At 37.0% G+C, this 275,490-nt stretch overlaps 17 protein-coding genes and 12 non-coding genes across 41 annotated transcripts; 15 read left to right on the forward strand and 14 right to left on the reverse strand.

The window, feature by feature from the left end:
- Positions 1 to 9,481: 9,481 nt before the first annotated feature.
- LOC113399252 (protein mahjong) lies at positions 9,482 to 36,818 on the forward strand. Of its 2 annotated transcripts, none has more exons than XM_064219689.1 (34): positions 9,482 to 9,884; positions 15,997 to 16,147; positions 16,455 to 16,592; positions 17,168 to 17,292; positions 18,220 to 18,292; positions 19,060 to 19,168; positions 19,735 to 19,830; positions 20,873 to 21,004; positions 21,756 to 21,841; positions 22,442 to 22,609; positions 22,804 to 22,937; positions 23,481 to 23,592; positions 23,992 to 24,128; positions 24,338 to 24,422; positions 24,690 to 24,850; positions 25,376 to 25,506; positions 26,357 to 26,448; positions 27,313 to 27,435; positions 27,889 to 28,042; positions 28,562 to 28,707; positions 28,997 to 29,197; positions 29,270 to 29,403; positions 29,659 to 29,883; positions 30,144 to 30,360; positions 30,686 to 30,805; positions 31,164 to 31,255; positions 31,553 to 31,749; positions 32,337 to 32,434; positions 33,663 to 33,740; positions 34,484 to 34,604; positions 35,682 to 35,839; positions 35,978 to 36,059; positions 36,510 to 36,631; positions 36,718 to 36,818. In XM_064219689.1, exons 1-34 carry the CDS (start codon positions 9,787 to 9,789, stop codon positions 36,790 to 36,792), a joined length of 4,371 nt encoding a protein of 1,456 aa, XP_064075759.1. In that variant the 5' UTR covers positions 9,482 to 9,786; the 3' UTR covers positions 36,793 to 36,818. The 2 variants fall into 2 exon arrangements, with proteins under 2 accessions (XP_064075759.1, XP_064075760.1); XM_064219690.1 differs by having other exon boundaries at positions 36,513 to 36,631.
- Positions 36,819 to 37,835: 1,017 nt separating this feature from the next.
- On the forward strand, positions 37,836 to 37,954 carry LOC135194456 (5S ribosomal RNA). The gene has a single exon (XR_010309774.1). It is a non-coding gene; the product is annotated as a 5S ribosomal RNA (ribosomal RNA).
- Positions 37,955 to 38,504: 550 nt separating this feature from the next.
- LOC135194411 (zinc finger protein 668-like) lies at positions 38,505 to 39,589 on the reverse strand. Of its 2 annotated transcripts, XR_010309761.1 has the most exons (3): positions 39,165 to 39,589; positions 38,876 to 39,085; positions 38,505 to 38,778 (listed from the first exon to the last, which is right to left on the reverse strand). XR_010309761.1 is itself a non-coding variant. In XM_064219827.1 (2 exons), the coding sequence occupies exons 1-2, from the start codon at positions 39,476 to 39,478 to the stop codon at positions 38,941 to 38,943; spliced, it is 459 nt and encodes a 152-aa protein (XP_064075897.1). In that variant the 5' UTR covers positions 39,479 to 39,587; the 3' UTR covers positions 38,505 to 38,940. The 2 variants fall into 2 exon arrangements, 1 of the variants encoding a protein (XP_064075897.1); XM_064219827.1 differs by having other exon boundaries at positions 38,505 to 39,085; positions 39,165 to 39,587.
- Positions 39,590 to 40,390: 801 nt separating this feature from the next.
- On the forward strand, positions 40,391 to 40,509 carry LOC135194464 (5S ribosomal RNA). Its single transcript, XR_010309782.1, has one exon. It is a non-coding gene; the product is annotated as a 5S ribosomal RNA (ribosomal RNA).
- Positions 40,510 to 40,994: 485 nt separating this feature from the next.
- On the reverse strand, positions 40,995 to 42,142 carry LOC135194417 (zinc finger protein 668-like). 2 transcript variants are annotated; one of them, XR_010309766.1, is made up of 3 exons: positions 41,719 to 42,142; positions 41,430 to 41,639; positions 40,995 to 41,332 (listed from the first exon to the last, which is right to left on the reverse strand). XR_010309766.1 is itself a non-coding variant. In XM_064219835.1 (2 exons), exons 1-2 carry the CDS (start codon positions 42,030 to 42,032, stop codon positions 41,495 to 41,497), a joined length of 459 nt encoding a protein of 152 aa, XP_064075905.1. In that variant the 5' UTR covers positions 42,033 to 42,141; the 3' UTR covers positions 40,995 to 41,494. The 2 variants fall into 2 exon arrangements, 1 of the variants encoding a protein (XP_064075905.1); XM_064219835.1 differs by having other exon boundaries at positions 40,995 to 41,639; positions 41,719 to 42,141.
- Positions 42,143 to 42,944: 802 nt separating this feature from the next.
- Positions 42,945 to 43,063, forward strand: LOC135194465 (5S ribosomal RNA). The gene has a single exon (XR_010309783.1). It is a non-coding gene; the product is annotated as a 5S ribosomal RNA (ribosomal RNA).
- A 485-nt stretch (positions 43,064 to 43,548) lies between these two features.
- On the reverse strand, positions 43,549 to 44,696 carry LOC135194415 (zinc finger protein 668-like). 2 transcript variants are annotated; one of them, XR_010309764.1, is made up of 3 exons: positions 44,273 to 44,696; positions 43,984 to 44,193; positions 43,549 to 43,886 (listed from the first exon to the last, which is right to left on the reverse strand). XR_010309764.1 is itself a non-coding variant. In XM_064219833.1 (2 exons), the coding sequence occupies exons 1-2, from the start codon at positions 44,584 to 44,586 to the stop codon at positions 44,049 to 44,051; spliced, it is 459 nt and encodes a 152-aa protein (XP_064075903.1). In that variant the 5' UTR covers positions 44,587 to 44,695; the 3' UTR covers positions 43,549 to 44,048. The 2 variants fall into 2 exon arrangements, 1 of the variants encoding a protein (XP_064075903.1); XM_064219833.1 differs by having other exon boundaries at positions 43,549 to 44,193; positions 44,273 to 44,695.
- An 802-nt stretch (positions 44,697 to 45,498) lies between these two features.
- Positions 45,499 to 45,617, forward strand: LOC135194466 (5S ribosomal RNA). Its single transcript, XR_010309784.1, has one exon. It is a non-coding gene; the product is annotated as a 5S ribosomal RNA (ribosomal RNA).
- Positions 45,618 to 46,098: 481 nt separating this feature from the next.
- LOC135194413 (zinc finger protein 668-like) lies at positions 46,099 to 47,246 on the reverse strand. 2 transcript variants are annotated; one of them, XR_010309762.1, is made up of 3 exons: positions 46,823 to 47,246; positions 46,534 to 46,743; positions 46,099 to 46,436 (listed from the first exon to the last, which is right to left on the reverse strand). XR_010309762.1 is itself a non-coding variant. In XM_064219830.1 (2 exons), exons 1-2 carry the CDS (start codon positions 47,134 to 47,136, stop codon positions 46,599 to 46,601), a joined length of 459 nt encoding a protein of 152 aa, XP_064075900.1. In that variant the 5' UTR covers positions 47,137 to 47,244; the 3' UTR covers positions 46,099 to 46,598. The 2 variants fall into 2 exon arrangements, 1 of the variants encoding a protein (XP_064075900.1); XM_064219830.1 differs by having other exon boundaries at positions 46,099 to 46,743; positions 46,823 to 47,244.
- Positions 47,247 to 48,048: 802 nt separating this feature from the next.
- Positions 48,049 to 48,167, forward strand: LOC135194467 (5S ribosomal RNA). Its single transcript, XR_010309785.1, has one exon. It is a non-coding gene; the product is annotated as a 5S ribosomal RNA (ribosomal RNA).
- Positions 48,168 to 48,652: 485 nt separating this feature from the next.
- On the reverse strand, positions 48,653 to 49,800 carry LOC135194416 (zinc finger protein 668-like). 2 transcript variants are annotated; one of them, XR_010309765.1, is made up of 3 exons: positions 49,377 to 49,800; positions 49,088 to 49,297; positions 48,653 to 48,990 (listed from the first exon to the last, which is right to left on the reverse strand). XR_010309765.1 is itself a non-coding variant. In XM_064219834.1 (2 exons), the coding sequence occupies exons 1-2, from the start codon at positions 49,688 to 49,690 to the stop codon at positions 49,153 to 49,155; spliced, it is 459 nt and encodes a 152-aa protein (XP_064075904.1). In that variant the 5' UTR covers positions 49,691 to 49,799; the 3' UTR covers positions 48,653 to 49,152. The 2 variants fall into 2 exon arrangements, 1 of the variants encoding a protein (XP_064075904.1); XM_064219834.1 differs by having other exon boundaries at positions 48,653 to 49,297; positions 49,377 to 49,799.
- An 802-nt stretch (positions 49,801 to 50,602) lies between these two features.
- On the forward strand, positions 50,603 to 50,721 carry LOC135194457 (5S ribosomal RNA). Its single transcript, XR_010309775.1, has one exon. It is a non-coding gene; the product is annotated as a 5S ribosomal RNA (ribosomal RNA).
- Positions 50,722 to 51,199: 478 nt separating this feature from the next.
- On the reverse strand, positions 51,200 to 52,237 carry LOC135194313 (zinc finger protein 668-like). The gene is made up of 2 exons (XM_064219627.1): positions 51,924 to 52,237; positions 51,200 to 51,844 (listed from the first exon to the last, which is right to left on the reverse strand). The coding sequence occupies exons 1-2, from the start codon at positions 52,235 to 52,237 to the stop codon at positions 51,700 to 51,702; spliced, it is 459 nt and encodes a 152-aa protein (XP_064075697.1). The 3' UTR covers positions 51,200 to 51,699.
- Positions 52,238 to 53,142: 905 nt separating this feature from the next.
- LOC135194458 (5S ribosomal RNA) lies at positions 53,143 to 53,261 on the forward strand. The gene has a single exon (XR_010309776.1). It is a non-coding gene; the product is annotated as a 5S ribosomal RNA (ribosomal RNA).
- A 497-nt stretch (positions 53,262 to 53,758) lies between these two features.
- Positions 53,759 to 54,777, reverse strand: LOC135194314 (zinc finger protein 668-like). The gene is made up of 2 exons (XM_064219628.1): positions 54,464 to 54,777; positions 53,759 to 54,384 (listed from the first exon to the last, which is right to left on the reverse strand). The coding sequence occupies exons 1-2, from the start codon at positions 54,775 to 54,777 to the stop codon at positions 54,240 to 54,242; spliced, it is 459 nt and encodes a 152-aa protein (XP_064075698.1). The 3' UTR covers positions 53,759 to 54,239.
- Positions 54,778 to 55,682: 905 nt separating this feature from the next.
- LOC135194459 (5S ribosomal RNA) lies at positions 55,683 to 55,801 on the forward strand. The gene has a single exon (XR_010309777.1). It is a non-coding gene; the product is annotated as a 5S ribosomal RNA (ribosomal RNA).
- Positions 55,802 to 56,298: 497 nt separating this feature from the next.
- LOC135194315 (zinc finger protein 668-like) lies at positions 56,299 to 57,317 on the reverse strand. Its single transcript, XM_064219629.1, has 2 exons — positions 57,004 to 57,317; positions 56,299 to 56,924 (listed from the first exon to the last, which is right to left on the reverse strand). Exons 1-2 carry the CDS (start codon positions 57,315 to 57,317, stop codon positions 56,780 to 56,782), a joined length of 459 nt encoding a protein of 152 aa, XP_064075699.1. The 3' UTR covers positions 56,299 to 56,779.
- Positions 57,318 to 58,222: 905 nt separating this feature from the next.
- On the forward strand, positions 58,223 to 58,341 carry LOC135194460 (5S ribosomal RNA). Its single transcript, XR_010309778.1, has one exon. It is a non-coding gene; the product is annotated as a 5S ribosomal RNA (ribosomal RNA).
- Positions 58,342 to 58,838: 497 nt separating this feature from the next.
- On the reverse strand, positions 58,839 to 59,857 carry LOC135194316 (zinc finger protein 668-like). The gene is made up of 2 exons (XM_064219630.1): positions 59,544 to 59,857; positions 58,839 to 59,464 (listed from the first exon to the last, which is right to left on the reverse strand). Exons 1-2 carry the CDS (start codon positions 59,855 to 59,857, stop codon positions 59,320 to 59,322), a joined length of 459 nt encoding a protein of 152 aa, XP_064075700.1. The 3' UTR covers positions 58,839 to 59,319.
- Positions 59,858 to 60,762: 905 nt separating this feature from the next.
- On the forward strand, positions 60,763 to 60,881 carry LOC135194461 (5S ribosomal RNA). Its single transcript, XR_010309779.1, has one exon. It is a non-coding gene; the product is annotated as a 5S ribosomal RNA (ribosomal RNA).
- A 497-nt stretch (positions 60,882 to 61,378) lies between these two features.
- LOC135194317 (zinc finger protein 668-like) lies at positions 61,379 to 62,397 on the reverse strand. The gene is made up of 2 exons (XM_064219631.1): positions 62,084 to 62,397; positions 61,379 to 62,004 (listed from the first exon to the last, which is right to left on the reverse strand). The coding sequence occupies exons 1-2, from the start codon at positions 62,395 to 62,397 to the stop codon at positions 61,860 to 61,862; spliced, it is 459 nt and encodes a 152-aa protein (XP_064075701.1). The 3' UTR covers positions 61,379 to 61,859.
- A 905-nt stretch (positions 62,398 to 63,302) lies between these two features.
- On the forward strand, positions 63,303 to 63,421 carry LOC135194462 (5S ribosomal RNA). Its single transcript, XR_010309780.1, has one exon. It is a non-coding gene; the product is annotated as a 5S ribosomal RNA (ribosomal RNA).
- A 497-nt stretch (positions 63,422 to 63,918) lies between these two features.
- Positions 63,919 to 65,047, reverse strand: LOC135194414 (zinc finger protein 668-like). Of its 2 annotated transcripts, XR_010309763.1 has the most exons (3): positions 64,624 to 65,047; positions 64,335 to 64,544; positions 63,919 to 64,237 (listed from the first exon to the last, which is right to left on the reverse strand). XR_010309763.1 is itself a non-coding variant. In XM_064219831.1 (2 exons), exons 1-2 carry the CDS (start codon positions 64,935 to 64,937, stop codon positions 64,400 to 64,402), a joined length of 459 nt encoding a protein of 152 aa, XP_064075901.1. In that variant the 5' UTR covers positions 64,938 to 65,046; the 3' UTR covers positions 63,919 to 64,399. The 2 variants fall into 2 exon arrangements, 1 of the variants encoding a protein (XP_064075901.1); XM_064219831.1 differs by having other exon boundaries at positions 63,919 to 64,544; positions 64,624 to 65,046.
- Positions 65,048 to 65,849: 802 nt separating this feature from the next.
- LOC135194463 (5S ribosomal RNA) lies at positions 65,850 to 65,968 on the forward strand. Its single transcript, XR_010309781.1, has one exon. It is a non-coding gene; the product is annotated as a 5S ribosomal RNA (ribosomal RNA).
- Positions 65,969 to 66,496: 528 nt separating this feature from the next.
- Positions 66,497 to 72,996, reverse strand: LOC113399251 (zinc finger protein 696-like). Of its 3 annotated transcripts, XR_010309771.1 has the most exons (7): positions 72,690 to 72,996; positions 71,487 to 71,812; positions 70,341 to 70,524; positions 69,412 to 69,553; positions 67,171 to 67,354; positions 66,882 to 67,091; positions 66,498 to 66,784 (listed from the first exon to the last, which is right to left on the reverse strand). XR_010309771.1 is itself a non-coding variant. In XM_064219874.1 (6 exons), exons 1-6 carry the CDS (start codon positions 72,873 to 72,875, stop codon positions 66,947 to 66,949), a joined length of 1,167 nt encoding a protein of 388 aa, XP_064075944.1. In that variant the 5' UTR covers positions 72,876 to 72,996; the 3' UTR covers positions 66,497 to 66,946. The 3 variants fall into 3 exon arrangements, 2 of the variants coding, with proteins under 2 accessions (XP_064075944.1, XP_064075945.1); XM_064219874.1 differs by having other exon boundaries at positions 66,497 to 67,091; XM_064219875.1 differs by lacking the exon at positions 66,498 to 66,784 and having other exon boundaries at positions 66,960 to 67,091; positions 67,171 to 67,373.
- Positions 72,997 to 76,516: 3,520 nt separating this feature from the next.
- LOC113399249 (ATP-citrate synthase) lies at positions 76,517 to 144,061 on the forward strand. 2 transcript variants are annotated; one of them, XM_064219692.1, is made up of 24 exons: positions 76,517 to 76,654; positions 124,933 to 125,045; positions 126,934 to 127,039; positions 128,319 to 128,504; positions 128,898 to 129,011; positions 130,055 to 130,134; positions 130,509 to 130,767; positions 131,058 to 131,270; positions 131,574 to 131,731; positions 132,302 to 132,464; positions 132,761 to 132,928; positions 133,033 to 133,156; positions 133,705 to 133,802; positions 134,699 to 134,797; positions 135,432 to 135,547; positions 136,501 to 136,641; positions 136,905 to 137,044; positions 138,061 to 138,209; positions 138,304 to 138,393; positions 140,032 to 140,174; positions 140,520 to 140,682; positions 140,945 to 141,078; positions 141,726 to 141,932; positions 142,010 to 144,061. In XM_064219692.1, exons 2-24 carry the CDS (start codon positions 124,996 to 124,998, stop codon positions 142,170 to 142,172), a joined length of 3,264 nt encoding a protein of 1,087 aa, XP_064075762.1. In that variant the 5' UTR covers positions 76,517 to 76,654; positions 124,933 to 124,995; the 3' UTR covers positions 142,173 to 144,061. The 2 variants fall into 2 exon arrangements, with proteins under 2 accessions (XP_064075762.1, XP_064075761.1); XM_064219691.1 differs by lacking the exon at positions 76,517 to 76,654 and adding an exon at positions 103,735 to 103,884.
- A 4,195-nt stretch (positions 144,062 to 148,256) lies between these two features.
- On the reverse strand, positions 148,257 to 162,382 carry LOC113399250 (uncharacterized). Of its 2 annotated transcripts, none has more exons than XM_064219704.1 (10): positions 162,309 to 162,382; positions 160,856 to 160,921; positions 159,676 to 159,741; positions 157,800 to 157,922; positions 154,349 to 154,417; positions 153,052 to 153,192; positions 151,840 to 151,955; positions 150,871 to 151,052; positions 149,995 to 150,178; positions 148,257 to 148,430 (listed from the first exon to the last, which is right to left on the reverse strand). In XM_064219704.1, exons 1-10 carry the CDS (start codon positions 162,327 to 162,329, stop codon positions 148,295 to 148,297), a joined length of 1,104 nt encoding a protein of 367 aa, XP_064075774.1. In that variant the 5' UTR covers positions 162,330 to 162,382; the 3' UTR covers positions 148,257 to 148,294. The 2 variants fall into 2 exon arrangements, with proteins under 2 accessions (XP_064075774.1, XP_064075775.1); XM_064219705.1 differs by having other exon boundaries at positions 159,676 to 159,734; positions 160,852 to 160,921.
- Positions 162,383 to 164,332: 1,950 nt separating this feature from the next.
- On the reverse strand, positions 164,333 to 189,190 carry LOC113399247 (phenoloxidase-activating factor 2-like). 2 transcript variants are annotated; one of them, XM_026638336.2, is made up of 9 exons: positions 188,995 to 189,190; positions 171,953 to 172,136; positions 170,617 to 170,743; positions 169,418 to 169,523; positions 167,404 to 167,513; positions 165,881 to 166,110; positions 165,254 to 165,438; positions 164,605 to 164,769; positions 164,333 to 164,523 (listed from the first exon to the last, which is right to left on the reverse strand). In XM_026638336.2, the coding sequence occupies exons 2-9, from the start codon at positions 172,134 to 172,136 to the stop codon at positions 164,362 to 164,364; spliced, it is 1,269 nt and encodes a 422-aa protein (XP_026494121.2). In that variant the 5' UTR covers positions 188,995 to 189,190; the 3' UTR covers positions 164,333 to 164,361. The 2 variants fall into 2 exon arrangements, with proteins under 2 accessions (XP_026494121.2, XP_026494120.2); XM_026638335.2 differs by having other exon boundaries at positions 165,881 to 166,131.
- A 4,707-nt stretch (positions 189,191 to 193,897) lies between these two features.
- On the forward strand, positions 193,898 to 204,538 carry LOC113399246 (EP300-interacting inhibitor of differentiation 3-like). The gene is made up of 7 exons (XM_064219707.1): positions 193,898 to 194,278; positions 196,587 to 196,697; positions 198,985 to 199,103; positions 200,094 to 200,266; positions 201,418 to 201,605; positions 202,102 to 202,214; positions 204,463 to 204,538. The coding sequence occupies exons 1-7, from the start codon at positions 194,158 to 194,160 to the stop codon at positions 204,511 to 204,513; spliced, it is 876 nt and encodes a 291-aa protein (XP_064075777.1). The 5' UTR covers positions 193,898 to 194,157; the 3' UTR covers positions 204,514 to 204,538.
- The last annotated feature ends 70,952 nt before the right edge of the window (positions 204,539 to 275,490 follow it).

Here is a 275,490-nt window from a genome sequence, read left to right on the forward strand (position 1 = left end):
GCTTAAATTTCGATAAAAAGTAAACTAACATATTTATGACTTTTTTTTTCAAAATGGTAGTTAGCGGTTAATGGTAGCCTAGTATGGCTCTCATTAGCCGACTTAGCTCTCATTACCCCATTATAGTTGAGTGTATTTTTTAATTACCTAAATATTTATTTTTCGTTTTAGATGCCACGTAAAAGAAACCGGACAACCACCAAAGCTTCTCTGACGGTTGATACACTAGAAAAAGCAGTCGCTGTTCTTAGAGGAGGAGGTATTTCAGTCTACAAAGTGTCTCAAAACACTGGTATACCTTACAGCACTTTAAAAAAGAGATACAATTTAGCAAAAGCTGACGATGTTAACTACAAAAACAGTCCTAAGCTAGGAAGACGTACTGTATTTACTTTTGAACAAGAAAAAATACTGGCAAATCACCTTCGGACTATGTCAAATAAATTTTATGGCTTGACAAGAGAACAGTTTCGTAAAGTATGTTACGGCGTAGCTAAACAGTTGGGTCTTGAAAAAAGATTTAACCAAGACAATCAAACAGCAGGAAAAGATTGGCTATCTGGATTACTACAGCGTCATCCTGATTTGAGTATTAGGAAGCCCGAAGCCATCCGTATTAATAGAATCCAAGGATTTAACAAGACTGAGGTAACGCTTTTTTTCAACAATTTAGAAAAATTGATGACAAAATACAACTTCGAGCCTCAAATGATATACAATGTAGATGAGACTGGAATTACTACCGTCCCAGAGACTGATAAAATTATAGCTCCTAAAGGACAAAAACGCGTTGGATCTGTAACGTCATGGGAAAGAGGTAAGACCGTCACAGTAATATGTGCTATGAGTGCTTCTGGGTCTTTCATTCCTCCGCTCTTCATATTTCCTCGACAACGTCACTCGCCACAGCTAGAAAAGGATGGCCCTTTGGGAGCTGTTTACACATGTTCACATAATGGCTGGACCAGCGAAAAGATATTTATTTTATGGCTACGCCACTTTATTAAACACGCCAAACCTACTGCTGAAACACCCGTTTTGCTAGTTATGGATAATCACAATAGTCATTCTACACTCGAAGCTTGGGAATTGTCAAAAGATAATCATGTCATAATACTCTCTATTCCGCCACATGCATCTCACCGTCTACAACCCCTTGACGTGGCTTTTTATTCACCACTTAAACAGCTTATAACAAAGAGTGCAACTTGTTCATAAAATCAAGAAATTTGATTAAAATTACGCCATACGACATTGCAGGGCTGTTTAATAAATAGGAATATCAAGCTTTAGAGCAACGGGAATATTCCCCATAAATCCTGGAGTTTTTTGTGATGATGACTTCATTGATGAGAAGGCCGGATCTGTGCCCATAGAAGACGAGCACCCTAACATTAGTCCTATTCTAACCACATCAAATCGGACAGTTAATGAGCAACCAAATGCCAGTCCTGCCACAAGTCCATCTATTTTTTGCGATTTAGGATTTCAACCAGAAGTAGTTCAGAAGGAAGCTGCTAAAAACCCAACCCCGACTCCATCTACATCAAGAGCAACACCAGAACGGCCTGCTCGTCACGAGGCACATATCGCCAGATGTGGCACAACTCCATCCAAATCAAACGAGACCAATATTGATCAAACAGTTAATGACTTCCTCAATATCATCAACAATGTAAGCTCAATGCCACAACACGCCTCTAATAAAGATAAACCGTTAAGGAATAAACAGCATTCTGAAATTCTAACAAGCACACCAATGAAAGAAATATTCGAAGAAAAAAAGAGAAAGAGGATTGAAAGAGAGAATAAGACAACAAAAGTTAAGAAAAATAAAGGAAACTGTGATAAAGAAAATTGTGCCAAAGGAAAATGTAGCAAGGGGATATGCAAGAAACAGAAACCTACCAAAAATAAAGTAGTTAAGGCGGCGAAGAAAGCAAAAAAGAAATTATTTAACAGTGATGATGATGATGATTCATCTGCTGATCAAGTAGATGAAAATGCTATTTGCGACGATGAATCAGAGTATTCAGAAGAGGAAGCTTTATGTGCAATTTGTTTAGACAAGGGAAAAAGTGGGGAGATGTGGTATCGATGCAGAAGCTGCGGAAACTGGGCCCATGAGGAATGCTCTGGCAGTGACAGTCCAGATTCTTATATTTGTGCCTTTTGTTTGGATCCCTAAAATTAGAATCTTTTGTTTTCTTTAATAAGTAAATTTTTATTACTTTGTTTTTTTTAAAAAGTTGATTATTTTATTTGTTTTACACATAATTCTTTAAACTAATAACTAAGATCTCATTTAAAGTAAGTTTTGTTAATTTTTGGGAAAGAGTAAATATTATGGCTCCCATTTCCCATATGAATATTGAATAGACTCACAATACCCGCATGTGTCGGGTAATAGGAGCCACTGACTTTTTTCGTAAAAACGTAATTGTATCTTAATATATGATTTTAACTGATTATAAATGTGATAAAAACATACGTAAGTCATCAAGGTAGTTCCTAATAAAAATTATAAGAATGTTAACACTTGGAATTTTTTATCAATGTTTTCCCTTAGTAGGCTCCCAATACCCTGCGCTCCCTTATCCTGTATGCTGGTACCACAGCAAATTTGGATCACGGACTCACCATTGCCTAAAACCTTGCAACTTTACGAAGTCGGAAAACTCCGTGGACAGTCGGTAGTGGCGACGAACGATTGTCCAACTTCTAAGGGTCGCCTCTTCATCACCGATCGCAGCACGAATATCCAGTTCTTATTGGACACTGGCAGTGACCTGTGTGTCTACCCTCGTTCTGCGCCTTGGGGAACGTCGAGCCAAGGCGGACTTCGAGCTCACGAAACGTCTTGACAGTTTGAAGTTTCAATTTTGGTTTTCGGTTGGTTATTAATTTGTGTTTGCTTTTTTATAAGTGATACAAAATGGCTCATGTAAGTATCTACAAAATATATTGATGTTTAATAGTACATTTTTATATTGCGTTCATCTCATCTCATCATTGATATACCAACTTTTTCAGTCAACAAAGGCAGCACCTATGATCAGAGATCAGACGATGATTTTAGTGCATCTTGTGGCTGCTAATGAAATTATTAAGTATAAGGCAACCAATGCGACAAATAATAAACTTAAGGAGCAAGCGAAAGCAAACAAATCAGTACAATTCTTCGGTCACAAGTTTTTCACGAACTCCTTCGCAGTTGCGTTTAAAGTGGGAAAACCTTAAGAAATAGGCTCGCAAACGCTGCGCAACTATGAAAAGTTGTTGTAATAAGGTTAATGATGAATGGTCCCATACGCTAAACGTACCTTATGAGGAATGGATTTTATTAACGACTCAGGCATGGTACTTAATAGGTGCTGGTCAATTTCAAAGGTACCTCCAGCTGTGCGATGATGATGAGTACGATGTGCAGGCAAGGTTTTGTTTAATTGTTTATTTGTACTGAATAAATGTCTGTTTTATTAATTAAAATATCTTATTGCAATAATTTAATATTTTCTGCAACAGTCTCTTATAACATTTTCATTCGGTGTAATAAATTCAAATTGAACCGTTCTCTCTTTTGTTTTACCCTTACCTCCTCCTACATGTCCATGGCCCAGTACAAAAGAATGAGCAAGGGAATAGTAGAATCTATAAAAATTGAGAAAATGAAAAAACATAGTAACGGCTGCACGTATTCAGTTTTATTTTTCAAAATGTATAATTTTAAAAATAAACGAAGTATAAAATCTTACAATAATACACAATATCAACCGTAAGTGAAGGCACCGAAATTAAAACCAGAAAAAAAATCAGAAGTGGTTCATCAACAGCTAGGCCAGGACATGAAACATGATAATAAGTTAACAATCTTATATTAAGCTGTATGTACCTATCACCGAGTCCTAACGTTACCGCTTATCCTAGTCACCAACATCAAGAAGACTTCATCGGATGAAACGATCACATTATTACAACCCTAGCTTATGCCCTGCGAAGACCTTGGAGGATTACCTTCTAGCAACATCAGAGTTGCGGTCTGAAAATACAGATAGCTTGTTATTGAGCTATAAAAAATCTCATGAAACTTAATATATATATAATTAATATAATTATAATATTTTATCAAATAATACGTTGGTGGATCATGCAGAATCTAGCGGAGAGTGACGTTGAGACATATGTATTCAGTGCATATAGTACTCGTCATGCCTCCTCTTCATGGGCAGCATCAGCAGAAATCTACACTAATAATAAAGACCGGCTGAACCAGATCGTCTCTATCGTTTGCTCGCTTTTATAACCGACTCATTATAAATGATGGAATATTTGCTGGGTCCGTTTGTGGAATTAATAATTTAATTAAAATCCATGAATGTGTGAAAAATTAGTTTTTGGTACACGAATATTTTATTGGGACATTTCCATAAACCATAATTCATAACTAATATAAATAATACAAAAAAAAAGACATAGATGTTGGCAACACAGAAGCTCTGTTCAACCAGTTTCTTTATCCGATAGACTATTTAAGTAAACAAACTGCAGTAGAGTTGCCATTGGAGCAAGAATGGCTGATATATAATTACGTCAAAATATAACTAGGCGAAGAAACAGAAACCTCTTCCTGGTTTTTTTTGGTTTTTTCCTGGTGGTTCTTCTCAACAGTAATTGACCTGGTTTTCGATTAATTCATCATGATTGGAGTGAATTGTTATTGGTGTCGTTGTTTTCCATTTATTTTTTATTATAACGGGTGATTTTTTAAGCGTAGTTTTTTTTAAATCGAATCAAAACACTCAAATTTGCATCATATATTTAAATTTTTTATTGGAATCAACAAATTGGCCTTTGCCATTTACGTTTTAAATATAACTTCATGTAAATGTTGTCCACGGCTCCGTTTGAAATGGTCCATTTGGAAGGTCCAATTTTGCGTCACTTTTTCGAGCATTTCGGCCTGTATTCAACAAATAACACGTGTTATGTTATCCTGTAACGCTTCAATCGTGTTAGGCTTGTCCACATAAACTAACGACTTCACATAACCCCACAAGAAATAATCAAGAGGCGTTAAATCGCATGATCTTGGTGGCCAACTCACAGGGCCATTTCGAGAGATAAGCTGCTCACCAAATTCATCCTTCAACATGTCTGTTGTTTCACGAGCTGTGTGGCATGTGGCACCGTCTTGATGAAACCACATGTCAACCAAGTTCAAGTCAGCCAACTGGGGCAAAAAAATGTCGCGTATCATGGCTCGATATCTTTCACCGTTGACGGTAACGTTTCTTCCACGGTCGCATTTGAAGAAAAATGGACCAATGATGCCACCAGCCCATAAACCACACCAAACTGTCGTTTTTACGGGATGCATCGGTATTTCTTGTATAGCATTTGGCTGTTCATGACTCCAGATGCGACAGTTTTGTTTGTTTACGTATCCGTTAATCCAGAAATGAGCCTCATCACTGAACACAATTTTTCGATAAGACAACGGTATTGAGCTGTTGTAAGGTCCATTCACTAAAATTAAACGTTCTGGAACGTCATTCGGCTTCAATTCTTGCAGGAGTTGAATTTTGTAGGCTTTCAAACCCAAATCGACACGTAAAATTTTCCTTGTGGTTGAGTAACACATGCCCAATTGCTGAGATCGGCGACGAATTGACATTTCACGATCCTCATTAACACTGGACGCTACGACTGCAATATTGTCTTTGGTACGCACTCTACGCATGCGTGATGGTTTAATATCTAACAAAGTAAATTTGGTGCGAAATTTTTTGATAACTGCACGAATTGTTGATTCACCAGGTCGGTTATGACGACCGTAATATGGGCGTAACAAACGATGCACATTTTTCACAGAACTCGAATTTTGATAATAAATTTCAACAATTTGCAATCGTTGCTCGTTTGTAAGCCTTTCCATGATGAAATGGCAGAGTATATTGCGCCATAACCAACCAATGCTGCCAACCTCAAAAACTTAACTTTAAAAAAATCACCCAATAATAAACTGTTATTACTATTATTTTCATATTCATTCGTTTTGATTTATTTGCCACTACTAAGTCCCGTATCAGTTCTCAACAATAATGGCAACCCTTTTAGTAAAAGGGAACAAAGGGCTGGTAGAAACATATGGAGAGTGAAGACAAAAAAGCGTAGAGACCGCGTAAAGCTATAATCCGATAATGGAGACCAACCTCCACTTCCACAAAACAATATCGCTCTGGCTGCTAAAAGACGATCAGAAGTTCAGCGGAAACTGCGAAATCAATTTATAAAAAAACAAAAATATGAAATTAAACAGTTACGTCAAAAGGTACGTTACTGTCAAAAGAAAATAAGGCGCATCAGAAAACTGAAAACGACCCCGAACTCAAAAGTGGCCGATCTTTTAAAGAATAACAGTAAAGATAATGTAGAAGAGGTAAAAAAATATATTATTTAGTGAGGTAATCCAAAATAAGAAAAGAAGATATTTAAAAAAAAATTTACTGGAAAAATAGTCAAGAAGTACAAAATCTTGAACCAAATTAATATGAAACCTATAAGACATCAGCTGCAAATAAAAGTTTGTTAGACATGACACGGAAGACAAGAATCGATAAAACGAATTCGAAGTTAGAGAAAATAGTCGGAGAGTTTTTTTGAAGAAGATTGCAATAGTAGATTATGCCCAGGTAAAAAAGATAGCATTACAAAACGTAAAATAAAAAAACAGAAGAGATTGTTACAGGACAAATAGTATATATTATGTCCTAGTATATAAATAGTACCAGATGATTATGAAGTACTCATACATTATGACAATTTCATGTAAAAAGGATCCTTATATGACTTACATAAACCACACATCTTTTTTAAAAACATTGAAAATTCTTAAGTTTTTAAGGTCATAAAACCTGAACATCCTGTCGTGACCAATTTGAGAGCAATAAGATTCACTCCCATTTATCAGTTAAATACTACCTCTGTCATTCCAGTACCTTATCCAGACCTACCTATCAGAGCAAAGATTGATTGTATACCAGTTGAGTTTCAACACCTTTAAGTACTGAAAAATTTGTTGGAGCAAGATTATCATAGCTGTTATGATAAACAAGTTTATTTTTGAATTACTTTATTTTTACATTCTTTGATTTTTAATTTTATCAGCGGGAATATCAACAATATCTTGTTAACCCATTTACTTAAAATATTAACTTCAGTAAACTCAGTAAGAATTTAATTTCAGTTAAAGATTAATGTTACTTAATTTTATTATGATTTTATATTTTGCTATTTTACAATGTTAAATAAACACTTTAATTAAACATTAAGACTGATTTATATTTTTTGATTGATGAATGACATCATGATAAATATAGAGGTTAGGTTAAATAATAGTCATTAATAAGAACTTGTGAAGCAATATCTTTAAATGTTGTTTTTCTTTTCAGATAAAATTTATGATGAATTAATGTTTTGTAGAATTGTTAAAATTAGTTTATGTAATAAAATAAAATTTACTCTTTTTAGAGCAACTTGATTTTTGTTATAGTTTTCCTGTTCACCGTAATATCCAAGGACAATTATAATATAACACAATATAAAAATATCAAATATTATCTTACCTTACCTTATTTTATTTCTCATAGTATAAATATATCTAAAATGAAATGCAATTAATTAAAAATAAAAAAATTGTAGCAATGGCTAGTAAATTCCATTTTTAAATCATCATCAAGAATCAATGAACTTTTGTAAATAGAATATTTCAATATATTTTCTTGCTCCAGTAAAATTGGTCAAAATCGAGTAATAGTTCCATAAGTAAGCCATTATTAAGACATGATATATGAGAAACTACCAACTTAGAAATTTCAGCTACATAAGCAATGTTCTAACTTCATTTACGTTTGCATTTTAAGTCAGATAATGCTTGATAATGCGAATCATATTATTTTAATTATTAGTTTTTAAATAATTTACGAGTTGCCCTAATTATAAATAAATGATTTGAACTCATATTTACAATTTCACAGTTTCACAGATATTCTGTAATCCGTTTCGCATTATATTGGTGCAAACTGAAATCTCGAATAAGTCGTATATTATATGTGAATTTGTTATTGTAGATACCTTAGTACAGGTGATCACAAAAACCTAAAAAAAATGACTTAGGTTTAATTTTCAGTTTTAATTATTACTAATATGTAACGTTACTGCCATTTCACTGAATTTATTAATAAACAATGCTTTAAACTAAAACTTAACTTTTATTTCTGTATAATGTCTAAGAAATTATCAATTTGTCTTGTTCTTTTGTATTTACAATTTTATTTTTTAGTTGTCAGTTGACATTTGACATTGTAACAATTTTTTTTCCACTATTGTATCTGTGCCGCGCTAGCGTACTCTTAAGCATATAGACACATTGGCAAGCGGTTGAGAAATTATATTTAATTATTATTTACAATTTGCATAATCTTGACCTTGTTGATTCATCATACAGTCAACTCTAGATAATTTGACGCTAATAAATTAAAGGATCACAAAAAACCTCAAATTACCAAGAGTTCAACCGAAAAGGAGGAAAAAAAAAATGACGTAAACAAGAGATTGATCAAAATTCACGATTTATTATTTTAAACATTTGTACAATTATTTACAAATGGTCATTTTGAAAATAAGTTCGTAATTTTCTGTTGAGTGAGCGACTTCAGTATATCATTGTACAATGAATTTTGGATAGTGTTGTAGACTACGAAGAAATCCTCCGTTCTGAGGCCGTACAAGCGTAGGGCAGCAAGATTTCCTTACCTCAATCCATGTGAATTAGTGTTCTTCTTCATTTTCTTCCTCGTCCTGATCCAGAGGATCTAAATTCATCAGCTAAGCATTGTTTAGGAGACTGTTGACACTAATACCATCGTCAACGTGAACAAAATCATCAAATAACAGTTAGAGACCGGTAAAATTAAAATTATCGAGAGTAAATTGTAACAAGCAAATATCGCGAACGAAAAGTGAAAGTGACTGCAGCGTTTTATATATATATATATATATATATATATATATATATATATATATATATATATATATTTTATTTCTGTATAGAATTATATTATATGGCATAATATATGTTATGTATTTATGAATGATGCATGATAAACTTGCGAACATATAGGTATGACATCCTTTTTATTTAGATTGCTATATATTGAGAAAAAATATTATAGTTCTCTTATACTACCATTGTGCAAATACCAGTGTGCATTAATGCAAATATTAAAAACTCTTTGAAATAATTAAAACAAATAATTTAAAATTTCGAGTCAATCCATTTAAAATATATCTTTTTTCATTGCCGACTAGATTTTTTATGATCAATTGATTAACATTAGACGAATGTAAAATCTTTTTAATATTTAATGTGACGGCAACACTGCCTTGATTTTTTTTAAGGTCATTTTTTTTTAATTTAAATGGCACCGATTACAATGTTTGACTAATTTATAATTTTATATGGTATCCCTATTGTTAAGTTGATGGTGGAAACGGAAGAGTGCGCGGTACAAAATACGCTCATACAATACGCTCGTTGTAAATGAATTTATTAGTCTAATATTAACTTTTTGTATGATAATGTTTTATAAATTATAAAATTATTTTAATTTACGTCCATACTGTTCGCGGTGTGTGTACGAAGTGGTTGCGTGTTTGACAGATTTTGGAATTGTGTTAGGTTAGATGAGTTTTCAAGTAATTCTGCAAACGTGATAGTGAATTACAATGGATTCAGGACCAGCTCAAGAAGTTACTGAGCTTCTGAGGCAATGGGAGGAGCAGCATACGTCCCCAAATTATGATCCTATACCAACTTTGACAAGGTGAGCTCCGTTATCAATGAAATGTCAAATGTTCCACATTGTATACGATGCGAGTGCTCTTACGCCGTTTATTAGCCGAGGCAACAAGTGAATTCATTTTTTTTTATTTTTTTCGTCGTGTAATTTAATTAAAAAATTAAATAAGACAGTTTTAAAATTTACAAAATTTTTGTTTCGCTTGAAATTAATTTATAAGCAAACTTTTAACTTAAAAAGTTATTTCAACTTTATATTTCATAAATAAAAATCAATATACAAAAAATTACGACAGTCTCTTAGTTATATCGATGTTCAAGTAGAATTGGAATGCAAGATTCACAGTATACTGTATTATATTAATATTTCATAATAAATTGCAACACAATGATTACAAGATCATCAATTATTTAATCAATCACCATGACAATTTCACCACCAACGCTAGTATTTAAGCATGAAGAATATTGTGTATTCTTTAGTTTTTATATAACACCAAATATACCTTTACAATGTTCATCTCACTGCGATCACAGTCTCTCCGAGTCTCAGTAGTTAACTTGTGGCTATAGGTGAACCAGTGACTCAAAAAAAAATATATATATGTCCACATGACTATAAGTATTTAAAATGGGATATTTACCATGTTTTTTATTTTTATTTGGTGGAGCTCGATATTTGGACATTATCTACGAATGTCTTGTTCACGAGACTGAAGTTTGCGGGTAGATGTAGAAGGCATTAGAAGTGTCCATTTCGGACTACCTCCTTTCTCGTACGTTTGCTGCGTAAACACTGGGCACCACTACCATTGTCACTTTCACCCCCTACTATTTGTTTTATGTGCACTCGATACTATCCCTTATTTTACAAAACTCACCATATTGATTTGCGAAAATCTTATATGGCCATATGTATTTTTACAATATAAAATAACAGTAGACCCATGAGTTGCAGTGGCTACTTTAAATGTTGAATTATATAGTACTAGTTGTAGTTGTCAAGTGTTAGTCATTAAAATGTACCCAAATTTCATTAAATTCTCTTCAGTGGTTTGGCTGTGAAAAAGCAACGGACAGACAGAGTTACTTACATTTTATAATATTGGTATAAAATAATCAATTTCTAGATAAACAGACACACAGAAAGTATGTAGAGTTTTACTAGTATATATCTATACTAATAAATGAGCAATGTTTTTCGTAATGCCGAACTGAAAAAAAGGTACTAAACCATAATAAATTAAATGCACACTAGAAGATACAGGAGGTTTCAAAGAAGGTGTGAAATATTTATATATATAGTGTATACTTGAAGCAGGAATAAAAATAAATAAACCTTAGATTTATGTACATATTTGCTTCTTCTTGATAATATATCTTTATTTATAATGCAACACTATTTCACTTAACTACTTGTATTCTTGAATATTACTTCCAAAGTTTCAATAACAATTTATTTGACATTTAAAACACTATTTTATTACAAATCCATAATGATATGGATTAGCTCTTGACTAGAATTTGATGTCAAATATTGTTTATTGGGGTTTTGTCCTCTTGTGGTTGGAGAAGACTATAAGTGCTCTAGTTTGAGTCTATTGACTTCATTGAAGGTTAAAGTGAATATTTTTCCAACAAATAAATTGTAACTATGTAATGATCTTGATACTTGAGTGAAACTTTCTCATCTATTGTATGTTGAACTGTACAACAGTGGCATACAAGTTATATCAGATAGATAAAAAAATCCAATTGGATATTGCAATATATTTTAAACCTATTGGCATGACTAATACATTTAAAAAAAAATTATATACATATAATATTTAATATCATAGAAGCTCTAGATACTTGCAACATATCCTGTATTTATTTTTAATTCCTGAGTCAAACATGACATAGACTAAAAAAATTTTTTTTGTAGTATTGCACATTTAAAAATTACAGTATAATACAATATTCAGTATTCCAGCCAAAGAAGCGATAAAACTAACAAATCTTAAATAGACATTTATGCCATTATTTCCCAGAATCAGATCCTTATTAGTAACACTTTTAAATGGTATAATAATAATACAGAGTCAGATAAATCTGGCTAGGAATATTGATTTAACAGATGTTCAATGATTTTCATCAAAATCGGGCCCCAATATTTCTTTCAGTTTTTTTTCTATTCCTCATAGTTAGGTTAGTTAGCTAAAAATTGTTATGTAATAGAGTTTTGTGCAAGCCCCTCTGGGTGGGTACCGACATTATATTTTCTCCTGCCAAGCTGTAATACTTGGTACAGTTGTTATCCGGTTTGAAGGGTGAGTGATCAAGGTAACTACAAGAAATATCAACATAACTTCTCGTTACCCAAGGTTGGTGGTGCATTGGTTATGATTGTATGATTAATATTTCATACGGTAGCAATGTCTATGGACAGCGGTGACCACTTACCATCTAGTCGCCGATACCATAAATGTACAGAATATACTGTATTCCAACCATAACAGGGAAAAAGCCAAATAAACAACATTCGACAGCAAATTGACGCGATATCATTGGTCGGGAGCTTGATTAATCTATGATATTCACTATGGATTTGTGAAAAATTGGCGTCTTTAACATCGGCGAAACTATTATCGGAATTTTGGAAGTAAAATTAAAGTGGATATAAGTAGTTAAGTGTAATAGCGTTGTATAATAAATAAAAATATATCAATAAATAACTCTCAGTAGTGCACAATATAGCTGAGTTATTAGCAAATCGTATGAAATACGTAAATCTAAGGTTCGTTCAGCGTTGTTCCGACTTCCATTGGAATAGGCTACATGTATATAAAATAGGTTTCCTTACCTCTACATTACAGTCGTAGTAATGAGCTAATTAATATTATGACGCATTCATGATGTTCAAAAGAATGACTAAATAAATCTAATTTTATCTTCAACAATATTGCATATATAGTGAAAGGCGGCTTTATATACTTTAACGCTAATACATATATAACATACGCAATATAACTTAACTGACTACTAATATTGTAAACGCGTATGTAACTCTGTCTGTGTGCTGCTCTTTTGAGGCCAAACCACTGAAACGATATAGATGGAATTTGGTATGGAATGGGGTTCCGGGGAAGTAAACAGGCTACTTATTTAAATTCACTCCTCGGGGGATTAAGAGGGAGGGTGACGGTTTGTATAGCGAAAGTTTTATAAATACCACGCTAGTTCAGCCGCAGGTTCAGCTAGTGTTACGTATATTATACTGTACCCAACTGTAACGTGACGATTCAAAATTGCTTTTATGAGCCTTTTTGAATAAAGAATACTTTGATCTTTTGATTTTAAGACTAATAAATACGCTGACTTTATTTTTGGACTGCCTTATGGAGAAAACTAATAAACCAATATTATCATTTCGTGTCATTCGTTACATCTCTTTCTCACAAACCGTCCCATGTAAAGTTAAACAAAGACAGGGCGACATCTCAACATCTATATTTTATTCCTAATATTCGTTTTACAATTTCACAAAAATCGGATATCGCCCATGCCTAGTAACAAGCGATAATTTCATGTTCGTATCTAAATATAAATGTGCAAATCTAAACATGTAGATACAAGTCTTAACATGTTTCATAGCGTAGTTGGTGTTGGGGTTACCAGAATTTCGGATTTAGCCGGACTTGTTCTACTTGAAACGATCCGACCCCGTCAGATATTTACGAGTCGCTCTTTTCTCCGTTTATTCCAACATAATTTTTTATATAGAAGATTGGTCTTCGACTATAACTTTGCACTTGTGTGTTGAGTGGAAGGGGTTTGTCTGACACTGTAAACGTAACAAGCAAAACAAAATCACTTTGGATTTAATAATAATTAAGGCTAAGTATTCATAGTAGTAGAAGTAGGAAAAAAGATAAACAAACCTTAGATTAACGTATTTCATGCGATTTGCTAATAACTCAGCTATATTGTGCACTGCTAAGAGTTTATGATTAATATATCTTTATTCATAATACAACACTATTACACTTGACTTCTTATTTCCACTTAAATTTTACTTTCAAAATTCCGATAACAGTTTCGTCGCCATTCAAAACGGCATTTTTTTGCAAATCCATAGTGAATATCATAGATTAATCAAGCTCTCGACCAATGATATCGCGTCAATTTGCTGTCAAATATTGTTTATTTGGTTTTATTCCTGTTATGGTTGGAATAGAGCATATTTGCAATTAACATTGCAAAAAATTAATAAAAAATAAAGGTCGATAAATGGCAAGAAAAAAAAGGGGGCGGTTTGTCATGGGACACCCGGTAGCTTTCGCAATGTATTATGTATCAAATGATAGACACAATGTAATTAATTTACAACGTTTCGGAATAATTAAACGATCTCATCTCTCAGCCGAAGGAGCAGGTCCTTCGTCGCGTAAAAGAACTTCGTTCAAAAAACTTTGGGTCCACCAAAACTAGCTATGATGTAGACGAGATGATTGCTACAAAACTATATAATAAATTTTATTGCTATATTTAGATCGTACGTCGTTTTATTGTTAAAATTTCGTCTGGCATGTTGCCCAGCAAACTTTTTTAACTTCTGCGATTAATTTAAATTGAACAAATTTAACTAAATGGTATGCGTTAACTGAATATAAAATAGCGGTAATTCAAATTACTGACAGCACGTCTTTGGTCACAATACTCAGAAGAAAAAAGCCGTTAGTGGACCGACTGGAACTTTACTGAAAACTATATAAATCACTTTATCAACGTGGACCTACTGGATCTATGATGGTTTAAATGCTTATATTTACACTGGCTCACTCACTGTTCAAATTAAAGTTCTGTATGGTATTGTTGTTCGGTAGAATGCCGGGTAGAAAAAGTAAAGTAACTTCTTCAATGCGGTTTGGTAGATACAAATATGACCGAATTTTAAACGACACATTTCCTTCATCATTGAATACGAGATGAATTAAAAACACATAAAGCACCTGATAATATATAGGTTGGCCAGGATTAAACAGGCAGACTTCGGTTAACCTAACTTGGACTCTTTATTGTGTTGTTGGATGGTTCAAGACTTTGCTCAGGCAAATGTAGTCCCAGGAACCCAAGGAGCTGTAGTATTGATCGCCGATTTGCTTGTTTTTTTTTTTAAGGCTTTCCTTGCCTTATGACTGATGCTTAGATAAAAACAGCTCTACTATACCCTGTTCAAGTTAGCTAGTGATGAGAAACGGAAAATATAACATATATAACAGTCGATGGAATGCGTAATTCAAATTAGAATTCAATTTTTTTTTAACTTGTTATCTAAATAGAGTTATACCAGCTAAAGAGACCCCAACCATAAGGACCCCCGTTCGTAACGATAACTTAACAATGATCTTTAATAAAGATTTTTGATCTTCTATACCCTGATAGACAATATAATATAATTAATCATTTGATATATAAGTAAAAAAATAATAAGACGAGTTTGAAATGGATATGCTGCTCTACGTGCGCCATATTTGAAATCACGGGCCACGTGTACACGAAAACTATTGCTATAAATAAAATGTTCTCATTTAAAAATATTAAGGACTTATTTAGGTGTTAGTCATGTGCTAGGCAATAAAAAAAGTAGCCTATGTCCTTCCTTGGAGTTCAAGTTTGCTTCATATCAAATTTCGTCAAATTCCGTTCATTCGTTTGGCAGTGAAAGAGCGACAGACTGACAGACAGATAGGGTTACTTTCACATTTATAATATTAGTATAGTATAGAAGTATAGATTAGCGTTAATTTAATGTTCATATCGATCTCGATGTATGACGCAATTAGGCGAATTATAAATGAAAAAACATCAAAATCAAAATATCCTTTTATCAAGTTGGCATTTGAATCGTCGTTGTACAAAACTATTAAGCGAAGCTACCATCGGTTTGGAATGTAGATTCTATTGAGAAAAACCGGCAAGAAGCTCAGTAGTTACATTTTTTCTAAAATTAAAAATACAAAGTCATATTAGTTATATACAATTATATACGTATATAATATATCCTGCCTGGAAGTCAACTAGTATTCGGTCCATTTTTTTAACATTTTCACATCATTTTAAATTTTTTATCATATAAAATAAACTGATTTCAGGATCGCAGAAATAATAGAAGCTGAGACGGAGAATTTTATGAAGAAAGACCCCGACCCGTTCGACGAACGGCATCCCTCACGGACGGACCCCGAGTGTGCGCTGGGACATGCTCTAAAAGTTATGTTTAAAAAAGATAATTTTATGACAAAGGTATATACAAATATTTAATCTATTCTATAAATGTCTTATAAGTATATTTATATATAAATGCTTTTCGCCCGTGTCTTCGTCTGCGTTTTGAGGAGTGGGGAGCGAAGGGGTGATTGTGGTTGTACGATAACTCTTCAACCCCCTTAAATGGGTGACTTAAAAATAAACTAGCCTTTACTGGGTTCAAGCTTGCTTCATATAAAATTCCATCAACAGATTCAGTGATTTGTCCCTGAAAGGGTAACAGACACACAGACCGACAGTGTTACTTTCGTGTATAATATTTTTTTCATTGTCTTCTTTTCAGTTAGTAAATGATTACGTCCGCGACACGTACTACTCGAGGCAGAATATAACGGGGCGGGATGTACATAAACTAAACGTGGCTGCCTGCAGACTGACCCTGGATCTGATGCCCGGCCTCGAAATGAGCGTCGTCTTTCAGGTATACACATATATATTTATATATATACTCTGTTCCAACCATAACAGGAAAAAAGCCAAATGAACAACATTTGACAGCAAATTGACGCGATTTCATTGGTCGAGAGCTTGACTAATCTATGATATTCACTGTGGATTTGCGACAAAATGGCGTTTGGAAAGTCGACGGACCTGTTTTCGGAAGTTTTGAAGTAAAATTAAAGTGGAAATAAATAGTCAAGGGTAATAATGTTGTATTATGAATAAAGATATATTAATCATAAACTCTTAGTAGTGCACAACATAGCTGAGTTATTAGCGAATCGCATGAAATACGCAAATCTAAGGTTTGTTAATTTATTTCCTACTTCCATTGGAATAGGCTATAAGTACATACATGTACACCTGTAGGCTATTCCAACTACAAAATGAATTTAACAAAATCCAGGGGGGGGGATTCAGGTAATAATTTTAGTATTCCTGACGTATGGACAAATTTAACAACGATGACTTGAATAACAAACAGTTTAGAATATATAATATTAGTTAATAAAGATTTTGATTGGGAATAAAGTGTTGCCCATTCATACATTACAGGATAACGAGGCTCTGATCCATCGGTTAGTCAATTGGGCGACGAATTCGCCGGAACCGCTCCAGTGCTACGCTACAGGTCTCCTGGCTGCTGCGATGGAAGTGCAGGAGATCGCCACTAACTTCAGGTTGGTTATTTAAATCTACACGTTTTTATGTAAATTCGCTAAAGTATGACGATGTTTTTGAAGGTATTAATAAAGTTATGATTGAGCATCAAGTGATAAGCCTAAAAGGAGGGGGAAATAGGAATATTAGTAATTCCTTTAAAAAAAAAAATGTCACTGGTCGTTTTACTTCCATGTTTTCTGTTTGATCTATTTATTTTATATTTATTTGGCGTTTATTCGAGAGATCACCGTTCCCTAACCGTCCAGTAACGTTTTTCCGCCCTCTAAAATTAATTCTCTGTTAAATCGTTATAATTTAATAAATTGCAATCAAGTATCCTCTTTAATTTTCTGCACATCAAAATGAGACCATAACGGATTTTTTATGTGCAGCCATCGTCCCATAATCACTGGGACAAAAATCGGCTTACGCTATTAATATATAATATTTGACATCGGATTGAAGCGATATCATTGGTCGATTTGAAAAATCTATGATATTCACTATGGATTTGCGATACAGTAAAATTTATGTATACTTAAGTCGTTGTATGAATTAGTGTTGTATTATAAATAAAGATATATTTATCAAGAACTGTAGTAGTGCACAATATAGCAGAGCTGTTAGCAAATCGCATGGAATACTTAAATCTATGGTTTGTTTATCTTTATTCCTTCTTTGATTGGAATAGACTATAGACTCATAGTCTACCCAGGCGAAGCTGTTTATATTACATATAATAAAATTATAGATGATAGCACCTTATGATTGAAAAGACCACATCCTGTCTATTCAGTTCCTATATTGATATAAAGCTTAACACACAGACACACACAAAGGACCAGGACCATGTTGTGATACATTTTCCTGTTGTTCGTGTGGTTGGTTATTTTATTTTCCGAGGCATTAATTGTTATTTCAATTGAGTGTTTTTAATATTCCAGAGATCTGAACGCTATGTTAATACCACTGATGCTGAAGAGGCTACACGAGTTGAGGAACAAACATGAAGATAAAGTAAGTTATCTAATATTACAACTTGCCCAAATGGTCCAATGAATGGCCCATTGCTGGGCGAAGCGACGTCCCCTGACGTCCTGACTTGTTGTGGTTTGTCAGGTGACTAAGGTTGGTGGATACTCATTTGAACCGTCCCATGTAGGTTTCCAATTGATGTTTTTCAACACCAACCCTGAGAACTAAGATGTTCTAGTTGAACTGTTTCACTCACCCTTCAAACTGGAACAGAAGAATACTAAGTATTGCTGTATGGTCGTAGAATATCTGATGAGTGAGTGGTTCCCACTCAGATGGGCTTTAAAAGGCTCTACCACCAAACATACCTGAATATGCAGTGCATTTTAGTATATAATATTTTTATTATGTAAATTTAGACTATTGAAATTATAATCATCCATTTCATGTACATTCAACACAATGATATCGACGACCTCCGTGGTCGAGTAGTGTGTACACCGGTTTTCATGGGTACGCTACTCCGAGGTCCCTGGTTCGATTCCCGGCCGAGTCGATGTAGAAAAAGTTCATTACTTTTCTATGTTGTCTTGGGTCTGGGTGTTTGTGGTACCGTCGTTACTTCTGATTTTCCATAACACGAGTGCTTTAGTTACTTACATTGGGATCAGAGTAATGTATGTGATGTTGTGCAATATTTATTTATTTATTTAACGATTATTTCTCTAATTGTCTCAAAACCGTTCATATACTATTAGTTCTAATTAAAAATATCTAATAATTAATTTTTTTTTTAATAATATTTTCAGCCAAATCAGAATTTAGTGACTCCACCGAATCAGACGAGACACTTCGCGCGTTTCGACAAGAGGAGGAACAATGACATCAAATGTAACGGACCGACACCGGATAAAAAAGGTTTATATAACATTACTAAATTTAAAGCTTGTGTGTTACAATCTAATTGTAGTTAATGGGTTGTGACATAGATTTAAAGGTATGTTGGAAGAAGTCTAAGTTTCCCGTCTAAATATTTACAACAAAGACGAATGCATTAGAAAGACACACGTTCGAAAGAAACGAAAAAGGTTTTAAGCAAAAAAAAAGGTTTTTCTTGAAATTTTGCGTATTGGTAGAAGTCTTAAGTGTCGCCGCTTTTTTCCCTTTTCAATAAATACTTCAAAGACAATAATATGCTATTAGAATAACACACGTCAAAATATATACTAAGGGCCTTACAAGACAAAAAACGGTTATTCCTTATATTTTGTATATTAGTAGAAGTCTAAAGTGTCGCCGCCCTTTTACAAAAACTTACTGTCGAGACTAATGTAGAAGAACGGTACACGGTAAAAAATGAGTCTTTCAAGCGAAAAGTATTTATTCAAATTTTATTCCTCTTTTACGTTCAGATGTATAAGACGTTAAGACCTGTACTTAGAACTTTTTACATTTTTAATTAATAATAGTATATATTTTTTCAGATCGCGACAAAGACGAGGGCGGAGGGGGGGACATGTTGGTCGATGAGACCCCGCCCGTCATCAAAGATCCAGAAACTCCCGTCAAGAATTACAGCAGTGAGTGTGTCACAGTGCTTATAGTCATTATGTTTTCGAGGTTAAATAATTTTTAATATATCTGTTAATGAGAAGTAGTATTTAAACAGATCTATCACTCGGTGCTAGATCTACGTGGGTTCCCGTGTATTCTATTGCCAGACGGCGATATTTAGTATTCTGTTGCAGTTTGAATAGCAAGTGCCTAAAACTAGAACTAAGACTGGAAAAAAGATGATCATTTTTGAGGGAGCAAAACTTTATAACAATTTACCTAAACAAGTAAAGACTCTAACAATTTTTTCTATGTTTAAATCTCGACTTTATAATCATATTCTGTGTAACGATTCTCTGTTAAAATAATTAATTGAAACTGTTATCTCATCTGCTTTGCTGATCCGAACGAATTGTTATATTTATAAGTTAGATATAAGTTCTCATGTAAAGGACGTTGTCGTAATGAGAATGAAGTTCTTAAACTGAAGTGAGCCAGTAACTAAAGGCATAAGGGAGATAACATCTTAGGTCGGTGGCACATTAAAGATGTAAAGGGCGGTTTTCTTTGTTATTTATTAATTTCTTACAGCGTTAATGTGCACGTCCGCCAAGCTATATCATAAAAATAAATCCTAGTATACAGTACGCTTCGCTTGAATAGGTGATTTTTTTTTTTAATCCAGTGACCTTTTCCGTGCCTTAAGTTGCATAAGCGTATTAAACCGTAAAGGCGCACTCGACAACTTTGATTATGACGTCAAGATGGTTCGTCAAAGCTGAGAAGTACACGCACACAAGTTAAGCAGTTTGACGTTCGGCCAATGTCGGGTGTAGCTGTCACGCACACCGAGATAAGAAAGTTGGCTCGTTTGATTTAGTTACATTATAGTGTGCACTCCACCTAGTGATAGAAATAATCTAAGCTCAGCAATATGAAAATAATCGCTGGACTAATGATGCCGTGGATTCGATGAAGCTTTAGTTTTGATTAAGATTTGGCAAATAAGAATGTCAGCAAAGCGTGTGGGTAGGAGTGAGTTAGTTGAGCCGTGCGGTGGGCCCGCAGCGTACGCGGCGTCGCCGGAGCGCGGCCTGAGCGGGCTGAGCGGGCTGATGTCGCCGCCGGCGCGCCCGCACGCGCACGCGCACGAGACGTCCTCCAACTCCAGCTGGGCCGAGATGGAGACCTACGTCATAGGTAGCTTACGGGTAGTCTATTATTATACTGTAGTATAAGTATTCTTATGCTATAGTTTTTATCTCTCTGTCTATTTCTGAACTTACCTGTTTTCGGTCTAAGCTTCGTCACCAAAGATTGTCTGTGGGAGATCCCTATAGGCGATAAGACCGCCCTTGCGCACCATTTATCTAAAGTTTTTTTTTTTTTTGTATTCAAGTGTTGTGCAATAAAATATTTAAAATAAAAAATTAAAATGATGATTCTCGTCAGTAAATACCGTCAGTAAATATTAGAATTTTCTGTGAATACATTCTCAGTAGCTGTGAAAAGTTAAATATTATACGTTGTAAAGAATTAGATATATTTTAGTCAAAAATACTATTCACTTGATGGTAGGCGGTGCAAGCCGGTCTGAGAAGGTACCACCCACTTTCTTATGTTCTACCGTCAAACAGCCTTACTCAGTATTATTGAGTTCCGGTATAAAGGATGAGTGAGGCAGTACTATAGACACAAGGGACATAACGTCTTAGATTCCAAGATTGGTGGTGCATTGGCGATGTTGAGACATGGTTAATATTTCTTACAGCGACATTGTCTATGGGCGGTGGTGACCACTCACCATCAGTAGGCCCAATTGCTTGTCCACCTACCTGAAAAAAAAAAATAGTAACTGTGAGAGCAAAGTCATAGTGTGTGGCTGTGTTTGATCACATGCCTGCACTATAGGGAGAGTCAGAGAGATCAATTTTAATGTTTTACGTTTCAGGCAATATACAAATCCATCCACCGACAGACGCGACCAAACAGATGTTGATATTAAGGTACCTGACGCCGATGGGGGAGTATCAGGAGGTGAGCGTATGTGTAGGAACTGATCGTTCTAATACTATTAATATGATTGCTCGGATTATACTAATTGTGTGTGTGTGTGTGTTTCATGTGTATACGTGTGCTTGTGTGCGCGTGAGCGTATAGTTTAGTGTATTTATGTATTGTAAATATCTTTCTCACTCAAGCTGGAAAAACACGTTACGAGTTTCCCCCAGAAGAGGGGGGATAGTATGTGGGACTCCCCAGTGCCTAGTAAACCCACTAAAAAGGCAGCGGTACCCTCTCCGTCATTTCGGTGGGCGCCAGAGGATCGCTTAGCATATAATATCCCTCTTATGAATACAAGAAGATGATATTCTCGCTGGCCACGTCAATGGTCTAATTTAATTATATAAAAATATTATATACTAAAACACCCGAAGCGTCCCTCTGGTATAAGTTTTGTGTATATTGACTTAGAATTTTTTTCAGCGAAGCATTACAGAAAAACTTCTCCTCATGAATTATTATAGATTTCATAATTTAGATTTGGTTGTCATGAAAGATTAGCAAAAATTAAGAACAAAAGACGTTACATAATTGTAATCTTGGTCTTCACATACCACTTCCCCCCTCTGGCAGTTCCTGTCGCACGTGTTCGAGAAGAACGCCCTGGGCCTGATCCTGGGCTACCTCAACGTGCGCGAGTCACGAGACTCCAGGCTCGCCTTCGAAGCGCTCAAGTACCTCGCGGCGCTGCTGTGCCATAAGAAATTCTCCATCGACTTTATCAATATGGGTGGACTACAGGTATCAACTATACGTCTATGCCCCCATATTTTTTTCTATCCAAATATGTCGAACAGTATCTCAAGTTAGTTCCCGTGTACTGTTTGCACTAAACATCAGCAGGTGGTCCATTTGCCAGTTTGCTTATCATGTCAGTCATATAAGAAATAATAAAATTGCTATTTATTTACTTATAAAAGTAATTGCGATTTCAGAAATTCCTCGAAGTGCCCCGTCCGTCCGTGGCCGCGACCGGCGTGTCCATCTGCCTGTACTACCTCGCGTACTGCGAGGACGCCATGGAGAGGGTGTGCCTCATGCCGCGACACACTCTCGCGGACCTCGTCAAGTGAGTACTTCCGCGTATGTACGATTCGATCATATCGTCTTAGCATTCAATTAGAATTACAAATGTTCTCTTGATTGAGTGTTTATGTATACTCTAATCCAACCATAACAGAAAAAAAGCCAAATAAACGTCATTTGACAGCAAATTGACGCGATATCATTGGTCGAGAGCTTGATTAATCTATGATATTCATTATGGATTTGCGAAATTATGAACGTCGACGAAACTGTTCTCGGAATTTGGGAAGTAAAATTAAAGTGGATATAAGTACTTAAGTGTAATAGTGTTGTATTATAAATAAAGATATATTAATCATAAACTCTTAGTAGTGCACGATATAGCTGAGTTATTAGCGAGTGGCATGAAATACGTAAGTCTAAGGTTTGTTTATCTTTTTTCTTGCTTCCATTGGAATAGGCTATACGCACACATATGTATATATGTATGACAACGTGCGAAATTTATGTGTGTGTATTTTGTATCATTATATTTCATAGATCCTTACTATGAATAAAACTCAGTTTAAATTGTTTTTCACTTCAGGTACGCGTTGTGGCTTCTAGAATGTTCTCACGACTCCGGCCGCTGTCACGCGACCATGTTCTTCGGTCTCTCCTTCCAGTTCCGTGTAATACTCGAGGAGTTTGATAACCAGGTGAGGTGCCACTCATTCGTATGTTAGTGTATTGTGTTGCGTTTGAATGGTAAGTGAATTGTGGTAATAAATGAGTAGATTGGATTTATAAAATATTGTAAATTAATCTCGTTGTCTCTTTCTTGTCCTTTAAGCTAATAGAGATAGCAAGTGTTTTAGAGTATGATTGGACCTTGTTTATTCCAACGGCAGGAGTACAAATAAAGAAAATTTAGACTTTGATATTCTATACGTACTTGGTTGACAAAATGACGTTAATATGTAATTTTTTCTCAAATAATCATAGATTATTAAAGACCTCCTTTATCGTCTATACTCCTGCCATGGGAATAGGCGGTAGAAGGAATATCTAGGTTTTGTGTTCGTCGCTATGCTTTTTAAATAACCACACTCCCTCAGGACGGTCTCCGCAAGCTGTACAACGTGATTTCGACGCTGCCGATCCTCGGCTCGGAGGAGGAGGAGTCCCGCGTGTCCGACGACGAGACGTGCGCCGCGCGGCAGATCGTGCGCCACGTGTGCGTCGCGCTGCGCAGGTACGCACGCACACGCACACGCACACACACGCACCCCTGCACTGCAGGCACACCCTGCCTGAAATTAATGGCATATTCGTCATTTCTAGCACAGATAGTATAACTATTTATATCGTTGTAAGAAAAGTCGGTAGAGATAGCATAACCTGCAAAATACATTGATGGAAATATATATATATATATTTTTTACTTTTGGTAATATTTTTCAGATACTTTGAGGCTCATTTGAGGATACGTGCCGCTCAAGTTGCGAGACAACAAGGCGATAATGTTCCTGAACCACCTCCGTACAAAGTAAGTGTCGAAAAAAATGTATTACAAGACGTACGCAATTAGTTTAAACATGTAACAAAATAGGCAAGGATGGAGTTGAATTTTTGTAATTTGTTTTTTTTTTTTTAATTAAGTAATTTAATTCATATTATTATATGACTTGAATTATAATGATCTTTTTAATTGAACAAATGTTTTCAAATTTTCTTTTGATAGGAAAAATCGATAATAATGTTGGTATAAGTATTTTAGACATTTATTCATTTATGTTGGAATATGGAATTCCAGGCGTCGAAGTCGACTCCGGAGGAGATCCAAGAACAGATCGAGATGGTGCAGGGCGCGGCCTGGGCGCGCTGGCCGCCCGTCGACGAGCTGCTGGAGCTCGGAGGGGTGGCGCTGCTACTGCAGGTCGTGGGGTACGCCTACGACTGGAACTTCAACGGCAGGTAACCAAAAGGAAAAATAATTTTGTCTTCCGTTCGCAGACTGAGTGATAGACGATACTTCATCTTAAGCGGTTAAGTAGTTTCACTTTAAAGTGTTACTAACAAACAGAGAACACGAGAATACAGCGTGAATTTCCGTGCACGGCTTATATATTTAATACTAGTTGACGCCCGCGGCTTTGCTCACGTTTTAAGGGTTCGTCGTCAAGTATTTGTCCTAAAAAGTAGTCTATGTCATTCCTTGGAGTTCAAATTTTATACGAAATTACATCAAATTGTGTTCAGGGGTTTGTCCATGAAACAGCAACAGACAGATGGACAAAGTTGTTTTTGTATTTATAATATATGTAGTTGATTATGTATTTTTTTTTATGATAAAAAGAGTTTCTTATCGGTTCTTGGTAAAATCTGCATTAAGAACCGGTGATTGTTTTAAATTTTGTGTATGCTTAAAATTACTTTATTATAATATCTCCAGCTGTACGACGTAATCGATGAGCTGTATGGATGTGTTGTGAATTCCAGAGCGGAAACAGTTCGCTCAGCGTTGGACGTGGTGTCCGTGTGCTGCGTGGCTCCGCGGGTGCAGCTGCTGCTCACCGAGAAGATCGACATGCGGGACGCGGACCTCACCACCGGCGTGCACATCGTGCTCGGTGAGTAGCTACACCTACCACCGACGACAGTAGTGACTTAGTTGCAAATAGGGGTGTTATATGTTTATTAATGCATCTCCGAAATATTATTACAGATGGTAATAAGGCTTGATGCGAGTCCTTTTGGTGGGTGGGGGGGCGTACGGTGGTACCACAAACACAAAAATAAATACAATGCCTTGTACAGCTGCGTTTCAGTTTTAATGGCGTAAGTCTGTCTAAATGCAGGCACGTGAGACATAACGTCTTAGAATACGCGGCGTATTGATGGAGGGTGGTTGGTTTCGTAGTGTAGGCCACTTACCACCAGGTGGTCTATTTCTAGGCTAGCCAGATTTTGCTGACCATTTAAAGACTACATATCTCAACAGCACCCGAGCGGTCTAGGTTCGATCCCAGCCCTCAATAAAATCGTCGTCACCTATAAGTTTACGCTGAGTCGGATGGGATAGTATATAAATTCCTTACAAAACAGCCATTGCTATTATTCAACAAGAATACAATTTGATTGCTATACAATAATATGAAGTCCCAATTAAAACCTTAAGCGATCAAATCCTAACCAGAAATGTAATTTAATACAATTTTAAAAAGCGTATGTGTGTATGTATGTTACACGTTACGAGTATGTTAGGGGGTGTAATTTTCGCCTCTCATATCAGTAGAAAGAATTATGATCGATCGAATCCGACACGTAATACAAAAATTTCATCAAAATTGAGTCATCGGTTCCCTGTTGTTATACAAATATAACGAGCGAGTAGCCCGGCTCCCTGCGAGCGTTGTGTGTCCGTTGTGTGTCCGTTGTGTGTCCGTGCGGCCCCCTCATGAGTGTGTGCCCGTGCGGAAGGAGCGGCGGACGGCGACATCGTGCCGGAGCCCGAGGTGCAGCGCGCCGCGCTCAACGTGCTCGTCAACTGCGTGTGCGCGCCCGTGCAGCGCGTACGTACCGCTCGCGCGACCGCAGCTACTGTGTTTACTTCTCTCTCTAGCTTTAATTTGTATTACTATGCTATATATAACTCGTTAAATTAAAATTATGTTATTACCAATTGTGTAATTTTTATGACATAAATGGAAAGGTCGAAAAAAATAATAAAACTAATTTTAAAAGTGGTACCAGTGATGTGCGTCCGGTTCCCGAACGCATGTGGCAATGTTTGATTTGGTATCGTTTATAGTCGTAAGAACGTTGCAGTTATGACGGTACAAACATTTGAAGTTTGCGGTTACAAAATTTAATCTCATAAAAAAATATTCATTCTACATGTAATTTACAAATTATATTTTGTTTATTTTATATTTCGTCTAATCCAATGGGAGTAGGAAAAAAGATAAACAAACCTTAGATTTACGTTTATAAGCGATTTGCTAATAACTCAGCTATATTGTGCACTGCTAAGAGTTTATGATTAATAATATATAATATATTTATTTATAATACAAGACGATAGCACTTAACCACTTATTTAATATTCTTCCAAAATTCCGATAACAGTTTCGTTGACGTTTAATTTTTCGCAAATCCACAGTGAATATCATATATTAATCAAGCTCTCGACCAATGATATCGCGTCAATTTGCTGTCAAATGTTGTTTATTTGGCTTTATTCCTCTTATGGTTGGAATAGAGTATAAATTTTTATACATTATTTGCATGCGAGAACAGTTAAAGGGACCACCGTCGCTCTTTGAGGCTGGTTCTATTTTTTCACGAATTGCGCAGTTAATTTAAAATTCAATAATGTCATAGTTCTTTATCTCAACAGAAATCCGTACTAAATAATGTATTCAATGAATATCCAGGCGGGCGCTTCAACGACGCGATTCTCGATAACGGGCTCCAGTAAAAAGAAGACGACCGCCAAGTCGTACGAGGACGTCATACAGAAGGTGTGGGAGAGTGTACGGACGAACAACGGGATTATGGTACGTTTGTAGATGTCAATATTTTTTTTTTTTTTTTCGTAATTTTTTTTTCTAATGAGCAGTCAAGAACAAACAAGCACGTATAAAGTAATGTCACTTAGGTAGCTACCATACACTCATCAGATAATCTCTTGTCAAACTGTTATGTTTCAATTCGACGGATGTGTGAGCCAGGGTAACTACATGTGTAAGGGACGTAACATCTTAGTTACCAATGTTGGTTGTTCATTGGAGATGTAAGGATTGGTTAATATATCATACAGCACCAATGAATAAAACAAATCTAGGTGACCACTTGCTCAGGTGGTCCATTGGCCTTTCTACCTATACCACAAAAAAAAATTCGATCCCACATAACATTTCTAACCTTACGACACACTACAATATTTAGTAATATATAATTAAATAAAACTTCATTGTCAAGTTGCTAAGTGATCTCTACTCGTGCCGCAGGTGCTGCTGTCGATGATGATGGTGAAGTCGCCGATCACGGATGCGGACCGGCTCCGGGGGCTGGCATGCCGAGCGCTGGCCGGCCTGGCGCGCTGTCCCACCGTGCGGCAGATCATCTCCAAGCTGCCTCTCTTCACCACGTCACATCTGCAGGGTGGGTAGAATGGGGGACAAATTTTTCATAATGAATTTACTAATGGATACTAACAAAGAGGAGACGCATTTTCTATCCTATGCCTATCTGAAAAAAAAAATATAAAACCAATTTTATGAAACGTATACTTTAAGATGCAGCTAGTCTTTGAGAATTTTTTAGTATATAATATTATTGTGTAAGAACCGCTTTGCAGTATACGCTTTAAATTTACATTACTGTGATAATCATTTCGTAATCCTTCCAATTCACAACACATACATAATACCAATTTTGATGGACCAATCACAGATCGGTATGCAGTATTATTTACGTATTGCCTCAGCATAACTTTGTTTCGTACCGGCCAAATTGTTGTCCGTAAAACATAGAAGCGTGTAAAGTCGCTGGGCATTTTCAGTGTATATGTTCTACTATTGATTCATTCAAATGTGCGATAACATAATTTTCTAAAATATAATCGATCATACCTAATATAGAGTACTGAATAGCCGTTTAAGTAAGTTATTAACGTTCCAGTGCTGATGCGAGACCCGATACTCCAGGAGAAACGACAGGAGCACGTGATGTTCCAGAAGTACGCGCTGGAGCTGCTGGAACGAGTCTCCGGCAAGAGCAAGCACATGGGAGCCGAGTTCGAGACCTCGCTAGCGAACATACACAGGGTTAGTGGCGTGTCTTTTTTTTTATGTTATAGGGGGCAAATGGTCAGGAGGCTCACCTGATCGAAAGTGATTACCACCGCCCATGGACATCTGCAACACCAGGGGGTTGCAGGTGCGTTGCCGGCCTTTAAAGGCCTTCTTATTTCACCACGACTTTTTATCCCTACAATGATGACAATTGAAAATTCAAATTGTATTTAAAAAAAAAGTAATAGTAGCCAAAACCGTTCGGCGGAATATTTCCTATAATGATTTCAGTATCAAACACAGAGTATGTTTCCGTGAACAGGCGAACGTAGTGGCGCAGACGCGCATCAGCTACAACGAGCGGCAGCTGCTGCAGCTGGTGGCCGAGCACCTGCGCGCGCGCGGCCTGCGGGACAGCGCGGCGGCGCTCGTGCGCGAGGCGCGCCTGCCGCCGCCCGCGCCCGCCGCGCCCGCGCCGCCGCCGCCGCCGCCGCCCGTCTACACGCCCGCCACGCCCTCCCGGGTGAGTGCCCCGCGCCCGCCGCGCCCCCGCGCGCCGCCCCGAGCGCAGTCCGTGACCGCCGTCTGCCCGCAGCCCCGCCTGTCCGTGTCGCGCACGAGCAGCTGCGGCGCGCTGCACCGCGACAGCCTGGACCACGCCTCGCTCTCGCACGCGCACGCACACGCGCACCACGAGGACAGCCCCATGCCGACCGTTATCAAGCTGAGGTTAGTTTACTTTCTCATAAGTCATGTAAACCACTACTTGGCGGCCTCGTTGGTCTAGACGCTAAAGACTAGCTTAGGTTCGATCCCTAAGTCGGATTATCGGAGTTAAATTTGTTTTCGATTCGAATATGTAAGCGCAGAGCCCTTTAAAATTCAAACCTCCGCTTCGGGTGGGGCAAGCTCAAATTCAGAAAGAATTAATAAAATTGCAGAACTTAAAAACTTGTACATTAATACAACTGTCGGATCTTCCAGAAAAGTCCAAAACCCTGCCTTGTCTTCGCCAGTGCAAGGGGGCGCCACGACGCCCGGCTCCGAACACAAGCGTTCCCTCCAGAAGCAGCTGAGCGCGGCGGGGGGCGACCGGCCGCCGTCCCCCCCGCGCATCACACTGCACTCCATCATCACCGAGTACCTCTACAACCAGCACGCGCTCTGCAAGAACCCCGTGGTCACGTGTCCGCAATTTAACTTGTTCGAGTGAGTAATCTTAAACCGTAGTCTAGTTCATTCCAATGGAAGGAGGAAATGAGATTTTGAATTAACATAATCTCATTCGAAATACCGTTGGAATGGACTTAGAGCATTTTTTCGCTTGGGTAAGTACCACATACTCAACAGCTGTTCAATATTGTATCATGTAGTGCATTCCACGAGTTTACAGTAATGATAAGATTAGAGTAGAAAAGAGGAAATACTAGAATAACGAGTTCTCAATTATAACTGTGCCCGCGCCGCAGGCCGCACAAGTGCCCGTCGCCGGCGGCGGGCGGGCTGGCGTCGGTGAGCGCGCGCGGCGCGGAGGCGGGCAGCGTGCTGGCGCGCGTGGTGCGCCGCGAGCTGGGCGCGCCGCCCGCCCGCCGCGCGCACGCGCGCCTCGCGCACTCGCACTTCGCGCACGTGCGCACGCTGCGCCTGCAGGACGACGACGCCTACTTCACGCACACCATCTTCCACGTGAGTCGCACGCACACATATATCTCTCCTTCCGCCGAGCACGCGAATAATTAAAAACCCAAATTAGCACATGATAATTCAGTGGCTATGACCCACGCCTTCAAACCACTGGGCCACTGGTTGGTATTTCTGTTTAAGATAAATATGTGATGGTTTATTTATTATTAAAAACATATAAACATATGTGCATACTCATACTCATACATAACATAGTCGTAAACATAATCATGACGATTTCTGAATCCATAAAATTCTTCCCTATCATATATCACTCAATGCGCATGAACTTCGAAATAAAAAAAAATCCTATACGTCTCCCCCCCAGCCGACCCAACAGCAGCTGCTGACGGCGACGTCGTCCGGCGACATCCGGATATTCAACTTGTTCACGGGAGTCGAAGAGAACTCGTATCAAGTGCACGAATCTTACATATACCATATGCAGGTATGTGTTCACTCAGAAGTTAATATCAAAATATATTCAATTCACGAGGCAATTTAAGCTGTGCAAAGGACTTTTGAATCGTCATTTTGCAAGGTAAATTTTATATCATTGGTAATATGATACCGGTTCGGTATGTTGATTCTACCGAGAAGAACCGGCAAGAAACTCAGTAGTTACTCTTTTTCAATCACAGACGTTTTGCATATAATTATGTATATTACAATTATTTATCTCGTATGACCTTAACGAATATTAAGACCAAGCTCGTCTATTATTTATATATTCTTTGTGTTTAATTATATATGTTATGTTTAGCGTTACAAGTTCAAGTAACACAGTTTGGTTTCATTTGTGACAGGCGAGCAGAGATGGGTGCTTGTTGCTAGCGTCGTCGACGACGTCGTGGAGGACGCTCTCTGCGCTCTGGAACATGAAGGAGTTCGAGCAACTGTAAGTGCAATTCAAACATTCGCTACGTTAATTATACTTGGTGGTGGGACTTTGTGCGAGCCCATCTGTGTTGGTACCACCCACGCATCATATATTATACCGCCAAACAGCAGTACTCACTCTTGTGATCCGGTTTTGCAGGGCGAGTAAGCCACACTGGCTAACTTCAGGTACAAGGGACACAACGTCTTCGGTTAAATTTGGTGAAATAAGCCCCAAGCCTTCTAAAAAGGAGGGACGTTGAATTAATAATAAGTGAAGTTGTCCTATACACGAATAACCAAGATCTGCCACCAGCTTCCAGCTCGACAACGAGGAGTACGTCGAGTTCTCGAAGATGTCCGACGATCGCATTATCGGCACGAAAGGCGAGACGGCGAGCATCTTCGACACGCGCACCGGACACGAGCTCATGACCCTCACGCCGGCCATCAGCAACCAGTACGCGAAGAACCGCGCCACCTTCAACCCCACGGACGAGCTCGTCCTGTCAGGTATCGTCGCCAGCTACTGTTTGCTATTCCCCATTCAGTCACTGCTTCGCCGGTCCAGGCATCGTCAATTTATAATAAATCAAGCCCATTTATACTGTTGTATTATTATGGACTGCGCATAATGTTTTTAATTCACGAGGCAATTTAAGTTAAAAAACACCTTAATTTAAAATATTATTAACTATGAAAATTTCATATGTTTATTGTGATTCGAATGCTTCATTAATTCATTCAGAGTCCAAGTCGATCAAACGTCGAACGATGTTAAATTTACGTTAAGACGTCTTGATAAGTCAAAACTTGACAAGTATTCGTCTTTTTATTTAAAGTGGTGGACTATCTAGCAAAATGAGCATCAAATGGTATATAATCACCACCGTCCATAGACATTGGCGCTGCAAGATAACTATGTTATCTTGGGCCCTTGAGCCGTAGTTACACTGGCTCACTTACTCTACCGGTACACAACAACAGTAAGTATTGTTATTGGCGATGAGAGGTGATGATTAGGTAGCCGAGGCTTGCAGAAAGTCCTAAAGCCAGTGGTCATGATTAAACAAGTAAATGACCCACGACTCCTGTTTCAGACGGCGTGCTGTGGGACGTGAACACGGGCAAAGAGATACACAAGTTCGACAAACTCAACCAGACGCACAGCGGGGTCTTCCATCCCAACGGGCTGGAGGTAATTTTTCTTCACAACAGTACAATGCCCCGTTATTATAAGGAATTTCCAATTTTTTATTACATTACATTACATTAGCAGCCTGTTAATTTCCCACTGCTGGGCTAAGGCCTCCTCTCCCTTTGAGGAGAAGGCTTGAGCATATTCCACCACGCTGCTCCAATGCGGGTTGGTGGATTTTTTTATTATGTACCCAAAATGGGAATGACAATAACCCAAGGGGTCAGGATCGAACCTGCGACTTGTGACATCGCTTGGCCGCCCTTAAACCAATGTCCTATTTTATTTGATTGACATTGAAACAGTTCTTGATTAATATCTTTATTTTTAATACAACACTATTCCACGTAACTACTAATATCCACTTTAATTTTACTTCCAAATTCACGATGACAGCTTCGTCAACGTTCAAAAGTTTTTTCGCAAATCCATAGTGAATATCATAGACTATTCAAGCTCTCGACCAATGATATCACGTCAATTCAATGTCAAATTTTGTTTTTGTCATCTTGTAATTGGCTATTTGACTGGTTTTTAAAATCAATTTTACATTATTTAGTAGAGGTTAAGGAACCCAGTAAAAGTTGTAATTTTTTAATTCTAGTAAATATTTGCTGAAAAATATCAAGTTAAAAATTCAATATTTAAATAGCGCGCGAAAACGCTACTTTGACAATATGCCGCTACATTGTGGTCGGTGACGTCACTTGCCTGTTTGTAATCCGTGGCACATATAATCCACATACAGTAGGCAAACGAGGTTAACAAGCAAGTGACGTCATCACAAACCCGACCAAACAGGAGCATTTTGTGTCACGTGAAAAACATTTAAAAAATGCATTTTTATTTATGGGTTTTTGAATAAATAAATTATTATTTTCAACTTTCGTTAATAAATAACCATTTTTAAACTCATAATATATACCGATTACAACAATTGACACTATATCTTTCGCATTGTCAAATAGCCAATTAGATATAGACTTAGATCTGCGTATATTACTAACCTAATCAATAGAAATTTAAAACTATTGTTTGTGTAATGGATTTATTATAGAACCAGTATTTTGTATGATTATTTAATTTTTGCCAAATTGTTTCTAAAATGAAATTATGTTCTTTATTAAATTATAGGACCGATTATGTTGCGTTTGCACCGTGAATCCTCATAGTATTTGTTAATATGGTCTTTAGAAAATGTTGATGATTTATTGTTTGATATTTCCAGGTGATATCGAACACTGAAGTGTGGGATCTTCGAACGTTTCATTTATTGAGAACAGTGCCTTCATTAGACAAGTCCGAAGTGAGTTGATTTTGTTATTAACAAACTCGCTACCCGTCCCAAGAATAAGGAGGGTCTTCATAGCATAATACATAATATCGATGTCGTAATATGTCTATTGATGTCCGCGGCGCCGGTAAAGCTCCCAGTCGGCGAGATATTTTCCAAAATCTTCAACCGTCAATACACAATGACATTTGATACAATATCTATCTCAACAAAGATATTTTCATGTATAATGTTGCCAAGAGCCAAGCTTTAACTCTACACGTCCTAACATCACAAACTATACAACTTTGTCAAAATATGTGACTGTTTTTTTAGATATCAATAAAGTATGAGAGCTATGCAATTAAAACTCTATATGTTTAATAAGTCCGCTATTGGCAACACATTCCGATAATTTTTTTTGTATAGTCCATACCCAAGTTGTAAGAGTTTAAAAATAACGACGCTTCGAGAAGAGGTAGGTAGTGCTTTTCGCTTGGCTCGTCATGGAGAGATATGAATATCATCTAAATCTACTACCTAATGAAAACCGATTGAAAATCTGTTTAATAGTTTTTGAGTTTATCGCATTGACAGGTACAGACGGTGGAGAGCCGTGTTTTACTTTGTTTTTTAATGTAATTACATCCGAGATATTCGAAACCAATATGTGCTTAATTTGTTGCTTAATATTAATGTTATACTCCAACTGTCTATATTGGAGTACCTACCTTAACCCAGCAGTGGGGTATAAATCGTTGCCATTGTGTCGCCAGGTGATCTTCAACCCGACGTGCACGGCGCTGTACGCGGTGTGCTCGGACCAGGACTCGGAGGAGCGCAGCCAGTTTGACACCAGCTTCAAGACGCTCGACCCCTACGACTACTCCAGCATAGGTACGTTCCGACGGCAGGAGGAGTAAAGGTATACAAACCATAAGTTTCCATATTTCATGCGATCTCAGCTGTATTATGCTCTCCTAACAGTTCTTGTTTAATGTAAATTTATTTAAAATACAATACTATTCCAAATATACTCATTTGACAGCAAAATGACGCGATATAATTGATCAGCTTGATTAATCTGTGATATTCACTATGGATTTGCGAATAAATGCCGTTTTGAACGTCGACGAAAATGTTATCGAAATTTTGGAAGTGAAATTAAAGTGGATATAAGTAGTTAAGTGTAACAGTGTTGTATTATAAATAAAGATATATTAATCATAAACTCTTAGTAGTGCACGATATAGCTGAGTTATTAGCAAGTGGCATGAAATACGTAAGTCTAAGGTTTGTTTACTTTCCTACTCTCATTGGAATCGGCTATAACTAATATTATCTACTACGAAAGGTTTTATGTTAAAATTTATTTACAGAATCGCATAAAAAACAATCTTTATTAGTAGACTAGTTTCCGCCCTCGTCGAGGGACATTTCTCCATGTTGTAAAGTAATCAAAATATACTTTATTCAAGTAGGCTTTTTCAAGCACTTTTGAATCGTCATTTAACAAACTATTTTAAGTAAAGCTACCACCGGTTCGGGATGTAGATTCTACCGAGAAGAACCGACAAGAAACGCAGCAGTTACTCTTTTTCAACATGTAAAAATACAGTCATGTTAGTTAAATACAATTATATATGTATGTTATGTCTCCTGCCTGGAAGTCAACAAGCATTAACTCCATCTATGCACTATTCGAGACTATAATCTATCTCTGTTCCAAATTTCATCCAAATCTAGAGATTTTTGTATTTTTAATATTATTAGTAATATTAGGCTTGTAACTTATTAAATTTTGTCTCCTCTGTTTGAATGGTGACTAATATAGTCTTGAAAAGCCTTCAGTTTGTAAACAAAATACAGAAGTATAATGTTAATAATACTCTTTTAAATTTGATTTTTATCGGTCCAAACGACCTCCAATAAGAATAGAGATATTACATAAATTGTCTGACCGTCTGTGAACAGCTACGATAGACGTGAAGCGCAACATCTACTCGCTGGGCGTTTCCCGCTTCGGGACGCAAATCTCGTTGGTGGAGAATTTGGGGGACTTCGAGCAGGTACAGGAGTCCTGCGTCAAGCTCTACGACGTGGGCCGGAAGAGGGACCACGACGACGACGCGGTACGTACGCACACTAACACATCCACACACAAACACTCACACTGGGTAATGGGCAATGTCTCAAATCATGAAAATTCTTAAAAAGCCAAGTTTTTTAGTTTGATGATGAGTGTTTAAGGAAATTGTTGTTATTTGCAGGAGGAGGAAGAAGAGGAGGAGTTAGCGGGAGGATCCGACAATGACGACGGCTCGGACTCCGGCTCCGACAATGATGACGACTGTGAGTGAACCCGTCGAGTTGCATCGAGAGAGTCTAGGAGACTTTGTTTCATTAACATTCGTATCGACTTTAGCTTATAAAGGGCGTAAAGGACATTTGTTTAAAATTAATTTTTAATGTTCTATTCAGTTTTTACAGTTTTCTACACTTTCTCTCGTTTTCATCTTAAATTAGACATTCGTTAAAGAAGAAACTTAAAAATTGAAATGATTGAATTTTAATAAACAACTACAAATATAGACAATACATCACATACTACTAATAGCGCTACATTAAAAGGAACTTCTCTGTTGTATTAATTCTCTCTAGAATACTCGTGTTTCGTACCTAACGTCATTTTTACTGGGATGTCAATATATTAAAAAATCATCTACGGGTGCGGTCTAATATAAGAGTGAAGTACCCATGCCGTGTCACACGGGCAGACAGTACATCCACCCCCTGTTCCAGTAGCGTCCAGCCTGCTGCGCAACGCGGTGCTGGGGCTGGCGGAGGGCTCCGGCTCCGGCGACTCGTCCGGCGAGCGAGAACACGACGAGCCGCGCCGACGCCGAGTGCGCACGCGCAGGCGGGTACGTGCTGAGTGACTGACTGACTCCTCGTTACCGGATTCTCTCTGTGGATGTTCGCTCTTAACGCGTGTAATTCATGTCGACAGGCGGCCGAGGGGCACAGCAGCGACAGCGACGGGGACATTGACTTCGACAATATCATCGAGTTTGAGATCGATTAGCGGGCCAATAAATCATTTGAACGATATTTTGTGTTTCATTCGCACGTGGCGGGTTATGTGTAGTGTGGAGAGCATGTATTATGCAGAGAAAATTTTATTCATAGTTTTAATAGCAGTCGCTGCGATAATAAGCGATCTGTCGACACTAAGCTTTCAATAATTGTTACTAATCATAGATAAACTACAAAAACTTCTTTATCCGTTGAAATCAAATCAAATTTCTTAATTTAATATATGAATAAGGCCAATTATAAAAAACGTTCTGAATTTTAATTTCATTTTATAGCTAGAAAGCGCGTTTATTTTGCCGTAATATATTTTTTTTGATTTTTTATGATTGATTAAAAATATCAATATTTTAAAGTATGTACTTTTTTAAACATAGTAAAATATCCTTTTATCATTTATAATGATCGATTTTGTTCGTTTTATTCATAGTGATATAAGCAAATGATAATAATTTAGAATATTTATAATTAATTACTTTATATTTCGAACCGATAATAATAATTCACGTAAAGAATTTTGTCAATCGACTTATGACCTAACCTAAGATTTTATTATCTGTGGAAAATGAATGAGTATTTTTGGCGGGCTTTTAGGAAAAATATGACATTGAAGAAAAAATAAAATGGCGTGTGTTTGTTTGTTTGTTTTGTATACCTAATTAGTAGATATAAATCATGAATTGTTGGAATAGCGTTCGAGTGTGACATTTTAATTTAAAAAAATACCTTTATAATTTTATATCAACTACAGAAAGGAGATTCTTACAATAGTCAGGTATTAATAAATAAATAAATAAAATAAAAAAAAAAATAAAAAAATTATAAGTAATATAATTTCTTATTCATATTAACGTAAAATAAGCAACGAAGTAGAAGTCATATCGATGTAAAACAAATTAAAAAGTCGTATTTATTCTTTTAGCGCATGTTTGTTAAAATGAAATGCTCATCTGTTTATAAAAAAACATAATATACGTGAACGTAAGTAGTCTATATATTTATATCGTAATGTTTAAGTTTTTAGTTGGACTCGTAGCCAACGTCCATACCATGTTGAATACACCGGTTCTCGTCCGATCACCGAAGTTAAGCAACATCGGGCGCGTTCAGTACTTGGATGGGTGACCGCCTGGGAACACCGCGTGTCGTTGGCCTTTTTTATTTACTTCTATTTCGTACTCGTAAGAGATTTCGATTACATACATATTATTTTTAGATAGTTTTGTTCCAATGTAATCTATCAAATAATTTTATTTTTTTAGATAATATTTTGTCGTCGAAGACGAATAGCGTCCCGTGGTCGCCATTCTGTTTCAGAGATATTCGCGAATATTAATTGGTAATTATTATATTTTGAATAAGATTTTAGCAGATTATGTCTATGAAGCGTCTACGTAGCGCTCTCGGGTGCCCGCCCTAAGGCTCCTAGGGAAGGAGGAGGAAGAGGAATAGACTGTATGTTTGTATGTTTGTATGTGCACGTCTGTCTGTCTGAAACGTTTTTTACGTTAACGTACCTACCTACTTAATTCTTAATTTAGTTTCATCGAAAACATTGTCGATTGTGTATATCAGTAAGTATTTCGATTCAAATAATAATCCGATATTCGATAACAATTATTTTATTTACATAATAAATACATATCACACCTAGTGACGTGAGTCATATCGATAACTACATAATAATTATGTACATACATATATGAATATCGTGAACTCGAGTGAAGATGTAAATAGATAGGCGTATTTATATCGTACAGCGAGTCTGTCGTACGGTCGGACGTGGGGTACTAATCTCAGCAACTTCGAGTACCATACGTACGATCGTCTCTACCGAAGACGTCTCTTACGCAAAGATATGCGCTCCGTCCGTCCGTTCGTTCGTTCGCCACTCGTCGCTTCGTGATGTGATATCGTACAAGAAAACCTGGTAGACCGATCGCTGGAGCGATCCACCCTCGGCCGCTCGTGATGTGACCTGGAAAGAATTCTCATTTCAGTGAACACGTACTGAACACGATCCGTAACCGTATCTCACTCGGCGCGTCGCGTCGCGTCGCGTCGACGTCGCGCACCGTCACGAAGAGATCCTCTCCCGGCGGCCTGCGAGTCGCCACGAGTGTCCCCGCGTCGCTGCGCGTCACTGCGGCTGCTCCCCGAGCAGCAGGCGCGTGGGTCGCCGGCCGGGCCGCTGGGGGGGCACCGACACGGCGTGCTGTCTCTCCAGGTGCCGCTTCCAGTGACAGCGACGAGAGAATCGCGCGAGACAGTGATCGCATTTAAACCTGGAATCGCAATCACATCATGAGCGATCGCGACGAGCGAAGTGAGGCAGTCGGCAGTCGGCAGTCGGCAGTCGCGTACCGTTTGACGTGGTCGTGCGCGTCGAGGTGCCGGCGCAGCTTGGTGCGGTCGTGGAAGCGCCGCTCGCAGCGCGCGCACGCGTAGCGCTGGTCGGGCGGGCGGTGCGCGCGGCGCTCGTGCGAGCGCAGGTTGGACGTCGTGTGGAAGCGCGCCGCGCACGAGGCGCACGCGTACTTCTTCGCTCCTGCGGGACTCGCGGGAGACGGACGTTCGCGTCGCCTCGCATACGTTATATACATACATATACATATGATATTCGTCATTGCGTTTCCATTCTTCTTTTTACTTGTTTTATCCGAATAGAGATCGGACATGCTCGAACAGACTCGACTCGAATATATTAATCGCTATTTCTCCTCTGAATTTAATCGACGTTATTTTACTGTATCCGAATACAAATTCAGGGAGCTTCTCGCGTCTTTTATTTCTCCTGTGCCCATAAACACAATTCTATTATTTTATTCTACTACAGAGAAGAATGAAACAATACGGTCATTGGTCAATCAACACAAAAGTTGGTGAACTACGCATGTTACACGAGCGAGTATCGAGGTGTAAGTATAAAAGACTAGAATAATAAATGATCATTTATAATGATCGATTTTGTTCGTTTTATTCATAGTGATATAAGCAAATGATAATAATTTAGAATATTTATAATTAATTACTTTATATTTCGAACCGATAATAATAATTCACGTAAAGAATTTTATCAATCGGCTTATGACCTAACCTAAGATTTTATTATCTGTGGAAAATGAATGAGTATTTTTGGCGGGCTTTTAGGAAAAATATGACATTGAAGAAAAAATAAAATGGCGTGTGTTTGTTTGTTTGTTTTGTATACCTAATTAGTAGATATAAATCATGAATTGTTGGAATAGCGTTCGAGTGTGACATTTTAATTTAAAAAAATACCTTTATAATTTTATATCAACTACAGAAAGGAGATTCTTACAATAGTCAGGTATTAATAAATAAATAAATAAAATAAAAAAAAAATAAAAAAATTATAAGTAATATAATTTCTTATTCATATTAACGTAAAATAAGCAACGAAGTAGAAGTCATATCGATGTAAAACAAATTAAAAAGTCGTATTTATTCTTTTAGCGCATGTTTGTTAAAATGAAATGCTCATCTGTTTATAAAAAAACATAATATACGTGAACGTAAGTAGTCTATATATTTATATCGTAATGTTTAAGTTTTTAGTTGGACTCGTAGCCAACGTCCATACCATGTTGAATACACCGGTTCTCGTCCGATCACCGAAGTTAAGCAACATCGGGCGCGTTCAGTACTTGGATGGGTGACCGCCTGGGAACACCGCGTGTCGTTGGCCTTTTTTATTTACTTCTATTTCGTACTCGTGAGAGATTTCGATTACATACATATTATTTTTAGATAGTTTTGTTCCAATGTAATCTATGAAATAATTTTATTTTTTTAGATAATATTTTGTCGTCGAAGACGAAAAGCGTCCCGCGTCCCGTGGTCGCCATTCTGTTTCAGAGATATTCGCGAATATTAATTGGTAATTATTATATTTTGAATAAGATTTTAGCAGATTATGTCTATGAAGCGTCTACGTAGCGCTCTCGGGTGCCCGCCCTAAGGCTCCTAGGGAAGGAGGAGGAAGAGGAATAGACTGTATGTTTGTATGTTTGTATGTGCACGTCTGTCTGTCTGAAATGTTTTTTACGTTAACGTACCTACCTACTTAATTCTTAATTTAGTTTCATCGAAAACATTGTCGATTGTGTATATCAGTAAGTATTTCGATTCAAATAATAATCCGATATTCGATAACAATTATTTTATTTACACAATAAATACATATCACACCTAGTGACGTGAGTCATATCGATAACTACATAATATGTACATATACGAATATCGTGAACTCGAGTGAAGATGTGAATAGATAGGCGTATTTATATCGTACAGCGAGTCTGTCGTACGGTCGGACGTGGGGTACTAATCTCAGCAACTTCGAGTACCATACGTACGATCGTCTCTACCGAAGACGTCTCTTACGCAAAGATATGCGCTCCGTCCGTCCGTCCGTTCGTTCGCCACTCGTCGCTTCGTGATGTGATATCGTACAAGAAAACCTGGTAGACCGATCGCTGGAGCGATCCACCCTCGGCCGCTCGTGATGTGACCTGGAAAGAATTCTCATTTCAGTGAACACGTACTGAACACGATCCGTAACCGTATCTCACTCGGCGCGTCGCGTCGCGTCGCGTCGACGTCGCGCACCGTCACGAAGAGATCCTCTCCCGGCGGCCTGCGAGTCGCCACGAGTGTCCCCGCGTCGCTGCGCGTCACTGCGGCTGCTCCCCGAGCAGCAGGCGCGTGGGTCGCCGGCCGGGCCGCTGGGGGGGCACCGACACGGCGTGCTGTCTCTCCAGGTGCCGCTTCCAGTGACAGCGACGAGAGAATCGCGCGAGACAGTGATCGCATTTAAACCTGGAATCGCAATCACATCATGAGCGATCGCGACGAGCGAAGTGAGGCAGTCGGCAGTCGGCAGTCGGCAGTCGCGTACCGTTTGACGTGGTCGTGCGCGTCGAGGTGCCGGCGCAGCTTGGTGCGGTCGTGGAAGCGCCGCTCGCAGCGCGCGCACGCGTAGCGCTGGTCGGGCGGGCGGTGCGCGCGGCGCTCGTGCGAGCGCAGGTTGGACGTCGTGTGGAAGCGCGCCGCGCACGAGGCGCACGCGTACTTCTTCGCTCCTGCGGGACTCGCGGGAGACGGACGTTCGCGTCGCCTCGCATACGTTATATACATACATATACATATGATATTCGTCATTGCGTTTCCATTCTTCTTTTTACTTGTTTTATCCGAATAGAGATCGGACATGCTCGAACAGACTCGACTCGAATATATTAATCGCTATTTCTCCTCTGAATTTAATCGACGTTATTTTACTGTATCCGAATACAAATTCAGGGAGCTTCTCGCGTCTTTTATTTCTCCTGTGCCCATAAACACAATTCTATTATTTTATTCTACTACAGAGAAGAATGAAACAATACGGTCATTGGTCAATCAACACAAAAGTTGGTGAACTACGCATGTTACACGAGCGAGTATCGAGGTGTAAGTATAAAAGACTAGAATAATAAATGATCATTTATAATGATCGATTTTGTTCGTTTTATTCATAGTGATATAAGCAAATGATAATAATTTAGAATATTTATAATTAATTACTTTATATTTCGAACCGATAATAATAATTCACGTAAAGAATTTTATCAATCGGCTTATGACCTAACCTAAGATTTTATTATCTGTGGAAAACGAATGAGTATTTTTGGCGGGCTTTTAGGAAAAATATGACATTGAAGAAAAAATAAAATGGCGTGTGTTTGTTTGTTTGTTTTGTATACCTAATTAGTAGATATAAATCATGAATTGTTGGAATAGCGTTCGAGTGTGACATTTTAATTTAAAAAAATACCTTTATAATTTTATATCAACTACAGAAAGGAGATTCTTACAATAGTCAGGTATTAATAAATAAATAAATAAAATAAAAAAAAAATAAAAAAATTATAAGTAATATAATTTCTTATTCATATTAACGTAAAATAAGCAACGAAGTAGAAGTCATATCGATGTAAAACAAATTAAAAAGTCGTATTTATTCTTTTAGCGCATGTTTGTTAAAATGAAATGCTCATCTGTTTATAAAAAAACATAATATACGTGAACGTAAGTAGTCTATATATTTATATCGTAATGTTTAAGTTTTTAGTTGGACTCGTAGCCAACGTCCATACCATGTTGAATACACCGGTTCTCGTCCGATCACCGAAGTTAAGCAACATCGGGCGCGTTCAGTACTTGGATGGGTGACCGCCTGGGAACACCGCGTGTCGTTGGCCTTTTTTATTTACTTCTATTTCGTACTCGTGAGAGATTTCGATTACATACATATTATTTTTAGATAGTTTTGTTCCAATGTAATCTATGAAATAATTTTATTTTTTTAGATAATATTTTGTCGTCGAAGACGAAAAGCGTCCCGCGTCCCGTGGTCGCCATTCTGTTTCAGAGATATTCGCGAATATTAATTGGTAATTATTATATTTTGAATAAGATTTTAGCAGATTATGTCTATGAAGCGTCTACGTAGCGCTCTCGGGTGCCCGCCCTAAGGCTCCTAGGGAAGGAGGAGGAAGAGGAATAGACTGTATGTTTGTATGTTTGTATGTGCACGTCTGTCTGTCTGAAATGTTTTTTACGTTAACGTACCTACCTACTTAATTCTTAATTTAGTTTCATCGAAAACATTGTCGATTGTGTATATCAGTAAGTATTTCGATTCAAATAATAATCCGATATTCGATAACAATTATTTTATTTACACAATAAATACATATCACACCTAGTGACGTGAGTCATATCGATAACTACATAATATGTACATATACGAATATCGTGAACTCGAGTGAAGATGTGAATAGATAGGCGTATTTATATCGTACAGCGAGTCTGTCGTACGGTCGGACGTGGGGTACTAATCTCAGCAACTTCGAGTACCATACGTACGATCGTCTCTACCGAAGACGTCTCTTACGCAAAGATATGCGCTCCGTCCGTCCGTCCGTTCGTTCGCCACTCGTCGCTTCGTGATGTGATATCGTACAAGAAAACCTGGTAGACCGATCGCTGGAGCGATCCACCCTCGGCCGCTCGTGATGTGACCTGGAAAGAATTCTCATTTCAGTGAACACGTACTGAACACGATCCGTAACCGTATCTCACTCGGCGCGTCGCGTCGCGTCGCGTCGACGTCGCGCACCGTCACGAAGAGATCCTCTCCCGGCGGCCTGCGAGTCGCCACGAGTGTCCCCGCGTCGCTGCGCGTCACTGCGGCTGCTCCCCGAGCAGCAGGCGCGTGGGTCGCCGGCCGGGCCGCTGGGGGGGCACCGACACGGCGTGCTGTCTCTCCAGGTGCCGCTTCCAGTGACAGCGACGAGAGAATCGCGCGAGACAGTGATCGCATTTAAACCTGGAATCGCAATCACATCATGAGCGATCGCGACGAGCGAAGTGAGGCAGTCGGCAGTCGGCAGTCGGCAGTCGCGTACCGTTTGACGTGGTCGTGCGCGTCGAGGTGCCGGCGCAGCTTGGTGCGGTCGTGGAAGCGCCGCTCGCAGCGCGCGCACGCGTAGCGCTGGTCGGGCGGGCGGTGCGCGCGGCGCTCGTGCGAGCGCAGGTTGGACGTCGTGTGGAAGCGCGCCGCGCACGAGGCGCACGCGTACTTCTTCGCTCCTGCGGGACTCGCGGGAGACGGACGTTCGCGTCGCCTCGCATACGTTATATACATACATATACATATGATATTCGTCATTGCGTTTCCATTCTTCTTTTTACTTGTTTTATCCGAATAGAGATCGGACATGCTCGAACAGACTCGACTCGAATATATTAATCGCTATTTCTCCTCTGAATTTAATCGACGTTATTTTACTGTATCCGAATACAAATTCAGGGAGCTTCTCGCGTCTTTTATTTCTCCTGTGCCCATAAACACAATTCTATTATTTTATTCTACTACAGAGAAGAATGAAACAATACGGTCATTGGTCAATCAACACAAAAGTTGGTGAACTACGCATGTTACACGAGCGAGTATCGAGGTGTAAGTATAAAAGACTAGAATAATAAATGATCATTTATAATGATCGATTTTGTTCGTTTTATTCATAGTGATATAAGCAAATGATAATAATTTAGAATATTTATAATTAATTACTTTATATTTCGAACCGATAATAATAATTCACGTAAAGAATTTTATCAATCGGCTTATGACCTAACCTAAGATTTTATTATCTGTGGAAAATGAATGAGTATTTTTGGCGGGCTTTTAGGAAAAATATGACATTGAAGAAAAAATAAAATGGCGTGTGTTTGTTTGTTTGTTTTGTATACCTAATTAGTAGATATAAATCATGAATTGTTGGAATAGCGTTCGAGTGTGACATTTTAATTTAAAAAAATACCTTTATAATTCTATATCAACTACAGAAAGGAGATTCTTACAATAGTCAGGTATTAATAAATAAATAAATAAAATAAAAAAAAAATAAAAAAATTATAAGTAATATAATTTCTTATTCATATTAACGTAAAATAAGCAACGAAGTAGAAGTCATATCGATGTAAAACAAATTAAAAAGTCGTATTTATTCTTTTAGCGCATGTTTGTTAAAATGAAATGCTCATCTGTTTATAAAAAAACATAATATACGTGAACGTAAGTAGTCTATATATTTATATCGTAATGTTTAAGTTTTTAGTTGGACTCGTAGCCAACGTCCATACCATGTTGAATACACCGGTTCTCGTCCGATCACCGAAGTTAAGCAACATCGGGCGCGTTCAGTACTTGGATGGGTGACCGCCTGGGAACACCGCGTGTCGTTGGCCTTTTTTATTTACTTCTATTTCGTACTCGTGAGAGATTTCGATTACATACATATTATTTTTAGATAGTTTTGTTCCAATGTAATCTATGAAATAATTTTATTTTTTTAGATAATATTTTGTCGTCGAAGACGAAAAGCGTCCCGCGTCCCGTGGTCGCCATTCTGTTTCAGAGATATTCGCGAATATTAATTGGTAATTATTATATTTTGAATAAGATTTTAGCAGATTATGTCTATGAAGCGTCTCCGTAGCGCTCTCGGGTGCCCTGAGGCTCCTAGGGAAGGAGGAGGAAGAGGAATAGACTGTATGTTTGTATGTTTGTATGTGCACGTCTGTCTGTCTGAAATGTTTTTTACGTTAACGTACCTACCTACTTAATTCTTAATTTAGTTTCATCGAAAACATTGTCGATTGTGTATATCAGTAAGTATTTCGATTCAAATAATAATCCGATATTCGATAACAATTATTTTATTTACACAATAAATACATATCACACCTAGTGACGTGAGTCATATCGATAACTACATAATATGTACATATACGAATATCGTGAACTCGAGTGAAGATGTGAATAGATAGGCGTATTTATATCGTACAGCGAGTCTGTCGTACGGTCGGACGTGGGGTACTAATCTCAGCAACTTCGAGTACCATACGTACGATCGTCTCTACCGAAGACGTCTCTTACGCAAAGATATGCGCTCCGTCCGTCCGTTCGTTCGTTCGCCACTCGTCGCTTCGTGATGTGATATCGTACAAGAAAACCTGGTAGACCGATCGCTGGAGCGATCCACCCTCGGCCGCTCGTGATGTGACCTGGAAAGAATTCTCATTTCAGTGAACACGTACTGAACACGATCCGTAACCGTATCTCACTCGGCGCGTCGCGTCGCGTCGCGTCGACGTCGCGCACCGTCACGAAGAGATCCTCTCCCGGCGGCCTGCGAGTCGCCACGAGTGTCCCCGCGTCGCTGCGCGTCACTGCGGCTGCTCCCCGAGCAGCAGGCGCGTGGGTCGCCGGCCGGGCCGCTGGGGGGGCACCGACACGGCGTGCTGTCTCTCCAGGTGCCGCTTCCAGTGACAGCGACGAGAGAATCGCGCGAGACAGTGATCGCATTTAAACCTGGAATCGCAATCACATCATGAGCGATCGCGACGAGCGAAGTGAGGCAGTCGGCAGTCGGCAGTCGGCAGTCGCGTACCGTTTGACGTGGTCGTGCGCGTCGAGGTGCCGGCGCAGCTTGGTGCGGTCGTGGAAGCGCCGCTCGCAGCGCGCGCACGCGTAGCGCTGGTCGGGCGGGCGGTGCGCGCGGCGCTCGTGCGAGCGCAGGTTGGACGTCGTGTGGAAGCGCGCCGCGCACGAGGCGCACGCGTACTTCTTCGCTCCTGCGGGACTCGCGGGAGACGGACGTTCGCGTCGCCTCGCATACGTTATATACATACATATACATATGATATTCGTCATTGCGTTTCCATTCTTCTTTTTACTTGTTTTATCCGAATAGAGATCGGACATGCTCGAACAGACTCGACTCGAATATATTAATCGCTATTTCTCCTCTGAATTTAATCGACGTTATTTTACTGTATCCGAATACAAATTCAGGGAGCTTCTCGCGTCTTTTATTTCTCCTGTGCCCATAAACACAATTCTATTATTTTATTCTACTACAGAGAAGAATGAAACAATACGGTCATTGGTCAATCAACACAAAAGTTGGTGAACTACGCATGTTACACGAGCGAGTATCGAGGTGTAAGTATAAAAGACTAGAATAATAAATGATCATTTATAATGATCGATTTTGTTCGTTTTATTCATAGTGATATAAGCAAATGATAATAATTTAGAATATTTATAATTAATTACTTTATATTTCGAACCGATAATAATAATTCACGTAAAGAATTTTATCAATCGGCTTATGACCTAACCTAAGATTTTATTATCTGTGGAAAATGAATGAGTATTTTTGGCGGGCTTTTAGGAAAAATATGACATTGAAGAAAAAATAAAATGGCGTGTGTTTGTTTGTTTGTTTTGTATACCTAATTAGTAGATATAAATCATGAATTGTTGGAATAGCGTTCGAGTGTGACATTTTAATTTAAAAAAATACCTTTATAATTTTATATCAACTACAGAAAGGAGATTCTTACAATAGTCAGGTATTAATAAATAAATAAATAAAATAAAAAAAAAATAAAAAAATTATAAGTAATATAATTTCTTATTCATATTAACGTAAAATAAGCAACGAAGTAGAAGTCATATCGATGTAAAACAAATTAAAAAGTCGTATTTATTCTTTTAGCGCATGTTTGTTAAAATGAAATGCTCATCTGTTTATAAAAAAACATAATATACGTGAACGTAAGTAGTCTATATATTTATATCGTAATGTTTAAGTTTTTAGTTGGACTCGTAGCCAACGTCCATACCATGTTGAATACACCGGTTCTCGTCCGATCACCGAAGTTAAGCAACATCGGGCGCGTTCAGTACTTGGATGGGTGACCGCCTGGGAACACCGCGTGTCGTTGGCCTTTTTTATTTACTTCTATTTCGTACTCGTGAGAGATTTCGATTACATACATATTATTTTTAGATAGTTTTGTTCCAATGTAATCTATGAAATAATTTTATTTTTTTAGATAATATTTTGTCGTCGAAGACGAAAAGCGTCCCGCGTCCCGTGGTCGCCATTCTGTTTCAGAGATATTCGCGAATATTAATTGGTAATTATTATATTTTGAATAAGATTTTAGCAGATTATGTCTATGAAGCGTCTACGTAGCGCTCTCGGGTGCCCGCCCTAAGGCTCCTAGGGAAGGAGGAGGAAGAGGAATAGACTGTATGTTTGTATGTTTGTATGTGCACGTCTGTCTGTCTGAAATGTTTTTTACGTTAACGTACCTACCTACTTAATTCTTAATTTAGTTTCATCGAAAACATTGTCGATTGTGTATATCAGTAAGTATTTCGATTCAAATAATAATCCGATATTCGATAACAATTATTTTATTTACACAATAAATACATATCACACCTAGTGACGTGAGTCATATCGATAACTACATAATATGTACATATACGAATATCGTGAACTCGAGTGAAGATGTGAATAGATAGGCGTATTTATATCGTACAGCGAGTCTGTCGTACGGTCGGACGTGGGGTACTAATCTCAGCAACTTCGAGTACCATACGTACGATCGTCTCTACCGAAGACGTCTCTTACGCAAAGATATGCGCTCCGTCCGTCCGTCCGTTCGTTCGCCACTCGTCGCTTCGTGATGTGATATCGTACAAGAAAACCTGGTAGACCGATCGCTGGAGCGATCCACCCTCGGCCGCTCGTGATGTGACCTGGAAAGAATTCTCATTTCAGTGAACACGTACTGAACACGATCCGTAACCGTATCTCACTCGGCGCGTCGCGTCGCGTCGCGTCGACGTCGCGCACCGTCACGAAGAGATCCTCTCCCGGCGGCCTGCGAGTCGCCACGAGTGTCCCCGCGTCGCTGCGCGTCACTGCGGCTGCTCCCCGAGCAGCAGGCGCGTGGGTCGCCGGCCGGGCCGCTGGGGGGGCACCGACACGGCGTGCTGTCTCTCCAGGTGCCGCTTCCAGTGACAGCGACGAGAGAATCGCGCGAGACAGTGATCGCATTTAAACCTGGAATCGCAATCACATCATGAGCGATCGCGACGAGCGAAGTGAGGCAGTCGGCAGTCGGCAGTCGGCAGTCGCGTACCGTTTGACGTGGTCGTGCGCGTCGAGGTGCCGGCGCAGCTTGGTGCGGTCGTGGAAGCGCCGCTCGCAGCGCGCGCACGCGTAGCGCTGGTCGGGCGGGCGGTGCGCGCGGCGCTCGTGCGAGCGCAGGTTGGACGTCGTGTGGAAGCGCGCCGCGCACGAGGCGCACGCGTACTTCTTCGCTCCTGCGGGACTCGCGGGAGACGGACGTTCGCGTCGCCTCGCATACGTTATATACATACATATACATATGATATTCGTCATTGCGTTTCCATTCTTCTTTTTACTTGTTTTATCCGAATAGAGATCGGACATGCTCGAACAGACTCGACTCGAATATATTAATCGCTATTTCTCCTCTGAATTTAATCGACGTTATTTTACTGTATCCGAATACAAATTCAGGGAGCTTCTCGCGTCTTTTATTTCTCCTGTGCCCATAAACACAATTCTATTATTTTATTCTACTACAGAGAAGAATGAAACAATACGGTCATTGGTCAATCAACACAAAAGTTGGTGAACTACGCATGTTACACGAGCGAGTATCGAGGTGTAAGTATAAAAGACTAGAATAATAAATGATCATTTATAATGATCGATTTTGTTCGTTTTATTCATAGTGATATAAGCAAATGATAATAATTTAGAATATTTATAATTAATTACTTTATATTTCGAACCGATAATAATAATTCACGTAAAGAATTTTATCAATCGGCTTATGACCTAACCTAAGATTTTATTATCTGTGGAAAATGAATGAGTATTTTTGGCGGGCTTTTAGGAAAAATATGACATTGAAGAAAAAATAAAATGGCGTGTGTTTGTTTGTTTGTTTTGTATACCTAATTAGTAGATATAAATCATGAATTGTTGGAATAGCGTTCGAGTGTGACATTTTAATTTAAAAAAATACCTTTATAATTTTATATCAACTACAGAAAGGAGATTCTTACAATAGTCAGGTATTAATAAATAAATAAATAAAATAAAAAAAAAATAAAAAAATTATAAGTAATATAATTTCTTATTCATATTAACGTAAAATAAGCAACGAAGTAGAAGTCATATCGATGTAAAACAAATTAAAAAGTCGTATTTATTCTTTTAGCGCATGTTTGTTAAAATGAAATGCTCATCTGTTTATAAAAAAACATAATATACGTGAACGTAAGTAGTCTATATATTTATATCGTAATGTTTAAGTTTTTAGTTGGACTCGTAGCCAACGTCCATACCATGTTGAATACACCGGTTCTCGTCCGATCACCGAAGTTAAGCAACATCGGGCGCGTTCAGTACTTGGATGGGTGACCGCCTGGGAACACCGCGTGTCGTTGGCCTTTTTTATTTACTTCTATTTCGTACTCGTGAGAGATTTCGATTACATACATATTATTTTTAGATAGTTTTGTTCCAATGTAATCTATGAAATAATTTTATTTTTTTAGATAATATTTTGTCGTCGAAGACGAAAAGCGTCCCGTGGTCGCCATTCTGTTTCAGAGATATTCGCGAATATTAATTGGTAATTATTATATTTTGAATAAGATTTTAGCAGATTATGTCTATGAAGCGTCTACGTAGCGCTCTCGGGTGCCCGCCCTAAGGCTCCTAGGGAAGGAGGAGGAAGAGGAATAGACTGTATGTTTGTATGTTTGTATGTGCACGTCTGTCTGTCTGAAATGTTTTTTACGTTAACGTACCTACCTACTTAATTCTTAATTTAGTTTCATCGAAAACATTGTCGATTGTGTATATCAGTAAGTATTTCGATTCAAATAATAATCCGATATTCGATAACAATTATTTTATTTACACAATAAATACATATCACACCTAGTGACGTGAGTCATATCGATAACTACATAATATGTACATATACGAATATCGTGAACTCGAGTGAAGATGTGAATAGATAGGCGTATTTATATCGTACAGCGAGTCTGTCGTACGGTCGGACGTGGGGTACTAATCTCAGCAACTTCGAGTACCATACGTACGATCGTCTCTACCGAAGACGTCTCTTACGCAAAGATATGCGCTCCGTCCGTCCGTCCGTTCGTTCGCCACTCGTCGCTTCGTGATGTGATATCGTACAAGAAAACCTGGTAGACCGATCGCTGGAGCGATCCACCCTCGGCCGCTCGTGATGTGACCTGGAAAGAATTCTCATTTCAGTGAACACGTACTGAACACGATCCGTAACCGTATCTCACTCGGCGCGTCGCGTCGCGTCGCGTCGACGTCGCGCACCGTCACGAAGAGATCCTCTCCCGGCGGCCTGCGAGTCGCCACGAGTGTCCCCGCGTCGCTGCGCGTCACTGCGGCTGCTCCCCGAGCAGCAGGCGCGTGGGTCGCCGGCCGGGCCGCTGGGGGGGCACCGACACGGCGTGCTGTCTCTCCAGGTGCCGCTTCCAGTGACAGCGACGAGAGAATCGCGCGAGACAGTGATCGCATTTAAACCTGGAATCGCAATCACATCATGAGCGATCGCGACGAGCGAAGTGAGGCAGTCGGCAGTCGGCAGTCGGCAGTCGCGTACCGTTTGACGTGGTCGTGCGCGTCGAGGTGCCGGCGCAGCTTGGTGCGGTCGTGGAAGCGCCGCTCGCAGCGCGCGCACGCGTAGCGCTGGTCGGGCGGGCGGTGCGCGCGGCGCTCGTGCGAGCGCAGGTTGGACGTCGTGTGGAAGCGCGCCGCGCACGAGGCGCACGCGTACTTCTTCGCTCCTGCGGGACTCGCGGGAGACGGACGTTCGCGTCGCCTCGCATACGTTATATACATACATATACATATGATATTCGTCATTGCGTTTCCATTCTTCTTTTTACTTGTTTTATCCGAATAGAGATCGGACATGCTCGAACAGACTCGACTCGAATATATTAATCGCTATTTCTCCTCTGAATTTAATCGACGTTATTTTACTGTAACCGAATACAAATTCAGGGAGCTTCTCGCGTCTTTTATTTCTCCTGTGCCCATAAACACAATTCTATTATTTTATTCTACTACAGAGAAGAATGAAACAATACGGTCATTGGTCAATCAACACAAAAGTTGGTGAACTACGCATGTTACACGAGCGAGTATCGAGGTGTAAGTATAAAAGACTAGAATAATAAATGATCATTTATAATGATCGATTTTGTTCGTTTTATTCATAGTGATATAAGCAAATGATAATAATTTAGAATATTTATAATTAATTACTTTATATTTCGAACCGATAATAATAATTCACGTAAAGAATTTTGTCAATCGACTTATGACCTAACCTAAGATTTTATTATCTGTGGAAAACGAATGAGTATTTTTGGCGGGCTTTTAGGAAAAATATGACATTGAAGAGAAAATAAAATGGCGTGTGTTTGTTTGTTTTGTATAACTAATTAGTATAAATCATGAATCGTTGGAATAGCGTTCGAGTGTGACATTTTAATTAAAAAAAATACCTTTATAATTCTATATCAACTACAGAAAGGAGATTCTTACAATAGTCAGGTATTAATAAATAAATAAATAAAATAAAAAAAAAAATAAAAAAATTATAAGTAATATAATTTCTTATTCATATTAACGTAAAATAAGCAACGAAGTAGAAGTCATATCGATGTAAAACAAATTAAAAAGTCGTATTTATTCTTTTAGCGCATGTTTGTTAAAATGAAATGCTCATCTGTTTATAAAAAAACATAATATACGTGAACGTAAGTAGTCTATATATTTATATCGTAATGTTTAAGTTTTTAGTTGGACTCGTAGCCAACGTCCATACCATGTTGAATACACCGGTTCTCGTCCGATCACCGAAGTTAAGCAACATCGGGCGCGTTCAGTACTTGGATGGGTGACCGCCTGGGAACACCGCGTGTCGTTGGCCTTTTTTATTTACTTCTATTTCGTACTCGTGAGAGATTTCGATTACATACATATTATTTTTAGATAGTTTTGTTCCAATGTAATCTATGAAATAATTTTATTTTTTTAGATAATATTTTGTCGTCGAAGACGAAAAGCGTCCCGTGGTCGCCATTCTGTTTCAGAGATATTCGCGAATATTAATTGGTAATTATTATATTTTGAATAAGATTTTAGCAGATTATGTCTATGAAGCGTCTACGTAGCGCTCTCGGGTGCCCGCCCTAAGGCTCCTAGGGAAGGAGGAGGAAGAGGAATAGACTGTATGTTTGTATGTTTGTATGTGCACGTCTGTCTGTCTGAAACGTTTTTTACGTTAACGTACCTACCTACTTAATTCTTAATTTAGTTTCATCGAAAACATTGTCGATTGTGTATATCAGTAAGTATTTCGATTCAAATAATAATCCGATATTCGATAACAATTATTTTATTTACATAATAAATACATATCACACCTAGTGACGTGAGTCATATCGATAACTACATAATATGTACATATATGAATATCGTGAACTCGAGTGAAGATGTAAATAGATAGGCGTATTTATATCGTACAGCGAGTCTGTCGTACGGTCGGACGTGGGGTACTAATCTCAGCAACTTCGAGTACCATACGTACGATCGTCTCTACCGAAGACGTCTCTTACGCAAAGATATGCGCTCCGTCCGTCCGTCCGTTCGTTCGCCACTCGTCGCTTCGTGATGTGATATCGTACAAGAAAACCTGGTAGACCGATCGCTGGAGCGATCCACCCTCGGCCGCTCGTGATGTGACCTGGAAAGAATTCTCATTTCAGTGAACACGTACTGAACACGATCCGTAACCGTATCTCACTCGGCGCGTCGCGTCGCGTCGCGTCGACGTCGCGCACCGTCACGAAGAGATCCTCTCCCGGCGGCCTGCGAGTCGCCACGAGTGTCCCCGCGTCGCTGCGCGTCACTGCGGCTGCTCCCCGAGCAGCAGGCGCGTGGGTCGCCGGCCGGGCCGCTGGGGGGGCACCGACACGGCGTGCTGTCTCTCCAGGTGCCGCTTCCAGTGACAGCGACGAGAGAATCGCGCGAGACAGTGATCGCATTTAAACCTGGAATCGCAATCACATCATGAGCGATCGCGACGAGCGAAGTGAGGCAGTCGGCAGTCGGCAGTCGGCAGTCGCGTACCGTTTGACGTGGTCGTGCGCGTCGAGGTGCCGGCGCAGCTTGGTGCGGTCGTGGAAGCGCCGCTCGCAGCGCGCGCACGCGTAGCGCTGGTCGGGCGGGCGGTGCGCGCGGCGCTCGTGCGAGCGCAGGTTGGACGTCGTGTGGAAGCGCGCCGCGCACGAGGCGCACGCGTACTTCTTCGCTCCTGCGGGACTCGCGGGAGACGGACGTTCGCGTCGCCTCGCATACGTTATATACATACATATACATATGATATTCGTCATTGCGTTTCCATTCTTCTTTTTACTTGTTTTATCCGAATAGAGATCGGACATGCTCGAACAGACTCGACTCGAATATATTAATCGCTATTTCTCCTCTGAATTTAATCGACGTTATTTTACTGTAACCGAATACAAATTCAGGGAGCTTCTCGCGTCTTTTATTTCTCCTGTGCCCATAAACACAATTCTATTATTTTATTCTACTACAGAGAAGAATGAAACAATACGGTCATTGGTCAATCAACACAAAAGTTGGTGAACTACGCATGTTACACGAGCGAGTATCGAGGTGTAAGTATAAAAGACTAGAATAATAAATGATCATTTATAATGATCGATTTTGTTCGTTTTATTCATAGTGATATAAGCAAATGATAATAATTTAGAATATTTATAATTAATTACTTTATATTTCGAACCGATAATAATAATTCACGTAAAGAATTTTGTCAATCGACTTATGACCTAACCTAAGATTTTATTATCTGTGGAAAACGAATGAGTATTTTTGGCGGGCTTTTAGGAAAAATATGACATTGAAGAGAAAATAAAATGGCGTGTGTTTGTTTGTTTTGTATAACTAATTAGTATAAATCATGAATCGTTGGAATAGCGTTCGAGTGTGACATTTTAATTAAAAAAAATACCTTTATAATTCTATATCAACTACAGAAAGGAGATTCTTACAATAGTCAGGTATTAATAAATAAATAAATAAAATAAAAAAAAAAATAAAAAAATTATAAGTAATATAATTTCTTATTCATATTAACGTAAAATAAGCAACGAAGTAGAAGTCATATCGATGTAAAACAAATTAAAAAGTCGTATTTATTCTTTTAGCGCATGTTTGTTAAAATGAAATGCTCATCTGTTTATAAAAAAACATAATATACGTGAACGTAAGTAGTCTATATATTTATATCGTAATGTTTAAGTTTTTAGTTGGACTCGTAGCCAACGTCCATACCATGTTGAATACACCGGTTCTCGTCCGATCACCGAAGTTAAGCAACATCGGGCGCGTTCAGTACTTGGATGGGTGACCGCCTGGGAACACCGCGTGTCGTTGGCCTTTTTTATTTACTTCTATTTCGTACTCGTAAGAGATTTCGATTACATACATATTATTTTTAGATAGTTTTGTTCCAATGTAATCTATCAAATAATTTTATTTTTTTAGATAATATTTTGTCGTCGAAGACGAATAGCGTCCCGTGGTCGCCATTCTGTTTCAGAGATATTCGCGAATATTAATTGGTAATTATTATATTTTGAATAAGATTTTAGCAGATTATGTCTATGAAGCGTCTACGTAGCGCTCTCGGGTGCCCGCCCTAAGGCTCCTAGGGAAGGAGGAGGAAGAGGAATAGACTGTATGTTTGTATGTTTGTATGTGCACGTCTGTCTGTCTGAAACGTTTTTTACGTTAACGTACCTACCTACTTAATTCTTAATTTAGTTTCATCGAAAACATTGTCGATTGTGTATATCAGTAAGTATTTCGATTCAAATAATAATCCGATATTCGATAACAATTATTTTATTTACATAATAAATACATATCACACCTAGTGACGTGAGTCATATCGATAACTACATAATATGTACATATATGAATATCGTGAACTCGAGTGAAGATGTAAATAGATAGGCGTATTTATATCGTACAGCGAGTCTGTCGTACGGTCGGACGTGGGGTACTAATCTCAGCAACTTCGAGTACCATACGTACGATCGTCTCTACCGAAGACGTCTCTTACGCAAAGATATGCGCTCCGTCCGTCCGTCCGTTCGTTCGCCACTCGTCGCTTCGTGATGTGATATCGTACAAGAAAACCTGGTAGACCGATCGCTGGAGCGATCCACCCTCGGCCGCTCGTGATGTGACCTGGAAAGAATTCTCATTTCAGTGAACACGTACTGAACACGATCCGTAACCGTATCTCACTCGGCGCGTCGCGTCGCGTCGCGTCGACGTCGCGCACCGTCACGAAGAGATCCTCTCCCGGCGGCCTGCGAGTCGCCACGAGTGTCCCCGCGTCGCTGCGCGTCACTGCGGCTGCTCCCCGAGCAGCAGGCGCGTGGGTCGCCGGCCGGGCCGCTGGGGGGGCACCGACACGGCGTGCTGTCTCTCCAGGTGCCGCTTCCAGTGACAGCGACGAGAGAATCGCGCGAGACAGTGATCGCATTTAAACCTGGAATCGCAATCACATCATGAGCGATCGCGACGAGCGAAGTGAGGCAGTCGGCAGTCGGCAGTCGGCAGTCGCGTACCGTTTGACGTGGTCGTGCGCGTCGAGGTGCCGGCGCAGCTTGGTGCGGTCGTGGAAGCGCCGCTCGCAGCGCGCGCACGCGTAGCGCTGGTCGGGCGGGCGGTGCGCGCGGCGCTCGTGCGAGCGCAGGTTGGACGTCGTGTGGAAGCGCGCCGCGCACGAGGCGCACGCGTACTTCTTCGCTCCTGCGGGACTCGCGGGAGACGGACGTTCGCGTCGCCTCGCATACGTTATATACATACATATACATATGATATTCGTCATTGCGTTTCCATTCTTCTTTTTACTTGTTTTATCCGAATAGAGATCGGACATGCTCGAACAGACTCGACTCGAATATATTAATCGCTATTTCTCCTCTGAATTTAATCGACGTTATTTTACTGTAACCGAATACAAATTCAGGGAGCTTCTCGCGTCTTTTATTTCTCCTGTGCCCATAAACACAATTCTATTATTTTATTCTACTACAGAGAAGAATGAAACAATACGGTCATTGGTCAATCAACACAAAAGTTGGTGAACTACGCATGTTACACGAGCGAGTATCGAGGTGTAAGTATAAAAGACTAGAATAATAAATGATCATTTATAATGATCGATTTTGTTCGTTTTATTCATAGTGATATAAGCAAATGATAATAATTTAGAATATTTATAATTAATTACTTTATATTTCGAACCGATAATAATAATTCACGTAAAGAATTTTGTCAATCGACTTATGACCTAACCTAAGATTTTATTATCTGTGGAAAACGAATGAGTATTTTTGGCGGGCTTTTAGGAAAAATATGACATTGAAGAGAAAATAAAATGGCGTGTGTTTGTTTGTTTTGTATAACTAATTAGTATAAATCATGAATCGTTGGAATAGCGTTCGAGTGTGACATTTTAATTAAAAAAAATACCTTTATAATTCTATATCAACTACAGAAAGGAGATTCTTACAATAGTCAGGTATTAATAAATAAATAAATAAAATAAAAAAAAAAATAAAAAAATTATAAGTAATATAATTTCTTATTCATATTAACGTAAAATAAGCAACGAAGTAGAAGTCATATCGATGTAAAACAAATTAAAAAGTCGTATTTATTCTTTTAGCGCATGTTTGTTAAAATGAAATGCTCATCTGTTTATAAAAAAACATAATATACGTGAACGTAAGTAGTCTATATATTTATATCGTAATGTTTAAGTTTTTAGTTGGACTCGTAGCCAACGTCCATACCATGTTGAATACACCGGTTCTCGTCCGATCACCGAAGTTAAGCAACATCGGGCGCGTTCAGTACTTGGATGGGTGACCGCCTGGGAACACCGCGTGTCGTTGGCCTTTTTTATTTACTTCTATTTCGTACTCGTAAGAGATTTCGATTACATACATATTATTTTTAGATAGTTTTGTTCCAATGTAATCTATCAAATAATTTTATTTTTTTAGATAATATTTTGTCGTCGAAGACGAATAGCGTCCCGTGGTCGCCATTCTGTTTCAGAGATATTCGCGAATATTAATTGGTAATTATTATATTTTGAATAAGATTTTAGCAGATTATGTCTATGAAGCGTCTACGTAGCGCTCTCGGGTGCCCGCCCTAAGGCTCCTAGGGAAGGAGGAGGAAGAGGAATAGACTGTATGTTTGTATGTTTGTATGTGCACGTCTGTCTGTCTGAAACGTTTTTTACGTTAACGTACCTACCTACTTAATTCTTAATTTAGTTTCATCGAAAACATTGTCGATTGTGTATATCAGTAAGTATTTCGATTCAAATAATAATCCGATATTCGATAACAATTATTTTATTTACATAATAAATACATATCACACCTAGTGACGTGAGTCATATCGATAACTACATAATATGTACATATATGAATATCGTGAACTCGAGTGAAGATGTAAATAGATAGGCGTATTTATATCGTACAGCGAGTCTGTCGTACGGTCGGACGTGGGGTACTAATCTCAGCAACTTCGAGTACCATACGTACGATCGTCTCTACCGAAGACGTCTCTTACGCAAAGATATGCGCTCCGTCCGTCCGTCCGTTCGTTCGCCACTCGTCGCTTCGTGATGTGATATCGTACAAGAAAACCTGGTAGACCGATCGCTGGAGCGATCCACCCTCGGCCGCTCGTGATGTGACCTGGAAAGAATTCTCATTTCAGTGAACACGTACTGAACACGATCCGTAACCGTATCTCACTCGGCGCGTCGCGTCGCGTCGCGTCGACGTCGCGCACCGTCACGAAGAGATCCTCTCCCGGCGGCCTGCGAGTCGCCACGAGTGTCCCCGCGTCGCTGCGCGTCACTGCGGCTGCTCCCCGAGCAGCAGGCGCGTGGGTCGCCGGCCGGGCCGCTGGGGGGGCACCGACACGGCGTGCTGTCTCTCCAGGTGCCGCTTCCAGTGACAGCGACGAGAGAATCGCGCGAGACAGTGATCGCATTTAAACCTGGAATCGCAATCACATCATGAGCGATCGCGACGAGCGAAGTGAGGCAGTCGGCAGTCGGCAGTCGGCAGTCGCGTACCGTTTGACGTGGTCGTGCGCGTCGAGGTGCCGGCGCAGCTTGGTGCGGTCGTGGAAGCGCCGCTCGCAGCGCGCGCACGCGTAGCGCTGGTCGGGCGGGCGGTGCGCGCGGCGCTCGTGCGAGCGCAGGTTGGACGTCGTGTGGAAGCGCGCCGCGCACGAGGCGCACGCGTACTTCTTCGCTCCTGCGGGACTCGCGGGAGACGGACGTTCGCGTCGCCTCGCATACGTTATATACATACATATACATATGATATTCGTCATTGCGTTTCCATTCTTCTTTTTACTTGTTTTATCCGAATAGAGATCGGACATGCTCGAACAGACTCGACTCGAATATATTAATCGCTATTTCTCCTCTGAATTTAATCGACGTTATTTTACTGTAACCGAATACAAATTCAGGGAGCTTCTCGCGTCTTTTATTTCTCCTGTGCCCATAAACACAATTCTATTATTTTATTCTACTACAGAGAAGAATGAAACAATACGGTCATTGGTCAATCAACACAAAAGTTGGTGAACTACGCATGTTACACGAGCGAGTATCGAGGTGTAAGTATAAAAGACTAGAATAATAAATGATCATTTATAATGATCGATTTTGTTCGTTTTATTCATAGTGATATAAGCAAATGATAATAATTTAGAATATTTATAATTAATTACTTTATATTTCGAACCGATAATAATAATTCACGTAAAGAATTTTGTCAATCGACTTATGACCTAACCTAAGATTTTATTATCTGTGGAAAACGAATGAGTATTTTTGGCGGGCTTTTAGGAAAAATATGACATTGAAGAGAAAATAAAATGGCGTGTGTTTGTTTGTTTTGTATAACTAATTAGTATAAATCATGAATCGTTGGAATAGCGTTCGAGTGTGACATTTTAATTAAAAAAAATACCTTTATAATTCTATATCAACTACAGAAAGGAGATTCTTACAATAGTCAGGTATTAATAAATAAATAAATAAAATAAAAAAAAAAATAAAAAAATTATAAGTAATATAATTTCTTATTCATATTAACGTAAAATAAGCAACGAAGTAGAAGTCATATCGATGTAAAACAAATTAAAAAGTCGTATTTATTCTTTTAGCGCATGTTTGTTAAAATGAAATGCTCATCTGTTTATAAAAAAACATAATATACGTGAACGTAAGTAGTCTATATATTTATATCGTAATGTTTAAGTTTTTAGTTGGACTCGTAGCCAACGTCCATACCATGTTGAATACACCGGTTCTCGTCCGATCACCGAAGTTAAGCAACATCGGGCGCGTTCAGTACTTGGATGGGTGACCGCCTGGGAACACCGCGTGTCGTTGGCCTTTTTTATTTACTTCTATTTCGTACTCGTAAGAGATTTCGATTACATACATATTATTTTTAGATAGTTTTGTTCCAATGTAATCTATCAAATAATTTTATTTTTTTAGATAATATTTTGTCGTCGAAGACGAATAGCGTCCCGTGGTCGCCATTCTGTTTCAGAGATATTCGCGAATATTAATTGGTAATTATTATATTTTGAATAAGATTTTAGCAGATTATGTCTATGAAGCGTCTACGTAGCGCTCTCGGGTGCCCGCCCTAAGGCTCCTAGGGAAGGAGGAGGAAGAGGAATAGACTGTATGTTTGTATGTTTGTATGTGCACGTCTGTCTGTCTGAAACGTTTTTTACGTTAACGTACCTACCTACTTAATTCTTAATTTAGTTTCATCGAAAACATTGTCGATTGTGTATATCAGTAAGTATTTCGATTCAAATAATAATCCGATATTCGATAACAATTATTTTATTTACATAATAAATACATATCACACCTAGTGACGTGAGTCATATCGATAACTACATAATATGTACATATATGAATATCGTGAACTCGAGTGAAGATGTAAATAGATAGGCGTATTTATATCGTACAGCGAGTCTGTCGTACGGTCGGACGTGGGGTACTAATCTCAGCAACTTCGAGTACCATACGTACGATCGTCTCTACCGAAGACGTCTCTTACGCAAAGATATGCGCTCCGTCCGTCCGTCCGTTCGTTCGCCACTCGTCGCTTCGTGATGTGATATCGTACAAGAAAACCTGGTAGACCGATCGCTGGAGCGATCCACCCTCGGCCGCTCGTGATGTGACCTGGAAAGAATTCTCATTTCAGTGAACACGTACTGAACACGATCCGTAACCGTATCTCACTCGGCGCGTCGCGTCGCGTCGCGTCGACGTCGCGCACCGTCACGAAGAGATCCTCTCCCGGCGGCCTGCGAGTCGCCACGAGTGTCCCCGCGTCGCTGCGCGTCACTGCGGCTGCTCCCCGAGCAGCAGGCGCGTGGGTCGCCGGCCGGGCCGCTGGGGGGGCACCGACACGGCGTGCTGTCTCTCCAGGTGCCGCTTCCAGTGACAGCGACGAGAGAATCGCGCGAGACAGTGATCGCATTTAAACCTGGAATCGCAATCACATCATGAGCGATCGCGACGAGCGAAGTGAGGCAGTCGGCAGTCGGCAGTCGGCAGTCGCGTACCGTTTGACGTGGTCGTGCGCGTCGAGGTGCCGGCGCAGCTTGGTGCGGTCGTGGAAGCGCCGCTCGCAGCGCGCGCACGCGTAGCGCTGGTCGGGCGGGCGGTGCGCGCGGCGCTCGTGCGAGCGCAGGTTGGACGTCGTGTGGAAGCGCGCCGCGCACGAGGCGCACGCGTACTTCTTCGCTCCTGCGGGACTCGCGGGAGACGGACGTTCGCGTCGCCTCGCATACGTTATATACATACATATACATATGATATTCGTCATTGCGTTTCCATTCTTCTTTTTACTTGTTTTATCCGAATAGAGATCGGACATGCTCGAACAGACTCGACTCGAATATATTAATCGCTATTTCTCCTCTGAATTTAATCGACGTTATTTTACTGTAACCGAATACAAATTCAGGGAGCTTCTCGCGTCTTTTATTTCTCCTGTGCCCATAAACACAATTCTATTATTTTATTCTACTACAGAGAAGAATGAAACAATACGGTCATTGGTCAATCAACACAAAAGTTGGTGAACTACGCATGTTACACGAGCGAGTATCGAGGTGTAAGTATAAAAGACTAGAATAATAAATGATCATTTATAATGATCGATTTTGTTCGTTTTATTCATAGTGATATAAGCAAATGATAATAATTTAGAATATTTATAATTAATTACTTTATATTTCGAACCGATAATAATAATTCACGTAAAGAATTTTGTCAATCGACTTATGACCTAACCTAAGATTTTATTATCTGTGGAAAACGAATGAGTATTTTTGGCGGGCTTTTAGGAAAAATATGACATTGAAGAGAAAATAAAATGGCGTGTGTTTGTTTGTTTTGTATAACTAATTAGTATAAATCATGAATCGTTGGAATAGCGTTCGAGTGTGACATTTTAATTAAAAAAAATACCTTTATAATTCTATATCAACTACAGAAAGGAGATTCTTACAATAGTCAGGTATTAATAAATAAATAAATAAAATAAAAAAAAAAATAAAAAAATTATAAGTAATATAATTTCTTATTCATATTAACGTAAAATAAGCAACGAAGTAGAAGTCATATCGATGTAAAACAAATTAAAAAGTCGTATTTATTCTTTTAGCGCATGTTTGTTAAAATGAAATGCTCATCTGTTTATAAAAAAACATAATATACGTGAACGTAAGTAGTCTATATATTTATATCGTAATGTTTAAGTTTTTAGTTGGACTCGTAGCCAACGTCCATACCATGTTGAATACACCGGTTCTCGTCCGATCACCGAAGTTAAGCAACATCGGGCGCGTTCAGTACTTGGATGGGTGACCGCCTGGGAACACCGCGTGTCGTTGGCCTTTTTTATTTACTTCTATTTCGTACTCGTAAGAGATTTCGATTACATACATATTATTTTTAGATAGTTTTGTTCCAATGTAATCTATCAAATAATTTTATTTTTTTAGATAATATTTTGTCGTCGAAGACGAATAGCGTCCCGTGGTCGCCATTCTGTTTCAGAGATATTCGCGAATATTAATTGGTAATTATTATATTTTGAATAAGATTTTAGCAGATTATGTCTATGAAGCGTCTACGTAGCGCTCTCGGGTGCCCGCCCTAAGGCTCCTAGGGAAGGAGGAGGAAGAGGAATAGACTGTATGTTTGTATGTTTGTATGTGCACGTCTGTCTGTCTGAAACGTTTTTTACGTTAACGTACCTACCTACTTAATTCTTAATTTAGTTTCATCGAAAACATTGTCGATTGTGTATATCAGTAAGTATTTCGATTCAAATAATAATCCGATATTCGATAACAATTATTTTATTTACATAATAAATACATATCACACCTAGTGACGTGAGTCATATCGATAACTACATAATATGTACATATATGAATATCGTGAACTCGAGTGAAGATGTAAATAGATAGGCGTATTTATATCGTACAGCGAGTCTGTCGTACGGTCGGACGTGGGGTACTAATCTCAGCAACTTCGAGTACCATACGTACGATCGTCTCTACCGAAGACGTCTCTTACGCAAAGATATGCGCTCCGTCCGTCCGTCCGTTCGTTCGCCACTCGTCGCTTCGTGATGTGATATCGTACAAGAAAACCTGGTAGACCGATCGCTGGAGCGATCCACCCTCGGCCGCTCGTGATGTGACCTGGAAAGAATTCTCATTTCAGTGAACACGTACTGAACACGATCCGTAACCGTATCTCACTCGGCGCGTCGCGTCGCGTCGCGTCGACGTCGCGCACCGTCACGAAGAGATCCTCTCCCGGCGGCCTGCGAGTCGCCACGAGTGTCCCCGCGTCGCTGCGCGTCACTGCGGCTGCTCCCCGAGCAGCAGGCGCGTGGGTCGCCGGCCGGGCCGCTGGGGGGGCACCGACACGGCGTGCTGTCTCTCCAGGTGCCGCTTCCAGTGACAGCGACGAGAGAATCGCGCGAGACAGTGATCGCATTTAAACCTGGAATCGCAATCACATCATGAGCGATCGCGACGAGCGAAGTGAGGCAGTCGGCAGTCGGCAGTCGGCAGTCGCGTACCGTTTGACGTGGTCGTGCGCGTCGAGGTGCCGGCGCAGCTTGGTGCGGTCGTGGAAGCGCCGCTCGCAGCGCGCGCACGCGTAGCGCTGGTCGGGCGGGCGGTGCGCGCGGCGCTCGTGCGAGCGCAGGTTGGACGTCGTGTGGAAGCGCGCCGCGCACGAGGCGCACGCGTACTTCTTCGCTCCTGCGGGACTCGCGGGAGACGGACGTTCGCGTCGCCTCGCATACGTTATATACATACATATACATATGATATTCGTCATTGCGTTTCCATTCTTCTTTTTACTTGTTTTATCCGAATAGAGATCGGACATGCTCGAACAGACTCGACTCGAATATATTAATCGCTATTTCTCCTCTGAATTTAATCGACGTTATTTTACTGTATCCGAATACAAATTCAGGGAGCTTCTCGCGTCTTTTATTTCTCCTGTGCCCATAAACACAATTCTATTATTTTATTCTACTACAGAGAAGAATGAAACAATACGGTCATTGGTCAATCAACACAAAAGTTGGTGAACTACGCATGTTACACGAGCGAGTATCGAGGTGTAAGTATAAAAGACTAGAATAATAAATGATCATTTATAATGATCGATTTTGTTCGTTTTATTCATAGTGATATAAGCAAATGATAATAATTTAGAATATTTATAATTAATTACTTTATATTTCGAACCGATAATAATAATTCACGTAAAGAATTTTATCAATCGGCTTATGACCTAACCTAAGATTTTATTATCTGTGGAAAATGAATGAGTATTTTTGGCGGGCTTTTAGGAAAAATATGACATTGAAGAAAAAATAAAATGGCGTGTGTTTGTTTGTTTGTTTTGTATACCTAATTAGTAGATATAAATCATGAATTGTTGGAATAGCGTTCGAGTGTGACATTTTAATTTAAAAAAATACCTTTATAATTTTATATCAACTACAGAAAGGAGATTCTTACAATAGTCAGGTATTAATAAATAAATAAATAAAATAAAAAAAAAATAAAAAAATTATAAGTAATATAATTTCTTATTCATATTAACGTAAAATAAGCAACGAAGTAGAAGTCATATCGATGTAAAACAAATTAAAAAGTCGTATTTATTCTTTTAGCGCATGTTTGTTAAAATGAAATGCTCATCTGTTTATAAAAAAACATAATATACGTGAACGTAAGTAGTCTATATATTTATATCGTAATGTTTAAGTTTTTAGTTGGACTCGTAGCCAACGTCCATACCATGTTGAATACACCGGTTCTCGTCCGATCACCGAAGTTAAGCAACATCGGGCGCGTTCAGTACTTGGATGGGTGACCGCCTGGGAACACCGCGTGTCGTTGGCCTTTTTTATTTACTTCTATTTCGTACTCGTAAGAGATTTCGATTACATACATATTATTTTTAGATAGTTTTGTTCCAATGTAATCTATCAAATAATTTTATTTTTTTAGATAATATTTTGTCGTCGAAGACGAATAGCGTCCCGTGGTCGCCATTCTGTTTCAGAGATATTCGCGAATATTAATTGGTAATTATTATATTTTGAATAAGATTTTAGCAGATTATGTCTATGAAGCGTCTACGTAGCGCTCTCGGGTGCCCGCCCTAAGGCTCCTAGGGAAGGAGGAGGAAGAGGAATAGACTGTATGTTTGTATGTTTGTATGTGCACGTCTGTCTGTCTGAAACGTTTTTTACGTTAACGTACCTACCTACTTAATTCTTAATTTAGTTTCATCGAAAACATTGTCGATTGTGTATATCAGTAAGTATTTCGATTCAAATAATAATCCGATATTCGATAACAATTATTTTATTTACATAATAAATACATATCACACCTAGTGACGTGAGTCATATCGATAACTACATAATATGTACATATATGAATATCGTGAACTCGAGTGAAGATGTAAATAGATAGGCGTATTTATATCGTACAGCGAGTCTGTCGTACGGTCGGACGTGGGGTACTAATCTCAGCAACTTCGAGTACCATACGTACGATCGTCTCTACCGAAGACGTCTCTTACGCAAAGATATGCGCTCCGTCCGTCCGTCCGTTCGTTCGCCACTCGTCGCTTCGTGATGTGATATCGTACAAGAAAACCTGGTAGACCGATCGCTGGAGCGATCCACCCTCGGCCGCTCGTGATGTGACCTGGAAAGAATTCTCATTTCAGTGAACACGTACTGAACACGATCCGTAACCGTATCTCACTCGGCGCGTCGCGTCGCGTCGCGTCGACGTCGCGCACCGTCACGAAGAGATCCTCTCCCGGCGGCCTGCGAGTCGCCACGAGTGTCCCCGCGTCGCTGCGCGTCACTGCGGCTGCTCCCCGAGCAGCAGGCGCGTGGGTCGCCGGCCGGGCCGCTGGGGGGGCACCGACACGGCGTGCTGTCTCTCCAGGTGCCGCTTCCAGTGACAGCGACGAGAGAATCGCGCGAGACAGTGATCGCATTTAAACCTGGAATCGCAATCACATCATGAGCGATCGCGACGAGCGAAGTGAGGCAGTCGGCAGTCGGCAGTCGGCAGTCGCGTACCGTTTGACGTGGTCGTGCGCGTCGAGGTGCCGGCGCAGCTTGGTGCGGTCGTGGAAGCGCCGCTCGCAGCGCGCGCACGCGTAGCGCTGGTCGGGCGGGCGGTGCGCGCGGCGCTCGTGCGAGCGCAGGTTGGACGTCGTGTGGAAGCGCGCCGCGCACGAGGCGCACGCGTACTTCTTCACGCCTGCGGAAAACACACACGTCTACTTTTTCGTGCAAATTTTTATTCAATCCAACTCGCCGCTAGACGACGCTGCGACACTTTGATTTCTATTGCATTCATGCAATCTTTACTTTGATAAGAGAGTTATATAGTAAAATGATTCTTTAGTAAGCCATCTCTTCGTTTGATTATATTAGACTAATTTGCGTATCGCCTATTCCAATGAGAATAAGAAAGAAGATAAAACAAACCTTAGATTTACGTATTTCATGGGATTTGCTCGCATTCAAAACGCCATTTTTTTCATCATCATCAAATCCACAATGAATATCATAGATCAATCCAGCTCCCGACCAATGATATCGCGTCAATTTGCTGTCGAATGTTGTTTATTGACTTTTTCCCTGTTATGGTTGGAATACAGTATATTCTGTACATTTATGGTATCGGCGACTAGATGGTATGTGGTTACCACTGTCCATAGACATTGCCACCGCATGAAATATTAATCATACAATCATAACCAACGCACCACCAACCCTGGGTAACGAGGTGTTATGTTGATATTTCTTGTAGTTACCTTGATCACTCACCCTTCAAACCGGATAACAACTGTACCAAGTATTACAGCTTGGCAGGAGAAAATATGAAATTAATGAAATAAGGTGGTAAATGTGAGCCGAGATGGCCCAGTGGTTAGAACGCGTGCATCTTAACCGATGATTTCGGGTTCAAACCCAGGCAGGCACCACTGAATTTTCATGTGCTTAATTTGTGTTTATAATTCATCTCGTGCTCGGCGGTGAAGGAAAACATCGTGACGAAACCTGCATGTGTCTAATTTCAACGAAATTCTGCCACATGTGTATTCCGCCAACCCGCATTGGAGCAGCGTGGTGGAATATGCTCCGAACCTTCTCCTCAAAGGGAGAGGAGGCCTTTAGCCCAGGAGTGGGAAATTTACAGGCCGCTAATGCTAAAAAAAAATAGAGAATATAATGTCGGTACCCACCCAGAGGGGCTTGCACAAAACTCTATTATATAAGAATTTTTAGCTAACTTAACTATGAGGAATAGAAAAAAAGACTACTATTATGTTTGGAATAGAGTATACACGGCCTCATTCGGGTGATGGGGGGGGGGGGCTGTTCGCGGACGTAGAGTTTACGTATAAAAGTACCCTAACCATCTAGAGCTTTAAATAAAATTTGGTTATGAGCCTTATTAAGTACTTTCGTATTTATAATATTAGTATAAATTTCATTGATCTCACTATTAACAGTTCTTGATATATATATGTGTATATATTTTTTATAATACATTATACCATTCAACTTATACAGGGTTATTGGTAATTCGACGTATCCCCGTTAGGGGGTGATAGGGGTGACTATTTGCGATGTTAACCCCCATATGCATGATGCAAAAGTTAACTAGTTTTGAGTTATCGCGTTTTTTAGATTTTTTCAAAATACGTCAAAAATTTATTTAAAAAAAAAGTATCAATTAAAATCTATTTTTTTCTTCTGATTTAGAAAAACGAATAATCACTGGTAATGTGTCAATATTAAAACAATAATAATCGGTTCAAATTTATAAATGCGAGAGGGAAAAAGATATTATTTCAATTTTTTTTTGAATGTTTTTCCACAAAAACGCCTTGAAAACAAAAAAATATCGTTATGAAACTTGTCCTGCAGATTATTTCAAAAACAACCGTTTTATCAGCTCTCCAAAAATGTATACCAACTAGGAACTTATTTCAAAACAACCGAAATAAAATGACCACAAATGACCACAAAGGACGCTGGTGGAAATTCGTATTCGCACATAACAACTCCTAAAACGCGAGCGAAGACCCAGGAGTCAGCTAGTATCATATATTGTTGGTAAAAACTGATTTCTACTTGTTGTGTGCGCATAAAGCTTAAAATAAATTGCGATCAAAACCATTGCTAAAATTCATAAATTGAAATAGACTAAACACTCGTTCACTGACCCGTCATGGGGGGGGAGGTACCTACCCAAAGCTCTATTTTAGAGCACAGGTTTAGAGTTGGTGGGGCTCCCGTCCTTACCGAAGTGCGTCCGGAGGTGCTTCTCGAGGTCGTACTTGATGCCGGAGCTGTAGTCGCAGTGCTCGCACGCGTAGCGCGGCGGGAGGTGCGAGCGCGCGTGCGTGTACAGCGAGCTGCGGTGCACGAACGCCTTGCCGCACACCTGCGGCAAACGCGCCCACTGTACACGGCCGGCAGGGACAGCTGTTGACAACCCCCCCTCCCCCCTCCCCACCCCATAGACACTGACTGATTCACGATGATCTGATTCTAATATGTTACATCCATCGTGCCTGTAAATTATACTTGAATTATAACGAACTAGCGACCCGCTCCGGCTTCGCACGCGTGCCATTCGTTACTAAAGACAATAATGTGATCTTGATATACTTTATACTCAGGAGTGCCGTAGATTTTTTTAATAATAATAATAATTTATTTACGCCCAAGAAACTTATGTACACAATTTGTTTGCAGTATTATCTAAATCTAAGGTTATTTTTAATTCATATTTTAAAGTCGCTCCCCGCCGTCTGTACGTTTAGATCTAATAAGCAGCTCAACAGATTTTAATGCGGTTTCCATAAATAAACAGAGCGTATCAAGAGGAAGGTTTAGTAGGGAAACGCCGAGAATTTCAATTGATAACGGTGATACTATTTATATATATATAGACTATCGATACTATCGATATTTTTGGACTATCGATAGTCAGCAAGTAAATTTTCAGAAAAGGATAATGACGAAGTCAAAATTCTCGTTAATGTTTCTTGAATCGAGGCCCTGATGTATCATTGAATATTTTAGGAATATACGAATTTTGCGTATATCATGTTGCCGACTGTAAAATCATTATTTTTCAACGATCTATAACTGTGGATAGGTTTCGATCGGCTCTATCGTAGACCGGCACGAAATTATTAACACAGATATATAAAACGAACACTAACTTCACATATCCAGCTCGTATTCTCCAAGTGCACTTCCTTCTTGTGCTTGTCCGACTCCTGCTTGGACGTAAACTTGAGGTTGCACGGTTCACACCTTAACCGACTGAACTTGAACTTCCTCACGCGTGGACTCCCACCCTTCTTGTACGGGCCGCGTTTACTTATCACCTTGTTTTCTGTTTCACTGCAACACGCGTATGAGTTTTATACATAATTTTAATATATTCTTGGGTGATATCTGTCCAACTCGACAGCCATTTTGATCGTTGGAAGGCTCTATTTATATTAATATTATAAATGCGAAAGTAACTATAGCCTATTCCAATGTAAGTAGGAAAAAATATAAACAAACCTTAGATTTCATGCGACTTGCTAATAACTCAGCTATATTGTGCCCTACTAAGAGTTTACGATTAATATATCTTTATTTATAATACAACACAGTTACACTTAACTACTTATATCCAATTTTATTTTACTTCCAAAATTACGATAACAGTTTCGTCGACGTTCAAAAACGCAATTTTTTTCACAAATCCACAGTGAATATCATAGATTAGTCAAGCTCTCGACCAATGATATCGCGTCAATTTGCTGTCAAATGTTTTTTATTTGGCTTTTTTCCTGTTACGGTTGGAATAGAGTATATGTCTGTCTGTTGCTCTATGAACTCCAAGGAAGGACGTAGATTACATATTGTGCCTAACACCTGATTACCAACTCCTGAAATGCGAGCGAACCCGCGGGCGACAACTTGTATAGCATATATTCTTTCGCCTCCTGATTTTGTTATGTTCAGATTTAAAAAGTGTGAGTTTGGTGTGGTATTGATTATATAAGGTTACTTTTGTTTGTTGGTTATTTTTGTTTCAAGGGTGACCGCTTACCATTCGGTGGTACCTTTGTCAGCATGATTATTTTAAATTAAGAAAAATATAACAGTAATGATATTTTACCTACTGAGTGCAAGACCACTAGTAATGTAAACATTCGTAGAATTTAATTGTAACTAATACATACATTGCACACACACACACATAGATTCTTTTAAACACAGAACTGATCTTAACAGGCAAGCACATCAGTATTTCGACCTCAGGGCTAATTATTCACAAACAGGTTATAAAACAATTAAACAATTTATACCTCTGCTTTTCTGTTAACAACTTTGGTCCTTCAACTTTTGCAATATTCGGTAGGCATTTTTCTTCTTTATCCGATGAATAATCTTCGCAAACATCTCTCTCAACTTCCACTTCTTTTAAATCACAACTATCGTTAACTTCATCGATTTTGACGGTAATGAGTACATCTTCATTTTTGTCCGATAATTCAACTTTTACTTTCTTTAAATGAATCTGTTGGAGCGTCTGCGCTGAGAGGAGGCATATAGCTTTGAACTTGTAAGCTATTGATAGTTCTTTTAAACAGTTATCACATATATTTGTGGGTAGGCCCTTTTCTTCTTTCAACTGAAAATCATTACAACGCATACTTTAAGATATTGACAATTATTAAAGTGTAGTGAGGAGCGGGTGTTGGAGAGGTGGTGCTAGGTTAGTGTAGCGGTGTGAGCTGTGAGGCAGGCCGAGGACAGATGGAGAAAGTTGATGGGGATTGCACGAGGTATATAAATGCCATGCTCGGGACGTATCATCATTACGCAAAGTGAAATTGTTTACATAAAAATAAATCAGTGATATTGTTATACATTTAAATGTGTGCGTGTAAACAAATGATAGCAACATATAATAGCCATCTTTATTTTCCTTGTATTCCTTAGATTTATTTGAGGTGAGAACACTTTATTAGTTTATGATATTTTCTTGTTCCATGTACATTTACTGAGAAAAATTCTCAAATGGCTCACAGACAACACCGTTTAATCTGGTGGGTCTAAAATGATGTAATTTTGATTTCCTTAAGGGGCATAGATGAGCACTATGGAAAAGTGTTTCATAATTAATCTCTATAGTAATAATAAAATGGAAATTTGTCATTCTGTTGCTGTGTAAGATGGTTGGAAGAATAAATTGTTAGTAGGTGGGTTGGGTAGCTAAGGTTATTGAAGTTATTCTATAGGCATGCAACCAAAAAAACGAATTATTTAAGAAAATTTGGTGTGGTTCTGAATGTCTACAATGGAATATCCTATCAGGTATATTTTTCGCCCAGGGAATCGGATTTGCGATTATATATATATAATGTATATATATATTTAAAAATATACATTTCCTTGTTGAAAAATTAAACCAAGTGATATGTTTTAAATTTTATGTTGTAAAATTATTAATATGTTTAAAGGCAAAACATTATTATTTGATTCGAAAGGAAAATATTTAAACTTACTTGAATGCCAGTACAGAACTCAATTTTATCCATTATTTCATTATTACTGTCTTCAAATATATTTACCATATTAATATTTTGTGAAAGGCACACCCGACAAGAGTTAATAGGGTCAAAATCTTGTTTTACTTCATTCGTATCACAATAAGCACTCGCTAGATTCATATTACACTTTATTACGTACATTTTACGTTCAAATTATTATTATTAATGTATATCTACTTGTAAATATTAAAAGTTTAATTTTATAAAAGAAATCTTATTTTGTTTTTAGATACATTCATCAGGGAAATAATTAAAATAACAATCTGTCAATTTGAATTTACACTACGGCTCAATCACACAGTACAGAGTATAATAGCTACAGTTGCATTTAATCAGATGGTAGACCCATAGATTAAAAATGCCACACGGCAATAGTTGTCTTAAGTTAGTAGATGAAGATCATTATGTCATTAAGTGTATTTAATTGTTCGATCAAAATTTTCTTTTGTTCGACAATAGTTTTTATTTAAATTAATTGAAGGTTTTTTTAATCATATTTTATATATTTAATTATTTTTAATAATCATTTATCTAAACATTAACAACAGTTAACAAACTATTAATAGCAAAAAATATATTTAAAAAATTATCCCCCCCCTCCCCCGTCCAATTTAAGAAAAGTAAATAGTTTAATATTAAATTAAAGGTTAACGCCGGACTAACAGTTGTTTTTTTTTAATCAAACAATGAATAATTTATCAGAAAGTATAAAAGGTAAAAAAGTAAAAACAAAAATTGCTAACTTAAGTATTAGGTTAAAAAAAGCAAACCTAATAAAAAAAATATTACAATTAAGAACAGTTGAAATAGCAATATAAGTTCTTAGGTATCTTTTTTGCTTACTTAACACAGATTTTAAATATTCAAGGAGTTTATTAAGAATTTAAATATTCCCTTATTCTGTCTGTCCTTTATTTTAATTAAAATCAATGTCAAACAAATTGAAGACAACATAAATTACTTTTTTAATTATGAACATGACTTTGATAAAAAAAATAACAATACAATAAATACATTGTACGCATGTACAAAATCAAATTTAAACACTAACAAGTCGCTCGAAGTAAACAACCTTACTTATTTTAAATGTTTATTTTATTACAAATTTAAAATGTAAATCTCTCGATTTGTTATTGAATATTATAGAAGTGGTGTTAATAAGAAGAAATTGTCATAATAATTAGTATTATTTTATTATAAATATGCAGATTATTACTATTTTAATATAAGGAATCATATACATGCAAGTAAAAACTATTTTTGATAAATAATTCTCTAGCACGTACATAAGTACCTACATGCGCATTATTTTATTTGTAGGTAATGAGTATCAAAATCTTAGTTAAACTATAAAGCAACTCAAAACAGACCTGACTAGTTTGAACAATTAGGTTTAGGTAGCCATTGGTTTTTTGTCTCAAGTAAAAACCATTTGGACACAATATCCTAACCATTGGAACCTTCTTGTTACCTCTTTTCACTGTCCTATCCTATAGACGTCGCCAAATAAAACCACTCGGGATGTCGTCATTAACTAAATAATATATTTCTTTTATTTCATAAGTAACATGTTTTAGGAAACATAAAAATAAAACATACCACTAATATTTTTAGGTATTAAAGAATCAGACATTGAATTGAATAAGAAGACAATTTTAGCCAACGTATGTTTTATCTCAACTGTTAACTATAATTAATCATCACTCCGTACCATTAATACGCGATTTCATTGCTTCTAAAATGTTTACGTTGGGCCTGATGGTAAATGGTACCACCAACGTCCCAAGTATTAAGTTGTTCGCACATTTTATTTCCATTTGAAATATGCTTAATATTATTTACCCATTATTTTGTTAGTAATTGAGGATAATGGACAAATAATATTTCTTTATCTGAATGCGTTAGAAACCATAGAACAAACCAAGTCACAGCAACAAGTCTGAACTGTGAGCTATGAGCTGTGAGCCTAAGACGGTGGATCAAGTAATTACATTGCAGTGGTAATTGCAAGGAATTTACCCGAACATCAGCGAACTGCAAAAATGCTACAAATATAACTAGTAGTTTAGAATTAGAATAATTCACTTGTCCACCCATTTATACTATATAAAACGAAACTTCGTGATTAATAACACTGCAAGAACGATTTGGATTTAGCAGCATTTTAACGCCAACCTCTGAAATGTGCTCTGTAATACGTATTTAAAAAATAATTTTAACTGTCTATTAATATTAACGTCGAATATGCATGCTATACTCGTATTTAATTATATTCACACGTATATTGTATTAAACTAATTAACTCGTTGGAATTATGTTTTTTTTTAGAATTTCCCCCTCTTGTGGAGGCCCCGGCCAGTTGTTCCGGTTACCCATTTTTTTTTGTTTTACGAGGAGGAAATGTATTTACGCATGCCGCCCGGTCGAGGGATCGGGAAGGGTATGTGGGACTCAACCGGGGCCTGATGCCCCGTGCCAGGACACGCTAATGCCCTGTCCTACCTATCCTCGGGTTTCCACCATGCCGCCGAGTGGTGAGGCAACGTGATCGCCAATGGCATGCAACCGCGGCCCCACCAGCGGCTGAATACATGGAACGCGTGCCTAGTGCGCGCATTCCCCCTTCATCCTCCATGTCGGGATGTGATAAACTCCCCCGAGTCCGCCACTGGAGGCTGGGCATCAACGAAGCTGACGCCCTGCGGCGGATAAGATGGTTGGCTCCGTTGCTGACCGTCGGTGCAAAACACCTGGGAGGCTCGAGTAGCGAGCCCTCCCACTTCCTCCTAGCCAACGAGGCCACTCACATGGTCCGCCCTGCCTAATCAGGGACGTACCAGGAGCAGCCCCGCGGCATCCCTCCGCGCCAGTCTTAGCCGCGGCCGACGAGCAAGCTCAAGCCGGCCCCGTTGCCCAGGGTACACCACGATGAGGTGACTGACATGTACCTCTATTCCGGTTACCCTGGCGTAGATTGTCTCCTGCCGTTTTATTAATGATTTTGCTGGTGGGTTTCTTGTTATTACGAATTGTTGTTGTAAATGCTGATGGTATTGATGACTGCGTTCGATAATTTTTTTTAATGTGCAAACGAGCAGGACGCTCACCTGATGGAAAGTGATTATCACCGCCAATGGACATCTGCAACACCGTGGTGCGTGCAGGTGCGTTGCCTGCCTTTAAGGAATGAATACGCTCTATTCTTGAAGATTCCCAAGTCGTATCTGTTCGGAAAAACCGCCGGTGAAAGCTGGTTCCACAGAGTAGTTGTGCGAGGCAGATACTGTCGACAATATCGCGCTGTTGTGGATTTTCGAACATCTATGTGGTGACAGGTGAAACTTGGAATTTTGACGAGATGTCCGAAGGTGAAATTTGACGAGATGACAGTAGCCGGGATTAAAACAAACATTTCCCGTAATCAGCTCCCATAAATACTGAACCTTGAATGAGTTATTCTGTACAGTGGAGAACAGAATACCCAAATCTCTCTCAGAAACATTCTCAAGACGCTCTCCGTTAATAGAAAGTGTAGAAACAATTCAAATGGCTCTTGTTAAGAGAAATATTATATTTAGGCTATAAAAAATAGTAAAAATAGTCATTAACCAATTTAGATCACTTTGATGCAAAGGATTATAAATATTTTTATTATTAATTGGGCAATTTTCATCTTGTGAAATTATCAGTTTAATAATTTCGGACATAACTGTAATAAATGTTTACAACGAGTCAAGAAAACATAATTAAAATTAGTAAGCGTTTATTTGTCACACAGTATGTAGTTTGCTTTACATTCAAATGTCAAATTGAAATCGTGTTTGTCAGGCGTCGAAATACTAACCGCAAACATTATTCCGTGGCGAATTGTGTAAATTTAACATACATTACGTTTGAACGAGTTACGCGAAATATATTCGGTAAGTCTTATAAATAATTACTTATAGGTTATGTCGGCAATTTTTATCATAGTTTTTTTTATCTATATCACTTCAATATTTACCGATATTACTGATTGTATAAGCCGGTGTAACAAGTGCCGATGGCAGGAATTGATTACAACTTGTTAATTATTAACCGGTCAATGCCCGCGACTCTACCTATACGAATTTTAAACACTAATTCTGTATTGCCTCTTATTAAATACTTTGGAAAAGTAATTTAACATTTACAACAATAATACGTGCTTCACATTAATGATTGAATAATTTTAAATATTCAAATAACCTTGTGTATATTTTATTATAAACTTTAAAGAAAACCTGTATTTTTTTTTTAATTTAAACCTTTGCTTATATGTTATAAATTAGCAAAAATACTTACATCATCTTTATATATTATACTTTATCTGATTATGATGATATCATTGTTATAACATTATATTTGTTATTTATTAATTCTCAGAATAAATAAAATTATTATAATATTTGTTGGTTACAGGTTCTATTGTTCCATTTTTTACTATAATTTTCATTTGGTACATAAACTTAGAGCTTACGCTTGCAAGAGCATTAAAAAAAAAATTACCAAATGAAATCAAAATATATCTAAACTTTATTAAATAGCTTCTGAGAAATATTATTTTGTCTACAAATTAAAAAAAAAATTCCTTCCCTTTTATATTGTCATTTTACAATATCAAATGTAAAGTGATTACCTGTTCGGAAATGTAGATTGTATAAAAAAGTTATTCTGTTAGATTAGACATTTGTTATTAATTATTTAATTTTATATAATTCCTTTGAAATAATGTCACAGATCACAATAAATATAAATTGTAATTGTTATGTGACAAACATAAAGAAATATTTTTGGAATATGTAGTATGTCTATATCTTGTTATATACATATGTTTGTTTAGTCTTTAAAGTTCAATAACAATTTTTCCTTATATAACAATGCGGTAACAAAATACCCATCAATTTCCTTAGGTTACTCATACCAGAAGTTTCCTGTAGCAACATGTCCAACATCTTCTTTTCAGAAGGATAAATAGACAATTGTTCTGAGGATCAAATGTTTTTTTTAATCTATCAAGTCTCCAAAGATATATCATCTGTGGAGGAGGTTTATATTGAATTTTGTTGTGTAAGGTGGTGTTGTAGTACATCTAGACTAGTGCTAGCCTTATATAAAGTCTATGATATCAATTTTGTTTAGTCTAACTTTAATATATTAGGTCTTATAGTTTAAAGATCATACATTGTGATTATACTTAACAGATATGGGATATTATTTATCCTAAATGATGATTGTGGGATCAAACCCAGGATAACACAAATGGATTTTTATGTGCCTAATGTGTTTTTGTTCATGTGCTCGGCTTTGAAGGAAAACATAATAAGGAAACTTGGATGTGTCGGATTAAAGTATATTCACATGAGTAGATTTTCCACCAACTTTATCCTTCAAAGGAGTAATGGGAAATTTACAGGCCGTCTATGGTTTTACTAGATATATTAAAATATATCATTCGTTGGAGATTTTTGGACAAGTAAATATTTAATGTAATAGCTTTATACTTTATTGAAAATATGTACTTTGACAATTTACATATATTTATTTATATTTTGAATGATATGCAAACACGGTATAGAAAAAATATTAAGATTATTTTTGGTAACTATCTATTTATAAAAAATAATCGTATATTTATATTTACATGTGGGCATTTTTGAAACTTAATTTTAGTAGTTTAACTTAAATGTAAAGCTACCATCAGATACTCTAGTGAAATTAGATGGTAAGTCTCAGTGGTCACTGCTAATAGATGTTGTTACGTCAATAGTTTGTAAGGAATATTAACGATCCTTGACCTCACCAGTGTGTCACGAACTTGTGAATTAAGATTTTATGTCCCTCTAAAACACAATATTTACGTAATATTGCTATTTTATAGAGTTTATTTATATGTTCTTCATGGAGTCGAATACCTATATCACGCTTCGTATTATCTATATTTAAATTGACGTATTGTGTACTAAGATTTATCTATTATTTTTAACATGACATTTAAATTTATTAATAGTTATATAATATCAGCGGAATGTCATTAAAGCAACGAATACCTTGCTTTAGAAATGGCGTGTTTATAAGCGGAGTTGAAAACTTTCGGCGAATAGAAACGTTTTTTTTTATTTTTGTGGCTTCGTTTGGCGGGTGAGCATATGGGCCACCTGATGGTTATTGGTCATCACCACCTATAAACAATGGCGCTGTAAGAAATATTAACCATTCCTTACATCGCCAATGCGCAACCAACCTTGGGAACTAAGATGTTATGTCCCTTGTGCCTGTAGTTACACTGGCTATTATTAAATATAAATTAAGTTCGTAAAGATAATACCACCCTCTCAAATTCTCCTACTCGACTCCCTAACTTGTCTTTATAACCTTATAGTCTGTGGAATTCGGATCCGCCTTCCGCCAAAAAAAACGAAGTATACAATGTTTAAACTAAACGAAAAACAAAACTCAGAGAAAAAATACATTTGAGTTGTATGACTGCGATCGTGTCCGAAATACCATACCATTTAGCTTCCAAGTTGGGTTTCAAAACCCAACGCTGATTTTCAATGGTTTCATGGTTACTATATAGTGATGGTCTGTGACAATCTATTTTAAAATGTAAAATAAATAAAAAAACTGATTTTGTCTCGTTGGTCTTGTGATTAGCTTCTAATAATACAAATCCCGAGTCTTAATACGATCTCCGGGCTCAGCCCTAAAAGTTACAGGGCTTGAGAAACCCTCAGTAATAACTCCCTAAAGAAGTAAGCTTTAGGAAGCACGTAGAGCTGTTGGTCTTGCTGCTGAACTGAGCTGATTTCTTCCTGGTCGTTGCGTACTTCTGAACTCTGACGTGTCGTCCGGCTACACTTGTCCAAGTATAGTAAAGTCCATGCCTAGTTGCCTAGTTTTCTTTAGTATGATAAATGTCGGCGAATGACCACATGGACCACCTGATGATCGCGACAGTTCATAGATATTGGTGCCGCATGAAATATTAACTATTTGCCTTATACAATACAATAATACTGATCATTTCTGTTTGACGCTAGAATATGGGGATCTCAGTCTCTCCTACACAGACGGGTTTGCCGAAAAAGTTAAGTTACTAAGGAGAATGGCCGTCGTTGCGCCGATCGGCCAGGAAGACATCAGAGCAAAATAAACATTATTGTATCAGTTTATTTGCATAAGTTATTTATTGTGTTTTAAATTCATAACGTGTACTAAATGGATGTATTCGTTACATTATTCATTACAATAATACATTGTTATTAACACCTAAACATTTATTAGGACGTTGATTTACTAATACTAAAGGTAGTGCACGATGTTAAAACTACAAAGGACGAAAAACTATCAGTTCTGATACTTCGATGGTGAGGCTGCTTAGAACACGAACGAAAAACGTGCTCGTCAAAACACTAAACTGAATCAAATTATGATTACAATACACAAACCTGTGGAGTAAATCAAAATCAAAATATTCTTTATTCAATAAGGCTCGTAAAAGCACTTTACGGTATAGGTGTCAAAAGGTTAGGATGCTCACTTGATGGAAAGTGACTACCACCGCCCATGGACATCAGCAACACCGGGGGGCTTGCAGATGCGTTGTTGGTCTTTGAATCGTCATGTCACAGTGCTGAATTGAATTTAAAGCTACCACTGTTTCGGAAAGTAGATTCTATCGACGAAAACCGGCAAGAAACACAGTTACTATTTTTCACCATTTTAATTCCAGTATGTCAATCAAGTACGATCAAATTTATATATATCCTGCCTAGAAATCAACGGATATCCACCCTTTTTCTCACTGATATAATCTTATATTGAGTAATATGCCTTATTTATATGTTTTTTATATGAGATTTAAATTTCTTAAAAGGTCAAGTTAAAAGTATTGTTAGATGAAAGATGGAAACTTTGTCTTTAAATCCTGACGACCAACGCTTTCCTTTTATATCGTTAATTTATGTTTATCGTTATGATGTATAGCATATGATAGATTTACTAGGTGGTAGGGCTTTGTGCAAGCCCGTCTGGGTAGGTACCACCCACTCATCAGATATTCTACAGCCAAACAAAAGTACTCAGTATTATTGTGTCCCGATTCATATTTTATTAATCAATTAATTTTTCTTACAGCGCCATTGTCTATGGGCGGTGGTGACCACTTACTATCAGGTGGCCCATATGCTCGAAAATAAAAAACATGATAGAATGCCTAACAGACAGACTTACAGAGTTTAATTAACAGCCTCTTATCGGCCAGGATGACACCGAGATGTTAATCACAAGAGAGAATAGTCAAATACGAAGGACAAGTGCACAAGTGTGCACTCAAACACAGATGCATATTCTTCATTCTCATAATCTGATGGGACGGCAGGCTCAGGAGTCAGGACCAGCTTTACGCGCTTGCCGAGTCACACGCATATTAGTTCCATACTCCGAAAACTCAATAACCTTTTATAGGTTCGATCTGTGGTTTGAAAACGAGGATATGTGGTATCATATCTGTACCACTAAACTCACGAGATAGTCAATTAATATCCTGCTAGGCTTAAGTCTCCCCCCTTAGTAGGATAAGGTTTAGAGATGATGCCATAACGTTGCTCCAGAAATGGTTGGATGAGGATCCCCATGCCCTATCCACTGTGAATTAAATATATATATATATATATAAGATTTTAAATTAACATGGTTATTTTTATTGCTAACAGTATTTAAAACGGGATATCTACCATGTTTTTTTATTTTTATTTGGTGGAGCTCGATATTTCGACATTATCTACGAATGTCTTGTTCACGAGTCTATGTATATATATATATAAGCGAAATACCACTCACCGATTAAAAAGAAACCATAACACATACAAACTTGAAATTTGGCAGGTAGGTTCCTTATAGAGTGTAGACATCCGCTAAGAACGGATTTTACGAAACTCCACCCCTAAGGGGGTAAAACGGGGTTTGGAAGTTTGTGTTTTACAAATTTTGCGCGGGTAAAAGTGCAGGTTCAGCTAGTATGACTATAAATAAATTAGACTCGGACGTCAAACGGTAAACAAGATGATAAAGATGAACCATAGAGTAATAAAAATATAGAGGGGTCATGACGAACATAGTGTAGTTTAAAATAATATTAGTTTAAACACGTCACATTGATAATCTATATTCTTGTTATAACACGGTGTCCGTTCCGACTTTGTGTGCGTAAAATAGAGATTTAACCACTAATTATTTTTAATCAATGATTTATTAAGTGGTGATTAAAGGAGCTGTTATTAAAATTCACTGGAATGTCAGCAAAAATGCTATATTGTCAATAATAGCTAAGCTCCAGGTTTTTTTTTTCTTTTATTCTGATGGGCGGACCGGCAAATAGGCGACCTGATGTTAAGTGGTCACCACTGCCCATAGACATTAACGCTGTTAGAATATTAACCATCCCTTCGCCAATGCGCCATCAACCTCGGGAACTAAGATGTTGTCTCTTGTGCCTGTAGTTACACTGGCTCACTCTCCCTTCAAACCGGAACAATAATACCAAGCATTGCTGCTTGGCGGCAGAATGTCTGATGAGTGGGTGGTACCTACCCAGACGGGTTTGCACAAAGCCCTACAATCATGTAAATTTATTATAATAAGTTCAAACATAAAAACATCGATATTGAATAGGGTATTCTACTGTGTTTGAAAAAGTACTTCAAAATATTGATTTTCCGAATAAAACGCCACAAAAAATATATTTTGGCAAAATAAACACGTTTTCCTTCAATAAAATTACAATTTAATTTTAAACCTTATTTATTCCCGCTAAAACGCTCTCAGTAATTTTTGTAACGGTACATTGGTAAAAACCACAGTTGTGTAAATCTGGCTACTCATTCGACGTTAACAGCTATAACTATTCGGTGTTTTTGGGAAATTGTACAAATATTAGCATTAAAACTCCAGAAAAGCTGTTTATAAAATTCTCAGATGATATTGAAATTACAGCTTTTGCCTATCTGACGTCACACCGTGGCGGCTCGTGTTTTAGGTCACGTGATATACAGATTAAAAATTACGACTTAATTTGAATATAATAAAATAATACTGCGCTTTTATGACTCCAAATCAAAATATTTAATATATCTTAACTTTTATCAAATTTGATAATTTATTTTTCACTAACGAAAACACCCTATTCAATCGAAGTAACTGTCTGTATGTCATGTACTCTTTCATAGCCAAACCGCTGAACCGAAATTGATGATATTGTCTACGTAGTAAGCTAGAACCCCCAGGAAGGACTTAGGCTTTAAGGAATTAAAAACTAAAGATGTAGAACTTTTACGCGCGTACATAAGTAATAGTACATAACGATTAATAAGTCGCCACAAAAAATTAAGAAAATGTACCCCCCCCCCCCTATAACTTGGGTTCCTTCAAACGACTTTGGCGGCTAGTGCAATTCACTCGTCCTGACTTCAACGGCCGTCTTCGCGTTTGGATCCCACTACCACTTACCATGGTGGTGTATATGCCTACTCGGTAAATATATATTTTTTAAATATAATTTATTTATATATTAAAATACTTTAGAAGGCATATTATTCAATACAAGATTATATACATGATAATTGTATTTAACTAACATAACTTTCAAAGAGTAACCGCTGAGATTCTTGCCGGATCTTCTCGGTAAAATCTGCATTCCGAACCGGTGATAGCTTCACTCAATAGTTAAATGATTCAAAAGTGCTTATGAAGTGATTTGGATATATAAATGTAATATACATATGTACTGTAATAAACTTACAAAGTCACCGTCGTAACATGTTGCAAGTATTTCCTTCCTCATAACAGTTATATAATTGAAAAACAAATGTTTATTATGAATTAATTCTGTTACAAATAACATTACCTACAATTTGTAACATTGAAATCGAAACGAAACACATATTATATTTTTATTTATTTATTTTCGACACACTATTCCAAACATAAGAGGAAAAAAGCCAAATAAACAACATTTGACAGCAAATTGACGCGATATCATTGGTCGAGGGCTTGATTAATCTGTGTATATTCACAGTAGCATTGATCACTTTGATAAAATCAGTGATAATCATTGTATGTGCACAAGAAGTAAGGATAAGCTTAGAACGCCAAGTTTCCGACTCCACAAAGTCAATAAATCATTCTTGGGGCAAGGTATCCGCTTCTATAGTAAAATTCCGCAGACATTTTTAACTTTGCCGTTTCATAGATTCAAGTCATTTGTAAAAAATACATTGGTAAAGAAGGCATATTATTCGATACGAGATTATATTGATGATAAAAAAGCGTGGAGTTAATGCTTGTTGACTTCCAGGCAGGACACATAACATACATATATAATTGTATTTAACTAACATGACTGTATTTTTAGATGTTGAAAAAGAGTAACTACTGAGTTTCTTGTCGGTTCTTCTCGGTAGAATCTACATTCCGAACCGGTGGTAGTTTTATTTTAAATAGTTTGTTAATTGACGATTCAAAAGTGCTTGTAAAAGCCTACTTAAATAAAGTATATTTTGATTTGATTTGATTTATGATATTCACTATGGATTTGCGAAAAAATGCGTTTGAACGTCGACGGAACTGTTATCGGAATTTTTGAGGTAAAATTAAAATGTAAATAAGTAGTTAAGTGTAACAGTGTTGTATTATAAATAAAGATATATTATGCATATAGGCATACGGGACATAACACCTTAGCTGCCAAGGTTGGTCTCGCATTGGATGGATGCAGGGATTGGTTGTTTTTTCTTACAGCGTCAATGTCTATGGGCGCTGGTGACCACTTAACATCATGTGGCGGCTTGCAAAAAGCTCTACCACCAAGATAGATAAAAGTATTGCATAATAACTGTAGTTTCACGTAATTATGTTAAAGTAGCTGATCCCGCGGCTTTACCCGTGCGAAATTTATAAAAACACAAATTTCCAACCCCTGTTTTACCTCATCAAGGGTGGAGATTCGTAAAATCCGTTCTTAGAGGATGTCTACACCCTATAAGGAATCTACCTGTCAAGTTTCAAGTTTGTAGGCGTTTTAGTTTCTGAGATTTCGTGATTATACAGTGAGTGGTATTTCGCTTATATACATATAGATACATAATGATTAAAGATCATATTGTATATGAATTACGGGAAAATATCTTTCCAGCGTTAATTATACTTTGATTTCGAATTCGACATTTCGGGTTTATAAGAACGCAATTTCAAACCAAGATATGTAAGATATGTTTTTAACTTAACAACGATGTACTCACTAAATATTTCTATGTATAATCCTTTTGTTTTTGAAACGATTTTCGTAATTATTTTTGCGTTAAAAACATATTTTTCGTCTTATTATTTAAATACACGTGAAATAAACGCTTGTCTAAATATAAAGCGTGTAAAATTATGAAGTGATTCTTATATAATAATATTATGTACTAAAACATTATCGGGAAGGCGGTGCATCTTATACTATGAGTTTATTGTATGTGTGCATTGCTTAGTATTTTTTTTTTAGTTAGGCATTACGAAAATGACGTCACGACATTTATTAATATAGATATCTTGAAGCAAAGTAAGTAAAGGTCAAAGAAAGGTTACTGTACCTTCCGCTATATCAGAGGACGCGGTGTCATTCAATTGACATTGGTAAGGCCGGTTCGCTATCGCGCGGGTCACGGGTTCACGTGTTGACGCTATGAGAGAACGTTCCAGCCTAAAGGACAAGACAAGGGTTTTTTTTTTTTTGTTAGCGAGATGACTACGGCTTGACTTTTTTTTTTTAATTTAAGAACAGACGTTAATTCTTATGTAAGTTTTAATTTTGTGCTATAAATAATTATTTAATTTATTAATAAATAAAACTGACTGACGAGTTCTTTGTCGGTTTTTTTCCGATCTAAATTATGCTCCATTATATTTAATTTTAAAAAGTCTATTTGAAGGAAGTGTGTTTTGTAATTCCACTGATCTAGTATCATTTATTAAGTTATTTGTTATAAAAAATTCTAAATGGGACAATATAAACACTACACGTGCTGTACAAAGAGGATTACGGTATCTATACTCTTTAAAGTGTACATGCGTTGCCCACAGTTCACAAGCAATTAAAATAGCTCGTTTGCCTAGGTCTTGGTTGGTTGAAAAACAGGAGCAAAAGGTACTGAACTGTTTCATCTTCTCCGCGTCAGCGGGTTCGCTTATGTTCCAAGGGTCACTAGGTGTTAGGTAAAAAACAGCCTAAGTCCATACTTGGGGTTCAAGCTTGCTTCATACGAAATTTCAACTAATTCGCTTCAGTGGTTTGGCCTTGAAAGAGCAACAGACAGACAGAGTTACTTTCGCATTTCAATATTAATAATTTCGTGCAGATCTACGATAGATCCGATCGAAACCTGTCCACAATTAAAGATCGTTAAAAATAATAATGGTTTTATAGTCGACAATAGGTATCCGCAAAATTTGTATAATCGAAATATTACGATATTAAATCCATGTAATTCAATGACATGACAGTTCAACGGGCGGCCATGTTTGACGTTTACGCGTGCGTTCAGAAATTGCGTTCCAAATAATAATTTCGTGCAGGGGAACTGTAGACTCCATCGAAACTTAGCCACAATAAACTATTAATAAATGATACACCGTATTAGTTTAGTTTTATTTATTTTAAACGAGCGAAGACGGGTTTTCGTCTAGTTAATATTAGTATGGATTATTTCCTACATTATATGATTTAATTTGCTGGTCAATGAAAAATGGTATGTGATACTTTATTATAGAAACGAATACCCGGGGAGAGTGTATAAGTTTATGAGGTAGAAACTATACTACTTCAAGTATATTAGCGAACAAGTCTTATAACAGACATGTCATCAAATTCTGTTTGTAATTTTTTCATGAATTAATTAAATACGATCGCAGTGTGATTTTCACGTACAATAGCTAAAAGGAATTTGACCTTCGGACGTCCATTAATATTGTTATGCTGTAATTACAATAATGATCATTTATTTGAAATACACACACAAACAAGGCTGGGAAAAATATACGCTTTTCTTTTATTAAATAAATAAAAAAAAAAAGTGTGTCTATGCCGTTGACTGTTAAGGAGTACCTTCGTCTGGAGTCAAACGGGTTATGATTACTATAAAAATACATTATCATGGGAACCGAATCTATGTGAGAATATCAGATCAGTAGGATAAGTGGAAGTAGATCTCATGCAGCATTTAAATTAGGAGCGCTCTGAGTCACTTCTTCGGGCTCCGATAAATTATCAACTTGACTCGAGACTTAAACTCGGAACCTCAGGATCTAAAGCCATACAAGTTAACGGTTAGACCAACGAGACACTCAAGATTGAATAATAATTAAACAGGCCTTTTTTCCGTTGGAAAAACGCGTTACGCGTTTCTCTCTCTCCCGAAGTGGGACTCGCCGCGTCCAGGATGCCTAACACCTAGTACAACGGAATACTCACTAGAAAACTTCGGCCTAATTACACTGCCTAACCAAAACGAAACAACATTACAAAGCATTACTGTTTTACGGTAGGATATGTGTGGGTTGTACTTATATTCATGCCTGCACAAAGTCCTACGAAGTAAACAAACGAAAACATTTCCTACGTGTCCTGATTTTATATTAATCATAAATACCTCTAAATGTATTTAGAATATTAATTACATAATACCTCGAGAGTCGCGTAATTAAAATACTAAATAAATATTACTTAACGAGGAAGTCATTTCAATACAAAAACCGAATAAGTAAATGTATATTAATAACAAATGGTTATGGACTCTACACACTGAACTCGCCGACATGCCGACACGCCGACACAGTCAACGGCTATTATCGTATGAGTATCATGTCGTCGAGTTGCAACCAGTACTACAGTTACTTGGAGAGCCAATCCAGGTGCGGTTCGGTCGATGTTAGATCGAAATAGAATCGTAGCTTTACATATAGCCTATTCCAATGGAAGTAGGAAAAAGGATAAACAAACCTTAGATTTACGTATTCCATGCGATTCGCTAATAACTCAGCTATATTGTGCACTGCTAAGAGTTTATGATTAATATATATTTAATTATAATAAAGCACTATTAAACTTAGCTACTTATATCCAATTTAATTTTACTTCCAAAATGCCGATAACAGTTTTGCGAATCCATAGTGAATATCATAGATTAATCAAGCTCTCGACCAATGATATCGTGTCAATTTGCTGTCGAATGTTGTTTTTTTTTTCCTGTTATGGTTGGAATAGATTATAAGTTTTATTTTTGTGAGGATTTGTAGTTGGATCTGCATAGGGTAGCTGTCGTAACCGTTACATAGTTAGAATTAGCCCCAAAGTTTTTCAACTTGTAACGAGTTTTGAAGCAGCTGACTAAGCTTAAGGGTTTGGTGCGAATATCCCCATTTTTACACGCTGGAAAAACGCCTTACACGTTTTCCCACATGAATCGGATTTTATGTGGGATTCGCCGGTGCCCAGGATGTCTGTTTAACATTAGTACACGGGTAATGCTTTCTAAACTAGCGGTAACCTCTCTTCGGGGGTTGTCACGGGATTGCTCGCTACTGTGACGGGTGTGTATATTCCAATGTAAGCAGGTGTAGTGAAATCTAAAAACATTTTTTTGAGTTACAATTTACATGCAATTATATCACTCTGATCTCATTTAAGCTTTCAAATTTACAAAAAAAAAAACATAATTAAGTCTTAACATTTTTCACTATGTTGCTAGTGGCTCCCTCACCTTAGGAGGCCTTGGTGCTCTTCTGTCTAGTATCTTATTTAGTAAACTGCAGATTCTTGGGTTCGAATCGCGTTACGAATCATAAAAAAAAATACATAATATATTAAAATCGATGTCAGACAGTTGTATTTCGTTCGTGTTACTTTCATAAACAGAGGTCACAGGTTCGATTCTCAAGTTGAATCAATTAAAATCATTATAACATTAGCTGTAATGATTTTGAATCGTAATATAATTTGTCTCTCGTCGTACGTATTTTCGGTTTATCGGCTCTATCGTATTACGTAGTCTTATTGTTTAAACGAATTAATTAAGTTATTCTAATTAAAACGTCTAATGTGTTAAATTAATACAATTACCAGAAATGTCGTTAAAATAATCGCTTTAAAGACGTTTTGCTATAACTCAAATTTTAAATGTGAATTTATTCTTGTAACAAAACAAAGCTTTACATTTCTGACAACAATGTCCCTCGGGGAAGTGTCGAGGTGTTTTCACGTGCCGTAGTTCTGTAGTGTCAACATATTCTATTCGATTCGCTCGATTGTTAATATATCGTTATATATAATATAACACAATTCAATTTAAATACTTACTTTAGTTTCATTTGAAAAGTGTCGATAGCAACTTCGTCGATATTTAAAAAGGGATTTTTTTCTATCGTTCAAGATAAATTATGTTACCTCAATATTATAACATTAACAGCTTGTAAATTTCCCACTGCTGGGCTAAGGCCTCCCTTTGAGGAGAAGGTTTGGAGCATATTCCACCACGCTGCTCCAGTGCCGGTTTGTGGATACACATGTGGCAGAATTTCGTTGAAATTAGACACATGCAGGTTTCCTCATGATGTTTTCCTCCACGGCCGAGCACGAGATGAATTATAAACACAAAATGAGCACATGAAGGTGGTGGGAAATTGGTGGGAGGTACCACCACCTCATCATTCTACTACTAAACAGCAGTACTCAGTATTGTTGTGTTTTTTTGCATGGCAAGTCAATGTAACTACAGGCACTAGGGACATAACATCTTAGTTCCCAACGTTGGTGGCGCGTTGGTGATGTAAGGAATGGGTAATATTTCTTACAGCGCCATTGTCTATGAGCGATGGTGACCACCGAAAAAAAATAATTGTAATATGTTAATTTAAGGTTTGTTTGCCTTTACTCCTGCCGTCGGAATAGATTATTTAAGGCCCGATATCGGCTACGGCGGGCAGTCTCAAAGGATACCAGACACAGGATATATTAACACAGGTTATTCGATGGGACGGCAACTTCGACCGGATAAGATTCGAAGACAAATTCCAAGTTGCCGTGCCGTTGCCGTGTTGCCACTGAGAATTTTTCGACAGAACGACTCAACTTAGGAACCAGGACCTCACCTATCTCAGGAGGCTGCTGGAGGCGTACCTCCAGGACAGGGAGATCCTCTGGGCGGGGGTCGATGGGAGGCTGGTCCGGCGTCGGGTAGGCTGCGGCGTTCCACAGGGGTCGGTTCTCGGCCCAATTCTGTGGAACGTCGGTTTCGACTGGCTCCTGCGAGCTCCCGTCCTTCCCGGGATGGGGGTGTTGTGCTACGCTGACGACACCCTCGTCACGGCGACTGGGCGGGACTTTCGGGAGGCGGCTCGCCTCGCCGAGGTCGGAACGGCTCTCACCGTGGACCGTATGGGAATGCTGGGCTTGAGGGTCTCCATATCCAAAACGGAGGCCCTCCTCTTCCACGGTCCACGGAAAGGACCCCCACGAGGGGCGAGTATCACCGTCCAGGGGACGGTGATCAAGGTGCAGGCCCAGATGAAGTATCTGGGCCTCATCCTGGACGGTCGATGGAGCTTCGGGCAGCATTTTGTCCATCTCGGCCCGAGGCTCATCAACGCCGCCGCCGCTCTCGGCCGCCTCCTTCCGAATGTGGGGGGGCCGGGATCGCTATGCCGGCGTCTCTACTCCGGCGTAGTGAGGTCGATGGCGCTGTACGGTGCCCCGATCTGGGTCGACGCCCTCACCGCTGACAACCGGGCCCTGCTGCGAAAGCCGCAGAGGGTCATAGCGGTGAGAGGCGTCAGAGGGTACCGTACGGTGTCGTGGGCTGCGGCGACACTTCTCGCGGGCGATCCGCCCTGGGAGCTCCAGGCGGAGGTGCTCGCGGAAGTGTACCGGTTCCGGGTCGAGGCGAGGAACCGCGGCGACCGTCCAGGGTCGGCGGAGGTCGGGCGGATCAGGGCTCTAGCCCAGCGAGCCCTGATCGCCCGATGGCAGGAGGACCTGGGGTCACCCACGGCGGGCCTGGCGACAGTGGAGGCGATCCGCCCCCACTTGAGTCGCTGGGTCGAGAGAAAGAAGGGCACACTCACCTTCAGGATGACGCAGGTACTTACCGGGCACGGATGCTTCGGTAAGTACCTGCACGGGATAGCGCGGCGGGAGGTGTCACCCTCCTGCCACGAGTGTGGTGCGCCAGTCGACACGGCGCTCCACACCCTGAGTGAGTGTGCTGCGTGGGGGCCCCAGAGGCACACCCTTGCGGCGACTATGGGCGGAGACCTCTCGCTGCCGAGCATCGTCAACGAAATGCTCGGTAGCGAGACGTGTTGGTCGGAGATGCGCTCCTTCTGCGAAAACGTGATGTCGCAGAAGGAAGCCGCGGAGCGGGAGCGGGAAGAGGATGCCGCTGCAGACCCGCTCCGCCGAAGACGACCGGGGAGGAGGAAGAAGCGCTATGCGCACCTTCTCCCCCCGCCTCAATAGGCGTCGCAGGGACTAGGGGGGGTCTCAGTACCCCGAGAACCCCCTCTAGGTGTTGGAGGCCCGCATAGGCGGGCCGACCGTCAGGGCGTCACGGTAGCATGCGCAAGCGATCCCGTGGCGCCCGCCGAAAGACGGAGAGGGTACCGCTGGTTTTTTAGTGGGTAAACCCGGCGTACCTGGGCGCACTCGGCGTCCAGGGCTCCGGGGAGTCCCACACACCCCCCCACCTTCCATCACGTGGGGGAAGCGCGTAACGCGTTTTTCCAGCGAGAAAAAAAAAAAAAAAAAAAAAAAGGAACCAGGACCTCGGGATTTAGCCACAAGACCAACGAGGCAGTTCCTGTTAGATTTGTGATTAATTATGCAATTTGATTAAACAAGTTTAGCAAAACTTGTCTTATAAAATACAAATATATAATAAATCGGCCTCTAAATATAATTAAATCATTTCCTGTTTAATTTTTAGGACGTTCTAAAAATAAAATGGCTCGCAATATAAACTAATTATATTTGTAAATATTATAACACGACCTTCTTTTTTGTGAAAGTACAGTTGGCAGAATAATATACATTAATGTCAAATGTCTTAAACGCGAAACAAATTTAATAATATATCATTTAATTATTTATAAATCTAGATAGACTGTCGAAGGTGAGAACGCGTCTAAAACAATTGTGTCCAAATATTGGCCACTAAGTACACACATACAAGGCGTCAAGGGTAACCGTCACGCACACCAAGATAATAAACTTGGCTCGTTTATTTCAGTTCTTTTGTAGTGTGACAAGTGAGATATATTAATAGTCTATACTCTATTCAAACCATAAGAGGAGAAAAGCCAAAAGAAGACCACACTGATAGACGAAAATTGAAAAAAAAAATTGTGGTATATCTACCGTGTTTACATACATATGCATTTAGTACAAGGCGGTTATTTTAATATTACAAACAGACACTCCTATTTTATTATATGTATAGATATATAGACGTATATACTCTATTCCAATGGGAATAGGAGAAAAGATAAATAAACAACTTTGACCTTGAATTGACATGACATTTTAGTTAAACTAGTGAGGGAAAATTATTGAGTGAATGGGTAAAGAATGCTAAGGAACGATATATTTTATTGGTTTTACGTAATTTTTTAAATAAATCTTATATAAATTGCAAGAAAGGTACATATTCAAATTTTTAGATAGCAGCATTTTTAGGCTTAAATAAAAATTAGGTCGTTAGTTTTGATTTGGATCGTGGTATTTCGCAAATAGCCTTATTAACCAATAAAGAGGTAGTTATTTTCAGTGATAAGTCATAGAAACACACTCACAATTTCATTTATATGAATAGATTTTTATTCCATCATTAATAAAAAGAAACATTGTACGTTTCAATAATGAAGTGGCATTTTCAAGACATATGACGTATTGTATAATACTAAGGTTTTGAATAAATAAAATTTTATATATCTTTCAAAGAAACTCTTACTTTATCTTATATCTAAGACGACTTTGACCTTGAAAAACATTTCTTAGCATTAAATTTTTTGAAAAAAAAAACAGGATGTAATTAAATATAACATCTTATCTTAATCTTCAAACCGAAAAAGTAATATTTTATCAGCGTAGGCCGCGTTGATGGCAAATCAAAAGTCAGTAGGCAAAAGCAAAAGGTCGTAAATACTAAATCGGTTACAATTACAGTTCGCTTAAACAAAGCCGGGTCGTGAGAAAAAAACTTTTGATAATTCCGAATAATATCTTACTTTTGTATTATTTTCAAAACTATAAATTAAGTGTTGCTTTGCATAAAACTGATCTATATTTTAAGATTTTTTGTTTCTTTAAAATGAATTAATTCTTTTAAATTTTTTGTCTATACCTTACTATATAAAATAATAACATTTTTATCGAACAATTTATCGAACTTTTTATATTATATTATAATCCATATTATAACCAATTAAATAAATATATATTTAAAAAAAATTCTAATATGTATGTTAAAACTAAAATAATATATTTTTTATATGTATAAATTTATTCATTCTCCATTCGGTTAGCGAACATCCTTAGTGAGGCCTCCATTTTAATTGTTCGTTCATCGAAAAATGGCGTTTTGAATGTCGGCAAAACTGTTTTCGTTACTTTGAAAGTCAAATTTAAGTGGATTTACGTAGTTAAGTGAAATATTGTTATATTAAAAGTGAAGATATATTAATCAAGAACTGTTTGTAGTCAAACATAAAGAGGACTTGTCAACACAACACTCGTGATCTTGAAAACCGTACGGTCTGTTTTGGTTCTTTCCTATTCCCATTGGAATAGAGTATAGATTAAAATCTTTAAGTGTCCCATGAAGATTTAAAGCTTAGTCCATTATGCTGTTCCAATGCCAAACATGGGTTTTAGTTGTAAAAGGTTTTTTTTTTTTTTTTTAATATATTATAGGCAAAACCATTCGATGTCAGATATTGTCAGAATCTCTTAGAAGATCTTAGTTCCTGCACCGTTACTGAAAACGATACGTTAAGTAGTGCGAAGTTGAAGCAAAGTACTAGGACTGCATGAATGACAGGAGAGGGAGACAGATAGAGATTAGAGATAGTAATGATGAGAGACGCCTTATCATGTCGACGCCTAAAGTATCAAATTGGTCACCGCGGAGTGGTATTGTGTGCCACTTTAGATTATTAGATAACGTTTTGTAGACGAGATGCTGTTCTGAAGATGCGCTGTATTTCTTGTAGATATAATTCCAGTTTTATATTCGAAGTTACACGTCTTTTTACGGAAGATTTTTGGTATAATCAAAGCAAACGACAGTTTTGTTAAAATATGCTCTGATTAATTGGCGTACGCGGTTTCGCTTTCGTTTTGTGGGTTGGTCGTAACGTGTTAGGTGTAAAAAAGTAGCCCTTGTCCTTCCTTGGAGTTCAAGCTTGATACCAAATTCTATCAAATTTAGTTCAGTGGTTTGGCCTTGAAAAAGCTACAGACAGACAGAGTCCCGTCCCGACTTCGTATGAGTAAAGTTCATACAAAATAACATCTTACTTAGCGCGTACTTACTTTCTAAATAGAACATGAAATAAATTTAGTAAAGAGAATACTTATCTATATTAAAACCGAAACCGATGCACAATTATAGATATTTAGAAAAAAAAAATGAGATTTTTAGTCGAAAACATGTATCCGCAAAATTCGTATAATCGAGATATTTCGATATTAAATCCATGGAATTCAATGATATGACAGTTCAACGGGCGGCCATGTTTGACGTTTACGGGTGCGTTCATTAAGTGTGTTCCAAATAATAATTTCGTGCAGGGGTACGGTAGTTAGTGTATTAATATTTGTTTAGTTAAGGGGACTACAAGAGCTAAGTGCCCTTGAGAATTGCACGCACACACTTACAAAATCGACAAAAACGGCAAGCCCGTGAACTAATGGTTAAGCGAGGTAACGAGGTTAGGCCCAAATATTCTAATAGATGGCGCCAAACCGAGCGAAGTAAGATCAATCATAAATCTCATAAAAAATAGATAGGACAACAGAATTGTTTTTATTTCTTTCGATGTTAGTTAACGAATGATTATAAAAAAAACTGATTCAATTAAACTTACAATATTTTTATTTATATTTTGTACACAATAAAATAGACAGTTAGTTTTAACCTTTTTTTCTTTTATTTATATTATTATACCTACCACAATTAGTTCTTATACTAAATATTAAAACATACCAATTTTTAATATTTTATAAAAGTTTGATAATCTATTTATATAATAAAATCGTAAGTGTTCGAAACCTGTAGTGTAGTAACCGTGGGGTAACATATAGCGTAGTGTTTGTTCGTTTTATTAATATCGGTTCACAAAGAAAAAAAAAATTCAATTAAAACAAAAACATCTAAATATTTACAAGAAAAAAATGTCGTCAAGTCGATTTGGTTGAATCATTGGTTAACTAGGTTAATCATACTAGGTTTAATTATAAATCTCATAAAAATAGGTAGGATATTAGAATTATTTGTTTTGCTTTGGACTGTTATTCGAAAATGATTAAATAATAAAACTGATTTAATTAAACTTAAAATATTTGGATTTGGTACTACAAAAAAGAAACATTTAGTGTTAATTTTTTTATTAAAATATTTTATTTAATTTCACTTGTATGTATGAATGTATGTACGTATGTCCTGAAATCTTGCAATCAATATTACACCTACTTCCATTGAAGCTATGGAGCTGAAAGTTGGCACACATATTTAGTCTCGATGACAATCCACGATTCATGAATTGCTTCCATTTTCAATCTAATATGGCGCACGTTACTAAAAATTACAATTTTTGAATTACGTACAAATGACACTTCTAAATATTCTAGTTCTCTGGTTCACAACAATTACATTATTTTTTTTATTATTAAAATTAGTTCATACATAACTTTAATTCCTATTATAAACAAAATCGATAAAATTAAACTCTTACGCAATATAAATAGCTTCCGTGTTATTGTTTTCGACTTTCTTTATTCTGTAAAAAATAAATATATGTTAGTAATTATATTTTTATTAATTATAAAATTATGTATTTAAAAAATATGTATCTAAATATGCCCCATAGTACTTTTAATGAAAAATATCAAATTGCTTCGAAATCATGGGGATCGAACGTAGTCACTCTCAATTGATTTTATCCTTACTTTCACCAAATACTCTATCATAATATTTGAAGAACAGCTCGAAAAATCTGATTCTATGCGAACTGATTGCACATTTTTTCTAATAGATGTTTTCAATATTCATAATTTATAAAAAAAAAATATGTTTACAAAAAAAATACTCTTACCTTTTAATATCGTTCATAAGTATGTTCGGCGCTTAATTTATATAAACGTTTTTTAGTTTTCCTCACGCGTTTCACTTCATTTCCCATATTTACACAATTAAAATTTATGACAAATAATATAATAAAAAACAAATGCCTAATTACTACTACATTATTTTAACTTAATATATTTATCTACAAGAAAGAATAATATTTATTATAAGAAAACATGAAACAATGAATTTACAATTAAAATTACAAAAAAATATTTCGTTACGTAATGAGGCTCGTAACGAAAAGATCGACACGTCTGTATAGCATCAGGCCTCGGCCGGCAATGTCTGTACACGGCGTTTACGCACACATGCGTACGAATTTTGTTCGAAAATAAGAATATCTGATTTAAAAAAAATCTATTGAAGTTATTAAAAAAGTGACGCAGAGGTTAAATAATATATTGCTTGTAGAATAATCTGACAAAAAACCAGAATTATTGAATGTATATAAGTATAGTTTTTATTTATTAAAAGATTTTTTTAGAGGTAACTTTGTGATTTTTTTCTATCGTACCAAATTAATTACATCATGTTTTCAAAATAGCAAATAACTAGCATGTATCCTGAAGATTATCATATATTTTTTTCATTTGGTTTACTGCATCGGATCTTATACTTTTTTGCATGATAAAACTTGCATTTAGCTCATGTAGTCCCCTTAAGCCGGCTTTACTTATTGTGTAACCTTGTATATATAAGCGGTTTTTTGTAGCACTTGCTTTTTAAATAAATCTTATTTATTATTAAACCTGTCTGGAGTTTTGTCTGTGCGTTGATAGTCAGAACAAACGATTGTGATCAGGCCAGTCAGGTTTACCTGTTGTTTAATTGGTTCCTATTATTTACACTTAACAAGTGTGTATAAAGCTAAACTAATTTGCATGAATATGTTCATATATAAAACGAATTCTATTTATAGCAGGAATCGATGCCGTGACCTTCATAACCTACAATGTCATAAGGCGAGCTTTCTCATGTACCTTCGTCTACGTGATTTGCTTTGTCTGAAAAAGTATAACTGTGTTGTATCTTTATAAAACGAAAAAATATTGTGACAGATATTGGTGTCGCGAGGTTCAGGTCAACTCGTATGCCGTGACGCGTGTACTATGTACTTCGTTGCTAAGCATTGTTATCGTAATAATAATAATAGATTTGTTTAATTAAGGAATAACTATTTTTATTTATCTAACTCAATATTTATTTATTGATTTCCTTTTAGTAACTATTAATTTCGATGTTTTGACGTGATGGCTGTATTTTTTTCATTGGCTTTTTTTTTCTCACGCGGAGGAAACTTTCGGTAAGGTATCCGGGCCCCCGAGTACCGATTCCCACAAGATTCGTACCCACTGAAACCACTGCGATGGCTGTCCTTGTCACGGATTGGGGAGGCAGCGGGATCGTGTTTTTTCTTAGGTTGATTTGACCCGGAAGCCACTACACCAAAGGTCTTCAACCCGCGGCCCGCCGTGGCTGCCTTTGCAGCCCGGCGACAGATTAAATAAATTAAATTTACATTACTTAGTTACACAGAAATTAAAACGAAATAGGTATTTAAACTAAAGCGAGTGATCCGCGTGAAACTAGTACGGGCAGAGAGGCGCGGACGCACTACCCCGAAATACGTCCCTACGCAGATTTTCCTAAAATCAGAGCGACTGCGCTAAAATGACCTCTCCCTTTGACACAACGTATCTATGCGAGCAGTTATTTTCTCGAATGAAAAACGTAAAGTCGAAGGCAAGAACAAGTATCACCGATGTTCACTTTGAAAACAGTTTGAGACTCGCAGCGACCACTATAGGGGCAGATATTGATAAATTAGTTAAGAGCAAACAATGACGTCTCATTGAATTTTAATAAAATATATTTTTTTAATAATTACCTTCGATGGTTATTGTTTTTTAATTACTTAAGTTTATAATGAAATGTTTTGGTTGAGTTGCAGCCCCGCGAAAAAAAAAACCATTGTATACTTGGCCCTTGACTTCTAAAAGGTTGAAGACCCTTGCACTATACCAACGAGACGCCCGTACTATAGTACGGTATTCTATACGTAGAATGCCGCACCATTATCGAAGTTTTGCATTGATAAAGCTACGATATACAATTTTTAAATATCTAAAATGATTCATTCATAGCAGAAAAGATATTATACATATTTTTAGGGTTCCGTAGCAAAAGGTAATTATTAATATTCCGCTGTCCGTCCGTCTGTCTGTTTGTCTGACACCAGGCTGTACCTCATGAGCCGTGACAGTTAGACAGTTGAAATTTACACGGATGATGTATTTCTGTTGTTGCTTTGACAACAAATACTTATAGAACAGAATAAAATATCGAATAGTTCCATACAAACGTGATTTTTTTGCTCGATATTGATAACGGCAGCAGATAGACTTGAAATATTCACAGAACATGTAGTCTTTTTAAAAATATATAATTAAATTAAAATTAAATAAATATTTAACAAGCCCCCTATACAACAAACTTGATTGTTTTATCGTATAAATAATGATACGTAACTCTACTTGCGCGAGTCCGTCTAACTTGGCTGGTTTTTTAGTTATTCATATTAAGAGAATATTTGATTTTTTTTGCTCATCCCTGTGTCCGTCCCGACCATCTCTCTCAAAGTCAAAGTCAAAGTCAAAAATCTTTATTCAATATAGAAGTGATTACACTTGCTCATTGATTGTCAAAAATCTACCAGCGGTTCGGAATTTAACACCTCGGACCTGAGAAGAACCGGCGAAAGAAACTCAGCTGGTTTCAAACCGCGAGATACGTCTAGTTAGTACGTATGATTTATTTTCTTAATCATACGTAATCATACACGGTTATATGATAAAATTAGATAATTCTCAGATTACAAATTTACCATTCAGCAATGAGGAAAATATTTCATTAATTATAATAATCAACACGGAAAAATGTTAAATTTTTTGTATGAGAAACTACTAAGATTCTTGCTGATTCTTCAGTGGTAGATTTACTATTAATTTTTTTTTTTTTTTACTTTGAGTGATAAGCTTATTACGCCAAGTTATCTACTCCGCATTCAATAAATCCTTCTAGGTGCGAGGTATTCGTTTCTATAATTAAATTCCGCATATATAAGTATTTTTACCGATTCATAAATTCAAATCATTTGTTAAAAAAATATTAATGAAAAAGGTATATTATTCAATACAAGATAATACTTGTTGACTTCCAGGCAGGATGTATTATATATATGTAATTAAAACATAATGTATTTCAAATGTTGGAAAAGCGTAACCACTGAGTTTCTTGCCGGTTCTTCTCTTAAGAATCTGCCTTCCGAACCGGTGGTAGCTTCACTTAATATAGTTTGTTAAATGACGATTCAAAAGTGCTTGTAAAAACTTACTTGAATGAAGTATATTTTGTTGTATTGATTGATAAGTTAATTGTACAATATTTAGAGATATCCCAGTGGTTGGAATGATCGTGTTTTAACCGAAGATTCTAAGTTCAAGATCCGGCCAAGAATCTCTGTAGTTTCACGTGTTTCATTTGTGAAAATATCGTGATAGAAATTGCATGTAATGGATTAAAATCTGTCACATGTAACCACAACTCGGCATTGGAGCATTGTGGTGGTATATACTCTGAACGTTCTAGATAATAAGATACGAATTAAAGTTAATGACATAAATTTACTGTTAGTTTAATCATATGTCTTCAATGTCAACCATTTTTATGTCTAATTAATAAATACTATTATTGTATGTTGTTAAAATTCTCCGGGATGGCAAAGAGATATTGTTTAGCTCTCGTTCATCAATATCAATCTATATTTATATATATATATATATAATATATAAGCTAAATACCACTCACTGATTAATCACGAAATCTCAGAAACTATAACGTCTACAAACTTGAAATTTGACAGGTTCAAATTGAAAAAATAAACGCCTGGATTTAGGCTCGGGTTCCATCACAGGACTGATTGAACACTAATTGTAAATCTGTTTATTTGAAAAGAGCAACTGTGCGAGTTTCTTGCGATTTCTTCTCGCTGGAGACTGCTTGACGAAACTGCGGTAGTGTTTAAATTATGACGATACAAAAACGCTTCATTGTTAAGTTTAGTTGAATAAAATACATTTGATCCGATGATTCGGCTTAGTTGTTGTTTTTTTATTATTTTATAGAGTGGGATGGTATACTTTCATTTTAATCCATTTAATATTGAACAAAATTGAAGTCGGTTTATAGAATTTTTTTTTGTACTAGCTGTGCCCGCGACTTCTTGCGCGGTTGTATTTAACAAAAAAGTTATTGTTGTAGCCTAAATTACTTATTATTACATCGGCTATCTGCCAATTATAGTCTCGTCGAAATCAGTCCAGCCGTACAAGAGATTAGCCGGAACAAACAGACAGACATACAGTTATTTTGGTATACGTACCACACGTGCATTTAATAAAAAGCGGTTATTTTAATATTACAAACATACACTCCAATTTTATTATATTTATATAAATGAAGAAATTAGAGATAATTGTTAAAGATATCCATATAGTTTTAGAAGTGTCTCGGATAAAGCTAAAAAAAATAATTAAAGACTTTTAGTAAATTAAGGTATTAACAGAGAACAAAAGAGGTTAAAATTAACTAAAAAGTATTTTGTAGGTACGTATTTAATGGTGTTTTTAAATAAAGGTAATTCGGTTAATTTAAATGTTCTCGTAATATAATTCGACATCCATAAAGTTATTTTATTGTCTTTTACACAAATAAAGATAAAGAACACTGACAGGTTTATCTCGCGTGGAGTGAGTGAGCGAGAGAAAAACAGTTTGAGGTAAATGTTTGATATAATATCTTTTATCTATATATTACTTACTACAAACATACAGCCACGACGTCCGCTTGGAATACAGTTTCTGACAATTGCAACGGTTTATCTTCAATATTCACATATTTTGTGCCAAATTACATCAAAATTGATTCAGTAGTTAAGCTGTGAACGCGTAACATACAGACAGAGTTATTTTCGCATTTATAATATTAGTACTGATATTAGTTTATAGCCAATTCCAATGGAAGTAGGAAAAAAGATAAACAAAACTTAGATTTAAGTTTATCATGCGATTTGCTAATAACTCAGCTATATCGTGCACTACTAAGAGTTTACGATTAATATATCTTTATTTATAATACAACACTATTACACTAGACACAACTTGTATCCACTTGAATTTTACTTCCAAACTACCGATAGCAGTTTCGTCGACGTCCGAAACGCCATTTTTTCGCAAATCCACAGTAAGTAAATATCATAGATCGATCAAGCTCTCGACCAATGATATCGCGTCAATTTGCTGTCAAGTGTTGTTTATTTGGATTTTTTCCTCTTATGTTTGGAATAGAGTATCAGATGATCCTTGTATTTATTTTAAATGAAAAAAATTAATACTCTATAACTACTTGTAAATGAAATATTTACCTTATACCCGTTCTTGGCTCGTGTGTGTATACCTTACTAATGCCTTGAGCCACCCGGCTTAAGGCATTATTATAGTAAGATGTGTATATTCCTTTAAAGTTTATGATATTTGTCGAGCGTGATTCTAATTGTCGTCTCTTACGTCATCAGTAGTTATCATCCAATGAGCATTCAGATTGAAGGCAAATAAGATCAGCGTGTTAAATATTATAAACATTGATGTAAAATAAAGTTGTTTGTTAATTAACTGCTGCTAATTAATTGTACGTGTGAGTTGTGTGTATCACTCTTGAAATTAATTAATAACGTATTTCTTTATTGGTTAAGTTAAGCGATTAAAGTAAAATAATACAGTAATGTAAGATAATGTTAAAACAATGTTCCCGGTTCAAGCGTATCCAGAAGAGAGCTTAAATTTCCCGCCAATGCTTTTATTTATTTTTTTTTTATGTTGCCCGCTACAAAAATCGTAGCGACAACAATGATTTAAAAAAAAGAAAATACTGATTAAAGAGTAAGTTAATATCCCACTGTTGGGTTAAAGCCTGCTCCACCTTTGAAAATGCAATGATTAATTACCTATTTTTCTAAAGTTTTGGGTCTTAGATGATGAAATTATATATGTACAAGAAACTATGCACTAATTGGGGAAATTCAAATTTTATTCAAAATTTTATTCAAAATTTTATTCAAAATTCATCTCTTAAGGGGGGGGGGCGTTAGATGGGGGGGTCAAGGACAGAAATATGGCACTCGGTATATTGGATTTTTTTATCTGATTAAAAGACATTTATTGAAGTGTTTCTAAAGATTCAACACTCAAGAGTATGAAATTGGGGAGGGATGTATTTACGGAAGTTCGTAATTTTTTAAGTTACATACATAGAAATCGGTGTTTAGGCTTCTGTTTGTAAGTAAAAGTTACGTTACAGTGTCTTCCATGGTATCTGACGGCTAGTTTTTATAAAGTTGTTTTAATGACTAGTTGTCGTCAGGGTGTTAGGGATTAAAAAGTCGAGGAGTCCCAGGGGCGAGATCACCGTCGCCCCCTGAGGTGAGCTTCGTCAAGCCACGAGCGGAGCACTGCACCCGCAGCCTCTCCAATCCGTGCCGAGGACGGCCATCGCAGTGGTTTTAGTGGGTAGGAATCCCACATAACCTGGGGATCCTGGTACCTTGCTGAAGGTTTCCACTGCGTGAAAAAAAAAGGCCTTAAAAAGTAGTAGGTGGTCTGATATGAAAGAGAACACACAGACAGATAGTTACTTTCGCATTTATAATAATAGTAAAGATCTATTCTACAATATTTAATGTTTTTTCTCGTTGAATGGTTTCTTAAATGGTGTTTAACAGACCCGTCTAAATCAAGGGCGCTGCGGGTGCAAAAAACTCGCGTGCTGTACGTTAGATGATGGGATGGTCAAGGTCAAGTCTTGGACCATAGCTCTTATAAAAGATTGGAATGGGGGGCGTATCTTCAAAACACTGCTTGCCACAGGGCGCTTGAGACGGGTCTTAAGGCGGGGCGGCGGGGGCTAGTGTTTAGGTTTAGAGTTTCGAACGTGAAAATAATTACGTCAGAAAAAGGGACATCACAGTTTAAAGAAACATTCGCTAACTTACTGCTGTCCGTACGGAGCCGGGCGTCGAAGTTACATATTTATGATAAATAAAAATATAAAATTCATTAAAAAATGTTAATTTTTTTAATTTTTAATTTTATTTAAAAGACAATAGTTTGAAATATAATATTGGATTTTTCTTTATTTTCTGAAAAAATATTAATTATTTATTTATGAAATTTTTTAACAAATATAAATTATAACAAAAAAAAAAACCAGCAAAATTAAATTAATCTAATTATTCAAAGGAATAAAATATGATGGATAATTTTGAAAATCGTATTTGTGTTTTTTTAATTCGAATTTTAAAACAACCGCCGATCGTCTGACGTATTACGGTACGAAACTACGAACGCGTCTACTACGAAAACTCAATTTACAAATTTATGAACGCAAACGACGTGTCATGCCGAAGTAAATGTATTCAGCCGATTACTCGATTTTCTATCTGATTCAGTCGTCCGCTGGTAACCGTGGCGAGAGGTCGCGTCACTCGTCAAAATAGTTCGCGAGTGATAAACCCGTGCTGATAAATTCCTTGTTGGATTTCGCTATAATCTCTTCGAAGCGACGGACGTCGCTCGGAAGTGAGTGTTCCATTTTTTATTTTTTTTTATACAATTAAATTATTCATGCGAACGATTGTAGACCGGCGCGGGCGAAAGTTACGCGCCTCTCGTGACGTACTTCATACTAAATAACTTCCACTGAACTTGGTTTTACTTTTAAATATCGAACATTTAAAAATTAAATCGAATTGCTATGGAATAATTAGCTATTTTAAATTTAAATCGAATGTTGTCGATCATTTTGTTTTAAGGTAAAAATTTTCACAATTATATTTTTTTAATTTTAATTGAATATTGATATAAAATGTACGACCGTGATGTATTAGGATTTTGTTTAAAAAAAAAATATATTTATGTTTTATCTATGTAAAATATTAATTAACTGTGTCCGTTTCAACTATGTAGTTACGGTATGATCGTGTATTTGCAAATGAAGAACCGGTTTCGTTCGTTGGTTAGCACGCACGTCAAAGTTCAACTCGGTACAGGAAAAAATAATTTATTATTTTATATAACGTTGTATTATGTATGTTATATGCCTAGAAAAGTATGCTATGAATACAGAATTGGAATTATATTAATTGAATCTATATTCAATTAATATAATTCCAATTCTCAATTCAACTTTTAGCTTTTTTTTTTTTTTTTTTATTTTACTGTTGCCTATTTTGTACATTTATTTTTGTACATTAAAAGTAAGGATTGTCACTTGGTGATACAAATTAACCTCAAACAAACAACTTGTAGAAACTAAGCTATCATTTCTCGAAAAGATAAAAATACTTTTGTAATAAAGACATATTCATCATTCAGAGATCATATTTGTTTTTTTTTTTAAATTAAATTTTACTGTCAATGGAAATGTCTTGGTCACATCTTTTCAAGGTTACCCAGGATACGGTAAACGATCTCTGGTTAATATTGATAAGTTTTCTAGGAGGAAGAAACATAGCTATACATAGAACATCGACAGATAGTTTCTTTAACTAAATATATATATATATATATATATGCCGGTTCTTCTCGGTAGAATCTACATTCCGAACCAGTGGCAGCTTTACTTAAAAAAGTTAGTCAAATGACTGTAAAAGTAGTACCTACCTACTTGAATAAAGTATATTTTGATTTGATTTGATTTAATTGATGTACGTGTGTGTTGTAACAGTAGTAACTAATTCAAATAATTACGAATTTCTACCTGGTTCTCGGATCGGAGCTAGCGTGACGGTAAATATATAAGGTCTTGAAAAAATTATTCAAATATATTTGAAATACGTATGAATGGATAATCGACTTCCTATATATTGTGAATTGTTTTTATTTTAATTGCGTAAGACGGTAAGTAAAATGAAGTAGATTTTTTTTTTTAGTATATTGCTTACGTTGAGAAATGTGTACCTACTTAATGTTTTTTTTAATGTTATCATTATATTTGTATTTTTTCGACATTTCTTAATATATATTAGGGCGTCCGTTAATTTTCAACTTCAATATATTTTTACGCATACCTTCTTAGAACTTTAGTAATAAGCCAATATTGTCTATAAAAAAAATATAAGCCCGTTTTATGAATGATAACCCGTGACGACTTGCGATTTAAACTTCTCCATACTAGTTCCGCTGCGACCTCTAACTACGTATTTTGTTTGTCATTTTTTACGTTATTTTTGAGATTATTAGTGCATCATTGTTTATTGCAATATATATTATAAATATGCCGATAGGATTGCGATGTGATAAACACAATTATTTCCTTATCGGACTGCCTAGCCATCAAATGAAAGATGCAAAATTACCATCTAAAGGAAAAGTTCACGCAGTGTTATTGTACGATATTCGCTAAGTTAAGCTGACTGGCAGTAATGTGCAAATCTTGTGATTAGGGATTCGGGAAAAAGCAAGAATTCTGACGAAGGCATTTCCGACCAGAAAAAAAAAATCAAAAAGAGCTGGAAATAACGTCATAACACCTTACCTTGTGGCAGCTTTATGTCTATGCCCATTGAGCATAAGAGACTTTGTTTATATTCTTCATTCGGTTTTAGAAGCGCTTATTCTGAGCAGACATTAATAAATCCTCGGTTCAGATAATTATTATGAAGATAAAAAAATCCAGAGCAGAAGCAATAAAAACTGACTCTCAGAAAAAATTACCTGACGAAGTTACAGACTTTTGGGATGGCAAAATTTTAAAGTTAAAACTACTAAAGCTGCGACACAATATGTTCACAACAATATTACATATATTTAGAATATTATACGTCCTTTCGAAAAAAAAACAGTGACCGGACCATCATTGTATGGGCACGAGGAGGAATGGTAAACTTCTAACACCTAGTTTCCGAATTCGCAATGTATTCAACATCCTTCTTGGAGATGGATGTAGTCGTTTCTATGTTTATAATTTTATCAATAGTGATTTAAATTTAACGTTAAAAAAACACATTACTCCTACAAGATATTCATGATAAAGGAGAGGTGACTTAGTATTTGTTGATTCATAGGAAGGATATATATATTAATTTAATTGTACTTTATTGACAAAAGTTCTATAATTTAAGTGGTGGAAAAGACTAACTATTCAGTTTCTTATCGTTTCTTCTTGGTAAACTCTACTTTCCGAACTAGTGGCAGCACGACGACTCAAAAGTGCTATTATGAGCCTACTTGAATAAAGAATAAAATAGAAGAATAATTTTGGTTTGTTTTACTCCTATCCAAAATGCGTGCTTCTTAAAGGCACTTAAAGAGTATGAAAATTAATGTAAAAATTTATAAAGTTTATATAAACAAATTTAGCCATCACTAATGGTATTTATGTGAAGAGACAGTCACAGTATCGCTTTTTAAAGATGAAGACAATAACAGATGAAGTTAGCAATCCTAACTTAAACACGGATAAAAACTCAGATTTTGGCAAACGCTAAGTTTCATCCAAGGGAGAACTGACCGAAAAATTGTTCGATAAGCTAATTTTTTGTGCGTTTTTTTTACATTACTTGATGTATTTATTTTTGTTATTTAAATTGTTTTTTTTTTTAAACCCTAGATGATTTTGTATCGGAAAAGAGCAAACAATTTCTTTCTCGACTACAGATCAACGACAGTTTTCGTCTTGGAATGGTAATGCTCCTTTTTTGGAAACTAATTGAAGAATAAGTCCTTTGATCGTTGTAAATGACTCTGCTGAAAGGGCGGTCAAATAAATGCAAGATTTTAACGGAATTATTAGATACAGTTGAAAAAGAGTAAAAACAATTCTTGTTGCACTGTGTAAAGGAACATAAAAGTTTGTATGCAGACTGTAAAAAATTACATTAAAGATCAGTTATCCCTGACTGATTATTATTATTTTATGTTTTTAGCTAAAGAATAATATTTATCTTATTTTATTTCAATTCTTATTCAATTCATTTGTTGTATTTATATATAGTTTGATATATATTTATGTTAGTTTTATAGCGGACAAAACTATCAGGTAAATAATTGACTTTTAATAAACTTTGCAGCTTGGTCGGCACGGGTTGCGATCATGTTAAAAAGATGAAATTTCATATTTGAGCATGTTTTAGCATTTATAAAAAAATAGAGGGTATGCTTTTCGAAATTGAAAAAAAAATTTTTTTAGTCATATAAGGGACACCCTAATGTATAAATAAACTCAACATTTTTAACGATTACCTTTATAATAACATAATTAGAGTATTGGTAATCACCAACATTTCAATATTAATTTTCTATAAATTGTTAAAATTAATCATTCCAGTCTGCAATTAATTTAATTCGTTTTTCATTAAGTAATATAATGGAATTAGTGTGTAATTAAGCCGGGACGAGAAGCCTGTGCCGAGATGGCCAAGTGGTTAGAACGCTTACATCTGAACCGATGATTGCGGGTTCAAATTTCCACATTCTCCTATAGAATAACCTCCTATATCCACTGATCGAAAACGATTTCCGTCTCAACATTTGTCGGGGACTGTTCTATCTTCACGAATGACACGAGGACGCTTCGGCATCTGAACGTCTCAATTCCATGTGTCCGGGGGATTACGTTTTCTAACGGACTCAGTAGTTGTGTCTGTATCAACGCGCACTGAGCCGATATGGTCCAGTGGTAGAGCCGATTTGGCCCAGTGGTTAGAACTCGTGCTTCTTAACCGATGATTATGGGTTCAAACCCAGGCAAGCACCACTGAATTTTCATGTGCTTAATTTGTGTTTATAATTCATCTCGTGCTCGGCGGTGAAGGAAAACACCATGGGGAGATTTGTATGTATCTAATTTCAACGAAATTCTGTCAGATGTGAATGTGGCGGAATATGCTCCTAACCTTCTCCTCAAAGGGAAAGGAGGCCTTTACCCAGCAGTGGGAAATTTACAAGTTGCACATGTGAGAAGCCAGTATCTTCTCGTTCCGGCTTCGCACGGCTCTACATGTACATTTTATATTAAAGGTTTAAATAAATTCTTGTTTTGTTTGGTCAGGAATTTTCGGGCATTCGTAGATCAACTCAACTAAGTTTCAACGCAATCGGATGAATAGTTTAGAAATGTATATAATCAAAACATACAAACATATAATTTTTATTTATAAAGAATATTAGAAAGACCTGATATATTTTGTTCTGTCTGTATGTTTAAAGAACGAAAGCACTCATTACGAAGTTCGTGTAATGGCTCTCAAATTTGTACTGTGACATACGATTAGACCACAAGACACACGTTTATATTTCCTGGGTGGGGGCTGTGTGCAAGCTCATCACATATTCTAACGCCAAACAGTAACAGTATTGTCGTGTTCCGGTTTGAAGGGTGAGTGATGAGATGTAAGGAATGGTTAATATTTCTTACAGCGCCATTGTCTATGGTCGGTGGTGACCACTTATCATCAGGTGGCCCGTATGCTAGTCCGCCAACCTATGCTATAAAAAAGCCGCCTCCGTGTTTTGCAACCAAACAACATATACAAACAGCATTAGTCGTGAGCGCAACCTTGACCTGCGCAGTATATTTTTAGATGTCTTTGGAGGATTAAAGGAGCGGGGGTCGCCGAGGTTGATCGCGATCGACATCGACATCGCTTGACATGTATTGGACTCTCACCGAAAGTGTTCATAAGCGAACTTGCCTCCCTTACTGCCATCTGCGCTCACGATTCCTACCTAATATAGTACCTTGCCCGACATTTTTCACTATCGTAAAATTCCTACGAAGACTTTGGACCCCCAATACATTTTCGCTCCACGGACTTCTTGTGGGTCATCGCCGAACCCGGACGTCGATAAAGAACATATTGATTATCATTACTTTAAATGTTTTGTAGTTAAAGTCGCTTTTAATTATAATTAAATCTTATATATTAATAACGTAAGCCGATTTCTGTCCCAGTGATGATGGGACGATAGTTACACGTAAAAAATAGGTTATGGTCTCATTTTGAAGAGCTCCTACTTTAGATATGCAGAAAATTAGACAGGATTCTTGATTGCAATTTACTAAATTGTTACGATTTAACTAAGAATTAATTTTATAGAGCGGAAAAAAGTTACTGACCGGTTAGAGAAAAAATTAAAAACGTAAACAAAATTAAAGTAGGTTTTCGACAAACTTCAATTCTGGCTGAACTCCAAGGAAATTGGGGGCCTTTTTTATGCCTAAGACCCAAAAACTAAACCCTTAAAGCAAGGCTGCGAGAGGCAACTATATATATATACGTGAAGTATAAAGTAACCTAAAACTTTGGCCGCCTTTAAGTAACTTACGCGAATGAAGGAGTATGAAGTTTATTTGTAGGAGTGCGGAAAGTGAATGATTTTATAAAAAATTGCATTAAAATATAAAAATAAAACAGTTTTCTTTTAATTCTAATACAATAACTATTCGATATTATAAATAAATAAATGTAGGTCAAATACCTATCAGTGAAAGGCTAAATCGAAGGTTCTCCGACCGGAAACGAGCCTCGAAACGGGCGGCCATTATTATATCCTTTCGCGTATATCATGAATTCAATTAAGCAACGCGTTTCAAATCATTACCTTTAACGAATATAACTTTGTTTGTGCTAAAATGGTATATGTATTCAAACTTTATTATCTATGTAAATAATTTCGTGCAGTTCTACGATAGAACCGATCGAAACCAATCCACAATTACAGATCAGTAACAGTTACAGTTAAAAAAATTTTTTTTTTTTGTCGACAACATATTATATCGAGATATTTCGATATTAAATCGATGAAATTTAATGAAATGACAGTTCAACGGGCGGCCATGTTTGACGTTTACGGGTGCGTTCCGAAAGTGCGTTTCAAATAATAATTTCGTGCAGCGGAACTGTAGACTCGATGTAAACTTATGTAAACACCACAGTAAATTATTGATTGTTAAAAATACTAATTCCGAGTTAATAAAATATATCCGTTTAATTGGTATCGTTGTTATTCAACACCACTACAATATAAATGTTTGATAATCACAACGTTTATGAAAAAGTTATATGAAAAAAAAATGATGAACCGTTTTAAGTCTGGTTTTCATCTAGTGTTACATAAACAGTTAACAGTAAGGGTTTTGATATAGAACCTTGTAGCACCAGCCCAAATAACACGTATATATGTATGGTGTATGCCAACTACAAGGGGGGGGGGGGGGAATGCAAATAGAACAATTTGACATGGCATTGACGCCATGTCAGCGAGAGGTTGAATAGTCTATGACTCTATTATTTTCGTTATGTTTGCTAATAAATGGGGTTTTGAACGTCGATGCACAATATAGCTTGAGTTATTAGCAAATCGCATAAAATACGTAACTCTTAGAGCCGAAATGACCCAGGGGTTAGAACGCATCTTAACCGATGATTGCGGGTTCAAACCCAGCCAAGCACCACTGAATTTTCATTTGCTTAATTTGTGTTTATAATTCTCGTGCTCGGCGGTGAAGGAAAACATCGTGAGGAAACCTGCATGTGTCTAATATCAACGAAATTCTGCCACATGTGTATTCCACCAACCCGCATTGGAGCAGCGTGGTGGAATTTTGTTTATTTTTTTTCCTACTTGAGTATGTAGTGGTATGATATGGTATCACCTAAAGCAGGACCACCAGTGTCAATAACATGGATGACTTTAAAAACAGAAAAACGAATAATGATTTCAACTGAAAAATTTGCAAAAGAATCCCATCAAAATCGGTTCAGTAACAAAAGTTACACTGCAATATCCAGAGAAATTGCGAACCTTCCTCCTTCTGGTTGACTGTCATCAGTTAATTTCTTATCCTTAGTGACAAAATGTTGTTGACATTTAAGATGAACGTGATTTGATCTCGTCGTGTTGTAAGGACGCTTCCGGTTGACTAACGCGAAGATAGATGCATCGAACTCAACACACAACGGTACTTAATACGAGCTAGGGATGTCTCTAATATGTTATGACAATCGAAATATATTCTACTGTGCTTGCTTTAGCTGTGAAAAGTTATATTTTTAAGGGGGCCCTGGTAACAAAGGTTCCCTAAATATTTTCCAAAAAAATTGACACATTTTTTCAGTCACTTAACATTTTGTCCTTAAATATATACAAATATGAATGAAAAATAGTTACTGCACAAACATTGACCGTGTGGAGTGGTGGCAGGAATGCCAGTAACATTACCCCGTTGAACCGCAATTCCGATCCTCTGGGCGAAACGAACCAGCCCTCTGTCACCAGTGGAGGCAAGAAGGCGACGTGTCATACTTTTAATGAAGCTTTTTGCACTGCTAGTCCTAATGAGGTAATCTTCCGCGGCAAAAAATATTCTCACATATGGTTGTGTGAGAATATCAATATCATCCAATAGGCAAGAGGTTTTCAAGACAGCTCGATATTTTTTTTTATTGCTGTAATTGGCTTCCTTGTAATATTAAGTCAGTTTTATATAATAAAACTACTACTAAAATATATATACTAGCTGACTCTGCGGTTTTACCTTAACCTCCCATTTACCCCGTCGAGGGATGATTTAAAAATGTAACCTATGTCCCGGGATTCAAACTATATCCATAGCAAATTTCATCCAAATCAGTTTAGCAGTTTCAGCGTGGAGAAATAACAGACACAGTTCACTTGGTGGTAGGGTTTTGTGCAAGCCCGTCTGGGTAGCTACCACTCTCTCATCAGATATTCTACCGCCAAACAACAGTACTCAGTATTTTTGTGTTTCGTTTCGAAGGGTGAGTGAGCAAGTGTAACTACAGACACAAGGGATATAACATATTAGTTCCCAAGGTTGGCGCATTGGCAATGTAAGGAATGGTTAATATTTCTTACAGTGCCATTTTCTATTGGCGGTGGTGACCACTTACCATCAGCTGGCCCATATGCTCGTCCGCCAACCTATGCCATAAAAAATACTTAGTACACATATCTATGTAAATATCTGTATATAGATATTAATATGAAATTGCATGCTTGTCACGTCAAAAGTATAAATTCTCAACTCAACGGTCAACGGTACAGACACGAAATCACTACATTGTAAAACAAAATCGCTTCCTGCTGTTTGTCTGACCCTGTGTACGCTTAGCTCCTTAAAACTACGCAACGGATTTTGATACTGTTTTTTTAACAGATAGAATGATTCAAGAGGATGGTTTATATGTATAATACATGCATAATGACGACCTCCGTGGTCGAGTAGTGTGTACACCGGTTTTCATGGGTACGCCACTCCGAGGTCTCGGGTTCGATTCCCGGCCGAGTCGATGTAGAAAAAGTTCATTAGTTTTCTATGTTGTCTTGGGTCTGGGTGTTTGTGGTACCGTCGTTACTTCTGATTTTCCATAACACAAGTGCTTTAGCTACTTACATTGGGATCAGAGTAATGTATGTGATGTTGTCCAATATTTATTTATTTATTATTTATTAAAATAGTAGAGAAACACTGATTATTTTAGAGGTTTCTAATGTGATTTCGTAAATAAACACATTCTATAGTATATTTAGTATCAGCATTGGAACCGTGCGAAGCCGGGGCGGGTCGCTAGTATTATATATAATCGCAAAGGCAGTATATATATACATTTAATGTATACTCTGTAATTAAAATAATGGAAAAGATAAACTGCTGAGTTTCATGCCGGTTCTTCTCGAAATAATCTTTATTTTTAAATTCAATTCAAAACTGTAACATGTCGATTCAAAAGTGCTTTTATGAGCCTACTTGAATTAAGAATATTTTGTTTTTGATTTTCGAAAGTAATAGCAATCTCACTTCAATATATGAATACTTCAATAGAAGTAATTTGATCACTATTCGAGTGGTCTTGCCATTAGATTGGACCTGTCGTTGGATGGCGAATTTGTAAGTGGCTTTATTTAGGGTTGCCACTTTAAGCTCATAATAATGACGTATATTTTTTATAATTAACATTTATCCAAAGACATATTATGCGTTTTACTGGTTATATTTTAATATAAGTTTTGCTCCATCACTGATTAAATAAAAAAATATAATATGTCAAATAGAAAATTTATATTACAAAATACTGTACAAATCCAACATAACACCAGTGATACAGATGTGCACTTGGCTTAGGCCCGTGTACGTAGACTGAATCTATATATATATATATACTGACTGACTCATATCCCGTATCTCCGAAACCATATTTACTTGAAATTTAGCACAGTTACTCCTTGACGACGAAATCACTCACTAAGAAAGGTTTTTAGAATAAATCTTGGGTATGTTTCTTTGATAAAGTTTACCCGTACTGAGTCACGTCAGAAGTAGCTTATAATATTTTAATTATTTGTGGCAATTCATATAATTGTCGGGACGAAAAATCTTATTGGGTTTTTCCATCAAATATTCTCAGTAACAGTCTGGAAATTGTGTGTACACTCCCTGAGTTTGCATCGGTTGTGTGGGATTTGCCGTCCCATCGAGTTGTAGCAATAGAGAGTGTGTTATGACTACAAGACCGTTCAAACTTAAGGACGTACCGATAAAATCTCATCCATCAAATATTCTCAGCAACAGTCTGGAATTTAGAAGGGTGTACACTCCCGTCGGTCCTACGCCTGAGTTTGCGCCGGTTGTGTCGGATTTGCCTTTGCCGTCAAATCGAATTGTAGGAATAGAGACTGTGTCTGTGCACACATATGTGTCCTGCGGCGTTGGCTGGGCTTACTTAATATTAGGCACCGTAACCGAAATTGGTCAGGACCACATCATCAGCCAAGATCGCATAGCGACGCGAATCAATCGAAGGTCAGTTATGTCCGTTGAGTTTCATTGGCTTCAGTTTATTATTTCCGCAGCGATGATTAATTTACGATACCAAGGAAGGAATCGACACGCTTGGCAAAAACATGGGGTTATTTTGTCTGAGTTAGGTTTGCCCTCAAATAAACGGAGTTGGTTTATTAGTGGGTACTCACACGGCACACTCAGGTCGGTTCCACACGTATGAAGACGTTTTTCTACTGAGATAAATAAAACAGATATCAAAATGTAATTCAAAATATTTTTTACTTGTTGTCTTGAGTTAATTTAAAGTAGGTAGCTTTGGTTCGGAAAGTAGATTCTATCGCGAAGAACCGGCAATATACTCAATGGATACTCTTTTTCATCATTTGAATTACAGTATGTATGTTTGTGTGTATGTATGTACATCCTGCCTATACAAAGTCATACAAAAATACAAATTCCACGCTTTTATATTAATAAAATCTTGTATTTAAAAGTTCTTAATAGGCCAGGCTATGTGATATCCCTACCAACTGAAACCCCTACGATGGCCATCTTCGGCACGATTCGGGCCATCTCGGCTCTCGTCGTGATTCGAAAATGAATATAAAAATCACAAAATAACTGAAATGCTCCGATGTCGCGCTCGTCACCCCTGACCCCGAATACATTACATCGCCACGTAACGTCCACACGTTTTTATGTAATACGAATGATAATATCATGCAATATTATCTAATACGCACTCTTTAAACTTTAATCGGTTGCTGGATGACACGCGTCTTCGCTTGAAATTCAGTAAGTGACTATAACAGTACGTACAGCCTATTCCAATCACGAGAGGTGAAAAGTGAATCAAACAAAATTTGACATAATCAATCAGCAATACTTAGAATCCAATGTAACTATAGACTCAAGGGACATCACATCTTAGTTCCCAAGGTTGACGACGCTTTGACGCATTTAGGAATGGTTAATATTTGTAGTGACAACTTATTTGAAATAATAAATAACTAACCTTCAATATTTCTATAATAGTAGTCGCTCGTGTCTAACAAAATACTGAATAAAAAAAATGAGGCCAAGCTGGATGATACCTTGTCATTATTATAATAAAAAAAAAACAAATGTCAAAATAAGCGTCATTGTTTTTCATTTCGAAATGACGTGTTCTCTCATTGGTAGAGTGTGTGTCGAACGCTAGTAGTGTGTGTGATGTTTTTTTTTATTTATCTATTGTATTTGAATGTATATATGCATATAAAACTTAACGTAATATTACTTAAAAATGGAAACAGTTTTTGCTCCACGTATTATTATATAATAATATTGGTAACTAGTCGCTCGCGGCTTTGCTCTCGTTTTAAGGGTTAGTTTCAAAAAAGCCTATGTCCTTTCTGATAGTTTAACCTTGCTTCGTATCAAATTTCATCAAATTCAGTTCAGTGGTTTAACCCTGAAACAGACAGACAGACAGAGGTACTTTAGCGTTTATAATATTAGTATCGATACTCGTAATCATTTAACATAATGATCGTTAACCTTTAAGTACCGACGTGCGGTCTAAGAGGCCCCGATAGGTACTCGACTTGCTAGTTTAGTCCTTTCTTTGCACAATACCGATCCCAGCTTTTCAGTAGCTGCATGGTTACTGCCCACATTGATATAGGAAACGTCAGTATTGTCGTCACGGATGCTGATGACCTCCGTAGTTGAGTAGGGTGTACACCGGTTTTCATGGGTACGACACTCCCGGGTTCGATTCCCGGTATATTGTCTTGGGTCTGGGTGTATGTGGTACCGTCGTTACTTCTGACTTGCCATAACACAAGTGCTTTAGCTGCTTACATTGAGGTCAGAGTAATGTATGTGATGTTGTCCAATATTTATTTATTATTTATTTATTTAGTGAGTAATTACCATATGAAATTCTTACGTCATTACTTGCCTCACGTCGTTACTTACCTAAGTTTTTTGTTTTATGTATTGTTTGAGTAAACTGTTATTTTGACAGATATTATGAACTACGGATACACCAAGGACTTCCGGCAGTAAACGAAAGAGTTGTGCGACAGGTTAAAAATAAATAAAAGAGAAATATGCCCAGAACTTTTGCCTGTTAAAACGAGACCAGAAAAATCAACTTTATTTTGTTTTACAAGGAATACAACGATATTGTCTCATGTTCCCAAGAAAGGAATTACAGTCATTTTAGCTTCATCAATGAAAGAACAAACACAGTCAGGGAATCCAGAAATGATATATTTTCATAATTCTCATAAGGTAGAGTAGACGAAATAGATAAGAAATGCTCAGCGTATACTTACATTCGCAGATCAAGACGGCGCCCATGACAATTTTTTACTGTATTTTAGGTATTAGTTGCGTCAATTCTCATCTTTTACATGACGTACTTTACGTGAGACGACACCCTGATAGAGAAACGTTTATAAAAAAAATATCTCTACAGTTGGTATTAGGGCGTGAATTTAGAATGAACTTAACTAAGTTCACGCTATGCCTAACTGGGCAAGTGTACTTGGTTCTGATAAGCCAGAAATGTGTGAAGATGAAGCTAAGGAAGTCAAGACACAAAAGACTTGTCTTCCATGGCAAACGAAAATCAACATACATATACATGCTATTCGTGCAATAAGCACGTTTGTTTGTGTGCGTGAAACAAGTGTTCCCTGACTGTGCTTAGAATTTAACGAGTAGTTGAACTGTGATATTTTTTTTTTCAGAAGGTTAATGTTCCTGCATTATTTTTTTCTAAGAGTTATATTAGTCGTAAGTGAAAAATACTATTTCTTGTTATTCTGCGAGGAGTATTTTTTGTGTTATGATTTTTTGTATTGAATGGTCTGATTTTTTCCCAAAAATTTAAGCCAAATATTACTATAGTGTTATACTCAAATATTTAATTAAGTTGATTTTCTTTCTATACTTACTTGTTCTTAAAACTCTTTATTTCTCATCGTAATGCAAGGACAAACATTCAACTCCTACTTTTCTTTAAAAAACCTGATATTATATACGCGGCCTCTCAGGCCTCACATCGGTAGTAAGATTACAAAAAATACACGTCGGTACTTAAAGGTTAAGAATAAATGATCTATACATATATAAAATTGGAGAGTCTGTTTGTAAAATTAAAATAATCGCTTTTAACTAAATGAATATAAATACACGGTACATATACAAAAATAATATATTTTTTTAAATTTTTGTCTGTCTGTTTGTTCCGGCTAATCTCTGGAACGGCTGGACCGATATTGACGGGACTTTCACCGGCAGATAGTTGATGTAATAAGGAGTAACTTAGGCTACTTTTATTTTAGAATTACATATAAAATAAAAATAAAGTTACGCTGAAATATCCAAATAACTTAAATTCAAAAGCGCACGAAGTCGCAGCCACATCTACTATATAATATAATAAATGTATAGAATTCTCGAAAGGATTATATAACGAAATTGAAGTAAGCGAAGATCACGACCACGCGAAGGTCGTTCTAAAGAGCAATTATAGGCTGTTGACCTTTTAAAAGAGTAAATATTATGATTTTAAATTTAAAAATGTAAGATTTATATTTAACACCATAAAAATGAAATCAATGTTTGAGATATATTGTCCAAAGTTAATAAAAACTTCGTACAAAAGGTAACAAGTTGGATTTTCCCATAAAGCGTTCAAAATGCCTCTGTTGCCATATGAAAAAAAAAATTTAAAGAACGCTTGTGTGCAAGGTTATAGAATTAGTGAGTTCCTGGTTGATAGAACACCTCGGGAATTAAACGATCCCATCCTGTCTATTTATTTTTGATATTTATGTAAATAATCATACATTGGCCGAGATGGCCCAGTGGTTAGAACGCGTGCATCTTAACCGATGATTTCGGGTTCAAACCCAGGCAAGCACCGCTGAATTTTCATTTGCTTAATTTGTATCTATAATTCTGTTCGTGCTCGGCGGTGAAGGAAAACATCGTGAGGAAACCTGCATGTGTCTAATTTCAACGAAATTCTGCCACATGTGTATTCCACCAACCCGCATTGGAGCAGTGTGGTGAAATGTGCTCCAAACCTTCTCCTCAAAGGGAGAGGAGGCCTTAGTCCAGCAATGGGAATTTTACAGGCTGCTAATGAAAAATCATAAATTGACAACAAAAAAAAACCCGCCGAGTTTCTGTCGCCGGTTTTTCTCAGGTATATAGATTATTTTATTTTCCGAACTTTTCTATATTTAATAAAGAAATTTGATTTGATTTATCGTTACCGAATTTCGAAGTAACCGCTGCCTAGTTTACTAAAACAAATATCTAGTCGCGACTTTCAAATCAAATCAAATCAATTTTATTCAAGTAAACTTCACAATGAGGCGTTTTTGAATCGTCGATATTAAAATACTATCACCGTTTCGGAAAGCAGCCTCCAGCGAGAAGAAACGGCAAGAAACTCGCATAGTTGCTCTTTTCAAATAAACAGATTCAAAATTCTGTTTTTATACAATAATTAGTGTCCTGTGTTGGAACTCGAGCCTAAATCCAGGCGTTTTTTTTCTATAAAGTACTCTTTTAATGAATAATAAGATTTATTTATTAATTTAGTCTTAATAAACTTTTTAAATTTCGTAAATGGTAAATTGGTTACATTTCCCGGTATCTTATTATATATGCGTATAGCATTGCTCAAAAACGTTCTCTGTACCGTATGCAAACGGAAAGTAGGGGTTACAAGTTTATTCTTATTTCTTGTATTACTAGTTTCGATGCGTAATCGAAGTTCGAATCGGAATGGTATCGGAAACCGACATAAATGATTAGAATCCGTTCCCTGATTCCCGACTGTATTTTAAGTACATTCGAAACGAAATGTTCTAGAAGCTTAAATATAAAACCTCTTTTTTTTACTGAGTACTGATCCTATCAGTGCGTAAGTTGATTGATTGCACGGAGCTAAATCTGTCGACGTGACTCAATAACAGACAGATTCTAATGATTACGCTTATAATATTGGGGTACTTTATATATTATGACGTCACAAACAATCGTCTCAGTAGCCACGTGGTATTTTATATTTTTTATTTAAATTATAATTGGCGTGAAATTTACGTTTGTACACTATATTCGATATTTAAATGTACAAAAATGTATTCGGTTTTTTTTAGTTAGGCATTACAAAAATGCCTCATTTACTATTATAGCAAAAAAAAAAAAAAGATGGTAAAGTTGTAGTAATTGCTACAAGTCTTTAAAAAAAACAAAATTAGTTTTGCGAAGTTATCGAAGTACGAATACGAAGTATCTGAAAGGTCAAGTTTGAATTAAGAGCGTTAAAAATAGCTTAACAAAATGAACTTAAATTATCGGCGACTTAAACTGGGTCAACGGTCCTCAGCGGCGTGGTCTCTGGAGGCGTTTGACCTTCACTCGCCCGTGACCTTGACTGTTAGTAGCGAAGCCAGGTGTACCTGGCGGATGTATACCTATAAGCGAATCACGTAGGTACCGCTTAGTCGGACATGTCCCGATTTTACTTACTTTGAGCGGGACATTCCATTATTATTTGGCCGCTGTCGACTAGTTTCGATCAATCTCGTCAGGTGTCCCCTTGGGAGGTCTTGGTATTTTTTTTTGTCCGGACACGTCTTGAATCTTGATTTTTTCGAAATCCCATTTTTGCTTTCTTGTATTGAGTTTTTCAAACTTCTTAAACATTTGACCCCTTATCAGTTAAATAATACTGGTGACCCCGGGCCATAACGTGACTATCAGTGTTGAGATACATTATTGTTAAAAATTCTAGAGTTCTGTTCAAGGAAGACATAGAAGCTCCAAAATGAGTAGTTATAGCCAATGACATTAGGAGGAGTGATATAAACAACTTTGACCTTGAGTTGACGTTAAGTCTACCTGGTAAGTGGTCACCACCGCCCATAGACAATGTCGCTGTAAGAAATATTATCTATTCCTTAGATCGCCAATGTGCGACAAAGATCATCAGGAGATATGGCAAAGCTTCATTCAACATATGAAGTTTTCTCGCAATGTTTTCCGCGTATAGGAAGAATTATAATCAGAATTTAAGCATATGAAATCTTTAGTGGTGCTTGCTCAAGTTCGAACTCACTATCTTCGGCTATCACTGGGACGTCTCGCCTTATGACCAATTTGGTATAAATATATTTAATATTGAATCGGTTATCAATTATCACGCTCTCCGTGATTCATTGTTTACTTTTTAAATTATTTGTTTTCGATAACGAGATTTTTATCTACTAGATGATAACCCGACGTCGCTCGGGTGAAATAAATAAAACTAAACAAATATTAATACACTAACTACCGTACCCCAGCATGAAATTACTTTTTGGAACGCACTTTCTGAACGCACCCGTAAACGTCAAACATGGCCGCCCGTCGAACTGTCATGTCATTGAATTCTATGGATTTAATATCGAAATATCTCGATTGTACGATTTTTGCGGTTACGTATATGTTATCGACTAAAAAAACATTATTTTTTAATGATCTATAATTGGGCAAAGGTGTCGATTGTACGAAATTATTAATATAGATTTTGTTTTTGTCTTGTGTTACCCTTATGTACTCCGGACAAATTTTATGGGTAATTTCATTATGATCGGTTCAGTAGTTAAGACGTAAAAGCGTAACAAACAGACAGATAAAATTTCTTCCACATTTAAAATATTATTTAGATTACAAGTTTGGTCTTAGAATCAGTTTGGAGATGTAAATAATGTTTAAACGTCACCATCAGGTGGGTTCATCATAAAAACAGACTATCCCTATGACTACTAAGCGCGCCATCACCGGCCAGAATTACATTGAGCGCTAAAATTTTCGAACCGGCAATCATCGGTTAAGGTTGACGTCTCCCCACTGTGATATCTCATTTCATAAAATATCTTCGTTGAAAAATATTGTTATGTTAATTTATTATTAAAAAACAAAAAGACGAAAATATCACAGACGTTCAATTCATTATTCATGATTCAAGACATTCAATTCACTATATTTAAAATATTTTAGTAGATTAAATTGTTTCATCAGCCTTTATTATAGTCTATAAATATCTTTACAGTAATCGAAATTTGAATTTCAAAATTAACGCTTCATTTCTGAATGTTTTCGAAATTTAAAAATAAGAATGTATTCTTTTTTTTAATATATAACTATATTAATATAAAATGTGAAAATGCGCTATCGAAATCCTTTATTAAATAGCAAAGTCCGCTTTTTAGTTTTTATGTTAAGATATGCGAATGGATTACGATGTAAAGGCACCGCCACACTTCGTTTTTTGGATGTTTGTTACAACACTAGGAAGGCAGAACCGTTGTATTAATTTATATTCGCCATTAAATGACTATCCCCAATTATAGTCGAAGAGGTAGCACTTTGGTAATAAACTATTGCTAAACTAACATTGGTATAAATTCCCACTGTCAGGCAAAGACCACATAAACAACCAACTAAATACTTCGTTTATTACGGATAAGAATGAAACGCTAGACGTATTTTTATATCAATGAAATTATCATATAGGTATTTAAATAATAAAGCCGGAACGCCTTGAACAAATTTATAATATTATTGAGCAATGTTTTTATAGTAATAATATTAATAAAAACTCAGTAATCACAGCGAAAACAAAATTAAATAACGCGCCATTAAGACAACAGACAGCTCACGCGATATCATACCATATTTAATTGACCAATCACAACGATCTGTTTTCAGCGATTCCATGTTGTATTATTAATATTTTAAAAAGTACAAAAAACAAAAATACTTTTTAGGCTAAATAATATTATACGTATACATTTTATCTCCTGCAATAAAATACGGAAACAAAGACACGCTTATAATTATATTTTTATTCAAGTTCTTATTAAGGAAAATAAATTATTAACTATTCACAACAGTCTATTTGTAAAAACGTAATATCTGTTAAAATTAACATTCAAATGCAAAAGTCTTAAATTAAAGTTGTTAAAAAAATGTGATATGGTATTCGGTATAATGTTGTGGTGTCCTTAGCACAAAATGACGCGGCTTGAGAACGGTGATCAGTGATCACGCGATACCACACCATCGCTCTCGACCAATCACAAGGCTCCGTCGATCGAGTCGCGCCGCGTTCCACATTCAAATTTCAATTTTCTGAATTATAGATAGTTTATTTTATTAAAATCTTTGAAGATTTGTAAATATTCGTAGATTAATAATGTGATGTATAATTTTCATATTTAATTATAATTATTATTTTTTACAATGACAATGGAATGAGAATAAATTTTATTTTTAGGATTACTTTATAACTTTTGTGAATTTTATCAGCCTGTAAATTTCCCACTGCTGGACTAAGGCCTCCTCTCCCTTTGAGGAGAAGGTTTGGAGGATATTCCACTACGCTGCTCCAATGCGGTTGGTGGAATAAACATGTGGCAGAATTTCGTTGAAATTAGAAACATCGTGAGGAAACCTGCATAGTTTCCTCACGATGTTTTCCTTCACCGCCGAGCACGAGATGAATTATAAACACAAATTAAGCACATGAAATTCAGTGGTGCCTTCCTGGGTTTGAACCCGAAATCATCGGTTGCGGTTGGTTGTTCATGCGTTCTAACTGGGCCATCTCGACTCTTTATGTGAATTAATAGAATTAAAAATAAAAGTACAATAACCGCTGTAAATATCTCACGGCTGAGCCTAAGAGCTCTCCTATTGGGGAGAAAACTTGGAGCTAATTCCGCATGTGGTAAATTAAACACATGCGGAATATCCTCACGAGGTTTCGCGACCATTCGTCATCGGTGTTGCCAGGATTTTATTGCGAGAAAACCGACGAACGTCTAAAAAATAAAATGATAAATAATATTATTCGTATTTTTTTTTTATTTTCTTCTATGAGATCACGCTTCTCACATCAATTTAAATTGAATCTCAACGGAAGTTTGCGCCTTCAAACCACAAGCACTATTGAATTTTCCTATGTCTAATGTATGTTTAGAAATGTCATTTTTGGCGGGAAGGCAAACATCGTGAGGATACTAAAATGTAGGATATCTAGTTGGAACAGATTTGCCTTCCCTATATAAATATTGTATATTAAATAAAACGGGGGTTAGGATTTTGTTTTATAAATTTCGAGCGGCTAAAGCCGCAGGTTCAGCTAGTATTGTATAAAAGTTTATACGATAGAAAGATACCGAGAGATTAACAGGAAAGAGAGGCCAAACGCTTTCCCTTATGTGACGTAATTTCTGCCAGTTCACTCTACTCTAAACCGGGTATAAGAACTTCGTTCCAAAATCTGCCACATTAAATCTATCTCAGGCCCATAGCCCAACACTGCGACAGACCGCTACTTTATTTTATTTTATTTATATATTTATTTGCGGGTAACAAACAGTGCAATTGAACAGTAATATGAAAAAATAATACATAAACCAATCAAGTTTCCACTGATATCTATTACAAATTAGAAGCGGGAAGTAGTAAGGACTAGAATAGTTTTTAAAGAATTAAAAAAATCATAATTACAAAATCAAAAATCAATTAATATTAGTGATTAAACAATCAAAACATAAGACAAAATAAACATTCATTGATTTAACAATTCATTGATATTCTTTTTAAAACTTAAAAGGGAACATGAAAATATATCTAGAGTACTAAATTTTTTATTATACGTACATGTTACACGACCGATGGATAAAGTTATTCTGGGTATATTTAGTTTTAGTACAGGGCACATCAGAAAGAGCATATTTTCGCTTACAAAATGTAGGGACATTAGAACTTAAACAACCTAATAAATAAGGGCTGTTGATAACATTATTTAACAGCATTTAAAACGGGATATTGTTCACGTGAACAAGACATTCGTAGATAATGTCGAAATATCGAGCTCCACCAAATAAAAATAAAAAACATGGTAAATATCCCGTTTTAAATGCTGTTAGTAATAAAAATAACCATGTTAATTTAAAAATTATTTAACAGTTTAAAAAGAAATATTTGATCTCTGAATATACGTCGAACTTCTAATGGACTGAATTTAGGCTGACTATGAGAGATTCATAAATTTTATTTGTATTTTTTTCTAGAGAATCTATATAGTCTTTGTATTGAGAGTTCCAGATTGACGAACCAAATTCCAAACGAGAACGTACCAAGATATTCTACAAAAGAGTAATGTTATAATAATTTTCCTTACCAACTCTCAGTACAAAGCCAAGCATTCGAAAGGCCTTAGCGACGATATGGTCTGTGTGAAATTTAAAAGTTAATTTGCTATCTAAGTAAATATCCAGGTCTCTCACCCCAGTAACGCGGTTAACAATTTCGTCTCTTAGACGATACTCGTGAGTGATCGGTGCTTGTTTACGTGTGAAAGAAATTATGCTACACTTTTTAACACAACTTTTTAACGATACTTCAATTAATGTTATATTGTTTATTTTTTAATTAGCGTATACAGAATGAAGGTTATGTTCAACTAGCTTCTCGTCCCGACTTCGCTGGGCTATATCAAAGATCCTGTCGTACATGATTTGCGAAATTAACTCGCAAACGAAATAATTCCTCCCCGTTTTGCTTGTAGCGTGACGGTTTACAGCCTATAGCCTTACTCAATAAATGGACTATCTAACACTATTTTTTTCAAATCGGACCTGTAGTTCCTGAGATTAGCGCTTTCAACCAAACAAACAAATTCGTCAATTTTATAACATTAGTACAGAAACTTCATTTCATATAATATTTAATTTGTTTTTTTTTTTTTGTTTCAGAATAACAAAACAAAAGCTCTATGACGCGGAGCCAGCGCAAATAGTTACGAATACTAAAACGACATGTCTTCGAAGGCTATCTATGAGGCCACTGGCAAGGATCTAATAAACAGGTAAATTTTATTATCAAAAGTAATTGAAATATAGATCCATATAAATCTATCGTCCATTCCAATATAAGTAGGAAAAAAGATAAACAAACCTTAGATTTACTCTTTAGCTCAGGTATATCGTGCACTACTAAGAGTTTATGATTAATATATCTTTATTTATAATAACAACTCTACACTCAACTACCACTAAACACACTTTAATTTTACTTCCAAAATTACTATAATTTATAAGTTTCGTCGACGTTCAAAACGCCATTTTTTTCGCAAATCCACAGTGAATATCACAGATCAATCAAGCTCTCGACCAATGATGTCGCGTCAATTTGCTGTCGAATGTTGTCTATTTGGCTTTTCTCCTCTTATGGTTGGAATAGAGTATACTTTTGATTATGGTTACAGTAATATGTATAAAAGTACTTATGTGGGTATGTCGATGTCGGCCCAATGCACGCATACAACACTTATGATGAAGATAAGTCTCACCTTATCTCAATGCAAAGCCAACCATTCTGATCACCATCACCGTCACCACCATCCTTATCGTCATCATCGTCACTATCGCGCATCATGCTTGTAATCGTCGTATTCGTCACCACCAGGACCGTCAAAAACACCGTCACCACCACCATCAGCATTAACCTTATGATTGCCATCGTGACCAACACCGTCATCATCACGACCACCAATGCTACCGTCATCATCACAATCATTATCGTCACCATCTCTCATGATGGTAATCGTCATAATCATTACCACCAGCACCTTCACCATCACCACCGTCACGGTCACCGTCATCATCACCCATATCATTATTGTCATCATCACTATCCACCATCCACAGACATAATCCGAGACGTGCTACAACGCTCTCTTCAAGGTCAAATATTTGATCAAACGTTCAATAATCAAGCATCAAAATATATTTCCCTTTTTAGATAATATTAAATAATTCATTCGCAATTACGAAAGAAAACTTTTATAAAATAAAAGCTATTCATGATTTAGGTATCAAAATGTTTGTTTTAAATCTAATTTTCAATTGTTTTTTTTCCTCAATGGAGAGATAACACAAGAACACGAATTGATAAAAAAAATATTTAAGGAAAATCAGAAGAAAATAATGTTTTATCTGCTAACGGTACTTACAATCTCTGGTAAATACTTAAATCAGATAGACACAGAGAGGAAAGTGGTCTATTAAATAACAACCTCGGTCCTTCGGTGTTGCTTGCGTGGCACTTTTAATTCTAAATTCCTCGTGGATATGACAATTTTTGGGCGCAACCCTTTGACACGCTCTGGACAACTGTTTCAAATCGAACTTATTACGATTAAGGTTAAAGTGTTCTTTTTTTTTTAATGATATATGTAAGCGGACTGGCAAATGTGCTACCTGATTGTAAGTGGTCACCACCGCCCATAGACAATGGCGCTGTAAGAAATATTTACTATACCTTCCATCGTCAATGCGCCACCAACCCTGGGAACAGATATTATTCCCCTTGTATTTACACTGGCTCACTCACCCTTCAAAGCGGAACACAACAATACAGAGTGCTGCTGTTTGGCGGTAGAATATCTGATGTGTGGGTGTGGTACCTACCCAGGCGGACTTGCACAAAACCTACCTACCAAGAAAATCAATACAGTATCAGTTGATAGTACGGGTCAATTGCGTATTCTTTAACTCCTTATACGCTTGCGTTTTGAGCTTATGTTTGTATTTTTAATTTCAATTAAATACGCCATTACTGTTAACTGAGAACTAAGATGTTATGTCCCGTGTGCCATTGTTTATGGGCGGTGGTGACCGCTTACCATCAGTTGGCCCATGGGCTCGCCCGCATACCTATACAATATTAAAAAAATATATTGTTATTTTTTCCAGGCACATAGCTTCCGGAACAGCTCTGGTGCCATGCAGGTTCGCGGTGTTCGAACAGGGCACTGTATGGGAGGATGAGCTCGGCAAGAACCCGTGGCTGAGCAAGGAGGTAAGCTAATATGTACACTTACTATTCAAAGCAAAACAACCCCCCCCCAACCTCTAAAAAAATTGTCGAAACTGTACTACTCAATTTCAGTTACTATGAATCAAAATGAATGCTACATTATTCTTGAATGATATAGGATGTGAATTATATGATATCATGTAATATATAGATATAGATATACATTTAATAAAATTGGAGTGTCTGTTTGTAATATTAAAATAACCGCTTTTTAATATATACACGGTATATATACCGAAATAACTTTTTTTTCAATTTTTGCCTGTGTTTTTCAATGTTTGTTCCGGCTAATCTCTGGCACGGCTGGACCGATTTTGACGGGACTTTCACTGGCATATAGATGACGTAATAAGAAGTAACTTAAGCTACATTAATCACGACATCTCAGAAACTATACCGCCTACAAATAGTTTTCCTTATTAACAAATTGCAAGCGTGCGAAACCGGGTCGGATCGCTTGTGCGTTATAAATTTACACGACATAATCTCAAGAACTACTTATCCGACTCGAATAGTTATTTTTGCGTTGATGTTTTTTTTTTATAAACAGCTTATTCTACTAATTTTAAGCATACATTCGGCCAAACTTTTTGAAGATTATTTTTCGAGTTTTTTTTAATGAATAATGTTTTACAAACGAACGTTAGACAGAGCGGCGTCGACGTTAATTTATTAATTAAATTAAAACGAACATTAATACTCGTTATTATAAGGCTGATAAAATTGGCCATAAAACAAATAGACGAACAACAACAAAAAAAAAAAATCGAACAAAATAATTCACACAATAAAAAATAAAACAGAATAAGCCTATTGTATTAAGTTGTTTTTTTTTTGCTTCTAAAATGTTAGTTTTTGTCCAAAGGTGATTTATGTATAGTCAATTCCAACCATAACAGGAAAAAACCAAACAAACAACATTTGACAGCAAAATTGACGCGATATCTTGATTAATCTGTGATATTTACTATGGATTTGACAAAAATGGCGTTTTAAACGTCGATGAAACTGTTGTCGAAATTTTGCGAGTAAAATTAAAGAGGATATAAGTAGTTAAATGTAAATAGTGTTGTATTATAAATAAAGATATATTAATCATAAACTCTTAGCCGTGCACAGCATAGCTGAGTTATTAGCAGATCGCATGAAATACGTATATCTAAAGTTTGTTTATCTTTTTTCCTACTTCCATTGGAATAGACTATACTGACTATATCACAGGAGTTGTTAAAATTAACTAAATATATATTTACCTTTTCAGCAATTAGTGGTCAAACCCGATCAGCTGATAAAGCGTCGTGGTAAGCTCGGCCTGGTCGGTGTGAACAAAACGGCCGCGGAGGTGAGGCGTTGGCTCTCCGACCACAGCGGCAAGGAACAGGCAGTCGGCGCGGCTTCCGGGAAACTTAGACGTTTCGTCGTCGAACCGTTCGTGAAACATGAGTCGGTGAGTGAAAACTTCATGCATCGTCATAGCCTAGGTGATTCAGTGGTGAGGCACGTGAATTTTAACAACGATTGCGGCTTCATACCAGACAAACATCAAAATTGTGAAACAATTGTAATAAATTTTCAAGTTATTGTTTAAATTATAGATAAAAAAATAAATCCAGTTTCCTTTGAAAGATAACTAAATAATTTAGAAAAACATGTAATTTGCATAAATTACATTTTTAACATGATTAGATTGATATGCCAGTACAAGAGACAATATTTTTTTTACAATAGTCTAGGATATTTAAAAATAATTAAACTCAAATATATTATTATGGTAAAGGTCTCATAAGAATCTATTTAAATGAGGTATGTTTTGTTTTATCATATAACATTTATGTTCCAGAACGAGGAGATGTACCTGTGCATCCAGTCGGGGCGTCGCTCCGACACCATCCTGTTCCACCACCAGGGTGGCGTCGACGTGGGAGACGTGGACGCGCTCGCCATCAGACTCGACGTGAGTGGCGAGCGCACGCAACTCACACGCAGACACACGCAGACACACGCAGGCACACGCAGACACACGCAGGCACACGCAGACACACGCAGACACACGCAGACACACGCAGACACATGCAGACACATGCAGACACACGCAGACACACGCAGCCACACGCAGACACACGCAGACACACGCAGACACACGCAGACACACGCAGACACACGCAGACACATGCAGACACTCGCAGACACACGCAGACACAAGCTTCATCACACACGCACTTACGTATCACATACACACTTTTGCATCACACACACCACATCTGTGCATTCATTCAAATGCACTCATTACCGTCTTTACCAGAAGGACACGGGGCACGTGCCCTGGGCCCCCGTCCTGAGAACCAACAATTTTTCTCACACGTTGACTGCTAATTTGCCATCTGTAAGAATATAATAACATATTTATCAAAGGCTAGTAACAATAGTCTATATTAAAAGTTGAAAGCTATAGACGTGCTCTTCATGATAGAAATAGATATACTATGGCCATAAAATTGTACCACCAATCAGATTCCTACGAATTTACGAAAATGATCGCACCGTTTATTTGTAACTAAACTTAATGCCTGGCTGTAATAATAATAAGCACGATAATTATTTTTTAAATTAATAATAATTTTTTTCAATGTTATTTTGTTAATTATTTAATTTTAGTAAATATCTAGCAAAAGGGCCCCAAATTCACGTGGGTCCGAGGGCCCCAGCATTACTTGAGACGGCTCTGAGTGCACTCATATAATTTTGTCTGCCTCGGCAGCTAGGTAACTAGTATGTAATCTTGGAGGTAAGATCACGACGTCCTGGGTGAAGGCAGTAAAACTCTTACTGACTCTACCATTTACGTTTTTATGTCAAGAAGTTCTGTAGTAGACCTGTTAAACCCCCGTGCCTCTGTGCGCATATCAAACCGCTGACCCTACACCTGTATTTAGACCCACACATAAAACGCACACACAAACTAATATTACATAATACTAACAACGGGTTTATGTTCAGGTACCAGTGGACACGTTCCCGACTGGCGAGGAAATTGACCGCGTTCTTTTGAAGAACGTCAAATCGACCACCACGAAAAGGTATGTGTGTGTCCTAGATGTGTTTGTGCTTAATGTAAATAATCTTATTTAAAAACTACTTCTGTTCGATAAAGGGATCGTCGTCTCGGTTCGTGGAGTTAAGTGTTTACAAAAATGACTTAAAACGTTTTATGGGTGAAACAGCGTTCAATTCACACTCAAATGTAGAAATATTTGAAGACATGCTTAACAAATAATTTGTCAAATATTATTTAGGATTTTTCAATAGATTATATTAAAAAGAGACTAAACTTTTGTACAGTAATTTTTGTTTAATTTACTAAAAAATATTTTGATCACGATCCGTTTTAAAAGTGTCGTCAAAACTGCAATCCGACATCATTTTAATTCACGTGTTCTTTTGTCTCTTTCAGGATTTTGACAACGTTCATCCTGTCCTTATACCGGGTGTTCGTAGATTTATACTTCACGTATATGGAGATAAATCCAATAGTGATCACCAACGAGCGCGTATACCTGCTCGACTTGGCCGCCAAGCTGGACCAGACCGCGGACTTCATCTGCGCCAAGAACTGGGGCGAGATCACCTTCCCTCCCCCCTTCGGCCGGGACGCGTATCCCGAGGAGGCTCACATCGCGGATCTGGATGCCAAGAGCGGGGCCAGTCTTAAGGTGAGACATACACTTACTCGGTCATATACTCTACCGCCAAGCACTCCCGCAGATCAGTAAATCACCCAGTTGTAACTTCAGACACAAGGGTCATAACATCTTAGTTTCCAAGGTAGGTGGCGTATTGACGATGCCAATGTCTACATGTGGTGATGATCACTCATCATCAGGGTTCTTTTGTTAGCCTGCCTACCTATTTTGAATAAAATAAAAAAAAACAAATCGACAACCAAAAGGCAGTTGTCGGTAGTTATAAATGACCTGTGTGTGAACACGTTTCTCGGCCGCAGCTGACGGTGCTGAACAAGGCGGGGCGCGTGTGGACGATGGTGGCCGGGGGGGGCGCGTCCGTGGTGTACACGGACACCGTGTGCGCGCTGGGCGCGTCCGCCGAGCTCGCCAACTACGGGGAGTACTCCGGCGCGCCCACCGAGAGCCAGACCGCCGACTACGCCAAGACCATCTTCAGCCTCATGTGCCGCGACAAGCATCCCAAGGGGAAGGTATGCGACACTACTTTAACTTATATTCTGATAGTCTAACCGTGATTTTCGTTCCAAGTGGTATATTTTCAGTAAGCTATTACTGTATTTAAAATATAAGCGTTTTTTTTTTAATTTACACGTTACGCCGACGCCGACGTAATTTTTACATACCATTTCTTTTACCTCGCACTATATTCCGTTAGATAGCCTTTCTTTAGGATAGCTTGCCTGAAATCAGTCAAGAGAACTGTCTCAATCTGGATGTAATAATTCGTGGATTAAGACAATCGTAACAAACTTGACATATATTTAAATATGTAGGTGCTGATCATCGGCGGTGGTATAGCGAACTTCACAAACGTAGCTGACACCTTCCGTGGTATCATCACGGCGATCGAGACTTACAAGGACGCTCTGCTGCAGTACAACGTCACCATATTCGTAAGAAGAGGTGGTCCCAACTACCAGGAAGGGCTCAGGTGACTAAGTCCTTAATAAGTCTTTAATTCTTCTTTTAAACTTATGTAGACTGGCAAAATTTTGGTCTAACTGCCATCTGAAAACTGTAATAAATAATATCCATTCCATACATCGCCAATATACCACGAGCCTTGGCAATGTTAATGAAGTATGATTGCAGATAAATTTAAGTACGTAAATAGGTAGGGTCAGCATAACATTCAATAACAATGTATGTAATTTAACATTTAAATAACTAAGGTTTTATGTTCCTTGTGCCTGTAATTAACACAACAATACACAAATCGATTGTACTTAACCAGACGGGTACACAAGGTCTTACCACCAATGTCTACCCAACAAAAGAAGTTTTTTTTCTGATGATAATTGCTATATAAACAAATAAATAATAAAATATTTCATTTGTTTTTTTATTTGTTCGATTTGATTATGAAACAAAAAAATATTAGTGTTACAATAGAAATATTTTTAATTGTTTTATAAAAATTGAGGAGTTGCACGTATGCACGTTATCCTATTAATAAGACTCTAAGAACAAATAATTAATCAGTGTAACATGAATGTTCCAGACAAATGCGTGAGGTCGGTCACCGGCTCCGCATCCCCATGTACGTGTTCGGCCCCGAGAGCAACATGACGGCCATCGTGCGCCTCGCGCTCGGACACGCGCCCATACCGCCCGACCACCAGCTCGACTACGCGCCCAAGCAGCTGCCCAAGCCGGAGCCCCCGGTGAGCACGCCGACACACACGCACTCCCCCCACACACACGCACTCCCCCCACACACACGCACTCCCCCCACACACACGCACTCCCCCCACACACACGCACTCCCCCCACACACACGCACTCCCCCCACACACACGCACTCCCCCCACACACACGCACTCCCCCCACACACACGCACCCGTCCCGCCCGACCACCTACGCGCCCAAGCAGCTGCCGCCGATTAAAATAAAAAAACCGTATTCATATATTTTGTAAAGTGTTTCAGCCCCGACTTATGTATATTATTCCTACCCGCAGCCGCCAAGCAAGGTGGACCTGCCCGTGCTCACGGACACGTTGCTGGACCTGGCGTGCTCGTCGGCACCCACCCGGCTGGACCTGGGCCAGCAGCTTTCGACCGCACGGGCGCTCTTCAGCGACCGCACGAAGGCCATTGTGTGGGGCATGCAGAACCGAGCCATACAGGTAACGCCCATTAATATGAATACAATTATTAGGTGGATTGTCGGTTCGTTTCGGTAGAATCTATATTACAAACTGTGTTTTTAAATTATATTTAATGTTTTCAGGGTATGCTGGACTTCGACTACATCTGCCGTCGCTCGGAGCCGTCCGTGGTGGCCATCGTGTACCCCTTCACGGCGGACCACAAGCAGAAATACTACTTCGGGAACAAGGAGGTCTTCATACCAGGTATTATTAATTTATTTAAAACTTTATTGAACGACATAAAATATATATCGTACAAAAGGCGTGTATTGAAATTTGGTCCTTAGACTACGTTTATCATAAAAAAAAAATTATCAGTCTATCAGACGAGACAAGTGCCTTAGGAAGTGCAGGAATGTGCGTATACGTGCAATAGAAATGTTAAAAAAATAAAAAAAGTAAAACAATTTTAAAATAATCGTACACATATATTTTTTTAATTTATAATAACCAAGATTGCCTAGTGGAGACACGTGTGGTACGTAAATCTTATAAAAATAATTTGAATTCAAATCCGGTCAAGTTCTTTACTTGCGGTGAAAAGATCGTGAGAAAACCTGCACGTGTCGAATAAAAATCTGCCGCATGTGAAAATCCACCAACGAGCAGTGGATCAGTGTAGTGAAATTAGCATCAAATCTTAAATGAGAGGAGGGTTAACCCAGCAGGAGGATATAATAGTCCTTTAGTTTTTACGCATAGCTTATAAGATATATATATAATGTATGTATCTCTGTGCGTGCGGCCCGCAGTGTTCAGCGACATGGACGTGGCGATGCGCAAGCACCAGGAGGCCACCGTGCTCGTCAACTTCGCGTCGCTCAGGTCCGCCTACGACAGCACCATGCAGGTACGTACGGCTGTTGCGATCGTGTTCCATGTGATTTGCTAGTAGCTCGGCTATATTGAGCACTAAAAGTTCCAAATTAATATATCTTTATTTATACCTAGGAGTGTCCGCGACTTCGTGCGCGTTTGATTGAACAAAAAAGTTATTGTCTTAGTCACTCCGTATTATAACAGCTATCTGCCAGTGAAAGTCTCGTCAAAATCGGTCCAGCCGTTCCAGAGATTAGCCGGAACAAACAGACAGACTGACAAACATTGAAAAAAAAAATGTTGGTATATGTACCGTCTATTCATACATATGCATTTAGTAAATAGCGGTTATTTTAATATTACAAACAGACGCTCCAATTTTATTATATGTATAGATACAACACTTCCAAGGTTCCGATAACAGTTTCGTAGACGTTCAAAACGCCATTTTTTCGAAACACTATTTATTAGATACTTTAGTGTCTAATAAATCAAGCTCTCTACCAATGATATCGCGTGAATTCGATGTCAGATGTTGTTTGTTTGCCCTCTTGTAGTTTGATTAGACTATGAAGGTTACGAAGCTAATTTTTGGTGGTAGGGGTTTGTGCTAGCCCGTCTGGGTAGGTACCACCCACTCTTTAGATATTCTACCGCCAAACAGCAGTACCCAGTGTTGTTGCTTTCCGATTTGATGGGCTGAGTGAGTCAGTGTAACTACCCAAGGTTGCAAGGGCACGTACCATTACCTATAAAAACGGCAATAAATCACGTTTGTTGTATGGGAGCTCCCTTAAATATTTATTTTATTCAGTTTATTTGTTATTAGTATTTGTTGTTATAGCTGCAAAAGAAATACATCATCTGTTAGCCTGGTGAAACACGGAAAGTGAGACTGTTACTTTAGTTTAAACTTTTATCTTTCAGGCGATGCAACATCCCCAGATCAACACCATAGTTATCATCGCGGAGGGCATCCCGGAGAACATGACGCGGAAGATTGTCAAGTTGGCCGACGCGAGGGGGGTCAGTATAACGCGTTACTTTAAATTATTCAGTTAAATGTATGCTAAGTACTAATCACAGGAGTAAAACTAATCTTGTATATTTCCATGTGATTTTCTGATCACTCGGCTATATTATGAATTACAAACAGTTCTTGATTAATATACATTTGATTATAATAACACGATTCACTTAAGTTATGTCCACTTTAATTTTACTTCCAAAGTTACGATAGCAAATTTTAAAACCGACATTTTAAAACATTTTTTTTTATGAATCCATAATTAATACCATGGATTATTCAAATCTCGACCGATAATGTCATGTCGATTCAAGTTCAAAGTTATATATATTATTAGCAATCAGAAGCGGGTTGAGTTTTTAAAAAAAGAAATATAATCTACCAACGTTTACAATAAATAATTATTTAATATTGCAATTACTTCAAGCAAACAATTATTATTCTAAGACAAAGTACAAATGAAGAGACGTCCGCTCCGCACGAGATACCGACTTTATATCTACCCCTCCATTTAAGCTTAAAACTTGTCTTAGGAGTGGGGTCAATCCGGCTTTTTACTGCGCTAGAACCTAAAACCATCGCGCAATTGACGCTTCTAAACCCCCCTTGTTAATTCGTGTGTATGACGCGCAGGTGAACATAATCGGTCCGGCGACGGTCGGAGGCATCAAGCCGGGCTGTTTCAAGATCGGAAACACGGCCGGTATGATCGATAACATCATCGACAGCAAGCTCTACCGTCCCGGCAGGTACGTACCACCCGCTGTCGAAGAGATATCCATTTACTGTGTAATGTTTGGAATTGATTCCTATTTCAGTGACTTTGACCCTAAAATATTGGGATTCCATCCCTATAACTAAAACTAATAAATGAATGTAAATATATAATAAACATATTATATATCAATAAAGATGCCGAGATGGCCCAGTGGTTAGAACGCGTGCATCTTAACCGATGATTTCGGGTTCAAACCCAGGCAGGCACCACTGAATTTTCATGTGCTTAATTTGTTTATAATTCATCTCGTGCTCGGCGGTGAAGGAAAACATCGTGAGGAAACCTGCATGTGTCTAATTTCAACGAAATTCTGCCACATGTGTATTCCACCAACCCGCATTGGAGCAGCGTGGTGGAATATGCTCCATACCTTCTCCTCAACGGGAGAGGAGGCCTTAGCCCAGCAGTGGGAAATTTACAGGCTGATTATGTTTTATGTTTATGTATCAATGAATACATTATATTATCCAATACATATGAAAATAAAAATACAAGTATATAATCTAAATACACACTATGTACAATACAGTAAGAATATATACCATACTATCTGCGCCCGCGACTTCGTGTGCGTTTGTTTTTTTAACGAAAAAGTTATTGTTGTAGCCTAAGTTACTCCTTATTTCATCAGCTATCTGCCAGTGACGTCAAAATCGGTTCAGCCGTTTCACGGATTAGCCGGAACAAACAGACAGACAGATAGATAGACAAAAATTGTAAAAAAAATGAGGTGATTTTAATATTACAAACAGACACTCCAATTTTATTATATGTATAGATATATATGTCCTCGAACATAAAGAGAGATAGAAGGAAAAGAAAAATACAAAAAAATATATACTCGGTGTGTTTACGGTTTTATTTGGTAGAAATTAAATTCGAAACAGGCGCTAACTTTAGTGAGTGTATTTTATATTGTTGCAGCGTAGCGTACGTGTCCCGGTCGGGTGGTATGAGCAACGAGCTGAACAACATACTGTCGAAGGAAGCTGACGGTGTGTACGAGGGTGTCGCCATCGGTGGTGACCGCTACCCTGGAACTACCTTCATCGACCACTTGCTCAGGTACTGACCACTACGTGTCTACTACAAACTCAAGTATCTAATACAAGCGCTGTTCAAATGGAACGAAACTGTCAAAGTTCAAGACTATTAATGGCTATAAAATTATAGCGTGCACTAGTTTCCGCTCGTGGCTTTGTCTGCGTGTAAAAGGGGAGGGGGCGAGCAAGTGTTATGATAATTTCATGTTGAACGGTTGAGTATTTAAGACGTGAAAAGACGCATCAATTATGTCATGTGTTTAATAATATTTCGTTTCCAATAAGGTACGAAGCGGATCCCAATGTAAAAATGATGGTACTGCTGGGAGAGGTGGGGGGAGTGGAGGAGTACCACGTGTGTCGCGCTATCCGCGACGGTCGCATCACCAAGCCGCTCGTCGCCTGGTGCATCGGGACCTGCTCCGGTATGTCCACATACCTCGTACTTATATACAGACATATACTCTATTCCAACCGTAACAGGAAAAAAGCCAAATAAACAACATTTGACAGCAAATTGACGCGATATCATTGGTCGGGAGCTTGACTAATCTATGATATTCACTATGGATTTGTGAAAAATTGGCGTTTTGAACGTCGGCGAAACTGTTCTCGGAATATTAGTAGTTGAATATATTTACAGATTAACTTAAAATATTACGTTAATTTAAGACCTCTTTGTATATCACATTGGTGTGTATTTCACCCCAATGGGTAGGGTAGGTAAACGCTTAAATACGTATTAACTCATTTTTAATCACTATCCGAAAAATTAAATTTCATGCTTGTAACTTAAAAAATGACGAACTTCCATACAAACTTCCAACCCTTATTTCACCCTATTAGGGGTGGAATTAAAAAAATCCTTAGTGGATGTCTATTCAATAAAAAGATCCTGCTCACCAAATCAACTTGAATAGTTTACGCTCGGCAATGATGAATCAGTCAGTAGGACATGTTATCTTGTAAGTATTTATCATTTTGACGACCCCCGTGGTCGAGTTTTGTGTACATCGAATTTCATGGGTACGCCACTCCGGTCCCGGGTTCGATTCCCGGCCGAATCGACGAGAAAAAGTTCATTAGTTTCCAATATTGTCTTGGGTCTGGATGTTTGTGGTACCGTCGTTACTTCTGATCTTCCATAACACAAGTGCTTCAGCTACTTACATTGGGGTCAGAGTGATGTATGTGATGTTGACCAATATTTAAAAAAAAAGTCTAGATAGAGATGTACGAATCAAGAACTGTTCGTGGTACACGATATAGCAGAGCTGTTAGAAAATCGCATAGGATATTTAGATCTAATGTTTTGTTTATTTCTCCGTTCCGTTGAATGTCCGTCCGCCGGACCGGATGCGACATATATTTAAAAATTGTAAATAAAATGATCGTTTTCGCACACCGACCTCAACGTTCGCTCAACGTCGCTCTGCCGCAGACATGTTCACGTCGGAGGTGCAGTTCGGGCACGCGGGCTCGCTGGCCGGCTCGGCGCTGGAGAAGGCGGCCGCCAAGAACGCGGCGCTGCAGCAGCACGGGGTCGCCGTGCCCGACTGCTTCGACACGCTGGGCGCCGCCGTCAACAAGGTGCGCCCGACGTTGACTGTTCTGTGGGGAGGACGTGCGTTTCGTATCTGTTCACTCTAAGGAAAGCTATCTAAAACCTTCCACTGATCCTCAGGTTTATAAGAGGCTGGTATCGGAGGGCAAGATCATTGTGAAGGAGGAAGTGGAGCCACCTAAGGTCCCCATGGACTACGACTGGGCGAGGGTGAGTCAAGATTTATTTTAATTTCTTCGAACAAAAATCAAACTATACTTTTAGGGCTCATGAAGCACTTTGATTGTTGAATTAAATGTTGGATTTTATCCATGATTAAAATACTTATAACTTTATTATAAGGAAGATGATAAATGAATACGCTTTGGCTTTTTTTTACGACGGTACAAATTACGATAAAATTTTCAAACAAGACACTTATAAAACATAAAATATTACATATGTGATTTACGTTTAACGAACAAGTTATGTTACAAATCGCTTGTTGCTGACTGTCGTGAAGTAGCACGTCCGTAGAACTGTTGTACAAGGAGTCGAACTCCTATCGACATCATGTTTCTGCTGACTGTAATTCGGTGGCCTGGTGCTAAAAGGGCCACGGTACATACCATACCAACAATATAACGCAAAAAGCATATATATATATATATATATATATGTGTATGTCCCAGGCAACTACTTTAATTAGCCATCCAACGAAACGCCTAGCCACTTTACTAAACGGCGCTCTTACAGCGGCACTTAGCCAATTCATTTCCGTTCATAGAATAAGGGAAAATTGTTTGAGTCTCCTTTTTTTTTTAAATTGGTTAAAAAAGGCCGACTCTCTGACTATATTTGGTCTTTTCGGTCCGACTCCTAATCTTAAATTCTCCATTATGATATCTCTATATAGATAGAGATATTGGCGAAAAATAAATACTCTAATTGTAACTTTAAAATTGGGTTGTTTATCAAGAATTTCTTAAAAAACTCTCTAGCGGTAAGACTGACAAGATCATATCGAGTCAGTCATTGAGTTAACAGAGTCGGTATTTTGATAAATATAAATAGAAAATAATGTAGCGATATTATAAATATTTAGCATTTAATCAAATAATTATGTTCCAACCTAAACTATCAATATAAATGTTTTTATTTACATGAGAGTCCCTATTCTATGAATGTAAGATGTAATGGCCGGTGTCATTAAGGAAGCTGGTTGAACGGCGCCCTTTAGTAAAGTGTCTAGGCCAGCGATTCCCAAAGTGATCCAGGTGGACCCCCAGGGGTCCACGGGAGACTTTCTGGGGGTCTACGTAGGCGTGAATAAAAAATGGGGGCCCATAAGATGTTAATGGGGGTCCACGAAAATTGATCTGCTTTTGATAGTAAAGAGCAAAAATGTAAGCATAGTTTTTATAAGGGCTTACCTACATTGTTTTAAGTACGTAACTAAGCAGATAATATTTAAATAAGGCAAGCGACTGTTACTTGTCCAAACTTGCGTATGCGATATTACGTACAATTTCGTGTACAGACTTGCAAAGCGCTATCCGAGCGCGCCCGACAATGCTTAAAGCTTGTTCAAACACGAACTTGATCACCACTATAAATACTTGATGCCAAAGGTACCTACCCTTTTTTTTTTTCGTCATCAGTTTGAGAGAATCACTAACAAATTCATAGATTTTAATTGTCGAAATACTCGTAGGGTTACTAAGGATAGAATTAAAAGCACCAATATTAAACAAATTTAAATTTAGTTCATATTTTAGTGTTTCTCTCAAACTGTGGTTACGGACACATGCCAATCCATAAAATGTCTCGAGTCCAATTATTAATGTTTCTATCATGTATCGTGAACAGAAATTGGGCATCATCCGCAAGCCAGCCGCCTTCATCAGCACCATCTGCGACGAGCGCGGCCAGGAGCTCAGCTACTGCGGCGTGCCCATCAGCGCCGTGCTCGAGAGGCAGCTCGGCGTCGGCGGTACCATAAGTCTGCTGTGGTGAGTACATTGCTATAAAAAAAAGATAAATTTCTATGTATTGCAACGTCAGAAAAACAGGATATTATAAACATAATATATATGTATTTATTTCTAATATAGCCTATTCCAATGGAAGTAGGAAAAAAGTTAAACAAACCTTAGATTTACGTATTTCATGCGACTTGCTAATAACTCAGCTATATCGTGCATTACTAAGAGTTTATGATTAATATATCTTTATTTATAAAACACTAATGTTATACTTAACTATTTATATCCAATTTCACTTCCAAAATTCCGGTAATAGTTTATTTAATTCTTGTTTTTGTAATAAACCTGTTTTTATTTTTATAATGTGTGTAGGTTCCAACGCGAGTTGCCGGACTGGGCCAGCAAGTTCTTCGAGCTAGTGCTGATCGTGACGGCTGACCACGGTCCGGCAGTGTCCGGAGCCCACAACACGATGGTGACGGCGAGAGCTGGAAAGGACCTCATCTCCTCCGTCGTCAGCGGACTGCTAACCATCGTAAGTTATTCCCCGAGTACCGGCGTAGTCTCTCAGTGGTAATCTTGTGCCTCTCTCGTATGCGGGTGCAGATTTCGAGGTCCCGGGTTCAAATCCAGAGTCGTTCAAACAAAATTTGTTTCTTTGAAGAATTTTCGGTCAATATAACAAGAGGCAGTTGTTTGTTTGTAAAGCTGCCAATCCCAAAGTCAAGGTACCATCCGTAAAACTAGGTTTTGAACCGGGACATGAACCGTGTTTGACAATGTGTGTGTGTGCGCAGGGGGACCGCTTTGGCGGAGCGCTGGACCGCGCCGCGCTGGACTTTTGCGAGGCGTACGACCGCGGACAGCACCCGCAGGAGTTCGTCAACGACAAGAGGGCCCGCGGAGAGCTCATCATGGGCATCGGCCACAGGTACCGTGAGGATATTGTATTAGAAATGTTAAATGTTGATATAGATGTAATTCACGATGTTTGTTTTTACATGTAGTCCATTCCAGTGGAAGTAGGAAAAAAGTTAAAGAAAACTTAGATTTACGTATTTCATCCGATTCGCTAATAACTCAGCTATATTTTGCACTACTTAGAGTTTATGATTAACATATCTTTATTTATAACAAAACTGTTACACTTAACCACTAATATCCACTTTAATTTTACTTTCAAAATTCCGATAACAGTTTCGTCGACGTTCGAAACGCTATATTTTCGCAAATCCATAGTGAATATCACAGATTAATCAAGCTCTCGACCAATGATATCGCGTCAATTTGCTGTCAAATGTTGTTTATACGGGTTTTATCCTGTTATGGTTGGAATAGAGTATATGTTTGTAGTATGAGTATATACTTTATGACAGCCGGGAAAAGTTTTCAGATTTGATGATTGATTTGATGATATCTCTCAATATAACAATAGGATTACACTTTTTCATCCCACACAGCGCGAAGTAAACTTGATATTCTTTTATTTTTAATCCTAATTCCTTAAACATTTATTTCAATTTCTACAAATTACCTTCTCCTGCTAAACATGTCTTATGCAATAATTAAAATCCTCAGAGTGAAGTCGATCAACAACCCGGACTCCCGCGTGCGCGAGCTGAAGGCGTACGTGACGTCACGCTGGCCCGCCTGGCCCGTGACCCGCTACGCGCTGGACGTGGAGGCCATCACCACCCGCAAGAAGCCCAACCTCATCCTCAACGTGGACGGCATCGTGGCCGCCGCCATGGTCGACCTCTTCCGCCACTGCCAGCTCTTCACTCAGTGAGTCGCGGCGGATTCTCCCCCAGTATCTTCATGGTTCTCGACGAATACGGCTAACTATGTAACGCAATTTCCAGGGAGGAAGGCAACAACTACATCGCGATGGGCTCCATCAACGCGCTGTTCGTGCTCGGCCGGACCATCGGGCTGGTGGGCCACTACCTGGACCAGAAGCGGCTCAAGCAGCCGCTGTACCGCCACCCGTGGGACGACATCACCTACATGTCGCCGCTCAACTGAGTGCTCCGCTCCCCCACACACACTAGTTAATACTGTAAGCGAGCGCGCCGGCAGGGGGCGGGGCGGGGCGGCGCGGGGGGCCTCGGGGCCTCCCGCGGGCGACGGCGGACGGTGGAATACTTACAGGGAATTCAACGTGTACATAAAGTATCTTCGGAACGAGCGGCGCCACCTGTCGAGCGATTTAGTTAGTTGTTAAAAATCGTATTAGCAATGCATAGGTAACGCTTAGAGGGATATCATTGATGTAGTTTGTATTCAGTTTTATTTTATATGTTTTACGTTTCGGACACAGCTTTTGTAACGTACGACGTCACTGTATTGCCAGATGAGTGCACCTTCAGACGGAGGGTCCGTGTTTGCGGGAAATGTTCGCTGGACCCGGAAGCAACACTTCGTGCGGAGTGCGTATACGGTGTAACGCGCCCGTAGATCGGCCCGCTGTGTGTGTGTCGTCTAATTTGTCATTTATATAACGCATTCCATTTCGAAGTAGTTCAGTTTACAGTGCTATGTAATCGATCGGTGTTCGTGTGTATTGGGATCCGACATTTCGTGGCGACCTCTAGTGGCTCAAATAGGACAGGAAACGACCTTACTTATCGTGATAGGTTTGATTTCAATATAAATTTGATGCAACTTTCTTTTAACTCGATACTTGGATACCGCCGTGTCGAAGTAATCTCTGCATTAATTTCTCGAATGTCGAATCCCAATATATACATTTTTTTTTTAATAATAATATCTATTAGGTCACAAAGATTTAGATAATTCTATTGAAATGTATAAGTCGATTTTTTAATTGTCGTAGATTAAAATTGTCCAATAAATTCAATATATTTACTTAATTTATTAATTTTTGATATTTCGATCATATTTTTTTACGTCTTAACTTATATGATATAATTTATAAAGGTGAAATATAATCATATCGAATGTGAGAAGTGAACTCGTAACTGTAGTCATTCAAGTGAAAACGTTTCCATTTCACTTCGGAGCGAACTCGGTGACATCGCGGCGAACATTACACTGTATACATCTGTAACATTACATCTCATAATCCGCGTAATGTTGTCCAACATACATCGCCATCGAGACATTCGTAAAGCTAGCGACTGATATTGTAACGCGATCTATGCGAGTGTGGCTCAGCCTTTATAACGCGTACGCACTCAATACCGACTGCGTACGCGTTGACCCTAAAAAATGCATATTTGACGAGAATATTCCCCCTATTCGATACACCAGTCTCTTTGAATGTATGTTTGTAATAAAATTGTATAGATATGTTTTTAATTAAATCTCTGACGGAAATCCTTGACGGTTCAAAGCTTTCGATGGCACAACTGTATGCTGCTGCCAGTGGACGCCTCGTCAGCGAGTCGCGACCTCTCGAATACGTTTAGGTTATACACTTTATTTGTAACAACGATCTTTTGAAGATTTTTATACTTATTGATATTTTAATTGGATTGTTTAGCGTTAATAACACTGTAAGGAGAATGTCGCCCGTGATGTTTATCGTTGAGCGACGACACTGTTGTACAGAATATTGTAATATATGGATGGATTATCGTTTCGTTTTATTCCAAGTCTTGTTATTTCTGAACTAAATCGCTACGATTTAAGCCCGGCTCCTGTCAAAGGCATTCGTTTCGCTTACGGATGGTATGATATGTGTATTCCATCCGTAAGCAAAACGGATCGTTTGTCGAGTGCCCGGGCGTCGAGCCGACGTCCGCGGCGTCTCGGCGAGGCGTTCTCCCGGAAGTAGCTGTAAGCGATGTGTGTCTAACTCTATTTATTGGTATATTTGCGAATGGTCGGCCGGTGTCTGTACATACTGGAGTTTGTCAACTTATTTGAATATATTTTGTTATTAACTGTCATCTGCCGGCTTTTTATTTATATTCCCGATTCGTTCTCGAAGATAAGTCGTAAGTATAGTCTATTCAAATCGAAAAGGGAAAAAAGATAAACAAACGCAATGCAACTTGCGAATAGATTAGCCATTGTGTGCTCTGCTAATTTTTTGATTAATATCTCTTCATTACATAGTATAAAACAAAGTCGGTTCCCGCTGTCTGTCGTTGTGTATGGTTAGATCTTTTAAACTAAGCAACGGATTTTGATGCGGTTTTTTTTAATGAATAGAGTGATTCAAGGGGAAGGTTTATATGTTTATACATAATATAGTAGAGAGACAATGATAATTCTAGAGGTTTCTATTGAAATAAACACATTTTTTTTACGCCTACATTGCAAACGCCGGCTGAACCCTACAAGATATATCAAAATAATGTACACCTTCAAAAGGTCCTCAAAAGGTCCTCGATGGTATATTTCTGTCTCTTAGGGATAACCCACAATAACTATTTTTTATCCTTTACTTTTTACGAGAATTCGGAGGCGGAGTGGTGTACGTCCTGAGCATGGATACCCAAATTTCACCGCAATCGCTGATGGTACCATCCTGGGGTAATAAAACCAAATACTGCACAACCATCACGTTTTTGGGAGGATCGAGGCTCCGGGACGTACCGGTCGAAACGCGGCAGCTTAGCTACCAGTTTAAGCTGATTTTAAGTGAGAGAGTGGTACTTTCCCGGGCGGGCCGGCCCATTCGGCTGCAACCCGAGCGGATACAGCATGACATTACCACTATCAAAATTTTCCTGTCATATATTTATTTGTATTTCATATTCTTAAACTTAATTTTATTTTCCTAATTTTTTTATGTGGATATCATATTGAATAATTCTAGAAACAACAAACACATTTGATAACGCCGAATTACTTACATCAATGACATATTTATAAATATATGAAACGAAAGGCAATAACAACAACTATGTTATATATATGGGGGCGCATGCGTAGCGCCATATGTTGAATTACGTCGGAACTAGATTTGACAACGACTCGTGGCTGTCAAAAATCTAGAGGTTCAAAAGTAACGGAAAAAAAACGTACCCGTGCATTCGTTACTGTAGCAAAGAACTCGTTATTATCGTATCGTTTCTCGTTATTTAATATGTTTCTCTCATATCATGCTGTTATGTCAGAGCAACAAATCGATTCGTATTGCGTATGCAATTCGTATACTGTATATGATGTTTATTGTTTACATTACATACTTATGTTTAAGTTAATCTAAATTTAGTTTGATTTAATAGGTAAAGGGTAGAACTACAGGTGAACTGTTGATGGAATCTAGTTTAATCTATCAAATTTGCAATGGATATTGGATTTACTATTTTGATTTTATTCACCGTGAACTTATTTTATATCTCAATAACATCACAATCGATTATTATATCGATTATTAAACAGTGTATGAAAAAAAAAAAAAAAAAGTGTAGGTACCAAAGATACGAAAAATGCGAGTATTGAAACGCATTCCTGTGTAACGTAAAACGTTTCGTTACCCGGTACTAGATGGCGCACCCGTTACTCAGTAACGAATACATACGGTTTGCTACAGCTTTACAAAAATCTAGCGGAGCGTCGTGTGGATGGTTAGCGCACACATAATGGCGGCATTCAACTGGGAAGAGAAACCGTCATTGTAAAGGCACCACAAATACGACGAATCGCTTTTGTTCCGTGTAATCTACGATAGTTTTTGTTAATTTCGATTCATTTGTGATATAAAGTGAATATTGAGACTATTAATTAGATTTTTGGACTAAACACTGATATTAATTTTATTTGAAGAAGTATATTGATTATACAATTAATTTTGACGTTTTATCTTGTTATTCAATTGCATCTAGAAGTCATAAATCATGGCTAATCCTGACAAAGGTGATCTCTCGCCTTTATATATTTTTTATCATTCATCTTTTATATTCTTTCCACTCCGTTATATTTTACGGCCTTGTGGCAATCGCGACCCCGTCTTTTCTTTTCTGTTATCGGTTGCCATGGGCGACAATACCTTTTGCATAATTGTTAATGAGTAACGTCCGGAAAAGACTGGGTCGGCTATTCAATTCCAAGGCTTGGCTTGGCTCGGCTTGGCTTGGTTTAGCATATAGCGTTACATATATGTATATATAATTGACATATCTGTACAGAGTACTCAAAAAATATAACAGGAGTTCGGAGTTTATCATCTCTTGTCTCAACAATGATTTGCCTTTGGTTTTTGGAACGAAGTTCTTTACTGGCTTACAGCAGCGTGAACCGGCAGAAATCGTCACGTAAGGAGGAAGCGTCATGCACCAAGATCATTCTCTTTCTCTTCCTCTTCGTCTCTTTCTATGATATACGGTCTTTTAGAATCTTATTTAAACTATTCTAGCGGCAAGATACGATGGCCGTTTTGACACATTAAAAAAGTGATTTGAAATGTAAATTTATTATCGATATAATATATTCAAATCTTTGTTTTTTTGCAAGTAATTTAATTCAAGTTTTTGTTGCAAGTAGTATCTTATTATAAAGGTTTAATAAAAAAAATATAAAATAAGTTTAAGTAATATATTCGAACGAAATCAATTTAAATCAAAAATTGGAATTAGAATGAATAACTTTATAAACACATTACATTCAAGAAATAAATTGTAAAAAATAAATAAATAAATTGGGTTGCGTACATATTCGCTGCTCACGTTTTGAACTTTGATCATAATGTCGTTTTTCTACCTGATTTCTAAATACACTTACAGGATCTAACATAGTTAAGTTGTGATGGTGAAGGTTACTCTAATGACCGGAAATCCTCTTTCGTCTTTCCCATGTAATGATGTAGGTACGTTCTGTTGCCTGTTCTGAATACTAATATTATTTCTGTTATCATTTTCTACAATAAACATATATAAATAAAATAAAATAAAATAGATAATTTATAAAATAGATAAAATATTTACTGTCAACACAAATATAACACCGACTACGAGGTCGAGTGTGAGAGTGTGACGTACACGTTTACGCAAAAAAATAAATAAAAAAGTTATCTTCGCGGTACGCTAATATTTGTAGTTTAGAAATCACATTCGATAAATTTTATGACTAACTGCACGTCACTATTGACAATAAAGAACAACAATTTGTTCCTTTGATGTATTTATTTATTAAATACGAAACTTCATGAGCGGGCAAACGTCAAAACGGCCATCATAGCGTGCCGCTACTATAATTTTTTGTTATTGTTTTTAAAAAAAAAAATTTTTTTCTCATTTAATTATTCTCATACGTTGTTGATTTAATTCATCCAGTCTGTTATTTAATACATAATATGTAACGAAGCCATTTGGATCAAAAGGTTCCAAGTGGGACACCTCTTTTTATTTAAGGCATTGAGAGGTATAGTCCATAATGCTAATGTATTAAGGCAGTTGAGTCTGTGCGCCCCAGACAGATATGTGTGGCGGAGACATCGACCGTCGCTGCTAGCGGTGCCCAACGGACGAACCAAGCTGCTCGAAGAGGCGCCGCTGACGTGCTCGTTACGTACCCTCAAGGTCATAGCCGACAGGGTGGCTTTGTTTTATTGCAGCCTGAGTGAACCCACAACTGCAGCCACTTGGACTACATCATATGTAACGTTGACTTATTTTCAATATTGTTAATAAACATGCTTTAACATCGAATTAGGACAACCATGTCCTGCAATGATATGTATACAGTTTTCTATTATATGTAAATATTATTTTATATAAATTTTTAAGATGTTACCAGACGGACCATTTTTAACATGATGATAGTTTTCATTTAACTACTCTGTACTTACGGTTGACAATAAGTACTTCAATAAACATCTTTCAAAGACTTTTATAACGTCATTTGATAAAACGAAGTAGGTATAAAGTGATCTTCGCGCGCGTATCTCTGCCTCGTTGATTTAGTGGCTAGGCAGATCGCGAGTTCCTGGGTTCAAACATCAGGTCACGTGGACGCTTCACGAAAATAACCGAGCAATTTCGTTATATGCGTTGGCACTTGTGGAGCTAGATTTATTCTGTAATTGATCTCATCGGTAGGATTAGTGGTATTCTGGATTCCTAATTTGGCCATATTATTGGCAAATAGATATAAATGTCTTTAGCTAGTAAGTAGGAGGTTCAGTAAAACGATCTGTAATATTCGTAGTGTTTAATGATGTAGATCGCGGCCGCTCAGTCGGCGCGCAAACAGCGGTCGGAGCAGCGCTTGAGGCAGTCGGGGTCGTTGCGACAGTGCGCGCGGCAGCTCGCCTGGCAGCGCGTCACGGTGCGCACGTTCGTGCGGGACAAGCGCTCGTCGAACATTATGCTAATAAATGACAAAACGACTTAAACGATTTAAACGACTGTTTCATTGAGCCGAGATGACCCATCTTAACCGATCATTGCGGGTTCAAACCCAGACAAGCACCATTGAATTTTCATGTGCTCAATTTGTGTTTATAATTCATCTCGTGCTTAGCGGTGAAGGTAAACATCGTGAGGAAACCTGCATGTGTCTAATTTCAACGAAATTCTGCCACATGTGTATTCCAACACGCATTGGAGCAGCGTGGCGGAAAATGCTCCTAACCTTCTCATCAAAGGGAGAGGAGGCCTAGCCCAGCGGTGGGAAATTTACAGGCTGTTTCATGACATTACAACTAGCTACGGTGTAATTCATTTCGACCTTGAAAATTGTTATCGTGCTGAAATATATTCAACTTCATAATTTCGCGAAATAATATTTCTAGAATCAATTCGAACTGCTATTAAGACATTTTTTTTAATCTTTGACCCCTCTTTCCTCTACCTTAAGGTTGTCTGGAAGAGATAGCTGTTTCGATAAGTCCGCCTCTTGTGCGTCTGTTGAACGTGACTTATGTATGTGATTATTGGTGTACAGTAATACCCTGTACAAGATAAGTTAGCTTGATCTTTTTGACAGACGAGCTAGTGATGGGAAACAGAAAATATAACAAATGTAACAGTCGATGGAACGATGGAATGCGTAATTTAAATTAGAATTCAATTTTTTTTAAAGTTATTTTTGTAAAAAGAGTTATACCAGCTAAAGAGACCCCAACCAAAAGGAGCCCCGTTCGTAACGATAACTTAACAATGATCTTTAATAAGGATTATTGTAATCGATATTTGTAGCAGTTACTGCCTGTTATTCGCGTCCCTACCGTCCGACCGATGTAACACTGTACAAGCGTCTATTATTTTCAGTGTTTCTATTTAAATTTTACTTTGAAGCAATAATATATAATAGAAAAAGTCTTAAAATTTTCGGATAACGTTTGAATCTTTAGAAATGTTTGTATTATATGTATTTTTTTAAATATTTTTACAATTTATGAAATCATTAAATTAAGAATATGTTCGTCATTGCAAAGTTATGTCGATCAGAAAAATTTTAATCTGTCAAAAAGATCAAGCTATCTTACCTTGTACAGGGTATAACCGCCTTCTGTAAAATATAATCCGCGTTCTGCAAGAATGGGCTTTTTCAAAATATACATATCGAAATTGACAGTTCTCGAGCAAAGGAGCGTCAGCAAAGAAAATCTGCCTAATGCGAGTTCTACAAAATATTACAAACACACACAAAACATCAAACATAGTGTATGTGTGAGTAACACATGACGCGACTTATTCGATTTTCAATATATGATACATCAAAGGTCCTGCGAGCATCGACGCGAGTTTGCCGACTTCAGTGACGTCACCGCTGATGGCGGTCGTAAGGATATACTTAACATACATAACTTTATTTTATAAATAAAGTAAAATATAAAATTATAAATCTATTACTATTTGATTAAAATCGCCTCTTACGAGTAGGATTTTATTGCACCATAGCATCTTTGAAATTGGTTACGAAGATATACCTGTCAATGAATGGCACGGAGGTACACGTTGCGGCGTCGCAGTGGAGCACGGGTGGTGCCACCGCCGCCATCAGGGAGCCGTCCTCGCCCACCACGTATGGGATGTGGTCGATGTACACGTTGTCGAATAAGCACATTCGCTTCATATACTCCTCGGAGTGCGTGAACATTGTGGGGGGAATACCTTATGGGATAATTTAATATCAATTGTACAGATCAAGCTTCTATGAAAATGGTGGCCAACAGTAGGCCTCTGAGGGCACGTACACTAGTAGAGTAGCATGGCGTTCAGCGACTGTCGAGCGAAGCTGTCATGCATAGCACAAGCATAACATATAGCATTAGCAGCCTGTAAATTTCCCACTGCTGGGCTAAAGCCTCATCTCAATTTAAGGAGAAGGCTTGGAGCATATTCCAATGGTCCAATGCGGGTTGGTGGAATACACATGTGGCAGAATTTCGTTGAAATTAGACACATGCAGGTTTCGTCACGATGTTTTCCTTCACCGCCGAGCACGAGATGAATTATGAACACAAATTAAGCACATGAAAATTCAGTGGTGCTTGCCTGGGTTTGAATCCTCAATTATCAGTTAAGATGCTCGCGTTCTAACCACTGGGTCATCTCGGCTCTCACGCACACCAAGATAATAAAGTTAGCTCGTTTGTTTTAGATAGTTTGTAGCGCGATACTCTAAATATATAAATAAGGTGGTAAACCCAGTAAAAACTTATTGGTTACAGTACAGTATATCGCCAATTTGGTCTTTCGAGCAAATATTAATCCAATTTAACTAATTTGCGATTGCCAGTTGGAACGGGCGCGTGTTGGACGGGATTTAGACCAATTGAACCAATCGGCATAGAAAGACATACCGACTGCGTAATATCTGGTGTTGCACATGTGTTCCTGGATCAGCTCCGAGCGGTTGCTGAACCAGCCCACGAGCCACTTGAGGTCCTCGAACTTGGTGATCTCGTCGTTGATCACCTTGCGCGTCAGCCGGAGGTACTCCACGTCCGCTTCGATCACTGACTCATCTTTATCTTCACCGTAACTGATATCCGTTAAAATATATAAAAAACACCTTATATGTCTATGCTTAAAACAATATATATTAGAGATATGCCATGATTATGAGTCCAAGAGTCACCCCTCTTTCCTAAATAAATAACTACTACAAAACAAATATTTAAAAACTTTTGACACACACATTGAAAAAAGTTGCAACACAAAGACATTTCCTAATAAAACACATACTCAAAATGGGCGGAGCTATTACATCCGATACACATACGTATGTATTTCACACACACACACATAGAAAAAATACGTCGTTTATATATATAGACATTTTATTGGCAATATCAGGATTATTCGAGATAAGTGGGCGTATATTCAAACGATTTTATATATGAACGATCCACAAATTTAGTTAGTTTTTAATTAAACAAATCAATTACCCAGATATATTCACAATAGTCATCAAAATCGATTCGTTAATAAATCATTTACAAAAACACACATAAATCTATTACAAAAGAATAAAGATAATGTTGGAAATTAGCGATTCGTCGCAAACGTGGTGCGCGGGAAATCTTGAATGTAACCGTCGATTCAAGATGGCTGCCGCGCTACCATCGACGCGACGCTTCACTAGAGCGCCGTTCGACTCCCATTGACACTCTTTTCCAACCAGTATGAATAAACAAGATGGCGGACCATACGTCGTTTATATAGATTTGCGGTGCGGCGCAGGGCGGACCGCACATGGCTCTGTTTTGAAAAACCTGATCACACGCGTTTTATGCATTATATAATAAATTATATACATAAATAATTACTTCCGGTATTGCATTTTAAGGATGGCTTCAGACATGTGGATACGAAAGATGACTCCCGGTCGAAGGTGCGCTTGGTACAAGTCCTTGGGCATCTCAACGAACGACGACTCGTATTCCTGAGACCGAGATCACGACTTCAGTAAGGTTATGGATAATTTCAATGAGAGCACAAATCTAAAAATTCCTAGAACTTGGAGTAGAACAAGAAAATTAAACACTAATTTTCCGTTTAACCCTAAATATACCGACTATATGTATGTAGGTAGCACATAATAATCACATATTCTACCAATGTTAGGACATTCCATTCCACATAACGAGTTCTCCAAGGAAATTGCCCTTGGGCTGTCATTGATTAAATTAATCTCCTCTTCGTTTCAGATTTATAATCACAGTACTTTGCGTTCGGGCTTAAAGTTGAGTGAGCCATTCTAACTACCGGCACGGACATCACATCTGAAATATTTTTTAGAAAAAAAACGCCTGGATTTTGGCTCGGATTCCATCACAGGACACTAATTATTGTAAAAAAACAGCATTGTGAATCTGTTTATTTGAAAAGACCAACTACGCGAGGTTCTTGCCGTTTGTTCTCGCTGGAGGCTGCTTTCCGAAACGGTGGTAGTATTTAAATAACGACGATTCAAAAACGCTTCATTGTGAAGTTTTACTTGAATAAATTGATTTTGATTGATTGTAATCGTACCTATTTCGTACCTTCGTAGTTGGTCATGTGATAAATAAATGACAAAACCATAAGAGAACTCAGCTTTAATTAACTCAGACTTACACATATTTATTTTGTGGCTTCTGTTTGTGCTGAGAGGGCACTGATTAGTTCGCCAGTATCACGTGCGATGGAGAAGATACGATGGAGATCGTACGGTCGAGATTACAGGATCGATTTGATTTTGAATGTTAATACGTAAACTTTCTACTATCCCTCGAATGTTACGACGTGTTTTTTATAGGCTGGCCTAATGGTAAGTGGTCACCACCGGCAGACATCGGTGTTATAAGAAATATTAGCCATTCATTTCAATACGCCATCAACCAAGGGAACTAAGATGCTATGTCACTTATGCCTGTAGTTAGTTACATTACTCTCTTCAAACCGGAACACAATAAACTAAGTATTGCTCTTTAGCGGTGGGTGGTACCTACCAAAGCTTGCACATAGCCCTACCACCAAGTTAAAAAGTTTAACTTCACCTTAACAGGGGGTTCGTACGAATCGTATTTCTTATGCTTGTCTTTTTTATTTTTCTTGCGTTTCTTTCCTTTGCCCTCTTGCGTGTCGGAGAGGTCTGCGCGTCTCGCCACCGGTACGTCGGTGCTTGATACGTTTTTTGACTGAAATTTCAAATAACAACTTGTAAATGATACTTATAAATACTCCAGAGGAGTAAATAGGAATATTGGTAATTCCTTAAATAATTTGGGACATTGCTACTATACTTTTTAAAAATAATAGTTTTCGCTGGACTGTTATGACGATCGTACGTTTAAAAAAAAGGTATTCAATGTCCTTCCTCGGGGCTCAAGCATACTTCGTAGCATATTTCATCAAATTCGGTTAAAATGTGTTACAGATAGACAGACAAACAGAGTTACTTTCTCATTTGTAATATCAGTGTATCTATAACTTGAACGCCTATTGTCTAGCGGCTTATAGGGTTACCGATCCTGAACGGCTAGCAGGACCCATCAATAAAAATAAATGTGTTTTAATATTTCTTGTGCTGTTTGCATGTTTGACTTGAGTTTTTTTTTTAATATGATGAGTTGAGACAAAAGTTAACAATTTTTAGTAGTCATATGAAGTTCGTAACAATAATCTGTATCCAAAGTAAAATTATTTTTAATAACACTTATAACAAAGAAACTAGCGCCATCTCAAACCCAACCATAGTACTTAGTTAATCCATTCGTCACTAGATGGTGCTTTACGGTAAGCGACCAAAGCTGAATCGCCCTGGCAAGATTCGCTCACGAATAATGACCTCCTTGGTGTGCTTAAAATATTTGTATCGAGACTTAGGGATCTTGATAGCTGCAAGATAGTACTTCCACACCTGCTGGGACATTATTTGAAGCAGCGTTGCTGAACTATCTAGTCAAATTATATAGTCAAACTATCGATAGTTGACCTCGAAAACTATTCAGGATATCGATAATATTGACACGTGACAATACTATCGATAGTGGACTATCGATATGCAACACTAATTTGAAGGCTTTCTAAGAAAATAATCGCTTCCTAGATACGAGTGCTACCGGCTACTTCCACCTGGTGGGATAGTTTGCTGGCTTCGTACTTAGAGGTGCATTCGCCTACTTGTTAAGTGTGAACACCCATACGTTGGAAAAAAACCGTATTGTGAGAGCAATTAGTGTTGTTTTTCCCAAAGAGTATCCTCCACCAGACATCACCCCATTACACGCTTGAAAAATATTTTAAGAGTAGGATGCTAGTGCGATGGGTAGCTGGTTTCATATAAATGAATACCTCGTGTTCTTCTGGTGTAACTGTAGACGAACGCGTCTTGTTACGACGTCTGTTGTGTCCTCGGCGACGCTGGAACAGTTTGAAACATAACACTTAGTAGAATTACTGTTAAAATTATATTTTGGATCTAATGTACGCAAGTATCGACGATCTGTAGGTCGAGCAAACAAATGGCCGGTCACTATGTATGTTGTCTGTGTGTCATTTTTGTTCGAAAATATTCTCATCAACTAACTCACACTTGGTAGCACTTTTGTGTTTTTTTTATTTTAGTTTATTTTATTTTAGGGAAACAAATAATGAGATGACACTTATGGCATAAAAATATACAATATTACATCAGCTAAGTTTCCACTGATACTGATTACACAATTATTAAAATTAAACACACACACACATAAAATAAAATATAAAATGAGAAAACTATGACATTGAACTTTTATGGTGCGCGCTTACTGGTCACCCTGTGAGCTGTCTCTATGAAAAGTACAGCGCGAAGTTGCTCGCCGAACAGCCAATCAAGTGTCGAGTTGCTCGTAACAGACAACTTCACAACTTCTTTTTTTTACAATGTTTATATTATTAGAAATTTAAATATAGTGCGAAAATATGTATATTTATCATGATTATTAGTAATATTTTATCGTAATTAATTTTGATTGGTACAAGTTGTAAGTTCTGTAAGAAAATATACCCGGAATCCGCGCTTGTATTTGCAAAATCACAACATTAAGAAACTCAATCATCCATTCCTGAAAAAAAGTCCTTTTCAGATGTAGCCTGACTCTCGCTACCTCTTTCTTCTACTTCTTTCTTCAAGTCATCGGTCAACCTGGTTAGAAGGTGCCCTATGCTGCGATTTCTGATCTGTGGTCTCCACTCTACGAATTATCTCATTCAATAGCCATCGGTCCTTTGACATACGTAACCAGCCCACTGCAACTTCAGTCTGCTAAATTTGAATCTATAAACACTTTAAACACTAACACCGGCTTACAAAATAATTATCATCATAAAAGTACGTTTCTCTTGAACTTGGACGTTCTGGACATTTGGGTTATTTTTTTAACCACAACAGGTGTAAAAAAAGGAAAAAAATACCGTCGGTCTTTCCTACCTTATTATATCATTTTCTTTAGCAATAAATTGAAGGGTAATAAATAAGAAAGCTTGATAATTCAAACTAAACGCGAACGAAACCACATCTACTCTATTTCAATCACAAGAGGAAAAAGGCCAACACAACATTTGACAGCAAATTGACGCGATATCATTGGTCGAGAGCTTGATTAATCTATGATATTCACTATGGATTTGCGAAAAAAATGACGTTTTAAACGTCGACGAAACTGTTATCGGAATTTTGGAAGTAAAATTAAAGTGGAAATAAATAGTTAAGTAATAGTCTTGTGTTATGTATAAAAATATATTAATCATAAACTCTTAGCAGTGTACAATATAGCAGAGTTATTCGCAAATATAGTTATTATAGCAAATAGCATGAAATACGTAAATCTAAGGTTTGTTTATCTTTTTTCCTATTTCCATTGGAATAGAGTATAGCAAAACTAGTTTCATTATAAAATTAAATTATAAAATATGTTACAAAATTACATTAGAGTACACGTGAGTTGATTAATAAAAAGCATTTTACACGATAAATATTTATTTATCACTCTTCAACATCCTTCGGTTCGGTTATTGAATCGACGAAGATAATCGAATTGCACTCTGACGCGTCGCACTGCAGCACGGGAGGAACTTCCACGGGCGTCACGGAGTACTCATCGCCGACCACGTACGGGTTCCCGTCGATCCACAGGGCATCAAACAGACAGTATATGTGAACCTTAATCGTCATATAACTAATGAACTTGTATATCCTCCCCCCACACTCCCCTAAATGCTCTTTGATGCTTTTGTCCGTCTTGTACATGAGAAGCAAGTTGTGGAACTTCGTGATTTCGTCCATAACTACTTTCTTTATGAGATTCGTATATATTATGTCAGCTTCGATATGCCTCTCTGGGTCCTCGTACATCCTTTGTTTGATTCGTAGTATCGCGTCGGACATCCTGACGCGGAATATCACCCCTGGATTCATCGTTTCTGGTAGGATTCCGGGTTTCTTCGTCGTAGTTGTGAATTCTAGGATACGGTCTTTGACTGGTTCTGGGTAAAGATAGTGATTCGGACGTTCTCGAAGCTTCGGCCCGTTTACGGAATTGAATCGTCGACTGTTCTGTGGCAGAAATAAGATTCGTCAAAATGTTTTCTTCGATATGTTTTATTTATTGCGATTATGATGATTTTCTCCTGACTAACTTCTGCCTCAGCGGCCATTGTAACGTATTATAGTGCGCAAGTGTGTGCGAAAACAGAAAGGCACCCTCTATTCCCTCACTCTCACAATCCGATAGGACAGCTATTCCAACACGACCGGAAGGATTAGTGGCGCTTGACTAACGAATTCCAAATCGACGATCGAAATATTTTAGACAATTGACTGTTTCTTGATTGACGTGCTTTCAGATTTCCGGCTGTTGAGTAAATCTCGACAAACAATAATTATATTTACATTACTCCACCCTGGGGTTTGAACCCTGGGCCTCGGGGGCTGTGACCACTATAAGCTGACCGCTATATCAGGGAGACAATCAACTTTATTGCCATTTTATTTTATATAATTATTTGATTTCTCTATCAAGATTTTAATATTCTCGAAGGAATACCTTCTCCCTTTTGGAAGAAATACACTTGGCTACGTATACGTCGTCGTGTATTAGGTTCTCTTGTCATGTTTATTATCCACGTGCGATCAAAATGGAATGCGACTTTTTGGAACTGATACACGTGGTCCGCTGACGAATTGACATTCGATAAAAGTTCCGCAAATGCCCGCGTATAAAAGTACACGAATCTTTTTTTTGATAAGTTATCAGTCTGCCAGATAAACAGTGTGTTATTACTCGTATGCATGTAACATACAAACAATCTTGGACACACCAGAATCAAACAGTTATTGTTCAGAACTTCTCCTTAGCTAACGCTCCTTCGCTCGAGAACTGACGTTTGCGGAAAAAAATGACAAATTTCGATAACATAGCGATTTATTTATTTATAGGCGAGTTACAAGTGGATAGCATTAAAATTTCACGTTCATAATTTAACATTATTTACGTATTCCATGGGATTTGATAATAGTTCAGCTATATTGTGCCCTGTTAAGAGTTCTTGATTAATATATCTTTATTTATAATACAACACTATTCCAATTAACTAAATATATCCACTTTAATCTTACTTTCAACAAATTCGTAAAGAATATCATACTTTAATCAAGCTCTCGACCAATGATATCGCGTCAATTTAATTGCCAAATGTTGTTTATTTGACTTTTGCCCAATTTTGGTTGGATAGACAAGAAGTTTTTGTTGTATTATTTGCTTACCTTAGCTCTTCGCTTGACACGATTGCTTTCAGAGTCGTCTTTGAGACCAGCCAAATAAGCATCGAACTTGGAGAAGTCGTATGGAGACCACGGGTCCTCAGTAGTTGGTTTTTCTACGTCACCCTGTGAAAAACATAAGGTCCAATCAAAATATACCCCATTCAAATATGAAACTAGGGAAGACCACTGGTTTGTTTCGTTCGGCCGCTCGTTTCGTGACATCGTGACTATGGTCTGGTAAAACTGCAGACGAGGTCCACGAACAAACTCAAGAGCAGTCCAGTATTATGTAATTGAGTTTTGCTGTCCAAAAATTCTCATTAAAGGACTAGTCTTGAACTTAGCGTTCATACTTTCGTGCTTCGGAAATACTTAAAGCCTACGTGGTCATGAGCTTGAAGTCTTCGGGTTTGCCGTTCACTGCACTCACTTGTGCATTATAATATGTCTAGCGCAGTTAGCTACGTATGTCTCTCTTGAGAATTAGATTTCAGGAGGACGTTTGGTTATTAGGCATGTGTCCGATCGGAAATAATATAAAATCGAATGTCGTCGGAATATCAGATGTCATCGATTTGATGTTGACAAGTCACGACTTTCACGCCATCTAAAGAACAAGATAGTTCTCTTGGCACAAATAAAAGACAGAATAAAAAAAAAACAAAAAAGAACTATGAATATCGTTTTGGTACGTCAAAGCATTCAAAGTACGATAGCATTAAACTCATGAAATATTCGCCCTATCTCTCTTAAACATAACAGTAACCCATCCGTGAGAAAGAGATGAAGCGAATGTTAAGTCGATTTCGACATCACATTCGTTTCATCTCTTTCACACATATCGTACAATGTAAAGTTAAACAAAGACAGGGCGATATCTAAAATCGGAAGTTAACACCGGTATTTAATGCGAATATCCGTTACACAACCTATTTCACGGTGTCATCACCCTTGCCTACTGATTAATATATGTCAAGTCATGAACATTTATAAATACATTACATTAACAGCCTGTAAATTTCCCACTGCTGGGCTAAGGCCTCCTCTCTATTTGACGAAAAGGTTTGGAGCATATTCCACCAGCTGGTCCAATGCGGGTTGGTGGATACACATATGAAAGAATTTCGTTGAAATTAGACACATGCAGGTTTCCTCACGATGTTTTCCTTCACCGCCGAGCACGAGATGAATTATAAACACAAATTAAGCACATGAAAATTCAGTGGTGCTTGCCTGGGTTTGAACCCGAAATCATCGGTTAAGATGCACGCGTTCTAACCACTGGGCCATCTCGGCTCTCACATTTATGAACGCGTTGAAAAATATAGTTGCCAACAACAACAGTGGGCCTCTAAATACACGCACACTCGTAAAGTAGTGACGTTTCGCGATTGTTGAGCGCAGCTGGCATGCACACCAAGATAATAAAGTTCGTTTGTTTGTTTTAGTTCTGTTTAGTGCGACCCTCAATTTAGATATATAAATTAGTAGAAGGACATCATGTTAACCACAGAAAAATCAGTTAACTTTAAGTCATTTATTGAGGTATATTCTAGGAAAAGTAAAAGGAACTGGATCCGTTGGTGGTAGATTACTTGGCCGTTGAGCTTTGTGCAAGTTCGTCTGGGTACATTATATGTTCTACCACCAAGCAGCAATATTTAGGATTTTAATTCGGTTTTAAGCGTGAGTGACCCAGTGTAATTACAGGCACAAGATTTAACAGATGCTTAATATTTTTAGCGCAGTGCCAATGGGCGATAGTGTCAACTTACCGTCAAATGACCCAGTGAAAAGCCAAGAATACTGATTCCTGATTCCTGAGTCTGGTTCCTACACTGGATTTAGTACTTATATTTCATGAACTGCACGTTACCTTCGTATGTGGATTTTTCTTGGGCGTCATCAGATTGACTGGTTGCTCGTAAATGTCATCTTTGATCTGAAAATTGTGTCAAACTTTGGGATCAAAATGTACCGAAGTGATCCAGTGGATTACGATGATGACTTTTACAAAACATCGTGGTAAACGCATTATTGTTTTCATAATTCATCTTCTGTTCGCCGGTTATTCACAATGTCGCTTACCACCCGGCTTGATCTAAATGAAATACCGCCCTTGGAGTAGCGTGATCGAGTAATCTTTAAGCCCTTTTACGTGGAGAGGAGGAAGGAGTATTAACTTAGAATTAAAGAGAAATTGGAACTCGGAAAATCTGATGTGACTTGGCAAACATAGTCAGACATGAATGACCCTAGATCCTGAAGTGAATGTTTGAACTACCTAGTTAGTGGTTCCTTATACGGCAGCAGATCCTGTGATTCTGATTTATAAGCCTTCTTCTTTTTCACGCAATTGTCCCAAACTATTTGGGCAACGTACTTCACTTTTTGCTAGAGTGGTGTGCAAGTCCGCAAGGGTAGGTATCGCATAATAATCAGATATTCCATCGCCAAACAGTAGTACTCAGTATTGTTGTGTTCCTATTTGAAGGATGAGCGAGCTAGTGCAACTAAAGACACAAGGGACATAGTATCTTAGTTTCCAAGGTTAGTGGCGCATTGGCGATGTAAGGAATGGTTAATATTTCTTACAGCGCCATTGTCCCGCTGCTAGGCTAAGGCCTTATCTCCCTTGCCTTGGCCAGATTTCGTGCTCACTCCACGGCTTCAATGGTGGGGATATACATGTGGTAGAATCTCGTGGAAATTACATACATGCAGGATTACTTATGGAATTTCCATTTACCGTCGAGAACGAGATAAATTATAAAAATAAATTCAGCACATATCATTTAGTGGTTCTTGTCTGGGTTTAATCCCGAAATTATCGGTTAAGTTACACGAGTTCTAACCACTGTATCATCTTGGCTCAACATAAAACATGATACGTACATAAATGTTATTCCGTTAAATTTTTATGCACAGACTAACATTTGATAACCAAATAAAATCAACAAACCAAAATTAAAAAGACTGAAGTGATATTATTGTTTTTACGCAATTGATATTATATCAATATTGTGGTAATATAATCCCAGCTGTGGGATACTTACATTCGGGTAATTGAAATCAAAAATAGACGCTGGCTCCGGCTTTGTTATTGACGCCAACAGCAGCACCTGCCAACATAAAACATTGTAATATGTTTATACGATTTTTATAAAACGATTCGTTTTGCTTACGAACAGTAGTTGGAATTGTCTTATTTATCCGTTATTCGTAGTCATACGATCCGTAGGCAGTAATGGTTGCGTCTGATAAAAATCTATACAAAACTACCGACACACTTAGTCCGCGCGCTATGAGAAATTGACGTAACTTTGTCAAAGTACATAAAAATGAGTGTGCGACCTCTGCCTTTTGTTTTATAAACTGAGTAAATTAAAAAAAATGGTAAATTCTTATTAAAATTTATTTGAAATCGTATACATATAAACAGGGTTATTGGTAATTCGACGTATCCCCGTTAGGAGGTGATAGGGGTGACTATTTTTGATAATTTTAACCCCCATATGCATGATGCAAAAGTTAGCCATTTTTGAGTTACCAAGTTTTTTATTTTTTTTCAAAATAAGTCAAGTTGTCCTTAATTGTATGTTTGTACGTTTAATGACTGTAGCTACAGAAGACAGCTCCGCGCGTTCTGTCAATATTTTCTATTACAATATATCGTGTTGGTACTTTTTCAATGTGTGTGTTAAGATTTGTTTAGATGTGTATCGTTTGCATACGGCTATTGGTAGTTGTTACTTTGGCGCGAAAAATGGCGACATTTGCATAATAACTATTACTCAATGAATGACTTGGTGACTTCCAAAAGGTCACAAGGGTTCTAAATTTCACTGATTTTCGTGTTCTTTTGACAGAAATTCTGTCTGTATGTATGTATGTATGTAAATGAATATCTGATTATTTTGCTACTATGTATTAGTAAATATGTGAATAAAATCTTTCATTTTATGAAATAAATATGAATATTAATAAATTTCTTCTCTTTCTCTCAGATGTGTATGGTCAATTGACAAGGTGAGATGTCCGATGTTACACGTCACATGTGACTGTACTTAGCTCGTTTTGTAATGTTGCTAATTTAGTCTAGTCTTTGTATATACGAAAAACGAGAAATGCAAATGAACCGACAGGGCTGATTTATGGATATGCTGTAGGAAGGGCTTATAAAGGTTAACTTCGTCGTTATCGTATGTGAGTTCGCCGCCATCTTGAAAAGGGGGTTGAATTTCGTTTTTTTGCGATAACTCCGCTGTGCATTGCGATACGAGAATTATGATAAAATACTTTTTTGTTGCTTCATTTACGCTCTACGATTTAGGTCTTATACATTTTTAACCTAAAGTTGATGGTTATTGAGATATCGAGAGCTGAAAAATAAAGTCATCGTAACTAGTTTTTCCGTTTTTCATCTATCTTCGCCGAAAAGGCATTTCCAATGTATATATTTATATAATGACTGGATTAATTATAAATTTTTTGAACAAAGTTACTTACCAAATAAAGTGATTTTAACATTTTACACAAACAAATCGCTCCTAACAGAGCGACCGTATGAGGAAAATTAATTCTAATAACGTTATTTTTATTAGACTATAAATTGTTCTGTTCGTTATTTTTTTTTTCCAATTAATTTTAATAGTCTAAATGATTTTTAAACGACAGAATAATAAAAATATTTTCTATGAAATACTATAGCCCCGCCTAGCTTTACACGGATTTAGTAATAAAGAAAATTATATAATACATATAAATATTTTTTATTATATTTTTAAAATTTGATCCGGAGGTTACGTACTAACAAACAAATCTTAGCTCTTCAAAATATTAGTTATGTTATTTGTAAGAGGATTTGTAAATATAAAATGAATTGATATAATTAAAGTTATTGAAAAAATGCTTCATTTTTTTTGTTAGACTAGACTGAACCTAACGATTGATCGAGGGAGAGGACTGATTATCCTTAACACAGGTTATTTAATCAGCCTAGCTAGGATAGCCAGTACTTGATCTGTGTTTCGTTTGATGATTCAACCATGTAATTGAATCTTAAAGATGATTTCTGTGTGGAATAAATATTATTATTATTAATTATAGTTTAATCATAATTCAACCATTCAACCAGGGCCGGATCTACCACATGGCTTTTTGGGCTTCAGCCCAGGGCCCCGTGGATTCAATGGGGCCCCAGCTAAGTCAAGTCAAGCTCAAAAATAGACGATGTAGCGAAATAATCCATAACTTTATTAATTTAAACAGGTCGTATGGTTTGCAGCCTTGCGACTCCTGTTCAATTCAATTCAAGTCTACGTTCAGATATGTCCTATTAACACTACTTAGGGCCCCTAAGTAGTGTTAGCCCAGGCCCCCCTAAACTTACTGTCCGGCCCTGCATTCAGCTTTTGTTATTATTATATATAAGTATAGTTTATAAGACAGATCACGGGGACATGTCAATGAGGAATTTTCAACAGGATTCAGCTAACGACAATTAAATTATTTACATATGTAAACTTGAATCCAAAAGTGAATAATCTGAACGTTTAAATAATAAACTTTCTTTAAATAATTCTTCTATTCGTGATACTGAATGACGTCATAATTATGTCATAGTACTCCTCAAAAGATGAGGAACAGATTTCGATTAAAAAAAAATGTGTTTTTGAATGATTCATATTCAAAAAAATATTACATTTAAGTGTTATTTCAATATTCGATAAATTGTTGAGTTTTTTTTTTATCGTCTTAAATATCAAATAATTGATAGGTTCTTAAACACAAAAAAAATAAATATTTTTATCCTGTATGCTGTTGCTACGCAGGGTTGGCAGTATCGCTAAATCGCTGAGGTTGCAATTAAAAAACAAAACTTCGATCTAGTTAGTGTTCATTTATAATCAGTTTAATTTTCAAAATTATTATTTTACAACATTAAAGTAACAGAAGGTTTTGTCCGATAATCTGGTAGTCGCTTACTTAATTAGTTCCTAAATAATTATTCAATTGTGCACGATGACTTGTTAACCTGTATTTCAGCAGCTCATCTATGGAATTGGAAAAAAAATGTAAACCAATAACACTTAGTTTCCGAAAGTTAGTACAACCTTCCTGGGGCACGGAATTCGTTCCCATCAGTGACGGACTAACAGATTTATAATACTATAAACAGATATATTTACGACTGATTACCATTATTTTATAATTTTTACATGATAGAAAAATGTGATCATTTAAAAAAAAATTGTAGGAATTTTTTATATATATTATTATTAAAACAATTAATTAAAACAACTTTTACATTATTTATTTATTTATTTCACAGATTAAAAACATTTTCACGGGTGAGTATTTAGATTTAATTTCTTGTTTATTTTGAGATTCAAAAAAAAAATATTCAGAGGACATAATCATTTTTAAGTATAAATTAATTTATATGTACTTTCATAAAAAAATATTAGGCTATACATTTTTTTATACCAAGGGTCTTAGGCCCTCTGTTGGTGGGGAGCTTGTAAGCCCTCTGTTGCTTGTAATTATAAAGCGTATTTCTTCAGGCGGTGTAGATTTTAGGGTCGAAGCCCTTGCCCGCTATCTTGTCGTCGATCCAGTTGCGCAGGTTGGAGACGTCGACGTACACCCCGGGTGTGCCGTCGTCCCCGCAGCCGATGCCCCACGCGACGATACCGCTCTGCATGTATCGGTTCTTTTCACCCTGCAGACAAAACGAACAGTTCAAATATGTCCCCCAACTCAAATACAGTGAAGAACCCGGGGGATGCCAGTGTGGGCTCACCTCGATGGGGCAGACGAGCGGGGAGCCGCCGTCGCCCTTGCAGGTGTCCCTGTTGGGGCCGCCGCCCGCGCACATGAAGGAGGAGTGCAGTTCGAAGAAGTGTCCGAGGCGGGTGTTCCGCAGCGCGGTCTGGCACTGGCGCCGCTCCACCACCGGCAGCTCCACCTGAAGAGATTTTTATTATATTTTACATTAATAATACATCATTGTGTAAAGTCTAAAGGTCTAGTTGCTAGTTTATATGGGCGCAGATCGCGAGACCAAAACCGAAGTGGATTCGAGCCCGAGTCGGTTACCGGCGCGAGTATTGCGCGTAAATGTTATGTCATAACTATATATATGTCGCAGCGTCAGATAATTATATACTTTGATTGTAATCTCTTAGTTTTGAGATTTGATTCTGGATGGCCAGTGAAGTCAATCCCTCTTTGTCACGTTAGAAAAACATAAAATGTCAGTTGTCAAGCAGGATAAGGCAGATGTGGTCGCGGCCAATGAAATATTGTAAAAATCAATATACGATAATCCAGCTATCGATTTGTTTTATTATTTGTGAATATGTATGACAAAGATACCCCTAACCAAACAATACTGCCGCCTCATATATATGTGTTTGTGTGCGTGCGCGCGCGTGCGTGTGTGTACGTACCCGCTTAAGTATGACTTGGTAGCGGCCCTCCTTCCCGAACTTGTCCTTCCCCCAGCCGGACGCGAGGCACGGCGTCCCGCCGCGCACGAGCTCTCGCGGCGGCGGCAGACACACGATGCCCACGTTGGGCGCCATCTCCAGCGGCGACGCCAGGAACAGCAGCGCGATGTCGTAGAACAGGTTATCTGGTAATCATTATTATATATAATAACCGATTTCTCTTACTTTTAAATCGGTATAAATAATAATTATAACAAGAAAATTTACATAGTTTAACCCTCAACACGCATCATTATACACGACAGAAAAGATTTTAACGTACTACACATCTCAAACTTCTTAATTTTAACACATAGTTCTTAAATACTTTCGAATCTAAGAAAACTTATGTCTATAGTTTAAATTAAATTAATTAGTGTTTAAAAAGATTTATTGTTTAACTGAAGCGTGAAACTAAAAATGAGACGCCGTTTTTAATTTTACTCCAATTTTTTTAAAAGTCCGCTAAACCTACGTATCCTTTTTCCACAGATAAAATCTCAAGTTTGGTCATGAGTCGTTTAACAATATTATCGCAATCAGACAACGCGCGAATTAGAACCGTATGTCAGTTACGATACAACTCACTTTTATTGAAGTCCTTGTGCACGACGGTAGAGCTGACGTCTCTGTCTTGGTACGAGTAGATCTCCTTCGTGGTCTGCGTGTCCCATTCTCCCGCTCGAACCCTGAGGGTCTTGCTAACGGCCACGTAGTGAGCCGCGGTCAGCACCACGCTGGGGTGGATCAGCGAGCCGCCGCCAACGTACACGTTCAGCTTCTGACCGTCCGGATCGTTGTCGTTCACCGGCTCTATCCTAGGATCGACATAGTTCACGCTTTGTGTAAGATTATTATGATAATTTATAACGATGTCGAAGTACTTGCAAACAAATCGTCCATTCTTGTCCGACTGTTTTACACTTTCAAATTAATTTTTTACATATTTTTTCAGGTTAAAGAACTTTATTAAAGAATAAAAAACCTTAATAAAGAACCTTACAGTTCACTTTACAATGAGCAATAAGTATAACTTATAAATAAAGTTTGTTTTAGTGGTAGAATCTGTGGCAGTATTCACATTGACCGAAAAAAGAAAAGAAAAAATAAAAAATAATTAAAAATTTAAGTTTCAACAACATTAAATTTGTTTTTTAAATATGTGAATGATATTTACTAATTTTATTAACATATATTTTCGCTTATAAATTTCGCTTTTGTACTATAAGGCACTACGAAGCCGAGATGGCCCAGTGGTTAGAACGCGTCTTAACCGATGATTTCGGGTCCAACCCCAGGCAGGCACCACTGAATTTTCATGTGCTTAATTTGTGTTTATAATTCATCTCGTGCTCGGCGGTGAAGAATGAAGAATGAAGATACTGAGCGTATAAATTATTTTACAAAAAAACAACACAAAGACAACAATTGTTTTAATTTTACTTTGCCGTTTCATAAATTCAAATCATTCGTAAAAAATACATAGGTAAAGAAGGCATATTATTCGATACGAGATTATATGATATATAGTTAATGCTTGTTGAACCTAGGCCACCTGATGGTAAGTGGTCACCACTGCCCATAGACAATGGCGCTGTATGAAATATTAACCATCCCTTACATCGCCAATGCGCCACCAATCTTGGGAACTGAGATGTTATGTCCCTTGTGCCTGTAGTTACACCGGCTCACCTTTCAAACCGGAACACAACAATACTAAGAACTGTTGTTTGGCGGTAGAATACCTGATGAGTGGTACCTACCTACCCAGACGCGCTTACACAAAGCCCTACCATCGAGTAAATGTTTATCCGAACGCGACAAACTCAAAAACTACTGAACGGATTTTCATATGAATTACACCAATGGACGCAGTGATTTATGAGAAAGGTTCACGTGTATTTATTATGTTTTAGTGTAAATTGGCTGAAATATAACAATGATTGTGAACGATTTCAGATACATAATGACTATAGGTGGATCTACTGGCGTGCTCCATGGCTATAATGTTTAAGAATGTAATTATTGTACAAAACAGTGCTATGCGAATACGGTGCTCAGTTACATACAAAAGCCCTGGTAATCGTGCTCGGATTGTAAGCGTTACTCACTTAAGAATTGCCACCATCCATGGGAACTCGCCGAACTTCGCTTCATTATCGTTATCTCCTTTGGTGCGGAAGCCCACGCCGTCTGGATTCCTCCACCCGCAGCCGTCACGCTGTGAAGTTTTTATTTCATCATTTATTGCATGCAAAAGTTAATGCTAATGTGAGTTGCCTTATCGCTAAAGCTCCGATCCCTCCTCCTCCTCCTACCACACACACAGGGTCTTCCTCCAATGACATGGGCACAGGATTGTAAAGGGGCCTCACCCAGCCACATGGGCACAGGATTGTAAAAAGTCTCACCCAGCCACATGGGCACAGGATTGTAAAGGGGCCTCACCCAGCCACATGGGCACAGGATTGTAAAAAGTCTCACCCAGCCACATGGGCACAGGATTGTAAAGGGGCCTCACCCAGCCACATGGGCACAGGATTGTAAAAAGTCTCACCCAGCCACATGGGTACAGGATTGTAAAGGGGCCTCATCCAGCCACATAGGCACAGGATTGTTAAGGGGCCTCATCCAGTCATGTGGGCACAGGACTGTAAAATATACGTGGAAGGGATTACAATTGTTTTAAATTGCAAATATTTAATACACTAAAGGTCACTAATAACATTTAATTTCTGACTTCGAAAAGTCGATAAATCCCCCCTGGGATACGGTTTCGTGTCTATGATAAGATTCCATGGTTATTTTTAACTTGGTCTGTAGAATAATTTAAAGCTCATGTCAAAAAACAAAAAATTAAATAATGCATGTTGATACTGGAGGCTGTATGGGGGGGTATGTGTTTTGTACCCGCTTATGTACCCAACATTGTTCGTGCTGGGTATGGTCGGGTACAATCAGTTAAAGGTGCGGCGAGAGTTTGCACTTATAGTGCATTTAATTAAATTACTCCGTGGCAAGGAGCACAATCCTGGAGTATTGGACCGCTGCGTGTGTCAGTGCCAACCGCCAGGACCGACCTACTGGCCAAAACGCTTCTCAAGCGAGCGATTCGTACTGTTAACGAAATCAACATAGATATTTTTTCGAGTCAGTTCAGTGAACTCGCAAGAATTATGTTATTTATATTATGTCATAAGCTCGAATCGGCTAATTACTTTTTAATGTCTTTTTTTATTTTTGTCTTGTTTTATTGTTATATTTTCAATTTTAATTTAGTTTAAATACGTATCTCAGGTCTTTTTTATTTGTGTAATTATATTCTAATTAGATAAATGGCTCACTAACGCATTAGGTTACAAGTACCTGTAATTTTACTGATAAGGTTGATGAATAAATAAATAAATAAATGTTCAATTCAAGATCACATTAATGACAAAAATGCGTGGACTTTGTATTTATTGAGTACTTTACTGATATAATCTGGAATTAAAATGATGGAAAGGAGTGATCATTGTGTTCCTTGCCTCGACGAGTCGAAATGAACCGGCAAGGACAGATATTGCTGTTAAATAATTTCAATTAAATTCTACCACTTGTATGAATAGGCTCTAAAGCTTCTCCAAGGGGTAGGTGGCCTTATCCCAACAGAGAGACATTTAAAGGCTGTCATAGTAGGAATTTTACCTTACAAAACATAACATAACAGAGCCGAGATGGCCCAGTGGTTAGAACGCGTGTATCGTAACCGATGATTTCGGGTTCAAACCCAGGCAGACACCACTGAATTTTCATGTGCTTAATTTGTTTTTAATTCATCTCGTGCTCGGCGGTGAAGGAAAACATCGTGAGGAAACCTGCATGTGTCTAATTTCAACGAAATTCTGCCACATGTGTATTCCACCAACCCGCATTGGAGCAGCGTGGTGGAATATGCTCCATACCTTCTCCTCAACGGGAGAGGAGGCCTTAGCCCAGCAGTGGGAAATTTACAGGCTGATTATGTTATGTTATGTTATAGTAGGAATTTTAACTTGCTACGCATTTAAAAATAAAAGAAATAATCTTCCGCCTATAGGGGGGCTGGCTGATGATGAGGACGATGAATTAGTTGCGACTATATACCTGAGGCTGTTTTTCTGGGGGCGGTGTGATGGGGTTGTCCGGCGTCCTCGTGTCGGGGGGGATGCAGCACACGTCCAAATACGAAGCGCACTTGTCTCCTTGGACCCTGGAATATTTATACAATATATAATACTTAATACTTTGTGGGGTGTGAATTTAAGCACTGAAATAATTTACTGACGTCACGGCCGCCTCCGTGACGTCGCTAATCTGGGTCCTCGTTTCCGCCGGCGGAAACGCTGTGAGTGTGAGTTGTGTAGTGTGGTGGTTTTCCCTACTACTAGTGGTGCGTTTGCGATAGTCAAGCTATCGTCGTTGTCGTTCAGGACGTGCATAGGTCGCCTGAGTCTGTTGGGTAGATTACCTCTTAGGGAGGTGTACTGACATGCTTGTGCTATCAACGGATTGCTATGTTGCTTGGCTCTCTCAAAATACGCCGTGGAGAGTATTTTCAGATGTTTCGCGATCGAATCGATGTCGAAGTCTTTGTGTAGGTCGACGTTACGGATGTACCACGGCGAGTCCGTGGCGATACGAAGAAATCGATTTTGGACGGAGTTGGCATAAAATAATCTTCCTTCTATATAATTCAATGAACCTAATAATACCGCGATTCAATTTACCACTAACGCAATCTATTATCACGTGGGAAAACTTTATAATTAAACAATATATTTTTACTTATTACAATGAAAGTGCTTTAAGAAATGTAGCTTGAAATCCAAGGACATAGCCACAATGTCTTTGGCATAAAAAATATGCTGACTATCCCCTAAGATATGAAGAAAGCCGCGTGCATAAACTAGTATATGTATAATATAATATAATACTTTTGAACAAATAACATTTAAGGCACTCTCTAAGTCTGTTTCGGGACTTGGATTTTCGCCAATAGCGAACTGGAACAATTTTTTACACAAGAGTTAAATAAAGTTCCAGTCTTTTGCCGTCCTTTGCTGGACGAAAGCCTCCTCCATGGGACGACAACCTGCCCCCTCTTTTAAATCGTCCATCCACCTCGCCACAGGGCGTCCTACACTACGTTCGCCTAAGCATTGTCTTCACTGTATCACGCGTCAGCTCCATTGGCAGTCAAGACGCCTGGAGAGATGACCATTTCCAGCCTAACTAGAGCTAACCTTGACTTTAAATATATAATATTAATTTCAGCCGTGTGTATGAATGTATGTATGACTTACCTAATATCAATAACCCCGACACCGTCTGTTATAATGGAATTGTTGCTGTTACAAAGGTAATAATGAACGCACTCGCCGTCCAAACCGTCATCCGTCTTACACGCTGTGCTGGTCGTTTCATCAGTCTCTGCAACAAAACGACATGCATGTAAATGTAGAGCCTTAGTTTCCAAAGATGTCCAGGACACCAGGGGTCAACAGGAATTGGACAGGGTTCCACGTTGGCGTGACGTGTTAACAAAAATGAGAGTTCACAAGCGGGGGTGCAAGAAAATTTGTCTGCTTTCGATAGTGAAGAACTAAAATGTTGGTTTCTAAGACGATTTTTCTTCTTGTTTTTACCGGTTTTTCTAAAATAGCTCTTGAAAGCTGTATTTAAAAATAGCGCGACCTTAACTATATATTACAATTGAATATGTTTTTATTGAAAAACCGCAACACATTAGTGAATGTTAGTAAGCCACAGGTACCTTAAATGAAGACACTTGTGGTTTTGAAGGCAATTCTGTAATATGTTTAAAAATATGGTTTCCATAAAGGAGCCTATCTACTACACCGTCCCATACCAAGAGCGCGCTAGCAACGTTCAAAGATTTTTTGTTTATGTCTAATGTGTTCCTAGCACGCTCAGCATGTATTCCTCACGCTCAACATGAGATACGATGAGTGGGAACCATAAGGATAGGACACTTCAACCGTTATACTCGGGTGATACGTTCTGGGGGACATGGAAGTCCATAACTTGTCCGGGGCTTGTCTGTATCAAATATGTTCGTAGCACGCTTATGATACGAGACGAGGAAGTGGGCAGACAACTTTAGTTTAACCGCCTCATTGGTCTTTTGGCTTAAGGCTACAATTCCGAGATTTGTGGTTCAAGCAAATGGGCCACCTGATGGTGTGTGGTCACCACTGCCCATAGACATTGGAGCTGCAAGAAATATTAACCAATAATCATTCCTTACATTGCCAATGCCCCCCCAACCTTGGGAGCTAAGATGTTATGTCCCTTTTGCCTGTAATTACACTGACTCACTCACTAGTGAAACTGGAACACGACAACAATTAATTCTCCTTGTCGGTAGAATATATGACTAAGTGATACCAACCCAGACATTGCACAAAGCCCCACCCCCAAAAAAAATATTATATCGGATCAATGGAAAATATAGTGTTTACTGCCGATAAATTCTCAGGAGCAGTCTGCATTTGGGAGTGTTAACATCCCCTCAGTATAAAGAGCGCACACACACCTCTGCACTACAATACGTCTCGAGTAACAAGACTATATTGAGAATACCAGCCGTGACATGTTTTTTATTATTAATGCTCTTACTTTTTACAGGGGGCACGATGGTTGATGGTTGGTTTTTGTTGCCGACGCTGTTCTCCGTAGTCGCCTTCTGGGCTGGCTTGCCGAATATCTGTTCCAGTACTGAGTCTAAGTCGCCAGACGACATGTCCTGGGGGGCGGCCCACACCAGCGCCAGGATACCGAGCGTCAATATTATTCTCTGCATCTGGAAATATTTATGTATTTATTAATAATAATTTATATATATAAAAGCAATATACCACTCACTGATTAATCACGAAATCTCAGAAATTATAACGCCTACGAACTTGAAATTTGGCAGGTAGGTCTCTTATAGGGTGTAGACATCCGCTATTTTACGAAACTCTACCCCTAGGGGGGGTAAAACTAGGGTTGGAAGTTTGTGTTGTATAGAAATAGTTTCAGTCCCGGAGAAGAACCTGGGCTACATTTTTTTTAATTAAAAATAAAATTGGGAATGTCCGTTTGTGCGCTATTGGTAAAAAATTATAAATTTCGCGCGGGTAAAGCTGCAGGTTTAGTTTATTAGTCATTCAAAGTCCGATGACATTAAACTCATTAAATATTAGCTTTATCTTTATTTATCTTTACGGTAACCCATATAGCAGAACTTCATTCAAATCAGGCAGATGCATCACTGAATTTTCACGTACGTAAGGTAAACATTATAAGGAAATTTGCACGTGGAGGATGAGAATCATCCACGTGTATCCACCAGCCCGCATTGTAGCGTGGTGGGACCATACCTTCTCAAAAAGGAGAGGAGGCCTTTGTCCATTTAAATTATATTAAAAGTCACATTGAAAGTCTGTTATTTTTTTCTTTATTAACGTTTTATTGTGATATTTAAATTTATAAAATGGCCGCTGCAAAATTATTTGCCGGATTTTATTGTTGAATTGAAAACCGCGTCAGCTTTCAATGCAAAATCGCAAAATTATTATTTATGTAAAATAAATAAATAAAAGCTTCAATAGCGCAATGGTTTAAACCGTCTAGCGATGTAAAAGTCGCAGGATCAATCCCGACCCCTTGGGCTATCGCCGTCCCCATTCCTAACACAAACTTTAAGTTTAAATGGAGAGTTTAATAGGTAAATTAGTAATTTCTTACAATGGGGCATTGCTACTATTTTTTAATAAACGGCTGGTGTCATAATTGCAAGGTTGGATTAATATTAAATAACGATCTGTATCAAATTTATAATCCATCGTGAATGTCAAGGTTTACCACATAACTATAAAATAACATTCCGTCAAGCCGTTAGAGTGTTATGTGGTAACAAATATTTGGATATCGACACGATCGTATCCAGCTGGCCAACCGTCCAACATGACACCAATGTGTCCCAACTCACGATCGATCAAAACACACACACATATATACGTTCCAACCTCTTTTTTTTACTGTATAGGTCCAGCTGATGGTAAATGGTTACCACCACAACTAGAAATTGGCTCTGTATTTATATCGCCAATGCGCCACCGACCTTGGGAGCTAAGGTGTTATGTCCCTTGTGCCTGTCACGTTAACAGCCTGTAAATTTCCCATTGCTGGGCTAAGGCCTCCTCTCCCTTTGAGGAGAAGGTTTGGAGCATATTCCCCCACGCTGCTCCAATGCGGGTTGGTGGAAAACACATGTGGCAGAATTTAGTTGAAATTAGACACAAGCAGGTTTCTCGGGATGTTTTCCTTCACCGCCGAGCACGAGATGAATTATAAACACAAATTAAGCACATGAAAATTCAGTAGTGCTTGCCGGGGTTTGAACCCGAAATCATCGGTTAAAATATTCGCGTTCTAACAACTGGGCCATCTCGGCTCAGTGCCTGTAGTTACAGGTTAATTTACCAATACCAAGTATGATTATTGGCGGTAGAATATCTGATGGATGGGTGATACCTTTACTCATGGTCTTGTCTAAAGCCCTCTATTAAGTATGTCATTCACTATGGAGGACGTTGATGTGATAGGTGCTTCAATACTTCGACACAAAGCGTGGAGCGTTCTGTTCTATTCGTAATGAATAAGCGCTGATTAAGACACCTTATTTTCTAGAGAGTTATATTTTATTTAAAGTTCAGTTCGGATTTGATCGGAGAACCGTAAACACTTGCCGAGTTTCCTACCGGATAATTATTTTCTTTTATTTTATATTCCGATATATTTTTGTGCTTATAAAATATATATATAACGGCGAGCCGGCAATATTGTTTGGTTCGGGGTCATCATCTTCGTCATACATATTCACAAATAATACAACAAATCGATAGCTGGATTATCGTATATTGATTTTTACAATATTTCATTGGTCGCGACCACATCTGTTTTATCCTCCTTGACAACTGACATTTTATGTTTTTCTAACGTTACAAAGAGTTATTGACTTCACTGGCCATCCAGAATCAAATCTCAAAACTTAGAGATTACAATCAAAGTATTTAATTATCTGACGCTGCGACACGGCCGTCCTGCGCCTCACACGTCCTCGTGTGGTATATCTGAAATAGAAATAATTTGAGGTACATATCCACTATCTCGGCCATACCTGACCAATGGGGTCAGTTACAATCATCGCTTAACCAGCGGCTTCGCTTAACCAGCGGCATCGCTTAACCAGCGGCATCGCTTAACCAGCGGCATCGCTTAACCAGCGGCATCGCTTAACCAGCGGCATCGCTTAACCAGCGGCATCGCTTAACCAGCGGCATCGCTTAACCAGCGGCATCGCTTAACCAGCGGCATATGTACAGTCAGAGTAAGAAAACCTTCGTCAGTTTTTAAATTCATTCCTTTATCAAGTATAAACTCTTAGTACCTTTTTAATCTAAAGCACTAAACAGACAACTGCATATAAAATTAAACTAACATAGTATGATAACTTGGTTCAAAATAGTGTTACATCTTTGGACTACGTCTAGTGTCATATCAACATAAAAACTTTTTTTTATGTCCTAATTAGTCATTACAAGATTTAAATTAGATATGATATCTTCTACTGAATTGTCAAAGTCTGTCATTGTCATAAATTTCTTGCAATACTTGAAATCTTAGAAATAAAACTCTTGTAATATTATTCGGCCGCTATTTTAAGTGACGGTTAATGTAGTGACTTGACCTGTGATAAGTGGTTTCATCGGCACCGGGAAGGGATGGTGATACCTTGGCCTGCAAAAGCAGCGGATATACCCTATCAAAAATCTATGGGGTTTGATGGTGCAGCGGTGGATAAATAATAACGATAGAACCAAAGCAGCTGTCGTAGAACATTGCCGAAGTGTCTGGGAGGACTTCAGAAGAACCGATATATGCTCTCGCCTTTTTGGATCAATGCGACAGCGACTACAAGCTGTGATTGATACGGGTGGCGGATATAATAAAATAAATAAATATGTTTAAATTAATAAATTTTACCATAATTACTACTTATTTTTACTATTTTATTTACTACTTTCGTCCTGCGGTTTCACCAGCGTTCCCAAAGACTACACTTCTTGTCCAATCATAATATCATGTAACAAAATCTGATCAGGTAAGACATGAAACAGAATATTAATACCGTTGTTATCAATATTAGCTACGGTCTTAATTTGCGAGGTACTATAAACGCTAGCTTGCCAAATACCGGTCATTCTAACCAAACTAGACATTCATTCACCACAAAATTTCAATTATATTGTTTCCTTAATAAGTGAGCACTCTGTCCCTGAGTCAAAACAAAATGAATAGAACTCACCGGAGTGTTCCAGGGTTCTGATGACGCAGACATCTACACGCCGATCTACCAGCCTGATAGTTGAGGAAGAGGCAGTTGAACCTGCGTCCGTGTTGGTAGCTTGAGGAAATCTCGATGCATAGTTTCCCGTGCCCCGGCAGATGTAGCAAATTATGTTCGAAGCAGTCGTTTTCTAAGATGTCGAGGCCTTTTTTTTTACTTCTCCGTGAATTGTACCGGTAGGACGGTTACCCTTCCTTCTTTTGGCAAGCTGTTGTAAATATTGATGAGCGTTAAGGCAGCCGTCTCTGATGTATTATAGCGAGTGGTGAAAACCTCTTGGAAATCCTTCCATGTCATAACGGGAAAAGATACCCGGGGCAGCCAAGCCGATGCCTGTCCTTTCAATACATTGCTGAGACCTATCATTAATGATGCTCCAGATAGCGGTTGATCAGCCATACATATGTGTGCGGTTGATAACCAAGCACGGGCATCTACACTTGTCTTCTTGGGATCAAACGTAGGGAGATGGACACGACCGCTTGACGTCGATGCTTTCATAGCTTGAATTAGAGCAATAGTTTCGATTTTGCTGTTCCAATAATGATTTCCGTCTGTCTTTGTTACTATTCGTGGTAGGCTGCAGCTGGTGAGGTGGCTTACATCCCACTTCTGATAACGGCGAGCCGGCAATATTGTTTGGTTCGGGGTCATCATCTTCGTCATACATATTCACAAATAATACAACAAATCGATAGCTGGATTATCGTATATTGATTTTTACAATATTTCATTGGTCGCGACCACATCTGTTTTATCCTCCTTGACAACTGACATTTTATGTTTTTCTAACGTTACAAAGAGTTATTGACTTCACTGGCCATCCAGAATCAAATCTCAAAACTTAGAGATTACAATCAAAGTATTTAATTATCTGACGCTGCGACATATATATGTAATGAAATGACATTTCATTATCCCAAATTTGCTGCGCTCCGCGCGTTTTTAATCTGTAACTGAAAGTCAGTTTGCCGCGCATTTGATGGTTGAATGACAGAATGACAGATAATGTTTATTAGATTATTTTGAACTTTGATTTTGTAAGAAAATAAAGAGATATAATAGAGGAGGCGATATTAGTGAACTTTAAATGTCGTTTCTTTGTATTTTCAGAGAAACAATTTGTGGTTTATTTTGAGCATCCTCAATAACCTATCTTATATATATTTAAAAGACTCGCGTTTTTCTCGTGGTAACAGTTCGTCCGTGTGAGTCGGCCAATTCCTGATCAGGACGCCCATTCTACTAACACTTCGTGACTCTATCGCAATCGAATCGAAATGTTATCGTTGCCGTTCAGCCGTTTTCCTATCCTACAAATGCAACAATCCAGTTGCGGTTCGGTCGAAGTTGGATCGAAAGATAATCGGGATCGTATCGTAATCGATCTTATTTATAAAAGGTAATATTTTACTTGGTGGTAGGGCCTTGTGCAAGTCCGTCTGGGTAGGTAACATTCATCAGATATTCTACGACCAAAAAGCAGTCATCATTATTTTTGTGTTCCGGTTCGAAGGGTGAGTGAGCCAGTGTGACTACAGGCACAAGGGACATAACATCTTAGTTCCCAAGATTGGTGGCGCATTGGCGATGTAAGGAATGGTTAATATTTCTTACCGCGCCATTGACTATGCTCGTCCGGCAAACTTTACCATAAAAAATAAATAGATTTCAATATGTCAATTTTGTCCTCAGTTTCGATTAAGCCGAGTTTTATTTATGTGAGGAGTAATCGAAGTTGAATCGTAATAGAATAGGAAACGTGTCATAGACTATGTAAGTAGTATTGACCTTACGTACAGTTATCCGCCATCGGAGCGATCGGCAACGGTCCAACATCACAAACTATACTACACGTGGATTATTGGATAAATAGTTGGACTGTTGGACGATCGTGTGGAACCGGCATATGATATTCTTTAAATATAATAAATTATACGAGAACCGGTTCGTCGAAACGCGAGTCAATCTAGTCAGAACTCAGAAGGTCATATGTTCCGGTAGAATGAGCTAAATTCTCGTAACGACATACAACTTAAGACTTTATAACTTAGAGGATTCACAACTTCGAATAATAACGCGTGAACCAATAACTCTGTACCCCCTTTTTTACCAAAAATACACGCACGGAGGTGTATGAAATTTGGTACTTCTAAATATATCTGGATTAGGAGCGCACGAAGCTAATATTTTTATTGAATATGCATTAGAAATACATTAAAATAAAAAATAAATAAAAGAAAACATTACACACACTAAGATACTTAACACACACACGTTTATCTACGTAATGTTTAATTCGAAACGTTCATAGTTTACGCATATTCTGCCATTGACAACACACGTCATGTCAAAGATGAAAGTCAACGCAATATTTTTACCTTTGTTTTTTTTTTTATTGAGTGAGAAGTATAGTAGGGAGAAGGTACCGTTATTTGAGCCTCATTTTTCCTACGTGTCTTTCGAATCATCTAAACGAATTACGTAATCTATGAACCTATCCTATATATAATTATAGCCGAGATGGCCCAGTGTTTAGAACGCGTGCATCTTAACCCATGATTTTGGGTTCGAACTCAGGCAAGCACCACTGAATTTTCATGTGCTTAATTTGTGTTTATATTTCATCTCGTGCTCGGCGGCGAAGGAAAACATATTGAGGAAACCTGGATGTGTCTAATTTCAACGAAATTCTGCCACCTGTGTATTCGCACCTCCAATCCGCATTGGAGCAGCGTGGTGGAATGTGTTCCAAAACCTTCTCCTGAGAGGGAGAGGAGGCCTTAGCCCAGCAGTGGGAAATTTACAGGCTGTTTAATTTAATGTATGTTAATATATAATTATTACGGATAGATTTCGGTCGGATTATAAAAAGAAATAAGAATTTTTTAGTATCATAGTATTCAAAAGTGCTTGTAAAAGCCTACTTGAATAAAGTATAGTATTCGATTTTGCGGTTGAATAATATTTTCTACGTTTCGTTGGCAGTTTCTACGGCTCGCGTACATAAACATATAAATTTACCGCTATGTCAACTTTGAATTCAATTCAACAGGTTTTATACCAAATAAAGGCGTAACAATATACGTTCATAGTAACTTGTACATCAATGACGTACTTGTGAAAATGAACAAATACTAATATTATAAATGAGAAAGTAACCCTGTCTGTCTGTTGATCATTCACGACCATTGACGTTGACGACCAATCCCTCAAACTCAATGAAAACCGCAGGCGACAACTAGTACCCTTTTTTCTAGGTAGAAAAACACATTACGCGTTTCCCCGCGTGAAATAGGGGGTTATGTGTGACACGCCGCTGCCCAGGACAGCGCTAAGTACACCGGAATACCCACTAAAAAACCAGCGGTACCCCTCCGTCTTTTCAGCGGGCGCCCCGGGATAGCTTTCGCATAACACTGTGACTTGACAACCAGTACCTACCTAGTACATATATTTAAACGTTTTGCAATACGGAAAATCAATTGTATTTGTACAAGATCTATCGTTCAACTTGTGTGTTTACTTTGCAAATAACATGAATAACTCTTCTTACATCGTCGGCTGTTGAAATCGCAACCTTCGCGTCAAGTGAAATAAAAAACTGACAAAGTTCGAATAGGACTCGCGCACGAAGGATTCCGTAATCTATAAAAAACAGCAAATATAATCTGTTGTATGGAATCCCTCTTATTGTTTTTAGTATCTGTTATAAAAGCGGCAACAGTAATTCATCATCTCTGAACTGTCTAACTAACACGGTTCATGAGATACAGACGGACGGGCGGCGGAGTCTTAGTAATAGGGTCCGTTTTACCGTTTCGTTACGGAACCCTAAAAATTTAATAATATTCGTTCATTAATGTTCGCGTAACAAACTTGACCTTAGGATTCTAAGAAAATTTGAATCAAACATGGTTCAAGGTAAACTGGTCTTTATTGATTATGTTCTTTAACGTTGTTTCAACATATCGTCGTATTGGTGACGTTTATGACAACTTAAGTATTTTACAAAATACATTTGAAGCAGACAAAATAAGATTTGATAAGTTAATTCGTTAATTAATAATATAAATGTTAAAAAAGCATTAGCTTAATATTACATTAGATTGACAAAAAAAAAGACCCGCTGTGGTTCTTTCGCCGGTTCTTCTCAAGTCACGGTGTTTCCTTTTCCGAACCGGTGTTAATGTTTAACTTGACTATCAAATAAGTAAGAGTAATGCTTCTATATTGAATAAAGGAATTTGAGTTTGAGTTTAAGTTGAGTATGAGTTTGAGTTTGAGTTTATTGATTTCTAGGCTGGATTTATAGATTTTTTTCTTTTGGATAGGTAGGTGGACGGATAAATGGTACACCTGATGGTAAAATGTCACTACCGCCCAGACAATGGCGTTGTAAGAATTTTGAATCATTCCATTCAATAATAATGCTCAGAATGTCAAATAACAAAGATACTAGGTAAACTCAATACAAGATTATATTCATTATAAAAAGCAGGCAGGATATATAAAAAAAAAAAAATACTTTACTGGCAACTGGCAACTAAAAATAGTGGAAAAGAGTCCTTAAAACTATAAAAAAAAACTACTTGGTGGTACGGCTTTGTGCATACCCCTCTGGCTAGGTACCACCCAATCATCAGAAATTCTATCGCCAAACAACAGTAATCAGTATTGTTGTGTTCCGGTTTGAACGGTGAGCCAGTGTAACTACAGGCACAAGGGACATAACATCTTAGTTCCCAAGGTTGGTTGCGCATTGGCGATGTAAGGAATGGTTAATATTTCTTACAGCGCCATTGTTTATAGGTGGTGACTCCTTACCATCAGGTAGCCCATTTGCTCGTCCACCTACAGATACCATAAAATAGATATATATATACCCATATAGTATCTACAAAATAAATATTCATCTATAATAAAAAATATATATAATATTAAAAATACTAATCTTATGAATGCTGAGTATGTTAAGTCATCACGGCTTTGTTGAAATTTGTTAGGAAGCAAACTACCACCCCAAGGAATAGGACATAGGATACTTTTTTGTACCTAGCACTTGACGACCAACCCCTAAAACATGAACGGAGTTGCGGGCGAACAGTATATCAATACATAAATATATTGTTGCACTCTGAACTCATCTGACATCATTAGTTGTTTTGTGTTACGGGTTTTTTTTTTATCCGTCAACAATAAAAAGTATTAATTGTCTTGTAATAATCAGGCGTCATATAAAATGGCATTAATATTAGTTCTCATTCGATACTAGTCGCTTGGTGAGCTGCGCCGATTACATTACATTACAATAACAGCCTGTAAATTTCCCACTGCTGGGCTAAGGACTCCTCTCAATTTAAGGAGAAGGCTTGGAGCATATTCCAATGCTCCAATGCGGGTTGGTGGAATAGACATGTGGAAGAATTTCGTTGAAATTAGACACATGCAGGTTTCCTCACGATGTTTTCCTTCACCGCCGAGCACGAGATGAATTATGAACACAAATTAAGCACATGAAATTCAGTGGTGCCTGCCTGGGTTTGAACCCGCAATCATCGGTTAAGATTCACGCGTTCTAAGCACTGGGCCATTTCGGCCTATCTTTGCCGATTCAATCATCTTATATTTTAATATCGTACACCGATTTTTGTCCCAGTGATTATTGGACGGTAGTTGCACATAAAAAATCGGTTATGGTCTCATTTTGAAGAGCTGCAGCCGTAGATGTGAAAAATAAAAGGGATTCTTGATTGCAATTTATTAAATTATAATTTAACAAAGAATTAAAATCTGCGTGGTACCCACCCAGACGGACTTGCACAAAGCCCTACCACCAAGTAAATTAGTGTTGCATATCGATAGTCCCCTATCGATAGAATATCGATAGTTAAGGTGTTAGCGATAGTAGTGACGTGTAAATATTATCTATAGTATTGTTAAAACCATTACTTTTAACCTAAACTATCTATCGATATTATCGATAATATCAATGGTATCCCTGCTACCAATAGTATTGTTTACATAGAGCTAGCGATACTATCGATACTATCGATAGTCAAACTATCGATAGTTCTGCAACGCTGAAGTAAATAATAATAATGAAAAGAAAAATAATTGTTTTATTTTCCGGCTAGGAAAGTGGAAACTCTCGCCTTTTCTATACCATACATGAAAAATGTAATCGCTCTGTTTATTGACAAGAACCGCATTAAAATCCGTTACATAGTTTAAATGATCTAAACGCACAGATAAGTGTATAATCTATAATCTGTAGATATAGGACAACATCACATACATTACTCTGATCCCAATGTAAGTAGCTAAAGCACGTGTGTTATGGAAAATCAGAAGTAACGACGGCACCACATACACCCAGACCCAAGACAACATAGAAAACTAATGAACTTTTTCTACATCGACTCGGCCGGGAATCGAACCCGGGACCTCGGAGTGGCGTACCCATGAAAACCGGTGTACACCCTACTCAACTACGGAGGTCAGGAGGTAGATATACTAGAACAGAGGTGGTGAAATGGTTAAAACGCTTGAATCATAAGCAAATGGATGTGAGTTCAATTGAGCAGGAGGCTCACCTGATGGAAAGTGACTACCCACCGCCCATGGACATCTGCAACACCGGGTTGCTGGTAGATGCGTCGCCGGTCTTTAAGGCAGGAGTACGCTCTTTATTTATATTTTTTGACGGACGAGCAAATTGGCACCTGATGGTAAGTGGTCACCACCGCCCATAGACAATGGCGCTGTAAGAAATTCCAGCTCGGTCTCATTTTTACTATTTTTCGAATCAGTGATGTTATATTTTTGTAAGTAATATAGGCTAGATATTATTTCAAATAAGTTAGCCCTACATGAATATTAATCATTCCTTACATCGCCAAAGCGCCACCAACCCTGGGAACTAAGATATTATGCCCCTTGTATTTACATTGGCTCACCCACCCTTCAAAGCGGAACACAACAATACAGAGTACTGCTGTTTGGCGGTAGAATATCTGATGTGTGGGTGATACCTACCCAGACGGACTTGTACAAAAACCTACCTACCAAGAAAATCAATGCAGTATCAGTTGATAGTACGGGTCAATTGCGTATTCTTTAACTCCTTATACGCTTGCGTTTTGAGCTTATGTTTGTATTTTTAATTTTAATTAAATACGCCATTACTGTTAACTGAGAACTAAGATGTTATGTCCCGTGTGCCTGTAGTTACATTTGGGTTTATCATCTCGAGCTTAGCCGTGTGCACTGTGAGGAACCTCCGTGGGCCCCTTTTTAAAAGGAGACATTGCATTTAAAGGCAATTCACTTTAAATTTATAACACAGATTAATATTTAAAAAAAAAAAGAAAAAAGAATTCAGATACCACGATGATACTTTGGAAAAAAATATTTTTCCGTATCATTTCGCCGTAAGTTACGCTTGTACAGGGAATACCTTATTGGCGGGTAAATCTGTGACGCCATCTTGGAATTACTCGCGTTCTGTCATTCGCTTATCTGTTGATTGTAATTGTATTTGGAATAGCGGTCTCTCTTGAACTCGGAGGTCAGTTTTATCAATTAATGTTAATATTATTTAAATATTTATAATAGATTGAAATTAAATATGAACGAGTAATCTCAGTATTTATATTTACACGGTGTATGTATAAGTCTGGGTGGGTACAATTGACGCATAAGGTATTCTGCCGTCAAACAGGAATACTTGGATTAATCTGTACTATAATATTATAAATGTGAAAGTAACTCTGTCTGTCTGTCAGTCTGTAGCTCTTTCACTGCCAAACCAATGAACGGAATGTGACGAAATTTTGTGTGAAGCAAACTTGAACTCCAAGGAAGGACATAGGCTACTTTTTTTGCCTAACACACGGCAACCAACCCCTAAAACGCGAGCGAAGCCGCGGGAGACAACTAGTATTATATATAAGCGAAATACCACTCAATGATTATTTACGAAATCTCAGAAACTATAACACCAACATAACTTGAAATTATAAAATGTTATATTTACGACCGACCCTACTTAATAGGATAGAAATAAAAGATTTTATCCAGATATATTTTTAGCTAGTGAAGGAATGAAGGTATTTCTACATAGAATACAAAAGTCGTATCAGCTAGGTAAGCTAGTAAAAACTGAGGAAACTGGTGACTTAAAACGGTAGGACCCGATCAGGTCACCAGACTCTTCCCTCAATTAATTCAATATTTTGATGGGCAGGGTTCGATTCTTGGCTCGAAATATTAATAAAAAAAATAATTGAAATAGGTTCATATTTTTTTTTATTATTGGACATTTTGATCTTAAACATACAATTTTTGGAATTTATTAATTTAAAAATGGAATTTACATAAAAACTCGTTTCATTAAACTCGGTTTCGGTAAAGAACCTGGTATCAAGGTCGTTTGCAATTGGAGTCACCGTTTATTACAATGCTTAGCTTTACATACAAATTAGTCTTGTGTAATGACGATTTAAATCGCATAAATTGTATTTATGATTCGAATTTGGAACGCCGAATACGAAATGATTTGATTGGTAAACGACGTTATCATTCTAAATTTGAATTTACAATTGCTTATCATTATTTCTCGTAAAAAGTAAAGGATAAAAAATGATTATTGTGGGTTATCCCTAAGAAATAGACGTATACCATCGATTCATAGACTTTTTGAAGAAATTTGATCTGTCTTGTAGGGTTTAGCCAGCGTTTGCAATGTAACCGCAAAAAATGTGTTTATTTACGACATCACTTCAGAAACCTCTAAAATTATCAGTGTTTCTCTACTACATTGTGCATTTATTAAACATATAAACCATCCTCTTGAATCGATCTATCTACATATTAAAAAAACGCATCAAAATCTGTTGTGTAATTTTAAAGCTTTAAGCATACATAGGGTTAAGCATACAGACAGCGGTAAGCGACTTTGTTTTATACTATTTAATGATTTGTTACTATTGAAACAGATATTTATCATCAGATATTCTACCGCCAAACAGCAGTACTCAGTATTGTTGTGGTCCGGTTTGATGGGTGAGTGAGTCAAGGTAACTACAGGCACAAGGGACATAACATCTTAGTTCCCAAGGTTGGTGGCGCATTGGCGACATTTCTTACAGAGCCATCGTCTATGGCGATGGTAACCACTTATCACCAGGTGGTTCATTTGCTCGTCCACTAACTTATATCATAAAAAAAAAAAACACATTTAAAAAGAAATTTTGAAAATAATTTAAGACCGACCACACTCCTCTGAGACCAAATCCTCCAGACCACTAAAAATCCGATAAATTAAATATAAAAACGTATTTCTTAATGATATTATGATTCTATACTTAACAATGAACTAGTTTAAATGAAATATTTTAACAATTAATACATAGATAACGCTCTAATGATTTTACGTCACACAATTCCCCAGCAATGGGGGATTCCCCCACGCAAGAGAAATGTTACCAAAATTAAGCTGTCACGAGGAAAAGCGTAACGTTTGAGTTTTCAATGTCACAATTAAAAAAAAAGTACCTGTCTTATTTACATATATAAATAAACAGAGGTATTTGAGAACCTTTTTCTGTTCTGTTGCTATTGATTGGTGTTGCTAATTAATCTATAGTTAACACAAATAATGACAGAGATCTTCGATCACGAAGCGAGCACTAGTTTAAAAAAAAAAAATCAAAATCGTCTGTTTTCGTATAAAACTCGTTAACAATTTAAAAATCGATTTGAATTTCAAATCGATTACGATCTACATATTTTTTTTTTTAAATAAACTTGTCAAACACAATTGCAAATCAATAAAAAAAAATGGTTGACAGGTCAGTTGTTGAGCTCGATAGCGTCATGTAATAATAATTATACAGTTCAATGAACGACGTAGAATACATATAAATTTGCCGGTCGGAGGATAGTTACGAGAGTCTGTGTTGATATAGGAACAAGTTTTAATAACAATTTATGTGAAATATATTCGCACGTTTTAGGGATGAGACCGACTCGCCACCGTGACAATCAACGGCATGACGCTCTCTTATGACGTCATATCTTTCCTTGTGTAGGGCCGGACCGTAAGTTTAGGGGGCCCTGGGCTAACACTACCTAGGGGCCCACCTAAGAGATATATGAACGTAGACTTGAATTAAATTAATTGAATGGGTTTGATTAATTGCAGGACTCGCAGGGCTACAAACCATACGATCTGTTTTTATTTAATAAAGTTATGGATTCTTTCGCATTAACGTCTATTTTTGACTTTGACTTGACTTAGCTGGGGCCCCTTGAATCCACGGGGCCCTGGGCTTAAGCCCAAAAAGCCATATGGTAGAGCCGGCCCTGCTTGTGTGCGTGGTGAATACACTCATATGGTATACATAATAATTCGTTAAAATATATTCAATTAAATTAGTTTGTCGAACGATGATTGCGGGTTCAAACCCAGGCAGGCACCGCTGAATTTCTGTTTCTAATTCATCTCGTGCTCGACGAGAAAAGAACGTGAGAAATAGCATGTGTCTAATTTCAATGAAATTCAGCTACACGTGTATCAGCAGTAGGAGTAGGCACCCAACTTTAATTATAAATTCTTTAAAACTATCAATTTGTAATTTATATAATTAGACTAAAATTAAAATCAACGTCCGATCAACACAAATTGAAGCAGCGAGCTTGAATTCGCTGTAAATCTCACGAAAGGAGCTCTTAGCCCAACAGTGGGGAATATACAAACTGTTACTTCCGTATTGTAATCTATATTTAATTTATATTTAGGCTCTTACAAGCACTTTCGAATCGTCATTTTATAGTCTAATGTTACCACCGATTCGGAATGTAGTACCGAAAAGAGCAAGAATCTCAGTCGTATCTAAAGATGTAAATACGTGTACTGCGTTTAAAATTACGTAAATAGTCGTTTATCATTCGTTTATTATTGTAATGATGCAGCAAAACAAGAACATCGTGAGGAGATCTGCATATGTTAATATGAAGCTCCGCCACTGTCTAGATACTTACAGCTTAGAGCAACATCGTGTAACCTAAAAAGTCGGCATTCTGTTGAGTAACTTATTCATCTGATATCAATCAGAATCTCAGTTCCCAATGGTGGTGCATTGGTTATGTAAGAAATTCAGATTTCATAAGGCGCCAATGTCTATGAGCAGTGACCACTTATCATCTGGTAGCCCATTTGTGCAACCTCCTAACTAATTATTATAAAGAAAATATATATATCTAATCAATATTACAACAGGGAGTCGAGGTGGCCCAGTGGTTAGAACGCATGCATCTTAACCGATGAGTTCGGGATCAAACCCAGGCAGGCACCACTGAATTTTCATATGCTTAATTTGTGTTTATAATTAATCTCGTGCTCGACGGTGAAGGAAAACATCGTGAGGAAACCTGCATGTGTCTAATTTCAACGAAATTCTGCCACATGTGTATTCCACCAACCCGCATTGGAGCAGCGTGGTGGAATATGCTCCAAAACCTTCTTCTCAAAGGGAGGCCTTAGCCCAGCAGTGGGAAATTTACAGGCTGCTAATGTATGTATGTAATGTATAACAACACGAAGCATATATATCTATATTAATAACTAACTGTATCAGACTAGGACTTTACACCAACTTCCAACCCCTGTTTTACCCCCTTAGATGTGGAGATTCGTAAAATCCGTTCTTAGCGGATGTCTACACCCTATAAAGAACCTATCTGCCAAATTTCAAGTTTGTAAGTGTTAGTTTCGTGCAAGTCTACGATAGACCCGATCGAAATCTGTCCACAATTAAAGATCGTTAAAAAATTATGATTTTATAGTCGACAACATGTATCCGCAAAATTCGTATAATCGAGATATATATCGATATTAAATCCATGGAATTCAATGATATGACAGTTCAACGGGCGGCCATGTTTGACGTTTACGGGCGCGTTCATTAAGTGTGTTCCAAATAATAATTTCGTGCAGGGGTACGGTAGTTAGTGTATTAATAACTTGTTGAGATTTATCTATTTTACCCGAGCGAAGCCGGGTTTTTATGTAGTATAATATATAATATTCATAAATAAGGGAAGTAAATCTAAGTAAGAACTCTTTGAATAAGGTTTTTTATATGAACAAGGAAATTAATATTAACAAAAACAAAACGCCGAGAATAATTTATTTTCATGATAAATAGTTATTTATAAACATAGCTTAAACAATTCCTAGTATATAAACGAATGTTTATCCCTTATATATATGTATGTATCTATAAATATACTATCTTTGAAATTAGGTAAATCATATAATGTTTTTCTAGTTCTATCAATCATATGTGGCTAAAACACGTGGACGTCAACCGAAGGTTGCGGGTTTGAATCCCGGCAAACACTATTGAATTTCTATGTACTCAATTTGTGTTTATAATTCATTTTGTGCTTTATGCTGAAGGATATCGTGAGGCAACCTTCAAGCGGCGGATAAAAATATGCAACACTCGTATTGGAGCGGTGGAATTATTTCTAAGCCTTCTCCTCTAAAACTTAAATTAGTAACTTAAATTAATCGGCGTCATAACATTTATTTATGTTTCAATATTCAAATTAACTTCAATTCACTATTATTTATGTCGACTTTATTTATACTAGCCACCACCTGACCCGGCTTCGCACAGCTTCAATTTTATGTTTTAATGAGTCACAGTCCTTATTAGAAAACCCGTGTGAACCGCTAAAAGGCCATTATCGCTCCAAAGCTTTTAATTTTTCATATCTTTACTTTAAGAATATTCTTGAAAGTAATAGGAAACTTAAAAAAAGACGAATTAAATTGGTAAAGTGGTCCTCAAGTTGACATGACCACGAATTTATACCTTAGATCATTTAATAAATAGACAAAAAAAAAAACAATTATAATAAATATTATAAATACGAAATTGAGATACATTTATAAAAAAAAAAACTTTATTTAACACAAACTAGTCGTTAAAAACCCGTATCCGACCGATTAATTATCAAGCGTTATATAAACAAATTCAAAGGTTATATTAAATGATGCTTTTATAGCAGTACCTATAAAATCATCATTTAACATTATCTAACTAAAGAAAAAAAAACTTTTTAGCAAAACAATAACAGGTTCAAAAAATTGTAAAATTAAAACATTCATATGCATAGTATATAAAAATACTATTTATAAAACGTTTTGAAATTAGAACGTGCAGTTAATTATATTGAAAAAATCACTCACCTTTAATATTGAAGTTTAAAACATAATAATATTAATCACGAACGCGCACAAACGGCGAAGGCGCTCCGGCGACTGACTGTCCCGCTGGGCGACGGCCGAAGCGTTGGTCAATTTTTTATTTTTTAATAATATTTTCCTTATACACAAGACACAAGGTCCGGCTGCCAGCTACGTATAGACTAGCGTCGCTTTGTTTACGACAAAACAAACGGTCGATTTGTTAACTTATTATTATCTGTAATTCCGTAGAATGATGTATAATTTGAAAATCGAATGATTTACTTAAAAAACTGTTTTGTATGAATTCCTTTTTATTTAGTTGTGATTTTAGAATCATTTCGAATTCAAATTAAATTAAAAAATCTATTTTGAGATAACATAAAATGATTTATTTTAAAATAGTATTATTTACTGTAAAGTTTTGAGTTTTGATTTTAACGAACTTTATTTTAATTATAGGTGATGAAGATGAAGGTGACGTCGTTCTGACTGAGTTCGGCAAGAAAGAGGTCCATCGACTTTCCGTAGCACGAAACACACTTCCAGTGTCCAGACTCGGAATTGCTATTGTGAATTTATCGTTAGAAACACACAATAACAGATTAACTGCCCGTACTGAGGTTTGAACCTAGGACCCCGGGGTCTGCGACAGCAAGTTACTAAGAACATTTTATAGCATGATTTAAAAAAAAATCAAAAATAAAAAGAATATACTTTTCACATGGGTTTAATAAGGAGGTATTTTAATTTTTTAACCAAATCTCGGTTCCAAATATAAACATCGATCCTCTGTATAGAAGATAATCTGTAGTAAATGTCATTCCTAATTTTGGAATATTCTAGAAAATTAAAAAAAGTTTTACTAAAAAATCATTGATAAATTAAGTTGTAAAAATTTAACACAAATTAAAAATATGTGCCGTTTTATAATTAAAAAAAATAATATGTAAATTATTCTGATAGAAGTTTTTTCTTAAGCTATTATTTATCTTAAAATAACACCGCGGTCATTAAGGTCAAACCAGAATTTATAAATATACATAAATGGCGCGAAATTATTACCTACGCGCCTGCGCATACACTCTCTCTAATACACACTAACGCGTGTCTGCCCATTGATGTGATATCAGACACATGAATGAATTTTCTAGAATAGGGTATTCTACTATGTTTCAAAAAGTACTTCAAAATGTTGATTTTCTTAATAAAATGCCCCAAAAAATATATTTCGACAAAATAAACACGATTTCTTGCCATAAAATTAAATTAAATTAAATTTTAAACCTTTTTTTATTCCCGCTAAAACGCTGTCAGTCATTTTGATGACGTCAGATTGTAAAAAACAACAGTCTTGATGTACGACCGGTACTCATTCAACGTTAACAGCTATTGTTTCTAATAGTTTTTGTGAAAATATTGAATTACAATCGCTGTCGTTGAAGTGTAATGTACAAATACTAGCATTAAAACTCCAGAAACGTTGTTTATCAAAGTGCCAGATGATATTGAAATGACAGTTTTTGTTTATCTGACGTCTCACCATGGCGGCTCGTGTTTTAGTTTTTCACTACCCAAAATACCCTATTGTGATGACCATGTCATTAACAAAAAAAAAAATTGGCGCTCCTGTTACAGTATAAGGGCGATATACACAATTTTACAAAAGGATCCTGAAATCAGTAAAAAAGCTGTTAAAAAAAATCAAAGACTTTATCAAACATTATAGTTTTCTTCTTTCGCTTGCGTATTCCCCCGTGCAGTGACAAAAAGTATTCGGTTCAATGGTTTAACCATGAAAACGTAACCTTAGGGACAATGGGACTGATGTACCTGTGTATGTAGGACATAAGTCTCAAAATTAAAAAAGAAAAAAAAAACGTAACCAACAAACTGACAGACAAAGTCACTTTCGCATTTATAATATTACAAATGCGAAAGTCTGTCTTTTTGTTTGTTACGCTGTCACGTTGTACAAATAGTCCCTTAATTCAACTAACTTATGTTAATAAATAAAAATAATAAAAAAAACATATAGAGCCTATTCCAATGGAAGTAGGAAAAATGATAAACAAACTTTAGATTTACGTATTTCATCCGATCTGCTAATAACTCAGCTATATTGTGCACTACTAAGAGTTTATGATTAATATATTTTTACCTTTAAACACTATTGCACTTAACCACTGATTTGCACTTTAATTTTAATTCCAAAATTCCGATAATAGTTACGTCGACGTTCAAAACGTTATTGTTTCGCAAATCCACAGTGAATATCATAGATTAATCAAGCTCTCAACCAATGATATCGCGTCAATTTGCTGGCAAATGTTGTTTGTTTTGATTTTCTTCTCTTATAGATGGAATAGAGTATATATTAAACCATTCGATTTAACTTATTACTAGTAGCCGATATGGCCCAGTCGTTTGAGCGCGGGCAGCTTAACTGATGATTGCGGGTTCCAACCCAGGGAAGCACCATTGAATTTTCATGTGCGTAATTTGTGTTTTGTGTCATCTCATGCTCGGCGGTGAAGGAATACATCGCAAGGAAACCTACAAGTGTCTCGTTTCAATTAAATTCTGCCACATGTGTATCCACCAACCCGCATTGGAGCTGTGTGGTGGAATAAGCTCCACGCCTTCTCTAAAGAGATAGGAGGCCTTAGCCCAGCAGTGGGATTATTAATTTTCATTTAATGATTATTGAGTATTTTTATTTAAAATTTGAATATATGTATAATTAACTAATATATTTTAATACCGACCCGCCTGGCTTCGTACGAGGCAATGCTGATACTAAATATACTACAGTATGTTTTTATATAAAACTTTCACAGTTTTTCAGTAATTAGACTATCTATATTAAATGCACAATGTATTTAAAGTACATAATTGGATAAGGATTATTGCTGTATTGCTTAAAATCGCTTCAAAAATAAGTCTTAGTCTTATACTTAGGAACCTTCAAGAAAAGAGCGTACTCTTTCCTGAAAGGCCGGCAACGCACCTGCAAGCCCCCCGGTGTTGCAGATGTCCATGGGCGGTGGTAGTCACTTTTCATCAGGTGAGCCTCCTGCTCGTTTGCCACCTCTAACATAAAAAAAAAGTCATTATTTCTCGTAAAAAGTAAAAAATAAGAAATGGTCTTACGCTTGGCCTTATCCCTTAGAGATAGACATATACCATCGTGGACTTTTTTGTAGACTCTTTTAAGGTTTACAATACTGTAGTACATTATTTTGATCTATCTTGTAGGGTTCAGCCAGCGTTTGCAACAAAAGTCCAAAAAATTTTTTATTTACGACATCATATTAAAAACCTTTAAAATTATTAGTGTTTCTCTAATACATTGCGCGTGTATTATACATATGCTTATATGAATATTCCCCTTCAATCACACGATCTATTAAAAAAAACCGCATCAAAATCTGTAGTGTAATTTTAAAAGCATATACAGGGACAGACAGTTAGCGGTAAGCGACTTTGTTTTGATACTATGTAATGATAACTGAAGCAAAAAAAAAAACAAAATATCGATAACATTATTAAGAACTGATTGCGATTCCCTAGCTCTCCAGTATGTTGAACGACTAGTAGAGATAGCTATGTATTGTTTTAGAAATAGTATTTATGATGATGCATTTTTCAACAGGTGTCGTGTTCTTTCACATTTAGGCGATAAGTCACAATTTGATAATTTTATAGAAATTAGCTTCTAAGTTTAAATTCTTAGTTTGCAACTTAAAACTTAAGTTTGTTTTTGAGATAGACATACTCTGTTTTGTGATAGACGGATACGAAGCAAAGTCGTTGGACATCACTGTCACTATTTCTATCGACCAATGTTGCAGAATTATCGATAGTTTGATTATCGATTTTTGACCTCGATAACTATTCAGGATAACTATAGTACCGTCTTGTATTTAAACTATTTATACGATAATCTCGCATATATCAATAGTATTGCTCATGGGGAGCTATCGATAGACTATCGATACTATTGCTTTCAATACACAATCGAATGTTTATCGATAGTTGACTATTGATATGTAACACTACTATCGACATTAGTAATCTTTAAACACAAAAAACTACAAAAGGATTTTTTTAATAGCAATGAGACGAAATTTTTGTAAATCTTTAAATAAAACCAACAAATGATAACATAAAAATTAAAAATGTACAATTCTATTTGATTGGGCTATAATAGATTATAGACGTATGAACTGTGGTCTGTCGAAAGAAGCTGGATTCTCCACAGATCATACTAGTATTGTCATATTAATATCAATGTTGCTTTATCTGAAAAATAATTATGACTAATAATCATAAGTAAAATTGTAAAATCGTAAATTACGGCAGTTTTTAATACTGTATCATAGATAGTGGCTATAAATCCAGCAAAATTACGGCATATATTATATCTGTGACCTACCGCATGAAGTAATCATAGTTGAAGACACTATATAATTGGAACTCAATCAATAATAAATATTTAAATTTGAGCTGATTAAAAAATATGTGACAATTCATATATTTTTTATATTATTGTACCTAATAGAATATCATTTCTAATTTTATTTGCTATTCATAATTAATTTGATATCAAATTATGAAATTAGTTTGTTTCTAAAAACTATTTAAATTAAATTTTTAATAATAAAAGTATTAGTTTAGAATAAAATAAATATTATTATTTACTTAATAATTGTTGTGCCTGGGATAAGAATAGTACGCGTTGTAGAAATATGTATATTTCGATAATAACTAATACCTATATTCTTCATTATCAAACGGCCAATGTTAATCAAACTGGCCCAACGTGTACTGGTAGCTTAATGTTTTTTGATGGTCACACTTGTTTTTTTTAATAAACTTTACTCATTGGCTGTTTGTTATCAATGTAGAATTTTGAAATGTGACTATCACTAAATATCTGTAATAATATTTAATGTATTAAAAATATATTATGTGATATTATTGAAGTGGAATTATAACTAAGTTTATATCTCGAGAGGCTCGATATCACGAATCATTCATGTATCAACAAATATTGGGACATATCCGCGTAATAGTGAACCGCTTTATGAACAATTGATTTTGTTTGATTAAAAAAACACTGGAAAATACTTTAAAAGGGATCAATTGTGTTATTTTGTAAACATGGCTTCGATTCGTGCGTCTACATCTACCCAAAGAGATTCTCAGTCTTCTAGTTTTACATATGAGAGCCGCGACAGAGTTATGCTCATGAAAAACCTAATCAATGAAACGAATAACATTGGTTTGTATTTACGTATTTACTTAAAACATATACACTTAAAATAACGTGCATAATTTTGTTAAAAGAACATCATAAACTGTTCTATTAATAATAAAATTTTGATTAATCAGAGCAAGAATTATTGGATTGCTCTTATGGAACTACAATAAGACACTAAGTAAATTAATAATTTTTAAGCAACCAGTAAGTGCTTAAAACCTTAATAAATGTGAGCTTGCAGCCTTAACAACCATAAGTGGTACAAGTCAAGTATAAATAGTACAAGTGGAGAATTATCCTTGAACCATTTATACATACAAACTCGGCATTAAGACTCGACCCACTTAAAAATATACTTTAAACTAGAATTGGAGTATTTGGTGCTGTAACAGACTTACATATTATGTATAAACAAATAATGATGTACAATTTCAAAAAAGATAATTATATATGAATATATTTAAAGCGAATTAAACCACAGGTTTCAGGACCTTATTTACTAATCTTTGTCTTTATGTATGCATTGATACAAGTTTAATGTAAATTTATTAGTATAGATAGATTAAAAAATATTCCAAAACATGTTAAGATTATTTGTATTGTAAATATTGAGCAATCGTTGCTAGGGAACAATTTTCTTTCTAACTTATTAAATCAAATATATTTTAAGTATAATATGTTTACTTGCTTAGTTTTAATCTATTGTTATATCATTTCATTATTTAATTACTTATTAAGTTAAAAATAAATTATAGATATATTTGCAGCTTTACTACAAAGTTCTTTCAAAACTTTTCGTTCCGTTCGGACATTTGAAAATAGAGATCTGCATGACGAGTTTATATATATATACCTTCACATACATACCATTAACTACACAATGCTTCAAAACTAATAACTTCATAACTGATATAATATTCATGTTATAAAATTAACAGTATGTAAATTTCCCACTGCTGGGCTAAGGCCTCCTCTCCCTTTGAGGAGAAGGTTAGGTTAGGTTAGGTTAGGCATATTCCACCACGCTGCTCCAATGCAGTTTGGTGATATATGTGTGGTGGAATTTCGTTGAAATTAGACATATGCAGGTTTCCTCACTATGTTTTCATTCACCACTGAGGAAGAGATAAATAATAAACACACATTATGCAAATTAAAATACAGTGGTGGGCAATCACCGGTTATGATGCAGGCGATCTAACCACTGAGCCATCTCGGCTCTAAATACATGTTAGAATACACAATAATAGATAAGTATAGACTACATCCATCTGTGAGGAAGAGACCTTAGCCGAGACATAGGACATCTACAGACTTACCTTTAATACTAAATATAAATAATCAATACATTTAAAACCAATAATACTGTCATCTTTGGTTAAAGATTCCATTCTAAACAATTTTGACCTATTATTTGAATACATAGCACACCTTTAAAGTTATAACACTTTGAACGTTACCTATATCAATTGTTCATTTTAAGTGCTTAGTGATTAGTTAATGGTGTTTAATATTTCAATATATAATTACTAGCCGAACCCGGGGCTTTACCTGATTGAAATTTATGCAACTTTACCTAGCATAGCAAAGCACACAAACCGTCACTCTCCTTTTTACTCCCTCAAGGGGTGAATTAAAAAAAAGTAGCCTTTGTCCTTCCTTGGAGTTCAAGCTTGCCTTATACCAAATTTTATTTAAATCAGTTCATCGGTTTAAGCTTGAAGAGGTAACAGACGGTTACTTTTGCATGTATAATATTAATATTGATATGTTATGTGATAGGGCTCCGCATGTAAACAAAAAAACCACATGAGGCTTAGTAGTTTGAACCCACATTCATTGGTTAAAATTTTCCAATTAGCGAGTCAACTCGGCAATGATTATTGCAAGCTTTCATTTGACTTGCATATTTTGTTTGGGTCAATTTAAACATTGGTTCAAATCCAATGACATTTTCAAAGTAAGCATATCCTGATTCGACTCAGGATTGGGTCCAGATGAACGAACTCGACTGAAAGTTTGTGTTTAAAAAAGATAACTACAGGCACAAGGGACATAACATCTTAGTTCCCAGGGTTGGTGGAGCATTGGCGATGTAAGGAATGGTTAATATTTCTTACAGCGCCATTGTCTATGGGCGGTAGTGACCACTTACCATCAGGTGGCCCATTTGCTCATCATAAAAACAAATTATTGTTATTACTATTCATTTATAATTTATTGCAGTTATAACATTTTTGTTCTATGTAAACATTTTAACAACTAATTCTTGTTTCGAAACAAATACGGTAAACATAAACAATTTAATTTTTTCTTTTTTATTTTACAGAAAATAAAACTTCAAATCCTATGGAGATGTTGGAAATGACCAAAGAGATAGTAAGGGAAGCAAATATATTGTTTTCGAACGGCAGCATAGAGGAGAGAGTTCTTCATCCCGGTAAAGATGTATTTAATTTAAAAAATTTATATGTAAAACATTTTAACTTTGCCTTTTCATAAATTCAAATCATTTGTAATAAATACATCGGTAAAGAAGGCATATTATTCGATACGAGATTATATAAATGATAAAAAAGCGTGGAATTAATGCTTGTTGACTTCCAGGCAGGAGACATAACATACATATATAATTGTATTTAACTAAAATAACTGTATTTTTAGACGTTGAAAAAGAGTAACTACTGAGTTATTTGCCGGTTCTTCTCGGTATAATCTACATTCCGAACCGGTGGTAGCTTTACTTAAAATAGTTCGTTAAATGATGATTCAAAAGTGCTTGTAAAAGCCTATTTGAATAAAGTATATTTTGATTTGATTTGATTTGATATTAAACAATTGTAATTTAAGTAGACCAGGGTGACAAAATAAATTCAAGCTTGATAATAATTCTCCGACAAATATACTTTTTAACAACTCGCAAGCGTTTATACCACGTTCAAGTTAGCTTGATCTTTTTGACAGACGAGCTAGTGATGGGAAACAGAAAATATAACATATGTAACAGTCGATGGAACGATGGAATGCGTAATTCAAATTAGAATTAAAAAAAAATTTACCATATTTTCCTAAAAAGAGTTATACCAGCTAAAGAGACCCCGACCAAAAGGAACCCCGTTCGTAACAATAACTTAACAATGATCTTTAATAATGGTTTTTAAAATTTTTGTACAATTTTTAAAATCTTTAAGAAAGTAATATGTTGTCATTGCAAAGTTAATTCGATCAGAAAAAATTACATCTGTCAAAAAGATCAAGCTATCTTGTACAGGGTTTAATTTTATTTATCGTGACAGCTCAATCTTTTTAAAAAAAAAACATATGTCTTTGTATTTGTGGCCAGTCTTAAATACAATGCCAAAATAAAAAGTTTAACAAATTATCAAACAACTAATTACAACGATAATTTTATAAGTATATAATAATGTAAAATAAATCGACTCGATTATAATGTTGTATAATTAATTATGACATTCTATGACGTAACACCGTATTGCTTGGGTTACCTTTACGTAACTTTACCTACGTGTTAGTTTAACTGGCTCACTCATACTACAAACCGAAAAACAAGAATGCTTAGTATTGCTGTTTGACGGTAGGATATATGATGAGTGGGTGGTACCTACCCATACAGGCTTGCACAAAGCCCTAGTACTACAAAAGTACATAGTTCACAGCCCATGGAATGTACTTATTAGTTGTTTGCTAATATGCGTGATTATAGTAAATTATTTAGACGTAAAATTCATTAAGTAGCCGAATTATTCCTTTTAGTTTGTTTGTTTTTTTTTAATCTTTTTGCAACATGTGCTGAAGATCCCATGTCACGGTTTCTCTCTGGTCTATGAACAAAAGTCCTAAAAAGGTGCTTCGTCCAATCCATCGCGAACTTCAATGAATTTGTAATCGAACTAAGAGTATTCTCTTGTCAAATCCATCGCAAAAAACCTCTTAATACGACCGCTTGTGACGAAGTTCAGGAATATGTAAACATCGCGTACGATGTTATACTCTATTCCAACCATAAGAGGAGAAAAGCCAAATGAACAATATTTGACAGCAAATTGACGTGATACCATTGGTCGAGAGCTCGATTAATCTATGATATTCACTGTGGATTCGCGAAAAAATGACGTTTTGAACGTCGACGTAACTGTTATCGGAATTTGGGAAGTAAAATTAAAGTGGATATAAGTAGTTAAGTGTAACAGTGTTGTATTATAAATAAAGATATATTAATCATAAACTCTTAGTAGTGCACAACATAGCTGAGTTATTAGCAAGTCGCATGAAATACGTAAATCTAAGGTTTGTTTAGCTTTTTCCTACTTCCATTGGAATAGGCTGTATGATTAATCCTTGGATTCGGGCGGAGTATTCGTGGTGAGTACCGGATACACCCCAATAAGGTGTTTTCATTGTCATGTCTGTTGGTTTCTACTCGGCGAGTACTTGTTGCGAAACCTTTTTTGGGTAGATACCACCTAGTCTTCAAGTATTTCACCGTGGAGCACCACTTTAGTTTATAGTTGTATTGTTTGTGTTCCGGTTTGAAGGGTGAGTGAGCCAGTATAACTACAACCACAAGGGACTTAACATCTCAGCTGCCAAGGTTAATATTTCTTACAGCACCATTGTTTACGGGCGGTGGTGACCACGTACCATCAGGTGGCCAATTTGCCAGTCGTCGATTCGTAATAACAGTCTTGATTGTTTGTTTTCTTCAGCGGAGAATTTCTTGGATTCACAACTGCTGAGAGCCTCTAGTGACGTGATCGTGCGTTGCTCGCAAGCCATTAGCAGCAACGTGAACAAGTACGACAAATTCGAACTGGCTGACCACATCGTGAGTTACGTTTTACTATTGCAATAGCCGCGTGGCAGTAAACAGACGTGAATTTGAAGTGACGACTTCGAGTTTAACATCTAAGCAACATTGTAAACGCCTCGTGTGCCACCGGCTCGCATTGGAACAGTGTCGTGGAGTAGGTCTTAGCCCAGCCGTGGGATTTACAGGCTGATCTTAATTTATGATTTAAAAAAAAATACAATTACAACTATGTTAAATTATTTATGCACAGCTACAGCAAGATGACCTAACCGAAAGTGGTAGAATTTCATTGAAATTGGAAACATGGAGGTTTCCTCACGATAATTTCTTTCAGTTTACGAGATGACATTACATACACAAATTAAGCACATGAAAATCCAGTAGTGCTTGGGTTTGAACCCGCAATCATCGGTTAATGCACGTGACCACCATCGCCCATAGACAATGGTGCTGTGAGAAATATTAACCATTCCTTACATCACCAATGCGCCAACAACCTTGGGAAGAAAGTTATTATGTCCCGTGTAATTGTTTAACTAGTTAGCGTACCCTATAAACCCATACATAACAATACAAAGTACTGCTGGGCGGTAGAATGTATAATTAGTGGGTGGTACCTACCCAGACGGGGTTTGCACAAAGTCCTAGAAGAAACGTATTTAAATTTAAACATACCTCCATATAGACATCATAGTTTTCTTTCGTAAAGGAGTTCTCATAACAAAACCCGTTGTATTCATTTTAAGGTGATTCTTTTAAATAAGTAGCAGTACCTACGTCCCTCCCACGATTGACTTTTATGATGTAACTAACTGAACCTACGGCTTTACCTGCGCGAATTTTATAAAACACATACTTCTAACCCCCGTCCTACCCCCTTAGGCATGGCGTTTCGTAAAATCCGTTCTCGGAGGTATACTGATTATCGGACAAGCGTTAACACATTACAAAAGAATCTCATTTATTCTTATAGGTTGCAATCCTCATGTCGAGCCTTCCTTTCAGAGACGCAACGAGGACTTCTGGGAGTTTTCGTTTCCCCTGGAGGCGCCCGCCGTCGCGTTCCTGTACGGGACGTTCGCGCCCACGCCGCTGCCGCCGCGAGCGCCGCGGGCCGGCGCGCGCCGCGCCGCGCAGCGCCCGCCGCCCGCCGCGCGCGCGCCCAAGAAGCCCGCCAAGTGAGTGCCCGCCCGTAGTGCCCGAGTGGCGTCATGTAGATACACGACCCTATTCGTGTTCGGCTTCGGAAAAACCGCCGAGGAAAGCTGGTTTCAGAGCAGAGTAGTTGTGCGAGCCAAAAAAATGTGGATTGTGGTTGTAAATTTCCAGATATCGATGTTGCGTGGATGGAATTTAGAGTTCTGACGCGATGTTCGAGGGTGTGAATCCATCTTCAGCGGCCGGGGTCAATCCAAATCATTCCTCGGAACAACTAGTTTTTTTGGGATGGATAACTTACGAGTTATTTAGTTACGTTATAGTTTTTGTGACGTTTTTAACGAGCTTTGATTTTGATCAAGCTTCTCCCGTTAGCTTGTGGTGACACTTGTTCCCACCTAGCGGTTGAGCTATGTGTAATATTTATGTGACTTCGAATACTATATACGGTAATATAAAGGTGGTCATTTTTTAATAAATGGTTACGTTAAATCTGGTCACCACCGACTATAGACATTAGCGCTGTGAGAAGTATTAATCATTTCCAACCAGTTGATATCAACTATGCATCACCTGGGAAATTAACATGTGGAGGAGACTTACCGACTACACAGGATATTTTATAGTGAACGAGTGTGTGTGCAAACGCAGTCTCTGTGCAATGGCTCTTACACGTATAGAAAGCACAGGGGCGTACTTTAAACTCCCAGTCTCCTGAGTTGTTAATGAGAATTCGTCGATAGAAAAGACATTTTTTTTTTACTGCGGTTTGTTTCCTGTGCCTCGTGATTTACGGAATAATATCTAGCAACTATACTGATATATAGGCCGAGACGGCCCAGTGGAACGCGTGCATCTTAACCGATGATTTCGGGTTCAAACCCAGGCAAGCACCATTGACTTTTCATGTGCTTAATTTGTGCTTATAATGGATCTCGTGCTCGGTGGCGAAGGGGAACATCGTGAGGGAACCTGCATGTGTCTAATTTCAACGAAATTCTGCCACATGTGAATCTACCAACCCGCATTGGAGCAGTGTAGTGGAATATGCTCCAAACCTTATCAAAGGGAGAGGAGGCCTTAGCCCAGCAGTGGGAAATTTACAGGCTGTTAATGGAATGTAATACCGATGAGGCAGTCGAAACTTTAACTCGCTTTAAAACTTCACCAGCGTAGCCACGCAAGAGGAGAGCACCGAAGTGGCAGAGATACTCCACCGCTCCTTGAAGAAGATTTGCAAGGACGGTCCCTGTAGCTACTTCCACGTGGTCCTGGACCCGACCAGCTTCAGTCGCTCCGTGGAGAACATCTACCACTTATCGTTTCTCGCGCGAGACGGAAGAGTCTCTGTCTATTTGGGTAACTATGTTTTATATGCTTAGAGTCAGTAACTCCTTTGTGGGGCAATTTTGTTCAGGATCCCAGAAAGCGTTCAAAATGTCTCTGATTTTATGATTGATCGACCGTTGGCGATTGTATATAAGAATATATTAGTTTATTGTAAGACTAAATAGACCTGCGGTCGTTTTCGCGCGAAATTTATAAAACTGTCTATAGCGTTCAAATGTTACACCCATTTTATCCCCTCGAGGGGTGAATTAAAAAATATCATGCCCCCGCGACTTAAACTATCTCCATACGGATTTTTTTCGCTAATTATTATTTTAGATATTAATTTGAACAATTAAATTTCTCTTAGTACTTTTAATTAATAATAATTAATTAACTCCTTGTATCGGTAACCTTCAAAACAGTCATTTTACACATTAACAGTATTTCATTTTACTGTTTAACATATACGCACGTGGTCGGATCGCGGTGATGGTAACAGATTTCAAGGTGGCATGTTTTTCAGATGAGGCGTCGGGCGTGCCCTATATAGACATGGTGTCTCATCACAAACGACGACGTGCCGAGAATTCGTCGGAGAAACAGTTCATCGTATCCTTAGACATGGAGCGGTGGAGGGTGAGTGCTATTTCAAGCATTTTTTTTTTTTGTATGTCAAAGGTTGGCGGACGAGCATATGGGCCACCTGATGGTGATGATTGTAAGGCACCGCCGCCCATAGACAATGACGCTGTTAGAAATATTAACCATTCAAGCAAGACGGATGTCCTGCACATTTTAAATTTGTGTTAAGTAAGTAAGTTAAGTAAATAAGTAAGTTTTTTTACATTGGTTATTATTTTAAATCAATTTTCGGTCAATCTAATTTCGGTAATCAAAATTTCGGATAAATTCGGTCATGTTCGAATACGAATTTCCACCAGAGTCCTTTCTGATCATTTTATTTCGGTTGCTTAGAAATAAATTCCTAGTTTTTATACATTTTCGGAAAGCTAAGTAAACGATTATGTTTTTAAAATAATCCGCAGAACAAGTTTCATAACGTTTTTTTTTTGTTTTTTAGGCATATTTGAGGGGGGAATTTTTTTTTTAAATAATATCGTATCCGTCTCGCATTTTTATAATTTGGACCGATAATTATTGTTTAAATATTGAAAAATATCCAGTGTTTAATCGTTTTTTTAAATCAGAAGAAAAAAATAGATTTTAATTGATACTTTTTTTTTTAATAAATTTTGGAAGTTGCATTTTTGACTTATTTTGTAAAAAAAAAAGCTAAAAAACGCGATAACTCAAAAATGGTTCACTTTTGCATCATGCATATGGGGCTTAAAAATATCGCAAATAGTCACCCCTATCACCTCCTAACGGGGATACGTCGGATTACCAATAACCCTGTATAAATAAAAAACAGGCTGTGTACTTAACAACGCGCGTCGGAAGTTCTAAATCTTCGCCGCAATTACAAATAGTTTTTAATGGAATGCACGTAATTATTACTATTTTGATAAATGTGCCCAATTCCTTCGTTTTTTATTACTACTATAACACAGACACACACACACAAATTTAAACTTACACGAATTAAAGATGTAATAAAATAAACATTGTTATATAAGGTGTGAAGTTGTCTATTTCGAGCGACATGACAGTTCATTGGCGGCTTATACCTTGTACAAGTTAGCTTCATCTTTTCGACAGACGGGTTAGTGATGGGAAACAGAAAATATCGAGTAGGCCAAAAAATAACGTTTTAAAATACTTGTAACTGTGATGAGATGGTGTGGGTTGATTATGTGTGAAATTCTTTCAAATCAAATCAAAATATACTTTATTCAAGTAGGCTTTTACAAGCACTTTTGAATCGTTATTTAACAAACTATTTAAAGTAAAGCTACCACCGGTTCGGAATGTAGATTATACCGAGAAGAACCGGCAAGTGACTCAGTAGTTACTCTTTTTCGACATCTAAAAATACAGTCATGTTAGTTAAATACAATTATATATGTATGTTGTGTCTCCTGCCTGGAAGTCAACAAGCTTTAACTTATTGCACTAGACATATAAAACTTTGGGTAGATAAGCGACGGTGGGTCTATAAAGTACCTATTTAATATAACAGGGTTGGTTTTGGACATGGAGTTTTTTTTTTCTAAAAAGAGTTATACCAGTTAAAGAGACCCCAACCAAAAGGACCCCCGTTCTTAATAATAACTTAACAATGATCTTTAATAATGATGTTTTGTAATCGATATTTGTAGCGGTTACTGCCTGTTATTCGCGTCCCTACCGTCCGACCGATGTAACATTGTACAAGCGTCTATTATTTTCAGTTTTCCTATTTAAATTTTACTTTGAAGCAATAAAAAGTCTCAAAATTTTACGGATAACGCTTGGATCTTTGGGGACTTTTGTGTTGTATGTTTTTTTTAAATATTTTAACAATTTTTGAAATCAATAGATTAAGAAAATAATATGTTCGTCATTGCAAAGTTATGTCGATCAGACAAAATTTACATCTGTCAGAAAGATCAAGCTGTCTTGTACAGGGTATAGCCGCTTCGTCCTGTAGTTGTTATGGCACGTTGCGCACACAGCATAAAAAAAACACTCAACAATTTTTCATAACGCACCAAAGATAACATTAATATAACTTCAAGAATTAATTTAAATTGGAACTACCAAATAAAGATTCTTCTGGAAAAACCGGTAAGAAACTCAGTACAGCTCTTTTTCATCGAACGTACATGTAATCAGTATTTTAGAGATAGTAAGGGGGGGGAAGGCGTTAGCCTAGCAATGGGACATATACAGGGTGTTTCTTTAAATCGACTTTTTTTTAATAATGATTTTTTTTTTGTTACAGGATTTAGTAGAAGCGTTCAACATTAATGAACCTATGTTCCGGAAGTTTTGATATTGATATAATACATCTATAAAAAAAAATCGGTGTTTTTTTTTAACGCGCAACCTAGAAAACCACAATTATTTTGTCATGAAATCTGTATCATTATTTTCAGCGTGTTTTAGAGGATTTTGGGTAAAACGTTTTAGTCGATCTTGTCCCGACCAAGGGCTTGAACCCAGGACCTCAGGATCTGCAGTTTTGTAATATTTGTTTATTTAATAAATCCACAACCAATAATGTACATATAAACATACGTATATCGTACTTATGAGTAACATTACAATTAGTACGTACTTATACAATGGGTACAAGCGCCTGAACTAGGCCGAGCCTGTGTCTTTCGATGACGTAACACAATTGTATATTATTTATATATATTATAGTATATTATATTAATTTTATATATATATGGGATCATCGCGAGTGAAACGGTTATATAAAGAGTGATATTTCTTTAATAAATTCGGAATGAATGAATGAATGAATGAAAAATGAACTCGTCTTACATCGGGTTACGTTCTATGACAGCTGTCTCGTGTCACCGTACTTACAACAAAATAAATCTTCTAGTAAGGAGGTGTAACATTAAAAATATTAACCGAACATATATATGCAATAAATATATATATATATATATAGTACATCTTAATATTGCATAGGTAGTATATTGCCGGTAGTAGTGAGTTTGTGACGAGAAAAATAGTTGTATTTTTTTTTTCTTCAAATACCGGCGTTGCATTTTATTCGGTTGCACTATAAATGTTACAAACGCAAACTTCTCCAAAAAATGTTTATATGTGAGCTGAAACTGCGAACTTCGTACCGCATAACAGTCGATTCTTTAATATTTAGTTTTTTTTTTTTTTTAATTCTGCTTTTCGGGACGCCGGGTCAGCTAGTATGATAAAAAAAATAAAGTTAATAAGCCAACAAATATATTCTGTCAATAAAATGAAAATTATAAAACATCTTAAATTAAATAAATAAATATTGGACAACATCACATACATTACTCTGATCCCAATGTAAGTAGCTAAAGCACTTGTGTTATGGCACATCAGAAGTAACGACGTTACCACAAACACCCAGACCCAAGACAACATAGAAAACTAATTAACTTTTTCTACATCGACTCGGCCGGGAATCGAACCCGGGACCTCGGGGTATCGTTCGTTTATTTTTATCGTAGTACTTTATGGTGAGAGGGCAATGGAAAGGAGCTGTTTAAATATAAAACTAAAAGTTAGAATAAGAAACAGAAATCCGAAAGGTAACTAAGCTAAAGGATGCTCTACGGTTCTCTCAAAGTCTGAAGTGGAGGTGGACTGGTCATGTGGCGAGGTATGACGACAGTCGATGGACTATCAACATCACGAGATGGAAAGGACCGTTTGGCGCTAGAAAGAGAGGTCGCCCGTGCGCTCGGTGGCAGGACGAGATTGTGGCCTACATAGGAAGGGACTGGATGACCTCTGCCAAAAACAGAAATAAATGGAATTCTTTGGAGGAGGCTTTTACCCTGAGGGGGTCCACAAATCAAAATGGTTTACTAAATTTGTTGGTTACAATTTATGTTTGTGGAATAAACAAAGCTGTTTTATTATTATTACTTTATGGTGATCGATAGTTTTTGTTTTGTTACCTGGCGCGTAAACGAATAGTCCAGATGGTTTTCCAACACGGGAACAGAGATGTTATAATTGCACTAAACTCGAGTATTGATAACTCGGCGATCTATACTTTTCATATAAAAATGTCTTAAAAGTCGCGCTGTTGTGGATTTTCGGACATCTAGGTGGTGCGGGTGAAACTTAGAATTTTGACGAGATGTCCGAAGGTGAAATTCAGCAGCCGGGATTAATCCAAACAATTCCTGTAGATATGATAATGGAAAACAATGTTCGTATTTGATGAGCTTGTGATGAAATTACAGCATCATGGAGAGTTTGATCCCAATGTGCAACGTTTTCTAACAGTTGCAAATGATATAAGGCTTCTCTGTAAGATCCACACAATTCACCATCAACTGTTCGTAAATTTTGGAATGATGTTGGGCCACATTGACCAATAGCAGCCGTAAATAAAAACATTGAAAGTCGTCGATTTTTCAAAATGACTTTTAAAAAAACTTTCAGTGAATTTGGAATTTCTTCGTTCATATTCTAGAACATTTTGCTTGGACGAGGATCATTTTCATTGTTTACTGATCTTATATTTTCGAATAATAGATGCTGCTATTTTCACAATTCGAAGACGTTATTCTGCTTCAGTAAGTTTTCTGTTGTCGTTCCATGATTTATTGTTAAAATCATATTGCGCGTCGGTAAAACAAATACTAGTTAATGGGGTACTTTTAGTCGTAACAATTTTTTCTTTCCGTATTCGTTAACAAGTTTTCTCTTAGTAGCTTTGTCATCGGGAACGTAATCTGTGCCAACACTTTTTAATTATAGTCCGTTCACAGTTATTTTAGCTCTGGCTAATGTGTTGCTATATCTAGTTTCTAAAAATCCTTTGTATAAAATTAGGAAATCGTGATAGATGAGGGAATATTTGTTGGTAGTGGCAGAATGATATGAAACTGACCTTCATATATAATACCTATTTACTTCTGAGCCAAATGGAGACTTATATGTTACCGTATACAGTGGTGGTCGTATACCTACATAATTCGGTGCAACCGGTGGTAGTAGCTAGAAGAGACAGACCCGTAGATGGATAGAGGCGTGGCGTGGCGGTTTTTCCGAACCGATACGACTTGGGAACCTTCAAGAAAAGAGCGTACTCTATCCTGAAAGGCCGGCAACGCACCTGCAAGCCCCCCGGTGTTGCAGACGTCCATGGGCGGTGGTAGTTACTTTCCATCAGATGAACCTCCTGTTCGTTTGCCATTAATAACATAAAAAAAAAAAGCATAATTATTTCTGTACCAATGCTCCTGTACCTTGTATAGTCATAAAAATATTATTGTAACTATATAACTGTTTTTTGGTAATAAATAAAAACAAGTACGGATTGGTCCAAGCTTTTATTTAGAATAAGAATGATCTAAATGGACATCATCAGAAGAGAACGAATAATCAGAAGTGTTATCAGACTCGGTGTCCGAGCCATCGTTTACTTGTGCAATAATATTCTAGTAGTCTACGTTTAAGTCAATATCGATCTTTAACTCTGCTAAAAGTTTCTTTAAAGTTAGAACCTCTTTCCTGACTGCGTACATTTCGTGTATTTTATTTTTAACTCCACAAAGATCAAAAAAAAAAAAAGATCTTCTATCTGTATTTATTAAATGTGTTATTTTCTCGGTGTAGAGATTTTTCGAGACGTGGAAGCAGCAATTTCATATTTAGTAATGGTGCTGATGGTTTTCTCAGACAAACCTGAAATTTAAAATGCCTTAATTAATAAACTTGCAACATTTAATTTACACTCATACATAATGGTACCGTTCACCATTAAATTAACGATTTCACTTGTACGCACTTAGAAAATACTTTTACTGGATATAGTGCGTGCCGTGGATGGAAGGTGAATAATACCATGACCTATATTGGTTCTCTACTTACAAATCTATTCATTTGTAAAATTTATAATTTTATGTAATAATCATTAATCCTAAATTATAACATTTTTCAACATACGGGAATTGTTTAATAGCAGGTAACATTATTTTATATACCTGTAATGACAGCTGTCAGCTACCCGTTTCAAACGGAATTACAGGACCTTTACGAACTTTTTCCTTTTCACAAAATTCACACACAGCCAACACGATCTTTCTTCCACTACTCTTGAATTCTTTTTGGCATGATTAAATGTATTTAATCACTGAATTTATCATATAACTCGAGGAGCTCTGAACAATTAGACAGTCAGTGATGCCAACCTAACGCGCAGCCTCTTTGATAGATTTCTGAAGTAAAATAACTGTGAACGGACTGTTGTTTAAAGTGAACTGACATTCATCATTAGTCTCAATAAATGAGTATATTTTGTCCATAGTGAATCCATCACTATTTTCGGGACGACCGACCGAAGCACCCGGGGTTGGTTTCATGAAAGACTTAAAACAATCAGAATGATATCGAACTTGTGCAGCGACTAGGTCATACTCGTAAATAATCCGTCGTGTAACAGCCCTAGCGATATCGTCATTACGAATCGCTGCATTCCAAGAACAGAGTTTTAAGTAAGCGTCCACACTTGATGAATCTTTCGTCGAATATTTATCTTTTTTTTTCTTTTTATTCATTCGCTTCTTCATTGCAAAGAATACAGATATCTTTCAAGAAGAAGCGCGGTCCGCTGGAATGCATTTTGCTGTGAGGTGGACTCGTAGATGTCGATGTGCTGGCATCTTGACGTCTTTTTGATGCCAATACGCTAGATTTTCTAGAATTCCTACAGAACTAGCTATTCGTAGATATTCGTCTTTTCCGTCTTTTCTGTCAAAACTTTAGTGTCTCAACGTGTCAATTCCGCGTTCTACAATAACAGTTTTACCATCCAGCAAAGATGTTAAAGAACTTAGTGGATTTGCCTTTTTGTAATAAAAGTTTTAATTATAACAAACAGTCTTTATTGTGTCACAGAGCAGAGTAATGCTAAGAAGAAAGAAAAAGGCGCGAAATTTACCACAGACTGTACATAGTTGGCTATAGATAACTTATAATTTAACAAAAGATTTATCACAAATAAAATATATTTCTACTATGCTTGTACACTTTATTCAATTTATTTGATAAAAATTTACTAAATATATTAAGTTAGCACGTCCGTTCACAAGGACATATCATTCAATACTGACGTTCATTTGTTTGTATAAAAATTGACCGGTATAGAAAACATTTCTACTCTAACAAAAGAAAGGTACGCAGATACTCATCAAAGATTGATATCTTAAAAGTTCGTTGTGTTTATATTTCTTCTTGAGCATTGAAAGACTTGGACGTGGTCAGACGTTTGTGTAACGCGCTCTTGAAAAGACTAGATAAAATTCCTCTTTACATATTTGTTCAGTACTTATCGATACAGTTAGTTCTTATCGATAAGCCCTAACAGTGCGTTAAGACTTCGAAGTCCTCTTGGAAGGTATCGGGGCTCCCTCTGACAACGAATTTCTTGAGCTTAGTATCGGCTGGGATCGAGTCACCGGGGACGGTATCTTAGTGTTTTGCTGGCTAATCTCCCAATCCCCTACGCTCTTTCTCCCAGAGGTAAATGTCGAGTTCATTAGGGAAGTACCCGCTTTCGCTGTCAAGTTTGTATTATTCCTTTGGGAAATAAAATCACCACTTTCATCACTCTGAGATTTTGCTGGAGTGTGAAACATTTAGATATTTCACAATACGTCTAGAATATACAGAAATTACACTTTTGTGTTGAGTCAAAGACAAGATCACAGTAATTGCACGGATATATGATAAAAATTTACTATCAAATTAATTATTAAAGCTTAATTTCCGTATAGCGGTACCAAGGTATAAATGTCAGTAATTAAAATATTGAAATTATAATTAACTAATATGATTATAGGTTATTAGTATTATTTGTAATTGGTTAAAATAGAAAAACTTATTTTTCTTGGTACTGTAAAGAGGTCAAAAATGTCAAAGCTCAAAAGATATAAATTTAAAATAGAATAAATAAAATTATTATATTTTAAAATAGTAAACCCTTGTGTCGAGAGCACGCCAAGATTTTTGGTCAAAAATCTTTTTCTGCTTCTCGGTTAATAAAAATAAGCATTGTTTTAGTCGGGAGTGTATTATGTCAGGAGCTCCTTGGTTCAACAGTTAAGTCCAATAGTGAAATAAAATTAATTATGATAACTTGTTATTTGTAAAACATGTTGGGAAGGAGTGTATACAGCTCCTTTCCTGTCAACTTACTAAGTTAACTTAGGGTATGTAAAGGTAGGAAGTACATTTTAAAATATTTTTTTTTTCGATTATTCTTCGCGGAAGAAAATTCATTAAATAATGCTTTGCTCTCTCAATTGCTACCTGCATTTTGTAATTTTTTAAACTCACAATTTCACCCGTTTTTACCTGTTTTTTCGTGTTTTTTCGATATTTTTCTCAGTTTTTCCTCTATAGTTAATTCATCTGCTGTCCTATCTCTATCCGTTGTTCGTAGCGATTGTGGGGCCCTCTGTCCTGCATCCGTCGACGCATCACACTCCCGGATCGGCCTCTCCGTTCCGGAGATATTTCGTTAAAACTTAAAATTTGTGACCTCCCACCCGCCCTGTTATATACATACAGAATAGGGAGGGTAAATTTTCACTGAATTTTTTTTATCTTCATTTCCGAAAGCCCGGACTCTGGGGATCATAAATTATGCCTTAGAGCCACCCTCAGCCACGTACTTCCTGAGGCAAGCCGCTTTCTTTGGCTGCTTACACCAGGACACAATGGACTCCTATATGGAGACTGCGTCGGACGCCTCGGTCCGGTTCGTCGACCAAGACGATTCCGAATCGGGCTCCGACTCGGCGAGACCCGCTGCCGACCGCCGCGGCAACAAAAAGAACGGGCTCAGCCACGCTAGGGCTGAATAACAGAACAAACAGGAGGAAGATGGGGAGCTCACCTTCGAGCGGACCCTGCGTAGCCGAGCCTTCAAAAAGGTGCGGGCTGCGGCGCCGGTGGTCGCAGAGCCGATCCCACCAAAAAAAGACCCAGCCGACCTTAATGCCGAGGAGCTCCGCGCGGAGGCTGGAAGGTGTGCGACCAAAATAAGAGAGGTCGCATTAAAATCCTCCAATTTAAAAGGAGGATTTGTCAAGAGGCTGTAGGAAGCAGCGGCCTCTCTGGAGGGCGTGGTCGAGGCCCTCGCCTCTCAGACGGAGGCCGAGGAGAGCAGGAGGCTCCGGGCGGACAACAACCGCCTGCACAGGGAAGTCGAAAACCTCAAGGCGGAACTTAAAGCCCACCGCCGTGAGTACGCGGAGATGCGTACCACGGTGGCAGCGGCGACCGAGGCGGTCAACACCCCGCGAGGCGCTCCTTCGATGGATCAAGCTTCATCGTCACGTCGATCGGCGCGGCGATGAAGGACCAACTGGCGAGCTTCGAGGAGCGTCTCCCTCCTGCGAGAGTGCAGCGACCTCCTCTGGCGCAGGAACCCTAGGGACCGCCACCCTCTATCACGGCGGCCCGACAGGCCGAGAGGGCTAAGGACCAGGCCAGGCCTAGGAAGGCGGCCCCACCAGCGGCCAAAATCGCGCCCACCGCCGGTCCGTCGAGCGCCCCGGACGCACCGGCGACGACACAACCACCACCGAACCAGGAGCCGTCCTGGTCCACGGTGGTGAAGAAGGGCAGGAAGGGGAGCAAGGCCACCCCTTCTGCCGACGCTTCGGCCGCAAGGATGCCGCCGAAAACGCCTCAGGTGGCCAAGCCAAAACTGACCACCCCTCGCACGGCTGCAATCGTGGTCTCCTTGCAGCCGGAGGCCGAAGGGAAGGGCGTTACTTACGCCCAGGTCTTGGAGAGAGCGGAGCAAGGCATCAAGCTCCAGGGCCTCGGGATCAGCGGTGGGCTGAAGGTGCGACGCACGGCGACCGGGGCCTGAGCTCTCGAGTTGCCGAGAGCCCAAGCGGAGCAGGCCGATAGGTTGGCGGCGAAGCTCCGAACCGTGCTCGACGGGGTCGCCGACGTGGTCCGGCCAGTGAGCAAGGCCGACCTGAAGGTGACGGGGCTCGACGACTCCGTCACCGCGGAGAAACTTGCCGCGGCGATCGCGCGCGCATGTGACTGCTCCTCCGACGCAGTGAAGTGCGGAGTGATGCAGTGCGGACCCGGTTTCATGGGGATGGTCCGCGTCACCTGCCCCCTTACGGCAGCGAAGAAGCTGGCCGCTGCCGGTCGCCTCCTCGTCGGGTGGAGCTCGGCCAAGGTGGCCGTAGTGAAGCAGCGCCCTATGCGCATGCTTAACAAAAGACGAAGCATACGGGGAACAGCGAGACCTCACAAGCGCGAACCAATAATTTTCTCATCAATGCCTACAAATTGTATATACTAATAATATCCAGTAACAACGATATATTTTTGTAAATATTTACGAAGCGTTGGATGTGACGTTGCAACGACATGTGATCACGTCGACGATTTCATTATTGCTCTCAATAAAATGACACAAAATGCCGAGGCACATTTCTCATTGCTTTATAAGCAAACCGAGAATCAAGCAATGCCACTAAATGGGATGTTCACTATGACCATGCCACGATTATTCCCAGCAACACCGAAGTAACGTAGCTGCTGGCACTCCCAAGGCATATTACAGACGCGCTTTAGCTTATCCTGGTTGATCATATTATTAAACATTTAAAAGAACGCCTCGTTAATTAAAAGTCAGTGATACCATAAAAAATGCTTGCATGGAGTCATCTTAGTAAATTATTAAACAAAGTGAAAACCAAGAATGAAATTCAGACAACAATAGACATCATTTAAAAAATGTATATCCCTCCTTGCTTGACTAAAATTAGAATTCGTTGCGGCCCTGTCGAATTTGAAAAGGTCAACAGTTGAATTGTGCCTTATTCGCCCCAATTATCTAAAATATTTAATGCACATTTAAATGTTGTAACCAACAAGGTGAAGCTGGTAACACAGCTGGAGCAGCTACAAAACAGACAGAAAAAGATCCAAGTTACCGAATAAACCAACGATGTTAAAATTATGACGTCAAATTATTGAGGAGGTTGCTCGACGTTAGTTTTTTATTCAGTATGGTCATATATTATGTAGACAATATGAAGCAAGTGCTTCTCAAAAAAAAAAATTTCGGGAAGGACATATAATACACATTCATACATTCAGTGAATAATATAAATATTATATCATTTTGATAGTAGTCGTAAACAACTAACATTGCACATAACAGTCATTTATTTTACAGAAGTTGATGGCGATGAGCTTAGTCACCAATAACTTTGTGCTGTTAATAAATGTCTAAGACATGATGCTTCAGCAGTTTGGACTCATGTCAAACCCATATTAAACTATATTACAGAAAAAATTGTTCCATCAGATTCACCTTCGAGTCAATACAAAAATTAAAAGATTTTCATGTTACATCGTATATATTAGTCTCTTTGTCAATATCAAAATTCTCTGCGCGTTAACATCGAATTATAGTGTATGAGGACAAGAAAAGTACTAGCTATACTTAAACAAGCAGCATTTCGAGCTGTATCTCTTTTTTCTAGACCATTCATCACATAATAGTAAAGTTTTCCCAGCTTTCCTTTTCCTTTCCCAATTTTTCGGACATTCGATTCGAACTAAATTGCTATTCGTAAATTAATAATAATAATCTACAAAATTAATCCAAAAATTGTTAACTTTCGCAATAACGCATTATTGTAAAAAAAGCGTGAGACTTGAGACTCCTTAACCAGACAATATAATGCTGTTGCCACTAGTGGTACCAGGACGTGGCAGCAGCTGCGCCACTTATATGAAAATATTAAACAGCGAACAAAAAAGAAATTGGCAGATGAAAACGTAATGTTTATTTGTTTAAGTTTATATTATTAGATTTTGTTATAATTACAATACATTTATCTAATTATAACACTTGTATTTCAGAGAAAAATCTTTTACGAAAAAGAAAAGATTATGATAATAAAAAAAAAGCATTAGATGATAAGGTAAGGTTGACAAAATAGCCATGGAGCACTTCATCAGATTTCACTTTTAACATTAATTCATTTTATAGAGAGAATTAATATGCACCGGTGGTGGGCCATATAAAAGTAGTAATTTAACTAATATGGATGCTCAACTTCTAGCAATGGTTGCTCCCCAAGTACAACCATTGCCAAACCCCTATGATGACGCTGCTCTTTATTTTGGTCAGTCATCAAATAAAATATTTTTCAACTACTGTAAATATAACACACAAAAATAATTGTTATTATAACTTTACACAGGGGACACAGAAATGGATGTTGAACGGGGTATTCATACAGAAACCATGTGTGAACGTATATCCTTTTATATTATTAAAAAAAAATTAATTAAACACAGTTTCAAAGTCAAATTTAAAAATTAATTATTTAAAATTGAATTGAATGACAAAAACTATTGTTTTAGATGAAAGAGTATCTGATTGTAATGTTATGGGTGCTGTTTCATCAACTTCACAAGTAAATGGTAATTGACTATTATTTTTATTTATGTTAATGGATGTATTTAAGATGAAATCCTAATATATGTATAAATCTGTTTCTTAGATAACAATGTAACACAGCAAAAGACTGTAATACTTAGCCAAGCACAAGATAAAGAGAAGGTTAAAAATGGTAAATATTGAAACAAATACTGTCTGTAAACCTTAAATAGCTTATGGATGTTAATAATTTTAAAATTATCAATATAACATAGCATATATTTATAATTCCAGAAAAGGCAGGACAAAAAACAATAAAAAAAATGCATTGCCCGTGGATCAATAAAAGAACAATATTTTAAAACTAAATTACAAACTGCCAGACTAGAAAAAAAAAATTAATAAACAGGGAAAAAAGAGAGAATAACAGATATAAAATGGAACACAACAAAATAAAATTGAAATGGAAATACTCCATTCGAGGAAGAAAAGATTACAGGGTCGACCAGTCTTTTTGTACTTACATTTATCTATATTTTTATATAAATTTTTATATGTTATACATAACACTGAACGGTACGCATATTTCAAAAAATATTAGAAAATGCTGAAAGAACCAAGAAGAACTATAAAAAAATTAACGAATTACCAGATAACGTACAAAAAGAAAAACGAAAACAATGGCGAGAGAAACAAAAAAAGAAGATAGAGAAAGATACATCTGTCTTTGAAGTTTCCGAAACTGACAAAAGGATTAAAAAAGAAAAACGAAAGGTTCGATACATTTTGTCCAAAGATAATTTAATCCTTAAAGAAAGAGTACAAAATATGTCTAAAATTATAAAAAGGCAAAGAAAAGCTATATATCGCTACAAAAAAAAAGATGAAAACCTTACAACAATCATTAAACAAGGTGGAAAAGGAATTTGAACAATTCCGAAAATCGAATGCAAATATTACCATAGAAAATAAAGAAGCAACGCCATACTCAAAAACAGAAAGATTATTGCAAGAAACCGTTCCAAATATTCCTAGTCCTGACAAAAACAGAGTCAAAGAATTATTGTCAAATCAATATTCTAAGGCAAAATCAAAATTTGATAAAATTGTTATGAAGAATCTGGTAAATAGTGAGGTAGTGAAAAAATATAAATTAAAGACTGAATTTGGGTATTCTTGCTTGGGATTGAAAGGAAGATTAAGGCAACGAAAAGTAGCACTTGAAAAGAAAAAAATGAGGAAGTTGAAAGAAATACAACATTTTCTTGAAAGAGATGATAACAGCAGAATAACTGCAGGGAAAAGGGAAACTAGAACACATAGCAAAACCAAAAAACAGGTTAGATATTTACTAGATTCATTGGAAAAATTGCATAAGAAGTATAAAGAAGAAGGTGGTTTGGCTTCTTACACAGTATTTACCAGATACAAGCCATTTTATATATTAGATCCTAAAATTACACAAAGAAATACATGTGCTTGTGTCAAACATGAAAATTTATCATTTTTAGCCCAAAAATTTAAAAAAATCATAAATCCATGTACAATGAGTGCAAAAGCTGTGAAAATAAGACGGTTTCATTTAATTTGACACAAAAAAAAACATATATATGTGATCATGGAAAACATTTAGGTTTTATAAAAATACCACATTCAGCCGCAATAACTATACATCAGAACGAAGACAAAGATCATGTCACTCTATTAGCAGCAACGAAGCGTCTAACTCTTTGTGATGTTACCAATTTAACAAGTAATCACAAAGTACTTGTAGCGGAGCCTTCAAACTTAAAAATACTCTACAACAAATTAATTAAGTAAATGAGTAAAAACTGAAATATGTGATGATTATGTGATAGTAATTAAGAGTAAAATGCCTGATTATGGAAAGGTAAAAAAATTGAGTACAATTTTACTTCTATAAGACTGATTACCAAAAAAAACGAACTAAATCTCAATTCATATAAAATTAGGAGAAGTTTTTGTAAGAAGAAAAAATGTCTAAGTCTATTATTATAATACTTTTTATTTTAGACTGTTAATTTATTTGTTGTTGATTAATCATTAATAAAGTTGATTTCCTTAAAATTTGTCGTTTTATTGTAAATTCATTTATAAAGTGTCATCACCATACACTCGAAATCATCACCATCCACGGAAAATCTCTGCTGCCAGATAAACCTCTTCCAGGCACCGAGGAGCCCGTACCTCATGTACTTATCGGCGACGAAGGTTTTGCTTTAAATACATATTTGATGCGTCCATTCCCAAGAGCCTTAGCTACACAAGACGGAAGAAAAACAAATTTTAATAAAAGACTTTGCAGGGCACGTCGGGTGGTTGAAAATACGTTCGGAATATTAGCACAAAAATGTACGCTGTCTATACCGCTATTGTTTAAAAAGAAAACGAAAATTACCTATAAAAAAAATATATATATGGCTACTTTGTTACCGTGAAAATCATTCCTTCACCTTGTCCCTTAGTTCAAAAATATTACTAAAATGCCTATTTATATGAAATATATCAATATTCTTAATAATAAATTTATGCAAATATATGACGGAGGCGGTTAAAATTCAAATCCAGAGACAGCGACATCGTGAGCTAGTGGCACGTGCACCGGACGTCATCGCCCCACCGACTCCCCACTACGCGCTGATACTATAAAAGACTAGACGCGCCGGGTATCGGCAGTCTTGGTTTAGCAGCCGAGCAGTGCACTACACTACTCAGCTCTGACTCGAGACTTCTTCCTGTGATAACAGTGTGCCTTGCTTGTTACAACCGCGTTAATTCGCGGCGGAATACCAACCGTACCGAGCTTTCGCTCAGTACATAGTTAGCCGTTGCTCGCTAACGACCCCTCACGTGATCCGCAGCATGAGTCGGCCGACTAGCGCTGAGCCCAAATCTGGACCTGTACTGGGTCCAGAGGAGGACTCAGACATTGCTGTTTTCATAAGGGAATTTCGTAGGACGCACTCCAGGTCGCCAACGACGAGAGAAAGAAGAGACCGGTCGCGGTCTCACCATCGAGTCGTCCGGCCGGTCACTGGCCCCCACCACTCGCCGTCCCTGCAGGTGGACTTCTCGCGAGGTCGCAGCCAGCATTCGAGCGGCGAGGCCGAGAACGGGATCACCGCAGCGCCGCCCACTACGACCCTGGACTTGCCAACACGTAGCGTTGTTGTGCAAGTCAAGCCAGCGCCGGAACATCTGGCAAGTATGCGTTCAACGCAACTCAAACCCACCTGCTCTCTTTCTGTGCACAGCATGGAAATCGACGAGCAACCCAACGCGCTCAGGAGGAGCCACTCCGCGTCGTCCGAAGAGGACGCCACGGAGTTGAAAAGGAGGTGCCCGGAGGCAAGACCCAAGGACTGCGCCAGTGCGCTCCGCGTAAAGGCACCGGTCCAAGAAAAGGAGCCCGCTACCGGGCCAGTGAAGACCACCACAGCGGCAGGCGCAGAAAAGCCACCTACCCAAAAGAATACCCACCACTTGTGGTGGAGTCTCCCGAATTGGGCACACCATTTCCGTGTGCTCAAACAGAAACTCGGACGACCCCCGAGCGCACGCCCATACCAAAGAGGAGTGCGATTCTCGCCAACAACCGAAGAGGAGTATCGCATCATACAGCGGTACCTCACAACTCTAGAAAGAAAGGAGAACGTCTCATGGTTCTCTTATTCGCTACCAGCGGAAAAGAGCCTAAAAGTAGCCATCAGAGGCTTACCATACAACACCACGGCCGAAGAGGTCGAAGAAGAGATGCGCGAACTTGGGTTCGAACCAGAAGTGGTAAAGCAGATCCAGGCTAGGAAAGGCCGCCCTGGGTGCATGTACTTCACCCAACTGAAGAAGACCCCTGATCTAACACCGGCGATATACAAAGTAACGGAGTTTGCTTTGCATGAGCGGAATCAAGATAGATACATGGCGAGGGAAGAAAAGCCCCGCACAATGCCACAGATGCCAGAAGTGACGCCCCAAAAAGAAGAGCAAGGCGAACAAACCTCCGGAGAGCAAGCCCAGTGCAACCACTAAAGTTGCACCTGCGCCTGCACCCACACCAGCACCGGCGCCAGCGCCGGCACATAAACCAGCTGCCACCACCGCAACACACACGCGATCGAAAACAGCAACCACTGGCAAAGATAAGGAAATTGTCAAGGCCGCCATCACAATTCTGCAAGGGGTACTTAGCGCCCTGCTAGAAGAACGTGACCCAGTGCCTGTAATATTACAGGGCATCACCATCCTGCTCAGCCGCAATGAATAGCAAACTCCGTGTTATTCACTGGAATGCCAACGGGCTCAGAAACAAGCAACTGCTGTTTCAAACCCTCCTGCAAGAGGAGAACATAGACGTGGGTCTCATATCAGAGACCCACGCCACAGACTCGGATCGAAGACTGAAGTTTGCAAACTACCATACATACCGCAAGGGCGAACGCTCGGATGTGAGCAACCAGGCCTATAGAGGCCTCGCGGTACTTGTCAAGAGGAGAATTGTACACACGCCTATCCAGACTACATCGCTAGGGACAATGTACGCCTTGGGCATCGAAGTGTGCACTGGAGGGACAGCCCTACGCCTCTTCGCCTGCTACAAAGCTCCCAACGCAAGAATGGTTCCTGCAGACATCCGATCATTGCTGGACTCACCAACTCCAACAATCATCGCAGGAGATCTGAACTGCAAACACACCTCATGGAACTCGACCACCAACACTACGGATGGCAGACGACTCTGCCAAGACGCTGAAAAGAACGGATACACAGTCAGCGGTGCAGAGACCCCGACTCACTACCCGTTCCGATCAGACCAAACACCCGACGTGCTAGACATAGCCGTCCACAGAGGGCTCACACAGAGGCTCTCGCAGGAAGTCTTGGCGGACGACATGGGGTCCGACCACCAACCGGTTCTCCTAACACTGCAAGCAACCCTAGCTGCAGCCAGACGACCACCTCGCCGGTGCACCGACTAGACAACCTACAGGGAACATCAGGAGGAGAACACGAGGATGAAACCAGCAACAAACGCTGAGGAGATAGAAGACCCCGCCTTAGATTTTCTACTATATTGGTATGTTTTATAAACTTTCTGTGAATGTCTATGGATGGAAAGTAATACGAGAGCACTGATAAAATAAAAAACACTCGAGTGATAGGCGTAAAATTTTTAAATATAGTGTAAGATATCGCCCTTATCTGTCAAAGTTACCCAGATTTATTGTACTCATATTTTTATATTATATTAAAAAATGATTACAACAAACTTAATATACTGTGTTTCTATTTCATATCCTAATTAATGCAGAATAATGGGTAAAATGCACCAAATTTCAGTATTTTAAGAAATTTTATATTTGACTACTTGAGTTTCAGTTATATTCGGTTTCGGTTTCGGCCGGAAAACCAACTTCGGTCGGACTCTATTTGTAATCAATCTAAATTTCTTAAGTCCGAGAATCTAATACAAAATGGTTCAAACTTGAATTGTGAACGGATGTAAAAAAGAGGTATATCCCGGTTGTGGGCTGTCCTTTCACAGATAACTACATTTTGTTTTAAAATACTAGATATATTCAGTAGAATATATCTGGAAAATTATCCAAATATGCAGTAGTGTGCAGCTCACATTTTAAGGGTGAAGATTTTATAACGGAAGTTAGAAAAAAACTAAAACCTGAAGCAGTTCCTTCACTTCTGCCGAAAATTATTCCCAAGAAGAAAAAAAATAACAGCTTTGAGTTCAATACTAGTAGAAACGCAGGAAACCCTTTTTATGCCAGGATTTTCTGTAGAGCCACCTTTAAAAAAAATTAAATTGCAATCTGATATTAGTGCACAAACGCAAGAATTTTCAATTTTCAGAAAGGCTAAATTACATCGTGAAGTTGGCATTCGGATGATGTAAAGTCATTATCACTTGCCATTTCTATTTCTATTCTGCCAGAGCGTACAGACTTTTAAGAAATTATATGCCTCTTCCCCATCCTTCGACACTAAGAAGACTTTTGTCTACCAATCAGTGCAATGTTGGATTCATGAAAGAAGTTTTGAATTTTATACAGGTAATAACTTCTGAAAATGACAGTTTGAAGAATGTGGCATTAATCTTTGATACGATGTCTATATGGTCAGAATTGCGATACGATTCAAAATCAGACAAGTATTGGGGCTATGTTGATTGTGGTGGTATCCTGACTGATGATTCAGAAACCTTAGCTACAGAGGTGCTAATATTTCAAATAGTTTACTGCACTACAAAATTCAAATGTCCTATAGCATATTTTTTTACTAAGTTAGGACCTGACTTACAAACCCATTTAATACTAGCAGCTATACGATTTTTAAATGACATCAATATAATAGTCAAATCTATAACTTGAGATGGCACTGTTACGAATATAAGGACTTTTGAACAATGAGGATGTGATTTCACATTTCCGAATATATACACCACAATAAAAAAACCTACTTCACCCATCCGCAAAGAGACAGTCAAATTCATTGTATTAGGGATCCACCCCATATGCTGAAATTGTTTAGAAATGTCTTTGCAGAATGTAATTTAGCTTCAGAGACAGGAAATATAGATTTTAACAGCTCCATAAATTACAAGAAGAGATCTTTTAATTCGACAACTTTTGCTTTGATCTTGGATTTCGATTCTTTGCCTACACGACTACTTACTTGCTTATATATCCTGAACACCGATTTTTGCCTACGCGATTAACTTGTGCTAGCGTCCCGGACTTATTACGAACGTGGTGTTTAATAAATACAATGTCGCAGCATATTGACTCACAGCCGTCGACAAGTCGCGACTTTACATCTGACGAACCGTCAGTTAAGCGATCACTGTATGTTGAAGAGGTCAGAAACACGTGGAATTAAGCTTAAGTGATCCGCAAGCTTGGTACTCGCGAACAAGCTATTAGCTTTGCAGAAGATAACAATATGATTCCAAAAAGAAAGATGTACCGTGTGCATAAAAAAGCCATGAGTGTTGTTTTTTCCTCAAATAAAAATGTTGGCTGGCTCATTCGCTTGTTTCAAAGGACCATGCCGAGGAAAGAAAGTTAGCCGAGCACAAAGAACATGGTTTGAAAATATTAAAATAACACTGACACAAGTTTTTTTTTGTGATGTATGCCTATGCCTATGCTAACAAGTGGAGTTATTCCATGGCCATTAAGGAAGATTTCAATGACACCGAACACTGCCCATCAAAAGCTACAATCTGCGACTGGTATAATTTTTGCAGAGAAGCTGTCATAATATACCATACCAGTATATAATATACCAGTTGGAGGAACAAACTTTCATCGGTAAAATTGGTGGACCGGGGAAAACAGTCCAAGTCGATGAAAGTCAATTTGGAAAAAGAAAGTATGATATAGGTAAGCTATAACTAAAACAAAATAAACACAACACAAACTCATAAATTATTACAAGCAATTTTAAAATATTTTTTTTTTCTTTCAGATAGGCATATTGAGGGTCATTGGGTCCTCGGCATGATAGAAGATGGAAGCGAGGATCTTAGGCTTGAGGTCTGTCCGGAGAACATAAGGTCTGCTGATGTTTTGATGCCCCTTATAAGAAAGCATGTCGCTAAAGGTACCATCATCCATACCGATTATTGGAGATTACAAAATCATAATTATATTCATAAAAAAGTTAATCATAGTGATCCTGAAAATCCGTTTGTTGCCGCAGATGGCACGCACACACAAATAATAGAAGCACAGTGGCGTGTCGTCAAAAGATTTTTTGCAAAAGATAACTGCAATAATCGGGACAATTTTGCAGACCTTATAGTGGAGTACTTACGAAGACGACATGTTACAAACAAAAAAGAAGATCCATTTATAGAACTCATAAATGTGGTAAAATATGTACATACATACTAAATGTAAAATTAATATAATTGTTTTAATTGTACCTTATATAATTGACCTGGAATACATAATAAAATAGAAGTAGAAAGCTTAGACTTGTACATTTGACTTTTTATTGAAAAGTAACTCAAAACTGACTATTTTTACTCCGACTCTATGAGGTCTTGTCGGCCTTACCCCTAGAGTGTTTTTTAAGAAACCGAAGGCGCGAAGGGGGCGCTGCACCCGCCTGCTATAACAAAGCACAGGCACATCGTGCCCGTAGCGCCGAAGGCCACTGAATTTCTAAAATGTTGATAAAATTTACGTAGTATATATTACTTCCATGGGTGCAAGCCACTTAGGCACAATTTGGTTAACTTTACATCAATCCGTATGACAGATACTTTAAATACAAATACCTTTTTTTCTTGCGTTAAACGCTATTTGAGCGCGTTTAGTTGTGTTTTCTTTTAAGACATGTTAACTGATAGGTTAATAGAATGTGAAATGCATGTCCATCGAGAAGAAATTCAAAATATGATATACTTATCTCGTAAACCATCCTCGTAACCTAGTATCAGCACTCCTCGTAGAAAGTTTATGTACTCCTTTAACGGTATTTGCATCAGAATATACATCACTTCTATATTTCTTTTAATTGTATGTTAAAAAAATCTCTAACAGTTTGTAAATATTGAAATTAAAATGACATTCAAGTACAGATTATAGAGCACAAAACACACTTATAATACAGATAATATAGATTTTTTTTTAAATGCTAATAATCAATAGATGTTCAGTGTTGCTAATTTATGCTTTTTTAGTGACAGATATGGCCAATATATTTTTTATTTCTTATTTATTTTTATGTATGATAATATATATTTTCGATCGCTTGATTTATAAGTCACACCAGTAAAAGAGCTTTGTCAATAATTTTGAATCAGACCGTCAAAAAAGTTTACAAATATCATAGCAGCAAACTTTTTTAAGTCTGAAAACTATGAAATTCTCAAACATTATGATATACGATATCATTCGATGCATGCATCAACAAAATTATTGAACAGCGGAATCACTGAAGCTTTACTTTGTTTCGTTTTACTTCTTTACTTTCTGGAAAAATATCTCGCCTGAATTTTAGCCCAAAATTTTGAAGTTGAAAATAATTTTTATGTACTAGATTATACTATACATTACTCATACTAGTTTAAATGAATGTTATATGACAAGAATAATACTCCACGATACAAAGATTCAGAAGATGTGCTTCTTATATGTTGTTAGGGACATATAGGTTATTTGAGACTCAAATATATTTTATTAGAATATCTTTGAATCCGACATTATATTAAATTTATATAGACGCTACATACAATTAGAAATGATTATTTGTTAATAAATATTAAAATATTTAAGTTACGTTTTTCTTTAATAATTTCGTAAAAATGATGACCTCGTTCATTAGCAATATTTTAGCATTTATAACAAAAAAATAATAATAGTACAATAATAGCAGAATTCAGACAACACTCACAACACTGGTCACACTGGTCTTGCACCAGTGTAACTCGCGAAATAAATAACTTCACGATCACGGCATTTCTTATTTTATAATTTATAATGTGTTTTATTACATATTAAATTGTTAATGTTCAAATTTATGAGTGAGTCTTATAGTAATGGTTAAAAAACATTTATAATAATTCTATTTTTTAAGCATCAGATTATTATAATTTTTTTCAACCTCTTACATGCGTACATAAACCTTTGTAAGTAGTATTTACTTCTTTAATCAGGTGAGTGGAAAAGATATAAATCTTTTAAAATAAATTGCTAAATTGACATAGACACCCTCATGTCGGATACCCATATCGATGCTAAAACTACAGAGTTTTTGCCGGTTCTTCTCGGCAGAATTTACATTCCGACCGGGTGGTAGCTTTACGTTAAATACAGTTCTGTAAAATGACGATTAAAAAGTGTTTGTAAAAGTCAATTTAAATATATGCCATATGTAAATGCTATGTATTTGATGCTTCGTGATTAGTTTTAGACTGCAGTTAAAATGTTATTGAATATAAATTACATTAAAATAACCAAACATATTCCATGTTTCGTCATTTTAATGTTCAGTTTACACATTTCAGTCAACAACTATGACTTGTGGAATAACACAAATATACTGATTACTTATAACCATTAAATGGTCCAATATATGAGAAGCTACAATGATATAGCTTCTCATGACATTGATATATATAAAGTAACATAATAGCAATAATTTTAGGAAAATGTTAACCTCTTTGTTTAATTGGTGTCAAGTTAAATTTTTGTTTTTTTTTCCAAGGTATTTTTCTTTTTAATTTGTACTGATTTATATTCTTTCATATAGTTTTTCATATTTTAGTTTTTATTTTAAAGATATATTAATGTATTAGTGTATTGTTATTTAAAGTTGTTAACGGCTGTTGTGGAGTATCAACTGTACACTGTACAAGAATTTGTTCCCTACTTTTATTCAATAATTTGTAAATATGCCGAGGGTGTTTCGAAAATCGATAAATAAAAATAAAAACTAATCTGTAAAGTCGGTTTACTGAACGTGACAATGTTATAAGGAAATACTGATGGAATGTTTGCATTTTTCAAAAGAAAATTTTTATTTGTTTGATAGATATTTTTTATGTATATAGAGAAGGAGGTAAATGGAAATCACAATTGAATTGATCAAGTTACATTTACAGTCGAATCTCCATAACTCGAATTTCAGGGGAAATGCAAAAAAATTCGAGTCAATGATCAACGTCATTTTCATTAACATCATCGTCATCCATATTCTGATTAACTGTGTCGATGATTTCAGCATCAGTTAGTGTTCCAGTAGTAGCTAGCCCTTCATCACATGTCACATAATCTTCAAATTGAACTTCTATATTCTGAAGTTTATTCCAGTCAGCCTCTACACTCACTTCCGGCTCAAGGGATTCTTCCGAAGCTTCTTCTTGTGGCAACGAAAATCCACAGCTTTTGAAGCAATTTGATATTGTAGTTTTAGATACATTTCTCCAAGCCTTGTCTGTCATCCTAATTGCATGCAATACATTAATAGATAAAGCTGATTGTTGTTCCATATCTGTTATCAGTTTCCTAACAACTTCCTTTCTGTAAGCGGATTTGAAGTTTTTATTATTCCTTGATCTAAGGGCTGTAGCTTAGATGTTGTATTGGGTGGAAAAAAAATAACTTTCACGGCTTTTAATGGCGGAATTATGTGGTGAGCTGTACAGTTGTCAATGAAGAGTAATATTTTTCGTTTCTCCTTTATCATTTTCTTGTCGACTTTAATGAGCCATCCTTTGAATATATCAGCTGTCATCCATGCTTTCTTGTTAGCATCATAGTCTAGTGGTAGAGATTTACAACCAGAAAAACAACAAGGCTTTTTAGCCTTTCCTATAACTTATGGCTTAAGTTTTTCAGAGCCTGTCATGTTTGTTGCTAGCAATATTGTTAATCGCTCATTACTGTGCTTACCGCCATGACATTTTTCATTTTTAAAAATAAGTGTTTTATCAGGTAAGCACTTGAAAAAAAGGCCAGTCTCGTCGGCATTAAAGACATCTTTTGGTTCATAATCCTTCAATAAACTCTGCAACTCATCATCTGCAAATCCATTCATCACATATCTCGTTATTGACGCTTGCACTTTCGCCGCAAACTTTCCTAAACACAAGTTCATGACGCTTTTTGAAATTCACCAACCAACCGTTGCTGGCACGAAAAGAACTGTGTCCCAGTGATTTTGAAAATTCTTCTGCCTTTTCGCGTAAGATAGGCCCAGATACACTTATGTTTTTGTCCCGGCACTGTTTGAACCAGGTGAGTAAGCATTCTTCTACATCAGGAAACTCAGCTAGACGCCGTCTTTTGCTAGACAAATTGCCACTTGATTCATACCTTTGCAATATTTCGGCTTCATTCTTAATTATTGTAGACAAAGTGCTTGCTGGCAATCCGTATTGAGCTGCGACGTCTTTTTTTTTCATGCCACTTTTTACCGCATGGATAACATCACTTTTTTCACGTAGAGTCAAAGTCTTTAGTTTCCGCTTTGTACTCATTTTGTTGCTAGTTAACAGCCAAAATAATACTGACGGACAAGCTTACTCAAAAGTTAAGGAACAAACATAACGTTCACAGCTGTGTTACTTAGAAAGTTTCATGAAACAATAGATTAGGAGCCTCGAACCCGAACATTCATTTTGGATTTTATTGCTATTATTTCGGGGAATTCCAAGTAAGACATCATTATATTTTACTAACTACGACTTTATTTCTTGTGCCATTTCTTTTTAACAATTTTTATGAATTCCGTTGATTGGAAAATGGACACAAGGTCATTCCACAACCCAAAGTGAGGAGAATTGTTCTTTAAGCATCCTTTGTAAATTTTTGCATCACTTTGGTAGGAGTGGCCATTAAAAGAGTCAAACAATTTATCCATAATAAGAAGAAAGGCTGCAGTTTCTTCAAATTCAGCTGGAAGAATTTTGTGCTCTGAAATAAAGAAAAATAAAATGAATTAATGGCTCGGATGGATGAATCGATTCATTTTCTTTGGGAGTCAGTGTTTGTAAGCTAAGTTGTTTTACCATTTTGTAAAATTTTTAAATTTTTGGACAGGAAATTATTTCATATCCCCTTAAGTCAATTTGGGGTCAAACAGTGGAAAAACTGTTATATCGTCCAACTCAAAAGCCAATGTATTGTGTTGTTTTTCGTTTTTAAGATACTTACCTTTAGTGGCATCTTTTAGGCTTTTAATTACACTTAAATTTGTTGCAGATTGGTCACATACAGTGGCAACAACTGTCAACCTAGTACTTGAAATTTATTTTATAACATTTATGAGCAGACTTTTCAAGTCTGCTTTTTTGTACAGCCGTGACAGGATGTAAAACAAATGGGTTGTTTGAATTTACTTTTTATGCCCTTTATCATAAAAACAAGGGTATGATCGGCTATTATTTTAGTCTCTTTTGCCCCATATCTTCAAATCCAGTTATTTGGCACGAAGCTGAATTATAAAAAAGACCTGATGACAGAGATAGCTCATCAAATATTAATGTAACTAATCTTTTTTCTTTGGACATTTTCTTGATCGTGGTTTTAAGGTTTGCCATGATTTCTGGATTTAATCTAGGTTTTAAAGTAAAACCACTTAAGAGTTTTTGAACACTGCGTATGGATGGAAGAACAAACATTATTTTCATAAGTTTATATGCCTTCTGGCCCTGTTTATAAATTGAAAGGGCCATTATTTTTTCTTCTAGAGTATAGCGTCGCCCTCTTGCCTTTGTCTTCCATTTACGTTGCAGTGATGTCAAAGTTTTAATATTATCTGGCATTTTCTCAATCACTGTCAAAAATGATTTTGACTTTGATAATTTTTCTGCAGCACGTATCTTTAGCGATTGAGATTTATATTTAAGGCTAAAACTTTAATAATCTTTGTTTTAATTTAGTCACCGCCTTATGTATTTGAATCTCATTAATATTGAAACGACTTTTCAAAACCCCTAAAATTAACATATTATAATAGTTTGGTACGAATTAATGCAAAAATAAAGGATAGGAGGAGGCCTTTGCCAAAGGGCACACGAACTAGTAAATATAAACATATATACTTTCATATTATATCAAAGGAATATCAGGTAGATATTATATGTAACTGTAATGGCCTCCATTAACATCAATGCATTGTTGCAAGCGTTGCGTGAAGTTTTCGTATATGCGCCTTCGGAGGTTCTCATCAATAGCGGCAACTGGTTAACAATGGCTTGCTTTAATTCTTGAGTATTCGCGATCCGCTTTTTGAAAATACGGTCTTTCAGATATCCCCACAAAAAAAAATCCGGCACATTAAGGTCAGGAGACCGAGCTGGCCAAGCGATGTCGCCGAAACGAGAAATCACAGACTTAAACATAAGGTCACAAGTTTTCGTACTAAGTGGACGTGCTGTGCGTCATTTAAAAATACTGCACATTGGAAGTTTTGCCAAATAAACACCTATTATCAAAACATTAGGAAGTGAAGTTGATTACACTAATTGTGCGAATTTAAAGCTTTCTACTTCTAAAACTAAAGCAGCGACGAGGTAAGCGCTCCTCCTCACCTCGGGGAAAGAAGACGGCCTCTTATTTTTAAAAACATTCGACTAACTACTGCCATACTGTTTCTCGCAGTGTGGGCTGTTGCTCCATCCTGTTGGAAATAAAGGTTTTTAGGGTCAATGCCAAGCTGTCGCAACTGGGGTTCAACGTAGCATTCCATAGACACAGCGTTCGGAAGTAACAGTGACTGTTTGTTCATTATAGTTTTCAAAGAAATACGGGCCCACAATTCCGAAAACACCTACTCCACACCAAACCGTCACTTTAGGAGAGTGCAAAGGCATTTCATGCAGTTCTTTCGGGTTCACTGGTGACGGCCAAATAATAATATTATCTTATACAAAAAATACAACATAAAAACATACCAATATTTAGCGTTGGAACTGCATTAGCTGTGAGTCTTCTTCAAAGTGGCGATTGCATATTCGAATTTGGTTGTAAATGTAAATTTCTCCTTTACCTTAATATCTTCAGCGAGGGCAGATATCCATACATTAAATTTTTCTAGATGTGGATATTGTGGTTTAGGAAATTTTAAATTTTTATGTAACTTTTATGTACTGTATTATACTAAAATTATCTTTAAGAGTTAAAAATGGTCTCATACTATTAAAAATATTTTATTTTCTATGATAAAACATTATTTTCATATTCTAATATTTGGACTGGCTAGGTATTTTGTAACATATTGGCAACATTTAATGTGGCCATTTTTCTTACACCATGAAATTATTAGATTTTTTTTATAGGAACATTTTCATTCACAACTTCACAATTCATTTCACAATTTTCGTAATAAAATAATTTCGTCATCTGAAACATCCCTCAATAAAATAATAAACCCTATTAAAAAATAATTAAAATATTTTTAGATCTTAATGTTTCCTACTTATGCTAATGTCATCTAGTAAGCGCATAAACAACAACAGTTTTTAAAGTTTAAGTAAGTTTAGGGGCATTGACCAAAAGACGGCGCTAGTTTCTATATATATTTCTTTTTTTCTAATTAATGTACTAGAGTTGCATGCCCCTGACTGGCGCGGCAGGCAGCTGCGCCGGCTTGCCTTAGCCTTACGCCGGAGTAAACAACGGTACATAAGCGCTGTACAGCCGCGCTCCCAATGCTTAACATTTATTCTAACCACAAAAGTATTATTATAAGTTGGAAAGTATTATTAAGCACTTCTCACACACAAATCTATACAAATAAAAAGTAAGTTATTAAATGAAAAAGGAAGTTATATAATTTATAAAATAAAACTAACTGAATTAAAGATATTTATAAAATAAGAAATATCGGGACGGGACGCCACAACCGGACTAATTGTTGTCAGGTAATCAGGCATTCGGATATTCGAAAAGTAATTGAATGTATTAGGAAAAGCGGGTTTTGTGTTTATCAAAGACAACAAATACAAATCAACAAAAAACAAAGTTTATTAAGAGATACTTTTTGCAATATACGATGTATGCAGTTCTTTAATTCCATGCATATTTTTCTCATGTATATCTCAATAAAATATTTAGATACGTATGTTATGACGGTCGAGATAATACTAAGAAATATTTTAGTTAGCATTTCTAAGAAGTTGGGATTATTGAAGGAGATGGGAGTATTTCGATTGAGAGCACAACCATTAGGAGAAGTAAAAAGACAGTTGTTAATGATGGATTGAGGTTCTTGTTTATCATACCTTTTCCCAAGAGGAGTATTGATATCAGTCTTGCGATAGGACCTATTACGCCTTGTCCTACGTGGACGGCTCAACGCGAATGCGATTGCGAAACGGTCCGATGCGAATTTAATGCGGTGCGGAGCGATGCAGCTACTCTGTCCTACGTGCGCGCGAACCGTCCCCTCCGCGCTCTCCGCCGCCGTTCAGTTCAGTTGGCATTAAACCTTTGTCATGGACGGACGGAAGCTAATGTTGTTGGAAAATTCATATCTTAAATATGAGATGTTGAAGAAGTGTGTACAGCAGAGAAGTAGAACTAATACTGTGTACTTAGAAAGGCATATTCATGGGGAATTTCATAATTTATACCAGGATTTACGTACTCAACCCTTGTTGTTCAAGGAATATTGTCGAATGTTACCTACAACGTTTGACTATATTGTACAAGCCATCAAACCTGTTCTGCAATTTACTACAACAAATTTTCAGCAACCTATTTCTGTAGAAGAACGACTTATGGTGACTTTGAGGTAAGAAAACTATGAAATAAATGTTAGAGGATACATTTAATATTAAGTTTCATTAGGTAAGTAGGTACATAATTGCAATACTTTCACAAAGATGTGTAATAGCCATGTTGAGCACTGGAATGTGGTGGGTTTAACTTTGACAGCTCTCTTAGAAGAAACTCTTGCATCTGCGTTCTAAAATGTAATTTGTTGAGTGATGGCAACTGTTTCATGTAAGGTAATATTGATTTGAACCAAAGAAGGTCGTCGTCAGTATTATCTGGTTGATCTTCGCGAAGAATTTTCATTTTTTCTCTCTCAATATCGAGAAATGCTTCGAGACTTATATCTTTTCTTTTGCGTGTTTCCCTTGTGATAGCTGGCAACTAGGACGAAGAGGAAGTTACTGGCGACGAGGATGAAGGCGAAGGACCTGGCAACGAAGTGAGAGGAGTTCGTGTTTTTTAGGCCGGACGCGTTTGCAGTTCCATTGAAGGATCATTGTGCAGTATAGAGAATAATTGACATAAGTCTTGAGCAACGTAACTTGGACGGTAAGGGGATTTCATTACAAGTCGAGATAATACTAAGAAGTATTTTAGTTAGCATTTCTAGGAAGTTGGGATTATTCCTATGGGGGATTCCCAAGGAACTGAGACCCCCCTAGTCCCTGCGACGCCTATTGAGGCGAGGGGAAATGGTCTACTGACACACGCACACACAGTGGATGTGTTTGAGCCGCTGATGGAGCCGCTTTTCTAAGCGAAGCTGAGGCTGTCACACCCCCGGCCTGGCGGGCCGCCGACGTAGAGGGTGGTGGTCCTGCGACTCCTGTGGCTTATGCGCCACGTTAGGAGGTCGCTGCACCTTCGCAGGAGGGAGGCGTTCTTCTAAGCCGCCAGTTGAGCTTTCATCGCCACGCTGATCAACGAGGCGATGAACTCCTTGAGCTCGTTTATCGCTCGCTCGTCTCGGGTGGAGTTGTTGGCATTCGCGCTCGCCACTGCCACCGTGTTACGTACTTCCGCGTACTACGGCGGTGGGCCTTCAGCTCCGCCTTGAGGCTGTCAACCTCCTGGCGTAGGCGTTGTTGTCGGCACGGAGCTCCCGAGATTCCTCGGCTTCCGACCAAGATGCCATAGCCTCAACGACGCCCTGTAGAGAGGCCGCTTCGTCCTTCAATCTTTTAACAAATCCTCCTATAAGATCGGATAATTTTAGTGAGTCCTCTCTGATTTCGCACAAATTTTCGGCGTACAGTAAATACCTCCTGAACGGAGAGACCGATCTGGGAGCGAGATGTGTCGACGAATGCAGGACAGAGGGCCCTACAATCGCGCCCAACAACAAAAAGATGAAGGAGAGAAGATGCGAAAGAAGTAGACAGAAACGGAAAAAAAATATAAAAATACAGACAAAGCCGGGTGAGAGAAGACAGTTTAATTTGGAAAAAAAACACGGAATATCTTAAAGGTAATAAGTAATTTTTTGCAGATTTTTAAACGAATGTTTCGGCAATTTTTTTTTTTAATTTTCTTACTGTTTATCATACCCTTTCCCAAGAGGAGTACCGATATTTCTTGCGATAGAACCTGTTATGCCGGCCATACACGCTACGGTCTGTCGGAAAGGTCCACCTGAGCAAGTATGCCTGCGCATGTCAACCGAACATTGGTAGCGTGTATGGGGACATTCCGGTGTACCGGAGCGGTCTTCAGTTATTTTTGCGATGGCATCGAATGAGGACGATGACGCGCTAGCATTGCTAGGCCTTGCTTTAATTTTGAAGATAAAAGATACAAAAACAGTGAAAAGGAAGCGAAAAAAGTGGTGTAAGCATTGGTTATTGAAAAGGAAAACATATAGTCATGTTAATTTATTGAATGAATTAAAATTTGAACCAGAAGATTTTAAAAACTATCTCCGAATGGACGAGAAAACGTACCTTAAATTACTTGAGGTTACTCCTATGATAAAAAAGACGACACAGTTATGAGAAATAGTATTTCTGCGCACGAGAGATTATCAGTTACATTGAGATTTCTCGCAAGTGGCAGAAGTTATGAGGACCTAAAATTTTCTGCAATTATTTCGCCTCAGGCGCTTGGAAAATTATTCCTGAAACATGTGAGGCCTTGTATAAAGTTCTTAGAAGAGGTTATTTGAAGGTAAGTAATTGAAACACTGTTATATTACAGATAATATTTATTGAAGAAATACGAATTATTCATTATCAACATTGAAATTATTAACGAATGTCGCTGCCGAATCTGGAATTGATAAAACTACCTCTGTTTCACTGGGCTGATTTCCCGGAATCGTATGTGTTCCCATTTGTGTAGAGTAGGGATTGCCTTGGGAACTGTTCAGTAGATGACTATTTTGAAATGATTGAGAAAGATACTCTGAATTTTGACTGGTGGGAAATGGAAGGCAGGGTGGGCTAGGACTAGGAGAAGAAACAAAACTTACAGGGGTATATGCCCCATTGGAAGTAGGAGAGGATTGATATACATGTTGTCGATATTGCTGAGCAGGAACATAGCTTCGTAGATTTTGTTTCAAAATATCTCTCATGTTAATATAGGCGTGCTCGGGAGTGAGGTGTCCTATTTCTTCTTCAAAAAGTAAATCATTAATTAGTTTTTCTGCGACTAATATTTGTTTCGCATCTAAAGCCCTCAATTTCATCGCCACATTTTTGCCAATAACATCGCACCTATCTTCTGTTACAGATGGGCGAGGGCGCTTAAAGTGATCTCGTACCGATTCCAATACTTCATTTGCTATGGTTTCATCTTTTCTTTTTGTTTTACACAGTTTTGGTGGGCGAAATGAATTATTAGTCGATGATCTTCAAGGACTTTTTTTAGTTGAATTTGGTGGCGCCCTTTTGAATTGCAGTATTACGTGGCAATACGATGCGAACGACGAGACAACCGTCCGAAAGAAACACTAGAAAACAACTGACGCGACCTGCGCAGGCGACCGGAGTGCACGCACACACGCAAAGGTACACCGTACGGCGTCACTCGAAAGAATCGATTTTCGATCTTGCGCCGGTCGCCTGCGCAGGCTCAAAAAACTGCACAGGTCTATTCCCACGCACATTCCGGTCTACCTGCGCAGGTATACTTGCTCAGGTGGACCTTTCCGGCAGACCGTAGCGTGTATGGCCGGCATTAGGTGTAGGGTTGGTTGGTTTCTTGGAATAATTCGAGATTATGTGGAAAGGGTTATTATCTCTTTTGCAATCTCTGCATAGGATCTTGATACATTGCGCTGAGACATTAAGATTCTGACAGATTGCTAGTTTGAAAACACAGGTCAGTCCTTGTCCGTCATAAAATGAATACCAGAGCAATGTACGCAATGGCGTTCTTTCTTTTTCTTATCTTTACTTACATTACAAGACTCACCCGTGTGGGATTTGGAGCACTTAAAACACGTAGGTTGTGATCGAAACTGAGTTTTAATTGGATTGTAGAAAGTTTGTATGTTTCAACAGGAAGAGAAGTGAGGTAACATAGTGTATGTTTCCTTAATGTTATTAAACAAGTTGGGGTGGGAACCCATGTAACTACATCGTCATTAATGGTGTTCCTATTCAGTCGTCTGATTTTTATAACTTCACCAAATCTAGAGGGAAGTTCGAATAACGTTGCGCGTTCTTTCAGTTTCCAGTGCATGGGTATACACTTCATTAATCCCATTCTATTAACTTTGAAACTCGGTACAGCAATTTTTTATTTGCACATTTCAACAATAGGGTTTGCTAGAAAGGAGTTTGCTGCTTGGGATTTTGAATCATGATAATGTAAATTTCTTAAATATAAAATTAAACTAGCTGACCCAGCCACGCGTTGCTGTGACTCAGTAATTGTAATACATTGAATCAATTTTTTACTAATTCTTTGGTACAATCAAATTAATATTTTCTAAAAAAAATTCAAATAGATTCATTCATATGATTTTGAAAATAAAACGTTTCGTAAGAAGAGGTTGGTGTCTCTCTAATCAAAAACCAACAGCAGTCTGCAAGTGTTGCAGTGGTCCATTTTCCCTGATAACGCTTTTCTATTGAAGCAATATCTTAATATCTAGTTTAATATGTAAAGGCGGCAAAAGTACTGTTTTTGGCTCTACTAATGGGTAATTTTTTACATTTTTTTGACCTGGATCATAAGAAGTTCTCAGTTGCCAAGTTTTTCTGACATAATGCTCAGCTCTTTTAGGGCTATCCCACTCACATAAAAAACAACAGTATTTCGTGTACCCGGTTTACAATCCTAGAAGTAAAGCAACCACTTTCAAGTCAGCACATATTGGCCATTGATGTTCACTATATTCTATTTTATTCAATAACTGCATTAAGACGTCGTAAGTTTCTTTAAAATTTGATGGTTGGAAGTGGATGGAAGTGATGGAATGGTTTCCTACACGTGAGCAACATATAGCTGTCCATGTAAGAAACATATGTTTTCCAAATCCAAACCGCCAATAGACATTGTTTTTATGGTCATCACAAAAGCTAAACAAATCGGAAATTGGAGCCTTTCAAACGGCCTTTGAGTTTCTGACACTATCAGTTGAATACGTGGCATCAGGACGATATCTTCTTTAAATCACTAGCTGAAGGTACTACAGTAACTTTATTCCATTTTATTAAATTTAAGTCATTGCACTCCTAATTTGAAACATCATACTTCCAGTTGGCCTCAATTATGTGAATCGACATCTTAAAATCAGCTTCCATTTGAGAAGTTCGTTCAGAATGGCCAGATTTTAAGGTTGCCATAATAGCAACTTTGCTTGCACTAATGTTCATTGCATGTGTAGGGGCACCGTAACGATCCTATTTATTAGCGTAACTAGGTATTGTTTTCGCTGCACTAACAATCAAGTCATAACTTTGAGGTTTTAGGAAATCTGTCAAGTTCTTGATCGATGGTTTTAATTTCTTTAATCCTATCAACCTTTGCCTGTTTTTCTCTATGAATACGCAAATATTGTGCACCATGCGCATAAATCAACGTGTCCGTTTTGGTTTCGGATACGCGATCAGGTCTCATTTTTGGAAACACATGAAGTGTGTGTGTCTTTAACTTTTTGTCTACATTCAAATTACGTAACATGAAATTTTGTGCATCAACCTGAGCATTAGAAGTTGAGGGCGATGGTGGACATTTCTTTATATGCATCCACAGCTGCTTTCTAAAATGAAATCCTAAGCATTTCTCAAAGGGCAAATAATCAAAGTCAAAAAGATAAATATTACTTTTTTTTCAATGGTATTTCATTTGTGAACGTTAGCCATGTACTTTTTTTTACGTAATGCTGTAAGAAGGATTTTACGAGTGTAGCTCTTTCTAGATTACGATTTACGATTTATTCTTTATTGTACACCACACAGAGAAATAAAAATAAATATAACATAGATTTGGCCTTAATAGAACAGGCGTACAATTTTGGCGACCTTATCGCTACATAGCGATCTCTTCCAGGCAACCAACGGTGTAGGATAGGTCATAGAATATGAGTGGGTGGTGCTGTAGATTGTTTGTAGAAATGTAGATTGTTGGTAGAAATGGAATCATGGGCAGACTTGTCCTTTATAATGAAGAGTCTGTTTTCTTCCTAGCTATCCGTACTCTTAATATGAGTCACTTTGAGGCACGCCAGATGCTCGGAGACGCAGGCCGCGATGCTTTCATTTTCTAAGTCCCCGGCCAATTTCTTAGATTTAAGTCTTTGTTTAAGAGCGGAATCCTGCGGATTTATGCGGACCTAAGTCGTTGTTGATCGGTTTTTTATTGAGAGGGTATTTTGTTTTTGCAACGAGTAATTGACTGACTTAAAATACTTTACTTTTCATTTAACGTTATATTATGTGCAACGTATGTTTAACATAAAAAATACGAATTTACAAAATTTTATTTTATATTTTTATTTGAACAAGACCAATAAGATAAAATATTCAATCTACTACAACGTAGAAGCCGTGCCAGAGCTGCTATGACCCATTCTTTAAAATAATATTTAAATATCACATTAAGGTGTATGTATTTTACAATCCAATGAATTCTAAAGAACAATTAGATTTACTAAAAGACGACATTAGTCCAGTTTACAGGCACCACACACGCCACGCAAAGTAGCACACGCATTTTTTAATAGATCTAGCATTTTCTTCGTGGTGAGAGGTTTGTGTCTGTAGCGGTGTTTTTCGTTTTCACTCGCAAGCAAACCACTTTTTCTGACAGATTCTACTAGTTTTATTAGCTTGGAATATCTTTGGGAATATGAATAACTTCAGCGTTAAAACAATTACTGTCAACGGGACTTATAAGAAAATAACAAAATATTGATATGAAATCAACATTTTTTCGTACTAATTAAGCAGCATGCTTAACTAGTTGATAATTTCTTTGTAAACATATACATATATATGTAAAGAAAAAAATGTATTTTTTTTTAATTTGTATTCCGCGCATCAACCGTCATCGAACGCGCAGTGACATGACAACTAAATTTTGTTAGCCATGAAAAATATTAACCTAGAGTCAGTCTCGTGATTGTGAAAAGTAAATTATTAAGTATTTTGTGATTTAGGAACAGACATTGTTAATAAATAAAACTTTGTTGTTAATAAATTTGTAAAACAATGCGTAGGTAAATACAAACATTTATTTTATTTTTTTATTATTGTAAAATTAAACAAATAAATCTCTTTTTACAGAGAAACTCGATTGTGTTTCATTAACTGTGTCATCCTAATAATAAGAATATCAGAAAAAATCTTATATATATATATTATTCTCGCAGAGATACCGATTTAATAAAAGGTATCGTCCGAATGTCCGAAGTACCGTAATTGATACGGATTGATGATTCGGATATTCTGTCTCCATGTACATAAAGATATGTATGTTGGAAACAATTAATGGAAAATGAGGAAGGAGAGGCTCTCCTATATAAATCAAAAGACTACAGAAAGTATCGGTATGTACTTTAAAACTATAATTATGGTAATTCCGTCGTTTCGTGCTAATTTAAACGTTTCGCGGATTAAAAAAAAAAAACACATTTTCTAGGTTTTTTTGGAATTAATCTAGTTAAAATTGCTACTAGATTCATAAAATTTGGGAGACACTTTTCTATCTCTTATTGTTTCAGAGAAAATTATTCCTGAAATTTAAGGTATGGATGGTGATGAAATGGTAAAGGATTGTAATGAAATCACGGCATGGTATGATGATGTGGTAAGGAAATACGACACTTTAAATGTAAAACAAGTCATAATAGTAAGTGTAGGATCGAAGAAATACACGAGGTTAATTTATTAATCAACATGTTTATTTATTTTAAATTTACCAGCCTAATAAAATTAGACATGTTAGAAATGAAGTTAACTTAAATTTTCACCAGATATATAATTCAGATAAGATAATAATAAGAAAAGAATAATATTAATTATAGCGTCCCTTTAAATCTTGGTACATTTGGTGGAAACTTCTTTTGTATGATGTCATTCTCTGTTACTGTGCCAAAATGTACATTTTGTATATTTTTAATTATTAAAGTCGCAAAATCTTCGAATGAACCAACATCTCCACCATATTTTACAAAATGATCTGCAGTCAGGCTGACAACGGCCATCTAGGGCACCTTTGGCATGGCCAGATTCTTGAAAATTCCATGTCACTCTGTTAATACTTGGGATAGTATATTTTAGATTTGTCATCGTGCCAAAAATATTTTTATATCTATATTGACTAAACGAAATTAGGCCATGAGCCATCTTTAAAATTTGACATAAGTAAGCCCATACGGCTCCAGCGTCATATTTTAAGCAGTCAATTATTGTATAAAACGATTTTGTCATAATTTTGCCCTGTCTAGTTGTCTGTTTTTATAGTAAAGAACTCCTGTATGTAAGGACACAATTAAACTACACTAAAATTACTCTACTATCTGTCTGGTGGATGAATCCTCTGGCTTTCCAACTGTCCGCTGTTTTATAGGCAGCCGGGGTGGTGGGGCTCAATGCAAAGTATGCAAAGGTTCCTTTGTATTTTAATTACTTGTTGTCTCCTTTTGTTTTGTCATGTCATGTTTCGTTCTTCGAAGTCCAGGGTGTTGACATAACATCATTAACCTGATCCCTCTTCAATGAACTAACATTGTTTTTATTACTTTTAAAATTAAGTTCCTGTATCTGGCTGATGTGACTCACGTACAATGGTGAAGTTTTAGGGAGACGGTAGTGAAATTATTTTTGTGACAAATCGAAAAATATTTATTTCTTCAATTCTACTACGTTAACAGTTAATTTAAAATACTTAATTAATATGTCATGAGTTTAGTTGAGTAATTTAATAGTAATTATAGTTATTATATGGAAGATTAACATTTTTTTCTTTAAAAACCATCAAGGGTGCCTAATTGGAAACAGGGAGGAATGATTTATTAGGCGAATTTTTCGCATTTTTGTTACAATATAATTAATAAAAGTATAAAATAACAAATACTACTTTTAAAGTGATTATGTTCAAAATTGATGAGCTACTAATATTCAAAATTTATTCTATGTTTCATAAGCATATTCGTCGAATGTAAGCAGCACAGCTAAACATCCGATTATTCTGTCGGATCACAGTCGGCTTACGGACTTAATTATTGACCAAGCGCACATCACTACCCTGCACGGCGGCCCCCGCCTTACTCTGTCATTCATCAGGGAAAACTATTGGATTTTGAGCGGCAAGAGAACGGTAAAGCGGCAGTTGAGACAATGCATTAAATGCCGACGCTTTAGCCCTAAACACCCACAACAAATTATGGCTGACTTACCTCGAGATAGAGTCACGCCTTCTCGACCATTCACGCACACAGGCGTAGATTTCTCGGGGCACGTAGAGCTGAAACCAAGCAAAGGCAGAGGCATGAAGACGTACAAGGGATATGTGGCTGTGTTCGTGTGCCTAGCGACAAAGACCGTACATCTAGAGCTAGTGTCGGACCTGAGTACTCCAGCTTTTCTAGCAGCGTTTCGCCGTTTCTGTGCTCGTAGAGGAATACCCCGCCGAATGTACAGCGATAATGGCACAAACTTTATAGGAGCTAAACGAGCGTTGGATAGGGAGTTCAAAAAGATCATAAACAACATCAATAAGGAGTTCTTCGATAATATTAGCCACTTGAACATCGAATGGTCATTCAACGCTCCAGCTTGGCCAAGTGCAGGTGGGTTGTGGGTAGCCGCCGTCAAGAGCTTTAAGCGACATCTTAAAAGAGTAGTAGGTGAGCAAAAACTTACGTACGAGGAGTTCACTACTTTACTTCAGCAAATAGAACCGTGTTTTAATTCGAGGCCTCTTTTTGCTTATAAAGGACGATAACTTACCTCCAGGGAAGTGGGTGCTTGGTAGAGTCCAAGAATTACACCCTGGGCAAGATGGGCACGTCAGGGTTGTGTCTATAAAGACTGCAAGCAATATCCTAAAGCGTCCTGTCGTGAAGCTTATATTACTACCAATCGAAATAGCAAAAGAAAATAAAAAATTTCCGAAGCAAACTGAACAGCAGACTCAGAGGCGGCGTAAGGCGTGGGCGGTGTGGGCCACCGCCCACGGCCTCGCGGTGCAAAGGGCCTCGCGTCTGACAGCCGAAAATAAATTTGAAAAATTATGGAAAATCCAAAAGTACACGCCTCAAAGTTTTTTTTTAATAATAAATACATTAGAATTAATTTTTAACTTACAGATATTCCACTTTTCGGCGCACGAAATGAATGTGAATAAAATAATCGATATTTCTAAAAAACTATATTATGTTATAAAATAAATGAATTAAAAATTTCATCTCATGTTTCTTATCATTCGTTTATATTTAGTCTGGCAACACTAGTTTGCGTTAAGCTGCTATCGTGGGGAGTCCCCGGTTAAAAACAAGGCATAGCTCGGGCCTTTTATTTATTAGAAAGTCAAAGTTACTTATCGCATACAGACGCAGTCTCGCTTTCCTTTTAAATAAATAATAGAATATATTTTAGTGTTGAATATTTTTAAAACGATAGCACGTGTTTATTAAGTCAGTTTATCGTAAAGTAAAATAATGATACATGTGTTTATTTGTCAAGAATAATTTATACTATTATATTAATATACTTAGTCCCGATTTTTCAATACTTGGATAAAACTTATTCGTCGAATATCGTATTAAACAACCATTTCTGAAATGTGTTCTAATTGCCTTTCTTTTGTTATTTTACAGGTAACTTTTTTATATTATTGGGTAATATATACTTTATCAGACGGATAAATTTTACCCAAAATTGAAAAATCGGCCCACACTCATGTTCTTATAGTTTTCTTTACAAAAAATATATTTGTGATTTGTTTTATATCTGCTATTTGTTGCGCTAGAATCTGCCCTTTTTTTAATGTTGTTGTTTTGTTTGTTTGCAGGTTGCATATATAATATTGGTTCACACTTCATAATTTATCAATAATGTCAGGCACTAAGAGAGATAGAGATAAAGGAAGAAAATGGGAATCTGGTTCAGCAAAAAGAAAAAGAATAGCAGAAAGAGCTGTATCAAACGAGGTTTTAAGTTCAGGTATGATGAAATTTCTCAATCAGTTTGATGAATCTAGTAATACAGAATCAAATAAATCGGTTGCTTCGACTTCTCAAAAATCTGTATCCGAGAATTCGAAAATTACTCCAGATACACCGACTATTGATACCGAACGACCAAAATTGGAAAATGAAATAGCTTACCAATCAAAATATGACGCTGAAATTTCTGTGTTCACTTTGAGTAATGTAAGCCACAATCAGGAAGAAGGGACTAAAATAAGTTCTCCGCCTGTTAACAGAGATGCCAGTGATGTAATGAAACAAGCATTTGCTAGTTTTGACCCAGGATTGTGGACGTTTCCTACGACGGATGCTCAGCGTCATGATATAGTTCAAAACGGTCCCACACAGCAGTTAAATAGTAGTGATGAATATTATCCTCGAGATGATGATCATAGACACTTTTCCAATTTTCATTTCACAAGAAGACTAAACAATGGTGAAAGTCAACGTCGTCGCTGGTTGGTTTATTCAAATTCTAAAAATAAAGTATTCTGTTTTCCATGCAGACTTTTCAGCAACTCAAAAACTCAAATGGTACAGGATGGGTGTTGTGATTGGAAACACTTGAGTGATATTTTACACAGGCATGAGAATACTAAAGAACATATGGCCTATATGTTCCAATGGATAACATTAGAGAAGGGAATAAAGTGCGGAAAAACATTGGACCAAGAAAACGAAAGGCGAATTCTTGAATCTCAAAAACATTGGTACAATTTGTTTGAGAGATTAATTGATATCATAAATTTTCTAGCCTCTCATAATCTTTCATTTAGAGGTCACCGGGAATCTCTCAAAACAGACGAAAACAATAAGAATTCTGGTAACTTCATAGACTTATTTAAATTGATATCTAAATATGATCCAGGAACGCATAAATCGCATTAATAATAAACAACTTGCACGCCATTATCTAAGCCACGATATTCAAAATGAATTGATCATATTAATGTCGAACAGTTACCAGTGAAGTGATTGGTAGGATTAAAGAGGCAAAATATTACTCTTTTTTACTCGACTGCACTAGAGACTGTAGTAGAATTGAACAAATGTCGGTTATCTTAAGATATTGCAATACATCAACAGGAACTATAGAAGAAAATTTTATGGGATTTCTAGCTGTCACGGAAACGACTGGAGAATATTTGACTAATGCAATACTGGTAGAGCTAGAAAAAAATGGCTTAGATATTCAGAACTGTCGCGGCCAAGGATACGATAATGGCGCAAATATGGTAGGCATAGTGGAGTTAAAACTCGAATTTTAAATATAAATCCCAGGGCATTTTTCACACCTTGCGGTTGTCATAGCTGGAATCTGTTGTTGGTAGATGCCGCTAATTCTTCGGTGGCAGCAAAATCATTTTTTGGTTTTATTCAGAAGATTTTTTTGCTATTTTCAAGTTCCAGTAAACGCTGGAAAATTGTTAAAGATAAATTAAAACTGACTATGAAGCCTTTATCAGACACAAGGTGGGAAAGCCGAATCCAGGCGGTGAAAGCCGTATTATTGCAATTTGATGATGTTGTTGAATGCATAGAAAAATTAAAACAAAAAACGGAACAATCGGACACAATCAGTGATTGCGATTCTGTTTTAAACGAAATGTTCAGTTTTAAATTTATCATATCATTACATATATGGTATGATTTATTGACGAGGGTCAATACCATAAGCAAATTATGGCAATCTGTACAAGTAAATTTAAGCATTACTCTTGAACATTTGCGTACATTTTGTGACTGGATTAAAAAATATCGACAAACTGGATTTGAAAAATGCTTGTCTGACGCTCGTCTGTTTATTGAGAAAAGCAGTTATGATTTGCCAAAAGATTTTAAAAATAAAAGAGTAGCCAAAAAGAAAAGAATGTTTGATTATGAAGGCAGCGATCAACCTATAAAGTCTGCTAAAAGTCGTTATGAAACACATTTTTTTAATACCATGATTGATTCTGTGATAAGTAGCATGGACTCAAGATTTATGTCTTTAAATCAACATTTTGAACATTTTGGTTTTCTCTATGACTTAAACAAGTTAAAAAATATTCCAAAAGAGCAAAAACTGAAAAACTGTCAGGATTTACAAACAGTCCTGCAAGTAGGCGAGAGCAGTAGTGACTTTCAACCTTATGAGTTGTACGAGGAGTTTCAAAATATGATCCCAAATTTACCCAACTCTCTTAAAGACGTGAAACATCTGCTCCAATATATCATAGGGAACGATTTGAAAGAAATTTACCCAAATGTTTACATTGTCATTAGAATTTTGCTAACGATACCGGTAAGTACTGCTTCAGCTGAAAGGAGCTTTTCAAAATTAAAATTAATTAAAAATTATTTAAGGAATTCAATGGGTCAAGAAAGACTTTCAGCTTTGGCAGTTTTGTCTATTGAAGCAGATGTTGCATCTAACATAAATTACCAACCAATTATTAAAGAGTTTAGTAAAATCAAAAGTAGAAAATTTCTGTTTCTATAATTTTTCCAATAATTTTCTATTTAGTTTAATGTTCCAAAGAAGTATGAATAAAAATTTAGGTTTGTTTGTTTCTTAATGAATAAAAAACTTTTTAATTTCAAGTGATTATTTATTTCATATTCCCTTCTTGCACCATCAGAGGGCTTCGCAAAATATACCTTGCCCACATTAAGTTTAGGTCTTGCGCCGCCACTGAGCAGACTCCAGAGCCTACTCATAGAAAGACACGAAGAAATCCACGCAGCTTATTTAAAACCTGTTTCTGTTTTTTGTTTCTGCCGTTTCTATTTGTGTTATTTTTATTACGTTAGGTAAAATTGCTCTATTTCTTCTCACTGTTCCAGTGGCATAAATATTTTTTTCATACAAGTACTGCATGAGAGAAAAGTCGCAAAAAACGTTATCGAATGTAACATGAGTTTTGAAATCTTCTTGTGTTAATTTACTTGACAATTTCTTTACGACATTAGCCCCTAGACCCTCTTCTGTTCCTTGTCCTGTTTTGTCTGTATAAATTTCATAGTTATATAAGTACTCTGTGCTACTATCACAACAGCACCACACTTTATAGCCCCTTGTTATGGGCATTAGCGCCATGTACTGCTTCAAACTGGACCTTCCTTTGAATAGTATCATGCTCTCATCGATACTTTGGGAAGAGAAATTAGAGGCATTGTTTTGAAATGATTGACGGCCGAATACTGAAACGTCACTTAAATATTTAAGTCCAACTCAACTATTTGAGACGCTGTTAAATTAAAATTTCGCATACTCAAACGTCATTTTTGAGCGTCACTCAAATTTGAGAGCGACTCAAAATAACTAGCCTTTAAACACTACTCAAAGTAAAAACCGTATACTGAAACGCCACTCAACGAATGACAAATGTCAAAAAGCCCACTCAAATTATTTGAGACGCCGTTAAATTTGAGAGTTATCTTAAATCGTTTTTCAGTGTTTTATAAGTTTAAAAAATGTCACTATCTTCACTTTCGGACGACGAAACGACATCCCGTAGCAGCCGTAAGAATGAAGAAAAGTTAAATGGCTTCGAAAAATATGATGACAACCAATTTCTAAGTCGGTTCCGTGTTTCCAAAGATACGGTATTATACCTGGAGTCATTGTTTGGCAAGATAAACATGGAGTTTTTTTCGTTAAATGTGCAAATTGTATGTGATGCGAAATTATGCATCCGAAATGTGGTAGCAAGATGGCCGGGCTCTGTACATGACAGTACAATTTTTAATGACTCCTTTATGTGCACAATTTGAGCGTGGTGATTATGCAAATTTTGTGCTTTTAGGAGATAGTTGTTACCCATGTCGACATTATTTGCTTACCCCTCTATTAAATCCAAATACAATAGCTGAAGAAGCATATAATAGAGCTCAGGTAGCATCGAGGAACCCTATTGAAAGGCTTTTTGGTGTTCTCAAACGTAGATTTCCATGTTTACATAACGGCCTAGGAGTAAATGTAAAAAATATTCCACCGATTATTGTGGCATGTGCAGTGCTTCATAATATTGCACTGTATAGGCAAGATAACATAATAGTTGAAGAGGATACTTTAAACAGTGTTGAGGAAATACAAACTGATGAAACAATCCATGAAGGCAATCAGAATTTTGTTGTTCGATCATCAATAATTAATACACATTTTATTTATTAATCACTATTTTATTTTCAATTTAGTATAAGCATCTTTTAAATAATAAACTTTAGGTCTAATTTCACCAAACTATGTTTGTTAAATCTTAATTAGTAATTTACTAATGAGTTGTTAATATTTAACGGGCTGTTATATCATTAAATGTCCCAGGAACAAAATTTAACAAGCCGTTATTAAACAGAACATTTAACTGAATGACTTGTAAGTTACTCACTCTTATTTTAAGCAACCAAATTGAAATGCTTATTTTTGACATTTCATTTAGACTTAGTTCGGTAATATTTTATCTAGTCGTATAATACGTCATTTGTTGTGCTACGCGACCAATTTCAAAAATCGTTAGCTCCGAGTGCTTTCAATGAAATGGTAACTACTTTTAATTTAAGCCGATTGAAACGTCAAATAAACATAACATGGTAATATTTATTTTTGAGTTGAGGTTATGTAGCATTATTTTGTGCTTTTTGATTGTGTTTGTGGTTTGGTTTGAATATAAATAACTATGTCAAAGAAAACACGCGGACCGAATTTTTCGTCAAATGAAAAGGAAATCCTTGTTAATTTAGTTACAAAATACAAGGATGTAATTGAAAATAAGAAAACGGACGCAGTAACTACTGCGATCAAAAATGAAGGATGGAAGAAACTAGCGGAAGAATTTAACTGTTTGAGTTCATTCTATGTTCGAACCGTAGAACAATTAAAAACCTGTTGGGATAATATTAAACGCACTACGCGGAAAGACAAAGCTGCGACGAAAAAAAATAATTTTTTAACTGGTAGGTTCTGACATTGGTTTTTGTTAATAAAATATGAAGTAGTACTATGCAATGAGTACTAATTACTGGTTTTCTTTCCAGGAGGAGGGAGGTCCGATATTCCACCACCAGGACCTCTACAAGGACAAGTGGAAATGCAACTTGGACCTACGTTAGACGGATTAGAAAATCCCTACGATTCTGATGTTCAGTTTATAGATCAGGGACTAACTGGACCAAAAACTTTAAAAGAAATGATTACTAAATCAGTAAGTTTAAAATTTAAATTCACTGTCATAATAACTCTCATTCTGAAATTTATTACAATATAGAAGTCATTGTCTCTCAAAATACATTGTTTTTATTTATTTACCAGGATGTTATAGTGACTGATTCAGAAATACAGACAATTCTGGATGTCAATGCTGCTACTTCTTCACAAACATCTCAGGATTCCACTCAAGAAGATAAAGGTTGTACATTGCAGACAAATGAAATCAAAGATGACAATATCTTAACTGAGGTGCGTAGAAATACTTGTCTTATAGGTTTTTTATTGTCTGACCAATATATTATGCATAAATTGTATATAGATGTAGATTGTAATAGCATAGGGGGTCCCGCCATCTTGACATTCCTCTGATAGGATGATGATACCATATTATGAACTTTTGTTACTATTTTTTCAGGAGGATGTAGGAAAGAGTAACTGGAGCTCCTGGACTCCAAAAGTTTTAAAAACAAAAATGTCAAATACATTGTCAGCAAATAAAGAAAACAATCCATCAACTTGGTTGCATCGACGTAGGCCGAAGACTTCTTTGCAGGATAAAGTTCTGCAAAGTAAATTAGAATTAATAGAGACGATGAAAAGAACTACCCAAACAGAATCTGCTCTTAAAGAATTAATTTTACAAGAACAGCTAAAACAAGAAAAATTTAAAACTGAAAAATTACAACTTGAAGTTGAAACATTAAAAAAAACCTTAATTAGTAAAAAAAGTAAAGTTTTTTTCATTGATACAACTTTGAGTTGTAATTTGCGATTTTTCAGTTTTAAACCTTGTTTTTTTGTTTTTGAATGCATGCAAGTGAATCATGCTGGATTAAGAGACAGCTTAGTTTTTCAAATTTTGTATTAAATTAAAGTATTTTAGCTGTACAAAGATTATAAGTAAATAAATAATAAATTCTGTATTTGTGATGATTGATGATGCTTGCACATTTATAGACATGTAGCCTTTTCGGTTTCTAAAATACTCTGCATTTTCTCCACCAGGGGAACGAATACGTATATGTGTGCAGTCTAGAGCTCCCACAGCTTTTGGAAATCTTGCTATATTATAAAAACTCAACTGAGTTTTTCTTATTTCTTCCTCAGTATTAGGGAATTTGATAAAGTTGCGACTTAATGAGGCTATTGCAGCAGTGACCCTGTGTATTATTCTATGAGATGACGACTTACTTATTCCACAATAATCTCCCACTGTTATTTGTTGAGAACCAGTTGCATAATATCTCAAGGTCAAAAGAATCTGATTAATGGGAGAAATTGATTCATTCCTGAAACAAAATTAAGGTTGGGTTAGGTTTGTTTTATACTGATGCGAGGTAATTGCACTTTTTTTTTTATTTTATTTTAATTACTAACTGAAAATAATTTTAGGCACCTAAGTAAAACTAATAATAAATATATTAACTTACCGATCTGATGGATATTCCAATTTATCTTCAATCAACTGCAAAATATCTAGGGTTGTTTCTTTAGATAAACGGAATCTGGTACAGAAATCTAAATCGTCGTATTCCTCGAAATAAGAACGCCGTTCTTTAAAAATTCTTGGGCGTCGTACTATTGTGTCTAAGTAATCTAAATTTTCTAAAACATTATTTTCGAAAATAAAATTGTACGCAGCGTCCATCTTGAATTTAATTGTCTGTTACGGTCTAACGGACCTCTAGAGCGGTGATTAAATTTAACGGCTTGTTATAACAAATAAACACGCGTTAACTCGTGGTGGGACACTCGATAACTTTAACAGTCCGTTAACTGTCTTAACAATACGTTAAATATTTAACAGGGTATGGTGAAACTGGACCTTAATCTAATAATTTAACAATAAAAATCAGTCTCAATTTTCAAAAAAATAAGTTATTAATATTCCTTAACAAATCAGTAAATATGTTTATAAAAATATAGATAAATTTACAAAAAAACCTGTGTAAAGTTATAATAACAATTATTTTTTGTTTTATATTTACAGTAGTTGGAAAATATTTTATTTGATGACTGACCAAAATAAAGAGCAGCGTCATCATAGGGGTTTGGCAATGGTTGTACTTGGGGAGCAACCATTGCTAGAAGTTGAGCATCCATATTAGTTAAATTACTACTTTTATATGGCCCACCACCGGTGCATATTAATTCTCTCTATAAAATGAATTAATGTTAAAAGTGAAATCTGATGAAGTGCTCCATGGCTACTTTGTCAACCTTACCTTATCATCTAATGCTTTTTTTTTTATTATCATAATCTTTTCTTTTTCGTAAAAGTTTTTTCTCTGAAATACAAGTGTTATAATTAGATAAATGTATTGTAATTATAACAAAATCTAATAATATAAACTTAAACAAATAAATATTACGTTTTCATCTGCCAATTTCTTTTTTGTTCGCTGTTTAATATTTTCATATAAGTGGCGCAGCTGCTGCCACGTCCTGGTACCACTAGTGGCAACAGCATTATATTGTTTTGTTAAGGAGTCCCAAGTCTCACGCTTTTTTACAATAATGCGAGCATTCGTCTCCTTATTTTCAATTACATCTTGATTTCTTAAAAGTAATGATTCAGTGTAAAATAATAAAAAACAATGCAAAAATATCATAATTGATGCTTTATTTATTACTTACTTGTGTATTAAACTTAGTAATATTTCTTTTTCTTGTTCAGTGTAATTGCACCCACGCTTATTTTTATTTTCCATATTTGTTATTTACGATAAAAAAGTACGAACGCGCGAAATAATTTTCTTATGTTTTTGAATAAGTTGCATTTTTTTTTATTTCATTGTACGTAATTGTTTTTATAACGATAGTTTTTGATTTTACTCATTTTATCTGAATCATAATATTTACTTCTAATAATTTAATTTGTACAATAGTATAGTAAGATTATATCATTACGACGACAATATTCTGCGTAAACCGAACTTAAAATAAAATGATCATCGAAAACCGACTGCTTTATTTATAATTTTCCATAAACAAACATTTGAGAGCCACTCAGCTAATCACGCCCTCAAATTGTATGAGTGACGTTTGAGAATACCATTTAAATGTAGGTGCTACTCAAAGTTAAGTTGCTCTCAACTGAGTGTTTGATTTGAGAGACGTTTCAGTATTCGGCCGTAAGTAAGGATATAAAAGGACGAATTTTATATAATATATCAATTTTATATAATTTGATATAACTGACACAGCACCTGAAAATTCTTCTACAAATGCAAAACTCACAGTTGATAACATTTTAGTGTCACCCAAAGCATTCCAACGCGACAAAAATAGATCAAGAAAAAGAGATTCCAGTGTTAAATCCTTGACACCAATAAATGATGATAACATTCAAGATGATCGCCAGCAACAGCCTTCTACTTCGAACACTCAGAACACAAAAAAATAGTAAAATTCAAGATGATTGGGAGCGTGGCCTCTGTGAGGCGTTATATTCAAGTGATGTTAAAAAAAAGAAATGGAGCTAAATGGATTCAGTGTTCATACTGTTTGATGCCATATCATGAGATTTGCGTTTATATCGATAATACTGATCTTGAGGAATAACTATATTGCCGATGTGATCGTTGTTTAGAATAAAATTTTGAAATTACCTGTTTATATTTGCAATTTCTAGAATATCACCGAATTTCTTGCCCACTATCACCAAAATACCGGACTGTGTCGCCAACTTACCTTTGACTACATTGTTTATTAAATTGTCATTTATTATCAATATCTTTTTTTATTATAAGGTATAGCAAACAACTTGAAGAATAAACATAAATACATAATAAACATAAATAAATAAAAAATAAATAAAAAACAGATTATTACCTCTTTTAAAATAAAAAATATGAAGATTCACGGAGTAACAAATTTTCTTTCAAAATTGGCGCAATTTTTTGACAGCTAGTGGCGCCAAGAAAAAATATATCACACAGATTTATCTGAAAATTATTCACTTCAATTTGACGAAGAAATTCAAAGTTTTCATTTCGGTGGAAGCCGGAAACAAATAACGTTACATACTGCTGTGCTGTATATAATTGATCAAGAAACCGGTATTTTGAAGGCACATAGTGTATGTCGTATCAGTGCATGTACTAAACACGATGCAAGGGGGATATGGGCTACCACTGTTTGGGTATATTCAAGAAATAGCGCCACTTACTGATACGACACATTTTATATCGGAGTCCATCAAGCCAATATAGGAATCGGTACGTTATTATGTTATTGAAATTATTAGGAAGCCGGGCACGGTAAGGGTATGTCACATAATAGACCAGACTCAACAGCAAAAGCCTTCAAGTGGCTTGAATGTTATTGAAAAACCAAACATAAAGGTTTCTTCAAGTAATGTTCATCCAAATAAAACTGTTACACTCCTTTCAGATATAAAACTGCATTAGTTTAACAAGGCCTTTATTGACAAACAACCGAAACTGAACACGACAAAGACTATGTTTTTTTTTCTTATGATAATTGTCAAAAAGCAAAACTGAATAAGGAAATTGTAGGACCAGTAAAACGGACAGTGGTGAGATTTTGTTTTGATGACTTTTCAGATTTGAATATGAAGATAAACGTAACAGAATAATACAAGCAAATTAGAATATAAATTCATTCATTTAGTTATGCATTGGCATTGAAAAAAATAAGTTCTATTTTATTCTCGCATGTTTCTCCAATTTGCACGAAACGCGATACTCATACTAACCTACATATTATAATGGTGTTTTTATATCAAATTAAGACGGACATATTGTAGTTGGCTTTTTGAAAATGAAAAAAATTATTATTATTTATTTACACTCATGCATAATAGATTTTTAAATATAAAATACAAAATATATAAAATATATTTAAAAATATAAAATACAGAGGCCAACCAGTGGCGGGAACAAGGGCCAAGCCACCAGTGGTCAGGGCCCCAGAGAGAGGAACTTCCTCACAATACGCGCCGTGCCGAGGAGTACTGCCTTCTGCATCAGGCCCTTGACCCAGCTGCCTAACGAGAGCCTCTTAAGGTGTTGGTCGAGGCTCTTGGCCATTAGGCCATTCGCTGAAACGACTATCGGCACAATAACTGCTGTATCCACATCCCACATGTCGACAACCTCGTGAGCTAAGTCAAGATATTTTATTTGCTTATCCTTCTCAGCCTTCACGAGATTCTCGTCATGAGGGATGGTGACGTCAACAATTATCGTGCGGCGCTCTGACCGATCTATCACCACTATATCAGGCTTGTTGGCGACAACAGTCCTGTCAGTGATTATAGATCGGTCCCAGTACAGTGTGATACAACCATTCTCGAGAACTGGGTCGGGCACATACCTGTAGTAGGGTACCTCTGATACCACAAGACCGTATCGAAGTGCAAGTTGTTGATGGATAATCTTGGCCACTTGATTATGTCTGTGCAAATACTCTCCGTTAGCAAGACGAGAACAACCGGAAATAATATGTCTAAGGGATTCGCCCGGAGTGTGACACGCCCGACATATGTCCACCGTGCCATCCCTCACAATATACTTCCGGTAATTGTTCGTCATGATAATTTCGTCTTATAATAACTGGCAACCAACCAATACGTCAACATGTAAAAAAATTGGGCTGTCATAAAATTATTTAAAGAAATTAATGTAAAATAGTTTAAATCTGAGTTTTAAACCTGAAGAGTGTAAAACAGATATTTGAATACCATTAATAATAAAATATACATATACAAACATTAATAAATCAACAATAATGTGGACTCTATCAAAAATTAAAGTGACAGTGTCAAAACAATATACATAAATATTTAAAATCCATAATTCATCCATAATAATGTTTAAAATCCAAGATCATGTTGACAAGAGCCAGACAACGAGCGCACAACAAACCATCTCCGGACCCATCGCTCAGCTCCGCTTCGCAGGCACAGGACCCCGCACAAGGAAGTAGTCTGGTGTCTGCAATTGCGTCGAGCTCGAGCGACGAGTACTTCTCCCCGCCGACGTCGCCAACACCTGTACGTCGAGCGGGGAGACGCCGGCCACCGACGGGCTTGGGAGCCAGAGGCCAACCGGCCTCGAACAGGGGTCCCGCTTCCGGTGGTGGTGTGCAGCGCATGCGATGGACACAACCCATTAATGAAAATGTCATGCGCGCATACTATGGGGCTACAGAGGGGGGAACTAATCTCACGGCGTACCGTGTTAGGATGCTATCTCTTATATTATTATTATTATTATTATCACATCGTAATTAAACCACGTGATTCGAAAATATTGGATGATTTCCAAAATGTTCTTCTTTCATTCTGTCCGAATGGACTGCAAACAAGATTTTGGATCTGTAGGTAAAATTAACTACTCTAAAGGACAAAATGTTAGATTGGAGAAGTCTAATCTGGAGAACACTTTTTATATCTCTTTACAAATCTTGTGTTCTCATCGTCGTCTTCAACGACAGCACAACTACAATGTGCCAAGACGACACAAATAGGGCACTGCAGAGAAAAAAATCTAGTTTTATTTTTAGTTGCTTTTTTCGGGGTTACATAAAATTTACGGTTTTCTAAACTTAAACGGACGTAGGATAAAATTTACGCTTTTGGAGATCTCGCTTCTGTTGATATTGATCATTCATCATTTAAAATTATACATATCTATCGTTAGTTGCTGATCGTTATCGGCTTTCTTAGAATCAAATTGATCTACCAACGTTTCACCGTAATTATTACCGGTATTGATTGGTAGCTGTAGTGTTATATAAATTTGCAATACATCTGAAACAGAATTATAATAAATGGATATGTTAAAGAAAAATCTTAGTAAAATTGTAAACCTGAGATCAAGGCCTTAAAGCTTAATAAAGGTTTTTGTTCTTCTATATCTCATTAGAACTTCATTAACAATGAATTCTTATTAATTCGTTACTGCAAGATAAATATGATTTCATTTGCTTTAATGATTAATAGTAAAATTCACTTACTTATGTATACTTACGTTAGAAAAAACTCTTTCCGAGTGATATCATGCCAAGGTAGCTTTATTTGGTCCTCGAACACGTTTTAATAGATCACATAGATTTACAGTTTTCACTGGAGCCTTCCGCCACATTATATCAACTTTTAATTTGCCGTATTAAGTCGAAGTTAGTTTCATTTTTTAAAATCGAAATCGTGTCTGAGAATCGCAATTAATGTCAAATAATACAGTTCTCATTGAAAATTTGTTCTTATTACTTACAATCTCACAAAGTGGCGCTCGTATATATTTAATTCGAGGAATCGAAATATGAGTTTCAGAATCACCTAGCTGTATTACAATTCCCAAGAGAAAATCCTTCAGCTTTTTATTACAAGTCTAAATTAAATAGTTATAATTTTACCGTCACGCTTTTAAATAAGAAAGTTGATGGACAAATCAAAGATGCCTATACTGATGTACACTCTTATTTCTGGAATGAAACGAATGGTAAACGCGGTGCTAACGAAGTAATTTGCGGTCTTACGATAGTTTTTTGGATTTAAAAAAACTCGAAGATGATTTCGGATACAATTTTAACGAAACTGAAGATAAAAACTATTTATTATGGAAACACATAAAAATCCTTAAGGTTGAGAAAAGTGAACCCTTCTCATGATTTAAAACATCGTACAAAGATGAACAATTCACAAAAATTTGCATAAGAAATAAAAGATGAAAAATGATAACTTTGACGGAGCTGACAGTCACTCGCCCCCCAATGAGCCCTCTCACTCCGATTTATGAAATCTCCAGCCCTTTAATCCCTCCTGTTTCATCCCAACGGAAAACTGTACCTCTCAACCAACGACCTCACCCTCCCCTTAGTAATGGATTCGACAAAGAAGCTCAATCTACCCTAGTTAGTTCTCCAAAATCTTCCCAGCCTAATGGCTGCTAATCTGCTGATATTCAGTAAAAAATATAAAATAACGCCAAAATTTATAAAAGTAAAATGTAAAAAAAGGCACGGGTAACTGCGAGTCCGTGGATGTTGTAAATTTAATTAAAAAAAAAAAAAAAGTTCTCCAAAATCTTCTCAGCCTAATGGCTGTGCTCTTATAACTTCAGATAATCATCCTAGACAAAATCCTGAATTATCCGATATCATCCAACATTTGCTTACTTTAATCGATATTATTACCAAGCATAATATCAGTTTACCGTACACTGTCACTGAAAAACTTAATCAGTTCACTCCTACTTCTTTTAATAAAAATGGGGACAATTCTCCAATGGAATTGCAAGAGTATTAGGCATAAAAAACATGAAATTATCTCTCTAATTATCTCCTACCATCCTCAAATTTTGGCCACCTCGGAGACATGGTTATGTCCGGGTTCTCGTTTTCGGGTTCTTGGATATTCATGTCTCTGCGATGATCATGTTAGTGGATGGGATGGAAGTGACCTTCTTAATCATTCCCTTATCTATTCATTGATTCCTCTCCCTCCCCACTCTCCCTCTTAGCCGTCAGGGCTATAAATACAACCTTTGTGTCAATTTATATTCCTTCTCCTAATTCTTCCATTATTTCCGAATTAAACTCTATCCTCTTAACTCTATCCTTTTAGTTGTTGTAGGTGACTTAAACTGCCATCATACTATGTGGGGTTCCCTCCAGTGTGAGTACCCTCCTGCTCACCTTATTGATTTGTTCGATAATAATAACCTTTGTTTATTAAATGATGGCTCGCCTACGAGAAGAACTCCTCGCTCTCAGAATCCCAGTTGTGTTGACTTGTCCTTAACGTCCCCCAATATGGCCTCTTAGTGTAACTGGAGATTTGATCACTGCAAAGACGGCATACATCTCATTCATATTGGAGTGACAGATGCTTTGGCTTGGAGCCAATCTTCCTGATAGATACTGGTCGTTTAGGCTTGCTTCTCAGGCAGTCTTTTCTACCTAGTGTCCCAGACCAGACCTAAGTACTACAGCCTTTGTGTGGGATTGGTAATGGATTTTTTGTAGTTTATCCATCATCCCAAGGACTCCATGATAGCCAGTGTTTCCGGAACCTGTGCCATCAGCTTGGATCTGTCCTGACAGGCCAGTAAATCTTCCACCCAATTTGAGATAGTGCAAACGTAGGGGGCGTTGAGGCGAGGCCGAAAGGTAATGCTGTCAACTGAAGGATTTCGTCCTTGTAAACGACACGCAATAATCTTCTGTGAGTCTCCGCGATACACAGATGAAAATACGACTGGTGAATATCGATCTTGGCTAACCAGTCGTCTCCCTGAAGGAATTATATCACATCTACCTGCTGTGCACATACACCCACCGTTTACCATTTAATAACAATTAAATGGAAATGTCTCGTTGCTATATATGAGTTCAGAGCCCTGAGATCGAAAATTGTCATTATTTCCTTAAGAATGCATTCACGCCTAACCTCTATATATTCGCACCGCTTTCCACGTATAATTTGCATAGTGGTCTCTGAAGTTTTATGACATAAAGATCAAATATAATATCAAATAAGTTATTTGGATTTAAGTTCTGAAAATTAGCACAGGGACAGTCAACAATAGTTTATAAACCTGCTTTTAATTATTTCCACTCAAAACCTGATTGGATAGGCCAGATAAAACTAACTCAGTTGAAGCAAGATAATCTTTGCTCTTATTAAAGTGAAACTCCTGGTGAAAATCCTGGTGTTGCTAAGCTACGCTATAAAACTTGCTTGTACCTAATTCCTAATTGGGATAATCTTCTTTCTATCAACATTTGTGCTTAAAGGGAACCCCAATTGATTCGACATTGACCGACATTGATCCGGGTTGGTTATAATTCTGTTGATCTATTGAATAATAAAACATGGCGCTACATTGTCTGAAGTGATTAAAAAATCTAGGCCATTTGTGACATTAAAACATCAACGCCAGGATCGGTAAAAACCTGTTTCGACCTGTACTTACGCGTTGCGTTACGAGATCGTTTATTTGGTAAGGGTGATACAGTGCCATCTTCAAACTCCGAGGACGAACTTGTAGGATTTACATTATAATATCATATGACCGTCGACATCCAGAGACGTGTACCTACAAGAAATAATCTCAAGCAAGCTAGGGACCAATACACCTACAGTGGTACACACAACGTGCCGACTCAAAATGGAACAAGAAAATGCTGCTCAAAACTGCAGAATCTGCTGGAGTGGACCTCGCTGCTGTCTCAGTCCAGTCAACCCTTCTGGAGAGACGTACCACGAGCCTGGTTCATACAATTCGAAGCAGTTCGTCTTCAGTTCGACCACCTGAAGACATCTGATGATGTTCCAATACGTCCTGCAACAGCTGCAAACCATAGACCTACAACACGCCACTGACATATTATATGAAACTCTGCTACCGAAAAATATAATACTTTGAAGAACCGTTTTCTCGTGGTATATGAAAAGTCAGATGTAAAAAACTTCCATAAACTCATCAGTGGTCTACAGCTTGAAGACCAAAAACCTTCTCAGCTACTGCGTAAAATGAGAAAGCTCAGCTCCGGAATGATCACCATCGTAGGTCTCCGTATCGAGTGGCTCAATCACTTACCCGTCGCGTCGTGTTGTCTATCGACACGAAATCTTCATTAGACACGCGCCACGCTATGGCTGACAAGATGGTTGAATATTCCGAGCCTAAGACAATAGCTGCAACCTCAACGTCAACACCGACAAACGATGCTGTGTCGACTCAATTTTCAATCTTATCGAAACAATTAGAAAAGCTGTCGCTTGAAATATATGCGGTCGCTCAATCACGACAACACCACCGCACACAAACACGATCTCGTCCTAGCTCGTCATATCGCAATAAAACAGCTGTAAAGCGAAGCGACGCAACATGGAAATGCAATTACCATTACCGATTCGGCGATAAAGCAAAACGTTGCGAGACACCTTGTTACAGGAGAATGAAAAAAGATAATACAAATCATTTAAACTAGCTCCGACATTGACCACGGCGGTTCTCGATGTCCCGTCTATGTGTCTATGACACATAATACTTGTTCGACGGCCCCCAGGGTTATGTAGATAGGTGTGTAGGTATGTTGTAAGGTCTATTTACATTGTTGCCATGCTTATAAACGGTTGTTGCTATACTGAAAAAATCGATATGAAAAAAATCAATATTTCATCCCTGTGTAGAGAGGCAACCGACCGTAGCAGCCATCAGCAGAGAGCTGTTGTGTACGTACAGGAACCCACAGGATGTCGCATATGCACTGAGTGAGGTCTACGAAGGCATATACTCAGCCATCCTCCTACTGCGCTCCCTAAACCGCAAGCCATATAGTGGAACAGTCATCCCGATTACAGAAAACACCTTGTACCTGACCCACACCCAGGCGGAAAAGGAACTCCTGATCGGCCAAGGGTATGGGACAGAATCGGGATCCCGAACCCTGACTATCCACGAGGCACAGGGGCTCACATGCGAAATGGTGTTCATTGTGCGTACAACTACAAGCAAATCTACGCTCACTTAAAGCGTCCCTCACGCAGTGGTCGCTCTCTCTCGACACACCAAGACCTGTGTCTATTTAACCGGCAGAGCACAAGAGGACGTCATAGCACGACTCATTCAAAGTGCAGAGAGAGAGACAGACAACGCCATCCGGGACTACAATCTAAGGATGGCGATCTGGAACGGTGACGATAAGACGAGAGATCAACTGATTAAGACCTTAAAAGAGACGAGGGGGGAGCAGCGGACATGACTTTAATTTTAATTATATACATTTATATATACACATACACACACACAAATAGATATATGAAGCCATAGGGCATGCGGATGATGCTGCGTGTAATCTATAATATAAAGCGGGACTAGGCTTCTAAACCCATATTATACATACTATAGACATAGGACATACATATGTAAGCTAAATAACGTAGATAGTGCAACAATAGATAATGTACTGCAAATATTGAAATGACCTAGCAAGAAAATTAGCAAGAAATTTTTATTTCATTAAAATTACATTCTTCTTTAAATAATAATTTATGAAGTGAAAAAGTTAACATAAGTTCCCACATTACCTGGTCCACAAACAATTCTCAACATTACTACAAGAACAATGGATTTACATAGCCAACTCAGCAAGAATATGGATGACATTGTTAAAATGTTTGAATCCCTTATGGATCAATTCGACAAAATGCTCTCACTGACAACACAATCACCGTCCACAACCATTGGAGATATTGGTTCTCTTGCCTCCGACTATGCCGTTTTTAAGGAGGTGATTTGGAAGACACTCGGTATGCTTCGTCAGCAACTGCAGCTGCTTTCAGTGGGTTTTGATGTGCAGGAAGCTCGATCTCGTAGCAGAGTACTGCTATTTCATGGTCTGCCGGAGAGTACTGATGAGCAAGTGGAGAGCAGGATTCAATCCGTGCTGCACAATCAATTAAAGCTGACCAGTATCGATTCTTCACACCTGGATATCTGTCATCGTCTTGGCTCAAAGAAAGAAAAACCAAGACCTATACTGGTTCGTTTTATCGCTACAAAGAATAGAAATCTTGTTTGGACTTCTAAAACATCTTTAAAAGGTTCTGGAGTTACTATATCGGAATTTTTGACCAAGCCCCGGCAGGAACTATTTATTGCAGCTCGAAAACACTTCGGTTTGAAAAATTGCTGGACATCTGACGGGGTAATTATTGTCGCGCTTCCAGATAAAAGCCGCAAAAAGATCATTACGTCTGCCGAATTACAGGATCTTTGCGAAAAGATTCCTCAAGTTTCCAGTGCATCGGACCAGAAAACGAGATCTCGGCGGGTTAAAATTACTACAAAGTAAAGGTTTCTCATATATGTCCATAATTCCTGTCTGCTATCCATTACGTCACTCGTCTTTATATATATGTGTCCATATAGTTGGCGTTTCGCTGCCATTTAATAATAAGTTATTTTTATTTTTTCTTATCTGTACGTCGGTAGTTTAAAATCTCTTCAAATTCTTTAAATTGTTGTTAAAGTTATATTTACAGCACAAATTAACCTCAAAGATACGAATGACAGTTTGACAACTGACATTGACGCGCCGGACAGCAGATTAGCGTTCGGATATTCCGTTCAGTAATGTTTATATTTTTAAGTTGATTGGTTTTTTTTTTTTTTAGATATCTATAATTTCTCTCGTTGTTATTCGAATATTTTAAAATTATTATATGTACTTATTACTAAGAATTTCATAAAATTTGTGCTGTCTGAGTTTGTTTTTCTTTTATTATTGTTAGATATAATTCTTAGATATTGTTGATGGTTATTGTATGTGACAAACACTGTTATGGTATATTTTCGATGTTTTTAATAAGTCTTGGCCAGATAATGTGGGAGATTAGTTGTATGTCTTAATAGTTTTTTTTTTTTCTTCGTTTGTTATTTTTGTTATTTTCTTGTATTTAGGTTAAGGTATATATATACTTATACATATATATTATATTTATTGTATATCTATATGTCTGACTTAAGTGATGCTTGTATTAGTGACGATTTCTTTTCATGCTCCTCTGATGATTTTCATAGTGTTTCCAGCCTTAATCAATCTTTTGAGAGTGAAGTTCCCACCCTCGATTCACAATTAAATTCAATTTTTACCCCCAATTCTAACTGTCTCAATTTTGTACATATAAATGCGCAAAGCATTCCGGCACATTACTCTGATCTTCTCGCATCATTTAGCAACGTGCAGGTCGATGGTATCCTTGTTTCCGAATCATGGTTAAAACCTTCTCTTCCTTCGACTCTTTACTCTTTACCTGATTTCACTCTAATACGTAATGACAGAGTTTCTTATAGAGGGGGAGGTGTATGTATTTTCCTACGAAATAATATACCCTTTCAGATAATAGAACAATCTTCAAACCTTACTCCTAACACCCTTGAATACCTCTTCCTAGAAATTTCTTCCCATCACTCTAAACTCCTCTTAGGGGTCATCTATTGTCCCTCCTTACATATTAATTACTTTAACGTTTTTGAAGAACTCCTTGAGAAACTATCTCCTTCATACGAACATTTGATCATAATGGGTGACCTTAATACGTGTCTTGTGAAAAATGACCACAGAGCGACAAAACTTAAATCTATTGTATCTTCTTTTAATTTCACTATTCTTCATCTCTCGGAAACCCATTTCTCACCTAACTACACTCCGTCTCTCCTTGATGTTATTATTGTTTCCAACTCTCACAATTTGTCAGCTCATGGGCAGCTGACAGCTCCTTTCTCCTTCCACGATTTACTCTTCGTTAGCTATAAGCTCTCCTTCTCAAAACGCAAGATTAAAACAATTTCAAGACGCAATGTGAAAAATATTAATATGACAAATTTATGTAACGACGCTCTTGGTATTGACTGGTCTGATCTTTATACGCTTACGAATGTTGATGATAAGGTGGCCTTTTTCAACGAAACAGTAACAAAATTGTATGACAAACACGCTCCGATAAGGTCAATTAGGGTAAAACACCTACCTGCACCTTGGCTAACTCAAACTATTAAAAATGCTATGGTAAAACGTGACAAAGCCAAGAGAGTCTGTAAAAGGAATCCTACTGACCTCAACATCGCGACGTACAAAAAATTACGAAATCTCTGCAATAGGATGTGTAGAGATGCAAAACGCCGTTTCATCCACTCCTCCGTAGATAAACTGAATACTTCAGAGATGTGGAGATTTTTTAAATCTTTGGGCGTGGGTAATCACTCAAAATCTTCTCAACATACATTTGATCTTAACTCTCTGAATAAACATTTTTCTACTCCCCCTTTAACAATTTCAGACTCAACAAAGGCTGAAACATTGTTAAAGATGGCGAATGCCATCACGCCTGATTGTATCCCTTTTAATTTTCATACAATCACAGAGAGCGAAGTCAAGAGAAGCATCCTATCTATCACTTCCAAAGCTGTTGGTAATGACAACATTAGTCGGGATATGTTAATACCTATCCTCGATTATTTAAACCCTGCTATTACCCACATTTTAAACTTTTCCTTAGAATCCAAGACCTTTCCAACAGTTTGGAAGTTAGCACATGTGATTCCTTTACCTAAAATATCAAATCCCACTTCTCTTTCACAATTTCGTCCCATCTCTATTTTGCCTATCCTGTCAAAGATCCTTGAAGACGTTGTACACAAGCAACTGTCCGCATACCTAACACATAATCATCTCCTTAGTCCTTTCCAATCCGGTTTCCGTTCCGGTCACAGTACTTCCACCGCTCTGCTCAAAGTCACTGAAGACATTCGCTATGCAATGGATAAAAGAGAATTTACCATCCTTATTTTGCTTGACTTTAGCAATGCTTTTAACTCAGTTGACTTTGATGTATTGCTTGGTATCCTTCGCTCACTTAACATTGCTCTGCCTGTGATTGATTGGTTCCAATCTTACCTTCGTGGTCGTCGGCAGATGGTAAAGTCTGATCAGGCTTCCTCGGACTGGGCTGATCTATCTGCTGGTGTTCCGCAAGGCGGCGTACTTTCTCCTCTTCTATTTTCAATTTTCATTAACGAAATTTCCAAAGTTATTTCTTCTCATTACCATCTCTATGCAGACGATTTACAACTTTACAAGCACACCACCTTGTCAAATCTATATTCGGCCATACTTGACGTTAATTATGATCTCGACAGAATTAAGAACTGGGCGGAATCTTTTGGGCTTATTGTTAATCCCTTGAAGTCAAAGGTTATGATAATAGGTAGCACACAATTACGTAACAAAATTAACTGGGACATTGTACCATCAATTGTTTATGATGGAATTCAAATTGATTATAGTGAGCAAGTAACTAGTTTAGGGTTAATCATAGACTGTAATTTATCGTGGAGAGCTCAGGTTAACGAAGTCAGTAAACGTATCCACTACTCTCTGCATTCTTTAAAACGCTTGCAGAATTTTCTTCCTTTCCAAACTAAAATTGTACTTGCACAATCCCTCCTTCTTCCTATCCTAGACTATGCTGATGTTTGCTATCTTGATGCGAATGAAGAGCTACTTGACAAACTAGATAGACTTCAAAATTTGTGCATTCGTTTCATTTTCGGTCTGCGCAAATTTGATCATATTTCTCAATTTCGACGTCAGTTAAAGTGGCTCCCTATCCGTCTTCGCCGGAACTTGCACATATTAACGCTTCTTTTTAATATATTAAACCATGATAGCCCTGATTACCTACATGAGCGTTTTCTGTTTTGTCCTCCTCGTGAAAGACCAGTACGCGCATGTGTGGCATCGAAAACACTAGAGGTACCTTTTTTTAATACCACGTTCTACGGTAACTCCTTTACTGTTGTTGCCGCTCGTCTCTGGAACTCTCTTCCGGATGATATTTTCCACAATAACGTTACCATAAGATCTTTTAAAAACAGAGTAAAGCAGCACTTCCTTTCTACTTAAGTTAATTTTATTATATATGTATTTTATATGTATGTAGTTGTATGTATGTATATTATAAATATGTATTAATTTATGTATTATTTGTATTTAGTATATAATATAATTAATTATAGTCAAAAGTCTATGTATTTCCTATAAAATGATACTTGATATTGTACCTACACCATAATTATAATTTACAAATAATCTCCAACAGAATCAGGGTTTCTGGAAGAGATCTCTTGTTAGAGATAAGTTATCCTTTGTACACGTCTTTTGTCTATGTAATTGTCTATATATTTGTTGGTACATAAATAAATAAATAAATAAATAAATAAATAAATAAATAAATAAATAAATAAATAAATAAATAAATAAATAAATAAATAAAATATATATATATATGTAAACAAACAAACAGAACCTGTAATGCAGGGCGAGATGGAAAGGAAAATAATAATAATATATAAAAAAAAAACCATGTTTATATAATGTAGTAAAAAAAAAGGCTGATTGAAAAAAAAACCCTTGCTAAAAACAAATTTAAGATGCATGACAATGACTTCAATCGCGATAAATATAGAAAAGCTCAGAATCGATGCAATACAGCAGGTAGAGACGCTCAACGACGCTACATTCACAAATCCGTCGAAAACGGCGACACTTCAAAAATCTGGACATTTCTAGAAACACTAAAACAAACAAAAAACCAAATCCTATCAACAACTCCGATTACCGACCGATTTCTATTCTTCCGTTTCTTTCCAAAATTTTAGAAAAAATAGTGTTCCAACAGTTGAACACTTTCCTCATCAATCATCCTCAACCCTCTCCAATCCGGCTTCCGCGCAGGTCATAGTACGGTCTCTGCACTGGTTAAGGTTACGGATGACATTCGTGCAGCCGTGGATAATAAACAACTCACAATTTTGATTCTTTTGGATTTTAGCAACGCATTTAACTGTGTTGATCATGAAATCCTTTTGAGTTTGTTAGGTTCTATTAACATATCTCCATCAGTGGTAGACTGATTTCAAAGTTAAATTAATGCGCAGCGAGCTAACCCGTATTACGTCACTATTGGAAACATATACTGGGTCGAGCGCGCAAATGATGGGCCAAATGAATGAATGTATCGCAACGGTAAAAAATGAAATTGCAGATCTTAAGACCTCTCATGAAGATATTAAAAAAATATTCAGCAGTAACATAGCAGAAATTAGCTCTCAAATCCAAGATGTAAAATCAGCAACTTCAAAAATGTCATTAGAACATAATAACATAAAATCGCAATTAACTAAACAAGAAGTAAAATTAAATAACGATGAGAAAAAAATTGAATTACTAGAAACTAATATTAAGGAATTAAAAATATGTCCTGCCTCTGCATCTCCTAATAAACAAATATACACAAACGAACAAATAATTAGAGAGGTACAAGATAGGAAAAAGAGGGAAAATAATATTATTATAATGGGAATAGCCGAAAATAACGCCACTAATATACAAGAAAGAAATTTTCAAGATGAGAGTGAAGTGCTTAAAATAATAAGACAGATAAATATAGATATTCCAAAGCCTGTTAAAATGTTCCGCATTGGTAAATACAGTCCTGGAAAAGCCCGTAGGATCGAATTATGTTTTGACAAGCCAGAGGCAACATTATCACTTCACAAAAATCGTGATAAATTACCAACCAATCTTAAAATGTTTTCCGACCAGACTCCGGCTCAGCAAAGATACTACTTACATATTAAAGAGGAACTGCAGCAACGAATGAATAGTGGAGAAACAGATATCAATATAAAATACGTGAACGGAACACCAACCATCATTAAAAACCCTCCAAAAAACTCCAATCACCACCATTAGATAAAAGTATAAGTAACACTATAAATTACCAAATAGTTAACGACTATCAAAAATTACACACCGAAAAGTCGCGCTTATCGTTTTTATACTTGAACGCACGAAGTATAAGGAAAAAGGGCAAATTAGATGAATTAAATTGCATTTTAAAAGCTATGCCAACCACTATTCATGCTATATTGCTCACAGAAACTTGGATATCATCAGAAGAACAAGCATTACAGTTACAGATAGATAATTATACACATTACTACAATTACAGGACAGACATGAGAGGAGGGGGAGTGTCAGCTTACATTCCTAATAACTTACAACATAGTGAAATCGAGTCAATTTACCGAGGTGGTAACAACTACCTATGGATACATATCGAAAAATGTGCATTAGACATTGGCGTAGTATACAAACCTGGAGATACAAATTTTGAGCAATTTCTTGAAGATTACGATAACCAATTACAGCAGCGAAAAAGGGCTATAGTGTTTGGAGACTTCAACATCAATCTATTGGAGAATAATAAGAAACTAACGAGATATAAACAAATAATAAATGAATCAGGTTACAGACTACTAAATAAAACAAATGTTGTATTTGTTGATATTGTACACGAGATTCGATTACAAAAAAATCGATTTTAGATCATGTAAGCACCAACTTACAAACAAATTACTTCAACGTAGCCATTATTAACTCATCTTTTTCAGATCATAAACAAATTTACGTTCAAATTAACAAATTTAATACTCCTAGAAAAATTCGTACCACTTATGAAGCAATAGATTACATGCAACTTTATAGCTCTCTAGAATCGAAGTGTTTAAATAGCACAATAAATGATTATGTAGAACTTGAAACTATAATAAAACAAAATATAATTGACTGTAAAATTATAAAAACTAAAATATTGAACAATATACGAGAAGATTGGATAAATAAGGATATTATAGATAAAATAAGTCAGAGGAACTATTTATGGGCACTATATAAGAACAATCCGGAAGAACAGAACCGACCACGACCGTTAGTAGGGCCATTTGCTTGTCAACTTTCATGCTAAACGGACATACTCATCATTTTCGGTGTTAAGCTTGGAGGTCACTTAAGCCACTTTAAACTTGCTTTAATTGTTTTAAAATAGGTAATCATAACGTTATTTCTTAATATTTAAATTTGATTTTATGTAATTGATACTCAATTTCTTAGGTCTAAGGCTAATTGTGTAAATTGTAAAATAATTAAAATCATTAAATTGTATTTGACAAACGATTGTTTTTTTTTTTTTAAGTGATATATACATATATTATAGACTAATGAATATTTTAAGATATTAAATTAATACATTTGAAAATTTAAATAACGTCTGATGGTGTGCTCGTCGAAAAATCCATTATCTTAAGAGGGCAAGAGGGCGGTATTCAAAAAATTCCTGAGCCAATGGCCAACATTGTTGTTAATGTTGGTGCTACAGTGCTCCAACGGCTTCCACTTTGCTCTATTGTGTGACAAAAATGATGAAGACTTCCAACGACTGCTCTTACATACTGAAGTACGGTGGTTGTCGAAAGGTGCATGCTTAATGAGATTTTACTCTGTTTTCGATTCCGTATTAGAGTTCCTAGAAAGTAGAGATCTAGATTTAAAAGAAAACTTGATCAAATTCAAAGCAGACATTGCGTATTTGACAGATTTGTTTAAAAAAATTAATGATATTAACTTGCAGTTACAAGGTGACGGCCTGAATTTAATAAAAAAAAAGGGGATAATTTCGGCTTTTCGTGGAAAATTGCAATTTATGAAGCAAAATATTAGTCGGCGCGAATTGTCTCAATTTCAAAATTGTCGCATGTAGAATGTATTGATGAGGATATCCATACCTACAGTCAACATTTAAGTGCCCTGCATGATGACTTCAAAACCAGGTTTGAAGATATGCTGACGATGGATATACCACCATGGATCATAAATCCATTTGATAAAACGGAAGTGGCCAATGTTGTATTACAAGAGGAACTGCTCGAGCTAAGCACCAATGAGGAGCTGAAGGTGAAATTTAGAAAAGGCTACCAAACATTTTGGCTGCAAGCAGAAATACCCGAAAAATATCCTGGACTGTGGGAAATCGCAAGGAAATTTTTAATAGCTTTTCCCTCGTCATACCTTGTCGAAAGGAGTTTTAGTTCCGTTAGAAACCTCTTAACAAAAACAGGAGCAAATTAAACATCACAGAGCGGGGGGACTTGCGGTTATTGCTCACAAAAATAAAACCAAACATTGACCGTTTGCTGACACTCCATCAAATACATCATTCCCATTAATTAAAATTATGGCCTGAACCTATATTACCTTATTAATTTTTTCTTGTAATTCTATTCTCTTAATAAATAAAGTGTTATAAAATGTACCATTTTTCGTTTTTATTTTACCTATCGGAATATAGGGACAGGGCTCAGAAGCGACACAATTTTTATTTTTTGGCGACTAAGAATGTGGTAGAAATGTAGCAGCAGGGGATCCACCGAAACCAGTAAAATTTTGAAAGTGGTCCACGAGAAAAATAAGTTTGGGAACTACTGGTCTAAACTTACGACCGATATCAGTTTGCACAATATATGATCTAGGAGCATTAGCATGTCTGACTACTTTAGCTCTGCTCCTATATTTTCTATCAATACAAATAACAGGGTCACCTTCGTTTAAAATCGGTAGAGTTTTACAATGTTTATCATAATATAATTTTGCTTTATTTTGTTTATTGATCATAGTATTATATTTTAATGGATCAACAGGCTTAGGTTTTAATATACTTGGATGTACAGGTAGCTAACGACATAATATTCTCTTCTCTTAAGGATGTGAAAAAAAGGGGATGTGATTGAATAAGATAGAACGGGGGGAAGATTTAAAAAAAACTGTCTAATAATAAGGATGGACTTTTAGGACAAGCACAAAATTGAGACAATCCACTTAGATGGGACCAAAGAGGGTGAGAGGATAAATGTAATGATTTTACACCAAAACAATCACATAAATATTGACTTCTCATTTGAAGTGGAGTAGAAGTTGGAGTATCTACTTCTGGCCTAATATGGTCATAGCGATAATAGTACAGGCTTCAGATTCAAATTATAGTTGGAAGATTGTAGGTTACAATGAGAAGGAATGTATGGAAGAAATACATTTCGTCATATGTAGTCATCTCATTTTGGCCACTTCCATGAGAAGCTCAATAGACTCCATGAGATCCTCCACAGACCAGTCTACTGGAGTGCCTTTCACTAGAACCATTCTAGTAATATTGTCAGTTGGTAAACTAGCTTTATATTTACAGAGCTCAAAAGTATGGTTTAAAAAATAAAATTTGCCGCTTGAGCTAAAGAGAACTGGATTTCGATTTTGTTACTATTAACATTCTTAGCCCCATCATCTACTATTAAGTCAATTATGTATTGACTGAATTTAAATGCTCGAATTGAATTACCTGCAGCTGGGTCACCAACTTCCTGAGAAACATTGACAATGAAATGACCTCTAGCATCATCATCATAAATTTTTGAGGACATCAATAAAAGAAGAATTACCATAAACAACTGAAATTATGAACAACTGTTTTCTTCGAAGAGGAATGAGGAATACAGGAGGCCTTATACCGGAACACCTGCAATTGGAAGATTTCAAAGGATCAAATTGAGCTTCTAAGCCATCGGCAGGTTCATGGGAAGGATCCATATTCATTATTTACTATCTACTGTAAATTAGTAACTAATATTCTACAACTATAATAATATATATAAGTTAATAAAACCCAGAAACCATAAAAAACGAACTATTTGCACTTATCACAGAAAATGATTATAAAAACACAGATATCTCATTAAAACATGTGTCAATCAAAGCTAATCTAAGCAGATTATATTTTGATCAAATAACCGCTGTGGATAGAATAAAACTTTAGATTTGTATTCTGTTTATGATTTAAATATCACTAGTATCACATTTCTAATAAAACGTCACACACAAAATTATGCTGACAGAGTGCATAGTTTAATAGAAAAACGTAAACCTACAATTAACATAAAAGAGTTAACATATGAATCTTATGTCGACTTGAAAGCTGTTAAACATTGACAAAGAAGTTACAAGTGTTATTTGGAATGACATTAACTTTAAAAATGTGAAAGACTTAACCATTAATTCCTATTACAAAACCTCACGCAACGATCAAATTTAAAAAAAAATGATGGTAGCAGTATATTGACTAATAATATATAAAAAAAAAAATTAGTATCAAAGTTCATAGTTTAATTAATAAATCATTAATTTATAAGAATTCAAATACAATAATACATCAATTAACAAACACATACACGTTCATAAAGTTGTATGGTATCTTACCTTTTAGTACGCAGTTTTAATCATTTAAATGTATATTACAATCACAGTTTTAATCAAAACAGCAATAAAAAGTGCAACAGAGTATTAATGAATAAAAATTGTAGATTTATTCAAAGTTCAAATGTAAAATAAAAATTTGACAGCGTGCAGTAATAACGACTGCAGGACTGCAGGTGAATAGCGTTAACCGTCATTGTCAATCAAATAGCGTGTCTCACTAAACGTTTAATCTAATACAAAAAAAATGTGTATTTAATAAGCTTAATCTTAATTTTAAGTTTCTAATTTATATTTGATTTTTACTGCTTTGTATTATTTTTTCACATTTTATCTTAATTGTATTTTTTTTTTTTTTTGTTTAATAGTGCAAGTAATAGTTGCTTTGGTCTATAATTGAAGTAGTACACAACTTGTATTGTAACCCTTATATTGTTTAATTTTAAGAATATTTATTTATTGTATCCTTTGTTGGTGACTCATAAATTAAATAAATAAATAGCAAAAAATACGAACCAAAAGCGAAATATAGTGGCAGCACTATACTATAGCCGAAGTAAGCGCTCTTTAGTATAGTATAGTATAGTATAGTAGTATATAGTGAGATTATAAAATCGTCTATATTAATTTATAGTAATTTTATAAATGCGAAAGTATCTCTGTCTATCAGTCTGTTTGACACGCTTTGATGGCTATACCACTGAACTGAATGTGATGAAATTTGGTCTGAAGCAAGCTTAAACAAGAAAAGACATATATAGACTACTTTTTTTAAACCTGAAACCTACGAATTACTCACATGGCAACATTCGCCTGTAATGTAAAAATCTCGCCTGCTGTCAAGTCAGTTGTTTTTACACTTCTCGATTTTAAGTTTTCATTGGTGTAATGTTACAAGTTGTACAATTACATGTTACAATACAGGCGAATGTTTTCAGTGAGAATCCCTCACAAACGGCTTTTGTAATATGTTTGAATCATATTTTCAACTTTTCGTAAACTACTAGCTCTGTAAATAATTTATTTTGAAGTCACTTCACTTTGAAAATTCAATTAATATTTTAAAAAATCAACACATCAAACATTTTTTTATATAAACTCGACTATTGGACGATAGATGGCGGTACAATTCTTTATAACATTCCGCAATAGATGGTAGTAATGGAATAAAATAAAACTAAACGTAATATAGAAATAACACATGTTAAAAAAAACTATATTTATTTGTATTTTTTTACTGTACGCATTTGTCACAGTGATAATTTCGTTTTAAAATATTTTATAAATACGAAAAATGATGTACAGATTTTATCCAATTGTTAAAATCTACACATGAAGGGCCTATTATTATTTTTATATTATTTAAATTAAGAGTTTTAATAAAACTGAATGTAAATAAATTATAAAAAACCGCAATAAATTTAAATTTATTATTTAAAGTATTTTAAGCGCCATCTAGCAGGCTAGCTTATAACTATCAAGCGGCAGTAGGCAGTTTCAAATCTTTTCGGGCACGAAATTAGTAAAATAAATGTTTAAATAGCCATATGTAATGTTATTCTTATTATTATTAATACCTTTACGTAATTTATAATTAAAATTTAGATCAATATTGTCTCGAAATCTTTTAGTGGATAGGATAACCAATTCGTATAATTACATTAATCTTGTAAAAGTTGAGCGAAAATCTTTTGATTATGTGAAATTACTATTCCTTCAAACTATTAATAATGACAAAACATTAAATTGTGTGAAATTAATATTTCATCGTAATAATGACAAAATTTTATTTGAATTAATCAGATATTTTAAATTACATTACTTTGACTATTGGACAAAAGATGGCAGTAAAATAATTTAGTATCTTCCTCAATAGATGGCAGTAGTAGGATAAGAAGTTAACTATTAACAGTTCCCTCGCGATGAACACCTAACTGGCTAAGACATATTCTACTGCCAAGCAGCAATACTCAGTTTTATTGTGTATAGAGCTATCGGGTTGAAGGGTGAGTGACCCAGTGTAACTACAGGTAAGATACATAACATCTTAGTTCAAAAGCTTAGTGGCGTATTGTTGTTTAAGGAATGGTTACCATTTCTTACGGTGTCAATTTCTGTGGCGATGTCCTATAATTATATCTTAAAAAAATATATTGACTTGCACAAGAAATATATTAGATTTGGAATAATAAATGTTATGACAAAATTATATATATATTATAAATTAGTCGTAGGTACGTGTTCCACAGGTGGGTGAGAGCTTCCAGTGTTTTTGTATATAGTACATATTATATACTAAATATTACTTTATACTAGTGTTGCATATCGATAGTCCACTATCGATAGACTATCGATAGTTAAGGTGTTAGCGATAGTATCGATAGTCTATCGACAGTATTGTCACGTTAGAATATTATCGATAGCTCTCCATGAGCAATACTATCAATAGTATTGCAAAAACCATTACCTTTAACATAAACTATAGATAGTCCAAAACTATCGATACTATCGATAGTATCAATAGTATCGCAGCTACCAATAGTATTGTTCACAGAGAGCTAGCGGTACTATCGACAGTATTGCCGTAATCAATAGTATTGCTTACGTAGAGCTGATCAAAACGATACTATCGATAGTATTATCGATATCCTGAATAGTTTTCGAGGCTAACTATCGGTAGTCAAACTATCGATAGTTCTGCAGCGGTGCTTTATACATCTATTCACTCAGGAAGGCGCTCCCCTCCACTCTAAACTATAGGCGTGCATTAGTACGAGTGATGCTGTTTACACGATATCTCAGTGTGCGTGAAACGACTTATCGTAGAGTATGACAACAAAAATTTACAAATTAGATTATTTTTGTTAAGTTTATTTTATGAAAACGCCGATAATTTAACACGTATACACCTTCGTGAGTGTACATACGTCTATAGTCAGGACTAGACCGTATTGGAAATATGAAAAGGTATTTCGTAGTTGCTAAGATATTTAATTTATAATCTGTATTTTAATATCTAACTTAACCTAACTCTGATGTATTTTCTTTAGATTTAATACCTATTTTAAATACCTAGTTGACTTCAATTCAAGTCAGTTGGAGCGAACGGAACGTTTTAGTGAAATAACAAAAACGAATAGAAACTCGATCTGTTTGTTCTGGAGATAAGCTAACACAAACAAACACAACAGCTTCAATATATTAATATGGATGTTATCATTTCATTCAAAACCATCTGGTTGCCTAACGATGTTTCTTTTACAGAGCGCAAGATGAATATAAAAAGAAAATTATGCACATATAGCCTATTCCAATGGAAGTAGGAAAAAGACAAACATTTACAACCTTAGATTTACGTATTTCATGCGATTCGCTAATAACTCAGCTATGTTCTGCACTGCTAAGAGTTTATGATTAATATATCTTTATTTATAATACAACACTATTAGACTTAAGTACTTTTTCCACTTTAATTTTACTTCCAAAATTTCGATAATAGTTCCAAATGCCATTTTATTGCAAATTCGTAGCGAATATAATAGATTAATCAAGCACTCCAACGATATCGCGTCAATTTGCTGTCAAAAGTTGTTTATTTGGCTTTTCTCCTCTTATGGTTGTAATAGAGTATAATGATGTCTGTTTGATAATATCGGCATCTATGAATAGTACGCTGAGGTTGCAATTTGTTAAGAAAAAAAAGTATGTAATGAAATAAAAAGTATATATGGTTTTATATTATTTATTCATTCGTATCATAAATAATATGTTTGGATTATCACAATTTGTTCAATATTCGCCAAATGCATTACAATTCTTAATACTGTAGGAAATTTCGAGATTCAATCGTTCACAGATAAGTAATAAATTAATAACTAACCTTACTTGTTATAAAAAATGTACTTTTATATTAAAATTAAACTAAATAATAATGAACACAAAAGGCAGTTGATCAGCTTACGACGAGTTTTACAAACGTATACTGTTCCAATCGAAGGAGTAACTGAACAAATTTTACGTTTGTATATTCCCCGCGATTTTCTAATAGCTTCACTACGAACAGTCCTTGATTAATATATCTTTATAATACAGCACTATTTCACAATAAACATGCATCCATTTTAATTTTACTATCGAAAATAATAACGTCGTTGACATTTAAAACGCGCCTTTTCTTGAATCTAAAATGGATACCACAGATTACTAAAGATTTTGACTAATTATATCGTGTCAATTAAATGTCAAAGTTGTCTTTACTCTTCTGGTTGGAACAGATTATACTTGAAACGACAAAGCTGGCGTTTCACTACGGAATATAATAATAATATATGTGCCCTCTCGGTAAAAATAAAAGCCAAATAAAAAAATATATAATATATACCGTTATATAAATTACATAACATATATTTTCATTGAATATAGAACTCAAAATCAACACAAACACGATCGTAATTCAAAAAGTAATATTGTCGATAATTAATACGTAAGTATTAATATACCGTACCGTGTTGTAAAGAAGGTCTTGAACATGAACAAGAAACGATGGATGGATTGTGAAAGACGATATGGCTGGAAATAATATTACTTGTGAGATGACGTCGACAGAAGTATGGAAGAAGACATGCTGCGCCGAACCCAAGTAAAATTGGGATACGGGCAGGAGGATGATGATGATACCGTCTCACCGTAAATCAGTTTTCAACATTTTACGAGTGATTTAATTTTTTTTTACAGTATCGACATGTTATTATTACTACTAAAGGAAACATTATGTTTTGTATTTATTGGTTAACTGAATTAATTTCGTAGTTTCATAATCAATCTGCCGATCATCCGTGAGGGCCACTTCTTTTCAATAACCCCGTTTGCTATCAGTTTATATCCCGAGATATATATTATATCTCATAGTAAAACTCCAGCTTAGTGTGTTATTTATTCGACTTTTGTTCATAAAAATATATCTAGAATCATAATTGTAATGGATCTTACAAAATAGGACAGTACCTACTAAGACCATTACGTTAAATGCAGCTTCGTCTTAAGCACAATAAGCGTAAACTTGCAGTCTGGATTAAGACGGGCCCGGTTATAAGTTTTAGTTTTAAGTTTGGCGAATATTCGTTTCTGTTACATTAATATCATTTATACTAGAATAATATGACAAATGAGCGTACTCTAAAATAAAAGCAATCTAAATAATACAATAAAAAAATTGTAATTTGACAATCAATAAGTATTTATATTAATAATAAAAATGTTGACTTTAAACATTGTTAATTGTATAAGTGAAAAAAAAATTGATGGTTGTATTTTTTTGTACCTATGTGAATGAAAATATAATTTATTTTTTTAAACTTTTTTTACTCTTTCGATATAATTTTTATTTGTCTGGCAAAAAAAACTTAGGTAATTGCAGGTTTAACAAATTATATAAAAATTACAAGTGTTCATAGTAATGTTCGTCTTGATGTACATTTGACGCGAATAGTCTTAGTAGGTCCGTCTTAAAATCCAAAATCTAAAGTAAAATAATATTAATTCTACTTAGTTTATATTCTTAAATTATTTTTGTTTTATTACTAATCAATTTATGTATATTGTTGAAATAAAATAATGAAGTATATTTAAATAATTAAAATTTAAAATCCAAGATCTGTGCACATGTGTTGTAGGTGCTTATTTTAGTCGGAATTTAAAAAAGGTAATATTTTCATGTAGGTACATTAAAGAGTTAAAGAAGTATTTATATATTATAAAAATGAATTTGGCACGATGAGAGAAAAGCTTCTGTAACAATTAATTGAAAACTTTATGCGATTTTTTGTTTAATCTGTCACAATTATGACGTTCGCGGTGGTTATTCTTTTGACATACACCAAGTTTTTTTTGTGAAAAATATAAAGGCAAGAGTTCCAAACCTAAAAAGGAATATATTTTTTTAAGTCATATTGTAGTATTATGTACTATATTATATAAATTTGCAATAACTACAACAAAGCTGAAATTGTTAAGTGTTTTGTTCAGATTGAATAAAAACAATTGGTGAGACTATATTCTTTGATTATATATATTTAGACAGA

Source organism: Vanessa tameamea, chromosome 29 (genome assembly GCF_037043105.1).
Source record: "Vanessa tameamea isolate UH-Manoa-2023 chromosome 29, ilVanTame1 primary haplotype, whole genome shotgun sequence".
In the NCBI taxonomy this organism is placed as follows: domain Eukaryota; kingdom Metazoa; phylum Arthropoda; class Insecta; order Lepidoptera; family Nymphalidae; genus Vanessa; species Vanessa tameamea.

Excerpts from the sequence above, each read along its gene's own strand:
- LOC113399252 (XM_064219689.1), top strand. The coding sequence starts at position 9,787 with ATGGATTCAGGACCAGCTCAAGAAGTTACTGAGCTTCTGAGGCAATGG. Across the intron at positions 30,361-30,685 it reads TCACGCACACCATCTTCCAC|CCGACCCAACAGCAGCTGCT; the intron begins GTGAGTCGCACG and ends TCTCCCCCCCAG. Across the intron at positions 30,806-31,163 it reads CTTACATATACCATATGCAG|GCGAGCAGAGATGGGTGCTT; the intron begins GTATGTGTTCAC and ends CATTTGTGACAG.
- LOC135194411 (XM_064219827.1), bottom strand. The coding sequence starts at position 39,478 with ATGTCCGATCTCTATTCGGATAAAACAAGTAAAAAGAAGAATGGAAAC. Across the intron at positions 39,086-39,164 it reads GCGCACGACCACGTCAAACG|GTTTAAATGCGATCACTGTC; the intron begins GTACGCGACTGC and ends TTGCGATTCCAG.
- LOC135194417 (XM_064219835.1), bottom strand. The coding sequence starts at position 42,032 with ATGTCCGATCTCTATTCGGATAAAACAAGTAAAAAGAAGAATGGAAAC. Across the intron at positions 41,640-41,718 it reads GCGCACGACCACGTCAAACG|GTTTAAATGCGATCACTGTC; the intron begins GTACGCGACTGC and ends TTGCGATTCCAG.
- LOC135194415 (XM_064219833.1), bottom strand. The coding sequence starts at position 44,586 with ATGTCCGATCTCTATTCGGATAAAACAAGTAAAAAGAAGAATGGAAAC. Across the intron at positions 44,194-44,272 it reads GCGCACGACCACGTCAAACG|GTTTAAATGCGATCACTGTC; the intron begins GTACGCGACTGC and ends TTGCGATTCCAG.
- LOC135194413 (XM_064219830.1), bottom strand. The coding sequence starts at position 47,136 with ATGTCCGATCTCTATTCGGATAAAACAAGTAAAAAGAAGAATGGAAAC. Across the intron at positions 46,744-46,822 it reads GCGCACGACCACGTCAAACG|GTTTAAATGCGATCACTGTC; the intron begins GTACGCGACTGC and ends TTGCGATTCCAG.
- LOC135194416 (XM_064219834.1), bottom strand. The coding sequence starts at position 49,690 with ATGTCCGATCTCTATTCGGATAAAACAAGTAAAAAGAAGAATGGAAAC. Across the intron at positions 49,298-49,376 it reads GCGCACGACCACGTCAAACG|GTTTAAATGCGATCACTGTC; the intron begins GTACGCGACTGC and ends TTGCGATTCCAG.
- LOC135194313 (XM_064219627.1), bottom strand. The coding sequence starts at position 52,237 with ATGTCCGATCTCTATTCGGATAAAACAAGTAAAAAGAAGAATGGAAAC. Across the intron at positions 51,845-51,923 it reads GCGCACGACCACGTCAAACG|GTTTAAATGCGATCACTGTC; the intron begins GTACGCGACTGC and ends TTGCGATTCCAG.
- LOC135194314 (XM_064219628.1), bottom strand. The coding sequence starts at position 54,777 with ATGTCCGATCTCTATTCGGATAAAACAAGTAAAAAGAAGAATGGAAAC. Across the intron at positions 54,385-54,463 it reads GCGCACGACCACGTCAAACG|GTTTAAATGCGATCACTGTC; the intron begins GTACGCGACTGC and ends TTGCGATTCCAG.
- LOC135194315 (XM_064219629.1), bottom strand. The coding sequence starts at position 57,317 with ATGTCCGATCTCTATTCGGATAAAACAAGTAAAAAGAAGAATGGAAAC. Across the intron at positions 56,925-57,003 it reads GCGCACGACCACGTCAAACG|GTTTAAATGCGATCACTGTC; the intron begins GTACGCGACTGC and ends TTGCGATTCCAG.
- LOC135194316 (XM_064219630.1), bottom strand. The coding sequence starts at position 59,857 with ATGTCCGATCTCTATTCGGATAAAACAAGTAAAAAGAAGAATGGAAAC. Across the intron at positions 59,465-59,543 it reads GCGCACGACCACGTCAAACG|GTTTAAATGCGATCACTGTC; the intron begins GTACGCGACTGC and ends TTGCGATTCCAG.
- LOC135194317 (XM_064219631.1), bottom strand. The coding sequence starts at position 62,397 with ATGTCCGATCTCTATTCGGATAAAACAAGTAAAAAGAAGAATGGAAAC. Across the intron at positions 62,005-62,083 it reads GCGCACGACCACGTCAAACG|GTTTAAATGCGATCACTGTC; the intron begins GTACGCGACTGC and ends TTGCGATTCCAG.
- LOC135194414 (XM_064219831.1), bottom strand. The coding sequence starts at position 64,937 with ATGTCCGATCTCTATTCGGATAAAACAAGTAAAAAGAAGAATGGAAAC. Across the intron at positions 64,545-64,623 it reads GCGCACGACCACGTCAAACG|GTTTAAATGCGATCACTGTC; the intron begins GTACGCGACTGC and ends TTGCGATTCCAG.
- LOC113399251 (XM_064219874.1), bottom strand. The coding sequence starts at position 72,875 with ATGTACGTAATAAAGTGTAATATGAATCTAGCGAGTGCTTATTGTGAT. Across the intron at positions 71,813-72,689 it reads AGTTCTGTACTGGCATTCAA|TTGAAAGAAGAAAAGGGCCT; the intron begins GTAAGTTTAAAT and ends AATGATTTTCAG. Across the intron at positions 69,554-70,340 it reads ATACGAGCTGGATATGTGAA|GTGTGCGGCAAGGCGTTCGT; the intron begins GTTAGTGTTCGT and ends CGTTTGCCGCAG.
- LOC113399249 (XM_064219692.1), top strand. The coding sequence starts at position 124,996 with ATGTCTTCGAAGGCTATCTATGAGGCCACTGGCAAGGATCTAATAAAC. Across the intron at positions 130,135-130,508 it reads AAATCGACCACCACGAAAAG|GATTTTGACAACGTTCATCC; the intron begins GTATGTGTGTGT and ends TGTCTCTTTCAG. Across the intron at positions 134,798-135,431 it reads AGTTGGCCGACGCGAGGGGG|GTGAACATAATCGGTCCGGC; the intron begins GTCAGTATAACG and ends TATGACGCGCAG.
- LOC113399250 (XM_064219704.1), bottom strand. The coding sequence starts at position 162,329 with ATGTTAAAATCACTTTATTTG. Across the intron at positions 154,418-157,799 it reads GTGTCAAGCGAAGAGCTAAG|CGTCGCCGAGGACACAACAG; the intron begins GTAAGCAAATAA and ends AAACTGTTCCAG. Across the intron at positions 148,431-149,994 it reads TCCGTGCCATTCATTGACAG|CATAATGTTCGACGAGCGCT; the intron begins GTATATCTTCGT and ends GTCATTTATTAG.
- LOC113399247 (XM_026638335.2), bottom strand. The coding sequence starts at position 172,136 with ATGCAGAGAATAATATTGACGCTCGGTATCCTGGCGCTGGTGTGGGCC. Across the intron at positions 167,514-169,417 it reads CCCCAGAAAAACAGCCTCAG|CGTGACGGCTGCGGGTGGAG; the intron begins GTATATAGTCGC and ends AAAACTTCACAG. Across the intron at positions 164,524-164,604 it reads CGCTCGTCTGCCCCATCGAG|GGTGAAAAGAACCGATACAT; the intron begins GTGAGCCCACAC and ends TTTTGTCTGCAG.
- LOC113399246 (XM_064219707.1), top strand. The coding sequence starts at position 194,158 with ATGGCTTCGATTCGTGCGTCTACATCTACCCAAAGAGATTCTCAGTCT. Across the intron at positions 196,698-198,984 it reads GGAGAGAGTTCTTCATCCCG|CGGAGAATTTCTTGGATTCA; the intron begins GTAAAGATGTAT and ends TGTTTTCTTCAG. Across the intron at positions 200,267-201,417 it reads GCGCCCAAGAAGCCCGCCAA|CGTAGCCACGCAAGAGGAGA; the intron begins GTGAGTGCCCGC and ends AAACTTCACCAG.